Below are 288,358 nucleotides of genomic sequence, written 5' to 3' on the forward strand. Positions count from 1 at the left end.
AAACCAAATGTCTTTTGCATAATTGGCAGGGAAAGAACTCGTGAATAGACCTGGTAAGTGATATAATTAGGATAATTTGATAAAGAATCTTGAAATAAAATGTGAATAAGTTGAATCCACTCAGAAGCATCCACCAAGTAGGTTGTCAAAGATGCAGGTGGGAGAAATGGATGTCACTACAGTGTTTGAACCTCTTGCAAGGACCAGAGTCTGGAGGCAAAACAGCCAGTTAGTGTGATTTATTTCAGATAAGAAAAGACCCCAGATGGTCCCAGAGACCCAAAAGTGGAGGGAAAAAAAACCAGCCAAACACACGCACAAATTCAACAACAACAAAAATCCCCCATTGCTTTAGCAACAAGCTAGTTGCAGGAAGGAATGGTTGATGAGCCTCCACGCCTGAGGGTGGATGACGATGGATACTCAGATGGTAAGAGAAATATGTTAGATGCTTGAGTAGTTACAGAGCTTTCTTGAAAATAGAATGAAGTATGATTACATTTGAAGTCAATTCCTACCAGGCCAGCCTTTGAATTGTTTACATTTACTTAAAGTGAAAGAGGAGAGTGAAAAAGTTGGCTTAAAGCTCAACATTCAGAAAACTAAGATCATGGCATCTGGTCCCATCACTTCATGGGAAATAGATGGGGAAACAGTGGAAACAGTGTCAGGCTTTATTTTTTTGGGCTCCAAAATCACTGCTGATGGTGATTGCAGCCATGAAATTAAAAGACGCTTACTCCTTGGAAGGGACGTTATGACCAACTTAGATAGCATATTTAAAAGCAGAGACATGACTTTGCCAACAAAGGTCCGTCTAGTCAAGGCTATGGTTTTTCCAGTGGTCATGTATGGATGTGAGAGTTGGAGTATAAAGAAAGCTGCTGCTGCTAAGTCGCTTCAGTCGTGTCCAACTCTGTGTGACCCCATAGATGGCAGCCCACCAGGCTCCTCCATCCCTGGGATTCTCCAGGCAAGAACACTGGAGTGGGTTGCCATTTCCTTCTCCAGTGCATGAGAGTGAAAAGTGAAAGTGAAGCCACTAAGTCGTGTCTGACTCCCAGTGACCCCATGGACTGCAGCCCACCAGGCCTGTCCATCTATGGGATTTTCCAGGCAAGAGTACTGGAGTGGGTTGCCATTGCCTTCTCCAAAAGAAACCTGAGTGCCGAAGAATTGATGCTTTTGAATTGTGGTGTTGGGGAGGAGTTTTGAGAGTCCCTTGGACTGCAAGGAGATCCAACCAGTCCATCCTAAAGGAAATCATTCCTGAATAGTCATTGGAAGGACTGATGCTGAAGCTGAAACTCCAATACTTTGGCCACCTGATGTGAAGAACTGACTCATTTGAAAAGACCCTGATGCTGGGAAAGATTGAAGGCAGGAGGAGAAGGGGATGACAGAGGATGAGATGGTTGGATAGCATTACCGACCCAATGGACATGCGCTTGAGTAAACTCCAGGAGTTGGTGATGGACAAGGAGGACTGGCGTGTTTCAGTCCATGGGGTCGCAAAGAGTCGGATGTGACTGAGCGACTGAACTGAACTGAATTGAAATTCTATTTTGCATGTCATATTGATTTTTTAAAAACAAACATCAACAAAATTCAAGAGGATCATGTTCCAGGTGATCACTGTTTTATTTAGCCAACATGTATTTATTGTGTATTTTCTCTGTAAATTATAGAAAGGATGAAACAGAGGTGTATTTGTTACATCAGGTATTAGAGCAGAGACTTTTAAAAAAAATTTATTTCATCTTGAAATATAGCTGATTTACAATGTTGTGTTAGTTTCAGGTTTATAGCAAAGTGATTCACTTATATATATACATACATCTATTCTTTTTCAGATTCTTTTCTCATATAGGTTATTAGAGTATTGAGTCGAGTTTCCTGTGCTATACAGTAGGTCCTTGTATATAGTTGTGTATACTGAATGAAGGCAGGAGGAGAAGGGGACAACAGAGAATAAGATGGTTGGACATGAGTTTGAGCAAGCTCCAGGAGTTGGTGATGGACAAGGAAGCCTGGCGTGCTGCAGTCCATGGGGTCGCAAATAGTCGGACATGACTAAGCAACTAAACTGAACTGAAACTCCCAATTTATCCCTCCCACCACCTTTCCCCTTTGGTAACCATAAATCTGTTTTTCGTGTCTGCGAGTCTGTTTCTGTTTTTTAAATAAATTCATTTGTATCTTTTTTAGATTCCACATCTAAGTGATAACATATGATATTTGTCTTTCTCTGACTTGTTCACTCAGTATGACAATCTCTAGGTCCATCCATGTTGCTCCAACTGTCGTTATTTCATTCCTTTTTATAGCTGAGTGAGACTTTTTAATATATTATTTCATATTAACCCTACACCAGCTCTGTGATGTGGGCATTATTCTCATTTTCCATTTGGGAATCTGAGCCTCAACGAGGTTATGTAACTTTTCCAAAATAGTATCTTAGCAAATTCTTACAGCACTCACAGTGCTGTGTTGCAAGTGCCTGCTTTCTTGTTAGAGCGGATGCCTGTCTACACAACGTGCTACCCTATTCTGTCATAAGAATCCACTTGCCCCTCTAGACAGACACTGCAAATGCCAGATACTCACTTTGGCAGCTTCTCTCGCAGCTAGAGGTGGCACTACAACCCTGTCGTGTCGATGAGACATAAAGACTATTCCTGGAGGCCATCGGGAGAAGTTCATGGTGTGATGCATTCAGTGAGCAGATGCAACTATTGTCCAGCCACCTGTTAGATGGGAAAGATAAGAGCTTGTTCCTCAGTGCGTCACAGAGTCTTGAGCTCTAGGACCACCACCTGCAGGCTTTCATTAGGGGAGAAAAATAACCTCCTAGTGTTTAGGTTTCTGGGATTTGGATATTGTCTTGCTTGGAGCTGAGAGCATTCTACCAACACAGACAGGCCAGGCTCACCTCTGTAGACCCGAATTCTCACCACCCGCTTGGAGGGGGAGGGCCCTGCCATCAAGTCACTGCAGGGAGACAGGGCAGCCTGCCTGGGGCAGGCAGAACCATCAAATCACCCTGCGTGAAAACATCCCCTGCCAAAGGGTTTGAAGGCCAAGCTGGATTCCCTTTCAGGAATTTGAACTGGAGCTGTAGGGAAATGGTTATTTGTTTAACAGAGGAGGGAGAAATAAAAACAAAAATGAGAACCTCCCTGGTGGTCCAGTGGTTAAGAATTCACCTGCCAATGCAAGGGACACAGGTTCGATCCCTGGTTCAGGAGGATTTCGGGATAACTAAGCCTGCACTCAACAACTACTGAGCCTGTGCACCTTAGAGCCTGTGCTCCACAAGAGAAGTCACTGCAGGGAGAAGCCCACACACCCCAACAAAGAGGAGCCCCTGCTTGCCGCAACTACAGAAAACCCTCTCCCAGCAGCAAAGGCCCAGTGCAGCCATCAATAAATAAAACAAGACGAAATGAGCAAAACAGGAGCTATGAGAAAAGCTGAGTCATATCAAGATGGTGAAGTGCACTCCAGCGATTACCACCTGTTACCTCCTGATGCCCAGAGGATGGGATGACCAGAGATGGAGATCACAGTGTGGACCAGTTATTCTCCTGAGGCCTCAGCTCCAGCCTCAGCTGAATTCTGTTGTTTAATGATCCTCTTCTCAATTTCATTTTTAGTTTCTAGGGAAAATTGGCTGAGAAGGGAGGGGGAGCTAGGAGAGCCCAGGCTGAGATGAGTCTGTTGTTTGCTCCTTAAGCATCTAAGAGCTTAGGAAAGCAGGCCTTGCTCTCAGAGCTTCCCAGCAGGCCCTGAATTCTAGGAAAACCCCTGAAATCTGATGGATGCAGAGGCCAGGGCACCCCCAGGTCAGAATCAAGGGGACTCAGAGCAGCCTAGGCCTTTCTCTCCACCGTCAGGACCATACTGTTTCCTTGTCAAATCCTCCAACTAGACCAGTACTTTCTTTTTTTCTTTTTTTTTTTAATTGACATATACTTTCTGTACAATATTATATAAGTTACAGGTATACAGTATATTGGGCTTCCCAGGTGCCAGTAGTGGTAAAAATCCTGCCTGCCAATGCAGGAGATTTACCGTCTCTTACGAGACTCAGGTTAGATCCCTGGGTCAGGAAGATCTCCTGGAGGAGGGCATGGCAACCCACCCCAGTATTCTTGCTTGGAAAATCCCATGGACAGAGAGCCTGTTGGGCTACAGCCCACAGGGTCACAAAGAGTCAGACATGGCTGAAGTGACTTAGCGTGCATGCGCGTGCACACACACAATATATTGATTCATAGTTTTTAAAGTTTATACTCCATTTATAGTTTTTTTAAATATATTTTTTTATGTGGACCATTTTAAAAGTCTTCACCTCAGATATGCGGATGACACCACCCTTATGGCAGAAAGTGAAGAAGAACTAAAGAGCCTCTTGATGAAGGTGAAAGAGGAGAGTGAAAAAGTTGGCTTAAAGCTCAACGTTCAGAAAACTAAGATCATGGCATCCGGTCCCATCACTTCATGGGAAATAGATGGGGAAACAGTGGAAACAGTGTCAGACTTTATTTTTTGGGCCTCCAGGATCACTGCTAATGGTGACTGCAGCCATGAAATTAAAAGACGCTTACTCCTTGGAAGGAAGGTTATGGCCAACCTAGATAGCATATTTAAAAGCAGAGACATTACTTTGCCAACAAAGTTCCGTCTAGTCAAGGCTATGGTTTTTCCAGTGGTCATGTATGGATGTGAGAGCTGGACGGTGAAGGAAGCTGAGCACCGAAGAATTGATACTTTTGAACTGTGTTGTTGGAGAAGACTCTTGAGAGTCCCTTGGACTGCAAGGAGATCCAATCAATCCAACCTAAAAGAGATCAATCCTGGGTCTTCATTGGAAGGTCTGATGTTGAAGCTGAAACTCCAATACTTTGGCCACCTCATGCGAAGAGTTGACTCATTGGAAAAGACCCTAATGCTGGGTAGGATTGGGGGCGGGAGGAGAAGGGGACGAAAGAGGATGAGATGGTTGGATGGCATCACCGACTCGATGGACATGGGTTTGGGTAGACTCTGGGAGTTGGTGATGGACAGAGAGGCCTGGTGTGCTGTGATTCATGGGGTCGCAAAGAGTCGGACACGACTGAGCAACTGAACTGAACTGAACTTTCTGGCCACAAGCCATGTGAAATCTTAGCTCCCCGACCAGGGATTGAACCAGCACCCTTGCAGTGGAAGTGTGGAGTCTTAAGCACTGGACCACCAGGGAAGTCCTGAGATGGTGACATCTTAAGGTCTAAAGTAAACTTTCCACTCAGAACAATAGTTCTGACATTTTCACCAACCATTTAAACATTACTAGAAAATGTAATCCTGTCTTCAGTAAAAGGAATTATTTCATGCCCATGATAATTAATAGTGAATAGCTTAGGAAAGGTTTTTTTGTGTGTGTGTCATATGGACTGTTGACATAGTTGTGCAGAAGACCACAATTTTAAAGTTAGAAGCGCATCCAATATTCATGATGAAATTTTAAGTGATTTCTTTATATGACTATCTTTTCACATTTTTTTTTCAACCCGGGTATTGGATTGTATAACACCCGCCATCACGCTTTATGCTTTAACTTGTACTTCGTTTTTCTAAAATTATTTGTTATTTGGGACAAATGAACTTACAGAAGTATCTTTCTGAGATCAAGCCCGACTTCAGAATTATCATATATGTATATTTCAGGAGAAAATGCTAAGAATACTGCACTTTTTGAAAAAGAATCTCCTTAGCAAAACTATTAAAAACTATACCTACTGCTGGGAAAACATTCCAATAGTGTGATATGATGACCTGCTCTGTAAATGTTAAGAAATTCAAGCATCACACCCCTGTCCTCTGCTATTGCCGTGTCATCATATCCATCCCCCCAGCACCCTCCATGGGTCCACCCATGGAGTCAGTTGTGTTTGAAAATTATTGCGGGACATTTCGAGTTTCTCAATACAAATGCAAGTAACCAGAAGCTTTTAAGAAGTATGGATTCTTTAAAAAGTTTTTATTATTGGAGTTTAATTGCTTTACAATGTTGGGTTGGTTTCTGCTGTACAACAATGTTAATCAGCTGTATGCATGTGTGCTGTGCTTAGTTACTCAGTCGTGTCCGACTCTTTGCAACCCTATGGACTGTAGCCCCCCAGGCTCCTCTGTCCATGGGGATTCTCCAGGCAAGAATACTGGAGTGGGTGGCCATGCCCTCCTCTGGGGATCTTCCCAACCCAGTGATCGAACCCAGGTCTCCCGCATTGCAGGCAGATTGTTTACCGTCTGAGCCACCAGGGAAGCCCAAAAATAATGGAGTGGGTAGCCTATGCATTCTCCAGGGGAACAGAACTTCCCGACCCAGGAATCGAACCGGGTCCCCCTCCCTCTTGAACCTCCCTCCCACCAACAAAGGTGGGTATTTAAGAGCACTCCTTCCTGTGTGCCCTTTTCATGGTTTGTCTGTGACTCATTTCAATGGCATAACTAAGAGAAGTCAGTTTTTAAATTTTCACGTGACTTTAAGATGATCCTTCTGAAAGATGTCACACATCTTTCCATATTTAGTGGCTCAATGGGTCCATTCATTCTTTCAACATGGAAATGCATACTATTACCCCAACTTGTTTGAGGATATTTGGGGAATAGAAGAGTAACTATTGAGGTTCTAAGAGTCAAGCTAAATCCCTCCTTAGTGTTGATTTTAACAGTCAGTTTTGACACCTGAAACTAACACCACATTGTAAATCAACTATACTCCAATATAAATTAAAACAAGGACTTCCCCGGTGGCCCAGTGGTTAAGAATCTGCTTGCTAATGCAGGAAACACAGGATTGATCCCTGGTCCAGGAAGATCCCACATGCCCCAGAGCAACCAAGCCTGAGCGCCACGGCTACTGAAGGCTGTGTGCTCTAGTGTGTGTGTGTTCTAGAGCCTGTGTCCAAAAATGAAGAGTAGTCCCCACTTGCAGCAACCAGAGAAAGCTGATGCACAGCAATGAAGACCTAGTACCAAAAAAACTAAAAATATAAAACAAAAAAAACCTGAAACAAACTGTAAATCAGCTATACTCCAACCAAAATTAAAAAACAAAACAAAAAACAATGAATTTTGAATTGAATGTTCTGCTGGTGCTGCTGCTGCTGCTAAGTCGCTTCAGTCGTGTCCGACTCTGTGTGACCCCATAGACGGCAGCCCACCAGGCTCCCCCTTCCCTGGGATTCTCCAGGCAAGAGTACTGGAGTGGGTTGCCATTTCCTTCTCCAATGCATGAAAGTGAAAAGTGAAAGTGAAGTCGCTCAGTCATGTCCGACTCTTCACGACCTCAGGGACTGTAGCCTACCAGGCTCCTCCTTCCATGGGATTTTCCAGGCAAGAGTACTGGAGTGGGGTGCCATTGCCTTCTCCAAACTGAATGTTCTACATCCCATTATTTCACATGAAACTCTTTCCTTCTTCTTCCTCATTGAAATCAGCCTATGGGTTCTTGCAGTCTCTTCCCTTACCCTTCTCCCTCTTTCTTTCTCTCCCTTTGGATAAAGCAGAAAGAAATGAAGAGAGGTGTCATTTTGCTTTTTGGAGATTCTTCAGGAACCAGACTTCTCTGGAGGGCAGAAACACCACAGTAGAAAGTAAAGGTCAAGTTGACTGCAGTGAAGCACAGGCTTTTGTTTGGCTGTTCTGTGTGTTCCTCTGCTGGGGCCTGGAACCTCTTATCGTGCAGAGCAAGAACAGCCTGGTACTTTCTAATCCTGTAGCTGCTTTCATCACAGGTAGGGACAGGAAGAGCATGCCTGGGTTTCGGGGAAGCTGAATTTCTAGCTGCCTTTCAAACTTTTGGTGAGTCATCCTCTTGGATAAGTAAGAGTGAGGATACAGAGCGGCGAGGGTAGGCAAAGATGCTCCTCCCAGGTACCTCCTACCTTCTTCCTGAGCCTCATGTTTCCTAACCAGATCCCAGCTATGACTTGAACATTGAATCTGGACTGTTAAGTCGGGTTCATTTCACTCTGAACAGCCTGCTTCTCAGCTTACCTGTGTCAGATTTTGATCCTGGATTTCAGAACCTGATACTGCTGTTTTCCTTCTGACTTTCTAGCATAGATTTATTCCCCCTGCTGTTTTGGATTCTCAACCTTGGTTTCTGACATGTTGAGGCTGGGAAGCAGAACTGAGTCCTTGGGGAGCACCCGGTCCTCGGCTCTGTGTGCATCAGCTATTGGACGTGACCATAAGGATGCAGTTTGCCTTGCTGCCAGCATCCCTGAGCTCTAGAACTGCTATGTCTTATTTTCAAATCCTCTTTTTTTTTTTTTTTAACAAGGTAAAGTGTTCTTCATGACTGCCAGTGAGTAGAACAAATCCTTTGTACTGTGGGTGATTAGAGATGAAGAAAGGTTTGCTTTCATCAACATTTTCTAAATTACCTGTTGTACTGATAGCTCAAGTCACACCTGACTTTCTTTTGCAATAACTGTGACAGTGTGAGCTATCATTTAGCACAATTACACACCTCTATGGTGGCATTTCTCCAATTTGTAATGCAGTCGGGGTGACTTCTGGGGGTTCATGTGAATAATCTACAGTCATTCAATTTCAGTTGTCACACACCGAGTGACTGAATCCCATGAAGCATTCTTTGACACCAGGCTTTTGAAAAACAAAAAGCCTATTTATGAGGAAGTGAACAAAAAGAAATGATAAAAATTGCAAATGAATAGCAGTGAAAGTGAAAGTCACTCAGTCATGTCTGACTTGTTGTGACCCCATGGACTATACAGTTCATGGGATTCTCCAGGCCAGAATACTGGAGTGGGTAGCCTTTCCCTTCTCCAGGGGATCTTCCCAACCTAGGATCAAACTCAGGTCTCCCACATTGCAGGCGGATTCATTGGCCCAACTCTAATTTCACAACCCTGACCCTACAGTTAGAATGTTCTCAAAGGCTAGACATTGCTTCCTTAGGCAAGATTTGATGGGAGAAAGATGCAGTAATGTTGATGACTTTCTCCAGCCAAGCCTTGGCTGCCCTTGGGTTTCCAATCCCAGTGACATTTTTGTTACCATGGAAGGTTGGGAAGGGTCAAGTTGGCTCTTAAGATATCATCTGGCACGTAATCTTTTTTAGTGTTAGAGAATATTAAGTATAGATACTGAGAATAAAATGTATAATTTGCTTTATAAGAGTTTGTTATATTAAAATTACATTAATCAAGGCATGATTTTTCTTTCACTACAAATAATACACACTGTTTTCAGTATAAAGAAGGTATTGTTAATGTGTACTTATTAAAAAACCGAATGGCTATAGAAAGCTATAGATGGTTTTCAGGAAACAAATTCTATTTGCTTTGGATATATATATATATATTATACAATTATATATGCATATATATAATTTCAAATAATGAGCTGAATTGAAGCAATGATATGTATTAAAGTTTTGACAACATTTACACAGTAAATGTTTGATAAGCTTATTTAAAGAAATGCTTTACTATCAAATATTATATTAAAGCAAGACTAAATTTTGCTTATTTGTTAGAATGACATAACACATTGATCTTGGTATATTTATTCTGGTTTCAACTAGAAGTAGTGCATGTAACTTTCTATCTCCTGTGTGATTTTCTTAGTAATCAGAGATTCTGTAAACAACTCACAAACTGTATTGTAAACAATTCTTAGTAGAAAGAAAATGAAAGGAAAGCAAGATGTCATAAAAAATAAATATTGCTATGTTTGAAAAAGGATATCATCTGAATGTAGAAAACAAACTTATGGTTACCAAGGGGGGAAAAGGGGGAGGGATAAATTGGGAGATTGGAACAGACATATATACAGTACTATATACAAAATAGATAACTCATAAGAACCTAACTGTATAGTACAGGAACTCTACTCAATACTCTGTAATGGCCTATATGGGAAAAGAATCTAAAAATGAGTGGATATATGTGTATGTATAACAGTCACTTTGCTGTACAGCAGAAACTAAGATGACATTGTAAATCAACTATACTCCAATAAAAATGAATAAAAAATATATCATCTGAATAAGCAAGGTGTCACTGCAGCAGCCCTTGCGTGGAGCTCAGCCCTTCTCAGAGCTCTTCTTCCAGCCAGGATCCTTCAGATCCCACTGGTCCTTCTTCACTAGAGCCATTATAGCAGATGGGAATGGCTGATCTTTTGTTGCCTCATTTATTTTTATGTGGGAGAACAATACTGATCCATACCAGACCTCAATCCATTTCTCTACATCTTGTGCTGACCAGTACATTCTATGGCATGTCCTAAAGCATTTCTGAACCCTGAACATCAGCATGGCCATAGCAATTTATAACAGGAGAAGCCCCAACACTCAGGAACACTGCTTTACCTTTTGTGGTTCTAACAGGGTGAGATAATCACAAACAGCTTTAAAAATGATTGGTTATGCTTAATGCTGGACTGGTTACATGAGTGAGCTTTGAAGGCAGAACCCTGTCACATTTTTTTTTAGTAAAATTTTATTGGAGTATAGTTGCTTTACAATGTTGTGTTAGTTTCTGTTGTACAGAAAAGTGAATCAGCTACACGTATACATGTCTGTGTGCAATGCTAAGCTGCTTCAGTCATGTCCGACTCTGTGTGACCCTATGGATTGCCTCCCACCAGGCTTCTCTGGCAAGAGAATCCATGGGATTCTCCAGGCAAGAATACTGGAGTGGGTTGCCATGCGCTCCTCCAGGGGATCTTCCTGACTCAGGGATCGAAACTGTGTCTCTTATGTTTAACCTGCAATGGCTAGCAGATTTTTTACCACTAGCCAGTGGGAAGCCCATCCGTGTGTGTGTGTGTATACATTTATATATATGTGTATATACATATCTCCCCCTTTTGGATTTCTTTCCCATTTAGGTCACTACAGAGCATTGAGTAGAGTTCTCTAGGGCTTCCCAGGTGGTTCAGTGGTAAAGAACCTGCCTGAGAATGCAGGAAACGTGGGTTTGATCCCTGGGTTGGGAAGAGTCCTTGGAGTAGGAAATGGCAACCTACTCCAGTGTTCTTGCCTGGAAAATTCCATGGACAAAGAGCCTGTTGGACTTCAGCCCATGGGGTTGAAAAGAGCTGGACATGACTGAGCAGCTGAGCACACAGCACACTGAGCTAGACAGTAGAGTCTCATACAATGAGATGTCACCTCACCCTGGTCAGAATGGCCATTACTAAAAAAATCCACAAACCATATATGTTGGAGAGAGAGTGGAGAAAAAGGGAACCCTCCTAAACTGTTGGTGGGAGTGTAAATTGATACATCCACTATGGAGAACAGTAAGGGTGGGGGGTTTCCTCAAAAAACTAAAAATAGAATTACCATATGACTCAGCAATTCCACTACTGGGCATATACCCAGAGAAAACCATCTTTCCAAAAGACATGTGCACCCCTGTCACATTTATTTCTGTATCCCAGAACTTTGTTTAATGTTTCCTGCTGGTTACTACTTGAGAAGTAACTGCTTAATGCTGAATGATCTTGCAAGAACTAAAACAACATACGCTATTTTAAGAGAATTTATCTTCTATTATTTCAGCCTTTAAGGACCTCAGTAAGTGCAAGAGGAGTCATTAGAAAAACTGTAAAGATAAAAAGGCACTAAAATCTGACTCTTATTCAAGAGGAAATTATTACTTAGCAGAAGTCACCCACCTTCTCTACAGAAGGGAACAGGGAATAGTTAATGCAAATTCAAGTTAAAAATAGCAACATGTAATTTATGCATAGATATTTTTCAGCCATCCCTCCTCCAAATATCTTCAGGTTGAATACTTTGGATAAGTGATGTCAGGGGATCCATATGTAGGGCAAATAGCATGTGAAAAAATTCACCAGTTCTGTCAAGTTCCTGATGTACTGTCTTTGAAGTTCCTCAAATGATTCTCTTTAGAGGAGAATATCCATTTTTCAAGGGCTTCACTTGGGCTGGTTGGCCACTCTTGCCGTTCACAGCTGTAGGTCACCTCTCTGCAGTTAGTGAAACCAGCCTCAATCTAATCCTTTATTAAATCTTCAGATAAGGAGACTGAACCAGGGGCCTCTAAGGGCCTTTTGGCTCCTCGTTCTGGGATGACATGAAACCATCAGAGTAGATCTGGAAGCAGTGAGCTTCTCTCTCTGCACGTTTTCCCCCTTATTCCTCTGGATTACAGCTGTGAGGGCAGGTGTGAGGTTAATTTTCTAAATCCCTTAAATGGCTCAATTTTGGGAGCTCCTGTTCTTCCTAGTCCTTCCCTTGAGAGCCAGCATGGAGATGCTGCTGCTGTCCCAGGGGATGCCGAGCGGAGGCAGGTCCCCACTTTGTTTATTCTTCTGGGTGTGAGCCCCCACTCCCCATGCTGAGAAGCACCATCCTCTGCCCTAGGGCTTCTGCTGCCGTCCTCCACTGCCTCCTTCTACTGCTTCTCTCCTTCTGATACTTTTTTAAAAAATGAAACAGCAGGACTACAAGCTAAGAACAAGTCCTTCTTGCCACAGCCTAGCACAATCAGTTTAAAATGCTGTTATTTTTTTTTTTTTTAACTGAAAACATTTTAGAAAAAGTCATTACACGACCTCTGGAATAGATAAATCAGGAAAGATTGGAAGATCCTGTCTCGGCTTCTGAGCTCTCAGAACCCTGTTATATTTTAGAATAATTTGAAAACAAATTGCTTAGGATACTGAAGAAAGAGAAATTACTGGGGAAAAAAAATAAGTATCAGTAAAAACACTCTGCCTGTTCCCTTAGCTGTTACAAATGTATGGTATAAGGAAATAAGACCAACTAGGGCTGCTTTTTTTTTTAAACCATTGACTCGCACACTTTTTTACTGTGTGTGTGTGTGTGTGTGTGCGTGCTTATTTATTTATTGACCGCACCACTCAGCTTGTGGGATCTTAGTTCCCTGGCCAGGGACCTGGGCCCACAACAGTGAAAGTCCATGTCTTAACCACTGGACTGCCAGGGAATTCCCTTGGGCTCACTTATGAGAGAGTGTTCTTTGGGTTCTTTCATTTTCCCCATTCATAGTGATGGAGACATTATGACCTGGGTCAACCAAATTAAAAAAAAAATTGGAGTAGGAAGTCAAAGACTGTGAGTCATACAGAACTATCTCTTTATCAGGATCAGATACAACAAAAAGAATGATGAACAGGAAATGTCCAATATCACAGCGTGAGGCTAGAGTTAAAGAAACAAGTTCTACTTAAGTATAGCAAGAATAGAATCAACTTCATGGGCTTGTAACAAGGCCAGAGAGCATGCCTAGCATCTTCCTTCAGTCTCTTAGTCGTGCTTTATCTATGCCTAGCGCACTCTTGCCTGTAGAATCCCAGGGATGGGGGAGCCTGGTGGGCTGCCGTCTATGGGGTCGCACAGAGTCGGACACGACTGAAGCGATTTAGCAGCAGCAGCCCTTAGTTTAATGGTCATGTGTTTGTCTAGGCTTCTGCTCCGGGAAAATTCAAAATGATTTAGGATGGGAAGGCTGGTTCCTCTGTTGCCTGCCTCTACGCTGCAACCCAGCATGTGTGCAGGTGGGGTCGTGTCCCTGTGTTTAGCAGGGGAATCATGCCTCTCTTGAGCCCTACTCATCTTTCCTACAAGCTTTTCCTCTGTTGATTTGAAGTAAAGAGTTTGGTTTTTTCAACTACATCAGACTCAAGTCTGTCCCTCCGTTAAAAACTGTCAGATTGTGATCCTCCTCCTTTGGGAAGGAGGAAGAGGGGCATTTCAGCCAGAACAAGAGGGACCCAGGCCCATTTGCTTCCACTAGTCCATCTGCAGGTATTTTTCAAGCAGTGACTTTTATAACAAAGCTTATCCCTAGCATCAGAGTTGAGTCTCTATAAATGTCCTTTGGTAATCACACCAGCGAATTAAAGAACAAGGCCACATAGCAGGGCTGGTAGGGCACACAAACAGAGATAACACAACCTGGTTCTAAAATGAGAGGGTGAGATGTATGGAAAGAGTAACATGGAAACTTACATTACCATATGTAAACTAGATAGCTAAAGGGAATTTGCTGTATGGCTCAGGAAACTCAAACAGGGACTCTGTATCAATCTATAGGGTTGGGATGGGGCAGGAGATTAAAAAAAAAGTTATATCTGTATTCTAAAGTTAATGGAAAGGGAAGGAGAAAGGAGGATAGATAGTTTAATTTAGCCAAAATTTTTTACTTTAGAAGAATTGGTTGATTTAAGTCCTATAACCATTTCTAAGCACTAGCTTTCAAATTAACCAGTTGTTTGAATGAAATGGCGAATTTTCTTTCTTTCCCTCAAGCCAGGCTCACATGGCTACCACCTAAAATCAATGATTAAAAAATGCTTGATAGTAAATAATAAAAAGCAGAAACTGTCAGGTTGGTGACATTTCTGGTCACTCTCAATGAACATCAGTTTTACAGACCATTGAAAGTGAAAGTGAAATTTAGTCGAAAGTCGGTCGGACTCTTTGAGATCCCATGGACTGTAGCCTGCCCCGCTCCTCTGTCAATGGAATTCTCCAGGCAACAGTACTGGAGCTGCCATTTCCTTCTCCAGGGATCTTCCCAACTCAGGGATTGAACCTGGGTCTCCTGCCTTGTAGGCAGATTCTTTACCAATTGAGTCACTTGGGAAGTCATACAGACTCTTAGGTGACAAAATGAGTTTCAATTTATTAATCAGAAAATTCAGTCCTGTGAACAGTCAAAACTTCTGCTGGTTTTGCCATTGGACTTTTCCCGGGGGGCGTCACCATGTGGAGAACTCTGGATCAGACAGGAGGGCTGTGGTTTGTGCCCTCCTCCTGCCACTGCAGTCTCCTTGCTCTTAGAGGTTTCTTCTCCCTCCTCAGCGTCTGGCCCTGGGCTTAGGGGCAGAGGACTGGTGTTCGCAGCACTGTTTTGTTTAAAGAAAGCCTCCAAGATGCTCCCACTCTCAAAACTGTTTTGTAAGTGGGCTAAGAGAGTGGGAAAGTTCCTAGACATTTTCTTTGTGAGGTCTGCACACCTGTGCTCTGCAACACCAGTATCAGCTTCTGGCAAAGCTCTTTCCCTTTCTGAGTCATTCAGAGCATTCTTTGCAAGACTAACTCATTCTTTTTCTTTTTAAATTGAAGTATAGTAGACAGCAAGGAGGTCAAACCAGTCAATCATGAAGGAAATCAACCCTGAATACTCATTGGAAGGACTGATGTTGGAGCTGAAGCTCCAGTCCTTCGGCCACCTGATACAAAGAGCTGACTCATTGGAAAAGACCCTGATGCTGGGAAAGATTGAAGGCCGAGGGGAAGGGGATGACAGAGGATGAGATGGTTGGATGGCATCAGTGACTCAATGGACATGAGTTTGAGCAACCTCCAGGAGATAGTGAAGGACAGGAAAACCTGGCATGCTGCAGTCCATGGGGCTGCAAAAAGTTGGACACAACGTAGTGACTGAACAACAGCAATAGTTGATCTACAATATTTTGTTAGTTTCAGGTGTTCAGAGTAATTTTGTTATATATATATATATACATATTTTTTTTTTTTTCCCCAGATTATTTTCCATTAGAGACTGTTACAAGATACTGAGTGTAGTTCCCTGGGTCATATAGTAAATTCTTAGTTGCTTATCTTTTATTTATTTATCTATTGGCTGTGCTGCACAGCATGCAGGATCTTGATTCTTCACTGGGGACCAAACCCATGCCTGATGAAGTGGAAGCTGGGGGTCTTAACCACTGGTCCACCAGGGAAGTCCCTATCTATTTTATGTATAGTAGTTTGTGTCTCTTAATCCCATACTCCTACTAATTATCCCTCCCCCCTCAGTTTCCCCTTTGTTTTCTGTAAGACTAACTCATTCTTAAGAGAGTAAAGGCTGAAGTTTGTAGACGAATTTGGCCTGGCCTCCCCGAGGTCTCTGAACTCTGAACCATATGTAGCTATGACATTATTTAGCAAGAGGCATCCCTCTTCTGTGCTTCCACATAGAGATGAGCCACTCCCGATTATTCCATGGCATGGTTTTCTCCATGGGTCAGAATTTATCTGTCAAAGATGCTCGCTCTGTTCACAACTTTACAATCTTGGAGAGGCATGCTGACTGTACCACTTAATCTATTAACTATCCCCAGGGTCTTTTGAGGATCCCTGGTGGCTTAGCCTGTAAAGAATCTGCCTGCGATGTGGGAGACCCAGGTTTGATTCCTGGGTCAGGAAGATCCCCGGAGAAGGAAATGACAACCTGTTGGGAGCCGTTCTGGAACTACTGCCAGGTGACAAAGTCACGGCACCAATCAAGAAGAAACTGCAAAGCGTTTCTCTCCAGGATCGGAACCTTTGCTCCTTCCTGTTTCTATGCTTCTGTTGTAGCTAGCTGTGTTTCTTTCTCTCTGTTGGGAGCCGTTCTGGATCTATTGCCGGATGACAAAGTCACGGCACCAATCAAGAAGAAACTGCAAAGCGGTTTCTCTCCAGGATCGGAACCTTCCCTCCTTCCTGTTTCTATGCTTTTGTTGTGGCTAACTCTGTTTCATTCTTTGATGGCTGGAGTTGTAGGGGCTTCCATGATGAGATCATGAGAGTTCAATAAAAAGAAATATGATCCCTTGCCCCAGAGAAATATTCCAAAAATGATTAAACCTACTGAGGCCCCTGACTGGTGGGTCCCTAACATTCAGCCAGGGAATAAGGTCATGATCATTTGGAAAACAAGCCCTAAGCCTATTGTGACCTGGCCTCATGAGGAAATTGTTATTGATGACTGGAAAACTTGGGTCATGTATCAGGGAAAGTTACAGAAACTAAGCCAATTGCCTTTTCCCCTCAAAATCTAAGCACAAACAGAAAAGATATATATAAATTGTATTGTAAATAGTTTCTAGGTAACTGCAAAAGATTTCCCCTTGCCAGAAATAGTCTTGTGGTATGTGGGTAGATGGTAAACAAGCCACCACTGACAATGGCTGTACTATGAAAAACTTTGCCCTTAGCCATCACTATAGTTTTTAGTCATTGAAGCAAGACGCTGTACTCACTGTAGTAGCAGGCTGTACAAAATAAACAGATGGAATAATATGATTTATAGATTATGTTTTAGTAAAATAAAAATAGGTTTCGGGGTAAACATGTAACCAAAATGTGACAATAGACTAGGAAAAAACTTTTAACACATCTTAGAATCAGGGGATGTTGATCTAAATGGAAAAATATTGTAAGAATCATTACGTAGAAGATCATATGCTATATAAATAGAGACTAAAGCAATAAAGAGTGTGGTCTTTAGGCCATCAAAAAAAAAAACTCTGTCTCTTTCCCTTTCGCCGACGCCGTTCATCCCTTGGGGACCCCTGGACCAGCTGGAGCGGGACTCCGGCAACAACCCACTCCAGTATTCTTGCCTGGAGAATTCCATGGACAGAAGAGCTTGATGGGCTACAGTCCATGGGGTCGCACAAGAGTTGGGCACAACTGAGTGACTAATATATGTATACAAGGACTTCTGAGGCTCCAAGGCTTCAGTTCAGCATGAAACCTATACTACTCTTTCTGTTTAGTTTTTCTGTGTGAATTAACCTAAACTCAACCATCCTTGTGGTGGGAGAGTTTCACATACAGACGTCAGAGTCTTATATCTTGTCTACCTGCACGGTTAGTGTCTCAAATATATGTTTCCTCAGCAAAACTGTAAGTGTATCAGAAGAACGAAGGGTGAAAGCCTGGCGTGCCAGGGGCAGGATCTGCTCCTCTTGGACCACAGCAGTTTTACAAGTAAAGTGTTTGGAACATCTTCCGCAGAAGCAAATGCTTGGGCTACAGGACTTGGGGCTCTGTGGACTGGTTAGTAGTTCTACAACCTGAAGTAAGAATGGGAATTTTCTATTCACAACCATTTTAAACAACTCAAAACCTTTTCGTATTGGGGCTGGTGACACTTGGAAGGAGGGAGTCAGAGCCGTCACCCTGTTTCTGTCTCGGTCATAAGCAGAGGGTATGAGCAGGTAGATGACAGAAGGGCCATGAGAGGATTTTGTCAGTAGATCCATAGATTGAAACAATCGAGAGTGACTTTATCAAAGCAAACAGATAGCGGATAATCATACTGGGTTGACTAATCTCATTGAGAATGTGGTGACTTAATCCACCAAGGGTTTCTGAATTCCTGAATTTCTAGGGCAGGACCTGTGTTACAGGCTTCAGAGGACAGAGGCAGATAAAACTCTGAGTCATACTATGGCATTTTTATAATTATTCCAAAGGTTATTCTCAAATGAAAAAAGAAGTCATTGTTATTACGGTATTCCTAAAATCAGAGAGATTCTAAGTCACGAGAGATGCCATCATCTGACAGCTAATGTCCTCATGGATAAAGTTAAGGACACTTCCTGTGTGTGAAAGGATTCCCACCTTTTAATTAACACATGCATCGCCTCACATATTTATCTCTCTTTTTTGGTGAGAATGTTTACATTTTACTCTCTTAGCAAATTCTAATTACTATACAATACACATTATCAACTCTAGTCACCAAGTTTTTCATCTTATAATGGAAAACTTGTACCCTTTTACCAAGCTCTTCCTAATTCTCCCAACCCCCAGCCCTGGCAACTGCTCTTCTACCTTCTGTTTCTATGAGTTTGATTTTATTTTTTTAGACTCCACATGTAAGTGATATCATGAAGTACTCTTCTGTGTCTGTCTTGCTTATTTAGCATAATGTTCTCCAGGTCCATCCATGTCATTGCACTGGCAAGATTAAGTTTTTTTATTCGATTAAAACAAATAATTAAGGTATAGCTGAAAAATTCAAGATGTTAATGTGGTAATAAGTTCAGCTTTATATCTTCTAGGTACCTCTATCTGGAGTCTTATGCACAAGGAATAAACATTCAGAGAAATGTTTCTGAGTTCTGTAGAACTGAGTTCTGTAAATAAGATTGTAAACCGACAGTATCCTACCCTTGGTTCTTGTCTCCACTTCTCTTTTCCCAAAAAACTCTCTCCCTTGACTTTCTAAATGGAGTATAAATCTCACTCTTTCTTGGACCTCCCTGGGCTCTCCTTATCATGTTAGCCCTGATCTATTTTATCTGTGAATTGTAGTTAAGTCAATCTAGGCTTTGTCTCAGCAGAAAAGACACCTGTTCCTAAACTGACAGCTGTGATTGACATTGTGATTGGTCATATGAGTTGGCTGGATGTTCACTTACTGTGCTTTGGGTTTATAGTGTGGGTGCATGTTAAGGCAACATGTCATCCACAAGTGGATTTGTCCCTATGCAAATTCATAGGTACACCTGCCAAGGTGTATACAAGGTCGAATGTAGGGCTTAAGAGAGCTTAAGAGAAACAAAGAAACTTAGTTAAGAAAAAAGGGAAGAAGAGGAGATTTTTTAAATTAATCTGAAACAAATCAACACAGGAGAAAAAAGAACCCTCCTACACTGTTGGTGGGAATGCAAATTGGTGCAGCCACTATAGAGAACAGTGTGGAGGTTCCTTAAAAACTGAAAATAGAGCTACCATATGATTCTGTAATTCCACTCCTGGGCATATCTCTGGACAAAATTATAATTCAAAAACATACACGTACCCCAGTGTTTATTGCAGCACTCACAATAACCAAGATATGAAAACAACCTAAATGTCCATCAACAGATGAATGGATAAAGAAGATGTGGTATGTATATATAATGGAACACTGCTGCTGCCGCTGCTGCTAAGTCACTTCAGTCGTGTCCGACTCTGTGAGACCCCATAGACGGCAGCCCACCAGGCTCCACCGTCCCTGGGATTCTCTAGGCAAGAATACTGGAGTGGGTTGCCATTTCCTTCTCTAATGCATGAATGTGAAAAGTGAAAGTGAAGTCGCTCAGTCATGTCCGACTCCTAGCAACCACATGGACTGCAGCCGACCAGGCTCCTCCATCCGTGGGATTTTCCAGGCAAGAGTACTGGAGTGGGTTGTCATTGCCTTCTCCTAATAGAATACTACTCAGCCATAAAAAAGAATGAAATAATGCCATTTGCAGCAACATGGATGGACCTAGAGATGATAATATTAACTGAATTAAGTCAGAAAGAGAAAGACAAATATACCATATCACATGTGGAATATACAAAAAATGACACAATTAAACTTATATACAAAACTGAAATGCACCCATGGACATATAAAACAAACTTATAATTACCAAAAGGGAAACGGAATAGGAAAAATTAGGAGTTTGGGATTAACAGATATATTGTATTATATATAAAACAGATAACCAGTGAAGACCTACGGTATAACACAGGGAATTATACTCAATATTTTGTAATTACCTACAAGGGAAAAGAATTTGAAAAAGAATACACAGACACACATATATATCTGAAACACTTTGCTGTATACCTGAAACTAACACCCGATTATAAATCAATTATATTTCCAAAAAGAAAACCAATACAAACCTAAGATTTAAAAGACAAATAAATCAATTTAAAAACTCATTCTGTTAATCAGACAGTTTCTGCATCTTAACTTAGGTAAGTCTTTGTTCTCACTCCCTGCTTAATATCAAGGATGGAGACTAGGTTCTGTGAACCAAAGTAGAACATGATTTTGATTGCCATTCACAAAATTCATAATTCTTATGTGCCTTCTCTGTTTCTATAATGGGAAAGCACTATAATTCTAAAGCAGAGGAAGTCAGGAATGATCTTTTATTCTCATTTGTATTAATAGAATGGAGAGCATCTAAAATGCAGCAAAACAAGACTTTGTTTTGTCATGGTGACTGGTGATCAGTACAGTGGTGACTTATGGTTGTAATGATTGCGTGGGCATGAGTGATCTAGGACTTTCTGATTAAAATGTTCATATCCTTCTATAAAAGTCAGGCTAAAAACTTCTAGAAGTGTACGTTCCAGCTGATTTCCAAAGCAAAGCAAGTCTTCAAGTGTCTAAATTGTATGTAATGTGTTTGCATCATGTAATGCAAATCAATACCCCATTTTCACTGACTGCTGCTGCTGCTAAGTCGCTTCAGTCGTGTCTGACTCTGTGCGACCCCATAGACGGCAGCCCACCAGGCTCTCCCGTCCCTGGGATTCTCCAGGTAAGAACACTGGAGTGGGTTGCCATTTCCTTCTCCAATGCATGAAAGTGAAAAGTGAAAGTGAAGTTGCTCATTCATGTCTGACTCTTCGCAACCCCATGGACTGCAGCCTACCAGGCTCTTCTGTCCATGGGATTTTCCAGGCAAGAGTACTGGAATGGGGTGCCATTTGTTTCAAGAGCTGAGCTGCCTGGTGTTGAGGTATTCAATTAAGACAAAACGCTGAAAGGAATCAGGTCAAGTCTTTCATCACAGCTCTAGAATAAGCCAAGAGGCTAAATGGGAAAACACACCAGTCCCTGCAGTGTTCCATCTTCCCCCTAGAGTGTGTGTGTGTCTATGTGTGTGTGCACACCCTGGTGCAGGAGAGCAGCTTCCCTACACAGAAAAGCTTTGTAACTGCCTATGGTTGGACCTGAAAAATTCCATGTAGTTGTTTAGCCAGCTGCTATATCTGGCTAGCAGGATGCTTTATTTCTGGGCTCTGTGACACAGTGGTGACAAACAAACTCAAACCAGTTGATGACAAAGAGGAATTTACAGGAAGGGTATTGAAACATTTTAAGCAATGGAAAGGAGGGGATGAATAATTCAATTATGAAAAGGACAGTGATATTGGTAAGCTCTGGCAGCCAGGAATCTCCTCTCATTCACCTCTTCCTTGTGTGAGTCAGGATTATTCTCTCTCATTGTGGACTGGCTGCCTTAGGCAAAATGGGAACTTTATTGGAAAGCTAGTGGGGTGCCTCAAGTAATCGAAGGAATATGACTTTTAGCAACATGGCAATTTCATATATGCAATTCCACCACTAGTGTTACCTTTCCCAGTTCTAGTTTTAAAAAAAAAAAAACTAGAGAAGACCTCTGATTGGCTCGTATCTGGATCAATCACTGTGAATGTGACCAATCAATCTACTCCCATTATGGATATTCAACCATTGGGCTCCACCTTGTCTATTGGGCATCATTTCCAGAGAAGGAATTATCAGCCAGAAAATGGCATAGAAGACATCTGTTCAAATACATGAGAAGATATGTCATTTTGGTCTTATGTCTAAGGGTGTAAAGAAAAGAATGATTGAGAAAACTGAGCAAACAGCTTTTCATCTGCCAAATAACTTGTTTTATAAGTAGAGGAAACACCAAGAGTCACTACATCATTCAGTAACTTTTTTTTTTTATAATTTATTGGCCAGTGTTTTTCTGAGCTCTTATATTCTTCTCCTTTATACGCACACATACTACTGTGCAAGTCTGAGGATACGAAGTGAATGAAAGATGAGGTTTCTGTTCTTTAAAAAAATTACATTTCCTCCATTCCTCTTTTACATTCAGCATGCTAAAATTTTAGTTGATTAGCCAATTTGGAACCAGTCTGTTGTTCCATATCCAGTTCTAACTGTTTGCTTTTTGACCTGCATACAGATTTCTCAGGAGGCAGGTAAGGTGGCCTGGTATTCCCATCTCTTGAAGAATTTTCCAGAGTTTGTTGTGATCCACCCAGTCAAAGGCTTTGGCATAGTCAATAAAGCAGAAGTAGATGTTTTTCTGGAACTCTTTGCTTTTTCGATAATGCAAGATATTCCTGGATTGGCAATTTGATCTCTGGTTCCTCTGCCTTTTCTAAATCCACCTTGAACATCTAGAAGTTCACAGTTCACGTACTGTTGAAGCCTGGGTTGGAGAATTTTGAGCATTACTGTGCTAGCCTGTGAGATGAGTGCAATTGTGCGGTAGTTTGAGCATTCTTTGGCATTGCCTTTCTTTGGGATCGGAATGAAAACTGACCTTTTCCGGTCCTGTGGCCACTGCTGTGATGGCATCCAGTCTCATCACTTGATGGCAAATAGATGGGGAAACAGTGGAAACAGTGAGAGACTTTATTTTCTTGGGCTCCAAAATCACTGCAGATGGTGACTGCAGCCATGAAATTAAAAGATGCTTGCTCCTTGGAAGAAAAGCTATGACCAACCTAGACAGCATACTGAAAAGCAGAGACATTACTTTGCCAACAAAGGTCTGTCTAGTCAAAGCTATGGTTTTTCCAGTAGTAATAGATGGTTGTGAGAGTTGGACTATAAAGAAAGCTGAGTGCCAAAGAATTGATACTTTTGAACTGTGGTGTTGGAGAAGACTCTTGAGAGTCCCTTGGACTGCAAAGAGATCCAACCAGTCCATCCTAAAGGAAATCAGTCCTGAATATTCATTGGAAGGACTGATGCTGAAGCTGAAACTCCAATACTATGGCCACCTGATGCGAAGAACTGACTCATTTGAAAAGACCCTGATGCTGGGGCAAGATTGAAGGCAGGAGAAGAGGACGACAGAGGATGAGATGGTTGGATGGCATCACCAACTCAATGTACATGAGTTTGAGTAAGCTCTGGGAGTTGGTCATGGACAGGGAAGCCTTGCGTGCTGCAGTCCATGGGGTCGCAAAGAGTCAGACATGACTGAGCGACTGAACTGAATTGAGCCCATATCACTAATTTAGTACATGTGCCTCTGGAAGTATATCAGCTTTCCAACCAGAAGATTTTTCTGAAAGTCTACATTTTATTCTATTTTCCCAGTGAAAAAGTTGTTTAAACAGTGTGTTGCATTCTTAATAGAAGGAACAACTGTAGTTCTAAAGATTTTTTTTTTTTTGGATGTGGACCACTTAAGAAGTCCTTATTGAATTGGTTACAATATTGTTTGTTTTATGTTTTTGTTTTTTGGCCACTAGGCATGTGGGATGCAGGATCTTAGCTCCCCAATAAGGGATCAAACCTTCTGCATTAGACGGCAAAGTCTTAACCAATGGACCACCAGGGAAGTCCCCCAAGTGTAGTTCTCGTTCACGTGAAATGACAGCTGATGCTCACATAAATTAAAGTTTCATTGCAGGTCATGATGACTATTTGGTTATTTATTTTTGATACACTCTCTCATTCCAGTACCCACTGGAGTTGAGCTAACGGTAGTATCATAACCGCTTAATAAACCACTCTCTTTCATATGAGACTCACCAAGTGCTGTCTGGCCAAGAATCACCTTAACTCCATGAAACTCCTTCTCTGAAGATGCCTCTCTCCAGCTTTCTTTTACTTTCCAACCTAGAAAAAGGCAAAGCTTCCTGAGAAATGGTCTACATCCTCTTCCTCTCACTCAAGAAACTGAAAATCTGTCTCTCTGGCCTCTTTGAAGGAAAAATGTAATTGATCGTCCAGTGCGATTTGAGTTGTTCTCTATTTTCAAGTAGTTCTAGATGCATCAGTGTGATGCCTCTTCTGTGTGTCTCCTGATAGCAAACATGGATTTTTTTTTTTTTTTGCTGGGCATTTGATCTCATTTCAACCTACTTTTCTACCTTGTCTGGCCTCCAGGGGTGATATATCACAGGACCCCAAAACTTCCCATTTGGTGAGAAAGAATCAAGTTATCTTTCTAAGGCTCATAGAATCCCTTAAGACTTCAGTGACCACCACCATATTTCTTGAAAAAATTTATAATTATGTTATAATCTTTATCAAATTGTTGACATCATGGGAAGCAACGTTTTAATTTTTAAAATTTTTGGCCATGCCACATGGCCTGGGGGATCTGACTAGGGATTGAACTTGTACCTCTTGCACTGGAATGTGAAGTCTTCATCACTGGACTACCAGGGAAACCCCAGGAGACATTTTTATGTTCCCATAAGATAATAACACTACTTCATAAGCATTGCAGAAAGGCAGAGAGCATAGGTCTGTGGGTGAAAAAATGTTACCTGCTATATCAATAAACAAAGGGTGTTACAGCCCTCAAGCCATTAGCCACAGCAGTCACCCCTGATGTGAACCCTGAGGGGATTCAGGATTGAGAAAAGCAGGACACTGGCCCTAGATAGTTCAGTTCAGTTGCTCAGTCGTGTCTGACTTTCTGCAACTCCATGGGCTGCAGCACGCAAGGCTTCCCTGTCCATGACCAACTCCCGGAGCTTATTCAAACTCTTGTCCATTGAGTCAGTGATGCCATCCCACCATCTCATCCTCTGTCATCCCCTTCTCCTCCTGCCTTCAATCTTTCCCAGCATCAGGGTCTTTTCCAGTGAGTCAGTTCTTCACATCAGGTGGCCAACGTATTGGAGTTTCAGCTTCAGCGTCAGTCCTTCCAATGAATATTCAGGACCAATTTCCTTTAGGATGGACTGGTTGGATCTCCTTGCAGCCCAAGGGACTCTCAAGAGTCTTCTCCAACACCACAGTTCAAAAGCATCAATTCTTCAGTGCTCAGCTTTCTTCATTGTCCAACTCTCACATCCGTACATGACCACTGGAAAAACCATAGCTGTGATTAGATGGACCTTTGTTGTCAAAGTAATGTCTCTGCTTTTTAGTATGCTGTCTAGGTTGGTCATAGTTTTTCTTCCAAGGAGCAAGCGTCTTTTAATTTCATGGCTGCAGTCACCGTCTGCAGTGATTTTGGAGCCCAAGAAAATAAAGTCTCTCACTGTTTCCCCATCTATTGGCCATCAAGTGATAGGACCAGATGCCATGATCTTAGATTTTTGAAGGCTGAGTTTTAAGCCAACTTTTCCACTCTCCTCTTTCCTTTTCATCAAGAGGCTCTTTAGTTCTTCTTCGCTTTCTGCCGTAAGGGTGGTGTCATTTGTGTTAAGGTGCTTATCAAAGGAATGACTTCAATGAACCCAGCGCTAAATTCATTAACTTGAGATGTCTGTTTTCTTCAATTAACAGTAATCTTTTGATTGTCTACCTGGTTTTTGTTGTTTTTTTCTTTTTTTGCAAAAACTGCTATATGTCTTGACTCCTTCCTTACCTCTTTGGAGGGATCTCTCAGAGTGATGTAAGAGGCTGCCTGGGGGCTTAAATCCTCAGCATGTTTGCCAAATAAAATACAATTCTCAGCTTTGAAGACGTTCATATTTTTTTTCCAGTTGACAGGTCCATAAGGTAAGTTTCTCTGCTTCTCTAGTTTCCTGTCTGTGAAATGACAGAAGTGCTGATCTCACAGGTTCCGGGGAGGATTCAATGATCCACAGGAAGTGTTTAGAACCCTGCTTGAACACATCAGGTACCCAGTGTCAGTTCTGTGATCAGCCCTGGAATTCGCCTCTGTAAGGAAGCTGGGTACAGAAGGGAGAACACCGCACTCTGGGTAAAGCATCTCAGTTTCTGCTGAAATCCTGGGTGTTCACTGTTGGGGCAAAACACTTCCTTTCTGTGCCTTTGAATGCCAGAGGGGATTCACATCAGCTGCTTTAGCTAGATGACAGGGATGTTTTGATAAAATAAGATTGTTGTTGTTGTTCAATCACTCAGTCACGTCTGACTCTTTGTGACCCTATGGACGGCAGCACGCCAGGCTTCCCTGTCCTTCACCATCGCACATAATGAAAACAGTCTATACACAAGAACCCCTTCATGGGGCTATGATTGTATGCAGATAAGGTAATGGGTCCCAGCAGAAACGGATCTGGGCGTGGCTTTCTTGGCATAACAGAAGCCATTGTATGCTTATGCCATTCTGTGACCTAAACCTGGCCATAGTGCCTGATTTGCAGAAGAATAGGTCTCAGTAGTTAATGATGTTAGGGGAACATAAGAATGTAAGAACATACAGTTATTATCAGGCCAGGGAAAGAACAGTACTGGGACAATAAATTAGCTGTAAAAACTCCCAGTTCTGTTTCAAAGGTAGAGACTAGCCTGAAGGACATTCTTGAACTGTTTTTCAGGACCCAACCTCCACCTTGAGCAATCAACCACCATATTAACCAGAGCCTAAGGATTGATGATGCTGACCTTTGCCGACCCTTGCAGCTTCACTCTACTAGAATCTGGACTCTCAATGTCTGCCCCAATTCAATGCTGAATTCTTTTCTGCCTAACCCCCTTCATGAATATGCATGCACCCTTAGCTTAAAACGTCCCCCATTTTGCAGTTTGGGGAGACACAGCTTTAGGAAATATCCCTGGTGTTCCCCTTACTTTAAAAACATTTATACAAGTTTGTTACTTATTTTTTAAATGTATGCATACTCCATTCCCTTGGGCTTCCCTGGTGGCTCAGCGGTGAAGAATCTGCCTGCCAATGCAGGAGACACAGGTTCGATCTCTGGGTCGGGAAGATTCCCTGGAGAAGGAAATGGCAACCCACTCCAGTGTTCTTGCCTGGGAAATCCCATGGACAGAAGAGCCTGGTGGGCTATAGTCCATGAGGTCACAAGAGTCAGACCTTGCTAAGTGACTAAACAATACTCCATTGTCTTACTTGTTGCAAGTAATAAATCCCTCCTTCTCCTGCTCTTTGGGTTGGTTGTGTCTTTTGGCTCAATATCCACCAAGAGGTGAATCCAGTTTGGGGGTACCATTATTATACTTTGTCTTTTGTGGTTTGGTTCCCTTGTACAATTTGGACACCAATTCTGATATGTGGGTTTTCCAACACCACCAAGCAACTCTCCAACATCAGCTGGGTGTCCTACAGTTTAACTCAGTTCTGACACTACCTACCTAGAAATAGCATCGGATCTCCCCAGGTTAAGGGCTCAGTCCCACACTTCACATGTGTCTCAGTCCAGGTTGCTACCTGTGCTTCTGATCAAATGGCTGTAAATCACACCACCACCCTGTCTTTGGGTCCCATTAATTGACTAGAGTGGGTCACTGGAGAAGGAAATGGCAACCCATTCCAGTATTATTGCCTGGAGAATCCCAGGGACAGAGGAGCCTGGTGGGGTCGCACAGAGTCGGACATGACTGAAGTGACTTAGCAGCAGCAGCAGCAGCAGCAGAGTGGGTCACAGAACTTAGAGAAATATTTTACTTCCTAGATTACTGGTTTATCATAAAAGGCTATAACTCAGGGACAGCCAGATAGAAGAGATGCACAAGGCAAGTGATGGGGAAGGAGGTAAGGAATTTCCAGGCCCTCTGGGTGTACCACACTACCCAGATCTCCAGGTGTTCACCAACCCAGAAAGTTTCTCAACCCCATCCTTTTGGGATTTTATGACATAGGCATGATTGATTAAGTCATTGGCTGTTGGAAATCAATTCAATCTCCAGCACTGCTCCCCTCTCCCAAGGTCAAGGGTTTGGGAGTGCAAGTTCCAACCCTCCAATCACAGGGTTGGCTCCTCAGGCAACTAGCTCCCATCCTTATCTGTGGCCCCAAAGTCGCTTCATTAACACAAACTCAGGTGTGGTTCAAAGGAGTTTGTTATGAATAATAAGACATCTTTATTACTCTCATCACTTAGGAATTTCCAAGGAATTTAGGAGTTCTGTGCCAGGAACAAGGATGAAGACCAAATGTATACTCCTTTTTATAAATCACACCTTATTCTGCCCGCCTCTCAAATCTCCCTTTAATGATGAAGTCTCTCATTTAACTGATGCTAGTTTGAGTTTGGTGTCTGTTATCTGCAACCGCAGGAACACTATTACATATAAGTGACATGATTGGATTGTACATCACACTTGCAGCAGTGTGGGCATGAATGGGGAGACTGGGGTGGGGGACAGTGAGGGGGGGCTGTGACAGCAGTGTTGCTTAGAAATGGGGAGAAGAAGGACAGTCTGGGAGATATTTAGCATATGATAAGTCTTCATGTAAGTATTTATTTTATCCTGACAGCAAAAACGAGGTTTCTGGATCAGCGGCAGACCTATCTTTATCCTATGCTTCATTTCATCCTGTGGGGGTGGGGGAAATGTGATGACGATAGATACCACATCACACATATGAAAGGAGGTCTCTGGGAGAGGAACCCCTGAACTAAGAATTTTGGAGCTTTTAGAACAATCCTTTTTGGGAAGAGAAGGAAAGGTCCCTTTCTGTTATAATGAATGTAAATGAAGATCAATGAAAAAATGGCTCCAGGGGAGATAAATCTGTAAAACTCTCTGGAGTAATTCACTCTGTCCTCCAAGGAATGGTTATGTTCACTTAGCCTTAGACCCAGGATGCCAGTAAATTTTGTTCAGAAAGCCCTGACCAGCCAGAAACATGAAAGATTCACATTGTTCCCTGACAGCAGGTGAAATTGATAGGATGTGATTGTGATTCTTGAACCCGGGTGGTGAGGTTGGAAGAGGTTTGGAGGGTGACCCTGAGGTTTCTGGCTGGGGAAATTGTATATGGTGAGGCTTTACACTGGGGTAGCAGATGAAGGAGGAAAGTAGGAGAATTGGGCTTTTTCTTTTTTTGGGTGGGGGGCAGGCAGGGAGGTTCATGGGATGATGTATGATGATTACATTTTGGGACAAGTTGGTTTAGGTATTTGAGGGTCAGCTGGATGGAGATGCATGGGCAGCAGTTGGAACTAAGTCTGAATTCCAATAGCGGATTGGGCTGCAGACATAGCCATGGAAATCCTTCACAAGCAGTGCTCGAAATAGCTATAGGTGTCATAAGAAGGGGAACAGAATAGAAGGGGAATATGTAGTATGTGAGTAGGACAGAGGACAGAGCCTAGGGTTGTCAGTCAGTTCAGTTCAGTCGCTCAGTCGTGTCCAACTCTTTGCAACCCCATGAACCGCAGCATGCCAGGCCTCCCTGTCCATCACCAACTCCCAGAGTTTACCCAAACTCATGTCCATTGATTGAGTCAGTGATGGCATCCAATCATCTCATCCTCTGTCGTTCCCTTCTCCTCCTGCCTTCAATCTTTCCCAACATCAGGGTCTTTTCAAGTGACTCAGCTCTTCACATCAGGTGGCCCAAGGGTTGTCATATCTAGATTTTTGACAGTGTGAACGAAACAGAGAAGAGCACTGGTCACGTGTCTTAGGCACATGCTGCTCCGCCTGAGGGGCTGTTATTGACTGTGTTTGCCCTTCCCAACTGCAAATCTAGAGCAGGACTGCTAACCTACCCTAGAAACAAAGGGGAATCCATCATTCTCAGAGCTACCCAACAGAAGGCGCTATCAAACTGTGACTTATCTTCAGAATTTCTAAGATAGTGATTTACAAGCCTAATTACTAATATATCAGAATCAGCTGGGGGAAGTGTTTTGTTGTTGCTGTTTTCGTTTTGTTTTGTTTTTTAGTATCAGTGCCAGGTTTCCCCTGCAGAAATTTTGATTCTGATTGGTCTGTGGTGGAATCTAGATACTTGAGCATGTTTTCCAGCTCCCAGGTGATGCTTCTGTGCTTCTGGGTTTGAGCACCACTGTTCTCAGGTTACAAGCATATGAGCAACTAAATTAAGGAATGAAGAGCCTGCTGCTGTGTTTTGCAAAGGGATTTACCTTTGTGGCCACTAGCAAATAAGTTATGGTAATTGGGCACCTACCCCAAAGTTAACTGCTTTGTAGGCATGTCCTTACATGTTGCGAGACCATCATGTAAGGAGGCTGCATTTTCACTGAGCCTCCTGGTTTACATCAAATATTTGGCAAATCATCTTACTTGGACAAAGAGAGGGATCACTCAGCTGAAGCATGTGGGAAGCAGTAAGCACTGGGAAAGATCCTGTTGTTTTGTTATCATTTTCCTAAAAACTAGCTGAGAAGCTGCTAGTATAACAACAACAACAACAACAAAGATCACTATCACACATAGTATAGAAGCAGGATTAGGGAACTACAAGATTAAAAGGATAACTAGGAAGAGCAACAATTTATACTTTTACTAGAGCTTGCATTTTATAAGGAACTTTATTTTTTTAATTAATTAATTTTAATTGGAGGCTAATTACAATATTGTAGTGGTTTCTGCTATACTTTGACATGAATCAGCCATGGGTGTACAAATATTCATTGTCTTTTTTGAACTCACCTTCCTCGTTTCCTCCTCCGGAGAGATAAGCAGTGCAGGTACCTTTCTACAACCTTTAAAGCTGGTCACTTGTCTAATTCCTGGAGCTAGGTGTTCTATGTCCAAATCCAGGGTTCTTTCTGTGACTCTGGAATTTTCTTCATCAGTGTGGCTTACAATGCTGCATACTCTGGTTATGTTTGCATGTGGCAATGTAAACAGATGGCAGAGGGTGCAGATGAGCTGCCAGAGAGAGCAGCAGATGGAGAAGCCATCTGAGGAGGTGGACACATACAGGGCTAGGTGTCAGGAGACAGGGCTCTGTCTTGTGCTATGACCTGAGTGTCTGTGTCCTCCCCACATTCATATGTTGGAATCCTAGAGCCCAAGGTGATGATGGCATTAGGAGGTGGGACCTTCAGGGTGATTAGGTCATGAGGGTGGAGCCCTCGTGAGTGGGATATGTGCCCTTATGGAGGAGGCCCCACAGAGCTCTCTCTACCCTTGCCCACACTGTGAGGATGTGACAAGATGATGTCCGTTGTGAATCAGAAGGGTCCTCACCCCATCATGCTGGGTGCCCTGATCTCGGACTCGTGGTCTCTGGAACTGTGAGAAATAAATGTTTATTGTTTATAAGGCATCCAGTCTATGGTATTTTGTAAAGCAGCCTGAACAAACTAAGTCACCCCATGTGGTCCCTCACTGCCTGTGTGGGGAGGTCACTTCAACACTCTTGGCTCCAATTCCTCCTGTGTGAGGTTACCAAGGCTGTTTCATGTTCCACATTCTTAGGGGCTCTAAGGACTGTTCATTCTACTGAGGGGAAACAGTCTTATAGGAATTATTAGCCACTTTTGGGTACCAGAACACCAGCATTAAACAAGTCACAATCTCTATAAAGAATTATAAAAACTTTTATCAGAGATTTTGGTGTGTATTTATATCACAGCTTTGAAAATATAGTTTCAGGGGAGCGGGAAAGGGGATTGAAATTTCCACTGCACCTAAAGAAGTTGCAAACTTCCAGTTAAAAAATTAAAAAGTCATGGGGATATAATGTACAGTATCATGACTATGCTTAATAATGCTATACTGCATATTTGAAAGTTGCTAAGAGAGTGGATCTTGAAAGTTCTTATCACAAGAAAAAAATTCTCTACCTATGTATGGTGACAGATGTTGACTAGACTTATTTGGGGTGATCACTGCAATACATACAAATGCAGAATCATTATGTTGCACACCCAAAAATAATATATAATAATAATACTGTATATATAAGGTTGTATGTCATATAATATAATGTTGTATGTCAATTATAGCTCAATTAAGAAAAACTCTAAAGACCAAAAAGAAAATAAAAAGAAATTGTGGGTCTCTGAAATAGTTGAAAAATCACCACACATTTCTATCTGTAACTATTCATTTTTATCTCCTTGTCCTCCAAATATAGAGGTCTGCAAAAGTAAAATTCAAGGGGATGAACGTGAGAAATCATATATAGAGAGTTTATTGTACTTGTGGCTTGATTATTTTTAGATTTTATGCTCTATTTCCTTTTTGGTTCTGGTTTCATTTTCTTGGGCACTCTGCCGCACTGTTTTAGCATTTTCTGTGTTAGTTTATACTAAATAGAGTTCCCTAGAGCACAGGGTCTCGGTAGTTTAAATAATGTCATATATCTCCTGGCATGGTTTAGCACACATAAATTCATTTCTTTCATAAATCCCTCCCTAGTCTTACTATCTGATTCAGCAGAGAAGTCACTCCATGATTGATCAGTGAGTGAAGTTCCAAGATGCATCTTCATTGTTTCAGTTACATTAATCATTAATGTAAAAAACTCTCAACAAATGTTTATGCTTTTGTCACTTGCAATAGGCTGGCTCTGACTGAAATCAACAACAGCATTCTGTGAGAATCAATTATCAAATGGAATTTATAATTATGCATTTTATTATGATTTGTAATGCATTTTTAATTTAAATGCATTCATTTCTAGAGTGCAGGTCATGTATGAGACACACCACTGCTTCTAGCTGAGTGACCTCAATTACTTAACTTCAAGCCTCCATTTAGTTAGGTGAAAAATAAAGAATAAACCCCACAAGATTTTGCCAATTGAATGCATTATTGTTTCCAACATAATGTTTCCAGGCAGAGACTCAATAAACATCAGCCAGATCTCACTCATCTCACCTGGGAGACAGAAGCAACGCCCAGGGCATCTTCTATGTACACTCACCTGTCTTTCCAGAAGAGAGCTGTTTGTCTAGTCTCCTTAAGAGGCAAGTGAAAACTCACCACTAGGTGGCAGAAGCAAGGTGCCTTTGACGGCTTTAGTTCTTCATGCAATATAACTGACCTGGAACTCTGTGATAAGATAAATACACTCTTTAAAGTCCACACAGTTAGGGTGCTCTTTCCAGACAATTCTAGTCTGGTGACCAAAGTTGGCTCCTTGAGCAAAAAAGTTAGCCTCTGACCCTCTTTTTGGATCAGTATAAGATGAGTGAGCTTCATCTTTGGCAGAATCAATTTCCATTTGGCAAATACACAGCCTTGTCTTTCTAGGAACAGTGTCTCACGCTTACGGCTGGCTGCTCCACACTTTTCATTATCCTGTCTAATGAGAAGGAATCAGGAAAGCCCCCCTCCCTGCTGCTGAATCACACATCATTAGCACTGATAGGTAATGTGTTACACAGGTAACATGCATTGTAAATGAAGTTCTTGATACTAATGCTTTAAGGAGATGATGACCTTGGTAGCACTGCAGGTTGAGCTGCAAATGGGTGGGGACCTCTTGGCATTCCCCCATCACCTATGTCTGCCCTAGTATTCTTCCAGAGGCCACTTCTTCTTTGGAGGGTAATTGACAAATGGTGCTTACCTGGAGTCTTAATGGTGTCTGCCAGGGTTCACCTGCCACCTACTGGTGAGAATGTTCACTTCTAAACAGTCCCTGCCTTGTTAAACCACAGACTCCCATCTGTTCAGATACTTCAAAACACTGTCAGGAAATCTCTCAACCATTTTAAAAGCAAAATACTAAACATCAACATTTGAGAATTAAAATCATAAAAATCAGCCTGCCTTGTTTTCTGCCTTGTGGAATTCATGACTAAAGATTTTATAACGAAACTAGCTAGCTTTACTTATTTCCACTGATTTGTTCTATATTGATGATTCCATGAATGATTTTGATTAATAGTTTCACACATCTGGGATGGTTCTGGTCATTTGAATGACATCTTTTTGATGCTAGATCAATACTGAAAAAAAAGAGCACACCAGTTTCTTGTAAAGTACGGAAACACAATAAAATGTTACCTTGTTTTCTTGACTGAAACTGAACAGCAAGATTGGTTTTTAGGATTTAACCATTGCATCAATTCCTAGGTGTCTTATGAGTTAGTTTATTTTATTTAATTTTTATTGGTATATAGTTGATTTATAATGTTGTGATAATTCAGGTGTACAGCAAAGTGAATCAGTTTTGTATATCTATCTATATATATATCTCCATTGTTTTAGATTCTTTCCCCAGAGTATTGAGAAGAGCTCCCTGTGCTACACAGTAGGTCCTTACAGTTTTCTATTTTATATTCAGTAGTGTGTATATGTCAATCCCAATCTCCCAATTTATCTCTTCCCACCATGTGTTAGTCTTTGAATGTAAGTCCAACAACTGGCCTTTCGGACTGACAAGGAATGAAAAGAGAAATCTTAATGGCAACTCTATAACCAATAATGGCTCAGAATGAATGAAAAGGACCACAAGATAGGGTTTTTTTTTTTTCTTCAGAGTTTATTCTGAGTTTTCATTTTTGGATAATCAAGCAGCTCTTTAAGGAGAATGCACAGAAGAGTCATTCTGGCACTTTTGGATAGTACATAAGATTTGTTTAATAGTCACATTCAGTCTACTTGCTCAGCCCATACTCTGTGTTTGGTGAGCAAGATCAGCCCATAGGATTTCAGAATTAATATGTAACCGTATATACAAACAGCCAATAAAACCATAATGGTGCCTAGTGGTCAAAGGGGTGGCGTGGGGAAGGGGATCACTAAAGTGTCCTCTAGGCTAGCTTAGCTAAACAGAATCCACGTCACACGTGAGAACGAGAGAGTACACTGAGCTGAAATGAGAATTCTGAGCACAAATGGGCACTTGGCAGCATGCAGTTGAAAGAAAAGGGGATCGTTTAATAACTTTATAAAATCCAGGCAGTTCAATCAAAGAAGTTAAGAAAAACAAACAAAAAAAGCAAAGTAAGGGACTGTCTGTCGTCACTGTAAAAAAGGCACTTGGAGTTAATGGGACCAGAATTGAAGGACTGGCAGCTGATTAAAAACTTCAGTACTATTTCATTAAAAGGCTTGGATGTTAAGAGGTGACACTCAGAAGTTCCTGAAAGGTGATATCGAAATAAACCACCGAGAAGCAGAACAGGTGACAAGGAAGGAATTTAATCCTTACAACCTAATTGTGTGTGTGTGTGTGTGTGTGTGTGTGTGTGTGTGTGTGTGTGTCTGTAAAAAGCAAATCAGAAATGAAATCTAACCAAAGCAAAAACCTAAGCAAAGTAAGACCACGAAGCAGCGATGCATAGTTTTCCTTTGAGATAATGCATACCTCCAGACACTAAGTGCCAAGCTAATTTCTCAATAATAATTTCACAGGAGCATTATCATGATAAAATGGATTCAAGCAATGCAAAAAGAGTTTCTTCTGTTCCCAGAATCTGGAGGAGAACTGAGGTTATCATCAGAACCTAGTGACATCAGGACATCACGTGTGGTTTTTCCGTGTCCTCCGGGGTGGACACATCAAGTACGGGGAACGACACCGACATTCAGACAGACACTACGTTCAGCCCTCTCCCTGGAGGCGAGGCATCCTGTATCATCATCCTTTCTTCTGAGTAAGAACTTGACTTCCTCTCTAACACTTAGACAGCGAACGGAGTAACTGCAGAAAAAAGTCCACTGCCCAGGGCAGAGGTGGCTCGACTTTCTCCACAAACAGGTAAGAGCTTCCTTAAGAAAGAATTTTTGGCAACTGGATCTGGTCCTGGGTTGGGTGGCTCTGGACCGCTCATTTGATGTTGAACGCCATCAAGGGTCTCTCCTCCCGTTTCTGCCACGGGCTCTTCTTGTCTTCGCCCTGGTCGTCGTCATCCTCATCGTCTTCCTCATCCTGCGGAGCGGATCGCCTCTGGTCGGGACTGGGGGCTGGCTCTGGGGCAACGTCGGAAGTTCGCTTTGTCGTCTCCTCCTGCAGGCTGGGCAGCTGGCCGCCGCTCCTCCGGCTGGAGCCGTCCAGCAGGCACCGCAGGGCACTGTCCTCGGGCGTCCCGGCTGTGGTGCCGCCCTCGCTGCCGCTCTGGTCCATGTCCTCCAGGTACACGAGCTGCGTGTAGGCCGAGCTATCCGCGGCCCTCGACTCCTTCTGTGGATGTTCCTGGACGGGTGGGTGGTTCTGCGGCAGAGTCGAGGGGTCTCCTCTTCCCTTCCGGGCGGATTTTGGTTCATTCATATCCACACCAGAATCCAAACTGGCATCATTGCTTCCGTTCCTCCCTGCTCTTTGGAGATCGATGTAGGAATGTCTGACGTGCGCGTTGGACCGGCCGTCTAGGGAGACGAACCAGGCCCGGGGATGGGGAAGGGGCTTCCCACCCCCGAGTTCCAGCAGCGCCTTTTCTGTCAGGAGCTGGACCTCGCTGTTCATCTGAGCCAAGGCCGCGTCATTCAGAGATGCTGGGATGGAGAGCGACTCCGACATGGATGCGCTCTGCGGGGTCCACTCCCGGGCGCCCGTGTCCTGCAGGTGCTGCTGCGAGATGGCCTGGCAAGAGAGGGGCTGCGCTTGGATCTGCGCGGAGGGGTGTGGGAAGATCCCTGCGTGCGGGCTGGACAGCTCAGCCTGCAGCCTTTCGATCTCCAGCTGCGGGTCGGCTGGGACGACCAGGGGCTGGCCCACGTACGAATGGTCCCCTGGGAGTTTCATGTAATGAGCCGGGATGACCAAGGCGGGTAATACTTTCCTGTAAACGCTGTCGTTGACCTGGTCCACGGAACTACAGCAGATCAGCTGGCCGGATCGCGGGAAAGAGGTAGGTCTTTCCAGGTGGTCCACGGATCGCGACATCATACATTCAGTAGGTCTGCGCTCCAGCAGCTGGTCTTTCTCCGGAGATGAAGGCGCGGGGTACATGTGTTCCTGAATGGTGAGCTTACTTCCTGTGGTAATGTGGGTCATGGAGGCCTGAGCGTCTCTGTCCTGCTTTTCGAATAAAGGCTGCGAGAGCATGGCGTTGTAACTCCTCCTGTAGTCACTGCTGCCAGGGGACTCGTAGCCTTCCCTTTCCATAGATTTCCTAGCCTTTAAAGGGAAGATCTCCACCGACTTATGGTAGTCTTTTCCCAATGTCCCACTCGGTGTTAGGTTATCAAAGGAGATTTGGCTTTTGTCCTCTTCCTTATGAGAAAGGAGTTCCTCCCGGGAGCTGAACTCCTGGGAAGTGCTGTAGGAGAGCTTCAGCATGGGTGTGTGCATGTCCACCTCCCCGTTGGAAGACATCATCTCTAAATGGACTCCACTCATCAGCTCCTTTGAGCCCGGGGCATCCGGGGGGCGGCCCTGGCTGGTGACAGAGAGTGGACCGGGGAATTCTGATTCCCGACGAGAAAACAGCAGGTTGATGTGTGACATGGAAGTTGACTGATCCCTTTTGGAACTCTCCAGGGTGGCGGGAAGTTGCAGTTTTCTATGGTGCTGCCGGGGTTTCAAGCACTTTCGCCTGTGATCAAAGATACAAACCCCAAGATTAAAATCTCAGAACAGTGAGGGTTCCAGTCTAAACCTAATTCTCAGTTCCCACAGGAAGAAACAAGACAACACTAATCAGCAGCCAGAAGCCTTCTCACCCTATACCCTCAGCCTTGTTTTGATTCTGAGGGCTGAAATCTGCAGATTGTACCCCAAGTACATCCACATTATTCATTCAAAAGCAGAGTCAACAATAAACATTCTTGCAAGTCAGTCAGGTGAGGCATCACAATAAGAAAAGTTTGGCTCTGTCCTTGAGAATATCATCTCTTGATTACCACTTAGGACTATTCTGAGGGAATTGTGACAACCGTTGAGCTTATTATTTTATGACTCCTCTCTAAAAGACATTACACACAGTGTAATATCCCACTCTGTTTGCAACTTATGTGACAGATATTCAGTTCTTGCTCAAAAATTTTTTTTTAAATATTTATTTATTGGCCGCACTATGTGGCAATGTGGGATCTTAGATACCTGACCGAACCCGTGCCATCTGCATTGGATACTCAGAGTCTTACCCACTGGACCACCAGGGAAGGCCCTTAGGTACATTTCTATGAGAAATAAGGGACCTCAACTCAGAAAACGACCTTGATATCAATACTTGTGCAAGAAATTCCAAGTTAAAAAAAGAGCCCCAATGATAAAACTTTACCTGCAATAATATAAAAGGAGACACAGCAAAACCAAAAGAATGAAAGCCATTCCTCCCAAGATGGCCAAAAGAAAGACTGTGTGATACGTGGTGATGTCCTGTGTGACAACCGGACCTGGAAGGTCAGAAAAGGGCATTTAAGATTTGTGAACACCTTTCACTAAGAAGAGAGCATAATGTTTTTCTTCTTCTTTTTTTTTGGCCATGTGTCCTGTGGGATCTTAGTTACCCAACTAGGGATCAAACACGGGCCATCGGCAGTAAGAGTGTGAAGTCTTAACCACTGGCTCGCCAGGGAAGTCCCTTTTTTCTTATTCTTAGTGGCTAGAGTGTGGAACGGGGGCCAGATGCAAACACCCTTTAGATGTTGTGCCTGCAGCATCACCATAATTCCCCTCAATGGAAAGGGATTACCCAAACCATCACCAGAGCACTGTGAATACTCAAATTCTACATGTAGCATCCATGGTTCCTCCTTAGTCAAGAAGAGAGCCGCATTTGGTCCATGTTCATCATTCTAAATACATGACCTTTGAATATAAGAAAACTAGATACATGATAATATCATGAGTGGAGCTCATCCACTCAGAGACATGACATGAAGACCTGGGGATTTTATGACACTGCAGAAGGAAAAAACAAATCAAAACATGAAATTTTATTCATACTTTCCCTGGGCAATGATTACTACATACTGAGCCCTTGGCCTTAACAAATCAGTTGAAATGTATGAAATAAATTTACTATGACTTAAAAAAATCTACAGCCTATTATAGGGATATCAGGTGTTTCTAAAATGCCTCTCATTAAAAAAAAATAGCATCTTTCTAGTATCTTTTCAAAATGGCTAACCTGATGTGGCCACAGACTTCTCCAGAACTTACAGACAAGGTGATCAGAACTAAACCTATTTTCTCTTTAATTTACCTTGGGAAGAATCCCAAGAGGTAGTTTAACTTACTCCTTATGTTCAATAGCAGTAAGAATCTACCTTAACATTGCTAACAAGGGATTGACAGCAATAACGAAAAGCTCCCCCAAATTATAATGTTTGGGCACTTGCTGACAGCGCACCAAAAGATGGGAAGGAAGGAATACAGTTATTACACATAACATCAGGCTTATTTATTGGTGATTATTAAACACCATAAAGACCCATTTATTCATTGATTTTGGATATTTTAAGGGATACATTTCTTTAAAATCTTTAGGAGGTAAGTCTCTTAAGCTAGATAAACCCAAGGAGACTTGTTGATTTTTGAAAATAGTGACATTACTTAAGTTCAAAAGACAACATCATCCTCTCCCAATTATAAATCATTTCAATGGGGGTGAAAGTGAATATTCGCAAAAGTTGGAAAAATTACTGACCACAATGGCCTTAACTGTTTACGGCCTTAATTGTTCAGAGAAACAATTTTTCTTTTTTTTAACACAGAGCAACCCCACAAACATATGTAATATCTTGGCAGGGGTCACCAAGAAATCTGAGATACACATAAAAATCATTTCCAAATAATGGAAGCTCGGTCCTTCAAAGTACCTACAATGTTATTATTTTATTGAGTTGGCCAAAAAGTTCTTTGAGGGTTTTCCCTAAGATGGTATGGGAAAACCTGGAACTTTTTGGCCAACCAAATTATCTTCTGCTAAATGGAAATCTCTACGAAGATTTCCTTCATTTCCTTCTTAACCAGAGAATGAAAGAGAAAACTCTAATTATTTTCTTGTTGGTTTTGGGTTCATGAAAGCACAGCATGGCTGTGATTTGTTTTAGTAAAAGTGATGACTATGGGATTACCAGTATATGTATTTCTACATTAAATGCCACCAGGGTTTATACAATATGTGTTTTAATGGATTTTTGTCTCTTCCTTCATTGCTCCTCAGCAAGCTTGGGTCAACCTACATCTAGTAGTCTTTCTCTTCTTTACAGAAGTACCTATTATTCTGTTACATAACACATTGCCAGGGTTCTTGGAAATAGATCTAAAATAAAATTTAACTTTAACGCACAGGCTTTGTAGCCTCTACTTTGGTTTCTAAGGACTTTCTTTCTTTATTCATAATCATATTCTAGACACTTCAGATTTGGAGACTGGGACATTTATGTACTCACTTCACGCCCACATGGCTACAAGAACAATACAGTAAAGGGAAACAAATACTCTTAAAACCTAGATGTGAAGTGTACATTTTCTCAGGGTGGGACTATAAAGTAAAGGTAACAGACTTTTTAACTCCCATCTCGGGTTGGCCTCTATCAAATTAGTTACTTTGGGAGGCCTAAGTGTTCATTCCAGTGATAATTCCATTGATAAAATATTTTCTACTTCCATTTTGGAACTGCCTTCATGGTTAATTGACAAGGGTCAGCTTTTAATCAAGCACATCTTTTTAAATAAAGATTTAAAATTTATTTTTATTTTTTTGAGGCAGACTATTTTTATTTTATTTATTTTTTTGACTTTACAATATTGTATTTGTTTTGCCATACATTGACATGAATCCACCATGGGTGTACATGTGTTCCCCTTCCAGAACCTCCCTCCCACCTCCCTCCCCATCCCATCCCTCCGGGTCATCCCGGTGCACCAGCCCCGAGCGCCCTGTATCATGCATTGAATCTGGCCTGGCGATTCGTTTCACATATGATAATTTACATGCTTCAATGCCATTCTCCCATACCATCCCGCCCTCGCCCTCTCCCATAGAGTCCATAATACTGTTCTATTTATCTGTGTCTCTTTGAGGCAGACCATTTTTAATGTCGATATTGAACTTTTTACAATACTGCTTCTGTTCTATGCTTTGGCTTTTTGGCCTGGAGGGATGTGGGCTTTTAGCTCCCTGACCAGGGATCAGACGTGCACCCCTGCATTGGAAGGTGAAGTCTTCACCACGAGACCACCAGGGAAATCCCCAGCATTTTGACCTAGCTCAACTACTTACTTCATTCACCAATCTTGGCGGTTGGTGAGTTTTAGATATGTCTAAGAAAAATCAAAGGGACCCTTGGACCCTTGAGCATGAAGACTGGCCACCCATGAAGAGTTTCACTAATGATAGCAGTCCAAGGGAGAGAGGGTCTAAAGGCAAGGCATTTCGAAATAATGGAAGCCATCACTAGAAAGACTTCTCCTAAGGTAACTATTTTGAAAAAAAAAAAACAATTCTAGAATACTCATAGGGATAAATCAAGGTGGTCAGGTTTAAAAATAAGTTTACACTTTCAGTGAAAATATTGGTGAAATTAAATTTTAGTGAAAAATATGATTTAATTCATCTATCCTGAATGGAGGAATATTCTTTTAGACATAAAACAACAGGTTTGCTTTTAAACCTTTCAGAAATGCCCAGTCAAGTTTTTTGCCCCAGGAAGCCTTCAACAGTGACTTGATGCTGGTCCCTCTAGTGAGTGCCTTTTCCTACGTCCTTTCTTCCACCAGGCCACAGCTGTTTCAGGAATTAGGGAGGAGGTCTGAACCACTTCTGTGGGCTTTAGATTAAGAATTCCCTATGGCAGCTGTGTGAGCAGAACAGATTGCAGACAAGACTATTTTCTTTGCATCATTCTTACCCCGGATGGGACATTTCCAACCAGAACTCCCCCACCCCCACCAAATACCTTCTTCTCAACATTTGACTTTTCACACATTCAACCATATTTTAAAAAGATGTGATCTCTCTGCTGAAGTCACTTTCAAAAGCACAGGTAGCCTGAACCCTCAAAAAAACTGGTTGCCATCAGTGCAGGTGTTAGGGATCCTGTTACCTGGGTTGGGAGGAGACATGGCAGCCACCCAGTATCCCAGCTGAGGGGCTATGTACGTCCACGTCAGCTGACTGCCTTCCTGGTGTACGAGGCCAAGACCGCTCTTCAGCCACGTTCCTGTGGGATGTGGAAAAAGACTTCAGCCAGATACACGCGGAACTCCTAGTTAAGGCTTAAGCACATGGTACAAATTGCCTGAAGTTTCCCATTTAGAACCCATCAGAGAGCCAAAGGGTCCAACTCTTGTGGAGCAACTGCATCTAGCTTTCAGGAAAGCGTTTTTCCTTGCCTTCCTGCTTACATTACTCTCAGCCACTTTATCACACGTCCCTGGTTCCAAACACAGATAATTTTAGCAGAAGCCTTTGGAGTTTACTCATCTGTCACCATGGCCCATCTCCTCCAGAAGCCTTTGGAATTTAGAAGCAGAATAAAGGCAGCATAGAAAGGGTTGGTGGGAGGGGAAAGAAGAGGGGAAACTCCAGTCCTGTTTATATTCCTTATCCTCAAGCAAGTAAACGGATTTCCTATCTGGAATCGCAGACTGGTGTGATCAGAGTTGCTTCAGGAAGTTTAAAAATATATAGAGAGAGACTCTTTGGTCCCATCTTTGCAAATTCTAACCCAGAAGCCTGGCTCAGGTGAGTATTTTATGAAGCTTCCAGTTGGCTCTGATGCTGAGGGACACCGAGTGAGTCCAGGTCAGTGCTGCCTTTCAGTTAATACTTTAAAGAGTATTTCACATTAGTGAGCACCTACGGTGTGCTGGCTTGTCACAGCAACATGCTTTATACATGTTATCAGTAGTTTCACAGCGACTCTACAGAAGAGGACTCATTTTCCCCTTTTAGACACTGGAGACTGGTGAGACATGGAATTCTTCTGAGCCGTCCCAGGGGTAGAGAGCAAAGCAAAGCAGGGGCAGAGGAGGTCTGTCTGTCTGTTCTCAAGGTTGGTGCTATTTCCTCCACTCTGCCCTGCTGCATCTCCTACTGAACTTGCCAGCATTTGACAACATTTTCACTTTGTAAGGTTCCCAGGGAGAGTGCTGGCTAGGGCCCCCACCAGCCCTTGCACACCCACTGGGTCTACCAGTCTGGACATATGGGTCACTTACACAGAACTCCCCCTATGATTGATCACCCATCCCCTGAAATGGCCATGTGTGGATTCCTGTCCCCTCCAGGCCTAAATGCATCAGCTATGCACCAAATATTCCACCTTCCGGTCTCCAAGTCCCTGCCTTTCTTAGGTATACACACATACCACTGGGCTTCCCAGATGACACTAGTGGTAAAGAACCCTCCTGCCAATGCAGGAGACATAAGAGACTCAGGTTCCATCCCTGGGTCGGGAAGATCCCCTGGAGAAAAGCACGGCAACCCACTTCAGTGTTCTTGCCTGGAGAATCCCACGGACAGAGGAGCCTGGTGGGCTACAGTCCATAGGGTTGCAAAGAGTTGGACACGGCTGAAGAGACTGAGCATGTACGCACAAGGTGGTGAGAGTGGATTTTCTTCCCCTCCGAGGAAAAAAAAAAAAAACAATACTTGGCAGGGTTTCTAGGGCCTATCATTTGCCATAGCAACATTCAAATGTATTGGGTGGAAAGGTGCCCCAGCATGCCTCCCATCCCTTTCCCTCCCTCCCTCTCCCCACGTTACTCCTCCTTGCTCCCCCCAGCTTTCCTCCTCCTCCTCTTTCCCCCCTCCTCCCTCCTCTTCCCCCTTCTTCTCTTCCCTCCTCACCCTTCTTCCTCCTCTTCCTCAAAGACAGGAGTTGAACAAAGAAGGAAGATGGGGGAGGCCAAGCATCAGTGGGTGCTTTGTATTGTCCGACCTCCCCAGGCAACTGGCTGAACCATGGCTCCGGAGGATTTCAAGTTAGACGAGAAAATAAGCTGGAAGCTATAAAGTGAGTATGAAGATGCACTGGCTGAAGAGCATCAAGCCAGAGACGGTCCAGCCACTCAGCTTCACGCACTCACTCCAGGAGCTGCTGAGGAAATGGGAACCAGGGCATGTGACACACGCAGCTAAAGGGGTTCTGTGTTGAGTCAGAAAGTCTGCCTGAAGGCAGAGAATGGATTGTTTGCCACCGCTTCCGGTTTTCCCCTGGGGAACCCGGGCTGTTTAGCTCATGACTTACACACCCCACCCCACTCCCACAGGCTCTCCCACAGGAGCGGCCCCTCCAGGATCTCCTATCAGCCAGGAAGCGGCCTGCATTCTTTGGTTTGCAGTTTCCCTCAGATTAGATTCTTGAGTCACTGCTCTTCAAGTGGAGCGGATACGAGGTCAAGCTAAAAGGACCCAGAGGAAAAGAGATGGGGGCTCAGAGTCCTAATTCCTGTTGATCACTCAGGGGAAAGCCACCTACCTGGATGGCTATGCTGCCCTGGCTTTCTACAGTACAACACAGCTGCATCAACTGGAAATGGACTTTATTTTTAATATTTATTTGGCTGTGCCAGGTCTTAGTTGTGGCATGCAGGATCTGTTAGTTGTGGCATAAGGGATCCAGCTCCCCGACCAGGGATGGAACCCCGGGATCCTGCACTGGGAGAGTGGAGTCTTAACCACTGGACCACCAAGGAAGTCTTGGGAAAGGACCTTTTTTTTTCCCTAGAAATGTACTTTAAAACGTCTCCCAGTTACACTAGGAACAAGCCTAGTGAGTGGACACACACACACACACACACACACACACACACACACACCAAACAGGCATCCTAGCCTGTGATGCTGGTGGGAGACAGAAAAGCCAGAAAGGCAGAACACAAGCTGCTTTGGGAGCGCAGTGAGGAAGGAATGCCACCTGGGGATGAGGTGGGCTCTGGTGAACAGGCAGGACTTCACGTGGGGGTGGAGGGTGGGGGCGAGCAGAGAGAAAGAGGAAGGAACAGAGGCACAGAGGGATGGAGAGTGTAGCGGGCAAGCTTGATGCATGATGCCGGGGACAATAGGGAGGTAGCCTGGGGAGGGCTGGGCAGGGGTCCCAGTGCCATCAGCAATGAAAAGCCACCAGGACCTGTCCTTGGAGGCACAAAGGTGAGGTCAGAGCTGTTCCGACCACCTGCCCCTCCCCCACTCCTCCACCCCCTTAGTTCTTCCCAGGTTGGTCCTCTGAATACACACTTTTACCCGAGTCCATGACTTTGCCCTCCACTGTTCCAACCTCATGTGGTTTTCCTCTCTTCCAAAAACTTACCCACCTTCAGGATTCAAGTCACATCCTGTTTATCCTGAGTCCCTCTTGCACGTGGTGGCCTTCCAGGTCTCATCAACCTCAGGGCACATGTTACTACATCATCTGTTTTCCAGAAGCATACCTCACCTAAACTGCTAACCCCAAGTCCTATATTCCTTCTGTCTTCTCAGCACCCAGAAATATTCCTGGCGTGGGAACACGGTGGTATTTGAGTGTGAAAGCCAGACGTGCAACCCCGTCCCCTGCCAAATAATATCAGATGACCTTCTGTGCAAAACTGGGTGTGGTTGGCAGGAGAGATCTCCTTACAGGAGTGCAGTTAAGCTTGGGATTCTCCTCTTTCCGACCAGAGGGAACAAAGCCAGCTGGGAAAGAGGCATTTATTTCGGACTAAGTTTTCTGTAAAATGTACACGTGTTCAGTGAATAGACGGTGATGCCGTTTTAGGATTCAACAATCATGCTGTTATTGGCAAAAACTATTTCCAAGCTTTCTGTGTTTTGCGGGAGGAAATTGGCTGCAGGGAACACAATAATTAATGAATTGTGTACCAGAGACATATGCTTCTCATCACTGAGATCATGAGGGTGTGGGATGAGGGTGTTTTCCCACCTGAGGAACTGCACACATAAGAGATTCTTGTACTCGTGAATGGGGAGCCTGGAATGGAGGCAGGACAAACAGACCTACGCAGAGTCTCTTTTGTTGAGTGGGTTATATGTCTGCCGGACCTGCAGCCAGGGTACAAAGAGCAGGGACTTCCCATCCCTGTGGGCACCTCAGCGCTGCTCAGACAGATCAGGGGAAGATCCAGGTTGCTCCTGCTTAGAAAACTCCAAGCACAAGGTCTCTTGCTTGTTCTCTTGCCTCCCGGGTGGGGCCAGCCTATGGACACTCCTGGCTCAGCACAGTTGCCCTCAAGGCTGTCCATAAGCTTGTCTCCTCTGTAGTTCGGACATAAGGGCAGCGCCTGTGGTCATAACAGCATAATGGGGCTTCCTGCTGACTCTCTCGGGCTCCTCTTCATGAGCGGGTCATCCAGGCAGGTCTCAAGGTGGGTCATCTGGTGATGGTGTGCACGCAGGAGGACTCCATGCTTCCTTATGCCCCACGGCACCAGCCCAGCCAGGTCGCCACCTGCATGCATGCGGCCATGCCCAGGGAGGGTGGCTGACTGTGAAGTGGGTGTGTCAGGAGCAGGCGAGCTGGTGGCTGCTTGTGTCTCTGTGCTGACGGAGCCCTGTGCTGTGCCGACTACTGAGGCTGTGTGTATGTGAAGGTGGGAAAGCCATTCTCTGGCATCACTGGAGGAATGAAATCCTGTGATACTAAAATTTCTAGATCATCAGCTTCCAGATGGTTTTTAAAGCATTTGATCTCTTTCTCTTTAATGGAATCTTTGTATTAAGACAATTAAGAAATTAATATAAAACAGATAAACAGATAAAAGACAAGCTTCTCTGCAAACAGATGGAAAGAACTCCCCCACCCTGCAACCCCCAGGACATCTCCTGAACACGGTTTGGAAGTTATTCTTCCATAGAACTTGGGTCAGATTTGCCAAAGTTTGAAAAGGCAGTTTTCTATAATTCTAAAAAGTGTCATTTACTCCTGCCTCATAAAGTAGAATATAATTTTGATTTTTTCATGGTAATTCAGGGTCATTGTTATTGTCAACTGATGCTAGTCCTTAAATATTGATGCCCTTAGGTCCCTACGGTGGAACAAAGTTGTTTGCTCTTATACTAAACAGGTTCAACCATGGCTGTGTTTTTCTTCCTTCTCCCACTTTCTCCCTCTCCTTCCCTCCCCTGTCCTTCCTATGGGCTTTTATCAGCTCTTCTCTCTAACCACCACCAACTCCCAGATCCCAGATCCCCACCAGGGAACCAGATAACCTGCTACATGAAAACTGCATCTAGAGTAAAGTCCACAGGCAGCCACAAGAGGGACAAATCCAGACGTGGAACTGAGATACTGTGAATCCAAGTTCACTACTTTGTTTCTTCAACACACACTCGCAGATCAGTTTTCGTCTGAATTCTCTAGAGTGAAACCTTGTACAAGGGAAAGATTCAGAGATCCTTTCAAGGAGAAAGACTTTAGTTACCTATACAGCTGGCAAGGTTTGTTGTGGGTATAAAGCACCACGAGGTCTTTACTTGGAAGCTGCACTGAACCACAATGCTGATTACACACAGTAACTGATAGGCTCAGAAAGATACACCTTATGTTTAGCTTATAAGATCTGATGGGATCTCTTAGCAATCACCAGGGGTGCCACCTTCTTGCTTGGTTACCAAGCCAGAATGAAACCAGCCTTTATTTGCAAAATATGAAGAAGAGTGAGTTCAAATTTTAAACAAATGACAATTCAAAGGGAGAAGAACTCTAAAATGTGAAAAAAGAGCTCCAAACATAATGTCTCATTAGAATATGACTGACAGGGTTCTGATTTTCCTTGCTTTTCCTGACTGGCCCACTTATTCTGCCTGGATGCCTCTATTTTATCTGCTGCACAAGCTCATCTCAGCATTTGGTAACAAGCAGAAAAGACTGTTTTCAAAACCAATAGCACTATTGGTTTTGAAAAAGAAACTGTAAGTGAACAACCTGCCCTTGTAACAGATGACACATTGAAGCTGGCATCCTGCACCTCAGCCAATATACAGAGAAAGACTCTTACAGTGGGACTTGTGACCACGTCACACCTTGGGACACCAGGCAGATGAAAGTCCAGCACGATCAAGGACCAACTGACAGCATGGACAATTTTCCCTTCCTAAGATAACACCTAGTGTGAATTCCAGCTCTGTGGACACTTGAGGAGGGTCCAGCTAGGGACAGGTAGTTCCTGGTGGCTGCTTCACACTTCCTTTGTCAGATAAACAATAAACGCTTCATCACTTAAGCAATTGTAGTTGAGGATTCTACCAACACGCACAGCTAATGTATTCTTTGTTTTTTTAAGTCTGTATTGAATTTGTTACAATATTGTTTTATGCTTTGGTTTTTTGCAGTGAGGCATGTGAGATCTTAGCTTCAAGACCAGGGATTGAACCCACACCTCCAGCACTGGAAGGTGCAATCTTAACCACTGGACTGCCAGGGAATTCCCCTAACATAGTCTAACTGATGCATTTTTTTGTGAAAGAGTCTGCAGTGAGTTTGACTAGGTCTATAAGCTGGGATGCGATGAAATGTCACAGCCATGCAGAAAATCCATCTCAAAAAAGTTCTATGAATTTAAAGGTGAATATTCACTGTGAAATAGAATGTTTCTATTCCTATGACTTAACTGTTCATTGTGAACTATTTGGAAACATTCATGGCAAGAGGTGAGAACACATACATGCATGACATATGCGTGAACTTGGATGGTAGGAACCTCTTCTGTCCTGCCCTTCAGCTGTTGGTTTTGGCCAATGACCATCTCCTCACTTATGCTGTAGTGACTTTTGCTGAATAATGGATATTGTGGGCATTAGCTTGTTTGAGGGCAGACTTCTTAAGAGAGATATACTGCTCAGGTCCAGAGTGAGTGCTTATTACTATTACTACTTATAACCGTAGCCCCCCCTCCCCCCTGCTTCCAAGTATGTTGCATTTCTCTAGAAACCAGCATAGACTTACTTCCCAGGATTTCCATCTGCATTATCTTAAGCCATAACCTCTACTGCATTTTCCTACCAGCTGTACAATTAGAAGTGTCAAAGTCTGAGTCTATTTTATCGCATACTTTAACAAAACCTTAGTGGGATGAGATCACCCAGAAAAACCAGAAAAGTCCACCAGCCCTTAAGTCACATTCATCGGTACAGCAGAAATAGCGACACTGCCTATTTTTATGACACTATGAAGCAGCCTTCTTTTTTTTCCAAATTAAAGTCTATGCCTTTGAATAGTATGTTCCCTTTCTTGGAATTATTTTTCCATGAACTCTGTGAGGAGGATACATTCTTTGTCAATTACACTGCAAAGTATTTATTTACCTGGTGGTCAATTATCTAACCATGCTAGTTGAAAGCAATGGAACTGAAGAGTGAAAGTCATAGACAGATGGTTGGATTCCTGTAGCTTCACGCAAGTACATTTGGGGACTGGTTTAAAGAAGAATAAAATTAACAGCAACTCACTATAACCAACAACCTTCTGTTCAAAGCATAAAATCACAGGTATAATGAATGATCAGAAATTAAAACAAGAAGTGCATCTGTATTCAGCTATAACATGTTCTCTGGGTATTTTTAGGGCAAATTTTGAAGAATAGATTCTTAAAAATAAATTTGATCCAAGCAACTGATTTTTTTTTCTCCTTTAAACTTTAGCTGAGTGCTCACAAGGCTTACTGAAACAAATTTTAGGAGACAGCAGTTATGGGAAACTGTAAAGCTTCTGGCAGGGAGGGCAGACAAAGTGCATGCCTTAAATAGGTAGCCAGAAGTATTAGCATGCATAATAGCATTAATAAAATTTAATGAGAGAATTTTCAGTTTACAATAGGTATATATAAATTCCCAGAAAGTAGTATCAGAGTGGAGGCTAATTAAGCCCATATGGAGAGAAATTTTGTTCATTACCCACTAAATCTAACATTCATCTTGCAATTATATGTCAGATGGGGCTGGGTGAGGTACACAGTCCAGGATTTAGGAGGCATGACCATTCATCTTCAGCATTGGAAGACTCGTTCAAAACGAATGGTGGCCGAAGAGAGTGAGGTGACAAGCATTTGGACAGATGTGGTAAGATGCTCTCAACCAGTGCTTTGTTCAAGAGCTTAGTATAGTGGAGATCTTGTTCAAATGCAGGTTCTGATTCAGTGGGTCTGGAGCAAATCGTGAGATTTTGGAGTTTGAATAAACTCCCTGTCCAAGGATCACTCTTTGAGTAGCAAAGTTCCACATTATTTGCACTTTTGTGGGTGTGGTGATTCTTTCAGAAAACCCTAGAACCATTTCCTACAATGTTGCTGGGATGTGTCAACTGGGTGGCCAGGACTTGAAGCAACTTTAGAAATATTTCTAATGTATTTCATGAATAATCTAGTCACTTGTCAGATGGCCGATTGGAAGTTGACACACATCTGAGTTCACTCCATAGGCTGCAGTGCATGAAGGCTCAGTGCCTCTGAGTGAACTGGTTGCTGTAGGTGTGGCCAAATTGGTTCCAATCTGGTGACCTTTGTGTTGACCATTTTTTTCTGCCCAGAATGTTCTTGCCCACCAAGACAGTCCCATGTTAGGTTCCTATGTGTCTTTGGCATCTCAGCTCAAATAGCACTCCTCCAAAGCCTCTGTCCAGCCAATCATTCTCCCTGACATCACCCTGCTTAAATTAAATTGTCTTACAGCACTTACTTTATGCCAATAAAGTAAACTAGTTCATTGTCTGTCTCCTCCATTCAGAACCAAAAGTTCATAATTACAGGTGCCTTCCTTGACTTGTTTTGTCATTCAGTTCAGTTCAGGTCAGTCACTCAGTTGTGTAGGACTCTTTGCGACCCCATGGACTGCAGCACGCCAGGCCTCCCTGTCCATCACTAACTCCCGGAGTTTATTCAAACTCATGTCCATTGGGTTGGTGATGCCATCCAACCATCTCAACCTCTGTTGTCCCCTTTTCCTCCCATTTTCAATCTTTCCCAGCATCAGGGTCTTTTCAAATGAGTCAGTTCTTTGTATCAGGTGGCCCAAGTATTGGAGTTTCAGCTTCAGCATCAGTCCTTCCAAAGAATATTCAGGACTGATCTCCTTTAGGATGGACTGGTTGGATCTCCTTGCAGCCCAAGGGACTCTCAAGAGTCTTCTCCAACACCACAGTTCAAAAGCATCAATTCTTCAGTGCTCAGCTTTCTTTATAGTCCAACTCTCACATCTATACATGACTACTGGTAAAACCATAGCCTTGACTAGACAGACCCTTGTTGGCAAAGTAATGCCTCTGCTTTTTAATATGCTGTCTAGGTTGGTCATAACTTTTCTCCCAAGGAGTAAGCATCTTTTAATTTCATGGCTGCATTTTTTTTCCACCAAAAGCCTAGAACAGAGTAAAGTCTGGCACAAAGAAGATGTTCACTATCTATTTGCTGTAATGAGTGAATTGTTCAGTTTTTTAAAAGAGAAGCCAAGAACAGAATTCCCCAGGAAATCTTTCAATATTTAAATGTTGGCAGCAAATTAAAACAAAACAAACAAATAAATGCCCCCAAATCAACTGTATGGGCCAAACAAAACATCTGGGAATGGATTGTTGTTCTGCATCCCCAGATCCAGTCCATTATTCTGTTAAGCCACATTAAGTCTTGGCATAGAAGCAGGAATGCACCAAAATCTGATATTCTAGAACAGGAAGAGGATTTAAAGTCTGAAGGAAATTGTGTTTTGAATCTTCCCTTCCCCATTCCTAAGATAACATACATGTGTACCAGGTACTTCCCTGTGCTGAATTTCAGCTTCTTTCTGATTAAGAAAGAACGTAGGGTTGCTATGAAAACAGTGATGAAAAATGTTGGTTTATGGTCCTATCTATTTTACTAATGAATAAGCTCAGCTGCGAATGAGTAGACAAAAAAATATACATATTCTTTCCCCAAATGGTCCTATATTTCTTCCCCTCCAATTTAGGTGTATTTCAAACTGCTTATATGAAACAGCAAGTTGTAATGCACGGATCGAACCCATGTCTCTTGCACTGGCAGGTGGATTCTTAACCACTGGACCACCAGGAAAGTCCTGTGTATTCAATTTAAAGATACTAAGGCTTCACTGTACTTGTACGCCTTGTCCGTTTCCCTTATATCATGCTTTACACAAAATGCACAAACTAAATATGGGCTGAATTAGAACAATGATGATTATAATAATGATTAATACTTATAGAACACTTTACCCAGTATTACGCATCACTGTAAGGGCTCTCCATTCTCAACAATTTTATGAGATGGGAATGATAACTATTATTCCCATTTTATAGATGAGAAAATTGAGGCCCTAAGAGGATAATGAACTTGCTCAAGATCCAGAGGAGCCAATGTTTACATCCAAGTTGTCTCAATTGCTGGGCTACAGCCTGCCTGTATTCTATACACTCCTGCCAAATGCTATACAACCAGTGCAATATCCTGACCTATCAAAAAGAATTTTACCTCTTAATTCCTCATTTCAGTGGAGACCACTGAAAACAGAGCTATTCTTAAAAAAATACTTGGTTTTAAAATCAATGATGGCAGCTTTGCCTTTTTATTTTTCACCCAGGCCGATCTCAGAACAAGTATATTATTAATAGATATAGTGCTTCAAATCCAGGCCAAAGGACAGCAAAGCAAAAAGGTTCTGAGGATCCCAGGTAGTGGGGAGAATACACACCTGCCACAGATAATCCACAAAGTATTCTATAAGTGGTAATTAAGAGTTGACTACAACATAAGACATTTTCTTTTAGGAGGAACATACTGATCTATATACTCTGAGGCCACAAAGTGGGCAGCCATCATTTGTAAAACTTGTCAAAAATTGTTTTCATTCAACACCAGCCATGAGAAGTTCTCCTTCTATATAAAAGGACCCTTTAGGAAAACTAACTCTCTAAGGATAGGATTTCGAAACAAAAGTGGACCTGAGCTATATATGGCTACAATATAGCTAAAGTGATGGTATTATTTTCTAAACTTTCTCTTTTTTTGTTGTTGTTGTTGAGGGGGTTGGCTACAAACACAAAGGGCTTAACAATTTTTAGGAATGGACTGATAGTACAAGAGTGTTTTTTGAGTTGCTAGGCAACATCAGGAAACAAATGTTCATGTTCTGAGATCACTCAGCATTCGGTCTCCCTGTGGGCAGTGTATGTGTTCCATGGCCAGGCTCTGTTCCACTTGGGCAACAGGAGTGGAACATCCCAACTGTGATGCTGATGGTCTGGAGCAGCCAAAAGACACCAATCTGTGTCTCAAAAGCAGGTGACAGTTTGCTGGCCACCTGGCAGCTGAGGTCTCCAGTCCGTTTTTGCTGGACTGGCATCATTTATCCAGATTAAGTCCTACACTTTTAATGGTTCTTTTCTGTTACTTCACTTCAATTAGCTTTCTCTGCATGTAATTATCTTTTTTCCCCCCACTATATATCTAAGGGAAGCCTGATTCACTGGTATGGGCAATTTTTTAAAAACTGAAGTACAGTGGATCTGTAATGTTATGCCAATCTCTGCTGTACAGCAAAGTAACTCAGTTTTACACATGTGCACATTACATCTGGGAACACAGAGACTTTTTTCCTGAGAATTATTTCTTTGTTTCTAAGAGATCACCTTCATTGTGAGAAGACCCATTTCAGATGATCTTTCTTAAGGATATACTGACATTGTAGTTCAGCAGGTAAGTTTGCTTCTTTCTTTGTTTAATTCCCCTAACTATTGAGTCTGGTCTTTTTGGAAAAAAAAATTACAAAGATGATATGGATGGTTCTAAAGTTAACATCACAGATGTAAATACATATTTAACTTTTAGAAACATGAATTCCTTTCCTTTTGCCCACACAATGCCCTATGGCTCATTCTTGTCATTCAGTCACTACACCTGTCTGGCAATTTGTCACCTGCTATGTAAGATGCATGGCTCACGGTATATACAGAAAAAGACACTCCAGTAATACTATTCATTTTCTTAAAGTGACAAACAGAATATAGTGTTTTAATAACTCCCATCCCATTCTCCCCTTGAAAAACAATGAAATGTAACAAAATCCTAGATCTGAACTTTAAATCAAGCTCCATTGTCAGGGATAGGCTGGCCACGACTTACCTAAAAGGGCTAGTTCGATCAGCAACAGCATCAACAGTAAAGCTCACCATCTATGCAGAGACGAACCCACTACAGGCCAATTATGAGCGAGTATCGCTGAATGCCTGATACGTATGCGCTATACGTGATAAGAAGCTGGTTCAGTAACCAGCATTTCTATAGCAACGCACACTGCTCTGCAGGCTATGTTCTGGGAAGGCAGTTAAAACTGGATTCTGCAATGTAGCTTCACTTGGAACCTGATTTTTGTCACCTCATTAGAATGAGAGTATTCAAACCAAGTAACCCAAGTTATTATGAAACAGCAGCAATTTATCATAGAGAAGATCTAAAATCATGATTTCTCAGCCACACAAGGTCAGTCGGTCACTTTCAATTCAAACCACTGACCTGGTTTGCTTATTCATAAGTGACCGTTCCCCAGGGCATCGAATCAGATTGCAGTCTGACCACCTGGGACATGGGGCAGCCATCTGCTGTCCCAGTTACTGGCTAAAGAGAGGAAATGCTATAAAAATGAACCGGCACACCATCTTTTACTGTCCCGAAAGCCTTGGCTAAGATGCATTCACCATGACCGACAAAACTGCATTTGCCCTACTGGTGAAGAAAAGCAGCTTCTTTCAAAGGTCAAACTGGCCCCTGAACATTCCTGATGAGGTCACTTTACCCCATCCCCTCAGACACACTTGCATACTCAGGCCCCAGGTCCTGGCACTGTACTGCTTTGCAAAAGAGACAGCATCATCAGAAGATCATGGGTTAAAGAAATCTGCTAATTCGTCAAAGGAAAAGATGTACACTCACTGAATAGAGGCCCCACCTTGTACCGTAAATCAAATGGCATTTTAACACGGCAGCTGCAGCAAAATCAGCACTGCCAGGAAATGCGGCAAAAGTTTTGACTCTAATGTGTGAAAGTCAGGCTTTTTTAAAAAAAAATCTTTTTTCCTGAGAGTCCACACCACTATCAACCAATTCATAGTGTTGTAACATTTTAAACAAAATCCAACTTCTGTTCTGCTAAGTCGCTTCAGCTGTGTCCGACTCTGTGCGACCCCACAGACAGCAGCCCACCAGGCTCCGCCATCCCTGGGATTCTCCAGGCAAGAACACTGGAGTGGGTTGCCATTCTGTTCTAAGAGACTATTAATCTATTAGGTCACCTTGGATGAACATGTGGGTTAAAATATGGAGATGATAATTTTTTTAATGGGAAATTCTTTGCCTGCTCCAAAACAAAACAAAACAAAAAAACCAAAAAACTAACCGTCATTCAAGAAAAAGAAAACTGTGAAAAACAGTAGCACCAAATCTAATCCACTCTAATGGTATTAGGAAGGGAGTATCTCTAATACACGCTGGAGAGCATGTGGAGAAAAGGGAACCCTCCCACACTGTTGGTGGGAATGTAAGTTGGTGCAGCCACTATAGAGAACAGTATGGAGGTTCCTTAAAAAACTAAAAATAGAGCTACCACATGATCCAGCATTCCCACTCTTGGGCATATATCTAGAGAAAACCATAATTTGAAAGACTATATGGACCCCAATGTTCACTGCAGCACTATTCACAATAGCCAAGACTTGGAAGCAACCTAGATGCCCAACAACAGATGAATGGGTAAAGAAGATGTGGTTCAAATATACAATAGAATATTACTCAGCCATAAAAAAGAATGAAATAATGCCATTTGCAGCAACATGGAAGGACCTAGAGATTATCATACTAAGGTCAAGTAAGTGAGACAAAGACAAATTATCATATTATATCACTTATATGTGGAATCTAAAAAAAAAAGTGAGTACCTCTACGTTCCTCTCATGAGTAAACTTTCAGTTATCCAGCAGTCAGGGATGGAAGTAATTGAATTAGCATTAAAATGTATATTGCCCTATAACCAAGGTGTTATCACTAAGCATCAGCTGTCATTCGGGGTAAAGTGCTGGAGGGCTGCCTGGATAACAGGAAGCACAGACTGACTGAATCAGGCACCTTGTTTGGCCCTACAGATGGAGAATACACTTGCATTTTAATAATAAATGGTAAGAGCTCCCCTATGGAATGCATCTTAGATCAGAGGTCACAAACTTTTTCTGAAACAGTCCAGATAGTAAATACTTTTCACTTTGTGGGAACAATTCTGTTGGCACAGGAAAAGCTCTCACAGACCACACATGAACAAACAGGCATGGTTGTGTTCTAATGTCGTACTCCACTTGGGCTGCTGTAACAAAATTAACTGGGTGGCTTATAAACAACAGAAATGCACTCTTCATTCTGGAGGATGCCAAGTCCAAGATCAAGGTGCTGGCTGATTCAGTGTCTGGTAAGAGCTGGCTTCATTGGTTCACAGATGGTGCCTTCTCATTGTGTCCTCACATGTGGAAGGGCCAAGGGAATCCTCTGGGGCCCCTTTCATAAGGTGACTAATCCCATTCATGGGGGCTGCCCCCTCATGACCTCATGACCTCCAACGGCCCTACCTGGCTAATACCATCATCACTTTGGGCATTAGGATTCTAATATACGAATTTGGGGAGAACACAAACATTCAGTCCATAGCACTTAATAGAATTTTATTCAGGGATGCTTAGATTTCATATAATTTTCATGTGTCATTATATACTCCTCTTTTGATTCTTTCTTCAAGCATTTAAAAGTGTAAAAACCATTCTAAGCTTTCAGGCCATAGTTGACCCTTACTTAAATGAGAAATTCTTAATGAATTCACAAGTTACTGTTCTGGCTGTTAAACACTTTGAAATACAAGTACTTTGATTTACCCGAAAAGGAGATCAATTAAAGTGATAAACTGGTTTGAAATGATAATTGTATTTGAATTAATCATAAATAGTAGATAATTAGTAAATAGTGCTACATGCTTCAGATGTGTTCCTATTTTTTCCCCTGATCTTATAATACTCTTGGAACTTTTCATTTAACTGCAATAATTTAATTTCTACTTAAATAATGACATTATGGATTATATGTAATAGTAGAAACACCCTTATGAAATATGTAGGCTTCTATTGAGCTAAGTTAAAGAACATATTTCTTTGAAATGTCCATCCAATCTTAAAGACAAAGTTTTCAGAAAACTTGTTCTAATTCATTTGATCACTTTTGAATGACTTTCCAAATGTTGCCTTTTCAAACAATCTGTTGGAGCCTGGAACTCGACAGTTACAATTTTCACTGTATATGCTAAGTTAAAAAGACCATTTAAGTGGAACTAGATCAACCATACAATGAAGATTCTCAATGACAAAAGGCTCAATGCCATCGAGATTATTTCCAGAGAGGAAGTAGAGAATTGGATAACTTGCTTTTTAGAAGCTTCATGACAATGCACATTTGTTTTCACTGATTTCTACAGTGTATTAATTTCCTTTTGCTCCTGTAATAAACAACCACAAACTTAGGAGCTTAAAACGACACAAGTGGGTATCTCTTATTTCTAGAGATCAGAAGCCTGAAATCGGTTTCACTGGGCTTAAGTCAGAGGATCAGTAGGGCTGGTTCTTTCTGGAGACTGAGGAAGAATCCATTTCAGTGCCTTGTTTCCAGCTTCTCAGGGCTGCCTCTGTTCCTTGGCTCGTGGTCCCTTCCTCCATTTTCAAAGTGCATCCCTCCAATTTCTGCTTCCATCATTATGTCACCATCTCTGATTCTGATTCCTCCTGCATCTTGCTTATAAGGACTGTTGTGGTTATAGTGGATCTATGAGGATAACAATCCAGGAGAATTTCCCCATCTCAAGCTTCTTAACTGAATCACATTGGCAAAGTCCCTGTACCATATAAAGTCATATTCACAGGGTCCAGGGGTTAGGATGTGGAGCTTTTTGGGGGAGGGGGCAATTTTTCAGTCCACCCCAGACATCAAAGAAAAAAAAATTTAAATAAGCTTTTGATCTTCGTGATCTGTATACAAAATAAACTAAGGAGAGCAAGGATGCTGCTTCTACAGACCTGTGCCATGTTGTTACGATGAATCTGTGTATAACTCCCTAGCGAAAGCATCACTGTATTAGGAATACAGCCTTTTATACCCCAGCCTTATTTATCTCTTTTCAAATCCATCCATTCAAAAATGAAGAGGCAGGAAGGAGTAGAAGAAACATAGCAGCAGGGATAGAAGCTCTAGGATGGAGAAAATACAATACAACTGTGTTCTCTCTCCAGACAACCACTCAACGCATCATTCTTTAAACATACAGATATAGATCTAAACATATATAGATATAGATATATAGATATGTAAAGGTAAATGTATAGAACCATCTTTATTACCAATGTTATAATATCTTAAACTGCTCTGAATCTTAAAATATCTAAATGCTCCTCATCTGATTCAATCATTCAGCAAACATTTTAGCTGGGTGCCTTGCAAGTGCCAGGGACTGTTCTGGATCATGAGGATTCAGAGATAAGGAAGACTCAATGAGGACACGGATAATGACTGAGACACTGTAAGGCCATGTTCTTACAGACTTCTAGTGCCACTGCTAAATGGACAATATGCTTAGGAGGGACCAAATTACTGGTTGGAGGATAGAACCATCTTTATTACCAATGTTATAATATCTTAAACTGCTCTGAATCTTAAAATATCTAAATGCTCCTCATCTGATTCAATCATTCAGCAAACATTTTAGCTGGGTGCCTTGCAAGTGCCAGGGACTGTTCTGGATCATGAGGATTCAGAGATAAGGAAGACTCAATGAGGACACGGATAATGACTGAGACACTGTAAGGCCATGTTCTTACAGACTTCTAGTGCCACTGCTAAATGGACAATATGCTTAGGAGGGACCAAATTACTGGTTGGAGGATGGAGAATGTAATTTGAGAGGAGAGACTCTGCTCATCCAATCATGCAATGTGACAAGTTATGAGGGAGACCCAGGAATATCCAGGGAACAGCAAACAATTTGGTGTGGGCGCGTGGAGGGTGTGCAGGAGACAGAGGCTGGAAGTGAGCTGGAGGGCTGGGCGGGGGCAGCTCTGAAGACATCTGTGTGCTGTGCTAACGAACGTGGACAGCCACATGATGAGTAGATCTGAGATGTTCTTACGTGGCAAAGGGTCTGTGGTTCTGACAGACAACCCAAGTGACAACCCAGAAGCCCTGGTAGAGGGAAGGAGAGTGGCAGACAGGCAGACAGCTGCAGGGATTGGCCAGAAAGAAGTCTGTACCCAGACAGAGGTTAACGAAGGAGATGAGAAGGTAGGTTGAAGAAATGCTGATCTGACATCAGCACGACCTTGCAAAGGACCAGACGTGGCTGCCAATGGTGCAGGGAGGTGAAGCAAAAGAATAAATGAGGTGGGGAACATCCCTCTGGGCTCTCAATGCAGGGGGGCCTGGTTTGACCCATCAGGGAGCTAGATCCCACATGCTGCAAAGAAGATTCTGCATGCTGCAACTAAGACCTGGAACAGCCAAATAAATAAAAACTAAATAAATAAATATTAAAAAAAAGAATAAATGGGGGGTAACTCTGAGGTTTCTACTGGTAGATGGTACCCTTAACAAAGAGAGGAGACACAGAAATGTACAGGCATAAAGGCAGAAGTGTGACTGTCTATTACAGGCACCTGAATCTGAGTTTCCTATAGGATATCTAAAGACAGATGTCTAATAGACAGTCAGGAACACAGATCAGAGAGCAGACTTGGGTGCATGGGTGGCTGTGTGAGTATGTGAAGTCAGTGGATGCAGCTCCAATGACTGCATATAAAGTGAATGAGGAGCTGGGCCCACGGCAGAGCCCATATGGCAGGATAGGAGGGCCCTGGGGGACACTGAGTTAGAGAGCCAAGGGAGGTGGCCTTCCTGTCTAGAGAAAAGAAACCCTCTAATGCTTCAGAGACATAAACGGCATGAAGAGGTCACTTGATTCCACAATCAGGCAGCTGCTGCTGAATATCACGACTGTGGTTTCAGGAGACTGGGAGACAGAAGCAGGATTGAAGTGAGTGAGAAGTGGGAGCAGTATGTGGACAACAATCCTTCAAGAAATCTGGGCTAACTAGGACTTCCCTGGTGGTCTACTGGTCAGGGAACTAGGATCCCACATGCCGTGGAGCAACTACTGAGCCCATGCTCCTAACTACTGAGCGCATGTGCTGCAACCAGAGTCTGTGTGCCACAGTGAAAAATTCCACACGACACAAGAATCCTTCATGCTGCAACTAAGACCCAACACAGCCAAACATGTAAATAAATAAAAACTGAGCAAACAAGAATCTGGAAAAGAGTGGTCTAGATGTCATGGTTTGAGAAACCCTTCTGCAGAGTGGTAAAGAAACCCTTATCTTTGCTTACTTTGTAAACTCTTAAGGTATACTATGTACCAGGCTCTGAACTAGGCTTCTTACAAATATTAACTCATTATTCCCTGGGGAGGTGAACTTGATGTGTCAACTTAATTAGGCCACAGCACTCAGATATTTGATCAAACACGCCTGGAGGTGGCTGTGAAGGTATTTTTAAGATGAAATTAACATTTAAGTTAGTAGATTTAAATCAATTGATTGAGTAGATGATGCTTCCTGTAGGTGGGCCTCATCTAATTAGTTGAAGGCCTTAAGAAAAAGGTGGACCTCCCCCAAGCAAGAGGAAATTCTGCCAGCATATGGCCTTTTGGACTCAAACTGCAACATTAGTGCTTCTCTGGGTCTCCAGTCTGCCAGTCCATCCTTCAGATTTTGAACTTGCCAACCTCTTCAAGTGTATCAGCCAGTTTCATAAAAGAAATCTCTCTCCCTCACACAGACACACAGACACACACACACACACATACACACACATACAAACAGGCACATACATAACACACCCACCCACACACCCACATCCTATTGGTTCTGTTTCTCTGGAGTACTCTGACAAATAAACACTCTCTCCATAACATTGCTGCTAAGTCGCTTCAGTCGTGTTCGACTCTGTGCGACCCCATAGACGGCAGCCCACCAGGCTCCGCCATCCCTGGGATTCTCCAGGCAAGAATACTGGAGTGGGTTGCCATTTCCTTCTCCAGTGCATGAAAGGGAAAAGTGAAAGTGAAGTTACTCAGTCATGTCCGACTCTTAGCGACCCCACGGACTGTGGCCTACCAGGCTCCTCCATCCATGGGATTCTCCAGGCAAGAGTACTGGAGTGGGGTGCCATTGCCTTCTCCGTCCATAACATTAGGTACTATTATTATTCCCATCTCACAGTTGAGAAAACTATGGCACAGAGAGGTTATGTAACTTGGCCAGGATCACACAGCTAATAGCTAGCAGAATTGAAATTCTAATTCACTGTGCCTCAGAGTCCCTGCTCTTAACCACACACTCTACTTTGGAGCACTGCCATGACGTGTTGGGGACCAACCTAGGTGGACAATGGTGAGGAGGAGAACATACAAGGGACTAAGAGCCTCAGTCAAAATGCATACTGTACAAGTGAGGAAACAGGACAGGTGATTGGCCTGGGGTGGGCCTTAGAGTTTCCCAAATGGCAGATCCAGGGCTTCAGGAGGCAAAACGCAAGCTTTCCCCTCTCCTTCTACTTTCTGTCCCTGCTTCATTATCCACATCCTTTCCTCCCTTCAGAATTTCTATCTTCATCAGGGGTTCCCTCAAGTCACTTTCTCATGGGAGTCCAGGACTCCTTACATCCTGACCAGGAATATGTGACTCAAAGAGTCACCAAGCCATGCAGAATGCACACCAATGACAAAGTGCCCACGTGACCCAGCACCACATGTCCACGTGTCAGGATGATCCTTCTAACAATGTCAAGTTTGATGCAACTGGTAAAGCCATGGAATTCAACACAAATAATTACGCAGTCTGTTAGTAATTGTTTGGAAAATGAAACAAAACCAACATAAAACAAACCATAACCCCTGCAAACTCCAGAAAGCCCAACAAGCATTTATTTCCAAATATAAATTCCTAGAACTGGAATTTGACTACTCAAAGAATTAGGTGTCTTTGAAAATACATTTGATACCAAAAATCTCCCAAGAATTTGTATGCATGGTCTAACAATTTAAAACTCTGAATTACGTTATCTGAAAACTTGTCTTTTCAAGTTTTACTTTCATGGGATTGAGAAACCAATGGGGTATAAGGTCCATTGTGCTGTCAAAATCCTAAACACAAGCATGTACTCCTTCCTGTAATCTTACTACAAATGTCAACTGTAAAACTTTCTGGAGGAAAAGTCATAATACATATTAAAAGCTTTAGAATTTTGTACTTTTTGAAGTCAGCAATTCTTCTTTTAAAGTTTTATCCTAAGGAAATAATCATGGCCATATACAAAGATTTAGCTACAAAGACATTTATCCCAGCACTGGTAAGAATAGTAATTTTTTTTTTTCTAATTGTAAGAGATTGAGCAGCTGAATTATGACATAAACATACAAGGGGATACTATGCAATATTAATATTGACATTGCAGAATAACCATTGCTATGGAATAATAATGCCAGGGAAAGATGTTCATGATAACAAATGCTTTTTAAAGGCAAGTTATAGAACAGTACATAGCATATAATCCCCTTCATGTTAAATGTGTAATTTCTGGAAGGCAGCCTCTAAGAGGGTCCATGATGCCTACTCCTGCTGTTCATACACCTATGTGGTGCTCCCTGTATTGGAACAGCAGTGGGCTCTGTGACCACCAGCATATGGAAAGAAGGAAGAAGAGGCCACTTTGATCTTTGGTGACAAAAGACCTAAGTCACCTAATGGTGACTTTCATTTTGCTCCTTTGCCCGTTTGTTTGTTGTTGTTATTGTTTAGTTGCTAAGTTGTGTCTGACTGTTTTGTGACCTCATGGGCTGTAGCCCATCAGGCTCCTCTGTCCATGGGATTTCCCAGGCAAGAATACTGGCGTGGGTTGCCATGCCCTTCTCCAGATCTTCCCTAACTAGGGATTGAAGCCGCATCTCCTGCATTGGCAGGTGGATTCTTTACCACTGAGCCACCTGAGATCTTGTACTTTTTGTCTGTCAATTTCTCTTGGGTCACTTCCTCCACAGCTCAGTGGAACCAAGCTGTCATGGTGTGAGTGGCCCTGTGGGGATGCCCATGTGGCAAGGCATTGAAGCCTCTGGCCACCGGCCAGTGAGGACCTGACGCCTGAAAGCACATTGGCAGCCCCTGCTGGATCCTGAGATGAGCTGGCTGACAGCCTGACTGCAACCTTGCTCAAGACCTGACTCAGAACCACCCAGCTCGGTTGTGCCTGGGTTCCTGACTCTGGGATCCTGACTCCCCGAAACGATGATGTTCACTGTTGTTTTTTGTTTTTTTCACTGTTGTTTAAAGCTGCTGAGTTTTAGGGCCGTCTGTTATGCCGCAAAAGATAACCAATATACACATGCATAGTGCAATGGCTGGAAGGAAATGCAGGCTCATCTCCCAAGATACTGTGTGTTCAGATCCAGGCCTATTGCACTATATTAAACATGACAATAAAGAGAGTCACAAGAATTTTTGGTTTCCCAGTGTGTTAAAAGTTCTGTTACACTATACTTTAGTCAATTAAGTATGCAACAGCATTATGCCTAAAAAAAGCTAATGTACCTATTTAAATTAAAAACTACTTTATTGTGAAAAATGCCTACCATCATCTGACAACACATGGTTGCCACAAATGTTCAATTTGTAAAAAATGCAATATCTGCAAAGTTCAATAAAGCAAAGTCTGCTTGTAATCCAAAATATGATTAGTGGGTTTCTCTAGGTGATTTTTAGTTTCTTTTTTTGTATAATATTGGCAATGTTTTCTTCCTTTTTCAGAAAAAAGAAAACCATAAGACCAAGAGAGATTATGGGATCTTCTAAAGAATGAAAGGATAAAAGATTGGGAGAGGCAATTAAGTCTAATAACCTTTAAAGATTCTTCTCAAGCAAATTAGCTTAAGTGTGAAAAAAAAAAAAAAAGGTGTAAGCCTTACCCACCAGAAACCATGCAAAGCGCTGTGAGCAGCAGCATTCAATAACTTCAAGGAAAAGAGACTAGCACAGGCTTCTTAAAAGGGAAATCGAACAGTAATGAAGTCATCCACTAGCCGATTGTTGGCACGAGAGTTTGCTTACCCAGTTTCTGGTCAAACCGCCACGCCGTAACATAGGCATTGTGCCTCAGACTGCTCTGTGTGGCCAGGGGCACGGTGACATAAATGGGGCCATCCACCAGCACCGGCGTTCCATCACTGCTGAGCAAGTGGACGCTGACGGCTGTGACAGGGGTTAGGTCGTACCTGGTGCTGTTTCCTGGAAGCAAGAGGCAGTCTCCATCACATGCACACACAGGACCTAGGTGGGGCTGCAGAAACTGTTTACAGAAAAATTTAATGGCTAACATCTACAAGGATTGGGCCTCCTACAAACCAGGGACTGCATTCAGTATCTTATATGCACAGTCCTCACCATGACGTCCTAAGGTAGGTAAAATCCCCATTTTACACATAAACAAACTGAGGCTCAGAGATGGAAGTCATGGAAACAGGCCTATAGATAGACATTAGTGTTTTGTAGGGCTGAGATCCAAGCTCAGGTCTGTCCATTCTAACCACTGTCCTGTGCTTTCAAAAGGAGTTTCAAAGGGGAAGGGGGACTGTCTGTATTGGGAGAGAAGGTATGTGTGTGAAACCCTGAAATCAGCTTCTCTACAAAGAGAGACCTGTACATCACCATAGTGGAACCAAATGTTTTAAATCAGAGACTGCTTTTAAAAAAGAAAAAAAAAAAGTGAATTTCTTCAAGGAGTACTTCAAAATATTAACTTCTACTAAAAGGACACTATTGAAAACTTGCACTTGAAATATTTATGAGTTATTTTGGTTGCCATTGTTATTTTGATCTGTTTAAAAGGAATTTAATATACCAATTATTCTACATTAGAGGCCTTTTCTCCAAGCCAATGGTTTAATGACTATCTACTTTACAGATTAATTGGGGAATGCTTATGAAAGTGGTATTATATTTATACACTTAAGGGATCCATTTGAGAAGAACTTTTCTCCAGTGAAATATAATATATCATACAAAATGTATTTGGTCATAATTTAAAATCTTCCCTTGAATACAATGAAAACACACTGATAGAAAAATTTAAGCTACATTAGAACATAATTTATAGGATTTCTTATTAAGCTCCTTATATATCTATCTACTTATCAATTAACTACCTGAGTTAATGCAAACCTCCAGCTAGGACTAAATTTAAACACTTAAAACAAATCTAGTGAATTTGAGAGTTTCAACAACCAGTGGTAGCTAACCTCTTTGCAGAGCAATTTCTATACAGCTAATGTTAGCACTACCTTTTATGATTCACATCCATCTCTGTTTTCCAATGAAGAAAAAGGGATGGAAATGAGGATTTCATCAAAAGGTCCACATTGGAAGCATAGATTCAAGTTCTGAAATCTTTTAACCTGACCATTTCATTGTAGGGAGAACAGAACCAAAACCTAGAATTCACCATCTTTTTTGTCACAACATCCTGTGGACGGAGGACCTAAATGTATCCATTGCCCAAAGGTGACACAGAAGCAAAGCCAGATCTCTCTAGGCTCTGCTGAACTCTCCGGATGAGACAGGACTTAAAGACAGATTACGTGACCTGACTTTACATAAGCAACTTACAGATAACGTTTTCAGTTAGGTAATGCTGCTTCTTTTTTCAAAAAAAAAAAAATTAAAAAGATTTTTTTTGATATGGACCATTTTAAAAGTCTTTATTGAATTTGTTACAGTATTGCTTCTGTTTTTTTTTTTAATTGCTTTTTTTTTTTTTTTGCCTTTTTGGCCATGAGGCATGTGGGATCTTAGCTCCCTGATCAGGGATCGAACCCACACCCCCTGCACTGGAAGATGAAGTCTTAACCACTGGACCACCAGGGAAGTCCCCAAGGCTGCTTCTTTCATTAAAACACCAGGCAGGAAATCTATCCCCGGAAGCAGCAGGTAGAGCAGAAAAGTACTCCACTCTCACCCTCTATCCTTTCCTTCCACTTAACACTGCCTCTTGATTCTTAGAAATGGCATCCCCGTTGTCCCCACTTATCCCCTTTTGAGTTTTCATTTCCTATAATCTTGCACATCCCTGGCCCAGGAAGCCTGAGTCCCTGTAACAGATCTGCCACCAACTGATTATGTGGCCTCTCACAAGTTACTTTACTCTTCTGTGGTCTGTTGCTCTGAGCTGCAAAACTAAGGAGGCTAGACTAGATGCTTTCTTATGAATCCATAGAAAGAAACGAACTGTACTACAAACATTTCGAAGTAAGAACAGCACTGAAGAAAGAGGGATATTCATTTAAAGCAAGTGTACTACTAGGTGCATGCGATTTAACATTCTTTAGAAAGTTCTCTATTCAAAGACATGGCAGGCAATTATATCTGCTTTCTTGAGGGCTCTCTCCCTCATGCTTCCACTCCATACCTTCCAAAGGACTCTCGACTGTCCCATTTTTTTTTATTCTGGACCCACTCATGCTTTGAAGGGCTACACTGTTTACCTTCCAGCCCTTCTTATGAGACTGCAACTCCTTACAAAACACTGAGTTCTCTATACAAGGACTCTCTCCATCTTGATGTTCCATCCTGATGTTACCTGACTCCCATCACATCCCAACAAAGACAAGCAAAAGCAGCACCCCAGGACCAAGCTAGGAGGCCACCAACTCATCACTTAGAACAAAAGGGTTTTTGCCCAGATAGCATCCAAAGTTCTGTTTGGCTTTGCACGTTAGTCATATTACCGACGCCTCTCTGTCTTCCTGGAGTTGCCAGCAGAAGTAATTTCTTAAAAACCCTTGAGAACATCACAGAGCAGGTCTCGGCTTTCTTAGCAACCACAGGGGAAGCATGAGGCTGTGAGGATGCACAGGGAAGAGAAAGTGAGGAAGCAACTGAAAGCTCCACGTGGCTGCATTTCTACAGCTCTGGAAACTCCTTCAACGTGGGGGCGGGGATAAACAACCCCTCTTAGGACACACCAGGGAAGCCAGTCACTCTCTAATCACATTTATGGTCTCTATTTACTTCACTGAATTCTACTGATAACCTGCCATCTCACATGGATTAGTGTGGTCCAGGCTCTCACAATAAGTTGAAATCTCTTAGATGCATTTTATAAAACAGGAGGCAAAGGTGGGGCAGAAGAGAAGCCCCAGTTGATGGGCTGCTGGGGTGCTAAGTGGACACCACACTGGTGGTTGTCTTTCCTGGGAGGAGGCCTGATTCTTCCTAGGTCAACTGGCCAGTTATTTCAGTGGAAAACAAGCTGAATACAACCTTCCAAAGACTTTCTCTCTTCCCTCTGAAACAACAGAGTGATTTTAAAATAAAAAAACTCCCCTAAAATCAATTGTCCTATATCTTCTCTCTGCCTTACCATCATCTCTCATTTTACAATTTATTCAAGACATCTTGGAATTGGGGCACAGAAAAATGAATGAGGTCGTCCCGCCAACTTGGGGGTTTTATGAAGGAGGCTGGATTGGAGGTTTCATGATGACCTCAGATTATCATGTTCCCTGAAATACTACTTCCCTCCCAGGCCTATCCATTTAAATGAAAAGTCAACTTTTTTCCCCAACAATATTCACTTAAGATGAACACCATGCAACTCTTATGGGTGTTGGTGATTGACTATTTATTGCATCATTATCACACAAACATTCAAGGAAGAAGAAACATTTCTCAAAACAGGTACCACAGAGGGAAGAAAAGTGGGTAACAAATCACCAGGTGACCTTGAACTGTAACCAGACATTTATCCACATTCTATAAAATGGATCATATGTTGCAGGGATAAAAGGCTTTTGCAGGACGATCAGTTTCTGTAAAGCACTAGACAATTAGGTGAAATTCAATCAAAGCGTCCCCGGGAAATGCAGCAAAGTACTCACCTCATGGGATTCAACCCAGAACAGTCTTTGTTTTTCAAGTTTATGTTGTGACTCATGCAAAATATTGGGGAAAGGAAAAGGGGGAGACAAGAAAATGACTCAGGAATTGAGACTCCACCACCCTCTGTTCACCAGGAGGAGGAACGGGGACCACGTTAGCATGGAGTTCTCTTGGGCACAAATGGAGGTAAAAGGCGGTCTTTCACTGATAAGGAATTATTACCTATTTTCTGACTGGTGGCTTTTAGTTTCTGTGATCTTTGAGCACTGTGGGTCCCGCCGGCATAGGGTGAGAATGACTGAGTGGGCTTACAGATCTGCCAGGAGATGATTCAAAATTGACTATAAAGCCTGAACACTCTTCGCCGAGTGGAAGGCAGAAAGAGTAAGCTCAGAGAAAGGGAGGCTGTGAGAAAAGGCTGGATGGACTCAGCCCGTGCAGCCCAGAGCCTCTCCGCCCCGAAGTGCTCCCTGTACTGGTGGCCAGGGGTGCTGCTCTGCTCCTCTGGGAATCAGATTCAATGCCACCCACTCTTTCCCTTCCAGCGACATGTGGCGAGTGGGGGTGTACATCTTTGCACAGCTGGGCAGGCTGCTCCACCAAAAATGTTCCAGGGGTGAGTGGAGTGAGGTTGAAAACGGGACAGCAAACCTCCAACTCTGATCTGACACTTGAAAAATTCAATGAAAAGAACCTCTGGGAATTAAATGTATTTAGGCAGCCAAAGGAGAGCTCAGAGAAGGTACTTAAGGCAACTGGTCCCAAGCAGAAAGGTTCAGCAATTCAAATTCATGAAAACTGAACCCCGCAGTGGTGCAGACTGAATTCCTTAAATGACGGTTTCAATGCAACAGAACTTGTGGACAGATCTCCCCTTCTGCACCTCTGGTCCTCCCACTTAGAAAGATACAAACACCTATAAAAGATGCAAACACAGATTTCTCTGGCAGAAGAGAGATGAGGTTTTTACCTGTTCCGTTTCCATCTAATCCTCGCAAATAAGGAAAGCCGTCCACCTCGGAGGGGGAGCTGGCGGCCGTGAGAAAGGCGGTCAGGTCACTGTAGCTGGTGTTCTCCGGCAGCCGCAGGGCTCTTCTCTGGAAGTGCACTCGAGGCTGCGGCCGGGCACCTGCAGATATCAACCTCTGAGTTACCTCCCGGAGAAGCGGTTTCTGTTTTTAGAAAACACAAACCCCGGAGAGGCTCCTCTAAGGTTTCAGCGTGGCTCCCCTGCCCCCACTCCTCCCCACATCCCTTCTCACGGCCCATTCACGCGGGGCACAGAGATGTGACAACATGCTATTATGGGGACAGAAATAATAGCCCATTGTCACGTCTGCTTTGACACAGGATGTTATTTAGGTTTTTCACAAAAAGCTCTATTTGTGAGCAGTCTTTTCACTGCCCAGTCTTGGCCTATGGGTAGGGGTATCGTTTTGGGAAAGAACGTCTACATAAGTGAAATGAGTAGATGGCAATTAACTTCTTGAAACACACAAGGCAAGACAAATCCTTTGAGACTGTTACAAATACATCCTTAGTCTTCCTGGCAAAATCTGGTCTAAGTGCACAGACCATGCTGGAGCACAGCAGGCGGCAGACATGCCGCTGGACAAGAAACGCAAACGAGAACCCACGGTGAAATGTCTCTCGGCCTTCCGTCTACTCTGGTGGATGCATCCAACTCCTAACTATTATGTTACAGATTTTTTCTTTCTTTCTTTCTTTTTTTACTTTACAATATTGTATTGGTTTTGCCATACATTGACATGAATCCTCTATGGGTGTACATGTGTTCCCCTTCCAGAACCGCCCTCCCACCTCCCTCCCCATCCCATCCCTCTGGGTCATCCTGGTGCACCAGCCCCGAGCACCCTGTATCATGCATCAAACCTGGACTGGTGATTCGTTTCACATATGATAATTTACGTGCTTCAATGCCATTCTCCCATATTATCCCGCCCTCACCCTCTCCCATAGAGTCCAAAAGGCTGTTCTATACATCTGTGTCTCTTTTGCTGTCTTGCATACAGTGTTATCTTTACCAACTTTCTAAGTTCCATATATATGCATTAGTATACTGTATTGGTGTTTTTCTTTCTGGCTTACTTCACTTGTATAATAGGCTCCAGTTTCATCCACCTTATTAGAACTGATTCAAATGTATTCTTTTTAATGGCTGAGTAATATTCCATTGTGTATATGTACCACAGCTTCCTTATCCATTCGTCTGCTGATGGACATCTAGGTTGCTTCCATGTCCTGGCTATTGTAAACAGTGCTGCGATGAACATTGGGGTACATGTGTCTCTTTCAATTCTGGTTTCCTCAGTGTGTATGCCGAGGGATTGCTGGGCCATATGGCCGTTCTATTTCCAGTTTTTTGAAGAATCTCTACACTGTTCTCCATAGTGGCTGTACTAGTTTGCATTCCCACCAACAGTGTAAGAGGGTTCCCTTTTCTCCACACCCTCTCCAGCATTTATTGCTTGTAGACTTTTGGATAGCAGCCATTCTGACTGGTGTGAAATGGTACCTCATTGTGGTTTTGATTTGCATTTCTCTGATAATGAGTGATGTTGAGCATCTTCTCATGTGTTTGTTAGCCATCTGTATGTCTTCTTTGGAGAAATGTCTGTTTAGTTCTTTGGCCCATTTTTTGATTGGGTCGTTTATTTTTCTGGAATTCAGCTGCAGGAGTTGCTTGTATATTTTTGAGATTAATTCTTTGTCTGTTGCTTCGTTTGCTATTATTTTCTCCCATTCTGAAGGCTGTCTTTTCACCTTGCTTATAGTTTCCTTTGTTGTGCAGAAGCTTTTAATTTTAATTAGGTCCCATTTGTTTATTTTTGCTTTTATTTCCAGTATTCTAGAGGTGGGTCATAGAGGATCCTGCTGTGGTTTATGTCAAAGAGTGTTTTGCCTATGTTTTCCTCTAGGAGTTTTATAGTTTCTGGTCTTACATTTAGATCTTTAATCCATTTTGAGTTTATTTTTGCATATGGTGTTAGAAATTGTTCTAGTTTCATTCTTTTACAAGTGGTTGACCAGTTTTCCCAGCATCAATTGTTTATGTTACAGATTTTTATGATGAGCCTCTTGAAGGGATGTGAGAACCGCTCCTTCCAGGAAACCCTGTGCAGAACGATGACTTGAGCCGACAGCCCTGTTAGATAGTTACCTTGTGACACCATCCGCAGTTTGACTTTGCTCCAGATCTTGTTTTGACTGTAAAACCTGAACCCGTTTTTATCTAATGATGTAGTGAGGGTCATGAGACATAAATGTACTAAATCAGTTTGCACACAACCAGCAAAAACATCATGAAGACGAAAACTCACAGAGATGAGAGTTGGGAGCATTTGCTGATGGAAGTACACATCTCTCTCGGTTAAATAAAGTGGTTCCTCAAACACAGTGGTCTGCCCTGATGTTCTGGCCATTGTATAAGCTGCTCCAGGCTTGAGGGAGACCACATTTCTCTGTCATCAGCTGGATGCTCCCTCTCCTTCCAATTCGTGGTTGTTCTGACACAGCAGCTCTGCCCAGGGCTCATGGTCTTTCACATCTACACCAAGGTTCCTTTTCACTCTGGATCAGAAACTTTTAGGGGAGGAATAAGCCTGTCGGGAAGTGTTCTAGGGAAATTCTCTAGTGGTCGGTGGTTAGGACTTGGCATTTTCACTGCCGAAGACTCAGGTTTAGTCCCTGGTTGGGAAATTCAGATCCTGCAAGCTGCACAGCATGGCCAAAAACCAAACAAACAAAAACCAGAATTGCTCTCAATAAGGGAGTTCTGGAGCTCCAAGGATCAACTAATCCAAGTCTCTTCTGATAGTGAGGCCACAAAAGTCCAAATGGACTCACCACCAACACAGACTTACAGGGTGGGCTGCCTTGACCATGGATGACTGAGGAGGTCACGATGGTACCCTTACCTCCTGGAAACTACTGACTACATTTCTCAAATGACTGGTCCTCCATAAACACTGGCCCAGCTCTGAAGCCTGTGGGAGCCAGTTGCCCAAGCTCACACAGTCCTATTTAATCTGGCTGCCTCCACTGAAGCTAGGTGGTCATGTACATCAGTCCTGTTCCAGACCATCGGTGTCCCTTCTTTACCCCTAAAACACAGCCATGGTGATGCCCTGGCATCCCTGCTGCTGTGTCTGTTAACTTCCAGCTCGCCTTAGCCCTCTCTCCTCTTCCTCTGATCTCACAGCACAGTGATGTCTTCCTGCTGTCCCCTCTGTGGTCTGCACAGAGCTTGGGCGCCTCATGCTCTGGGGGTGCTCCATGCATGCCGGGAGCACTGGCCCCACCGGATCCCTCTCCCATCCACCTCCCACACCTGCTGTCTGCCTCTTTCCTTCCTCTCTAAGCTGCCCTCAGAGACTGAAGGTCAAAGCAAACCCTTTCTCACCCATCTCCTCACCCTCAACTGTGTGCCAACTCCTGTCCTTCTAGTTCCATTTTCTTTCTTTTTTTTTTGTTAGATAGACAAATGATTTTTGGAGTGGTCTCAAATTGCTTGAGCTGCTTTTATTTTTTAAATGTTTTAAAATTAATTTTTATTGGAGTATTGCTGCTTTGGTGGCTCAGCGGTAAAGAATTTGCCTGCCAATGCAGGAGTCACAGGAGATGTGGGTTCAATTCCTGGATCAGAAAGATCCCCTGGAGGAGGGAATGGCAACCCACTCCAGTACTGCTGCCTGAAAAATTCCATGGACAGAGGAGCCTGGCAGGCTACAGTCCATGGGGTTGCAAAGAGCTGGACATGACTGAGCGACTGAGCACAAATGCACATAGTTGCCTTACAATGTTGTGTTAGTTTCTGCTGTACAGCAAAGACAATCAGCCATAAGTATACATATATCCCCTCTTTCTTGGATTTCCCTCCCATTTAGGTCACCATTATTTTCTTTCAATGATGCTGAGCTTTCTGTGATTTGGTTCTCTTTCTCCACTGTTCTTCATTCTAAACAATATTGCTGATTCCTGGGTTTTATATACTGAAAAATGGGAAACTCACTACTATGAAGGAAGGAAGGGTATGTCTGCAGTGTAAAGGTGCGAAGAGGGGCTGTTTCCTCATGAGGGTCGAGGCAGAAAGCAGAGGCCAGGCAGGTTACCTCAGAACACGGGTCGGGTACTGTGTGCCCCTTCAGACCCCCTGAGATGGGCAGGTTGAGGTCACTATGAAGGCTCCTTTGGCTGAAAGGAACAGAAACCCACTCAGCCTAGACCAAGGAAAAGGGGAGGCTGCTGAAAGATGAAAGGGAATCCTGCTGAAACCCAGGAAAGCAGTCCAGCCAGGCCTTATGGGGATCAGCCTAGGATCCTGATACCACAACCAACGCTGTTCCCAGTTCTCAAGCCACTGGGCATCTCATCTCCATTCTTTTTTTTTTTTTAATTTAAAATTTCAATAAATTGACACTTTATTTTTAAAAAGTTCTCCTTAAATTCTATTTAAAAAAGGTATCCTTTTCAGATTGAGGGCAGTTTTAAATAGGTGACTACTTTTGTCATTGGTTCCTCATTTTTTTCATTTTTTTTTTTTGGCCGCATCTCTTAGCATGTGGAACTTCCCTGACCAGGAATCGAACCCTCATCCCCTGCAGTAGAAGCATGGAGTCTTCATCTTACTGGACTGTCAGGGAAGCCCCGGTTCCTTATTTTTTTAAATTAAAGTATAATTGATTTATAATATTATGATAGCTTCAGGTGAACAGCAAGGTGATTCAGTTATACATATATAATTTTTTCAGGTTATTTTCCATTATAGGTTCTTACAAGATATTGAATATTATTCCCTGTTATATAGTAAATCCTTGCTGCTTATCTATTTTATATATAGTAATGTGTATCTATTAATCCCAAACTCCGAGTTTACCCTGGCCCACCTCTTTCCCCTTTGGTAACTATAAGTTTGTTTTCCATGTCTGTGAGTCTATTTCTGTTTTGTAAACAGATTCATTTGTATTATTTGTTAGATTCCACATATAAGTTACATCATAGGTCATCCCCATTCTGTATCTTCCTGTCTCTGTCTCTCTGCGTGTCTATTTCTCTCTGCCTCTGTGTATGTTTCCCTTCCTGCCTCTCTGTCTCTGTGTGTCTGTCTCTACCTCTGTCTCTGTCTCTGTCTCATGCCTGTTCTTACCCCCCAGCTCATCGTGCATCTCACTGGGAGCTGCATCTCTCGCCTCCCCTCTCCCCCCGCTGCCTTCCTTCCCTTTTCTGTGCAGGAGAACCTGCTCCCAGGCTAGACACACGTGTCTGTTTTCTGTGGCAGAGGGGCACAGAAGGGTGATGCGGAGGCAGGTTTCCTAGAAGGAGATATGGCTGGTACAGCTGCTTTGACACACGCTGTGACCAGCATGCCCAGATACCTGTGGGGGATCAAACATAGTCCTCCCAGGAGAAAAGGCAAGACCTCTGCCTGGTGAAATAACCAAAGAAACATCTAAGGAGTATAAGGGTTGAAATATTCTAAGCCACAGTGCAAATACAATCTAAAGTGGGTGTGTGTAGGCTGGGTACGGAATGGTATGTTCTTAAGCCTAAATTTATGTATGAACGCTGCTACGTTCCCACACTTTTCAGGAGGGACGGGACTGGGTGTGGATGGATGGTGGAGGGGGACAGGGCTGTCTCTCTTCTGTGGATGTCCCTCCCCCACACTCTCCACAGCAGCTGCTTCAAACATCCCCTGTTCTTCTCAAACTTGGGGCTCCACCACCATCCCCCATATGCTCAGACCCAACTGTACTGAAAACACCAGGGCACCACTTCTTCTGTCTGCACTGCAAAATCCTTCTTTCGTCTCCTCTGCTGCCTCTCTGCCCCTGCCCTCCCCCAAGGTCAACCCAAGTATTCTGATTTTTACTTGCTTTATTGCAAGACTTGTTATTTGACCAGTTTTTCTGGCCTTCATCAAAAATCTCTCTCTAGGGGCTTTTCTTCTCCAGTCAACACATATATTCCTTATTTCCTCATTGAGAAAAATAACAATAAGACACGACTTTCACTCTGTTCTCCCCATCAGTCTCCTCTCCTTCCATCCAATGCTCAGGGACATGGCTTTCACCCTCAATGCACACTGCCCTTGGAAATGTCAACTGACGACTGCATAATCTGCAAACCCTGTGACCCTGGCTCGCCTTCACCCCTCCAGCTCTTCACAATGATGTGCACTGTTCCCTGCCCCCGCCCAGCAGCCCTCCCTGCTGGCGGTGGCAGTCCTGCCCTCTGCTCTCTGCAGAGTCACAGGCCTTTAGCTCTACCAGTGCTTTCTTTTCCTCCTACTTCTTTTTTTTTTTTTAATAAATTTATTTATTTTAGTTGGGGGCTAATTACTTTACAATATTGTAATAGTTTTTGCCATACATTAACATGAATCAGCCATGGGTCTACATGTGTTCCCCTTCCTGGACCCCCCACCCACCTCCCTCCCCATCCCATCCCTCTGGGCCATCCCATTGCCCCGGCCCTGAGCCCTTGTCTCATGCATCGAACATGGAATGGTGTTCTGTTTCACATATGATAATATACATGTTTCAATGCTATTCTCCCAGAACGTCCCACCCTCACCTTCTCCCTCAGAGTCCATAAAATTGTTCTATGCATCTGTGTCTCTTATTCTGTCTCGCATATAGGGTTATCGTTACCATCTTTCAAATTCCATATATATGCATTAGTATACTGTATTGATGTTTTTCTTTCTGGCTTACTTCACTCCTCCTACTTCTGATGAGAGATCCTGAAGGTTCAGCACAGTTGCCTCTGCAGTTCCCGACTCTCTCCTGACTTGTCACCCTTGCTGCAGGCTCACAGCTACCTTCTTGTCCTGCAGGGGACTCTGCCAAGCTCCATGCCTTTTCAGCACCTCGACCTGGATGCCCACCAGGCACTAAAACCATCACTACCTTCTCTCCCACTTCACAAAGACCTACTCCTCCCCAATACCGAGGTTTGATTCCAAGTTGTCAAAATTGTTTTCCCTTTCTACTCTTCTGCACTTTCATTCAAGTGCTGGGACTGCCCAACCTTCTCTTATCAACGTTTCTAGCATTGTCTTTTCCTTCCATTCTGCCTCCACCCTATATGATCTTATGCTACCCCTGGCTTCAACATCACAAAAGTCTCCTAACTTCCCTGTGCTCCAGCCTCATCCCTTTCCTGCCTCATCTACTGATGATTCTCAAATTCTGCTCTGACCATGACCTTTCCTCACCCAGAAACTTTCAATGAATCCACCACTTCCGAAATTAATGAAGGCAGCAACAATCAAAGACCAACGTAGACTCAAACTACAGCTGCACTTATCTTGTGAGAGGTGCAGTTCAGTGCTTTAGGATTTACAAAGTTCTTGTATACACATTATTTCACTTGGTAATCTGTGTGTGCTATACTCAGTCACTCAGTCGTGTCCACCTCTTTGCGACCCCAAGGACTGTAGCCTGCCAGGCTGCTCTGTCCATGGGATTTTCCCAGCAGGAATACTGAAGCAGGTTGCGATTCCCTTCTCCAGTGGATCTTCCTGACCCAGGGACTGAACCAGAGTCTCTTGCATCTCCTGAATTGGCAGGCAGATTCTTTTACCACTGAGTCACCTGGGAATCTCCTTAATAATCTACAATAGAATAAAGAAGATGTGGTACATATATATGATGGGATATTACTCAGCCATAAAAAAGAACAAAACGAGGCCATTTGCAGCAACATGGATGGACCTGGAGATTATCATACTGAGTGAAGTTAAGTCAGACACAGAAAGACAAATATATGATACAGCTTTTATGTGGAATCTAAAAAATAAAACAAATGAATGACTATAACAAAACAGAGACAGATTCAGACAGAGAACAAACTAGTGGTTTCTGGTAGAGACAGGGAAGAGGGGAGGGGCAAAATAAGGGTAGGAAATTAAGAGGTATAAACTACTAGGTATAAAACAAATAAGTACAAGGATATAAGATACAGCATAGGGAATATAGATAATATTTCATAATAACTTCAAGTGGAGTATCATATATAAAAATACCAAATCACTATGTTGTACACTTGAAACTAATTTAACATTGTAAATCAACTATACTTCAATTTCTAAAAAAGCAGGAAAAAAAAGGCAATTTGCAAGCATTCTGTGACAAGGAGCATATTTATGGATCCAGCCTATGGTGGTAAAGAGCCCTATGTTAATCAGTGCCTATGCTGGCCCTTCCGCTTCACCACACTGTTAACTTGAAACTGCTCCAGGCTTTCTATATAAAACACTGTCAACAATGACTGGAGAAGGGAATAGCAAACCACTTCAGTATTCTTGCCTTGAGAACCCTATGAACAGTATGAAAAGGCAACAATCATAAGACAACCACTTTCCTGACTTTCCAAATGAAATCGAGTGCTAAGTCATTTCCATTGGAAACATGTGCTTACTTCAAACCATGTGTGCATGTGTGCCTGTGTGTGCGTGCATGTGTGTGTGTGTGAGAGAGAGCAAGAGAGACAGAGAGACAGAGAAAGCAGTCTCCATAATTCCACCTGGTGTGATGAGAATAGTTTTAGGGTGTCTGTGGTCTGAATTTAGATACCTACCTACAGATAGGAAAACAAGTGAGCAGTCTTTTTATTGTTCAAGGAAAATGCTCATTAACCATGAGTTTATTCTATTTTATTTGGTTGTAAACATTTCAAAACAAAACTTCACCCGAAGCATTAAATCTTGCCAATGAGAACACCTCTGCTTCTCCCATCTCCACCTCTCAGCCAGTGGCCTTCATTCTTTCACATCTTTTGCTCTAGTGTCACATAAAACCAAACAACGGGGCATCATCCAAAACTATGCACATAACACATGTGAGGCTCTGTCACCAAATTGTCATCTCACCATCTACCCCTTCCTTTGGGGGAGTCTGACACATGATAACATTCAGGCAACACAAAAATTTAAATGGCTGACAGCACTTACATTTCTGATTGGCAAGAGTTTATTTTTTTTCCTCCTCTGACTCCATTTAAAAAATAAAGAAATGCACCTACACTTGACCAGTTTGAGAATAAAAATTTGAATGTATCATTTAGAAATTCAGTTTTATATTGGTTTTTCAGAACAGAACTGCAAAGACCAAAAATTATCTACATATGGTTCTCCTTCCAACTGGTAAGAAAACAAGAGACAAGATCACCTAGTGTTTTCCTGGTGTGTCTGTGCTCTCCTGAGACAAGGAAAAGTACAACTAGCACAACTCAAAAAGTAGGGTGAATTAAAAAATTAACAAGGTGTAGACCATTTTAAAAAGCTGGGATGCAAATGAGATTTTGGAAAGGGAGAAATAAATGGTTCTCAGTTTCTGGTTACATAAAAGAGGGAAGTGATACAGCAGACTGAATAAATTAATCATAACAAAAACTACCTGGTGTCTGCATCCCTAGGGTTATAATATGACCATACTTCTTACTCCTTAGAGAGAGAGAGAGAGAGCAATTCTAATACTCTGACTGTGTGTCTGTGTGCATGTGGGTACCGATGAACTGTCCTCCTCTTAGCAGCCATGACAAAGCAAATAATTAACCGTAGCATGAGTGATCTATGCAGGAAGTACAAAAAGCAGTGAGATCTGGATGGTTTTTTAAATATTTATTTACTCAACCTTTCAATGAATTGCTTATTGTATACTGAAACTAAAGTGGGCGTGAGGCCAGGCCCTCGGAGTGTTAAGGTGAATATGACTTGACCCCTTCCTCACTCTTCAGGTTTTTCAGTTTTGTCTGGGAGCTAAGACATTACTGCCAGATATGGCAGGAAGCGTGGTTTTGTGGTAAGATACAGAACCCTCAGCTGGAGGGGTGTTTTAATTCACCTTCCTGGTTACTGATAAGGAAAGAAGGGAGCATAAGGGAGGTAGGGATGGGTGGAATCCAAGGTTTGAACCAGAAGGTGTGGAAGGCACATGGACACCTAGTTCTGGGCTTAGGGAAGCTCTGGGACCATGTGGCAGGAGTTGGTAGATTTCACTTGATTGTTGTGCCATTAACAAGACTCCATGAATCCCCAGTCTGCTTCTTTCTGCTACCAGCCGGCTTCCTTTTCGGATTCATACTTTCTGTTCCCTTTGAATCTGGGCTTGTAGGTGGCCTGGTGTGATCACAGACCTGCTGTATCTCATTATTATAACATTAGCTAAGATCCTCACCTCTTCTGGGTTCTTAGTTCAATTCCAGGAAAGGGAAGAGAGAGAAGAGCTTGGGCTGGGGAGATCCACTGGAGAAGGAAATGGCAACCCACTTCAGTGTTCTTGCCTGGAAAAATCCCATGGACAGAGGTACCTGGTGGGGTTGCAAAGAGTTGGACACGACTGAGCAACTAAGCATAGACACATGGGCTTGAATACTTGCCCACTACAGAGTGGGAGATCTCTAGTCTACTCTAGGAGATCAAACCAGTCAATCCTAAAGGAAATCAACCCTGAATATTCATTGGAAGGACTGATGCTGAAGCTGAAGCTCCAATACTTTGGCCACCTGATGCAAAGAGCCGACTCACTGGAAAAGACTGTGATGCTGGGAAAGACTGAAGGCAGGAGGAGAAGGGGACGACAAAAGATGAGCTAGTTGGATGGTATCAGTGACTCAATGGACATATGAGTTTGAGCAAACTCTGGGAAATGGTGAAGGACAGGGAAGCCTGGCGTGTTGCAGCCCATGGGTTCACGAAGAGTCAGAACACAACTGGCAACTGAACAACAACACAGAACGGGAGAAAACAGTGGGGTAGGGGTTAGAAGGTATGAAATAGCCATCTTGGAGAGTCGGAAAACAAGTAACTCCTCCAGCCACATGTTCTGCTGTGGCCATGAGTGGCTGAGTCACCCAGGGTCAGAAGTTATTTATTCAGGCAAAGATGGCAGTATTATTCACAAAAGCCAAGACATGGAAACAATGTAAGTGTCCACTGATGGATGAATGGATACAGGAAATGTATGTATGTATATATATGTATATGTATACACACACACACATATATGCAGTGGAATATTATTCAGCCACAAAAGGAAGGAAATTCTGCCATTTGGGTCAACGTGGATAGACCTTGAGGACATTATGTTAGTGAAATAAATAGGTCAGAGAAAGACAATATTGTATGATCTCACCTGTAAGTGAAATTAGACTGGCTGCCAAAGGCAAGAGGCAGGGGGTGAGGAGAACAGATAATGGTGGTCAAAGGCACAAACTTCCAGTTATAAGATGAATACGTTCTGGAGATGTAATGTATGGCCTGGTGCCTGCAGAAAACTTGGGTATGGCATAAGCTTGGAGGAGGAGGAGGTCGCCATTAACCCCACCATAGAGCCGCCAGAACTTACACAGGACTGGGGAAACAGACTCTTGGTGGGCACAAACAGAACATTGTGTGTACCAGGACCCAGGAGAAAGAAGCAGTGACCCCACAAGAGACTGACCCAGACTTGCCCGTGAGTGTCCAGGAGACTCTGATGGAGGCATGGGTTGATGGTGGCCTGCTGCAGGGTTGGGGGCACCAAGTGTAGCAATGCACGCACGGGAGCTTTTGAAGGAGGTTGCCATTATTTTCACTACCTCCACCATAGTATGGCCCCAGGTAAATAACAGGTCAAGTGGGCCTTAGGAAGCATCACTATGAACAAAGTTAGTGGAGGTGATGGAATTCCACTTGAGCTATTTCAAATCCTAAAAGATGATGCTGTCTGTGAAAGTGCTGCACTCAATATGCCAGCAAATTTGGAAAACTCAGCAGTGGCCACAGGACTGGAAAAGGTCAGTTTTCATTCCAATCCCAAAGAAAGGCAATGCCAAAGAATGCTCAAACTACCGCACAATTGCACTCATCTCACATGCTAGTAAAGTAATGCTCAAAATTCTCCAAGCCAGGTTTCAGCAATACGTGAACCGTGAACTTCCAGATGTTCAAGCTGGATTTAGAAAAGGCAGAGGAACCAGAGATCAAATTGCCAATATCTGCTGGATCATCGAAAAAGCAAGAGAGTTCCAGAAAAACATTTATTTCTGCTTTATTGACTATGCCAAAGCCTTTGACTGTGTGGATCACAACGAACTGTGGAAAATTCTGAAAGAGATGGGAATACCAGACCACCTGAACTGCCTCATGAGAAACCTGTATGCAGGTCAGGCAGCAACAGTTAGAACTGGACATGGAACAACAGACTGGCTCCAAATAGGAAAAGGAGTACATCAAGGCCATATATTGTCACCCTGCTTATTTAACTTATATGCAGAGTACATCATGAGAAATGCTGGGCTGGATGAAGCATAAGCTGGAATCAAGACTGCCGGGAGAAATATCAATAACCTCAGATATGCAGATGACACCACCCTTATGGCAGAAAGTGAAGAAGAACTAAAGAGCCTCTTGATGAAAGTGAAAAAGGAGAGTGAAAACGTTGGCTTAAAGCTCAACATTCAAAAACCTAAGATCACAGCATCTGGTCCCATCACTTCATGGCAAATAGATGGGGAAACGGTGGAAACAGTGGCTGACTTTATTTTTTTGGGCTCCAAAATCACTGCAGATGGTGACTGCAGCCATGAAATTAAAAGACGCTTACTCCTTGGAAGGAAAATTATGACCAACCTGGACAGCATGTTAAAAAGCAGAGACATTACTTTGCCAACAAAGGTCCATCTAGTCAGTTCACTTCAGTGCAGTTGCTCAGTCAAGTCCGACTCTTTGCGACCCCATGAACTGCAGCACGCCAGGCCTCCCTGTCCATCACCAACTCCCGGAGTTTACCCACACTCATGTCCATTGAGCCGGTGATGCTATCCAACCATCTCATCCTCTGTCGTCCCATTCTCCTCCTGCCCTCAATCTTTCCCAGCATCAGGGTCTTTTCAAATGAGTCAGCTCTTTGCATAAGGTGGCCAAAGTATTGGAGTTTCAGCTTCAGGGCTGTGGTTTTTCCAGTAGTCATGTATGGATGTGCGAGTTGGACTATAAAGACAGCTGAGCGCCGAAGAATTGATGCTTTTGAACTGTGGTGTTGGAGAAGACTCTTGAGAGTCCCTTGAACTGCAAGGAGATCCAACCAGTCCATCCTGGAGGAAATCAGTCCTGAATATTCATTAGAAGGACTGATACTGAAGCGGAAGCTGCAGTACTTGGGCCACCTGATGTGAGGAGCCTATTCACTAGAAAAGACCCTGATGCTGGCAAGGACTGAGGGCAAGAGGAGAAGAGGGTGACAGAGGATGAGATGGTTGGATGGCATCGCTGACTCAATGGCATGAGTTTGAGCAAGCTCCGGGAGATAGTCAAGGATAGGGAAGCCTGGCATGATGCAGTCCATGGGGTCACAAAGAGTTGGATACGATTTAGGGACTGAACAAAAAGTAAACAAAAAAAAGAATCTGATGAAACATTATAAGACAGGAAATATCATTCTCAGGCCCATGGTTAAGATGGAAGAAACCAATCATCTCAACACAAAAAAGGTTTGACACAAGTCTGATTCCCAGTTCCAATGACAGCCCCGAACAAAGGGCAAATTCCACAAACCTTCTGTATCAGATTTTCTGGAAGAGAAGTTAGAGGGGTGAGGTCACATTTACACCACTGCACATGAGATGAGCTAAAAACACAAGGGGATAAGAGATAGAAAAAGGCCACACTTGAATGCCTGGGAATTTTTTGTTCTTTTTTTTGGGTGGGGGAAGAAATTTTTTTTATTGTAAAAAACACCTAACATTAAATTACTGTCTTAACCATTTTTTTTTTTTGGCTGTGCTACGTGGGATCTTAGTTTCCCAAACAAGGATCAAATCTGTGTCCCCTGCATTGGGAGCAGAGTCTTAACCCCACTGGACTGCCAGGCAAATCCCCATCTTAACCAGTTTTATGTGTCCAGTGCACCAATGTGAAGTATATTTACACTGTTGTGCAACAGATCTCTAGAACTGTCCTGTTTTGCAAAACTGAAACTCTAGGGAGTTTCCTGGGGTCTGGTGGTTAGGACTTGCATTTCCACTGCAGGGGGTGTGGGTTCAACCCGTGGTCAGGCAACTAAGATCTCACAAGCCACAGGCCTAGCCAAAAAAATTAAAAACAAAGAAACAAACAAAACCCCTGAGACTCTATATACTCAAATCCTTATGAAACTTTTCAGAGTGACCCTATCCACTGATCAGTGAGGCCCAGGCAGGGTCTGGATTCTGCCCCTGAGATGAATTTTCTCACCTTTGGAGAAGAGAGAGACATGGTGTGAACAGAGGGCAGAGCCTCTTCTTACCCCTCTGCACTTCAAGACTGGGCTGATAACAAACAAGGCCACAGCCAACAATTTCACCAAAATGCCAATGTGTCCATGCACTTATAGGGACACAGCCATTATGTCCAGCTGTGGACTTGCTCATGGCCATCACTACCTGACTACCCATTCCTCACATTTTAACAGTTGGCCCCAAAGTTACCATCGCTCCTCTTTTTAAATATCAGACATACCTTGGAATCCTGAGACTATCTGGACAACATCTTCATACACCATCAGGGTAGCAGATCGTTCTGGAAGCAGGCCCAGGCTTAGTGAAGAAAATACTGCAGAAACAAAGATGGATATGAGGGAATTCTGACTTCTACATCAAAGTGCCCATGCCATTTTTTTAAGTACTCTGCATTCTTTGGATTCTCTGGGTTCAAATCAATCAACAACATTGATTTTTTAGTAATGTGACATAATAATAAATATATATATATCTGTTCTCTGCCTCTGGTTCCTGGCTCAAAACCCCTTGTAAATTCCTGAGTCACCAGGGTATCTTTTTGATCTGATGAGGAGACTCTGGGTGGCCTCCTGGATGGGGGCTGGTCACCCAAAAGATCAAACCATGATAAGAATCTTGGAACTTTCAGGCTCACTTCCCATCATCCAGAGAGAATAGATGGGGTGGAGAGTTCAGTTCATGATTGATCACGCCTGCCATGATTGATGAAGCTACCATGAGAGTCCCAAAGGTACAGGCTTTGGGGAACTTCAAGCTGGCTGAGTACATTTATGTGCTAGGAGGGTGGTGCACCTCAGCTCCACGGGGATAGAAGCTCCCATGGTCAGGACCCTTCTGGATCTCACCCCGTTGTACCTCTTCATGTGGCTGTTCATCTGCATCCATTATGACACTTGTTATAAACCAGGAAATGTAAGTCATTGTTTTCCTGAGTTCTGGGAGTCATTACAGTGAAAGAAACCAGGGAGGGGCTCATGGGAACCTCTGATTTATAGCTGATTGGTCAGAAGTACAGGTGACCACTTAGGGCTTGTGTCTGAATTAGAGGACAGTCTCATGGGACTGAGCCCTTAAGCGGTAGCATTTGGGCTAATTTTGGACAGTTACTGTCAGACCCTGATGCTGGGAAAGATTGAAGGCAAGAAGACAAGGGTATGACAGAGGGCGAGATGGTTGGATGGCATCACCACTCAATGGACATGAGCTTGAGCAAGCTCTGGGAGATGGTGAAAGACAGGGAAGCCTGGCGTGCTGCAGTCTAGGGGGTCTCAAAGGGTCGGACACAACTGAGTGACTGAACAACAACTGTCAGAACAGAACTGAATTGTAAGACACCCAGTTGGTATCCAGAGAGGTGGAGAACTGGTTGGTTTGAGAAGAAAACCCACTTACTAGGTGTCAGAATTATCATAAACAGAGGGAAAGGAAATAGTTCGTCCTTTAAGTACTGTTAGCAAAAGTCTTTCAAAACTCCATGAGTCCTGCAATCTCTCATATAGTAACTGCTTAGCCTACAACAGTTAACTACATAATTTTTATTCTTTAGAAGTTCTTAGTAAAGTATCTGAACCTCTTCACATTAGGAATCTATTACTAGTTACAATGTACGCACTGTATGTATGTAAAATATTGGATATTAACATTAAAAAAGACTCACAATATGTGCTTAGGTTAATGGGTACCTCATGATAAAAATTTTTTTTTCCTCTGTATTTTGGGAAGTAATAAAGATGACACTTTGCAGGTGGCACTAATGGTAAAGAATCCGCCTGCCAATGCAGGAGACATAACAGATGCCGGTTCAATCCCTGGGTGGGGAAGATCCCTTGGAGTAGGAATTTGCAACCCACTCCAGTATTCTTGCCTGGAAAATTCCATGGATAGAGGAGCCTGGCGAGCTAGAGTCCATGGGGTCGCAAAGAGTCGGACATGACTGAAGCAACTGAACACAAGATGACAGAACTTGTGCTACTTTAAAATTCTTGTTTAAAGATCTTGACTTCCAACCTAAAAATTCACAAAGCCTGTATGTTTCTTGGGAATTCCCTGGCTGAACAGTAGTTAGGACTCGGTGCTTTCACTGCCAGGGTCCAGATTCTATCCCTGGTTGAGGAATTAAGATCCTGCATGCTGCAAGGTGTGGCCAGGGGAGAAAAAACCTACATGCTTCTGGGTAGAACACGAATTTAAGAAAAAAACCAAATCAATGTATTATGGAATAACAATAATCACTAACATTACTGAACCCTCACTAACATATCAGACTTTATTCTAGGTGGTTTAATTTGGGTAATTTATTTAACTTTGAAAACAGCTCTCTGCAAGAGGTATTATTAACATGCCCCGTTGACAGGTAAGGAGACAGGTTTATAGATAAGGAATTAACTTGTCCAAGATCCCAAATCTGGTAAATACTGGAGCCAGGATTTGAACTCTGGAGTCTGACCTTCATTGCTATGCTTCACAGACTCAAGTTCAAAGGCCTCTTAGACTCCATCCAGGCCTAAGTTCCTACGGTTTTTGTTTTGTTGTTGTTGTTTTTTAATTTATTTTTAACTGGAGGATAATTGCTTCACAATATTGTGTTGGTTTCTGCCATACGTTAACATGAATCAGGCATATGTGTCTGTGTATCCATCATCCACATTGAACAGATGTCATATTTGCTTCAGATTCAATCTACTTAGTTGTGTCTGACTCTTTGGGGCCCCGTGGACTGTAGCCCACCAGGCTCCTCTGTCCATTGGATTTTTCAGGCAAGAACACTGGAGTGGGCTGCCATTTCCTTCTCCAGGGGATCTTCCTGACCCAGGGATAGAACTCGCGTCTCCTGTATTGCAGGCAGATTCTGAGCCAATGAGGAAGATTGAATCAGCCACAGGTATACATATGTTACCTCCCTCTTGAACTTCCCTCCCACCTCCCATCCCATCCCACCTCGCTAGAATACCAGTTTGAGCTCCTTGAGTCGTACAGCAAATTTCCACTGGCTATCTATTTTACATATGGTAATGTACATGTTCCCATTGAGAGAGTAGTCTCTACATTTAAAGAGGAAGAAAATAAGGCCTAGAAAGGTAAAACAACTTTCAAAGAAAATATTAGGAGCCAGAAATATCAAATGCTAGGTAGAGCAATTATTGGGTTCATTCAGGTTTTTGGTAGGATGTTACAGAAAAACCCAAATGAATTTTTGGCCAACCCAATACTTAGCACAATTGGCTCTGGACAGTGCCAGAGGCGACCAATGAGGGGCTGGCCATGGACATGACCCCTCTTTCTACACAGCCCATTTATTTAGCCGCCATCATATATAAGGCCCAGAGCTAGATGTGCAGAATAGATCACTATTGGGGGCAGTCTGTACCCTTAAGGGATCTACATTAGAAGGAGGCTAAGACATACAACCAATAGTTACATGACAAGCAGAATGTGACAAAGTGCCCTGACAAAGATAAGGATGGACCTTGGTGCTGGGAAAACAATCCAGAGTTCCTCCAAATGTTAAACATAGAGTCACCATGTGACCCAGGAACACCACTCCCAGATACATGCCCAAGAGAACTAAGAATATGTGTTCATGCAAACACTTGTACATGAATGTTCATAGCAACATCAGTCATAATAGCCAGAAAGTGGAAACTAAAGGCCGAACATGCTTGGTGTCCCACAGGCAGCTTAAATCCAATCTACACTATAGTCATCATTGACTATGACCCCAACACTCATTCTTTTTCTTCCCATCTCCCGTACCTCCATCCCTACCTCCACCCACTTTTGTAGGAGCCCCAAGCTTGGGGAGAGGGATACACACAGGGAGGGAGTAAGGGATTTTTTTCAGTCAACAGCGTTGATCCAGTCAACCTTAGGGAACCACAAGGTGGCCCATCACCCATCTATTATTCTATCCACTCCATCAGCAGTCAGAAATTTGAGATTCAACTCACATTTATTCAACATTCTTTCCCTTGTATCTCTCCCACCCATTCTCCAAGGCTTTCTGAATTCTGCCTGCTAAATATTCCTCAGGTTTATCTCCTTTTCTCTAAGATATTCCTAAAGGATTTCCTCAGTTTTACCTATTTCCAACCCACTTTCCATAGCTCTCAAAGCAGTGGACCCAAATTACAGTGAACATTTTTATCCATAAATACCGGGGGATGGGGGTTATTGTGGGGAGTAGGAATTGCTTGTTAAAATCCAGATTCCTTGGTCAATCTGTCCAGTCAAATGGGTGAGTCCTGGAATCTGTGTGTTTTTACAAGCATCTTCTGATGCTAATATCTATTCATCCTCAAGACTCAGCTGCCCTCTCAGCCTCCCCAGGAAACCCTCCCTCGTTCGCTCATGTAGGCTGGTGGACCTGTCCTCTCCAGCATCCCCATCTGCACACAAATCTTTCAGAGTATAGATCCCATCAGGAGGAACTGGCTTCTTTGGCTGACTTCATAACTAATGGATAAAACTCCTAGAAGCAAGTCCCGAGTCTCTAGATTTGTATTCTCAGTAGCCAGGGCAGTGTCTGACATATAGTAGGCACTTGACAAGTATAAACTGAACTAAAGAGAATTTTGTGGATGAGGGTAGGTGCTGGGGCTGGATGAGACAGGCATAGCCACACTTAGCATCCATGGGCCCCAGAGGCAATGGGAACCCTGATGGGACAGGTCCAGTGGTGAAGAGGTGAACACGAATACTGGCCTTGTGCCAGGCACTGTGTTAAGTGCTACGCATTTATTGAGCACCTGCCATGCTTTAGACACTGTAAGTGAGTGCACCTACGTTAAATACTTTTTACACAGAACTGCTCTACAAGGTGATATCACCTCCATTTTGCAGAAACTGGCATCAAAGCTGGAGGGGCTCAAGCATAGATTTGGAGCCAGAACCCAGGTCATCTGGTTTCCAAAGTCTATCCTCCCTTTACCCTGGCAACAACTGTGCTGGCAGATAATGTGGTCCAGGCACTAGATGGAGTCTGAAGTAAGGGGGCAGAGGGGGCACCATCTGCTGCTCCCACCTACCCCATCCCCAGCTGAACTCACGTCAGGCACCATCCTTGCCCCTGGTGGTAGGCCAACTGCTTTGCAGGGGTGAATGGTCATGCGATATAGTGATTTATAATATGTAATATGTATTTGGTCTGGGTCTCCTTTTTGGCTCACAGCTCCTAAAACCATTGGAATTTCCTAAGTGATAAGGGCAATAAAGGAATCTTTTGTTATTCTTATGAAATGAATGGGGCTTTCAATGGGAGTTTCAGTTAATATAATTGCTTTTTGGAAAGCCTCATGATAACCTAAGAAGGGTAACTGGTTGCCAGGGGAAACCGTGTGACTAGAGGCTGGAACGTCTCAGTCTCACTGTCCTCTCCCCCGACCTCCAGGCAGGAGAGGCGGCTGGAGGTTGAATCAATCACTAATGGCTAATGCTTTAATCAGTTATGCCTACATAATGAAGTTTCCATAAAACCCAAGAGGATGGGGTTGGGTGAGCCTCTTGGTTGGTGAGCACCAGAAGTGCTAGGAGGTGGTACAGCTGGCCAGGGATGGAGGCTCCAAGCCTCTTCCCACAGACCTTGCCCTACACATGTCTTCATCTGGCTGGTCCTTTAATAACCTTTATGATAAACTAGTAAGCTAGCAAGCACCAGCTGGGGTCACAGACTTGGCGACACATTGCTGGATGTGTGGAAACACCATGACACATTTGGTGATTAGATGTGCCAGAAGTGGAATATTGAGAGTGGAGGAGCACCAGGAGTGCTCTTCCTGAGCAGGTAAGAAGGTGGGACAGAGAAAGACAGCCTGGCCATCATGACCACTTTTTGGCAGCCTTGCTCTCAGATGCTAAAGTGAGATGAGGAAGCCCCATTTCAGAGCACTGTCCCAATGCCACTGGCTGGTTATGATCCATCATGTACAGAACGGAACAGTGGAGAAATTACTAGAAAAGGCTTTGGTTCCATTGTACAAATAGCAATGTGAAGCCCAACCAGCTTCACACCAGATCCCACCTTCCCTGCACATAAGGGGCACCAAAAACTAGGGCAGAGAATGCACATGTATTTTCCTGATTGTCTGACTTAACGCTTACAAAATCATTTCTGTGCCTGACTCCACCCCTAGCCTGATTATATGCCCTGTTTTAGAGAAAGGTAAAGACCACCTTACCAGGTAACCGGATGGGCTTCCAGGGGGCAGAGTTTGGCACGTAGGCATGCTTTGTGGCCGTGACAATCAGCTGACTGCCCAGCTTATACTGGAATTTGATGAAGGCAACGCCATCTGTCCCCGAGGTACCAGAGGCAATGGAGACCTGGTTGGTGAAAATCTCAATGAGCGCATCGGGGACGGGCTGGTGGGTGCTGGCATCACTGATGTGGACCTTCAGGGTGACCTCTGGAAGAAGGACAGAGCAACGAAGAACTGGTTATTAACTGGGGACCTCCAACAGTGATTCTGTAATAACAGCGAAGGGAGGTAGAAAGTATTCATGGGATATGCTTAGATAATCTAGACTGGGGACTTTTCTGGTGGTCCAGTGGTTAAGACTTCATGTAACCAATGCAGAGTGCACAAGTTTGATCCCTGGTGGGGGAACTAAGATCCCACATTCCGTAAGATGCAGCCAAAAATTTTTTTTTAATTAGAGAAAAAATTCTAGATCTACCTCCAAAATATAAATCGTTTTAACCAGGAACGTTCTCTTCTTAGCAATTCTTTTTTACTTTACATGATTCTTTATCTTCTTCAAAACCACTGCCTATAACAAACTCCTTTCCTCCTGGCTCCTCCCAGCTCCCCCCAACAATAACTGAGAGAAAATCTCTTTTCCTTTAAGACATTGTGAAACAAACACAATGCTTTCTGATCCTCCCCAGTGTTGCTGGTAAACACAGCCTAAGCAAGGCTCAGGATGCCTCACGAGGAACCTGCAGGCACTCAGATTTGCAGCAAAATTGTTCAACAGTCTGTGATGAACATGGATGTGTACAGCTCAGGGTCGCTGTGCTGGTAATCATGAAGACATGACTGAAAAGTCATCCCAGCACACAGTACCACCAAGCGGGTGGGCAGACTAAGCAGTGCGTCCTGCCCAGTCCATGGACCTGCCCCAGCTGTTACCCCACTTAAGAAACCAGCTCGCCCCTCCTTGGGAGGGAGCAAAAGCGCCTGTTACTTGGTTTTGTTGGATCCTTCATGCTGCAGCCTCCCCAGAAAGATCTTGCCTGAATTTCTCTTTCTGATTTCTACTGATTAAAGAGTTCAAGGGCTCGGTTGGTATCACAGAGTTAATACATTTTTTGGCTAGATGACCATAAAGAACCCTAGACCCAGGAGTTACATAAGGTCTGCACCAAATAAATCTCTCAAAAACCTTGTAGAGAAAAAAAGTACTAGAAAAACTGAACCTGGTTATTCCCTACTATAGGAGGAGAAAACTACTGCCAAAAGAGGGATAAAATCAACATCAAGAAAATCAGGCATATGGCATTACAAAGCATATTTAGTCAATTCCTGCCAATCTTATCAGTGTTATCTTAATGCAGATTTGTAGCACACATTTGCTTTCTTATGGAGCTGGGTCTTACTTGTCCCCAGTTATATGGGAAGTTATAAATGAATTAATACTCTCATAGCAGAAATCCTCTAGAACAGGACAAGTGGGAAGGTGCTTTGTGGTGTTGCACATTGACGATTTATATAATGTAATGCAACATTCACTATCAAGAGGGATTACAAGGTTTCTGCTTTCTCTTCACTGTTGGCTGAGAAGGCAAAAGCAGCAGAGATTTGGAAAAAGTGAAATAATTTCTGAATAAACACAAGAAAGGAGTTCTCCAAAGGTATGGACACCAAGCAGGGAATAAAGAAGGGATGAATTGGGAGAATGGGATTGACACATATATACTACTATGGATCAAATAGATCACTAATGAGAACCTAGTTCAGAGTTTATTGCTCAGGGAACTATACTCAGTGCTCTGGGGTAACTTAAATGGGAAGGAAATCCAAAAAAGAGGGGATATATGTATACATATAGCTGATTCACTTTGCTGTACAGTAGAAATTAACATCTTAAAGCAACTATATTCCAATAAAAATTAAGTAAAAAAAGAAAAGAATTTTCTTATAATCAACGCCCTAGGTTCTACCACTTGAATTTCTTCTAACATGGGAAGCCTAGTATATATTCTGCAATTATATACCTTGAAAAAGATTATTTAGCTACTTCTTTTGGTGTGACAGGATATGAAAACACATCATTGTGGTTAGGTAATTATTACAGACTACTGGGGTGTCATATGTATTAAAATTTTGCAATTTGCTTTATTTATATGAATAAAGAACAGCAGGAACAGCCCACCCATTCGGTAGGTCTAGATTTAGTTTATATTTTAAAAATTAGACTTTATTTTTAAAAGCAGCTTTAGGTTCACAGCAAAATTGAGTGGAAGTTACAGAAATGTCCCACTGGGGTATCATTTTTATAGAAACACTTATATTATCCATTCAACAGCGAACAAGATTATTGCCATTAAAAGACAACAGCAAAGTGATATTATCATGAGGTGGGGCAGTTTAGTCCAGTCGCTCAGTCTTGTCTGAATCTTTGCGACCCTATGGACTGCAGCACACCAGGCTTCCCTGTCCATCACCAACTCCTGGAGCTTGCTCAAACTCATGTCCATTGAGTCAGTGATGCCATCCAACTATTTTATCCTCTGAGAAGAGGTTGGGCACTACATACTATTTATTTATCTCATTTTGCAGAGAAAAGGAAGACTCTATAAATGGCCCTAGACCTAAATATGCAGTAAGATCCACTCCTGGGCATATATCCAGAGAAAATTCTAATTTGAAAAAATACATGCACCTCAGTGTTCATGGCAGCACTATTTACAGTAGGCAGGACATGGAAGCAACCTGAATATCCATCAACAGATGGATAAACAAGATGTGGTACATACATACAGTGGACTGTTACTTAGCCATAAGAAAGGATGAAACAATGTCATCTACAGCAACATGAATGAGAGATTATCATATTAAGTGAGGCAAGTCAGAAAAAGAAAGACAAACACCACACAATATCACTTGGAGAAGGAAATGGAGAGCCACTCCAATATTCTTGCCTGGAGAATTCCATGGACAGAAGAGCATGGTGAGCTACAGTCCATAGGGTTGCAAAGAGTCAGACACAACTGAGCAACTAATACACTTTCATCACTTATGTGTGGAATCTAAACTATGACACAAATGAACTTATCTACAAAACAGAAACAGACTCACAGACATAGAGAATAGACTTACAGTTACCTAAGAGGAAGGTGCAGGGGAGGGATAAATTAGGAGTTTGGGATTAGCAGATACAAACTACTATATATAAAATAGATAAACAGCAAGGTTCTACTGTATAGTACACAGAACTATATTCAATATCCTGCAATAAACCATACTGGAAAAGAATATATATATATATACTGAATCATATGGCTATACAACAGAAACTAACACAACATTGTAAATCAACTACACTTCAATAAAAAAACATTATCCTGAGTATATCTGTAAGGGTATTTTTGGAGGAGATGAACATTTAACTGAGTAAAGCAGATCACCTTCCTTCATGTGGGTGGGCCTTGTCCAATCAGTTGAAGGCCTGAAGAGAACAAAAAGTCCCCCCAGAGTAAAGGGAGACTTCCTCCTGCCTACCAGCCTCTGAACATTGGCGTTTCCTGCTTTCAGACTTGAACTGAATGTCAGCTCTTCCCTGATCTCAAGTCTACCAGCGTCTGAGCTAGAACTATACCATCATCTCTCCTGGACATCTGGCTTGCTGGCTCACCCTTTAGACCTTGGGACTTGTCAGCCTCCATGATCATGTGAGCCAGTTCCTTAGAATAAATCTATTCCTATAGGCCCATACATCCCATTGGCTCTGTTCTCTGGAGAACCCTGACTACCGCTGCATCCATCATGGGTTCCAATTCTGCAGCGCATGGTGGGTGGACCCTGGGAGTGTGTGCTCAGACCTCTTGTTGTTTCACACTCTTACTCAGCATTTCATGATCAGGAATTCAGTTACCGCCTCTACAGCATGCTTCTCAAATTCTCATGGACCAGTGGTAGAATCAAGAAGGAAAAAACAAGTGCTCAGGAATTCTTCCTCCCCTATAATTCAGAACTCCTTTACTCTTGGCAGATTTGAAGAGTTTGACTCTGTGGGCACAAACCAAGTCATTTTCAAAGAGCATATCTGCTTGGTGGGTAGAACACTAAACATTATCTTTTAGTCCAGCATGATCTTTTCATCATCTCCTTTCTATCTGCCACAGACTTAGAACTAAAGAAGACAAGTCTGTTTCAAATTGCTAGTTGGAGAGAAGGCACCCACACAGCAAGTTTAGAGCAAACATCACGGCAGGAGCAAGAGGAAGGAATCGCAGTGCACCCTTCACACGTGCACAGTACTTAGCAGAACTGCCTGTAGACACTGAGGGTCCATGCTTCCCCTCCTCCCCCTTTTATCTTCAAATAGTAATTTATGTCTTTAGTTTTTTCCCACAAATGACAGAAGACATTTACTTCATAACTTCTCATGCCAACTCTACAATCAACATTCTTCATCTCTCCTACAGTCACCTGCTAAAGGGTGCTACTCCAGATCGCAGCCCTCTCTGTGGATCTCACCGGGAACACAGTTGGGAGGACCATGCTCATCTCAGTCTGAACAGCCACCAAGCCTTGGTTTCACACCTACTGGAAAAAGATCTGACTTATCATGGAAGGAAAAGTGAATCTATGGGCTCCTTTTGTTTTTTTTGGTTTCTTTCTGTGAAGTTTTCGCCTCCCTCTGACCACTTTTCATGCTTTTTTATATCCCTCAAATTGACTTTGATGCGGGATTTTAATATTTTTCTTCCCTTTTGGTATTTAGAGCTGTTGGTTTCCACAGCAACCCACCTCGCTGGGAACCCAGTGTTTGCTGGGTTGGCCCATCAGGCTCTGTGGAAAGAAAGTCCATTTCCACCAGCAGATCAAGCAAAGGCTTTCAGTCCAAGCTGCCCAAATGCCCTGTGCTGCTGCTGACCATCAGGGAGAGCAGCAGAAAAGTGAGTCACTGGACTCAGTCTCCAGCGCTGTGATTAGTTATATTTAACCCAAATTCAGGGGAGTCACAACAGCTTCCCATCTCTTACATCAAAATATAAAAAATTAGTCATTTGAAAATATTTTCTAAATAGTTTTAGAAGGGAGGTTATTTTTAAAACGTTACCTGACCTTTGCTTGAAGAGATTCTGCTCCATACTACTTGCTGCTAACTTTTAACAATATCTGTATATTTACAGAATTGCCACTTCTTTATACAGCAATTATAGGTATATCCTGAGCTGCCCATGTAAAGGGGCAGTTTTCTATCCACTTACTTTACTTCTTTTGGAAATATGAAAGGTTTTTCTTACTTTGTAAGATATCTGATGAAACAAGAATGTATTTTATTATACTAGCGTTTTCTTGATTTTCTCTGGTCTCATAGAGTGCATATGCATCTTACATTGTTCAATTTTATTTTCTTCTTAAACTTTAGTGAATCGTGTGAATGTGCATTCTCATGTACAATCATGTTAGTTCACATGTCTATAAGATTACTGTACTGTAAGATGAAAAATTTTTTTCTTGTTTTTTTATGTATCATTTGTGTGAGAAGTATAATAAATCTATTACAGTAGAGTACTATATAGCCAATTGTGTTAGGTGGGTACCTACAGTAACTCTGTCAGACTTATGAACAAATTTGGCTTATGAATGCACTCTCAGAATGGAACTCATTCATATGCAGGGGACTCACTGTATTTTTCCTTTGTTTTTCAACAGTTTGATTAAAAAAAATTAGTGAATCATATCCTTTAAGCAAATTAAATATTTTCTAAAAGACGTATCCATAATATTATAGACTGTGTAATATTGTTACTGAAACACAAGTCAGTGTGCCCAATGCACAGAAAGGCCAAACAATACCAAAACATCGGAGTGTGAAGGAGAAAGGTTTATTCAGGGCTGTGCAAGAAGACAGGTGGCTCATGCCTTAAAAACCTCAAATTCCCCCAAAGCTCTCAGCAAAGCCCTTTTCTAGGAAATGTGAGGGAGGTGAGGGGTGAGTTGTAAACTTCTTGGTGTCTGAGCTTTTGTTCCTGAAGTCAGGTCACAGTCAGCTAACGACATTCCTGTAAAACACCACCATGCCAATGTTACTCTGTTTTGACAAGAAAGATCCCAAGGTATGACTTTCACCCTGCGAGGTTCAGTCCTGGCTGAGAGGAAGAAGATCTAGGCTGGTGGCTTCCTCAGGCCAGGTCCCCAGACGCTGTCCAGCTGTTATGGCTGAGGGAGCCAGGTGCCCAGGACACAACTGGCTTTCAGGCTCCTCAGGCGGCCCAAATGGGGGAGAGGGTCACTGCAGCCTCAAGGCCTGAGTCTGACCATTGGGTGGCCTTGGCGAGAGCTCTAGAGCCCTGTAGACACAGCCTCCAGCCTGTTCCCTGGGCCCCTGGCTCATCCACTGGCCCAACGGTGAGTGAGCTGGAGGGCCTCAAGGAGAAGGCTTGGATCCACTTCTTACTTCATTCTCTGTTTGACAACTACCACTCCACAGACCATTAGCTGAAAATGTCCTCACTAAGGGCTGATCACTGACAGTTGGCTGCTTGGGGGTGGAGCCCACTGAGGTGCCAACCAATGGCTGAATAGGACCACTAACAGTCACTCTTTGACAGTTGGCTGCTGTAGGCAGGGCCCACTGATGTGCTGACCAATGGCTGAGTAGTCCCATGGTAACCATTGCCTGGTAACAGGGTAGGGGGTAAGGGTGCACAGCGGCACAGTGTGCTAAGGGCTGCACTCAGGGCAGTGATGCTCTATTACAATATTAGATATTATCTATAATATCATGCATTATATAATCTATATACTAATATGAATTATATCACTATAGTATGCAAATATATTAAAATATGATACCAATATATCAATATCAGTATATTAATAGTCAATGCATTGTATATTAATTACATAATTGTAATGCATATTAATATATTACTTGCATTATATAATATTACCATTATATGTTATATATTATATAATATATATAGTTATATAGATTACTATATAAATATTATATAACATTCTTACATATTGTCTGTATAATATATAATGCATGTATGTGTGCTCAGTTGTGTCTGACTCTTTATGAAACCATGGACTGTTGCCCACCAGATTCCTCTGTCCATGGGATTTTCCAGGCAAGAATACTGGAGTGGGTTGCCATTTCTTCCTCTAGGGGATCCTCCCATTCTTTACCACTGAGCCATGTGGAAAGAAGCCCATATTATATAATAGAACTCGAAGCATTTGACAATTTTTGTGTGTGTTTCATTCTAAAAATAATATTCAGCTTGGTGTTCTGTGCAGAAGAGAAGGGACAGATGCAGGCATGTGTCAGAGGGACACATAGGCTGGCATGAGTGTCTTCTGGCTCCCCTGATGGTCCCCTCATCATCCGTTCTCTAGTTAACCACCTTTTGCTCTTGACTGTACCAAGAGGTGCCCTAAAGCCTCTCTATTAACCTGAGGTCACAATAGCTGATACAGAATTCCCACCCATGTGAGGCTTTCCTCACAAGTGTGTACCTTAATTATCAGTGGAGGACTATGATCTCCAAACTTCCATTTGAACTTCTACTCACTTGAAAAAGCCCATAAGACATGTTTGCTGCTGCAGCCGTGGGAAATTAGGATCCCACTTTGCGCCTTTCTGTGTTTTCCAGTCTCTAGCAACTGACTCCTACCTGAACCTCATGAAAAGATGGCTCAGTGATGACTCCCGGTCACAGCTTCAGTTTGGAACATGGATGAAAGCCCTGGTGCAGGAAGCGAGTAAGTGCTGGTCCCAGGCACCCTCCTGCTGGCCACCCACACTCTGCAGGGCACGTGCTTTGAGCTTACTCCCCATCACATCTCCACAGGCTCTGCACACAGAATATTCTCTCACCTCCCTCTCATACCTGAACTTATGTCTTGACAGGGCTGCCAGGATCTCTGGTGCCATAAACCAGTGGATTCTTCTCCCTTCCCGTAAGAGATATATAAAGAGGATGGAACTGCAGATCATTTCATTAATTACACTTTCTAAGCACAACACTAAATTGCCAAGAACGTAGAAATACATGATAAACATTCATAGAAGTATAGCAATTAAAGAAGCTATGATAAAGTACATAGAATACATGATATATACATGTATGACATATCTTTTTTTCAAGTGACAGGATGCCTTCTCTCCCTGTACTTGAAGCACTTTATAATGGAAATAGAAAATGCAATACTCGAATACCAACAACCTCCTATGACTTTTTGAATGAAGATGCTGTTAAGTCTGTCTATTCACCAATAAGTTAAATGGCAGAAGTCATTCTCTGCTATTATACCTGGTACAAGATGAGGCTTTCTGAGGCTGCTTCCACACACAGGTTATGCTATAAAAGCAACTATAAAGTGATTATACTCTTGCAACTAATCAAGGGTTTATTTGGGGTAAATATCCCAGGATAAACCGAAAACTACTGCTGGATTTACCTGATTCAACTGTACAACTTACGTATATAAACAAATGCTCCCAAGCAAAATAATTTAACTGGGTTTCTATGATAGCACCTAAAAGTTATCTGACAGTAAATGACACTGACACAATCCCACTCTTTCTAAATGACAGCAGAAATCATGTCGAGGTAGCAAGTACTATATGAAAATATAATTGCTTATCTTGGGGGAAACTTTTCTGAAAAAATTCAAGCCAATTTAAAATAAAAGAATGCTTTAACTCTGCAAAAGAAATCAGAAGTGAAGCAGTTATTGAACACCAAAATGATGCTAAATATATCAAAAAGAAAAAGCTTCAGTTCCAGTTTTTAAGAACTTTCCCATAAAAATCGATGCATATATACAAACCTAACAGAGTATCCTTGTTTTCCTCAGATATGAAAGTGAAAGTATTAGTCACTCAGTCATGTCTGACTCTTTGCAATCCCATGGACTGTAGCCCGCCAGGCTCCTCTGTCCATGGGATTTCCTAGGCAGGAATACTGGAATGGGTTGCCATTCCTGTCTCCAGAGGGCTTTTCCTGACCCAGGAATTGAACCCAGGTCTCCTGCATTGCAGGAGGATTCTTTACCATCTGAGCCACTATGGGAAAGTATGTAATGACTACAACAGAGAAGTGTAAATACGGTAACTTTTTCTCTAAGCTTCATACAATCTCCTTCACACTTCAACAAACGAATAGTGATGATGCAACACTGAGTGACAAGAGAACCCAGAGGGATTTGTAAAGAAATCACTATAAGAAACCACTTGAAGAAGACTTCGGTTTTATTGGTATTTTAAGCTTTTCACAAAGGTACAAAGTCCCCTTAAGAGAATTTGGAAGAATCTGCAAACTGTGAAGTTAATGAGCAACATTAAGCATGTCTATAAAATTAACATACACACCACAGCCAAGCTTTAAAGATGTGTTGGAAGATGTTCATGGAATGGTTGCCAAGGGAACCTGGTGGAGGAAAAATTCTCTATGTGTATATGTCTTTCCAGATCACCTTTATATCTAAGGATATGCACTTTTAATAGTTTGTCCAGGTCTCAGTCAAGAGCAAAATTACACGGCATTTCTTTTGAATAAGAAACTTTCAGATGTTTATTATTAAAAAAAGATTTTAGCAAGTCATTTCTCTCTCTAGGAAGATACCAGCTAGAAAGTGCCAAATGGTGCTAGTTGTGAGGAAGCTGACATTAATTACTTTTAGAACTTTAAAAAAGGGGCAAAAAAGGCAAACCAAAGAGACTTATTGGAAGGTTGTGAATAGTCCAAGTGTGTGAGGCTCACTGGCACTTGAAATGTCACTACCTGAAAGATAAAGATACAAGATTAAAACAGGAGAGACAGAGGTCCTTGAAGCAGCTATGGTCAGAGCAGTGGTTAAATTACACACATGTGCTTCTCTTTCCAAAGAAACAGAATTACTTAACAAGCTATAGTGGACCTATTATTAAAATTTTCTTTTCAGAGCTGTAAATGGAAAGTAACCTTTAAAAACTGTATAAAAATGAAAAATTAAAAAATAAAATTCTTAAAAATTCTATATACCCATAAAATTTTTTCTTTTCTGTTTTAGATGAAGCTTAATTAGTAGGGTGCTTTAGGGTCTTTGATATGAACTACAGCGTTGGGGCCGGAGAAGGCAATGGCAACCTACTCCAGTGCTCTTGCCTGGAAAATCCCATGGATGGAGGAGCCTGGTAGGCTGCAGTCCATGGGGTCGCGAAGAGTCGGACACGACTAAGCGACTTCACTTTCACTTTTCACTTTCATGCATTGGAGAAGGAAATGGCAATCCCAGGGACGGCGGAGCCTGGTGGGCTGTCGTGTATGGGGTCGCAGAGTCGGACACGAGTGAAGCGACTTAGCAGCAGCAGCAGCAGCAACAGCGTGGGGGCGGTGCTGGGAGGGCGGGAGGTGCGGGGGAGGAGGGGCATGTACAGAACACATGTTTCACAGACAAATCATCTGGGGTCAGTTTCCAGGCTCCTCATTTCAGAGCTATGTGGTCTCAGTCAAGTCCGTCAGCCTCTTTGAGTCTCCATTCCTTTTTTGTTTACTTTGATTAAATCTAAGTAAACAAGCAAATAAATTTCAGAATCTGAGAAACATAAAGGCAGAGAGAAACGTGTTTGTTTTCATAGTCTCCAGGAGACAAACTAAGTATTGTGTTCCTAGAATATTTGTCCTGGGAAATCTCTATAGGTTGCCATATCCCAGGACTCAGGTGAGGAGGTTAATGAAAAGCGGTCAAGGGTCCAATTTTGCAGCATCCAGATGGGTAGACTGTGCTCTGAGAAGGGGAAAATTTGAGGCATGGCATCCCAAAGTACCATAGCTAATCAGCATGAGGGAGGTCAGGAAAGGAAGGAGCTGGCAAGACCTTAGCCCTTATGAGTCTCCATTTCTTCATCCATATAACAAGGGTTCCAACTGCCTTGAAAACATTGTAGGATTCATAGGAGAACAGGGATGATGTATGTAAGGTGTCTGTGGGCACAAGATCATTCCTGATTTTGCTCCCTTGCCAGTGTTCCTCTAACTTTACCTGGTGAAACAAAATCTCAAAACCACCCCTCACACCTCTTCCTCCTCCAAAAGCCTCTTAATGGAAGAAAAATAAAAAAGGAAAGACGGTTTGCAGTGCATTTTGCAGAGCACAGGGCTTGGGGCTCTGACCACCTGGATTTGTCTCTCTTCTCTCCACTTAACTGCTCTGTGCTCTTAACTGGAGTTTTCCCATCTATAAAAAATGCAGGTGATGCCCCCCATAACTGTCTCTGAGGGCTGCCATGAGACGGTAAGTGTAAGGGGCTGGCATGCAGCACAGCACATGGTGAGGGTTTAATGAGCTTCCTCTTTCCCAACATCTGACTCTGAAACAAGGATCGTCAAAGGTTTTTAGGAAGTTTATGAATGCCCTCCTCAAAAGATTCATGCAAGGAGCTGACTATGGCTGACTGTGGTTTGTGGAAGATACTCTTTCTCCTTCACACTCATCACTGACAATTCCCAAGGACACAGAGAGCTGGAGGGGTGGCAGAAGTCATTGCTAATGTTCTGCTAAACAGGAATTCTCATGGGTTCCTGCATTTCTGCACATTTCATGAGCGAGGCACTGACTACCAGTGGTTGTGGGCTGTCTCTTCAAGGATGTTTATTTAAATGGTGGAGATGGTGTGGAGAAAAGGGAGCCTACCTACACTCTTGGTGGGAATGTAAGTTGGCGCAACCACTGTGGAGAACAGTATGGAGGTTGTTTGGAAAACTAAAAATAGAATTATCATATGATTCAGCAATCGCACTCCTGGGCATATACTCAGACAAAACTATAATTTGAAAAAGATACACGCACCCCTATGTTCATAGCAGCACTATTCACAGTAGCCAAAACATGGAAACAACCAAAATGTCCGTAGACAGATGAATGGATAAGATGCAGTACATATATACAATGGAATACTACTCAGCCATAAAAAAGAACAAAATAATGCCATTTATAGCAACAAGGATGTACCGGGAGATTATCATACTAAGTGAAGTAAGTCAGAAAGAGAAAGACAAATACCATATGATATCATTTATATATGGAATGTAAAATATGGCACAAATGCTTCAGACACAACTGAAGCAACTTAGCACAGGCTTCTCTCCTGTAACGTAACCCATCTCATGTACACATATCACTGGGCCCTCTCTGAGTTGCCCTCTAGGAAAAGCATAAGGATGAGATTGCTGATCCTCTGGCAATGCTACTGCTGTGAGTCTTTGATTCCAAAATGTTGTGTCTTCTGTGTGTGTGCGTGCTAATTCGCTTTAGTCGTGTCCAACTCTTTGCAACCCTATGGACTGCAGCCAGCCAGGCTCATGTCTGTGGGATTCTCCAGGCAAAAATACTGGAGTGGATTGCCATGTCCTCCTCCAGGGGATCTTCCCAACTCAGGGATCAAACCTGCGTCTCTTACGTCTCCTGCACCGGCAGGCAGGTTCTTTACCATTAGCACCACTTGGGAAACCCTGTGTCTTCTACCAGCATCTATAAAGCCACAGCTGACCAGCTTACTAGCTGACAAGGAGGGCAGACTCTCAGTCCCTTTACAATTTTTTTTTAAATATTGTAGATATCTATATTTTATTTATTTATTTATTTGGCTGCAGGGCAATCAGGATCTTAGTTCCCCTGACCAGGGATTGAACTTGTACCCCCTACAATGGAAGCAGAGTTTTAACCATGGAACCACCAGGGAGTCCCCCTTTTACAGTTCTTGACAGCCACTCAGGAATCCAACGAAGTCCAGGAACTATGAAAGTACTGAGGCTAGGATCCTGGGAGAGGGTGGGGAGTCAGAGAAAAAACAACCGAGACAAGACAGTCCCAGGCTTTGGGTAGTGCCTTTTGGCTTAAGAAGGTTCTTTTTAACTAGCACGTTTTTAAATTCTAAAATAACCCTCTATCAGGAAGGACCAAGGTTTCCCTTTTCTCTTGGCAAATCCTAATCATTCCCACACCTCTACACCTACTCCCACCTACCCACCACTCTGCTGCACTAAATTTCCAGGGTTATTCCAGTATGTTCTACACTGGCACAGCCTTCCCTGCAGGACAAGAGGGAGAAGCAGAATCTGAGGGGTTTGCCCTCCAAGCATTATGGTGCAGTGTGTACCCCTGGGTCAGGAAAACTCCCTGGAGGAGGGCATGGCACCCTACTCCAGTATTCTTGTCTAGAGAATCCCCATGGACAGAGGAGCCTGGCGGGCTACAGTCCATGGGGTGCAAAGAGTCAGACACAATCAAGTGACTCAGCACAGCGTGCATGTATTTATTTTCAAAGGACTGATCATTTAAGCTCCCTTTTAAGCTTGAAGAGCTCAAAAGTCTTATTTATGTCATCACAAGCAAAAACTGAGAAGTGCAATGAAAATTCTGTTAATTAGCTGCTATCCATTTAACATTTGAAAATGTACATTTGTTTAGTGAAACACCATTTCTGCTTTTTACATCTGTTTGAGTAAATGCTCGTTTAATGAGACAGCATTGTAAACTATGCTCACGCCTACGTATTATAAAACCTTATAGTGTTCTAATTAACACAAATATTTATGGAATCCAATTTACAGGCATTTTCTAAGAAATTTAAAAGTTTTCACAACACAATTTAACTTTTCTGCTTGATCTGAAAGGGAAAAATTCTGACTCTTCTGAACAACAGAAGAATTGGTCCTTGTGATGTTTTTCCACAGTGATGGTCAGCATATTATATTTTCCACACCTTTTACGTTTATAGAATTGGTTCTTCATATGTGCCAAATGGATTAATATTTTGCCTTCTAACTTTTATAGCTCATGTATTGGCATCAACATCAATAAAGGGATTTTATTTTCTGCTCCTGCCTTGAAAATGAGTTCCATGCTCCTCTTCACTGCCAACTCAGTTAATAATTCTGCAACATAAGCTGGAGATTTATTTTTCCAGGTTGTAGTACAGAAGGTCTGCCATGTTTTGTCTTATACTTGGAAATCCAGGCTATTTTTAGCTCCGCCTTCAGAAGAGCATGGCAACCCATTCCAGTATTCTTCCCTGGAAAATTCCATGGTCAGAGGAGCCTGGTGGGCTATAGTCCAGGGCCCAAAGAGTCAGACACACCTGAGCGACTAACACTTTCACTTCACAAAGGCATTATTAAATGTCACCTGTTAAATGGAACACAGGTGTAGAGTGTACAGAGAATAATCATTTGGCTCAGGCCCAGAACTCAAAGTGGGGCTTCCCTGGGGGCTCAGATGTAAGGAATCCCTCTACCAATGCAGGAGATGTGGGTTTGTTCCCCGGACGGGAAGATCCCCTGGAAAAGGAAATGGCAACCCACTCCAGTATTCTTGCCTGGAAACACCGTGGACAGAGGAGTCTGGCGGGCTACAGTCCACGGGACTGCAAAAGAGTCAGACATGACTTATCAACCTAACAACAACAACCAGAACTCAAAAGTTCAAAGAGTGCCCCAAAGACGAAGAATTCGGGACACAAAGGTAGATAGAAAAGTCCACATGTGAAAGAGATTAAAATGAAGTTCCAGGGTGGCCCCGGGCAAATGGTTTCCCCTGGTGGGCTGTCGTCTATGGGGTCACACAGAGTCGGACACGACTGAAGGGACTCGGCAGCGGCAGCACTTTACCAGGGAGGGAGAGGGTGCCTATGAGTAAAATGTCCCCTGGGAACCTGGGGATGGGGAGAAGTAGTAGGAAGTGTTGGAGGCTTCACCCCTACAAAGAAGACAGAGTGAGCTCTTGGCTGTGCTATAACCTTGACCCCTTCACTGGACCCATGAGGAGCTGGAGGCTTTCATTCAAGTTACGTAGCTTGTCTGTACCTGAGATGGGATCATCAGAGTGGACAGGCGTATTAATCATGTCTTTTTAGGGACTTCCCTGGTGGTTCAGTGGTTAAGAATCTGCCTTCCAATGCAGGAGGTGAGGGTTTGATCCCTGATCAGGGAACTAAGAGCCCACATGCCTCGGGACAATTAAGCCCTGGCACTGCAACTAGAGAAAGCCTGTGCGTGCAACGAAGAGCCCATGCACTGCAACAAAGACCCAGCACAAAAATAAATTAAAAATAAAATAATAATTAATTTAAAAAATTGTGTCTGTTTATCCTGTACTTTGCCACTTTGATCTCTTGGGTCTTTTCTGACCCAGGAGGGACTGCATTGCCTAAGGCTAGTTGATTCCATGAGATGGTAAATTATTACCTTAGAGGGCTCACCTGTGAGCCTGCCTTCAGCTGCAAGCTAACCCATCCAGAGCCCACACCCCAACCATCTAGATCGAATTCCAGCCCCAGTTGCTATCTACCTGCTCTAATCTTCCCAGGGCCAGATATCAGACAACTGCAGACAGCGCCCATGCCCCAGAGCCTGCTGAAACTATTCAAACTAGCCAATCCTAACCCTGCCCGGCCTGCTTACCCTGCTTCACCCATTCTTTTACAAGAAATACACAATAAAGGCTTTTGTCTATATTTTCCTCTCAGGCCCTTTGCCTCCTGGCTGGCCCTGGTGCTTCTCTGTGTGTCCCCCTGTGGAGTGATGTACCCCTTCCTCTTGGGAAAAATGAGTATAACAAATGATCTCTTCCATGGCAGTCATCTCCCGGTCTGTTGACCTCCCCATACCTGAACAATAATACAATCCAGGAGTTCCCTGGTGGTCCAGTGGTTGGGAATCCACCTGCCAATACAGGGGACAAAGGTTCCACCTCTGCTCTGGGAAGCTCCCACACGCTGCCGAGCAACTAAGCCCATGTGCCACAACTACTGAGCCCACTTGCCTAGTGTCTGAGTTCCACAACAAGAGAAGCCACCGCAATGAGAAGCCTGGACACTGCAACTAGAGAGTAGCCCCCGATTGCTGAGAAACCCTGAGCACAGCAACAAAGACCCAACACAGCCAAATATATATATATATAAAATATGATCTATATTTTAAAACAGTGGGTGATTCCAGGTTTTCCTGGCTGAGGATAAGCCACGACCAGAGAATTGGCGCAGAATTAGTTAGGATTACACTTGTGATGAAGAAGAACTTTCTAAAAGTGCTGGCTGCATGGATAAATAGTATGTTCCATATCACAGAAAATACTTAAGAAGTGAGAAGAAATGGCTCATCAGGCAGGCACCATAGAGCACTTCAATCAGACCTGATGAACCTCTAAGTTACCTTCCAGATTCTGTGACAGTCATAAAAGGACTTCGCGTATCAGGAGGTGAGTGAGAAATTGCAGACTCTCGAAAGCAGAGGGTCACTGAAGATTTTTGAGCAGGAGAGTGAAGCAATTCATCTTTTAGAAATAGGCAAAATGGACCAAAACAGAGGAAGACTATTGGCGGAAGAATTAATGGAGGGATTCCTATTGAAGTCGTCTCAAGACCACAGAGAATGGCTTTCTGGTGCATATGTGGGGTGCATAATGGTGCGGAAAGAAACAGGAGGAAGGGTAAACCTTCCTGACCCCGCCTTCTCAACAGAGGTGAGGAGAGAGACCTGGTCAGAGGCTCCAAGTGGAACAGATGTCAAAATATTATGAGGGCAGGGTTTGAGAGCATTGGACACTGACTTACAAAGGACCCGCCTAAGCAGTTCATGGTTATTACAATCAACACATCACAGCTTTCACATTTGGGTACAACTTGACTGTATATTTCTTGCCAGGTCCACCTCATCTTCACACTCAGAAGCACATTTATCCAAATCAGTTGATGTAAAAAGATTTTAAGTTATGGATTTAAGTTCAGGTCTTTCACTGAGGCCAGGACAGGTAATGTATCTTTTGGTTCTTCTTTGAAAAATCACGTTCAAGTATTATAATTGTGCAAAGGAAAGATGTTTAAATCATTTTGTCATTGATATTAGCAAATTTAGTCATGTGCTTAACATTTTTAGGATGAGATGTTCTTTTGAAACTGATGGTCATGATCATCCATTTGGGGTGAAGATTCTCAAGGTTGACCCAAAAAATAGAAATGAGGACAGTGGCAGAAAACTGCATCCTGGACACAGCAATCTTCACACAAAGAACCAGCAATTACTTCTGGATTCCCATTTTTCTGCTCAATTAGGTCACATCTACCTTCTTTCTTATCAGAACTAAATTTAGCAAACACCCACCACAGTGATCAATTCCTAGAACAAGGCTTTCCATCAGCCCACAGTGATTCTAGCAAGACCTGGTGATTCTTTCCAGGGCTCCGGATTATGACATTTTGTGAGTGCAGACGCATGCTTAGATCCAGTGTACTGTCAGATGGTCTTTGTTGAGTGATCTTATTTCATGCTCCCATGTGCTAACCCAGGCATATACGGATGACACCACCCACACATCCTCAGTGGGCCAAATACTGACTTGTTTTTCAGGAAGCTGTGAATTGACACAAATCTTATAACTTCCCACTCACTTGCCTGGAGCAGTTGGATGCCATATACATGGGCCATATGGGGACTGAACCCATGACCCTCATGGGACTTCCATGGGGTTTTAAAAAGCTTGAGCTAACGAGCCAAACACAGGATTAAACAGTTATGATTTTATCCTAAAATAGGAAGGAACTTGAGGAAGACTCCAAAACAATCACATTGACCACCACAAAAATGTAAATATGTTCTTCCAGCATTGTGATGTTTCCTTTCTAATCAATCAGCTAGTTGAATATTTAGTGCTTATTTGGGAATAGGGAGGCAATGTGGGAAAATGAAGACTTTTACCATTTTTTTTCTTTTTTTGGTTGCACCTTTGGCATGTGGGATCTTAGCTCCCCAATGAGGGATCAAACCCACGCCCCCTGCAATGGAAGCACAGAATCTTAACCACTGGACCACCAGCGAAGTCTCAAGACTTTTACTTTTAATTATTAGAAAGGATTAAACATTTTTATCATTTTCAAGCTGTCCATATTCACACTTTAATCTTTCAGAATCAGTGACTGCTATGCACACAACTCAAGTGCAATACATTCTACTCCATGTCCAAGTATACAATCCAAGTACATACAGAGGGTTTTCTTAGGAAGGGTGTGTACTGTAATTAGGCAGAAAGCAAAACTGTTACCTCATTGTGAAAGTTAATAAATGTTTGAAGAGAAAGTCTTATAAATAGGCAAACATCTGCTAACGTTTAGTTTTTAAAAGCAGAAAGTTAGTTTTTAAAGATATGGAACAGCTTAGACACATTACTTCAACAAAGCCTATTTCAATCAATATTTCCATAAATAGCTGTCCTAGTTTTTCAACTTTAAATAAAACAAATACAGTCTTAACACAAACAGCTATTTCTTGGTGTAAACGTGGTCCTACTTTAAACTTTGCACATTCTGCTTTCTTGTTCATTCCTTATTACCATGTAATTTGTGAATAATAAATTCATGAATGCAGAAAACTTAAACATGAATATAATACATACTAGAGGTAAGCAGAAACCAAATTATCTTATTTTTCAATGTACATATTTACTGAAATAACTGACATTCAAGGAACTCTCTATAACTCACACTTTTAAAAATCACCTAAAACAAGCCCCAATATTGCTTTACAGTGAAATACTCTATAGCATGTAAATTTTTTAATGTGGAATTTCATATTTTACTTAAAAAATTTTTTAAAAATTGGAATATAATTGCTTTACAATGTTGTGTTAGTTTGTCCTGTACAACGACAGGAATCAGCTATATGTATACATATATCTCCTCCCTCTTGGACTACCTCTAGGTCATAAGAGAGCATTGAGCTGGGCTCCCTGTGCTATATAGCAGCATCCCACTGGCTATTTATTTTACACATAGTAGTGTATAGATCGGAGAAGGCAATGGCACCCCACTCCAGTACTCTTGCCTGGAAAATCCCATGGGGTCCATGGGATCGCTAAGAGTCGGACACAACTGAGCGACTTCACTTTCCCTTTTCCCTTTCATGCACTGGAGATGGAAATGGCAACCCACTCCAGTGTTCTTGCCTGGAGAATCCCAGGGACAGTGGAGCCTGGTGGGCTGCCATCTATGGGGTCGCACAGAGTCGGACACGACTGAAGCGACTTAGCAGCAGCAGCAGCAGCAGCAGTGTATAGATGTCAGTGCTACTCTCCCAATCATCCCACCCTGTCTTTCCCCTGCTACCCACCCCCCCTCCCCTGCTGTCCACAAGTCCTTTCTTTACATCTGTGTCTCTCTATTCCTGCCCAGTAAATTGGTTCATTAGCACCATTTTTCTAGATTCCATACATATAGCATGTGAATTTAATTCTGCAAAGAAAAAAACTCTTTGGAAGTGAAGAATCTAACTTCTAAATGTTTGCTTTAGGACCTGAAGGAAATCTGCATTTTCTTGCTTTGATTAATGAAAACCATGGGAAAATACTAACATTTTAATATAGAAAGTGTTTAGTAATCATTAAATTATTTTTGCTTAGTGATAGCGTAAACCTTCAATTTGGAGCAAAGAAGAGTGTAAAAGGTATGTTTAATTTCTAAATTCCGATCTCTAACTTTGCTGTTCTCAGGGATTTATGCTTTTTTTTTTCGGCTGCGCCAGGTCTTAGTTGCAGCATATGGGATCTACTTCCCTGACCAGGGACTGAAGCCAGGCCCCCTGCGTTAGGAGCACGGACTCTTAGCCACTGGACCACCAGGGAAATCCCTGGGGTTTATTCTTAAGCACTAGAAACAAGCTGCCTTTGGGGTCTAGGGCCAACCAGTCTAGCCATAAGAGAAAGGTGAGCTTCACCAGCCAATTACATTTGATAATTACATTTTTCTTTCTAGCCTTGAATGACCAAATATGTAAGAGAATGACCTGCTTCCACTTTCTCCTGCCATGATTGTATGAGGGTGGGTATGGATCTAGGGAGTGAGTTTGGTGAGGGAGGAAATGGGTGGCAAACAGAACCATAAATATGATTTTTTTAAAAACCATATATATGTGTGGGGTTTAAAGCTTCCAAAGAACGATCACATGGGTTCTATTATTTGATCTTGGTAATAATCTCAGGATCCAGTGCAGGTCATGTCCCCTTAAAGGCAAGTGTGACCTAAAAAGCTTGAAAGTGAAAGTGTTAGTCGCTCAGTCATGTCTGACTCGTTGTGACCCACAGACTATAGCCCGCCAGGCTCCTCTGTTCGTGGAATTCTCCAGGCAAGAATACTGGAGAGGGTTGCCATGCCCTTCTCCAGGGGATTTTCCTGACCCAGGGATTGAACTTGGGTCTCCCTCATTTTAGGGAGATTCTTTAACGTCTGAGCCACCCTGAAAATGGAATAGGTGAGAGGCAAGCTGGACTGGTCTTGCAGCCCAGCCATGCAGTAGCCTGTGACTGGCCCTGGCTGGCTCTGTAGGGGAGCAGCAGCTGACTCCTCCAGCCCCCTCTCAGCTACAACCCTATACTGCTACTGCTAAGTCACCTCAGTTGTGTCCGACTCTTAGCGACCCCATGGACTGCAGCCTACCAGGCTCCTCCATCCATGGGATTTTCCAGGCAAGAGTACTGCAGTGGGGTGCCATTGCCTTCTCCGACAACCCTATACTAAAAGCTATCTAAAAGCACTCCCCACCTGGCTTTTTTTTTTTGCTTTATTTATTTATTTGGCTACAAGCGTGTGGGATCTCGTTCCCTGACCAGGAATTGAACCCACAGCCCCTGCACTGGAAGCACAGAGTCTTAATCATCAGGGAAGTCCCTGGCCTGTCTTTAAAACAAAAGGTTCTTCTTAGAGAAAGATTTGTTTGGTTTCAGCCTCTAGCCTCCAGAAATCTTCTGTCTCTCCACCTCCCAGAGTTGGAAAGCGGCTCTATGGCAGAATGGACCTTAGCCCCTGGGAAAGATGGGGGGGGGGCGAAGGGAGAGACCCAGGAGGAACAGAACCCAGGGAGCACTGGGCAGAGGGAACCCGAGGGATGCAGGATGGAGAGTGCCCTGAGCATCACCTGCTTTGTCTGCAGTTACAGCCCACGTGGTCCTTTTCGGTCCCCCAGGCAATACACATTCACAACCCTTGCCTTCCTTTTCAAAAATGGGCCACCAATTTTAAATTCCAAGTCTAAGCACTCCTGTTTGAAGACTGAGCAGGCTTTTGTATGTTTACAAGCACTGTGTGGAACAAGCTTTCTGCCAACACAGGTATAATATCAACATATCATTTCAAAAATTTTCATTCGCATTTAATGTTTCAGTCAATTAGAATGGAGGGAGGGGGCTTTCCTGGTGGCTCAGTGGATAAGGCCGGTGCACTGGGATGACCCAGAGGGATGGGATGGGGAGGGAGGTGGAGGGGGGTTCAGGATGGGGAACACATGTACACCCATGGCTGATTCATGTCAATGTGTGGCAAAACCACTACAATATTGTAATTAGCCTCCAATTAAAATAAACAGATTAAAAATAAAATAAAATAAAAAAAGAATCCAACTGCCAATGGAGGGTGCAGGGGACATGGGATCTATCCCTGGTCTGGGAAGATCTCACATGCTGTGGGACAACTAAGCTGGTGTGCTGCAACTACTGAAGCCTGAGCACTTGGAAATCATGCTCCACAATAAGAAGCCACTGCAATGAGAAGACCATGCGCTGCAACTGGAGAGTAGCACCTGCTTGCTGCAAGTGGAGAAGGCCTGTGAACAGCAATGAAGATCCAGCACAGCCATAAATAAATACATTAAATTAATCTTAGAAAAAGAAAAGAGTGCAGGGAGGAGATGGAAAAAAATTAAATTCAGATTGCTTTTCCATTACTTTTGACCCATTTGCTGCAAAAGTGGGGAATGGCATTTGAAGGCTCCAGTCTGCGTGAAGTGACCTTCTCTGTGCAAATGCTTTTCTTTCCTCCTTTAAACAGATGCCATCTCCCCCTTGTCATTAAAAGTGAACAGTCAGTAAGGTGGGATGATCACCAGTCATCCTGAGACTCCCCTTAAACAAGCTCTAAAATGCTGATTTGGGGGCTTAGACTGAAATTTCAGCTCACATCTGCTGGGTCTAGAGCACCTTCTCTCTCTCTGTTTTCTAAATAGCTTTGAGTTTTTAAAAGTCTCTATTGAATTTGCTACAATATTGCTTCCAGTTTTTTATGTTCTGATTTTTTTGGCCGCAAGACATGTAGGATCTTAGCTCACTGACCAGGGATTGAAACTGTACCCCCTGCACTGGAAGGCAAAGTCTTGACCACTGGACCACCAGGAAAGTCCCTGGTACACTCTCTATATCCCCAAAGCTGCCTGCCATCCAAGTCCTAGGCACTGCTTTTCAAATCTGACCAGATCAGAAGGTCACCAAAAAAAGAGCTAAAGAGTCCCCTGCATATAATAGTGCTCTGAAAAGAACAACAGGGAAGAATGTTCAGGGTCCAAAGAAGTAAGGTTAGGCACGGAGGTGACACTCCTACTGACCTGTCATCTTCACCCCCAGCCCCCGTGCCACGTTGCTGCTGAGCTAAACTCCGCTTATGCAGGGAGGTTTCCAACACTACTTGGCCTTGGAGTCCCTTCTTGAAAATAGACTGAAGCTGAAGGAGCTCGGAGGTGGCTCTGGCTGGAACCAGTGAGGCGAGGCTGGAGACAGCAGGGTGCCCTGGAGCACCACCTGCTCTGAGCCCCTCACCTGTCTCCCCATACCTTGAGGGCTGGGCCACTTGGAGAGCCACAGAAGTGCTCTCTGCAAATTGAACTGTGACTTAAAAAAAAAAAAATCTGGCACCAGAACATCAACCAACTACTGAGTTCAGCACTTCTTGCTTTTTGAGCAAGACGTTCTTGAAGTAAGCAGAGTGCTGAGTTCCTTCTGGCGTGAGCTCTGTACCTCCCTGGATGCCAGCCACAAAGCACGGGGCTGGGGAACCTGCTCCAGAGAGTCCTGGAATCAAACAGCCCTTGATGAGAATGCGTTTCCTCCGCCATGGAAACACATCTGGAATTCCTACTAGGAACACCACGAGCTGCTTGGCGGCCATAGATCTCTCTGTTCCAGGAATCAGCAGCTGGAGAAGGGGAATGTGGGAGATATAGCAGCCTTGGGAGGGAGAATTCCACCACCAGTGGCTGAAATGCCCCCGGACCCCTTGCCCCAGGCACAGCCTATTCCATGGCCTAACAGCTTTGTATATTAGAAAATCTTTCATTTTCCCAACCTAACATTTTCCCCTCTGTAATTTCTCTCCTTGCTACTCTAACTGGGGCTTTGAGAGTCAAAAATTAATACTTAGTTTCCCTCCTAAAGACCCAGCCCAGCAAGAATTTGGAGACAGTATCTAAAGCATAGGTGGGCTGGGGGAAAGGATGAAGAAGGAAGGGATAGTCAGGGAGTTTGGGATGGACATGTACACACTGCTAAATTTTAAATGGATAACCAACAAGGACCGGCTATATAGCACATGGAACTCTGCTCAATGTTATGTGGCAGCCTGGATGGGAGGGCGGTTTAAGGGAGAATGGATACATATATATGTATGGCTGAGTTTCTCTGCTATGCACCTGAAACTATCACATTGTTAATCGGCTGTACTCTAATATAAAATAAAAAGTTAAAAAAAAAGTAGGCTGCCTCTATACCAATCAGATAAACTTCCACAAGCCAACTTTACTATAAAAGAGGAACTGACCATTTTCAAAACACAGGAGACCTGGGTGCATGTAGATTTTAATTTTGGTGCTTTTGCATATTTCCAAATCTTTTATAATAAAGTGCATCCAAACTAAAAGGAAAATTAAGAGACATAAATTCACATTCCATGGGTAAAGAAGAGGACAGCCCTGCCGTGTGGGTAACTCCATTCACTCTGCACACTGCCATCCTGAATTTGGGAAAAAAATGAAAAAACATGCATTTATGGATTTGCAGGCATGTGTGATCTCAGGAGGGCAAGTCTCCTCCGTTCCTGAAGGAGAGGAGTTCATTTCCTGCCAGATCTGAGCAGAGTTTCGTGGAGTCCACACTCTGAGCAAGTAGGAACTGCCCCTGCCCTGTCCTTGACCTACAGGACTCAACACAAGGACCTGCAGAGATCTGGCCTCTCCTCCCACGATCTTGCCTGAAGTTGCCTCTGTCTCGCTGACAGATATTTCCTGTTGACAATACGCTTCCCTGATCAGAACCAGAGAAGCCAACTCCACTGCCAAAAGCCGATGATGTGCAGGGGTGAGATGCCGAGTCTGATCGTACAGTCTCGGATAGGATAAACCACCACCCTGTCATTGGAAAGGACTTCAAACAGGAGGCCACATACAATGATATAAAAACACAGGCCTGAGAGCACATCATCATCTTCACTGAGATCTTGTCATTACTGGCAAGAAAAAAAAAAAAGAGAGAGAGAGAGAAGAAAAACCCATTTGACATGTTTGAGAATTCTTTAATTTAGCTGATTAACCAAACACTCATTGTTAAAAACACAGCAGACTTGTGCACTCGCAGATGTGAACTTTTGTAACGTTGCCCGTTTGCGAGTCTTTAAGGCCAGCAATGTGTAGAAAAGCATAATTTGGGGCATGAACCACGTTCACTGTAGAAGGAAGACACTAGGTCTGTCTGGCCAGCTACCCAACACCACAGGCTGAACGTGGCAAGGAGATCCCTGTTAGTAACATGTGATTTCCGGGAAAAGAGCTCAAGGGACTCCACCCCATCCCCCCAACCCTGTGGCAGACCAAGGCATTTCATCTCAACTCTACAGAGGGGAAGCATGACCCCCACATGGCCCACCTTCACGCTGTGCCTGGGGGAAAGGTCAGGGTGATGTGGCACCCTGATCCCCATCCCCCTCTCTGGATTGCCCCCAAGGCCCAGAGCCTGCAAGGCCAGAGCAGCAGGAAAGGGGCTGAACCAGCTCCACCTATGCCATCTCACTCTCCTCTTCTTCTGGAGTCAGGAGGTATGTTGTGCATGAGCCTAGCCTGTCCTCATATCGCAGCAGTAAATTCTCAGATACCAGTTGGAATTAGGGAAAGAGGGTACCTCCAGGCCTTTCTTAAACAACTAACCTGACCGAGGTATAATTTAGATGCAATCAAGTCCACCCATCCTAAGTGTACAGTTGGATGAATTGTTACAAATGTGCACACCCAAGTAATCACCACCACAAAGCATATGAATAGAGAAGTTGCCATCACTTCCCAAAGTTCCTTGTCCCCTGATCTGTTTAGACCTGAGATCCATCTGATAAAGGAAGGCAGGCTGGGTTCTACTTTAGAGCTGCATGACTGGATTCAGTTATCCAATCTCTCTCTTGGGTTTTCCATATTAAAAATTGGGAGCAGTAATAACATTTAACACATCATATATTTTGTGTGTGAATTATATGATATGTTAAGTGCAGAATATTTAGAGTTGTGCCTGGTGTGTAGCTAGCCTTCCATATGTGTCAGGTGGTACCTCAGTCATCATTGTCATCATCACCAACATCATCATATCACCATCTTCATCACCATCATCATTATCATCACCATCATCACATCACCATCATCATTATCATATCACCACCATCCTCCTCACCATCATCACCCGCATCATCATCACCCTCACTATTATCACCATCATCCTCACCATCATCACCCTCACCATCATCACCATCATCCTCACCATCATCACTCTCACCATCATCATCATCATCATCATCATCACCATCCTCATCATCACAAGACAAGAATGGGCTTCCTTCTCTGCGGCTGAATTTCTCTACTATGGAGGGTGCTTGTGACAGGGTCCTGGAGAAATCATCTTTTAATACCACATCATCCCATAACGCTAAAACACTTAGTGCCTTTGCAAATATGGGTTTATTCACAAAGGTCTCAGTAACACTCTTCTCAATTAAAAGAGTTTACTATTCTTTAACATACCAAGCTTGCTGAGACCTTGATCACATTGGCAACCCCTCTCTGTTCCTCTGGGAACAACCTGATGTCCCTTCAGTCCCAAGCTCAGGCCTTAACACAGTCTGATGTCCTTTTCATTGAAGATAAGGAGGGGCTGGAAGGAACTGAGATTTTTACCTTTTTCTCCCCTGACCGCCAGTGTAAGGTAGGAAATTAATACAGAAAAATATAGCAGAAAGAAAAAAAAAATCCCCCCCACACAACCTCATCTCCCGGAGACGACTAAATCTAAATTCTGGCATACTTCCTCTCAGAGGTTTTTTTTTTTTTTTTCTTTTGATTTATTGCCATTTTTCATTCCATAGTAAAAGGTTATATTTTACATATACATTTTTACATTCTAACTTAAATTTAGCATATACATATTTTCCCTTGTCACTAAAAATGTGTGTTAAAGATTATATAACATTCCATCTTACGGATATGTCATCTAAGTATCCTTTATTCTGGACTTGTAGGTTGTTTCCAGCTTTACATTACTATAAATAATGCTATGAGTACCCTTGTGTATAATTTCCACGTTTGGAATGACAGGCATTCCTGGGTTTATTGAGAAGCTGTATTTTCTGTTTGGACTGTCTGGGTTGCTTCTGGGAATGTGCAGACATCACCCCAGAGTGTGGCTGCCTTCCTCACCAAACCATTTACTCTCCATGTGTTGGAAGGATGTGCTTTGGTGTTTGTCCAAACTGCCAAGTTAGTATTTGCTAAGTAAAGAGCTTCTTATGGCCCTACTCTTCCTACGAGAAAATTCTTTTTAGGGGATCCAGTGCACTTGGCTCTTGACATCTAGGAAGCCATTCTAGCATTTAGGACCAGTTTTCTAGATGCTGACGTAGTGACTGAGGCAGGATGGACACCTCCATCCAAAGGGATCTTTTTACCTTTTAAGACACCATCACTTTCTCCTCTAATCCCCAAGTGCAAAGGTTTAAGCAGAATTACAAGGAAGGCTATGTTTGTGAGACACCATTTTTCACTCATCTGATAGGCAAAAATCGAAAAGTTTGATCGTACAGTGTGTTGGCATAACTGTGTCAAAGTGGGCACTCAACATCCCCTCCTGGTGGGAACACACATCAGCACAACCCCTCTGGAGGGCAATTTGGCAGCACACATCAAAGTCACAAATGCACATGTGCTTTGACAAGCAAGTCTCCTTTTATGAATTTATTCCACAGACAGACTCAAGCATTCTCTGACACAAAGTAAAAAAAAAAGGTTGTTCAGCTCACCAGGAGTCCTGAAGCAGGTCTGGGTGACACAGGGAGGAAAGAGTCAAGTGACGTTTGGGATTCTCGGTGTCTAACAGGAGAGCTGTCTAAGCAGATACCTTCTGGGGGAAGCTGATGAAAGATGACAAGTGCTGACAGTTGTGCGGGGGTGGGAAAAGCAGACTTTTAAGTTCAAGGAAGCAGGAGAAAGGCAGGTCATGCTAGACAAAGAGAGGTATGTGGAGAAAGAAAGGCACCTTTGAAATGGGGAGGTCTGAAGACAGAGGGGGGCCAGTGAGACCTGGATTGAGGCTGCATGGCTGTCTGCAGGCAGAGAGCAAAGCAAACCTGTACAGTCATGGAGCTGGCGTTGTGGTCAGCGCAGACGAGTCTGATGCCATTAAAAAGATCTGGATTGACCCTGTAAGCTCGTCACTAAACCAAAGCATGGGACTCACTTATATACATTTCTCTGCTGTGTGCTAAGATGTAAGAGATCTGGGTTCGACCCCTGGGTTGGGAGGATACCCTGGAGGAGGGCATGGCAACCTACTCCATTATTCTTGCCTGGAGAATCCCATGGTCAGAGGAGCCTGGTGGGCTACGGTCCACAGGGTCACACAGAGTTGGACACGACTGAAGTGACTTAGCACACATGCAAGCCAAGAGGGGTTAAGATGAATGAGCTCAGTGATGGGGAACCTGGAACTTTCTTAGCAGAAAAGTGACATAATGATATCCACTGTTAGGAGAACACCAGGAGCTCGAGGCTCTCCCGTCTTAATTCTCAGGAGGAATGAAGCCAGAGGAGAAGAGAGATCAGGAATTCCTTCCAGGTGGACCTGAGCTCCAGTTCAGCCCCTCTGGGATGGGAACAGCACTCAGATCAAAGACCAAATCCCACTGCCACACAGAGAGGGGCCACAAGCCTGGATGCACATCTGTAGGCAGCATATTGAACAGAAAGACTGCAGTTACCTCCACCCTCCTGCAGGGAAAGCCATTCACCTGAGACGGTCTCCTTCGGACCTTGGAGGAAAAGCATCTTGGGCTAAATGCCCTAACAGGGGCTAAAACTGGTTCCTCTCAAGTGGTTCAGAAAATATCAACTTTGTTGGTTAGTTTTTAGTTGTGAAGTGTATGCAGTCTTATTTTTCCTCTGTTGTTCAGTGTTAGTTTCTTAGTTGTGTCTGACTCTTTGCAACCCCATGGACTGTAGCCCACCAAGCTCCTCTGTCCGTGGGATTCTCCAGGCAAGAATACTGGTGTAGGCTGCCATTTCCTACTCCAGGGGCTCTTCCCGACCTAGGGATCAAACCCACATCTCCTGCATTGCAGGCAGATTCTTTACTGTCTGAGCCACCAGAGAAGCCCTTTTCTCTGTTACAGTACACTTTATTCCTTTTCTTTTATATCCTTCAAAGTGTGCTTAATATTCTAATTCTCTTCGCTTCACTTGGAAACTTCCTAAGCGTCTACACGCGACTACCGTGGGAGCACAGTGCCCTGGCCCATACCCCGTGGGTGCAGAGATCCTTCCTATTTGGGAATGGTGCTTGTACCGTCTCCCTTGCTAAAAGCAAACAATGAAGCAGTCCCACACTGTTCCTGGGAAAGCAGTGACATTTGACAGCCACAAGAGGAAAATTCAGAGGCCTCTTGATGGATCACGAGGAATAAGTGGCCTCAGAGAGAACGGAAGGAAGAAAAGAGAAGAAAAAGCCTAAAGTCGCCAGTGGGATGCCCATCCCCCAGCCCTTGTTTCAGTATGAAGCTCATCAAGGTGTTCAGAGAACAAGCAAGGAGATTGGTGTGTGGGTAGCTACCTAGGGGAGATATCCAGCCTCAAAAGAAAGGTGAAGAGACCTCAGGAAGCACAGGACACATGCCCATTTCCATAGTCAAGCCTGGGGATGGCATGAATACTTAAAACCGAGCAAGATCCCAGGGGCCTTCCTAGGACTGACCAACCCCCTCCAATGTCCTCCACCTGCCTCTTGTCTGTAGAAAACCTTCAGTAAAAGAATGAATTTAATCAGAGAAGTGAGGAGATGCAGAAGCAAAGAAAAGCAGTCAAACGGGGCAAATAATAATAGTTTCGTCATTAAACAAAGTCAAGGACCTTTAGTTCCTTCTCACGGGCTATAGATAATACAGTTCACAGTTCAGTCGCTCTGTCGTGTCTGACTCTTTGCGACCCCATGAATTGCCAGGCCTCTCTGTCCATCACCAACTCCCGGAGTCTACCCAAACCCATGTCCATCAAGTCAGTGATGCCATCCAACCATCTCATCCTCTGTCGTCCCCTTCCCCTCCTGCCCCCAATCCTACCCAGCATTAGGGTCTTTTCCAATGAGTCAACTCTTCGCATGAGGTGGCCAAAGTATTGGAGTTTCAGCTTCAACATCAGTCCTTCCAATGAACACCCAGGATTGATCTCTTTTAGGATGGATTGATTGGATCTCCTTGCAATCCAAGGGACTCTCAAGAGTCTTCTCCAACACCACAGTTCAAAAGCATCAATTCTTCGGCGCTCAGCTTTCTTCACCGTCCAACTCTCACATCCATACGTGACCACTGGAAAAACCATAGCCTTGACTAGATGGACTTTTGTTGGCAAAGTAATGTCTCTGCTTTTAAATATGCTATCTAGGTTGGTCATAACCTTCCTTCCAAGGAGTAAGTGTCTTTTAATTTCATGGCTGCAGTCACCAACAGCAGTGATTTTGGAGCCCCAAAAAATAAAGTCTGACACTGTTTCCACTGTTTCCTCATCTATTTCCCATGAAGTGATGGGACCAGATGCCATGATCTTAGTTTTCCGAACGTTGAGCTTTAAGCCAACTTTTTCACTCTCCTCTTTCACTTTCATCAGGAGGCTCTTTAGTTCTTCTTCACTTTCTGCCATAAGGGTGGTGTCATGTGCATATCTGAGGTTATTGATATTTCTCCTGGCAATCTTGATTCCAGCTTGTGTTTCTTCCAGCCCAGCGTTTCTCATGATGTACTCTGTATATATTCTGAGCCATATCCTGTGAGCTGTCTTGTAGATACTGAAACCCCCACCGGGTGGAAGAAGTTAACTTTATGATGAGCGAATAGTAGCCACGACATAAGGTGCCACAATTCTGAGAATTGGCCTCAAAGAAATGGGAACAAATCAACCCTGGAACTGAAGATTAACTGCTTAAAACAACCAAGATGGCACTGATCAGACCACGGAGGACCAATTTCAAGATGATCATCAGGACTGACAGTGCTGTTCTGCATGTAGCCCCCTCCTTCCACTTACACACTGAATCCCGTTTAAAAACTCTTCCCCCTGATTGACAAGGGGGAGTTGGCCTTTGGAGATGAGGCTGCCTCCTCCCCAGGTCGCCAGGCTCCTGAATAAAGCAACCTTTCCTTTCAACCAACACTCATCTCTCAAATATTGGCTTTCAAGCAGCTGGATCTGAGTTTACTAATGCTTAACTGAGTCACAGAAACTTGGCCCCTCTTTTCTGTCACTTGTTCCTTCCAGTAGAAAGCACATGTTTGCCACAAAAGAAAAAAATACATCTCCCCTCAATTAAAAAATAAGACATGGCCAAGGATTTTTGAACACATATGGGGAAGACTCTAAAACTGGAGTGGGAGTGGGGAAACCAACAAACGCGAAAAAATCCTCAATCCAAGAACTCAAGAAAGGCATAGAATATATACAAAAATACTTTTATAACATTCTTCACCATCTGGAGCCCTTTTAATTAAAGAGATAAAAACAGCAGGTAAAACTACTTAAGCTTTTATATTAAATAGATCATTTAAAACTATATGGCAATCATGCCCTTAAGAAATTGTCTTCTCGTTCTACCTACATAGTTAGAGTAATGTTGTGCAGTGAATGTGTTGACAATTATCAGTGAAAGGCATAGAAGAGTTTAGGTAATTCAGCTGACTTTTAATCGCTCTCAAATGGCTTCTAAAAAACAAATTTGAAAAGAGAGTCTAATGGTGATGGAATGTGGGCAGATTGTGTGTTGATCTTGGCACTTAAATTCACATCACTGTCACAAGCACACTAGTTATCTTACATTTAATCATTTTGTGGCCTGACTCAAGAAGGCCACCATATAAAAGAATTTCCTTCTACATTCAAGTTTGCTACTGGAGAAAGGTAATTCAGATGATATAATACTCTTTTTAAAAATTTTTAAAATTTATTTATTTATTTTAGTTTTGGCCGTGCTGGGACCTCACTGCTGCGCTGGCTTTTCTCCAGTTGCGGCGAGCGGGGGCTACTCTCTAGCTGGTGTGTGGGCTTCCCATTGCAGTGGCTTCTCTTGTTGTGGAGCACGGGCTCTAGGGCGTGAGGGCTTCGGTAGTTGTCTCCCAGGCTGTGGAGCACAGGCTCAGTAGCTGTAATGCACAGGCTTAGTTGCTCTCTGGCATGTGGGCTCTTCTTGGACCAGGGATCGAACCCGTGTTTCCTGCATCGGCAGGTGGATTCTTTACCATTAAGCTGCCAGGGAAGACCCTACATTACTCTTTAGAATACTCAAAATAATAAATGCTTTAAGTAAGCGATAAGGTAGCTCATGAGATTTCCCTGTAGGGAAGCAGCTTTGAATCTTAGAAGCCACCCAAGAGGTTTGTTTTACATTTTTTTTTTTTCCACTAAAACTATGATCCAGTGTCACAGTCAAATAGCCAATTTATACTACAGTACAACTTTGACTGAAATAAAAACTTTTCTGCTAACCATTCAACCACAAAGAAGAACCGAAACACAAACATTTTGAATTTTTTCTAAGTCTTAAATTTCGATATATTCAAACACTAGCCTTCCCCGTCAGAAATGTAAACACTTTAATAAAAACAGAGAGAAAAAAATGGATACTCCAAAATCAGAATGGCTTGTGCCTCAGATGCAAAAGAAAGACTATGCTGACTGCATTTCATATCATCATAAGCTCATAAAACTGCAGAGACTCAGCCTCTCTATAAAATGAAATGTTTAGAATAGAAATTGACTTGACAGTCATTTCCAGCTCTGTAGTTATGCAAAAAATACATACAGCTCTGACTTTTATCTTACATTATTTATTATGCAGTTGAGAAACAAATAGTAGATACTGTCGCTGACTGCAAGCTAAGACATCTATTAATACATATGATGGTGTGCCACAGTGCAAAATTTTGCAAGAAATAAAACTCTAGTGGTTATGATTCCTTTCACATGAACACTTATTGGGTGCCCCTTTATGTTTAAGTAGTAACTTCAGGCCTGATACAAGTGTGGGTTATTAGATCTTTTAAAGTCTTTACAGAGATTAGAAGGCTGTAGAAAAAGACTACTGGGGTTAAAAACAGCTTTCCAAAATTGTTCAAAATGGACAAATAATACTTTGCTTTCTTTGACAGCTGTTCAATAACTGAATACAGCTGGGGAAGAAGAGACAGCTGCCAAGAGATTTCTATTTGGTTTGCCCCAGGTTTTCTTTTCCAGGATGCTTTCCAACATTCAAACGAGTCTTATCCTGAGCACATTAAAAAAGAAGACTCTTATTTGAATTTTTTTCCATCATGCTCCATCCCGTTAGATAATGTGAACTGTGGGTTTAAAGGAGACAACCTTAAGGCTAAGGCAATTCCACTCACCTAAACTTTTTTTTTTTTTGGAATATAGTTGCTTTACAATGTTGTGTTAGTTTCTGCTGTACTGAAGTGAATCAGCTACACGTATACATATATGCTTTCCCTCTTGGGGTGGAGGTATGACTGATTGCCTTGAAGTTATCTTCCACTGCATACTGTACTCATTCAAGGACAATGATCCGTAGCTGACACTATTAGTCACTATTACCAGGACACTTAATGGCTATGCCATAGTCCGTACGGTCAAACCAGTAGTTGTGTATGGATGTGAAAGTTTGACCATAAAGAAGGTTGAGTGCTGAACAATTAATCCTTTCGAATTGTGGTGCTGGAGGAGACTCTTGACCAGCAAGGAGATTAAACCTGTCAATCCTAAAGGAAATCAACCCTGCATATTCATTGAAATGACTGATACTGAAGCTGAAGCACAAATACTTTGGCCATCTTATGCAAAGAGCCGACTCGAATGGAAAAGATAACTGATGCTGGGAAAGACTGAAGACAAAAGGAGAAGAGGGTGGCAGAGGATGAGAGGGTCAGATAGCATCGCCAACTCAATGGACATGAATCTGAGCAAACTTCAGGAGATAGCGAAGGACAGGGAAGCCTGGTGTGCTGCAGTCCATGGGGTTGCAAAGAGTTGGATACAACTTAGAGACTGAAAAACAAAATTCATGTTCAAATGAAAAGCATGAGGATGGTAGAGCTCTTCCAGAAGCAGCAAGTAAGCTGTCCATCAAGTGGTCTCTTGGAGTGGAGATATGCTGGGAAATTCATCTGTGTCCAGGTCCGGTCTTCAGCCTTGATGGATATCTTGCCCCCAGATGGACTCACTTCTACCAGGATGATGGAGACTGAAGTATGAAAACAAAATGCCAGCATCTTAATCTGCAATGAAAAATACACCTCCCTTTAAGGTGGTAGTACTTTCACCAGATAACTGGTACTTTCTTTCCCTTGAAATTTGGGAGCCATGAAGCCAACTTATAATCAGAAATTTACTTGGTGGATCACTTAGAATTAGAAAAGGGAGAGCTAACTATAGGATTCAAGCATATAGCATCAGGGTAAAATAAACCAATGCCTACATCTCCACAATCAGAAAAGTCTTGTGTAAAGGACCATGATAACTCCTACCCTTGTGTTATGGTTTTACTTAAAGTAAGTGGGAGGGAATACAGTTGGGAGAAAAGAACATGGTATTAAGACTTCAATGTGATACAGCACCTAGGTTAGTTTCACAATTAGAAACAATCCTTAAACACAGCACAAACACTTCCAAAGTTACAGCCATCCATCTGCCAGAAAAAGCTTCTACTTTCAGTACTACTGAAAATATAATGGTCAAAGTCTACACAGAGCATACACTATTTCAAATTGGAGTATCAAAAACAGGAAGGCTGGTGGGTAATCGATTTTGCCAGAGTGCTAGCACCTAACTTTTAGCTTGAATTCTTGAAATGCATACACAGATATCAAGTGAAGTGAATGACAGTAAGATAAATATGAGTCTCAATCTCCACCCCAAGATGTGTAAGACTGAAGAGAGAAACTGACATGGATAAAGTGTGACTTGGAAATTCAACACATAGGTATCTACCCGTCACAACGACTTGTCATATGTCCAACTGAGATCCAACCTTCTTTACTTCTATCTTTTCTTCAGAGACGATGAAGTTATTGAAGCAGAGAAGTCCACCCCCAGCAGGGTGGGAATGGAAGGCCAGCCCAGGACAACAGATTCTTCTCCAGTCTTCCAGTCTCCATACTCTAAGAGCTCCATCCTCTTTCCTCTTTATATCTTGTAACCAGATATATTTTATTCCCATAGCATAACATACTGTTAATGCTCCAAGTTTTAATCACTGTCTCCTGGCAATCTCTGCATTGCCCAAAAGCACTTCTGAGGGCATTAACCCCAGTCAACCTCTGGCCTCAGTTATTATCCATCTATCACACACCCCCATCTGAGATCAACTATTTGTTTGACTCACATCACACACATCTACCCAAGGAATGGTTAAGAGGTTTCCCATTGACAGTCTTAAAATCCACCTAACCACCAGTGTCTATTAAACATTTAGATGCATGGGTGGGTGGGTGGGGGTGGAGAGTCCATTAAAAAAAGCAAAAAACCAAACCAGCCCATCCATATCCTTGCTGTCAGGGGAGGAACCACAATTTAGTCATGCATCTAATAACAAATCTCAGGCAGACCAACCCTGACTAAATCAAGGCCTTTACACTTCTAATCACTCTCTGAGTGAAAACATCTGCCGTGCAGTCATCTAACCGACACCGGTTCCCTCACAGCCCGGGACTTAGAACAAAACGGAGAAGCAGAGGAAGTGACAAGTCTTCAGACGAGCTAGAGGCACATCACATGACACATCTGTCTAATCAACAACTAAAAGGAATAAACCAGTTAGAGAAAAAAATAATAAGATATGATCTCCACTTCCTACTTCCTCCTCCGAGAGTGGTGGAGTGCCAGGTCACCTTTCTGGCAAAATCTCTACACATAAAGCACTGTCTACAATTTCCAGTTTCTCTTTAAGTGGAGAGAGAACTTAAAAAAAAATTTCTTCTTCCTTTAATTTTCAGCTCTACTTCTTCTATCACAGATTCTTTTATTTGTTTTATTATTATTATTATTTGCCACGCTGCACAGCTTGTGGGCATTAGTTCCCCGACCAGGGATTGAACCTGGGCCCTTGGCAGTGAAAGTGCTGAGTCCTAGCCACTGGACTACCAGGGAAGTCCTGAGGGAGAACTTTTAAAAACCCTTGAGAAACAACCTGCTCCAGAATCTATCTAGCTTTTAATGTCGCTCCCTTCCCCATTTTTTTATGGTTGTTACAACCCAAACCTTTTTTGCAGTGGCTGGCCCAGTCATACCAGGGACACTCAGGGAATCTGAAATGGAGGTGGGGGAGGGGAGTGCCCAGAGCAAGGGATGAGGCTGGTGGGGCCTCATCCACAAGCCAAAAAAAAATCAATTGAGACTGAGAGCTCTTGGCAAGCTTGGCATGCTTATGGCACTGCAATCCACCACCAGGAAAAACGAGGATGGTGCATGCTTTTTAAGGTAAAGTGAAAAGTGAAAGTCACTCAGTCATGTCCAACTCTTTGCGACCCCATGGACTATACAGTCCATGGAATTCTCCAGGCCAGAACACTGAAGTGGGTAGCTGTTCCTTCCTCCAGGGGATCTTCCCAACCCAGGGATGGAACCCAGGTCTCCTGCATTGTGGGCGGATTCTTTACTAGCTGAGCCACGAGGGAAGCCCTTATAAGGTAAAACTCCTCTTAATTATTGATATTTCAAGAGGGCTCACCAGATCATCTTTCTGCTCAAGACCACACAGCCATTAACTGATCTTTGGCACTGAGTCTAAACTGATTTCCTTGGCCTGTGGACCCTACAGACTCGGGCCCTGCCAGCCTTATCCTCGGCTCTGGGTATTCCCCTTCTCCACCTCCATTTCAGGCTCTCCTGGTGTGGCTGGGTCTGGGATCTGGTCCTCCCCCAGCCCTTCCTCTCCACTCCATCCATCCAAACCCCACCGCCCTTCTAGGATGGGTTCAGTTCCATCTTCTCTTGCCCCATGTTCAGTGTACCCCAATGCTGTGTACCCCAAACACATGCGTCTCGTCTATGGCAGGGTGTGTTATGTTCTGCTGCAACTTAGGAGTTTCAAAGGCTTACTGTGTTACATGGGAGCCCTCGAGGAGAATTACGCTCTACAGCTGGTTAAATCCTACAACGTGCACCCCTTTCTTCTTCTCTTCTTCAAATTACACCCTCGTCTTCACTCCTGGCAGGACTTGGCTTCAGGTCCAATCAAGCCAGGAAATGAGTGACGGGTGGACACTGAGAGTGGACACTGGTAGGCAAAGGCCATTTGACTCTGAGCTGGGTGAGGACGCGTTGTAAAGGGTCGAGAGAAACTGCTCTTCTCCATCCCATCATTTTATCTTCTATTCATTTTTCAACAAACATCATTTCAGACTCCTTACTTGTGAACTATGTTTTTAAATAAACATTCTTTTAAAAAAATCTTTATTTATTTGGCTGCACCAGGTCTTAGTTGTGGCACTGGGGATCTAGTTCCCTGACCAGGAATCAAACCTGGTTCCCCTGCGTTGGGAGTGTGCAGCCACTGGACTACCAGGGAAGTCCCATACACTACACTTTTGACTTCAACCTAGTACTGATGAAATGTATCTAGGGCAAGTGTTAGTCGCTCAGTTGTGTCTATCTCTTTGTGACCCCATGGACTCTAGCCCACCAGGCTCCTCTGTCCATGGAATTCTCTGGGCAAGAATACTGGAGTGGGTTGCCATGTCCTCCTCCAGGGGATCTAGGGCAAAGCACATTCTAAACACTCCAAGGATACACAAGATTAGGATATTTATGATGAACTGTGCAGAAAAAGAATCATTTTTCCATGGCAGCTAATCACTCCTTAATTTCTGTGTTGGGTAAGTTTAGATTCTTCTGTGTTATGTTCTATTAATAACTCATACAAGAGTCAACTGGACTCAATTTCTCCCTCCCACCCCTTTGCTCCCGTAACCCACAATTTCATTCACAGTGGGTTTGCCGATGCAGATTCAGTAAGTAATTTAAAATGTCTCAATTGGCTGCCTCAAGTGGGAGTAAGAGCTTCCTGTTACCTTTGGTTCTTTCGGCCAGGAGGACACAGCCACACATGGTGGTTTTTTTGCCACTCAATTGTGGCCACAATGCACATGAAATGATTCATCACCTCTTTCTTCCCTCAAGTACCCGTCATAAATCAACATACTCTCTAGGTTACAAAGCTAGATAGCTGAAAAAACATCTAAAATTGTATTGACTGCTTACTCAGAGGCAGGCACTGGGCTGACTCTACTTATACAGATCAAATGATATAAAATACACACTTATATTTGACATTTAAAATCAATAAATGTAATTGGAGTATAATCTGTAAAAATACTGAATCACTATACTCTACACCTGAAACTAATATAATACTGCAAATCAACTATACTTCAATAAACAAATGTATGTGAAAGTAAAAAAATAAATAAATATGCACTCTGGGTTTCAGAGGAAGCATTCACTTAAAAAACTGAGGTCAAATCACCAGGAGGCAGTATAGGATGGTGGCTGAAAGCTCTGAGACCAGAACACCTGAGATCAATCCTAGCTTCGCCCCTCGTGCCGAGTAACCTAGAGCAAGGGACCTACCCTTCACAGTCTCGGGCCTCATGGGATGTTAGGGAAGGAGTAAGTCAGCACATCCACAGTGCTTAGAACAGTGCCTGGCTGGGGATCCCCTAGTGGTCCAGTGGTTAGGACTCTGAACTTTCACTTCCGAGAGTGCAGGTTCAGTCCCTGGTCATGGAACTAAGATCCCTTGTGCCATGCAGCGTTAGGGGAAAAAAGTCAGAACAGTGCCTGGCTAAGAGCTTACCAGGTCTTAGCTACTATTGTTATCTCTACAAGGATAGCAAAGATGACCCAGTTGGCCATTCTCTCTACCTCCTAACTTGCCTCAGAACAGTCTAGACAGGGATAACTATGTAGACGCTTCATAAATCTACCAGTGCTTTTGTACCCTTTAAAAAACATATATATATATATATGTTATACATATATATGTATAACATACATATGTATGTACATATACATACATATATGTATTTATTTATTTATTTAAGCTTTTTATTTTGTATTGGAGTAGAGCTGGTTAACAGTGTTGGAATAGTTTCTGATGGACAGCAAAAGGACTCAGCCATATACGCACATGTATCCATTCTCCTTCAAACCCCACTCCCATCCAGGCTGCCACATAACATTAAGCAGAGTTCCCTGTGCTATACAGTAGGATCTGTTGGTTATCCACTTTAAAATTAACAGTGTGTACTTGTCCATCCCAAATGTCCTAACTATCCCTTCCCCCCCAGCAAGCGTTAGTTGGAAGAAACATCTTTTTAGATGCTATTAACTAAATATCCTTGTAGAATTAACAGTGGTAGCTGGACTTAGTGAGTACTTAGCCAGGCACTGTTCTGGTTTTTCCCCCTATACTGCGTGGCTCTCAGCATCCCCTCTTCAATCCCAGGGGACCAGGGATTGAACCCACACCCTGAACAGTGAAAGTGAGAAGTCCTAACCACTGGACCGCATAATAAGAACCTACTGTATAGCACAGAGAACTCTAGTTATGCATTGTGGTGACCTGAATGGGAAAGAAATCCAAAAGGGAGGGGCTATATGTATATGTACGGCTGATTCACTTTGCTGTTCAGTAGAAACTAACACAACATTGTAAAGCAACTAAACGCCAGTAAAAACTAATCTAAAACAGAAATACCTTTTTAAAAACAAACATTACACTATTGGGATTTCATCAGAAGCTAGGCTATTCTGAATGAGAATTGGGATCTAACCATCTAAGTACAGGAACACTGGTGCCCCAAAGAACTCAGTCTTTCTGTACATCACTTGCTGTGGAACAGAATGAACCCACACTTCTTTGCCCTGAAGTTAGGCAAGAGTCTGGCTACTTCCATCTGGGCAAGGTCATCCCTTTTCCTTCATTGACTTCCATGATTTCCTCACTGATTTTTGTCTCTAGTCCCTTTCTAGCCCCAGGGACTTGGCAACCTAGTTTCTAAACAGTTCAGGCCTTGGCAGCATCTCCACTCCAAGTTCTAGTATCTGGTGACTGCAAGTAATGCCAGGGCACCAGCAGCAGACTTGGCTTCTGACTATCGTGGTTGAGACTGGAAACCACACATTCGTGGCTGAGCTGCTCCTTGGGATGGATAACATCGCCTCGGAAAATACTTCAAACAAACCTGTAGAGAGGGTAAATTACACAAAGAACCTGTGGCTCAGGGCCGAACTAATTCATCCTTGCTCATGCAACACCTAAAGAGACCTGGCAAAACCACGGCTGCATTGAGTTACCATGACCAAGATTCCGATGGTTCCAGGTGGAAGGAAGCCCCCCGGTGCGGTGATGAGGGCAGAATGAGAGATGGTCAATGCTGCGGTGCAAAGAAACTCGAAAAGACATATTTTTGGACAGATCTTCATTTTCGAGTTTAAAATATACTGGGATTTCCCCGGTGGTCCAGTGGTTAAGAATCCACCTTGCAATGCAGAGGCTGTGAGTTCGATCCCTGGTTGGGGAACTAAGATCCCACTAAGATCTGCACACTGCAACTACTGGGCCCTCGTGTCACAGCTAGAGAGTCCATGTGCTGCAAGGAAAGATCTCGTATGACGAAACGAAGATCCCACATGCTGCAACTAAGACCCAACATGGCCAAATTAATTAATTAGTTAAAAAAAAATCATATATACTAACTTGAACTAATAACTAAAAGTTTATCAACAGGACTCCTGACCAACTGGCCAGAATGAACAGATGGGGTCCGAGAGTCCCTGATTTCCACTGGGGGTTCCATTTGGCTCTGGAGGTGACACCCACGATCTGGACTGAGCCAATAAGCATAGCTTGTTTCTCTTCACCACTGTGATTTCTATCCTGGGCACACGACCAGAGCAGATCCAAAAAAAAGGAATAGCAGAGTTCTTTCTGGGGCTGCTGGGAACAGGGGTTCATACAGCCCTATGACCCACGGAAAGCCACTTGCGGATCTCAAGGGAATATCCTCAGGATAAAGCTGACATCAAGGAAAGAGAAACAGAAAAAAAAAAATCAGGACCCCTTAGTGAATGCGCTGAGCTGTATCAAAATCTGCCTGATGTTAGCATCATGCCTTTTGGCTTTTCAGTTTCATAAACCAATATACCCTTTGCTGTATGAGTCAGCCTCTTTTTAAAAAAAAATAAAAATTTTATTTGGCTTCGAACCGTGGTGCTGGAAAAGACTTCTGAGAGTCCCTTGGACAGCAAGGGATCAAACCAGTCAGTCCTACCAGAAATCAACTCTGAATATTCACTGAAAGGACTGATGATGAAGCTGAAACTCCAAAATTTGGCCACCTGAGGCGAAGAGCTGATTCACTGGAAAAGACCCTAATGCTGGGAAAGACTGAAGGCAGGAGGAGAAGGGGACGACAGAGGATGAGATGGTTGGATGGCATCACCACTCAATGGACATGAGTTTGAGCAAACTCCAGGAGGTAGTGAAGGACAGAGAAGCCTGGTGTGCTGCAGTCCATGGGGTCACAAAGAGTCACACATGACTGAGCGAGTGAACAACACCAACAAAATTTATTTGGCTGTGTCGGGTCTTAGTTGGGGCACACAGGATCTTCCGTTGCAGCTTGAGGCCTTTCTAGGTGTGGCTCATGGGCTTAACTGCTCTGCAGCATGTGGGATCTTAGTCCACCTACCAGGATTGAACCTGAATCCCCTGCATTGCAGGGTGGATTCTTAACCACTGGACCACCAGGGAAGCTCCCTAAACCAGCCTTGTGTTGTGTTTCTTTTACTTGCCATCTCAAGAGTCCTGCTGCAAGATGCATTTAAGATAAACTCTTGATTGCAAAGCATGGCAGTGCGACTTGCTGAACACTGTGAGTTTAATTTACTTGGTAAATATTTTTCTCTCTTGAGACGGTTGGTATAAACATTAAGCTTCAGTCTATTTCAGACTGAATTATTTTACTATACTGTCAAAATCATGATTCCCTACTTTTTTTTTTAAAGCCATTTCTTTGGGAGCCAAGAAGAGAGCAAACAGAAGTGAAAGACAAAGCAGAAAAGCTTCTGTGTAATAGTCCAGGGGAGAGAGATGACAGCCAACCAGATTTCACAGACTGGTGCAGAAACTTATTCCAATCATTATTAATAAGATCACCTAATAATAAAACAAGAGCAATGCACCAATCAATCAAAAGCACTGCAGTTAACTCTTTCTGGCACAAATGTAAATGCCACCCACAGGTAGTCTTTTATCAACCTTCTCCACTGTTGCCTGACAAATGCTCCCTGTAGCATGTTTCCACCCCGAGTAAGGACATTCCTGCAGCATTAAGGGCATTCCTTTGGGCTGGGAGGTGATGTCAAGCCTGCACTGAAAACAGAGAAATTGAGGTGTGCAAAAGCTGCGGACTTTGCTCAGGTTCACAGGAGTACAAAGTGGGAAAAGCCAGGCATTGGTAGACCCAGGTCTTCTGACTCAAATCCAGAGCACCTTGTGTCTCCCCAGTAGTTCGGGAGGTACCTCATGTCTAGGAAAGTCAGGAGGCTGACACCAAAGAGGTCTTCCTCAGACCTCCTATAAGAGGAAAAAATTAAGAAATGAGCATGCTGGACAGTCTAAAAAAGAAAATGACCAACATCTGAAATTTAAAAGTTACCCCTAGAAACACACCCCTCTTTACCACACTTCCATTCCTAATCCCCACTGCACAAAGCTTTGGCTGGTACTTGAAAGACCTAACATTCAAAAGTTAAACACAGGCTGATGACAGCACTGATTTTGTATTTTTCAAAAACTACAATTAAGATTCAGGAGCTTAAGTACTAATATCTAGAATACCTAAAAATTTGTACTAGCATTTTTGAGGCATTTGTATTTTTTCTGAGAGTTCAGAAATCAATTTGTTTTATGTATGTATGTATGAATGCATGTATGTATTACTTTTTATTGAAGTTTGATTTACAATGTTGTGTTAATTTCTTCTGTACAGCCAAGTCATTCAGATTTATATACATACTTTTCAGATTCTTTTCTATTATTGGTTATTATAAGATATTGAATATAGTTCTCTGTGTTGTACCATAGGTCCTTGTTGTTTGCCCATTTTATTAATATATATAATAGTGTTAATTCTAAACTCCTAATTTATCCCTCCCCTATCCCCTTACCTCTCTGGTTACCATAGGTTTGTTTTCCATGTCTGTGTGTCTGTTTCTTTTTGTAACTAAGTTCATCTGTGTCTTTTTTTTAGATTCCACATATAAGTGGTATCATATGATATTTGTCCTTCTCTGTCTGAATTACTTCACTTAGTATGATAATCTCTAGATTCATCCATGTTGCTGCAAATGGCATTATCGCATTCTTTTTAATGGATGAGTTATAGTCTATTGTGGGCTTCCCAGGTGGTGCAGTGGTAAAGAACCTGCCTGCCAATGTAGGAGTCATAAGAGATGTGGGTTCTATCTCTGGGTTGGGAAGATCCCCTGGAGGAGGGCATGGCAACCCACTCCAGTATTCTTGCCTGGAGAATCCCATGGACAGAGGAGCCTGGAGGGCTACAGTCCATAGGGTCGCAAAGAGTCAGATATGACTGAAGCGACTTAGCATGCACGCATGTAGTCCATTGTACATATGTACCACATCTTCTTTAGTGATGCTGTCTTTATAAAAAACAATTCAGGCCTGTGTTGCAAGGAGTCTGAGTAGGAATTATTGGAAGAATTGTAAAGAGATGATATTTTACCCATGGCTTCGCACTAGAACCTTAAGCTTTTCTGATAATTCTTAAATTATATAGTTCATAGTAGCTTTGAACATTTTTGGGGGGCTTCAACTGAACAGGGTATCCAAAGGGTATCTTTAGTTTAAATATACCAAAGGCCTTTGAAAAATAGTGAAGCGGGAAATCCACAGCACTTTAACTAGCAGTAGGGAAAAAAAAATCCTCTTTTAAGACTGTTATGGCTCACTTATCATGGTTTTAATAAATTTTCACTTAAGAAACAAATCACTCATCTTAGCAGATCTATCACATAAACAGCCCAAAAAATTAAAAATCTTCACTGAAATACTGACTTTGGAATTCATCCTGATGTATGATTCAGATGCGTGTGACATTTTCAGAGCTATAGAAAATCAGTGCTCACCTGGATCTCACCTATTCACAAAATAAATTTAGTACAAGGGAAATGTTAATAGTTCTCTATTTAAAGCTGGTATATCTCCAAGCACAAGCAGAATTTCATCTTGATCTAATTTAGACCTGGAACAGTTGAGGGGAAAGTCACTATATTATATGCTCCTTCACAATAGATATAAGAATGAGCAATACTTATGACGTGTATGTCAGACTAAAATGAATGCCAGTTAATAAAGGTTAAGGATAATTAACAAAGTCATTAATTATGGTATGCTTTCACTTCTGTTGTCATGACTAACAATCTGTTTTCACATTTTTTGCCTTCATTACACTTGTTAATAGTCATAAATAAATAAATTCACAGTAGAGACATACTATTAGATATACATTTTACCTGAAATAAAAAATAAAGGAGACCAACGACATTTGTGACGAATATATTCTGATAGTCTTAAGAACTTCAAAGTTGAATATGGCATATATTTTCTCCCATAAAACTTGTGTTTTTAGATAAAAAGCATCACTTTGTAAAACCTCTTGCCTTCCATGCCTAACACCAACAGTTACCTTCCTTCTTGAGATTATTTTATTTTTAGTAAAAGCTTTTAATTTGAGAACATTTTAGATTTACATAAAAATTGCAAAGATGGTACAGAGTGTTCCCATGTACCTCTAATCAGTTTCTCCTCTTACTAACATCTTATATTTAATTGGCACATTTGTTACAATTAAGGAACAAGTATCAATAGACATCAAAATTGTCAGGTGGCAGGACACCTAGAAGTTATGATGAACACCTAGAAATCTGCACTGATATCTACATTTATCAAACTTAAAATAAGTTTCCAATCTGGAGTAGGAGAGAATTCATCTTGCAAGAGGTTCTAGTAGAGATAAGCAGCATGGATAATAAAAACTTACTGAAGGAAAAATTCACTTAAAATCCCATCTCATTTATCTAAGGGTTTATCTAATAATTTCTAGAACAAACTGGGGAAAGTTCCCAAATATTCCATTTTTGGTATCAAAACACTTCTGTTTAGCTCACAAAAAAGTCCTACTTGAGAACTCCTGGTTTCTAATTTACGAAATAAATCCTATTTTCAGTTGACTGAAGGATATACTCTAGAGATCATTCCCTGCTGCTGCTAAGTCGCTTCAGTCGTGTCCGACTCAGTGCGACCCCATAGACGGCAGCCCATCAGGCTCCCCCAACCCTGGGATTCTCCAGGCAAGAATGCTGGAGTGGGTTGCCATTTCCTTCTCCAATGCATGAAAGTGAAAAGTGAAAGTGAAGTCGCTCAGTCGTGTCCGACTTTTAGTGACCCCATGGACTGCAGCCTATCAGGCCCCTCCATCCACGGGATTTTCCAGGCAAAAGTACTGGAGTGGGGTGCCATTGCCTTCTCCGGATCATTCCCTAAATCACTGCAAAATTCAAATGAGCAAAAAATAAAAGAGGTAAAAGTTTAAAATTTGATTCTAGAGCTTCCTTGTCTTTTTTTCAATTGCTGGCAAAAATCATTGTCTTAGTTTTAGCTTTACTGTTCATTAATGAAGGTTTGCAATAAGATCTTTGGCATTGCTTATCAATTAAATGTGGAAGACTCAGCCCACAGTTTTTTTCAAAAATCTGCATTCAAAACAATTGGAAGAATGGATCAGAGAGGGAAAAGGGATACATTTCAGCAAAGCAGAAAGACAAGCTGTCCTAAGTTATCAGCCACTATGCAGAGCTGGAAACAACCTCAGGAGGTACCTGGTACTTCTGAAGATGCTCATGGAATCCTGACTCTTCTGCAGAGGTGAAGAGGTCAGATACCACTGCTCCAAACAGAGGGAGGTCCACAGAAATATTTTTTTTAATACTAATAATAAAGGAGGAGGAGGAGATGGTTGGCCTCTACTCCCATCTGACTTCAGAGTCTGCTACCTTCAAAATGCAGTTTAGACTAAGTCCTTGATCTCAGCACGAGAATCACAAGGGTCCTTTACTGGATTGGAGGCCCCCCTAAGAGATCCTCATTCCCCAGCTCTGAGGCAGGGCCCAGGAATCTGTATAATTCACGAGCATCTCAGGTTCAGATCTATGTCCTTGATGACACTTGGAGACACTGACTTGGAGCTACAAGCAAGGCCCCTAACATCTGCAGGGGTGACCTGCAGGCCAAACCAGCTCTCTCCACCCAGGGACTTGCCCCGCAGGACTTGTAGCCATACGGCATATGTGTCAACCTAATTACATGTCACAATGTTAGGGAGTGCTGCCGTGACAGGCTTCTCTCAGCCAGTCCTTACCCTGAATTACATTCAATTCCACACGTGATAACTCTCCCAGGTTAACTCCCCTCAGGTCACATCAACCAGCTGCACAGCACGAAGGACTAATGACAAATGGAAAGTGAGCATGAATTCTGCTCCCATAAAATCTTAGCTCCAATCTGAGGCTCTCTGGTATTCCCAGTCAGAGCCTCCTCACTCCCACTTAGCAGTGATCTCAGAAACGGAGTAAGTATCGCGCCACTACTGAAAGAGCCTGGAAGCCTTCCCTTTGAGTCATGGCTCAGAAGGACACCTGCCGTGTGCTCCCTCCACAAGCAAAGGTTCTGCCATGTGCTGTTCCTCCCCCACACCAGAGCTCAGAGAATCCTTCATGACCACGCACGATGCTGAAACACAGCTTGTCTCAACTTGGGCTGAATCCCGGGGTGGGAGGGCATTGGAAGGTTACCCGTGTTCAGGCCCCACCAGACCCCTGACTCCAAATTTCTGGTTGCCTCCAGGGCCTCAGTGTTGCTTTAAAAGGCTCACAGGTACTGATAACGTCCACCCAGGGGTGAGACCCACCGGAAACACTTTTGTTCTTCACAAGATGGACATCCTGCAAGTGGACACAGTTTTCTGTGCTCTGCCTCACAAATGGAATAGTTAATCAATTACTGCTGAATGAAACTGAGTGTATTTACATACCAGACAGCTTCTACTGATGTAACAGCTAAGCAACCCCAGGGATGAAGACTGACTGTGCGACGCTGTAACACCTGGTGTCACCTCCCCTCCAGGGTGAAGGTGGTCCAGGGAAGGATTGAGTTGCCTTCTCACTGTGCCTGTAGATCTGGGTTGTTCTAAAAGCTCTCAAAGTTGGCAAAGGCAGCGGTTTTCACCAAATCCTGGGACGTCTTGCTGAAAAGTCACCATGATCAAAAATAAGAGCCAAAAACCAGCTAATCCCAGCAACTAAGTACCTTCTGCCACTCATAAGGGTGGCCAGATTTGGTGAATAGAAATGCAGCACACTTGGTCAGTTTGAATTTCAGATGAACAAATGACTTTCTCAAAGTGTAATTACATCCAGTGAGATATTTGGGCACACTTAACCCTAAAAAATTTATTCACTGTTTAACTGAAACACCTCTTGACCAAATGTCCTGTGTTTTATCTGGCACCTATACCAGTACCGGCCCCCAAAGAGTCCATTTGTCGCCTTTTGCTGCTTTGTTTCAGGAGAAAGAGATGATGGTATTACAAGGTTAAAAAAAAAAAATTTGAAAACCCTCTGTTAGCTCCCCAACAAAACACTTCGGTCTTCATGGTATAGAAACTACCCAGAACAGAATATCAACAGAATATCCCTCTCTCCTTTTCAAAGAACTGAGTTCTTTAGCTCTGAACAAAGCACAAGAAGGGGGAGAAACTTTTGTTGCTGGCTGCAGCTGAGCAAATTGATCAAACAAAGGAAGCATTCAGCTCACACTTTGCATCTCATATACACACACACAGACTTCAGCAAACTCTATAGAGAAAGCAGAAACGGTGAGGAAATTTCATCTGGTTAATCTTGTAATTATGAAGTTGGATTTCCGGTTTCTGGTCCTAAAGAGAGATGGAGAGAAGACATCAGCAGAAAAGGAGAGAAGAGAAGGCAGAAAATCTGCATAATCGGATTTACTCTTTCAGCAAATCCTGAGGACCAGAGGACCGAGGAGAGACAGATGGACTGCAGACACACACGACAGGGTGGTGATGTCAGGATGGAGTTTTCTGCCGAATCCTTGGCACCTGGAGCTGTGCCTGTAACACGGAAGCATTCAACCATTCATGCTCAGTCTCTAAGTCGTGTCTGACTCTTTGCGACTCCGTGGACAGTAGCCCACCAGGTTCCTCTGTCCATGGGGTTTCCCAGCTGGAAAATACTAGAGTGGGTTGCCATTTCCTTCTCCAGGGGACCTTCCCAACTCAGGGACTGAACCCACGTCTCCTGGGTCTCCTGCATTGCAGGCAAATTCTTCACCACTGAGCCATCAGTGATTCAACCATTCATACTCATGTTCAGTATTTGTTGGTTAAAGAGCAAAGGTGTGTGTACAGACCTGGAGAAGGGAAAGGGGAGATTAGAGATGGCTCCCCAAGGGGATGATGCCTGATGCTCTGAGAAGAGTGAAAATGAGTTGGTCAGGCAAAAGCATTCTGGCCAGGAGGAGAGGCTGCTGCAAAGACATGGCAAAGCCAGAGCTCTGGGCTCTGGTGAGTGAAGAGATCCGCCCACTGAACAGCGAGAGCACAGGTGGGAGATCCGGAAAGAGGCTGGAGGGGATGAGGATTGGCGAGTCCATCAGGAAGATGGTCAGAAATGGAAGCCCCAGAGGAGAGAGGATGCTCCAGGGTCCAGAAGGGGAGCTCGGGGTCACACCTTCCTCTTAAGGAAAGTGGAGGAAAGGAGGGACCTAAAGGAGACTAAGGAAGGGGACCCTCACATGAGGAGAGGAGCCAAGAGAAGCCACAGTCACAGGAGCCCAGACAGCGTGTCCCAGAGATGGAGGGGCTGGTGTCAGAGGAGAGAGAAAGCAGAGGGTTAAGGGATGATTCAGGGGCTTTCCAGGTGGCTCAGAGGTAATGAACCTGCCTGCAGTGCAGGAGATGCAGGTTCAAGCCGTGGGTTGGGAAGATTCCCCTGCAGAAGGAAATGGCAACCAACTCCAATATTCTTGCCTGGAGAATCCCATGGACAGAGGAGTCTGGCAGGCTACAGTCCATGGACTTGCAGAATCGGACTCAACTGAGTGACTAAATCACCACCACCAAGGGATGACTTGGGGGTGACAAGTGGAGAAACTGGGTGCAGACAACAGCGTTTGTGGCAATGGGGTGGGAGAAGTGGATAGTCTGAGGGACAATCGGGCCACAGAGGTGCTGTTTCACAGGTGTGCCCTTAGCGTGAGAGGGGCCTCAAGATATGCTGAGATGCAGAGATGGAGCCCCAGGCAGGAAGATGCTGATCACACAGCTCAGGGGTGAAAGCAAACTGGGATGCAGTGAGCCAAGACAGGGGTGGGAGGGCTTTTTTAAAATTCCTTTCCCTCCTGTCCTTTCTGCAAGCCCTTGATGCCCTATGATATGAACTAGCCATGGCCCACCCCACTCCTGAGCATCCTGGCTCTTACCAGACGAGTGGCAAGAAAATGAACATTGCAAGAGGTCGTTGACTAGGGGATGCAACTCCACCCCATTCATTTAGAAACACAAAACAAAACCACAAAACCCCATGAGCTGGAAAGAGGAAGGCTCACACAGATCAGTCCTTCTGCTGGCTCCTCTAAGGTCTCTGAGACTCTTCGGGCAGCCAAGAATCTCCATGGAGATAAATTACGAAAAGGTCACCCAGGAATTCTGCTGCCTCAGCAGTGACTGAACCAACTTCTGTGCAGGGACAGTGAAGAATGTGCAGCCGGGGCAGCTGGCTGCTGTGGCACTGTGTTATCTAGGAGTGGTGCAAAACCCATGTCTTATGCATAAAACAACTCAAAGATCTAGTCGGTCTTTACTCTTTAAAAAAAAATTATGGAAACAAAATTGGGCACTCTACATCTCTGCCTAACAACAGTCAACTATTATTTCTTGAAATGAGCCCCAAACAGCTGGCAATAAATGACTTACTCAAGATGCCATTTGCACAATCCTAAAAACCGCACTAACATAACATGGATTAAAAAGGTCTAAGCTTCACGGTTTGTAAGAGTCTCACTCCACTGAAAAAGAAACAGTATAAAAAGGCAGTTCAATATCAAGTGCAAACTGGAACCAGACCAAACAACAACTTCTGTTGCTCCTGGAAATTGTTTTTGTCGGGTCATAAACACACACAGTCTGGCTGGAGATGGTCTAAAGATAGATTAAAGATAATGGAACTTGAAGTCCACAATCAGGGTCACCAGGAGCTATGGAGAGTTTTTATTATGCACATGACAAGTACATAATAAGCATTTTAACCGTATTGATGTGTAAGGGAGTGAATACTTACTCAGAAAAAGTAGTGCAGTCCCTTCCAAGACATCTGTGTCCATCCCAAAACCGAATGGATGACACTGACTACCTACATTGAAGCTATGCTTTGAATAAGATGAGAATAAATTTTCCAGGTAGCTTTATTTTATCATCCTTTCTTTATTATCTTTTATCATCCCTTCAGTTGAGATGTTGAAAATCTAAGGAAAAAGAAGCAGCTCATATACCTGGTGGCAGACACAGTGGCTGAAGAACAGGCCATATGAGAGCAGCCAGACTCAATGGACAGCTTCCTGGTTCTGCCTCTGTCTGTCTCTAAATATTAGGATCTGAAGGGCAGTAGGCAGAATCACTATCTCAAGTGTGATCCCCTGGCCAGCAGCACGGTAAGAGCCGCAGCATCACCAAACCCATTAGATCAGAATGCACATTAACCAGATCCACCCAGGGTGCTCATCCATGTTGGAGTTTGGGAAGCAGTGATCAGAAGAGCAAGATTGCCTGGCTCTCAGTCTGGTTACCTCGTACCTAAGTGTTAGTCTCTCAGTCGTGTCTGACCCTTTGCGAACCCATGGACTCCTGTAGCCTGCCAGGCTTCTTTGTCCATAGGATTTTTCAGGCAAGAATACTGGAGTGGGTTGCCATTTCCTTCTCCAGGGGAATCTTTCCGACCTAGGAATTGAACCGTGGTCTCCCACGTTGCAGGCAGATTCTTTACCATCTGAGCCACCAGGGAAGCCCTACCACACACCTAAAGATAATAGTAATATGGAGACCAGGCACATTGCCTCACAAAGTTACCAAGTGCTATTTTCATTACATTTCATTGTATAACATTTCCAATTTTATTGACCTTTTCTCTAAAGTAACAGTCTTCTCTTTCTTTATCCAGAGGCCTTAAGTTTTCAAAGCAGTTTGGCTTCATGCTACCATCTAAGGTAATGCCAGCTTTATATTATGTCCAGTAATAGGGTGGGGTGAAAGAGAAAACTTTTTTTCAAGTTCAATTTTAGATATGATTATATATTTTTTTCTTTTTATTTTTTGTGGGGGACAATTGTTAACTGACTCATTAGCAAACCAGGTGTTTTCCCAGCAAGCTAGGAAGTTGTTTGGAGCATTATCCAAAAAAATGACATGTAATCAGAACCACAAAAAAGAGGCCAGGGCTGGTGCCATGAAAAGCGTGGAACACTGAATTCCCTGGTGGTCCAGTGGATAAGAATCTGCCTACCGATGCGGAGGACACCGGTTCCTTCCCTGGTCTGGGAAGGTCCCACATGCCTTGGAGCAACTAAGCCTGTGCACCACAACTACTGAGCCCGTGTGCCGGAGCCCGTGCTCTGCAACAAGAGAAGCCACAGCGATGAGAAACCCGAACACGGCAACCAAGAGCTGCCCTGGCTCGCTGTAACTAGAGAAAGCCCGCAAGCACCGACGAAGACACAGCACAACCAAAAATAAATAATTAAAAAAAAATTTTTTTTTTAAAAGCACGGAACAGAGCTGTGTGCACAGGTGTTCACAACAGACCTAAGTGTATGCGTCTCCATCTGGAACAGCAGTCCTGCTAACTGAAGAGCTCACTGCATCCATGATACTGTAAACTCTGGCACAGTGGGAATCACGAGTCTATTTTATTCTATCTGACAAAGTGTAGGAGGGGCTTAACAAATATCCATGAATGAGTGAGTGAATAAACGAACAGCACTAAATCCAGGTTCTCCCTACAGCTCTCTGTACCTTATCTTTCAATTCCCCACAAAGGTGAGAGAATTAAAGGGGCCTCCAGGCCACTCCTGATTGCCAACAGCCACTCCCCACACTGAGATGTCTCTTCTGAGGCTTCCATGATGGCCACTGGAGGGGCCTTATCCTCTGGAATCAAAATCACTCCCACCTCATCACTACAATAGTTACCATCAGCTCCCTTATCTCCTTCACTTTAGGACGTGGAAAGATAAACACAGCATCTTCAATAACCCTCATATAAACGAAGATCTGGACATAGGTGGTTATTTTCAACAATGTGGCTTAATCTCCAAAATATACAAACAGCCCATGTCGCTCAACAACAAAAAAAGCAAACAACCCAATCCAAAAATGGGCAGAAGATCTAAACAGACATTTCTCCAAAGAAGACATACAGATGGCCAATAAGAACATGAAAAGATGTTCAACATTGTTAATTATTAGAGAAATGCAAATCAAGACTACAATGAGGTATCACACTAGTAAGAATGGCCATCATTAAAATGTCTACAAATAATAAATGCTGGAGAGGGTGTGGAGAAAAGGGAACCCTCCTACACTGTTGGTGGGAATATATGTTGGTGCACCAATGTGAAAAACAGTATGGAGGTTCCTCAGAAAACTAAAAATAGAGTTACCATATGATCCAGCAATCCCACTTCTAGGTACATATCTGGAGAAAACCATAATCCAAAAAGATACATGCATCCCAATGTTCACTGTAGCTCTATTCACAACAGCCAGGACATGGAAGCAACCTAAGTGTCCATCAACAGATGAAAAGCATAAAGAAAATGTGGTACATATATACAAAGGAATGTTACTCAGCCATAAACAAGAGTGAAATAGTGCCATTTGCAGCAACATGGATGGACCTAGAGAATATCGTAGCAAGTAAGACAGAGAAAGACAAATATCATATGTTATAGCTTATATGTGGAATCTTAAAAAAAGGTACAAATGAACATATCTACAAAACAGAAATAGAATAAGAGATGTAGAAAATGAACATGATTACTGGTGGGTAGGCAGGCGGGGGGGCGATAAATTGGGAGATTGGGACTGCCATATACATACTACTATATATAAAATAGATGATCAACAAGGACCTACTATATAGCACAGGGAACTCTACTCAATACTCAATAATAACCTATGTGGAAAAAGAAATTGAAAAAGAATAGATACATATATATACATAACTAACTCACTTTGCTGTACACCTGAAACTAACACAACATTGTAAAACAACTACAGTCCAATATAAAATAAAAATTAAACACCAACAACAAAACATCAAAGTCTCCTCCTTCTGCTGCTGAAATTGACATTAAGGGGGCTGGCCTTTCTGTACCCCTTTGGCTGCTGTGATGTAGATGCTTTCTTGTAACTCAATTGAAAAAGCAAGAACAAGAATAGGGAAAGAAAGGAAAGGAGATTGGGAACAAAGAGGGTGACTGCCTTCTCAATCAATTACACACGATTAGCAGAAGAGGCTCGGGTTACAGACAGTTACACTAGAAAGGCCTTCAATATTGGACTATCTGTTTAAAGATTTACCAACCAAGCAGAATAGATGGGAAAAGAGGATTGATAATAATCAGGGAGAGGAAGCCAGAGCAGACATGGCAACCGGTTCACAGACTTAGAATCATACCCACTACTCATTATGCTCCGATGGGATGAGAGACGAGTTTATTAGTAAGCTCAGCAACTCAACTGATAATTTTTCTTAAAAAGGAAAAAAACAAAAACCCAGCTCTTTTTCTAATGCTTTATAAACTCAGAAGGCTTGGATGCAGGTGATAGTATTCTCATGTCCCTGCGGAATCTACCATTCACATGGATAGGGGTGTGGCCCCGGGAGTGCCTCTCCACTTTTCTCTACATGATTAATTCAGTTCAGTTCAGTCGCTCAGTCATGTCCAACTCTTTGTGACCCCATGAATCGCAGCACGCCACGCCTCCCTGTCCATCACCAACTCCCGGAGTCTACCCAAACCCATGTCCATCGAGTCGGTGATGCCACCCAGCCATCTTATCCTCTGTCGTCCCCTTCTCCTCCTGCCCCCAATCCTTCCCAGCATCAGGGTCTTTTCCAATGAGCCAACTCTTCGCATGAGGTGGCCAAAAGATTGGCGTTTCAGCTTCAACATCAGTCCTTCCAATGAACACCCAGGATTGATCTCCTTTAGGATGGACTGGTTGGATCTTCTTGCAGTCCAAGGGACTCTCAAGAGTCTTCTCCAACACCACAGTTCAAAAGCATCAATTCTTCTGCACTCAGCTTTCTTCACCATCCAGCTGTCACATCCATACATGACCACTGGAAAAACCATAGCCTTGACTAGATGGACTTTTGTTGGCAAAGTAATGTCTCTGCTTTGCAATATGCTATCTAGGTTGGTCATAACTTTTCTTCCAAGGAGTAAGCGTCTTTTAATTTCATGGCTACAGTCACCATCTGCAGTGATTTTGGAGCCCCCAAAAATAAAGCTTGACACTGTTTTCACTGTTTCCCCATCTATTTCCCATGAAGTGATGGGACCAGATGCCATGATCTTAGTTTTCTGAACGTTGAGCTTTAAGCCAACTTTTTCACTCTCTTCTTTCACTTTCATCAAGAGGCTCTTTAGTTCTTCTTCACTTTCTGCCGTAAGAGTGGTGTCATCTGCATATCTGAGGTTATTGATATTTCTCCTGGCAATCTTGATTCCAGCTTGTGTTTCTTCCAGCCCAGCATTTCTCATGATGTACTCTGCATATAAGTTAAATAAGCAGGGTGACAATATACAGCCTTGATGTACTCCTTTTCCTATTTGGAACCAGTCTGTTGTTCCATGTCCAGTTCTAACTGTTGCTTCCCGACATCCATACAGGTTTCTCAAGAGACAGGTCAGGTGGTCTGGTATTTCCATCTCTTTAAGAATTTTCCACAGTTTATTGTGATCCACACAGTCAAAGGCTTTGGCATAGTCAATAAAGCAGAAATAGATGTTTTTCTGGAACTCTCTTGCTTTTTTGATGATCCAGCGGATGTTGGCAATTTGATCTCTGGTTCCTCTGCCTTTTCTAAATCCACCTTGAACATCTGGAAGTTCACAGTTCACGTATTGCTGAAGCCTGGCTTGGAGACTTTTGAGCATTACTTTACTAGTATGTGAGATGAGTGCAATTGTGCGGTAGTTTGAGCATTCTTTGGCATTGCCTTTCTTTGGGATTGGAATGAAAACTGACCTTTTCCAGTCCTGTGGCCACTACTGAGTTTTCCAGATTTGCTGGCATATTGAGTGCAGCACTTTCACAGCATCATCTTTGAGGATTTGAAATAGCTCAACTGGAATTCCATCACCTCCACTAGCTTTGTTTGTAGTGATGCTTTCTAAGGCCCACTTGACTTCACATTCCAGGATGTTTGGCTCTAGGTGAGTGATCACACCATCGTGATTATCTGGGTCGTGAAGATCTTTTTTGTACAGTTCTTCTGTGTATTCTTACCACCTCTTCTTAATATCTTCTGCTTCTGTTAGGTCCATACCATTTCTGTCCTTTATCAAGCCCATCTTTGCATGAAATATTCCCTTGGTATCTCTAATTTTCTTGAAGAGATCTCTAGTCTTTCCCATTCTATTGTTTTCCTCTATTTCTTTGCATTGATCACTGAGGAAGGCTTTCTTATCTCTCCTTGCTATTCTTTGGAACTCTGCATTCAGATGGGAATAGCTTTCCTTTTCTCCTTTGCTTTTCGCTTCTCTTTTTTTCACAGCTATTTGTAAGGCCTCTTCAGACAGCCATTTTGCTTTTTTGCATTTGTTTTCCATGGGGATGGTCTTGATCCCTGTCTCCTGTACAATGTCATGAACCTCTGTCCATAGTTCATCAGGCACTCTGTCTATCACATCTAGTACCTTAAATGTATTTGTCACTTCCACTGCATAATCATAAGGGATTTGATTTAGGTCATATCTGAATGGTCTAGTGGTTTTCCCTACTTTCTTCAATTTAAGTCGGAATTTAGCAATAAGGAGTTGATGATCTGAGCCACAGTCCGCTCCTGGTCTTGTTTTTGCTGACTGTATAGAGCTTCTCCAGAAAGAGTACCACATGATTAATTATTAGCCTTCAAATCCTGGGTCCAAAATCACTTCCCTGGGAAGCCTCTCTGACAGCTCAGTAAGTCATCTCCTCCTCTGCATCCCTGTACCCTTTGCTGTTTGCTTATAGATGCTTCCGTCAAGGAGGCTTGGGTTCTGGAAAAGATGGGCTGGATCTTAATAATCTTTGAAAATTATCTCTGAAACAGTGAGTGTGCATCCCTGGAACAACTGAGAGATGCTAAGAGAAAAGTGGAGGACGGTGCAGGTGGGACGGCCACTTGTACGCAGTACTGACACGTGACTGCAAGCTATATTGTCTTTCACGTATAAAAAGGAACAATCTCTCCCCCAAATACCTCTTGGGATTGTGGGAAACAAAATGAACCTGAAAGCACTTGAAAATCTAAAGGAATCTATAAGTGTAACATCAACCTTTTGGTGGTAAAAGCTAAGGAAAGCAGATTCTTTATTGGATGGATGAGTGGATGGATGGGTGGATGAGTGGATGGATGGATGAATGGATGGGTGGATGGATGGGTGGGTAGGTGGTTGGGTGGATGGATGGATGAATGGGTGGATGGATGGATGGATAAGTGGGAGGGCAGACAGATGAGTGGTTGGATAGGTGGATTGTTGGGTGGATAAAGAGTGGTTAAAGAGCCATGAAGCAGTTAACAGGAAGATAAAGTGAGAAAGCATCTAACTTCAAGTCTTTCCAGACCATCCTCTCAGGGAAACATCTCCCCAAGGATTCTGAATTTAGAAATGGGAACATGGGAGAAGGGAATAGCCCCACCTAATTAAAAAATGTTATCTAATGAGTACAGATAAACAACAGCCCTGGTCTAAAAGCTAGTAACTCTTCTCTCATATTTACTTAGCATTTGTGTAGTATTTTAACATGAATTGATTTAGAATGCATAAGTTTAATATTTAGTGTGACATAAACAGATTGCCATCAAAGTTCTCAAAGAACCATCATTAGAGGCAATGATTCTATTTTTAAATTTAAAAAAAGGCAAATGAGTTTCAACAAGATAGTTTAAAAAACTAGTTCAAAGAATAGGGGAGAAAGTTCATAATAGGAGAGTTTTTAATCAATTTTAACTTCAACTAAAAATATAAGTTGCAGCACAAGAATCGGGTCCAAAGAAAACACAAAGTGTGCATTAAAAATTATTTGAATAGTTTTCTCTGTCAAGAGGTGAATGAACTAAAAAAGATCCCTTTCTGAGTTTAATTTCATTAGGTTTACAGTAAAGGAAAAATATATCCATAAACTGTGCACCGAATATCTGCCAAGGGAGGTTGTTTAGGAAGGAGACTTAATTTTGCTGCGGCCATACCGAGTCCTGCAGGGACTCTGCCTGGAGAGCAGAGCCACATTTTAAAAGGGCTCCCTGTGCTCCAGCAGATGGACTGTAAACTTGACCAGACTGCAGACACCATGTCCTCCACCCTCACCAGTTGAATGCATTAACTTCTCTATCCCTTCCCCATATGCTTTTTCACACAGTCACAAACATGTCCAGCAGATGGTAGGTAAAAAAGAAAGAAATCGATCAGCCGAGCAAAAAGTTTAAAACCTTTTTCTAAAGAAGGCATGCAATCTCCTCCAACCTCTGATTAGATGGGAATATTTTAAATAATCAAATGGCACGAAACACAAGTAATGTCTTTCATGCCATCAAGAAGCACTGCCCTTTTGTATTGCAATATGTGGGATAATAGACTTCATGGATCTAATGCTAGTCTGTTTTCCTAACTCGGAATAATCACAGATTTTCTTAATATCAAAAAATACTGACACAATAATAGAGCCACCAGCAGTTCCCAGCAGGTGATTATTCTCCACATTAAACAACAAACAAATGCAGGGCTCTGAGGGTCAGCATTTCCGAAATCAGACTGAACAATCCCATCTCATGAGCATTGTGGCAAGAAAATGTTCTAAGTTCAGGAAAAAAATCCTCTCCTTTTATGAAATCTCTATTTTAATCTAAACAACAGAAAGGCTATTTATGCTACTAAATCTGTATGTCCGGGTAGAAGTCCAGAGAAGCCAGACAAAGGACTTGGGGAAAGTACCTCCACTAAAAGGCAACAGTATACACAGCAGGGAAATCGTACACAGGTGTCACTGTTCTTTGCATGGATACAGTTTCTTTAAAAAAAAAAAAAAGAGGCTGCTCTGAGTGAGTGAGTGAGAGTCGCTCAGTTGTGTCCGACTCCTTGCGACCCTATGGACTGTATGTAGCCTTCCAGGCTCTTCTGTCCATGGAATTCTCCAGGCAAGAAAACTGAAGTGGGTTGCCATTTCCTTCTCCAGAGGCTGCTCTGAAGTAGAATAAAAGTTAGGAAAGGCCATGTGAGGGAAGAAATAGAACTGAAAAAAGAGGACCTGACTCAGACACCCACCTTTTCCCCCATCCCAGATGTGGCTCTCTGGAACAGCTTGGTTCTGTGAAATCCACATGCAGACATGCACATGCATCTAAAGATGCCCAATGTATATTTTTACAGGTTAACAGCACCAGCAGAGGAAATGAGCAGACAATCCTATGTGCGTGCATGCTCAGCTGTGTCTGACTCTTTGCGACCCCAAGGACTGTAGCCCGCTAGGCTCCTCTGTCCATGGAATTTTTCAGGCAAGAATACTGTAACAAGTTGCCATTTCCTCCTCCAGGGAATCTTCCCAACCCAGGGACTGAACCTGCATCTCTTATGTCTTCTGCATTGGCAGGCATCACCTGATCCTATCTGGTCTCAATTTCCAAATGATAGACTCAGTCTTTAGGGCAGTATTTTAAATCTCAAGGAATTTCACTTATCATCTCTTGGTATGCCTGGCTCTGAACCAAAATGTCTTACTTCTGTGAATAGATATGTTTAGAACTTTATTGTTTATCTTAAGTTTAAAAAAGGCTATTAGAATACTTTGAGGAATTGAATCAATACACTCATGACTCAAAAGGGATAGTGATGTGCCCCTAGTAATTTCCAGAAGCTGCTTAGTCATTAAGAGATCCTAGCACATTTATCAACTCTTGCACCTTTCAACTGATACGTATGTTGAGGTTTCTTTTAAAGACGAGAACAGGCATAGAAACAGTCCTACAGAACTTCTAGCTTTGCATTAGTAGGATGCAAATAATAGACTCTGGCAGGGTTATTTTTATTTTCTTTTTCTCTTCTATTCCTGCTCCACCCTGACACACAGACACATCATGGCATATCTGGTTGATACGTGATAAAATAGTTCTACATGATCAGATGGGATGGATATTCACTGGGGAGGTAATCTGGTCATGCGACAGTCTTCAATAAAATATCAAAGAAAAATAAAAGTATGCATGAAAATACTGTTGAAAATAAGCATAATGGTGAAATTTTAATTTTAACTTTTAAAAGTGCTCCAAGACTCTTCAAAAACTAAAGCCATTTACAGCTGAAAAATGAAACGTATGCACTATATTATGTATCTGAGCATCTATGTATCTATCTATTTGGTATATATAAATCTGCCCACCAAAAAGGCTAAAATTAAAAAGATTAGCACCACCAAAAGTTGGTGAGAATATGGAACAACAGAAATTCTCACGTATATTCTATTTGTGTATAGAAAGATACAACTAATTTAGAAAAAGGTCTAGCGGTACCTTATGAAACTAAACATTCTGCTGGGTTATAGGGTGTGTATTTTACTAAGAGCAATGAAAGCATATGAAAACATATATATCCACAGAACAACTGTATAAAATGTTCACAGCAACTCTATTTAAAACAGCCCCAAACCAGAAACAACTTGTTTCTACAGGAGAATGGATAAACACACTGCAGAATATTCCTCTAGTGGAATATTATTCAGCAATAAAAATAAGTAATCCATTGTTTCAAGAAACACATGGATAGATCTCAAAAAAAGAAAAATATGGTAAACAAAAGAAGCCAGGGTCCATACTGCATGATTCCAATTATAGGAAGTTCTAGCACAGGCAAGAAAGTAATCTAAGGTGGAAAAAATTAGAACAGTGGTTTCCCCTAGAGGCAGGGGCAGAGACTTACTGAGAGGGGCATAAGGGAAATTTCTGGAATGATATTCTGTACCATAATGGGATTTAGGGTTGCACAGGTGAATGCATATGTCAACACTTAAGATGTGTGTATTTCCTTGTATGTAAATTTTCCTATGAGAGAGAAATCAAACATATATTGAATGCTAATTAATGATATTCATGCTGCAGCATTTGGAAGAAAGGGCACAGTAATTTGATACATGTTTTAAAATTCATGGAAAAAGGAGATGGAATAATTAATGCACAGAAGGATGAATGAATTGAGAGATAAGTAATAAAGCAAGTGTGTGCTTGTGTGCTAAGTTGCTTCAGTCGTGTTCCATTCTTTGCAACCCTATGGACTGTAGCCCGCTAGGCTCCTTTGTCCATGTTATTTTCCAGGCAAGAATACTGGAGTGGGTTGCTATGCCCTCCTCCAGGGGATCTTCCTAACCCAGGGATCGAACCTGCATCTTTTATGTCTTCCACGTTGGCAGGCGGGTTCTTTATGGCTAGCACCACCAACAAAGTAAGTATAGTAAAATGTTAGAGAATCTCAGTGGTTAGTATGGGGTATTCCCTGTAAATTTCTTTTAATTTTTTTTAGTGGACAAATATTTTCACGAATATTGGAAATAAGTTGGAAAAAATTTATTATAGTCCCATAATGGTATCATTTAGAAATTTATTTTCAGGATCATTGTTTAAGTAAAGAAGAACTAAGAAGCCTTTTTTTTTTTTGAGAGTGAAAAAGATTAAACTTTTGCAAGTAGGTTCAAATGCCAAATAAACACTGTATTTCACACCTACTTTGGAGTGAATAAAGCCCCCACTTGATGCCTAAGGAGGACAAGGGCATATTTACAATCCAAATATACCTGAAGGGCTGTTTTGCAAATAACCACATACTTTCCTACACATGACTCTCCAGTTGCTGGGTTCTAACAGGTCCCTCCTGTTACAAAAACTGCTTGCCAAATACTAATGGGCACAAATACACAAACCAGAAGGTTCCCCCAAGCCCGGCTAGGTATAACTCCAAAATCCCACCCTGCTCTACTGGACCTCCCTCAGGAGCTCAAGAGAGTTCCTGGTGAGAGCCCCTTACATCTTCTACACATCTGCATTTCCCACAATATCAAGCCCAGGAGATGCTCTTAGGATGCTCAGAAGTAACTGTTCAAGGTAGCTTTCCGAGGCTCAAAGGCCAACAGGGATCACATTGCGGATATTTTTGTCTTTCTTCATAAAAACAAACAGGTCCATCCAGAGCTCCCTTATTTATACTGGCAAAATGCCAAGAGGGTCAAAATTGTGTGAAATTCTACTTTAATCCTCCAATTCATAAAGCAGCCCAATGTGATAGTGAAGGCTGCCTGGTGTCGCCTGGTGGACTCTGTCACTCACTGTGTGATTTTTTTGGGTAAATGGCTTAACTTCTTTACGCCTCACATTCCTCTTCTATAAAATGAAGCTGGTATTTACAGCTTTTGTAGGATTGATGTGCAGATTAAATTAAGATAATCCATCAAGGTGCTCAGCATTATGCCTGGCAAGTAATCAGCACCCAGTGCCTGTTAGCTAATCATCCTGATGACTTTTTCATGTCTAAGTGAATGAAGCTGAGACTGCCTGTCACTATTATACTGATGTAACAGGAATTATAAAAGAGACACTGCAAATACTTACTGTTCAAAGAATTTGGTAAACTGTAATTACAGAAAGAAACTTCACTTCCACGTTCTCAGAGTCAATGTGACAAAACTCAGGACCACTTTAAATATAGAATTTGGTGTAGCCAAAAGAATTAATGCTTTTAAATTGTGGCGCTGAAGAAGACTCTTGAGAGTCCTTTGGGCTGCAAGGAGATCAAACCAGTCAGTCCTAAAGGAAATCAACCCTGAATAGTCATCCGAAGGACTAATGCTGAAGCTCAGGCTCCAATAATTTGGCCACCTGAGGCGAAGAGCTGACTCATTGGAAAAGACCCTGATGCTGAGAAAGATTGAGGGCACAGGGAGAAGGGGACGACAGAGGATGAGATGGTTGAATGGCATTACCAACTCAGTGGATATGAGTTTGAGCAAGCTCCAGGAGTTGATGATGGACAGGGAGGCCTGGCGTGCTGCAGTCCATGGGGTCATAAAGAGTCGGACATGACTGAGCGACTGAACAAAGCTGCCTTAGGTTTTCCTTGCATGTGTCTCCAGAGTTTAGAGCTTAGTCCATAGAGTTTAGGGTCCTATAGTCTCAGGGCAGGAAGGGACAGAGAAGACTCCCTTACAACAGTCCTTCTTGAGACTCTTGGAAAGAAAACCCTTGGTTGTCTTCTTCCCTGCTCCTCTCAGCATCTCTAGCAGCAGGGAAACCTGCCTGCCACCTCTCTGTCCACTGCAGATGCCATGATCCATCTTTAACACTGTGGCTATGCAGGCAGGATGAGATGCCCAAAGTTGTCCTGCCCTCGCTGTAGCACTTTCTAATGTCACATGGAATGGGAAAAAGAACTACAGAAGAGGTGATGAAGGCTATGGACTCAAAGACAGGGAGGTTGTCCTGAATTGTCCTGTGGGCCCAACAAGAATCTGTCTGCAATGTGGGAGACCTGGGTTCGATCTCTGGGTCGGTAAGATCCCCTGGAGAAGGGAATGGCAACCCACTCCAGTATTCTTGCCTGAAGAACTCCATGGATAAAGGAGCCTGGCAGGCTCATAGTCCATAGTGTCGCAAAGAGTCGGACACGACTTAGCCGCCAACACTTTCACTTTCAGCCTAACCACATGAACCCTTAAAAGCTGAGAACTTTCTCTGGTCATGGTCAGAGAGACAGGGCAGAAAGAGAAATCAGAGAGATATGACATGTGAACAGGACTCTGCATTCTGCTGCTGGTTTGGCAGTGGAAGGGGCAAGGTGACAAAGGAGACAGGTGGCCTTAAGGAGTGAAGACAGGCTCTCGGCTGTCAGCCAGCAAAGAAACAGGGACCGCTGCTTGCTCTCCATGAGGAACTCAATTCTGATGACAACTTGAATGAGAGTTTGGAAGCGAACTCTAACCTGGAGCCTCCAAGAAGGACCCTGCCCTGCTGGTGCTTTGATTTTGGCCTTGTGATGCCCTGAGCAGAGCCTCAGCTGAGCTGTGCCCACACCTCCCACCCACAGAAACTGTGGGGTCATATCCGTGCTGCTTCATGTCACTGATTTGGGCTAATCTGTGAAGCAGCCGTAGAAAAAGAACGTAATGGTTCTTAAATTATCTGAGTTTCCCAGCAGGTCTTCTGGTATCTTTATTTATTTTGTTTAGAGCAAACACTCTCTGGGACTGGATCATCTTTCACAAACAAGGCTTTGAGGCTGCTCACTTAGCTGGCCTGCTTTTAAGAACAACAATGAGATGCCCTGACTTCTTCCATCTGATGAACTCAGTTCAGCTATTCTGGGGCTGAACCTGTGATGACCAGTCAGGAAGAGGTTCTGCTGGAGGACTATGTGAATGTTGGGCCTTAGGTCCAGCCCTGCACTTGCTAACATTATGGATGTGAAATGGAAAGCACAGCATACAAACTCAAGCGACCCAGTTTCAAATTCTCCTCGGAATATGCTCTGCATGGTAAACAGCAAACTTAAATTTGACCTTCTAGGACCAAATATAATTCTCCAAGTGTGGTGACAGCAGCACATGACACAGCAGGTTTATGTCTGAATCTGCTTCTAGAAACCACAAATTCAAGGCAGTCCAAAATCCATCCTGCCATAGATGGAATGTCTGTGTCCCCCCCCAGAATTAATATATTGAAACCTAACCTCTAATGTGATGGTATCTGAAGATGGGGCTTTTGGGAGGTGATAACGTCATGAGGGTGGGGATCTCATGAATGGGATTAGTGCCCTGATAAGCAAGAGGCCTCAGAGAGCTCCTTCCCCCATTCTTCTATGTGAGGACATCTGCAAAGCAGAAGTGGGCTCCCATCAGACACCGCATCTGCCAGTTCCTTGATCTTGGATTTCTCAGCCTCCCAAACCATGAGAAATAAATTTCTGCTGCTTATTAGCCAACCAGTCTATGGTAATCTGTTACAGCAGCTTGAATGGACTAAGACATCCACTGTTCACCTTTATTTAATAAGAAAGTATGATCACTCTCCCAACACAGTACTCATTCAAATCATTAATAAAATAGTATTAGAAATCAATTATAAATTATAAATAAATTAAGAACAAGCAAATGAATAGAATGCTGTTAATAGTAAAATATTAAGACTCAAGTCACACATGCTTTAATTTTCTCTGTTAAGACAGATTTCCATTTAAAAAATGCTTCTTGTTGACCCTTCTCTCTGAGAGGAAACATCTAAGCTCTAATTGTGGTGCAAAGGAAACAAACCACAACCACCCTTGACTATCATCAGTACAAAGTCATTCATGAGACTCTGCTACTAATTACTGGTTTGAAATCAGAGGTCTTACTAATATGACTCACCTTATAGATTGAGCTGATGTTCATCGGTGTTTAGTCTTTAGTTCAGCTCTGTCAAAATGAAATTAAATTCTTTCCTTCAACATGAATTCAGTAATTTTTCTATTCAAATTCTGAGCTCAGAAAAGTAAGTCTAGGCACATGAAATGTTCATTTGACTTGGACATGGTTGTCTCTTCCCATTACACGCATGTGTCTCAATCCCTGTGGGGTACAGCTCAAAACAAAACAAATGAGAAACAAACCAGTCTTTTATAGGCTCAGTACTCACTTCCATGTTAACTTCTCTTAAGCTAGCTTTTTTCAAAACCCTTTTCTACTTTCCACAATCTCAAAAAATCTTGCCTGTTCTCATATTTGAGTATGTTTATGTATTTCATGGAAAACTCAGGGTTTGAACTATTTGAACATATTAAATCTGTATTTGATCATACTATCACCAATGTAAGTACTATGAGTTTTACCTAATTGTTAATGAAAATTATTATTCACAGCTTCAGCTGATATTGGAAATCACCACAGCATCAATACTGTCCAATGAATGCTGTCCCTGCTTAAATATTTGATCACCGAAAGGACACCTCTTACCTAACTTACAACTTTTAGAAGCAATAAGTGGTGTTCTGTGTGCTTATGCTCTCTCAAATACAACTTCCTGTGTCCTACTGTGGACAAATCCTGGAAATATCTAGAAATAAACATCATAGAGAACTTACAGCTGGATTTTAGTCATGCAAGTGTTAACAGGTTTCATCATACTCAAGAGACTCTTGTCTAATTACTTTAAAGTACCTTGGTGAGGTCCTTCCTAATTTATTTTTCTATTTCTGTTCCGAATGGATTGTAAAATATGAGAGGGTAAGCACCCCTAAGTAACCAAGCTTACCCCAAAATATACTGTCCCTTCCACATCACCCTTTTTTGCATAACAAGTGTTTAGCACACTGTCTTCATACAGAGGGGCTTCCCTGGTGGCTCAGCGGTAAAGAATCCCCTGCCTAGCAGGAGACACAGCTTCGATCCCTGGGTAGGGAAGATACCCTGGAGAATGAAATGGCAACCCACTCCAGTATTCTTGCCCGAGAAGTCCCACAGACAGAGGAGCCTGGTGGGCTACAGTCCATGGGGTTACAAAGAGTCAGACATGACTTAGCAACTGAGCACACACACACTTCATACAGAAGACGCTCAACATTTAGGATTTTAAGGACAAAAAAGAAGAGCATGGCTGTGAGTGAAGAAAGTGAAGATATACAACCAGCACCCAGGGGATGACACTGGAACATTCTAGCCGGAGGCGATGATTTAACCTGGCGAAGAACAGGAGATAAAGTTGGAATAGACATGTGAGGAAAGGCCAGATGTCATAATTTAGACTCCGTACTTTGGGCAACAGAGTCAAGGTTGTCTGTGGGAGAGAAACATGAATAAAATGGTGCTTGTAGAGGGTCACATGGAGAGAGCTTGGGTTGAAAGAATGGACTACAACAGAAAGACACACTACTCTGCACAAGTATCTGTAAGCGCAAAGAGAGGCCTGGGAGGGAGAACGCAGAGAGGTGAGTGAATGACTGCTGATGAGATGAGAAGGGAAGGCAAGATCTTGCTGACAAACAAAAGTCATAGTCCACTGAGCTCCTTTGGAAAAACATGAGTTATTTTGGTGGTGGTGGTGGTGAGGCCCTTAAGGTTTCCCCCAATGATCCCCAACAGTGTTCCAATTTGGTATAATCTTGTTAAATAGATGCAAAAAAAAGTCCAGGCACATCTCCAAATATTATCATCAGCAGCTTGATCCCCCAAAGTGGTCCATACTGAACAATTACCCGGGTATATGGGTGCATCTCTTCTCATAGTCCTTGAGGGGTCAATGCCTGTATTGGTTTTCTTTATTTTTATTTTAATATTTATTGATTTATTTGGCTGTGCTAGGTCTCAGTTGCGTCACTCAAGGTCTTTACTTGTGGCATGCAGACTCTTAGTTGTGGCGTGTGGGATCTAGTTCCCCAACCAGGGATGGAACCTCGGCTCCCTGCATTGGGAGCACAGAGTCTTAGCCACTGGACCACCAGGCAAGTACTGTATTGGTTTTCTATTATACCACTTTAGCAAGGGACACAACTCAGCGGCTTAAAACAATGTGAATTTACCATCTTATGGTTCTGGAGGACAGAAGCCCCAGATTAGCATCACTGAGCGAAAGTGAAGATGTCAGCAAGCCAGCATTCCTTCTGGAAGCCCAAGGGGAGAATCCATTTCCTCGCCTTTTCCCTCGTCCAGAGTCCACTTGCATTCCCTGGCACTTGGCCCTTCCTGTCTTCACAGCCGTGAAACATTTTCATTGTCTCTCTGACCCTCTGCTTCTGTTGTCACATCTCCTTCCCTGACTCTGACCTTCCTGCCTCCCTCTTATAAGCATGATCCAGAATCATCTTTCCATCTGAAGATCCTTAACTGCATTAGCTCTGCCAAGTCCCTCCTGCCATGTAAAGTACTATTGTATTCACAGGTTTCAGGGAGCAGGACGTGGACATCTTTGCGGGCCATGACTCCATCTTCCACAGGGTCTGTGTGGCTAGAGAACATCATTATCTGAGGGTCCCTTCACTTTCAGACTGGGTTTCCTCCTCTTCAGAACAAGAATATAAACTTGACCTCAAAGATCCTTCTGATGCTGTATATACCCATCTGGTGCTGCTGCTGCTGCTGCTAAGTTGCTTCAGTCGTGTCCAACTCTGTGCAACCCCATAGACGGCAGCCCACCAGGCTCCCCCATTCCTGGGATTCTCCAGGCAAGAACATTGGAGTGGGTTGCCAGTTCCTTCTCCAGTGCATGAAAGGGAAAAGTGAAAGTGAAGTCGCTCAGTCACGTCAGACTCTTAGCGACCCCATGGACTGCAGCCCACCATGCTCCTCCATCCATGGGATTTTCCAGACAAGAGTACTGGAGTGGGTTGCCATTGCCTTCTCCTATAAACCCATCTACCAGGATCTAAAGACATCTATATAATTGTGCTCTATAGACACACCCTTATGATTACCAACTGAACAGGTTCTAGAGAAAGGATCTAAGGGCACATCCAGAGTTGAGTCCAGTTAATAGATAAGATGCTAAGTTAAGGTAAGCTGGATTGGAGAAGGAGGCTGGCAGTTGAGTTTGTCAACACCGTGTGCTGATTAGAGATGTCCAGTAGCTTGTTGGACAGAAAGAAATACAGCAAAGACACCAGGTCAAGGCAAGAGAGAGAAAATCTGGAATCATCCACAAATAGGGTTTAATTAGTGGAATCTCTATGGGTTAATAGATCCTTCAAGGGGTAAAGGAAAGAAGAAAGAGCAAACGTTTGTAGCTTCACTTTTACCGAGAAGAAAAGGAGCTGGCAAATCATTTCAAACAGAGGCTTGATCAGAGGAAGGTGGAGTCGTCTTAAATATGCAGACTGAACTATTAATTTTAAGGGAACTCTCTATGAAACTCTTTCTAAAGTGGGTGGTTTTGGGTCACACTACAGAATTTAAGAACGATTACTTTCATACAATGAATTGGTTTATTTAGGGTGCTAAAGCTTAATTTAAAAAATACTTTTAAAGTACATTCATTTCCATGTTTGTTGGAACTGAATAATTTAGCTAGGGCTGTGGTCTTTGAAGGAGAAGGCAATGGCACCCCACTCCAGTACTCTTGCCTGGAAAATCCCATGGACGGAGGAGCCTGGTAGGCTACAGTCCATGGGGTCGCTAAGAGTCAGACACAACTGAGCGACTTCACCTTCACTTTTCCCTTTCATGCACTGGAGAAGGAAATGGCAACTCACTCCAGTATTCTTGCCTGGAGAATCCCAGGGACGGCGGAGCCTGGTGGGCTGCTGCCTATGGGGTCGCACAGAGTTGGACACGACTGAAGCAACTTAGCAGCAGCAGCAGTGGTCTTTGAAAGTCCTGAAGTGGGAACTTCCCTGATGATAGAGTGAGTGGCAATACACCTGCCAATGCAGGGAACACAGGTTCGATCTATGGTCCAGAGGATTCCACGTGCAGCAGGGCAACTAAGCCCATGCACCACGACTACTGAGCCTGAGTGCCTAGAGCCAATGCCCTGCAGCAAGAGAAGCCACCGCAATGAGAAGCCCACGCATGGCAACTAGAGAATAGTCCCTGCACACTACTACTAGAGAAAGCCCACGTGTGGCAACAAAGACCCAGCTCAGCCAAAAATAAAATAAATAAAAAGTCCTGAAGTCATATCTGGTGAAATCAAATAAAAATGACTTGTTTACAATATTACTCTATAACTTGATCAAGCTATAAAAGCATTATTGAAGTATATGTGTTATTACATGACAAATTCTTCCAACTAGACTTCTCAAATGTTTTTATATCCAATTCTCCTTCCACATACAGTATTATCTATGTCTGTTGTCTGTTGAACTTATTTCCTTGTGCTTTTTTAGTAAGCAGCATTTACTAAAACTACTAAATTAGCAGGGCTTCCCTGGTGGCTCAGCTGGAAAAGAATCCGCCTGCAATGCCAGAGACTTGGGTTCCATTTCTTGGTGGGGAAGATCCCCTGGAGGAGGGCATGGCAACCTACTCCAGTATTCTTGCCTAGAGAATTCCCATGGACAGAGGAGCCTGGCGGGCTACGGTCCATGGGGTTGCAAAGAACTGGATACAACTGAGTGACTAAGCACAGCACAGCGTTTGCCAAAAATAGTAAAGATAAACTGTTAGATTTACAGAGATATCAGTAATTTGTTTAAAAATGAAGGCTTGATTAAAACTTAGAAAGTACTTTCATTTGCAAGCTATTAGTTCAGGAATTCATCCAATGGTTTCTTTCTCTTGGTTAGATTTTTTAAGTTAATAAGTTGTAAGTTACCAAGTACAAACAGGATACAAAAAGAATTCTTAAAGTCATGTCAAAGACTTTGCCAGAAACCCTCTAGACAGTTCTGTTGCTTCTGCACGGCATTCCCACACCTGGCTTGCAAGGAAGCCCGGCAGTCTTGGCAAGTTCAAGTTCCACAGTTTCCAAGGATGTAAGCCTATGAGTTTTATTTAGATGTTATGCTCTTAATATACTGTCAGTATAAGTCATGCTTGTCGGATGAACCTCCTGATAGTCTTCATCCCTTCATGGTCTTTCAACTGATCACAATGTTCTAACAACAGAAATTTGAATTTGGCTAAGAACAGATCTCTCGCAGAGAAGAGAGAGAGGCAATCATTCACCTCAGTTGTTATGATAGATTGTAGCTTTTCTGAGATGAACAAAAAGTTCACACATCATTACAAAATACCTTACTGTTAGACAGTGAGCGGCAACCTAGCTCTGACTTTTCTATTGGCATATAAAGAGAATTTTCTGGGTTTTGTGTGTGTGTGTGTATGTGTGTGTCCTACTCTCTACAGCCCTATGGACTGTAGTCCACCAGGCTCCTCTGTCTATGAAATCTTCCAGGCAAGCATACTGAAGTGGGGTGCCATTTGCCCCTCCAGGGGATCTTCCTGACCCAGGGACTGAACCCGTATCTCTTGCATCTTCTGCACTGGCAGGTGGATTCTTTACCACTAGCACCACCTGGGAAGCCCCATAAAGAGAGTGCTGGGGTTCACAAATACATCTCTGTAGGCCATGTCTGCACAGCTTATGGTTCTTCAAGTAGCCTGACCCTGGGACCCCAAGTCCCATTAATCCAGTCTCAGTGCACAGCTGTGCAAGAGAGGGAGAAAGTCCGAATGAGTGGAAGCTTGCGAATAACCATTTCTGTAAAATTCCCAGAAAAAAATTAGATCCTGTAAACACTTTAGGGCAACTTAGATGAAAACACTTCATAAAAACATGCAATCATATGCTGGAGCTAGTTCAAATACATGATCAGCAAAGCCAAGCCTCATGGTGACAGCGAACCATTGCCTTTCAAGTCCCTTTGCTTGATGCAAAGCAGCTACAGTAGGAAGAGCCAAACCTTAAATTTTATCTTCAATATATAAAGAGCGAAGTGATGCCAAGAAATTCTGCAGATGTTAGCTTCCTCGGATGACAGAACAGAGGTTCATTCAATAAAGAAGGTGTAATTTAGCCCCAGGAATATGATAGGAATACTCTGGTCTATGATTTGTGTGCTCAAGGTCTTTAAGTAGTTTTTCCTAATCTCAACTTGGTTGGTGCATAACATCTGTGTGAACACAATGCAAGTTCAAAGCATGATTCACAGGGACTTCCCTGGCAGTCCAGTGGTCAGGACTCTGAGCTTCCACTGCCACGGGCTTGGGTTCAATCCCTGGTTGGGGAACTAAGATACTGCAAGCCTAGCTTTCAAAGACAAAACAAACAAACAAAATCCCCAAGTATGATTCATGGAATAGTTTCCATCACAGTAAAAGCAAAACTCTTACAAATTGGGTTTCCAGGAAGGTAAACATTGAAGGTTTTTTTTTTTCTTAAAATGCATGCATGGTGCCCTATAGTACATGTATTGGGTTGGCCAAAAACTTAATTTGGGTCTTTCATAAGATGGAATAGAAATACCCTGGCGAACTTTTTGGCCAACCCAGTGCTAGCCATCTTCAATTTTTTACCCTTTTGACACTAATGGCACCCCACTCCAGTACTCTTGCCTGGAAAATCCCATGGACAGAGGAGCCTGGTAGGCTACAGTCCATGGGGTCGCTAAGAGTCAGACACGACTGAGCGACTTCACTTTCACTTTTCCCTTTCATGCACTGGAGAAGGAAATGGCAACCCACTCCAGTGTTCTTGCCTGGAGAATCCCGGGGATGGCGGAGCCTGGTGGGCTGCCGCCTATGGGGTCGCACAGAGTTGGACACGACTGAAGCAACTTAGCAGCAGCAGCAGCAGTAGCAGAGCACCAGCTCTGTGCAAAACCATTTACGGCCTGCTGTGGAAAATGCAAAGTGAAACCAGAGGGATTATTTATTTTCATTGTGTATGTGGCCCCAGAGAGCAGAAGAGATGAATTTTAAAACTATGTTACAAGATGTAAGTGTCAAGACCATCTGAAGAACTCGGCTGGATGAAAGTGCCCTTCTAATGTCAAAGGAGCTATTGCCCTGTTGCCTGAAAAATGGTTTGAGCTCAAAATCCAGATGCCAGGTAGTGAGACCCCGTGTCATGGCTGAGCTCCTGGGCTCAACCTTTTAAAAAGCCATCCTACCGAGTCAAGGAAGTAATCTTGGGGAAAAATATTCCAAGGTACGTGGATCTCCCACTTCAACCATACCACATACTAAGGGACTCCTTAGTACCTTATTTATTGTTGTTTAGTCACTAAATCATGTCCGACTCTTTGCAACCCCATTGACTATAGCCCACCAGGCTCCTCTGTCCACGGGATTTCCCAGGAGTGGGTTGCCATTTCCTTCTCCAGGGGATCTTCCCAACCCAGGGATCAAACTCGCATCTCTTTATGTCTCCTGTATTGGCAGACGGGTTCTTTACCACTTGTGCCACTTGGGTGCCCAAGGTACTCCTGCTGCTGCTGCTGCTAAGTCGCTTCAGTCGTGTCCGACTCTGTGCGACCCCATAGACAGCAGCCCACCAGGCTCCGCCGTCCCTGGGATTCTCCAGGCAAGAACACTGGAGTGGGTTGCCATTTCCTTCTCCAATGCATGAAAGTGAAAAGTGAAAGTGAAGTCGCTCAGTCGTCTCTGACTCCTTAGCGACCCCATGGACTGCAGCCCACCAGGCTCCTCCATCCGTGGGATTCTCCAGGCAAGAGTACTGGAGTGGGATGCCATTGCCTTCTCCGAAGGTACTCCTAGCTATGCATAAATATCTCACAGGTTAAACATTTCTCACCCACTGCACAGAATATTCCATTTTTGAGACTTCAGTTACCAGGTAGGATTTTCAGCAGCAATATCTCTGCAAAATGTGGTCTTAGACCACAGTAGATCTTAAACCTAGTAGATCTTTTTTATTCCAGTTAAGGCTATACCGTCCCCTATTTTATACGTACTTGAACTTACTATTTCCATATTCCTATTTCAAGCGCAAAACAAAAAATTCCACCCATTCCTTGGAATTAATGGCCTTGCTGAAACACAAATATCATATTCATTGAAATAGCTGATTCAAATATCAGTAGGGTATTAATGAAGAAGGCTGCAATTCAACACTGATGAGCTAACGTCCTAAACATTTATTTCCTACACAAAGAGATACATGAGTCTTTTCTGTACCTTGTCAATGTCCCCCCTCCCGATATACATGACTAAATTTATACACAATTCAGAATGGTCCTATTCCAGCACAGCTATAGAAAAAGCAGTGCATGAAAGAGATGCCAGCGAATGATGTCGTAGGCGATGAATAGGAAAACCTTTAACTCAACATGTAGGAAACAAACTAAACCCAGCGGACTGTGGGGAGCACCTCCTTTCCCTATCGGAACATCAGAGGTGGAAATCCACCAGGGTTCTCTGCTCCCAGGCACTCCTGGGCTCTGAAAATTTGTCAGAAGGGAAGACGGTGAGCGGTGGGCAAGATGGAAAGAGGGAAAGGGAAGGTCCGAGCAGGAGGATGGAACGCTCGCCGTGCCTTCAGTCTGCAACGCGGACTGAAGAATACACACCTTGACAGAATACACACCTTCCTGGAGGAAAGGACACCTCGAGGCGAGGAGTCTGGGAGTCGCGGTGGGGGTGGGGGTCTACAGAGCCGCAGGGAACCCTCCAGGTGGACCCGAGAGGCCCGGGGAGGCCTGGCATCGGTGTCCTGGGTGGATGCCAGACGTTTACCTGGGGCGGTCTCACTCACCGTTTTGAAAAGCCAGGCAACAGAGAATCATTCAATTTAGACCCCACAAGCGGGTGCAAAAGAAGCTTTGGGCGTCCCCCACAAATACATTCTTATTTTGAAAACAAAAGACAGGCTTGTGGCCATTCTCAGAGGCGATCACATTCCTCCCAGGGCTGGAAAGCAGATTTGCAAAGGCCAAAGATTAGACAAAAGGCATGAGCCCTGGAAATGATTTAAAATAACAACAACAACAAAAAATTGATTAGGGCCTCCCAGTTCCAATTCTGTCTCCCCTTCCGGGGATGATTCCTGGGCTATCCAGCAAATCCCTTAAGGCCTGGAAAAGACATGGGATAAGGAGGGGGAGGAGACCCCGAAACTTTCCCAAACTGCGGCAGGCTGGAGGCGGGCAGTGACCGCGGACTCGGGGTTCCGGGGCGCAGGGGGCACCCCAGGGGCGGCGGCCACCCCGTCAGCCGCCTCAACAAAAGGGCCGAGCGCAGCCTTCGCGACCTGGCTTCGAGCACCCGAGCCCAGAGGTGGGGAGCGGGCGATGGCGACCGAGGGGCGACCGCTCTTGCCCGGGCGAAGGAGGAGATGGAGCCGCGTGTCCGCGTCGCGCATAAAGGACCCTCGGCTACATCCAAACCTGCCACCCGAGGCGGAAGCAGCGGATGCCACTCGCATCCCCGGCGGTCCGCGGCCCCTCGGGAGCATCTGCCCGGGCATCGCAGCTTCCCCGGGCGGCGCCACCCCCGTCGGGAGCGCGGCACGGGGCTGCGGGCCCGGTGGCGGCGGCTCGGGTTCGGGTTTCGGCCGCCGCGGGGACACAATGCGGCCCGGGAGCCCCTCCGCCTCTGCCGCAGGCCCGCGGCCGACACAAAGCCCGCCGCCGCCGCCGGCCCTCGAGCCTCTCGGGCCCCGCCGCCTACCGACCTTGGGCTCCGGCGCCAGGCTCCTGCAGCGTCTTCGTCACCGCCTTCCAGACGTGGCAGCCCAGCAGGCAGAGCAGGAGCGCCGCCGACCTGCTCATCTCCGCGCCGCAGGGCCCCGGGCGGCGCGGGCTGGCCGATCACCGGCTCGGAGCGGCGCGTCACGGGCGGTCGGCCGCCGCGCCTCCCTCCATGTCGCCTGGCTCCGCGCGCGCCGGGCCCCGCCGCCCGATTGGCCGCGCCCCCGCCCGGCGCGGCGCCGGGCCCCGCAGCCCACGGCCGCTCCCGCCTCCGCGCGCCCCGGTGGGTTTCCCCGAAGAGAGCCGCCACCGCGCCGCTGCCGCCGCCGCCGCCTTAACCCCTTCGCGCCTCCGCCCGCCGAGGCGCCCAGGCCCGGGGCCATGGTGCCACCTGGCGGCCGCGCGCCCGCCCGCGTCGCCACCCCCTCGGGTCCACCCTGCGCTCCCGCCAACCTCGGGGGGCCGTGGACACGACCTTGGCGCCCACATCGCCCGGCCGCTTGGGAGTAACTGCACCCGCCTTTCAGGCCCGTACCCTCGCACCTGGTTAGCTGATGGCCCTCCGGAGGCACTGGGGTCTCCCCGTGTGACTTCGCTTGGTTTCTGCAGGATCGCGCCTCTGTGCAGCTCTTCCTGTCTCAATCCACCCAGGAACCCTAGGGGAGATTCCACACCCAACGTCCAAGGTCTGCGGGCACAGAAAGCCCCAGGCCATGTGCGCAGTAGGCGACCCTCAGCGCCTAAGCGTTGACCGTGAACATCTCCCGTTGAAGATTAGGTTGAGGAGGAAATTTACATTTATTAAGTGCTTTTTACTTCCCATTTTTTTCTTCATAATATACTATCTCAGAGGTAGGTATTGTAGTCCCCATTTACAGATGGGAAAATCGAGCCTAAGGAGGTTTAAGGAATTTGTCCTTAGCACGTAGCTCCAAGGTTCCAATAAGACAGTCATTCTGGCCCTGGGTTGAAGCTCTCCACAAAAAGCTCAGGAGGTGCTCCCACCTCCCATCCCAACTTCCTTTCTAGAACTTGCTCTTGTCTGGGTGCCTTCCTCCATACAACCCTCATGTCCCCTGGCCCTCTCCACCCCATCTCTCAACCAGCACTGTGGGGACCCTGGGACCTCTGTTGGGGACCTCCACTCTGGGGAGATCCACACCAGGCTCACCAGAGGCCCAGTGCTGCCTCCAGAACAGTAGGCCAGAGGAGGGTTATTACTGTAATTTTATTAATTGGGCATTAAGGCATGGTAGGCACTGTACCAAGAAGAGAATGAAGGATGGCGCTTGCCTAGTTGGCTTATTATAGATAATCCTTGTGAGATACAATAAAACCCAGGAGAAGGGGAAGCCCTCGTGTGTGTTATTCGCACCCCGAGGACCAATGCCTCAATTAGTGCAAACTGGGCACCTGCATAGGGTGGTGGGTAGTCAAGAAGGTGGAAAAGAAAACCCACAGTTAGGGCCTGCCTGATTCCTCCTCCTCCTGACTTCCAGTGTCAAAGCCTTAGAGTAATTCCAGAGTCCACATCAGAGCCAGGAGAGAGGAGCATGTGAGAGGACCATCGGGATCAGTCTGTCCTCAAGTCCAGCTTGGGTTCCTGCCCACAGGAGCACAGAGTCCAGGCCAGTGAGCTGGCTGGGTGGAGGATGGCTATTGCAGTTGGGCGGTCTCAAAGTTTTCAAGTCACTTTCTTGGGCTGGGGGGCTTCTTCTAAGAAAAGAGACATTAAGTCCATCCCAGAGCTGAAACTTCTCCCTTCATATCTTTTGAGGATGTGCCTTTGTCCGGGATGTTGGTTCTAAGAGACAGGACTAGCCTGAGCAAAATAATAATAGAGAATAGGTAGTTATACTTTACCTGGGACTCCTACAACATCCTGCAAGCAAAGTGTCAGGTCTCATGAGGGAACTGAGGATACAAGTATATTTGGAGTTCCTAGTATATGCCACCCTCGCTAGATTGGAGATGTTTTCTCATAACAACTTACTTGGGTGATATTATTATTCCTATTTTATGGATGAACAAACTGAGGCTCAGTGACAAATAATTTGCCCACAATATCTGGGTCTGATGGCAGAAAACTCAAATTCCCTATATCAGGTTACCTCCAAGAAAAAATTTCTTGCCAATGATTCAGGTTACCTCTAGCTATGTTCACATTGTTTTACAAATGGGGATTTGAATCCCAGTAAGGTCTGAATGTTGTTAATAGTTTCTGATGAATGGTATTGTGCCAATATCAATTTCCTGGTTTTGATAGTGTGCTTTAATTATATACAATATTACAATTGAGAGAAGCTGTGAGGAGCTGGGTGCAGGGTGTTAGGGACCTCTCTGCAGGTCTTTTGTAACTTCTTGTGAGTCTATCATTATTCAAAGTAAAATTAAAAAAAAAAACAAACCTTCTTCTATACTGTTTTTTCCTCTAAAATTTATTGTTCACCCAAAACACTGGTATTTGGGATTCTGAGTGAGTGATAGTTGCTCAGTCATGCCTGACTCTTTGCAGCCCCATGGACTGTAGCCTGCCAGGGTCCTCTGTCCATGGACTTCTCCAGGCAAGATTACTGGAGTGGGTTACAATTTCCTTCTCCATTTGGGATCCTATATCTATGTTAATATAGAGTTCTAGAACTCTTAAGAGTGGGAGAAGCCTAAGTAAAGACATTGACTAGTCTAATCAAGTTTGGGTCACAATCAGGACTTGTAGATGGTCAAGATAACAGTTGTTATTACTGTGTGTGTAACAAAATTTCTGTGGATGACATGGCACTTTAGGAGCAGTTTATATATCTTGATAGCAACACTGAGGCTTGTATCAATAGCTTCAGAACCACCAGTCCCATTCCATTTTGCAGATGAAACAGAAAGAGGTTAAATACCTTGCATAAGAGCTTAAATACCCATCTCACTGCCAAGGAGAGAGCCAAGGCCCCCCATAAGCACTGTGTCCTCACATGGATGTTTCCAGCTACTTGGGTGGGAGGCTAAGAACACACAACTTCTGCAAAATCACACCAGCAACTGCACTTTGCATATTATCTGCTCAGCATTACATAAGAATTAAATAGTCACCCTTCTCCACTACCAGAATAAAAGAATATGGTTTACTTTTTCTCCTGTTTCAGAAACCAGACTCCCACTTAGTAACCGTGGGGTTGGGGGTGGGGGAGTCACTGCTTGGGAGGGAGTGTTTGCAGAACAATGGAAATCAGAAGTGTTCTTTCCTTCTAGAACTTTTCCTGTTGCTCTTATTAAAATCTCACATTGTTTGACTAAAGATAAATTATGACTGTACTTACTTGAAATTGCTTAGAAGTTGCCTGACTGCATTTCATTTCAATTTTCAAGTTCTCTGCCAAAAGCAGTGATGCCATGTACAGAACTTTTCCTGGCTGAGTTTTTCCAGAGACCTTGACTTCAGAGGCTGTGTCAAGGTGTCTTAGTCCAAGATTATTTCTCCCGTTGAAATCTTTCCTGATGTTGGTGCCCGTGAGGTGGAATTTTAATTGTCTGAATTTATTTCAAGAGGTGTGTCTTTCCTTCTCCCCTTTCTCCTCCTGACCCCCTGCTCCCCCTGGTCTGCTCCTGAGTGAGAAACAGCCTGTGAACAACAAACTGAGTATAAGATCTGTACAGATCAGGAAGTGTGTCATGGCCATTCCAACTCCTGTTTGCTGACGCTTTTATTAAAGTTAGATAAAATGTAGCCAGAGGTGGAAATTGGATGGGCTCAGCATTTTTTTTTTTTTTTCAAAATGTCTTGGCTGTCCATTTGGAAAAGAAAATGACGAAAGGTGAAGAAATTACTGCAAAGGAACTGCTGTTCCTAATGCTCGAACATTCCCCTCTATTGGTGAGTCACACCCATGCCAATCCATGAGCCTTTCCAACAGGTTCTTTTTTCAGCTTCCCAAGAGAAGTTGCAAATGTGTATTAACCTACAACAGTGACTCCCTGGGGTGGGGGATTCAGGTCCCCTGTATGACTGTTCTTCTTCATATGCCTCTGCATCCCTAGAGGAGTCTGGGATGCAGCAGTAGTAGGTCTTGGCTGTTGAAGAGGCTATTCAGAGGCTGGTGGATACCTGAGAACCTGGTTGCCTCTTCCATTAGCTCAAACCTTTGCTGGCGATTGAATGACAGTCCTATAGTCCAGGGGGGCTCAAGGAAAGTAGGAACCTCAGCTTCTGTGGATGAAGAATGTCATCTGTCAAATCAGTAAACAAAGGATGTTGCAGCCATCAAGGCTTCAGTCTCTGCGGCCAGCCCTCCCCCCTCAACTGTGTACCCTGAGGGGATTCAGGATGGAGAAAAGCAGGATCCTGGCCCCCTGAATAGCTAAGGTGCATATCAAAGGAATGATTTCAGTGTGTCCAGTCTCTTGCATCTTTCCATACACAGAAATGGGCTAAATTCATTAACTGGTTATGTTTGGTGTTTCTTTAATTAGCAGTAATCTTTTTGTGTTCCAACTGCTTGCTTTGGGGGGTTATTTGTTTGTTGGCTTGTTTTTTTTCTTTCAAAAATTTCGGTATTTCCTGGCTCCTCACCTGCCTTTTGGGGACAGTCCCTCAGAGCTATCTGAGAGGCTGTCTCCCGGGCTTAAGTCTCCAGTATGTCCACCAAATAAAATACAATTCTCTACTTCTAGGCTGCGCAAAAACATAGTTAGGGAAAAGACAGGAAGCTAATGGTGAAAATGGAGAAGGCAATTAACAGTAATTGAGCTCGTGTTCTGTGGCTCTTTCTGTACCCCAAACAAGGAGGAAAGCTTCACTGTCGGTTTCAGGTTAACTCTGTCTGAGTGGTATTTTTTTTTATTTTTTTAGGCCACACAATATCGAATGTGGGATCCTAGTTCCCTGCCCAGGGATGGAATCCATGCCCCCTGCATTGGTACTTGAGTGGTACTTGCTTACCCTTTTCCTTTATCGTCATTTCCTCTTTGCTTAATTTTGAGGCTCTTGACCCAAAGCTACCTGCTGCCAGGTCATTTCTCCTAATGCCCTGTGCTGTGTGCTAAGTTGCTTCAGTCACGTCTAGCTCTCTGTTGAGAACAGGGCATCTGTCCAACTCGTCGCCATATTCCCAGCATCTAGAAAAAATATCTAGCACAAAATAGATGCTCAGTAATACTGGCTGGCACTTCTCTGGTGGTCCAGTAGCTAAGACTCCAGGTCCCCAATGCAGGGCATCTGGGTTTGGTCCCTGGTAGGGAGCTAGATCTCACATGCTGCAACGAAGATAGAAGATCCTGTGTGCCACAACTAAGACCCAGCACAGCCAAGTAAATACATATTATAAAACTAAGAACTGAATTGAAGAGGCCAGATCCTCATTCTGCACACACTGACAGCTGACTGCCAGGAGCCCCCAGTGGGAAAGCATGGGAGAGGAAAATAAAAAGTAACATTGTTTTAGAAATTTTTTAAATGTATTTATTTTGGCTGTGCTGGTCTTCATCACTGCCAGAGGGCTTTCTCTAGCTGTGGTGAGTGGTTGTGATTCTCGGGCTTCTCATTTTGGTGGCTTCTCTTGTTGCAGAGCTTGGGCTCTAGAGCACTGGCTCAGTAGTTGCGGCACAGGGGTTATTTGCCCCACAGCATGTAGGATCTTAGCTCCCAGACCAGAGATCAAACCCATGTCCCCTGCATTGGCAGGTGGATTCTTAATTGCTAGATCACCAGGGAAGTCCCAAAAGGAACATTCTTAAGCTGGACAAAAAGCATCAAACAAATGGACTGAGGAATACCACAACCTAGAGATTTCCCTTTCACCCACTCCCAAATCAAAGCCTTGCTAAAAATAGGATTCCTTTGCAGGGAGCCTTCTTTGGAAGGCTTCAGTGTCTTTCCGTATACAATAAACCCTCTGTACAGAGAGGCAAATTTGCTGACTCCAGGCTGACCAGGCTTAGACTTCAGCTTTGTGACTCTTAAGAGAGTCAGTTTATTGTTCCTTGTCTTGGTTTGCTCCTTTGTCAGATGGGGACGAAAAGAGTGGTACCTCTGTCCAAGGGCTGTCACGTAGATTCGGTGAGATAATGGACAGAGCCTGGCTTGTGGTAGCAGCTGTCTGTATGCAGAGTGGTCATTTCTCCCTTGCAGAAGTAGGCTGGTTCTGAAGCTGAAAGGTTCTTGGGCAGTGGTGGGGACCACTGGCTTGGCCTTAAACCTGCCCTGTGAGGTGCTGCTGGCTTTGACTCTTCAGATGAAGTGGAGATGTTTTCAAGCTGTTCCTTCCAGGACAGTCACTCATGTGACTTCGAACTTTCTTGTTCACAATCCGTTCTGCCGGGTTGTGGACCCTGCACAGACCCCCAAATGCAAGGAATGAAGGAAGCAGATGCCTCCTGGACTATGACAGATGCTTCATGGAGGAGAGTGGAAATCAGCAGTCCATGGGCTCCTTTCCTTGGTCTGTCACATTGTCTTATCTCATCCGAGGGAGAGCCCAGGTAAGCATAACAGGGTGGGGGAATGGCCAGGCTGTCTTTAGCAGTGTGCAGGCTAGGACCAGCTGAGGAAGTCAGCAAGGAGAAAGACATTTGCCCCCAAACAAAAATAAACAAATGGGACCTAATTAAACTTAAAAGCTTTTGCACAGCAAAGAAAACCATAATGAGATGAAAAGAAAACCCTCAGAATGAGAGAAAGCATTTGCAAATGAAGCAACTGACAAGGGATTAATCTCCAAAATATATTTACAAGTATATTTTGTAAATATGCAACTCAACTTAAAAAAAACCCAATCAAAAAATGGATAGAAGACCTAAATATACTCTTCTCCAAAAAAGACATACAGATGGCCAAGAGGACATGAAAAGATGCTCAACATTAGCAACTGTTACAGAAATGCAGATCAAAACTACAATGAGGTATCACTTCACACTGGTCAGAATGGCCATCATCTAAAAATCTACAGATAATAAATGTTGGAGAGGGTATGGAGAAAAGGGAACCTTTTGCGCTATTGGTGGGAATGTAAATTGATACAACCACTAGGGCGGTTCCTTAAAAACTAAAAATAGAACTACCATATGACTTAGCAATCCCATTCCTGGGCATATAGGCTGAGAAAACCATAATTCGAAAGGACACATATACCCTAATGGTCATCGCAGCACTAATTACAAAAGTCAGGACATGGAAGAAATCTGAGGTCTTTAATGTTAATTTATTTACCAGTTCACATTTAAAAAAATAACCAAGTTGTCAAAGTATTAAGATTCTTTTCCTCTTAACAAAGCCACAAAGAGTGAAACATAATCTGGAATTGGTTCTTTTATAAGTATCATCACACAAAATATTTGCAAGTTAAAACTGGAATACAGGAGAGAAAATAAAGCATTTTGTTTTACTGGTGTCCTTGGAAATTTATGTTCTAAACATAAATTTGAGAGCCAAATCAAGAGCAGGTAGGTACTTGTGGCTGACAGAACTTGAATGTGATTCTGACAGCGTCTCTAACTTTGAACTTAGAAATCATTCTATCAACTTTTGCCTTCAAACACACCCATACACCAAACATTATGGTCTAGATTTTTTTAAAGCTTGCATAAGAATAAAAGTCTTCCCAGGTGGTGCAGTGGTAAAGAATTCACCTGCAGGAGACAGGGTTCGATCCCTGGGTTGGGAAGATCCCTTGGAGCAGGAAATGGCAACCCACTCCTGTATTCTTGCCTGGAAAATTCCATGGGCAGAGAAGCCTGGCGGGCTATAGTCCATGGGGTCAAAAAGAGTCAGACACTGAGCACATAAATACAAAAGGTTTTAAAACCTGGGAGAGATGGTGATCTACTGCCCATTGACATGAAAGGAAATAGCACTTGCGAGTGAAAATTATACATGAGTTAGAATCATGCAAAAATGGACACAGCCATCCAGGAAAGAAGTGGGAGAAGATGGTAGCTGGATGAATTGAATAAAATCTACCTCAGAAGATTCTAGAAAAGGAAGATGGGAGGGAGGCTTTAGAAGGACAATCTATATGTACACATACAGCTGATTCACTTTGTTGTACAGCAGAAACTAACACAACATTGTAAAACAATTATAGTAGTAGTAGTAGTGTTAGTCACTCAGTCTTGTCTGACTCTTTGCAACCCCACGGACTATCGCCCACCAAGCTCCTCTGTCCATGGGATTCTCCAGGCAAGGATACTGGAGTGGGTTGCAATTCCATTCTCCAGAGGATCTTCCCGACCCAGGGAATGAACCCGGGTCTCCTGCATTGAAGGCACATTCTTTATGATATGAGCTATAGGGAAAAACAATTATACTCCAATAGTAAAATAGGAAAGAAAAAAAAAAGAGTTCTAGAAAAAAACTGCATTCATTAAACTTCTTCTCCAGAGGCAGCTGCAGCTGTGACTTGATCCCAGTGCACATTCATTGTTTTGCTTGCAGGGCATCTAGGCTCCCTGCATTTGGTAATGAAACCGATACGTATCTAAAGCATCTACCCTCACTTTCCTCTCAGTCCAGGTTCCAAGGGGAGACATGTGATCCAGGTTTGGCCAGTCAGCATGGAAACCCTCACCCCCACATCTAGCCAGTTCAGAGGTGGAATCATGAGTCAGTCAGTTCAAATCAGAATCAATTCCAGAACATTTTTAGAATTTGAAACTCTTGAGAGAGAGGAGAGCTTTTCCAGCTGGAATTAATGAGAGGAGATGATAAAAGATGGCAACCTCTGGCAGCCATCTTGCATCAAGAGGTAAGAACCTCAGAATGGAGCCAAAACAAAGCAAAGCAGGAGTAAGAGATGCAGAGAGTAATACGAATCCAGCCAGCATCTTTCAGGGACTTTCACTTAGTGAGTGAATAAACTCCATTTCTTTTTCTTTCAGCCATTTTGAATTGGGCTTTCTATACTTATGACCCAAAGAATCTGGCTTATTGCAGCTGGAGAAGAGAGATGGGGAGTGCTCACAGTCTCCTGGTTCTTGCAGCTTCCCTCAGGAGGAAGTGGCATTTACCTAACTTCCCGATGCTCATTGACTGTGGTTGTTATCACAGTGAAGAAAACTTTCCAGAAGACTGAACTTTTCCAGGATGGCACTTTTAGGATATTTTTCATGTGGATAAGTGTATGAGAGACATACAAAGGCAAAATCAGAAACTCTGGACTTGCCAGTTAATTCCTTCTTTAGCCTTTCTTTACACCAGGGGAAGAAAGACCCTAAAGCATAGTAATTCTTTAGTGTTTTAGATCCTAAATTTTTATTACGCTTTGAAATTTAACCTACGATCATGCTGTCTTTTTGTTGTCCCACATACATCTGCATCGCAGACACCAACAGTGACCAGATCTGCCTTTGACCTCCCTAATGGGAACTTAATTGTCTTTTATGCCCAAGTGGTCACCACACACCACCACCTGTGGTGCCTCCCAGGCAGGAGGAGGGGACAGTCTTTTTTTGTGTGTGTGTGGGGGGGTAGTAAATCACACAAGCCAGTCAGTATATAGACTGACTTCTATATACTGTAGAATATAACCATCGCCGAAAACAGAAATCTTGAATATGAGTGTTATCCTGGCCAATAAAAATAGAAATCACCACAGAGGAGTTAATTAAACATAATAAACAGTTCAGGCGGAACAGGAAACTGCTATTTTTCCTGTCTCCAAAGCTTCTATTACAGGGGAAGGAAGAGCTTATCAGCAAAGCAGCAGGAACATGAGAAGAATGGGAGGCTCACAGCAAAGACTGAGTGTTGGGTGCTGAAGAAAAGCAAAGTCACAGATTTCACCCCTGGTGCAGTTTCAGTCCATGCCTTGGGGGAAGGAGGGAGGTACAAAACCATTTGTGCAGATCGGTTATCTATAGAGAGTATCACGTAAAACAGCGAGGTTTATGGTTACAACATCACACTGGGATTTGCAGGTAGATGTACAAAAATACTTTCTGGTGACAAGATGATACATGTCAAAGAGATTTAGGAGACTGAAAAAAGTAAGTGCAGAGAAGATACTCTGTCGAGAAAGGGGAGGATGAGCAGAGGGAGAAAAGCAATTGGAGGAACACGAAGGATGAAGGGAAGTCTTTCTCTGCTTGAACTGTGGAGACTCAAAGACAACTCATTAAGAAACCAAATAGAAAAAAAATTAAAAAACAGAAAACATATTGCACTGCAAATATGTCAGTAGGACTGAGCCTTGCAATAACTTGAAAAGCAACCTAAATGTCCATTGACAGATGAATGGATAAAGAAGATGTGGTACACATATACAGTGGACTATGACTGAGTCATAAAAAAGAATGAAATATTGCCATTTGCAGCAACATGGATGGGCCTAGAGATTATCATACAAAGTGAAGTAAGTCAGAATGAGAAAGACAAATGCCATATGATATCATTTTTATGTGGAATCTAAAAAAAAATACAAATGGATGGATTTACAGAACAGAAGTAGACTCACAGAGAAAACAAACTTACGATTATCAAAGTAGGGGGAGGAGAGACAAATTAGGAGTTTGGGATGAATAGATATGCTGACTACTATATGAATTGATTATGATCAGTATGATTACTGAAGAACAGGTGAACAAATTACTGTATATAAAATAAACAAGGACCTACCGTATAGCACAAGGAACTATACTCAATATCTTGTAATAACGTCTAATGGAAAAGAAATTGAAAAAGAATATATATATATTTATGCACACACACAACTGAATCACTTTGCTGTACAGCTGAAATTATCAGAACATTGTAAATAACTATACTTTGATGAAAAAAGTCTCAGTGTGAAAGTGGACAGAAGATTTCCATGGGATTTCACAAAGATCCAAGGTCTTTCTCTTCCATACAGAATCTTACAAAGTTAACGATGGATGAGATGGCCCATAAAACAAGGAGGAAACCACCTCTCTTCATGATGTTATAGAATTGCACATATCACCTGGCGTTGTGAGAACAGGATCAGCCTTTGCTAGATGCAGGGCCTCTGGGACTTGAAAACAGACCATTTTCCCTTTCCGGGAGCTCAGGCCTCCTGTCTCTCCCCCACAACCTGAAGACAGCTGCTCACATCTGTTCGGTTCCTTCCCCACTAAGAGCACCATCTGTCCTGGTGAAAGATGAGGGAGGCTCAGACCTGAGGAGCTGCTGCAGACACAACCCCATCACAGACACTGCAGTCCAGCTGCTGAGGAGTAAACCCCAGGAAAACTCCTCACGCTAAGTTGATCAGTGTAAAAAGTACAGTCGAGGGAAGATGATGGATAAAGAAAAATTCTTCTAGTGTTTCAACTTGTCTCTAAGGTAACCATTTGTGCTGAGGTCGTGAGAGCTGAAAGGTGGCCAATTATAAAGAGACAGGGGCTGGGGAATTCCCTGGTGGTCCAGTGGTTAAGACTCTGGCTCTCAAAGCAGGGGGCACGGGTTCGATCTCTTGTCAGAGAACTAAGATCCTGCATGCCATATGGGGTGGCAAAAAAAAAATAAAGAAGAAGGCTGGAGGAAAATATGAAGAGGAACAAGGACAGAATGAACAAGGACAGAGTGAGATTTTTTTTACCACTTTAATATAGGTACATTTATTTACTTTGGTGCCAGAAATGCAGAAAAATGTAGGTAAGCTGAAGAGAATCTGAGAGGCACTAGGACCATTTAAGAGGAAATGGAACATCAGTTTTCTATGAGTGACCAGTGAGCAGTCAAATTTATGAAGAGGAATGAAGATGAAGATATATACCTCGTTATGGTAAGAGAATAAGTGAGATAAGAAATGAGAATATTTAAGCAAGTTTTCAAGATGGCAGTAATTCAAAGACTCAAATAAATGAAACTGAGACGAGAAATTTCGATTTGAATCTCTCCCAACCAAAGTGAAATAGTAGCCAAAACTCAACTGGTTAGTTTATTTGTGGGATTATTAATTTTCAAGAAACCAATTATAGTACTCAGTTTGGATTTTCTACAAGTTCAATAACTTCTCCCTTTTGGGGACAACTGGGGAGAGAGACCCTGACTATTTGCATGATTTTTGCCAAGTTTTCTCTTTCAGACTTATGTTCTGCATTTCTGAACAAAGGGATGAAAATAGCAACTAACTTACAGAGTTTGTGGAGGTGACAAAATATGACTATACATGAAATAAAAGCACTCAGCAACCTGAAAGCTGTAAACATATAAAAATAGTGACTGTAAACTCCTTACTATTTCAAATTTCCTTTGTCTTCCTTTTCAAGTCACATTCATGGAAGTCATGACTTTCACAGTAAATTTAGGGATTAGATGCCCTCTTTAGATGACCCTAAACATTGGCCATTGGGGGATTAGAAATATCAGCACCCTGGAGTAGACATCTGGAAAATCTGAAATTCAAAATCACCATGAGTTGTATGTAGGTGGCTGTCCCAAGTAAACCCAGGGAAGATCCCCTTGGAGGAGGAAGTGGCAACCCACTCCAGTATTCTTGCCTGGAAAATCCCACGGACATAGGTGCCTGGCAGGCTGCAGTCTATGGGGTCCCAGAGTTGGACACAACTGAGTGACTGAGCACACACACACACACACACACACACACACACACATGAACCACTATGTCTGACCCCAACTAACAATACTATATGAGCTTTTTAAATAAGCATTGAAGCATTGTGTGGTCAAATCAAAGCCGATACCATCAAAAGATGAGTGGCAATAATATGTAAAGGAGAAGAGTGGGGACCAGCCTCTCTTCTGTCACTCAGACTAAAAACCAATGAGTCCCTTTTAAAAATTTATGTGCTTAATTTATTTGACTGCTTCAGGACTTAGTTGTGGCATATAGGATCTTCGTTGCATCACGAGAGATCTTTTGTTGTGGCACATGGACTCTCTAGTTGTGGCACATGGGCTTAGCTGCTCCGGGGCATGTGGGATCTCAGCTCCCTGACCAGATCAAACCCATGTCCCCTGCATGGCAAGGACCACCAGGGAGGTCCCTAATGAGCCTCTTTTTGATGATAGCAATTCTGATCAGTGTGAGGAGATACCTCATTGCAGTTTTGATTTGCATTTCTCTAATAATTAGTGATATTGAGCATTTTTACATGTGCTTTTTAACCATCTGTATGTCTTCTTTGGAGATATGTCTATTTAGATCATCTGCCCATCTTTTGATTGGGTTGTATTTTTTTGATATTGAGCTATATAAGCTGTTTTTATATTTTGGAGATTAATCCCTTGTCGGTTGCTTCATTTGCAAATATTTTCTCCCGTTCTGAGGGTAAAAGAACAAAATAATGCCATTTTGCAGCAACATGGCTAGACCTAGAGGTTGTCATACTGAGTGAAATGTCAGAAAGACAAATACCATATGATATCGCTTATCTGTGGAATCTTTTTTAAAAAGGCTACAAATGATACTTATTTGCAAAACAGAAATAGAGTTACAGATGTAGAAAATAAATTTATGGTTCCTTGGGGGCAAGGAGGAGGAGAGGGACAAATTGGAAGATTGGGATGGCCACATACACACTATATGTAAAATACAATAGATAAGTAATGAGGACCTACTGTGTAGCAAAGGGGATTCTATTGAATCCTATGTAATGACCTATATGGGAAAAGAGGCTTAAAAAGAGTGGATATATGCATATGTATAACGGACTCACTTTGCTGTACACCTGAAACTAACACAACATGGTAAATACTCCAATAAAAATTTTAAAAACAAAACCAAAAAACCAATGAGTTGTAGGGAGGGGGAGTTAGTGTTGAATGGGTAAACACTTGCAGTTTTGCAAGATGAAAAGAGTTCCACGGATGGATGGTGATGACAGGACCCCAACAACGTGAATGTATTTCATGTCGGTGATCTGCACACTGAAAAAATGGTTAAGATGGTAAATTTTATGTGTATGTGGCCACAGTTTAAAAACTTATGAAGAAAAGTTATGAGTCACCTTTGATTCCTACATTCATTCTTTAATTAGATGAGCTAATCTGAGGAGAGATTTTGAGAGGGTAGGAGATGAGATTCAGAAGTCAATCAATGTTGATGTAACACTTCTGACTCCCAGCTGGCTGCCCAGAAGCAGAGATGTTTCTCCACCAGGCGATGTTTCCAACACCAGCTCTGACCAACACCAACACAGGAGTTTCTGTCACCAGCTCTTCTACACCACTTCAGGCAATCAAACCTCCGACCCAGAGCTAGTAGTCTCACTTCTCTTCCCTCAGACCAGCTCTATGTGAGAGGAGTAGGAAACAGATGGGAAAGGCGCTTTGAAATCTAAAACAAAAAAGCAAACAATCTAGCATGAGTTTCCACAACAGAATGATGTAACCTGGAGTAACTTTCCATGCCTTTCTGGATAACAGGAAGACTCATTATGATTTCATAAAGACTCTGATGGCTCATATATTGGATATCCTGCCCCTTGGTGGTTTCACTGTGAAACAGAAGCAAAAATAAGCAAGTGAGTGCTCTGGGAGCAGGATTAAGGACTTTAGCCATAAATAATTTTCCAAGTTTTGTGTCAACAGGTGATGTATAACACAATATTCTCCTCCTGGCAAGTCCAAAGTTAAAAATGTAAACAAAATAAACCAAAGTAACAGTAGACCAAGAAACCAGTACAAAAGCTTCCCATACTTTATTTTCTGGAAGCTGCTTTTTAGAGAGGAGCTATGAATTTCCAGCCTGATGCCTGTCCCTAACACTGGAAACAGCAGAGGCCTCAGGTGTTAGGAGTGGAAGAAACCTTTTGTTCTCCTTATGACCCACAAGGAGGCAGAATAGGAAGCAGGTGGGACTTCAGGTAGATCCTATGAAGCTGGTTCTATGAGAGACATACATGCATGATAAGCCATGAGGCCAGAAATTCTGTCTTGCAAATAGTTAATTACCTTCAAAGAGAGATTGAACTGGAACAGTATTTCAAGGACCTTAAAACTTTGGTGTGAGTGTTTTGTTTACTCTTTTTTTTTGAACATACAACAGGATTCTAGTACGTTTATTTCATCAGCACAAGAAACTTGGGAATATTCCATATTTGAATACATTGAAGTAGAGATGCTTAGAGCCAAAAGCTATGTAAACTTTACTTTGCCTTGAAAATGAAGGTCTGCGTTCCTTTGAGTGTAGCTTTCCTCCTCTGGGAGTCCCTCATGACTCCCAGAAGTATGAAACTGATAAATATCCATTAATTGTTGAGGCTTCCCAGGTGGCACAGTGGTAAAAAATCTGCCTGCCAATGCAGGAGAAGAAAGAGACGTGGGTTCGATCCCTGGGTCAGAAAGATCCCCTGGAGGAGGAAATGGCAACTCGCTCCAGTATTCTTCCCTGGAAAATTCCATGGACAGAGAAACATGGCAGGCTACAGCCCATGGGTTTGCAAAGAGTCAGACACGTTTGAGGACTGCATTAATTGTTTACTCTTGGTCCAGTAATTCCACTCAGGAATTCTTCCTGCAAAAACAATCAGTCAAGGTTTGCATTACTTTGACAGCTTTTACACTGTTTTTACAGCTTATAACAGCAAAGGGAAAAAAAAGGCAGCAACTTAAATATTGCATTATTAAATCAGTTATGTTATTCTTATACAATGTAATGCTATGAAAGCATTAACAGAATGGTGGAAATTTAATCATTGATGTGGCAAGATATATGTAGCTTGGCAACATGTATCCATGCTTCAAAAATAGTATATAGACATTAACTCTTCCTCTTAGGAATTTATTTTCAAACAACAATAATAAAAAAGACCAGGACGTTCAGCAGAGCAATGTTTACTGTTATACATATTGCTGTAACATGAAGCTCTATTAATTGAGATTGTTTAAAAATATTATAATACAATTATATCATGGAATATCATGCAGATATTAAAATTATGCTGTTATTTATCTTTGTTCTCAATATCACTATAATATGAAGTGGAAAAAATTTACAAAATGGCAATCATTGTATAATTCTATCTTAGTAAAAGTAAAAATATCTATTAAAAAAGTGTGTATGTGTGCACACACACATCCCTACATGTGTAATAATAGTTATGCCCAGATGGTGTAATTTTTAGTGACCTTTTTTCATGTTTGTTTTCCTAACAAACATTAATGTATTGTTGTTTTAGTAAGAAAATTCAACAACACTATTTCCATTATTTTCATGATGTCTTTTCAAGAGCACACAAAGACAGTATTTAAAATTTCATTCTAAAACACTGTCTCTCAACGTTTTTTAATTACCATCCCCTAAGGAGCCTTGTTAGGCCTTCCCAGGTGGCGTGAGTAGTAAAGGACCTGACTGCAGGAGATGTAAGAGACCCAGGTTCAATCCCTGGGTCAGGAAGATCCCCTGGAGGAGGAAATGACAACCCACTCCAGTATTCTTGCCTGAAGAATTCCGTGGACAAAGGAGCTTGGCAGGCTACAGTCCATAGTGTCTCAAAGAGTTGGACATGACTGAAGCAACTTAGCACACAAGGAACCTTGTTAAGACATCTTTTCCAGATTACTCCTGCCATGAAATTTTCATACCACAGATATATATCTGTTTATGTACTTTATGTACATCTGGTTTATACATTTAAAAAGTATGATTTTTTTTTTTTTTGTTCCTCAAGAAGCAATCCTGCCCTCTACCTTGGGGCAATATTGTTAAGAATTATGTTCTAAAAAGACAACAAGAGTGTATATGTAGAAGTTTTCTTAGTTTACTTAGAAATTTACTTAGAAACTTACTAAATCATTCTAAACATACTGTTTTCTACTTAATTTCTTCTTTTACATCATTTACTTTTTAACAGGAACTTCAATGCATAGTTTTTCTTTTTTTTAATTATGATTTTTATTGGAGGATAATTGCTTTACAATATTGTGTTGGCCTCTGTACCTGATTTATTTTATTCTGTATATACATGTCAGCTAGCACCTCAAAGTATTCTGCTGTCCAAATTCTCTTCAGCCTCTAAATTTCCTGAGAGGCTGAGAGTTATAACCTGAATCCATTAAACTCATACATTCTGTCCAATATTGCTCCCATTTCCTTCCTAATAGGTATTATGTCCAGTTACAGCCACAGTGCAATTTCTGCATTCTAACCTCCATCTGAGTCAGCTTCCAGAGAAGAGCTGAAATCCTCAGGGCAGGAGATCCAGAAGAGCAGGGTGGGACCCTCCGGCATATGCTGAAGCTCTCTCCACAGGCAAACTTTCTTCTTCTTTAAAGAAGCTTCAGTTCTGTTCTTGTAGCCTTTCAACTGAGTAAATCAGGCCCACTCAAATTATCAAGGATAACCTCCCTTAAAGTCAGGTGATTATGGATCTTGGTCACACCCACAAATACCTTCACAGCAACACCTAGTTTCATATTTGAATAACTGGGATTGTAGTCTAACCAAGCCAACACATAAAACTGATAATCACAGTCTATTCTTTGTCTACCGAACACCCGTAACCATCCCCTTAAACCATAAAGACAATGACAAGGTCATGCTTCCACCCAAATCTATACAATTATCCCATATACAACCCCAAATGAAATGCAGCAGCACCCCGGGGTCCCTCCCCTGTGGCTTTGTCTGTCTTTTGTCTGTAGAGAAACTTTAGCCAGACAAAAAGTTTAATCAGAGAAGGGAGAAAATGCATAAGCAAAGAAGAGCAGTCAAACAGGACAAAACAATAATAGTTGAGTCAAGTAAGCAAAAGTCAAGGACCTTTAGTTCCTCCTGAAAGGCTACAGGCAATATTCTGAGCCATATCTTGTGAGCTGTCTTACAGATACTGAAAGCCCCATCAGCTGGAAGAAGTTAACCACATGATGAGCAGACTGTAGCCATGACATCTGTGTGCTCAATCACTCAGTCGTGTCCGACATTTTAGATCATAGCCTAACAGTCTCCTCTGTCCTTGGAATTTTTCAGGCAAGAATATTGGAGTGGATTGCCATTTCCTGCTCCATCACATAAGCTGACACAGTTCTGAGAATTGGCCTCAAGGAAATGGGAACAAACCAACCCTGGAACTGAACATTAACTGTACTTAAGACAATCAAGATGATGCTGGTCAGACCACCGATGACCAATTTCAAGATGACTGTCGGAGCTGACTGTGCTGTTCTCATGTAGCCTGCCCCCCAACCCCACCCATCTATAAGAGCTCTTGCCCACTGACTGTCATTTGTTGAGGGCAGTGGAAGTTGGCCTTTGGACAGAAGCTCCCTGTCCCCCAGGTTGCTGGCCTCTGAAAGAAAGCAAACTTTTCACCAAACTTGCCTCTTTATTGGGCTTCCCTTGTGGCTCAGCTGGTAAAGAATCCACCTGCAATGGGAGACCTGGGTTCAATCCAGGTTCAATCAAGAGAATGGAAAAGCTACCCACTCCAGTATTCTGGCCTGAAGAATTCCATGGACTATATAGTCCATGGGGTTGCAAAGGGTCCGACATGACCGCCTCTTTATTGGCTTTTGAGTGGCAAGCAGCTGGACCCACTTTGTTTTAAAATGATGTTTATACTTCAGAACTTCTACGTTGTTGGTTTGTTTGTTTGTTTTGACTGTACCAGGTCTTAGTTGCAGCACATGGCATCTTCATTGCCACACTGGGATCTTTGGTGAGGCACGCGGGATCTTTAGCTGCGGCAGGTGGGATCTAGTTCCTTGACCGTGGATCAAACCCCGGGCCCTCTGCATTGGGAGTCTTAGCCACTGCACCACCAGGGAAGTCCTTGGACCCACTAGTGCTTACAGTTTTTGGCTCCCAGTGTGGGGCTGCTGCACTCACACAATATCTGGGTCCTGGGGGGTCTTCACAGAGCAGAGCCGCCAGGACAACACCCCAGGATGGCTGTGAGGAGCTGCTGCTTGAGGCTACCTGGCCCTGAGAGAGGGGCTTGGGGGGATGTTCCTGGCAGCTGCTGAAACCATCTCTTTCGGGGATCCTCCCTGTTTCTCCGCTGCTCGGCACTAGCTGTCAATATACACTTTTCCTTCGTGGAACAGAAACATACATCTGGATGAGCTGACGAGTTCCAAGACCAGGTAAGTCCACCAGTATGCACCCAGGCTACCTGCTCTTCTGAGCACCAAGTGCTCTTTGGGCATTTTGCCAATTGTTGCTGATGCGTGTCTACCTTTGAGAACCGTTTGTGAGCACTGACTGCTATTTGGGCATTTTGTCATTTGGTTCTGATGTGTGTCTGGGGGCTCCTACCTGTCACGTGTTTATGGAGCAGGATAGTGGACTAGGTTCCTCCTTTCCTCTCGTTCCAGTCCTGAAAGCTCAAGTTCCCTAGCGGTGACACATGGGCTGTACCCAAGCACTCATCATCGCCGCTGACTCACATGGGGCCTCCAAAGCCCCTCCCACACTTCTCTGTCAAGGCCTTTGGCAGAGACAGATGCTGTTGAGTACCACTCTCCTTCATCTGCTCAAAACATGTTACAGAGGATGCTTCTATTCCTTAAGAGTGAAAAGGGGAGTGGGGTGGGAAGCAAAGTATAAAATCACTAGTCTAAGATAACAAAATCATAACCACATAGCAAAAAAAAATACATTTTCTTTCTGAGTTCAGGTTTCCAATAAAAACAAAGGAAATAGGAATAAATCATGCCACCTGTTTTCCTTGGCTCCTTTCTCTCTTATAGGTGAAAGCATTTAAACTAAGACATTAATGATGTAACTTCATTTTCAGAATACTGATTATAAATAGATCCGGATCTGTGTGTGGGGGTAAAAGAATTGTGGATCCCCAGATAGATATCAAAACCTGAATGCAAAATGATGATTCCCACTGGTGATTATTCTAGAATCCAAGGATTAAGAACATCTATTCCAACTTGGTGTCCAGTTGCCTATAGGGACTGTGTTTTTCTAGGAGATCTAAGATGCTCAACCATAGCCAAATGAGGTCTGCCATGGTTCAGGCCACACAGCAAGACTATTTCAATGAGTTGACCTGCTTTTAAAATAAAATCTGAGATTGTGGTCTCTTAGGTGTCAAAATGGGCTGAGGGTTCCACCCTGCTAAGAGAAATTACACTTGCTTCTGCTGGTGCATTTCTAGAAGAAAGTTCCTGGCTTATGGTTTTCCAGGCTGCAAAGACAGTGAAGTTATGTTCCATCTTTGCGCAAGGTTTCTTGTGTCCACAATGACAGGGAGCCATCCACCCCTTTATGTCCCTCACAATCCTCCTGCCAGGGCAATGTCTTTTCTCACTGACACCTTCCCTGAGGCTTTAGCACTGCACAACCAATGAGCAGGGACGGGGAAGGTTACGACCTGACTTCCTATTTTGCAAGAGCTCCCAGCTTTGTCATTCACCTTCCCTGCTCTATTGCTGTTGTTCAGTCACTCAGTCATGTCCGCCTCTTTGCGACCCCATGGACTGCAGCACCCCAGGCTCCTCTGTCCTCCACTATCTCCCAGAGTTCGCTCAAATTCATGTCCATTGAGTTAGTGACACTGTCTAATCATCTCATCCTCTGGGGCTCCCTTCTCTTCCTGCCTTCAATCTTTCCCAGTATCAGGGTCTTTTCTAATGAGTTGGCTCTTTGCATCAGGTGGCCAAAGTACGGAGTTTCAGCTTTAGCATCAGTCCTTCCAATGAATATTCAAGGTTGATTTCCTTTAGGATTGACTAGTTTGATCTCCTTGCAGTCCAGGGGGCTTTCAAGAGTCTTCTCCAACACCACAATTCAAAACCATCAATTCTGCGGCACTCAGCCTTCTTTATTGTCCATCTCTCACATCCATACCTGACTACTGGAAAAACCACAGATTTAACTATAGGGACCTTTGTCGGCAAACTGATGTCTGTTTTTAATACACTGTCTGGGTTTGTCAGCTTTTCTTCCAAGGAGCAAGCATCTTTTAATTTCGTGGCTGCAGTCACTGTCTGCAGCTCTGAGTCACCTGTTATCAGTCAGAGCCCTAAGGTAACAGGTGGCCTCAGTGTCCACCTACCCTAAATGGATTTGTATTTCTTCTTTGTTCCTGGTCTTTGAAATTCACCTCATTATCTTCTGAGTTGATTTGTGCACACAAAAGGATGATTTTTATATTTGACCTAGCATTTTTAGTTTGAAAGCTTCAGGCTATCTTGTCTATATCATCTTTCCAGAAACTGAAGTCTTATTCTGTGGATCCATTCTTTTTAAATTCTGATGTTTGCTTGGTGATGGGCACTATGGATCTCTTAAAGGCTGACCTAGGAATTGAGGAAATAAACAAGGAGGGCAGTTGGACTAGAAAGGGTCAGACACAAGGGGGTGGAAGCAAGAAACAAGAGTCTGCAGTTACTAGGCGGTTGGGATAGTTGGGTGGTGGCCATGCAGTATGTGTGTGCGTGGGTGTGATACAGCAGGAGGGGGAGATGTCTGCAGCAGGAGCAGATAGTAGATGTCAAGTTCTTAGAAGACAGCCTGGCAATTGTCCCTGTTCCATACAAGGCAGTAACTGGGGTTGCAATAACCTGAGTGAAGTGACATGGGTGCTCAGAGGCAGAGAGGCAGACCCTACTATAACCTCAACAAAAAGGACAAGGGACTGGATGACTCACATTACAAAGAGATGAGGAAATGTGTTTGGAAAGAAGCAATAGAGCATCTAGCAATGGAGAGACAGAGGGGTGTCATGGAAATCATACTGAATTAAATATATAAACAGGTGAATTCAAGCCCTAGATCTGCAACTAGTGAGACTCTATTATTATTTAAAATTTTATGAAGTATAGTTGATTTACAGTATTGTGTTAATTTCTGCTGTACAGCAAAGGGCCTCAGATACACATAAATATACATTCTTTTTCATATTCTTTCTCATTATAGTTTATCACAGTATATTGAATGCAGTTCCCTGTGCTATACAGTGGAACCTTGTGGTTTATTCATTCTATATATAATAGTTTGCATCACTGATTCCAAACTCCCAATCCATTTCTCCCCCAACCCCCTCCCCCTTGGCAACCATAAGTCTGTTCTCTATGTCTGTGAGAGACCATGTTATTTTTATAAAATTGATCAATTTGTGCTCCAGATGCCAATAAGCTACTAAGGATACAGGGTAACTGAGGATGGTGATAGAGAACATGGGTTTAACTTTGGAAAACAGCATGAAGTTTCCTCAAAAAATTAAAAATAGCACTACTATATGATCCAGCAATCCCACTCCTGGTATGCATCCAAAGGAAATGAAATCAGGAGTCTGAAGAGGTATCTGTACCCCCATATTCACTGCAGCATTTTTCACAATAGCTGAGATATGAAAACAACCCAAATGTTGATCAATGGATGAATGGATAAAGAAGATGTGATACAGACAGACAGAAAGATAGATATTGTGTAGCCATGAGAATGGAGAAGGAAATGGCAACCCACTCCAGTATTCTTGCCTGGAGAATCCTGTGGATGGAGGAGCCTGATGGGCTGCCATCTATGGGGTCGCATAGAGTTGGACACAACTGAAGCGACTTAGCATGCATGCGTGCATTGGAGAAGGAAATGGCAACCCACTCCAGCATTCTTGCCTGGAGAATCCCAGGGACAGAGGAGCCTGGTGGGCTGCCATCTATGGGGTCGCACAGAGTCGGACACGACTGAAGTGACTTAGCAGCAGTGGCAGCAGCCGTGAGAAAGAAGTAAGCACTGCCATTTGTGACAATATGGATGGAACTTGAGGGCATTGTGTTAATTTAGACAAGTCAGGTCGAAAAAGACACATACTGTATATCACTTACATGTGAAATCTAAAAAACCTGAATTCATAGAAGCAGAAAAACAAAACCCTGAAAAGCTGAAACTCATAGGAGCAGAGATCCCCTGGAGAAGGAAATGGCAACCCACTCCAGCATTCTTGCCTGGAAAATCCCATGGTCAGAGGAGCCTGGCAGGCTACAGTCCATGGGGTTGCAAAAGAGTAGGACACGACTTAGCAATTAAACAACAGCAATAACATAGAAGCAGAATGGTGGCTACCAGGGGGTAGGGATGCGGGGGAAGAGGAGAGATATTTTTTAAGGGTAAACCTTAAAAACGGTAGATAAACCAGTCCTGGAGAGCTAATGCACAGAGTAGAGATAATAGTCAACAATGCTGTACTATAAACTTCAAAGTTACTAAGAAACCAAATCTTAATTGTTCCCACCACAAAAAAGAAGTGATAATTATGTTACATGCTAGAGGTGTTAGCTAGCACTAAGGTGGTAATCATATTGCAATATACAAATGTATCAAATGAATGCACCTTAAACTTACACATTATTATATATAATTATATCTGTTAAAAAATAAAGATGAGCATAGGTTTTGGAGTCAGGCGGATCTGAACTTCAACTTGCTCATCTATAAAACTGGATTAATGATGTTTCCCTCTTAGGGTATTATGAGGATTAACATGACAAATGCCAAACTGTCAATAAAGTTTAAGAAGGATTTGTTATTATCTTTTCCAAGTTGATGGAAATTCAGGAATCCATGAAGAAAATGCAAGTTATTGGGGTCAAGGTGGCAGCCAGAGCAAGATTATCACTTTAATTATATGTCCCTTTTGTCACTGCTTATCTTGACCATTTGTTTTGCACTTAGGATTTAAACTGCTTTTTCTGATCTGGTTTATGTCGTCTCCTAATACTAAAACTTGTAAAGTTTGGACTGTATATTGATGCACATAATTCATTCCTTATTAGTATTATTCTATTGGTCTTTTGCATTTCTGCTGATCCCAGAATATCTATTTTAGATTTGAAATTTTTACTGGACAAAGGTAAGACATGCAAGTTTAGTCTACTTTCTTATTGTCATCCCATCGCCTATATTGGATTTTACTTTTCAGTGTTCCTGAATCACAATTTCTTTAACCAGATTCTCTGCAGGAGGATAGTGTTGTAATTTCTAACAAAAGGGAATCTAAAGAACTATTTATTGACCATTCATTCATTTAAAAAGTAGTTATTAAACTCTTATTATGCTATACTGAGAGTAGGAAGACAAGTAAGGCAGGCTCCTTTTTTTCCCTCAAGATGTTTGCTGTCAAGGAGAGCAAAGGAATAAAGGGATAAGCAAAAGAAGCTTCTCAATTGGATCAAAGAAAAAGTACAAGGAGATTGTCATTATTAGTTTCTGTTCTTTTCTAAATGAAACTGTAGCTTTCGAAATACCATTTGACTTAACGTAATTTAATTAAACAAATACATCTTGATGACCTACTAATCTGAGTCCTTAAGGATGAATAAGACAACGCCTTGATTCTCAAGGAGTCTGGAGGACTGGTGCTGTAGATTTAGATTTCCTTGTATACCCACCTGGGCCCCTGCCCCATTGTTAAGTGACAGACAAAATTGAAGGAATTTACGATGGCACTCACAGGATCATTAAGTTCTCCAGAAATTCCCCTTGTGCTATTCTCTATAAAATAGAATACTTAAAAGAGTTGCTTCACTTCACATGTCTTGATAAATAATTGTGGAGGTAAGATGTGTTTCTCTGAAATGGAAAACACTGTAAGTTTCCTGCTGGAATTGGCTGAGAGTAGTTTCAGTAGCTGCTCAAATTCTTGCTGATTTCTCCTGAATGGATCCTTTTGTTTTGATGGCTTTCCTTATGTAAACCACCTTTATTTTCTTTGGAGAAGACTCGCCAAAGCAAAATCACTTGTTAATATTAGGATAATTGCTGATTCCCTTCCTTTCTGAAAGATCTTACAGAAAGATCTTACATCTTTCTTACATGTAAGAACAAAGCCTGCCCTGGCATTGTAGAGTTCATCTTTGGAAAACTATGCAACACAAAATGTTTCTATTGCCTCCTGGGAATTCAGTGTGTCCTTTAAAACACATTTTTTTATTACAGGGAATTTCCTGTTTTTTTTTCTAAATTAAAGTATGGGTTTTCCTTTTAAATCAATAACATACTGAAGTTTTTTCACTTAATAATTTAATTATGAAACAACATTTCTCTTGTTAGAAGATTCAATATTTAAGTTCTTTCTATATGAAATCAAAACAAGTGTTTTGATTCACTCACACATATGGTAATTTGTGAATAAAAGAAAGCAAATTAGAAAACAAAGAAAGCAAACCAAAGAAATGCACAATTGTTGTTTTGGCAATTTATGCCACCATCCCCCAAACCTGGCTTCTTGAAATTTTCACTTTCTAAACCACACTGAGTTTTCCTAAATTATGACATGGGGATTTCCCTGACCACTATGCATTCTCAGACAACAATTGGGAATCTCAAGGCTGTGCTTGGCCCCCATTCAAGACTGAAGAGAGAGTCCAAAGTCAGCACTAGAGACATCACTGGTTTAACGGATGGGGAGGGATCTTACACGTCTGAAGCAAGGTCCTAGAGCAACACCCTATGTTTTAGAGGTGGAAGGTGGGTAGGATGGGTAGGAAGGTGTGGGGAATTACCAGTTACAGGGAAATTGACCTCAGGTGGGATCATTAGTTACCAGGGAAACCAGTTGAGGAACACACCCTTCGCCTCTCTTTTGATTAAGAATAATCACCAGCTGGTGGAACCTGGGGCAAGTACAAGGAAGGTGAGTCGTGTGAGTATGTGGAGGTGAAGCAGGTCAGGCAGGGGATGTATAGAGAGCAAGAGAGCAACCACCTTGACTGACCTGACCACACAGTAGCCTATAATTCAACTCTCACACTATCTGCTTAGAGACAGATCTCACAGGTTAAGGACTCAGTCCTACAAGACTGCCCTCTCGCCCCAACCACTTTGAGACATCAGTCACAGGTCAGGTGCTTCTGACTGGCGATAAATTAGAGGTTCCAATGACCCCTTCCCTGCATTTGATAAATTTGCTACAGTAGCTTACTGAGCTCAGAGAAACACTTTACATATCAGATCACTGAAAGTGAAAGCTGCTCAGTTGTGTCCAACTTTGCAACCCCATGGTCTATACAGTCCATGGAATTCTCCAGGCCAGAATACTGGAGTAGGTAGCCTTTCCCTTCTCCAGGGGATCTTCCCAACCCAGAGACTGAACCCAAGTCTCCCGCATTGTGGGCTGACTCTTTACCAGCTGAGCCACAAGCAAAGCCCAAGAATACTGGAGTGGGTAGCCTATCCCTTCTCCAGAGGATCTTCCTGACCCAGAGATGCAACCAGCATCTCTTACATCTCTAGCATTGGTAGGCGGGTTCTTGACCACTAGTACCACCTGGGAAACCCAGTTTCATTACATAGTCATAACCAATTAAGTCATTGGCCACAGGTGATTGATTCAACCTCCAGCTCCTCTCCCCTTCTCAGAAATCAGAGAGTGGGGGCTTAAGTTCCAACCTGTCCATTGTTGGTTCCCCTGGCAACCAACCCCCATCTTTAGGTGTTTCCAAAAATCACTACATTAACATAAACTCTAGTATGGTTGCAATAACATTGGTTAGAAATAACAAAAGACACATTAAATATATTCACATATATGAGTTAGAGTTTCTCTATCCTTTCCCAGCTTTTAAGGAGAAAGGATTTAAGGATTGCTTGGATTCATTAATGAGTTCTTGTTATGCTGATGGAAAGACAGGTAGAGAGGATTGGGAGAAGTCTAAGTGAGTGAAAGTGAAGTTATTCAGTTGTGTCCGACTCTTTGCGACCCCCTGGACTGTAGCCCACCAGGCTCCTCCATCCATGGGATTTTCCAGGCAAGAGTACTGGAGTGGGTTGCTATTTCCTTCTCCAGGGAGAAGTCTGGAGAAGTTTCAAATGCATAGAGACTCAGTAAGATTAAAATATCTTACAAGAAGAGCTTGGAGGAGCTTTTCATTTTTTATTTTGAAGGAGGAAGAGGAGGAAATGGAGAGATGATAAACAGTTGCTATGAGATGTAGAATTTTAGGGAAAGCAGTGGCTTAAAACAAGTTTTAGGAAGTTTTCCTGTGTGTTGTACAATGTAATTTTTCCTTTCGTGTCTCCTCAGGAGACATTCTAGAAAGACTTACTTACTTTCTGAGGCTTTTTGGAGCTGGAGACATTCCTTCTCACTGTGTCATCCTACTAAAACCAATTTCAAGGTAGCCTGATTTAATGAACTTTTGACTGGGGCCCGCCTGTGTATTAGTCTGCTGAGGCTGCCATAACTAAATTCCCTGGGTGGGGTAGCTAAACAACAGAAATTTATTTTCTCTATTTTCTAGAGTTAGAAATCCATGATCAAGGTGCCAGAGGGGCGGGGTTCCATTGAGGTCTCTCTTTTTGGCTTGCATATGGCCATCCTCCTCCTGTTTATGCATCCCAGAGCATGCCTCTGGTGTCTCCTTGTAAATTCTGATCTCTACTTCTTACGAGGACACCTATCAGACTGGATTAGGGTTCACCGTAATAGCCTCATTTTAACTTAATTACCTCTTTGAAAATACTTTATCCAAAAACAGTCACATTCTGAGGTACAAGAGGGTTAGAGCTTCAACACATGAATTTTGGGAAACACAGTTCCGTCCATAACATTATCCATGGAAGGAATATGTAGTTCATAGAGCTTTAGGATATACTGTGGCTTATTACATCAGGAACATGAACTGTTAGAGTGAGAAGAAATGTTAGACTATTTAGTCTACTTTCACTGTACTGATAAGTAGTGTAAAGCAGTAAAAATTTATGAATTGCCCAAGTTCACCATGTTATACCTCTGTTTCCACACTAGGATTCAGAATATTTATTTTATTCTTCATAATTCAGCTCAGCCATTCTTACTTTCCATGATTCCTTTTTCTGACTAAATCGTAGTTTGTCAGTTTGTACTATCTCTCTAACCATGAGTTCTTTTTCACTGAAATTTGAATACACTTGTATTTACTTTTGCAAGTTTTCACAAGCTAAAGGAATATGGATCAAGTCTTTAGGAATTTCTAGACAATCTAAATTATGCACTAAAAAATTAAACTTTTGGATCAGGAACCAGATAGCAAAAAATGCTTCTTAGTGTAGGTATTATCTACCTTTATATCTACTACTGTGGTCAGGAATCCCTTAGAAGAAATGAAGTAGCCATCATGGTTAACAAGAGTCCGAAAGGCAGTACTTGGATGCAGTCTCAAAAACGATAGAATGATCTCTGTTCGTTTCCAAGGCAAACCATTCAATATCACGGTAATCCAAGTCTATGCCCTGACCGTAACACTGAAGAAGCTGAACTTGAATGGTTCTAATGAAGACCTACAAGACCTTTTAGAACTAACACCCAAAAAAGATGTCCTTTTCATTATAGGGGACTGGAATGCAAAAGTAGGAAGTCAAGAAACACCTGGCGTAACAGGCAAATTTGGCCTTGGAATACAGAACGAAGCAGGGCAAAGGCTAATAGAGTTTTGCCAAGAGAACGCACTGGTCATAGCAAACACCCTCTTCCAACAACACAAGAGAAGACTCTACATGTGGACATCACCAGATGGTCAACACCGAAATCAGATTGATTATATTCTTTGCAGCCAAAGATGGAGAAGCTCTATACAGTCAGCAAAAACAAGACTGGGAGCAGACTGTGGCTCAGATCAAGAACTGTTTATTGCCAAATTCAGACTTAAATTGAAGAAAGTAGGGAAAATTGGGAAAACCACTAGTCCATTCAGGTATGACCTAGATCAAATCCCTTATGAGTATACAGTAGAGACAAATAGATTTAAGGGACTAGATCTGATAGACAGAGTGCCTGATGAACTATGGACAGAGGTTCGTGACACTGTACAGGAGACAGTAATCAAGACCATCCCCATGGAAGAGAAATGAGAAAAAGCAAAATGGCTGTCTGAGGAGGCCTTACAGATAGCTTGGAAGAGAAGAGAAGCAAAAGGCAAAGGAGAAAAGGAAAGATATTCCCATCTGAATGCAGAGTTCCAAAGAATACCAAGGAGAGATAAGAAAGCCTTCCTCAGCAATCAATGCAAAGAAATAGAGGAAAACAACAGATTGGGAAAGACTAGAGATCTCTTCAAGAAAATTAGAGATACCAAAGGAATATTTCATGCAAAGATAGGCTCGATAAAGGACAGAAATGGTATGGACCTAACAGAAGCAGAAGATATTAAGAAGAGGTGGCAAGAATACACAGAAGAACTGTACAAAAAAGATCTTCACGACCCAGATAATCACGATGGTGTGATCACTCACCTAGAGCCAAACATCCTGGAATGTGAAGTCAAGTGGGCCTTAGAAAGCATCACTATGAACAAAGCTAGTGGAGGTGATGGAATTCCAGTTGAGCTATTTCAAATCCTGAGATGATGCTGTGAAAGTGCTTCACTCAATATGCCAGCAAATCTGGAAAACTCAGCAGTGGCCACAGGACTGGAAAAGGTCAGTTTTCATTCCAATCCCAAAGAAAGGCAATGCCAAAGAATGCTCAAACTACCGCACAATTGCACTCATCTCGCACGCTAGTAAAGTAATGCTCAAAATTCTCCGAGGCAGGCTTCAGCAATACGTGAACTGTGAACTTTCAGATGTTCAAGCTGGTTTTAGAAAAGGCAGAGGAACCAGAGACCAAATTGCCAACATCTGCTGGATCATCAAAAAAGCAAGAGAGTTCCAGAAAAACATCTATTTCTGCTTTATTGACTATGCCAAAGCCTTTGACTGTGTAGATCACAATAAACTGTGGAAAAGTCTGAAAGAGATGGGAATACCAGACCATCTGACCTATCTCTTGAGAAACCTGTATGTAGGTCAGGAAGCAACAGTTAGAACTGGACATGGGACAACAGACTGGTTCCAAATAGGAAAAGGAGTACATCAAGGCTGTATATTGTCACCCTGCTTATTTAACTTATATGCAAAGTACATCATGAGAAATGCTGGGCTGGAAGAAACACAAGCTGGAATCAAGATTGCCAGGAGAAATATCAATACCCTCAGATATGCAGATGACACCACCCTTATGACAGAAAGTGAAGAAGAACTAAAGAGCTTCTTGATGAAAGTGAAAGAGGAGAGTGAAAAAGTTGGCTTAAAGCTCAACATTCAGAAAACTAAGATCATGGCATCTGATCCCATCACTTCATGGGAAATAAATGGGGAAACAGTGGAAACAGTGTCAGACTTTATTTTTCTGGGCTCCAAAATCACTGCTGATGGTGATTGCAGCCATGAAATTAAAAGATGCTTACTCCTTGGAAGGAAGGTTATGGCCAACCTAGATAGCATATTTAAAAGCAGAGACATTACTTTGCCAACAAAAATCCGTCTAGTCAAGGCTATGGTTTTTCCAGTGGTCATGTATGGATGTGAGAGTTGGATGGTGAAGAAAGCTGAGCACTGCAGAATTGATGCTTTTGAACTGTGCTGTTGGAGAAGACTCTTTAGAGTCCGTTGGACTGCAAGGAGATCCAACCAGTCCATCCTAAAGGAGATTAGTCCTGGGTGTTCATTGGAAGGACTGATGTTGAAGCTGAAACTCCAATCCTTTGGCCACCTCATGCGAAGAGTTGACTCATTGGAAAAGACCGTAATGCTGGGTAGGATTGGGGGCAGGAGGAGAAGGGGACGACAGAGGATGAGATGGTTGGATGGCATCACTGACTCGATGGACATGGGTTTGGGTAGACTCCAGGAGTTGGTGATGGACAGGGAGGCCTGGCGTGCTGTGATTCATGGGGTTGCAAAGAGTTGGACACGACTGAGTGACTGAACTGAACTATCTACCTTATGGGAAATGCTAATCTCAGGCTGTTTATCACCATGGAGTGGGGGAAATTTTAACTTGATTTCTCAGGAGGTAAAAATATGGGAGAAACCCTTTCCTGTCCCTTCACCTGAGAGAGGAAGTGGTTTATCTGATCAATGAGACTAAAACAAGGAACTGAGCATGTAAAATTGGTTCCTTCTTGTTTTTCTGGCTTACTTGTCCATAGAGAATGTTTATAGATTTCTGCCTCAGTTTTCCATCAGGTAAGCATACATGCTCCATATTCTAGATTATAGGATCATTTCCCTCTTTGCTTACTATTGTGGTTTAATAAGTATTAGGCTGCAATTCAGAGAAAAGATGCCTGTTCTGCAAATGAAAATTCTCCCTTGGGAAAGTTGTTCTGAAGTCTAGTCTTCAGGTGGATTATTAGAGAGATGCTTATCATCTTGGTTCTCTTTTTCCTCCACTCTAAACTTTTTAGGAATAAAGTTAATATTTTGATCTCATATCTGTTATTATTGTGTGCATTCTTAATTACTTCCTGAATTTATATATTGGGGGAAAATATTTGATTATTTATTACCTTTGAAACCAGAGGAATTTAAAAGAAAGCAAAGCAAATTTTAATTTCCACTAAAAAAGACATCAGGCTTAAGAGGCATTGTGATCCCCACTCAGGGTAAATATAAAGGAAGCCATATGTAGGCACAGCATAGTAAAACCGCTGAAAAAAACAAAGCCAAAGGGAAATACCAAAAAGCAGCTGGAGGGTGATAAAACATAACCTCAAAGAAGGAACAATAAGACTGACAGCTGACCCCAAAACAGAAACAATGGAAGCTATAATTCAATGAACAACATCTTCTTGTGATGAAAGAAAGTAACTGAAAACTTTGAACACTATATGTAAAAAAAAATTTCCTTCTAAAATTGTTATGAAATAAAGATATTTTTGGAGAGAACTTGCTATCAGCAGAACTGCACTGAAATAAAGAACAAAAGTAATAAAATGTATTAATCTCTGGTAAGCAGATCAAGCAAACAAAATGGGAGAGAGAAAGAAAGAGAAGTCACACTAATATGAGAAATAAAATGGAAACCTAACTATAGCTCTTATAAATGATAAAAAGATGCTAGGAGAACATTTTTTTTTTTTACCATTTATAAGAGCTATAGTTAGGTTTTCTTTTTATTTCTCATATTAGTGTGACTTCCACTTTTACTTTCTTTCAAGAGAACATTATGAACAACTTTCTGCCAATAAATTCAACAAATAAGATGACACAGACAAATGCCTTGAAAAACAGAACTTACCCAAACCAATGGAATAAGCAATAGAAAAACTTAATAGTATTATGTATGTTAAGTGATTTGAATCTATGGAATCTATCATTTAAAACCTTCCAACAAAGAAAAATCCCTGACAGTTTTACTAGTGACTTCTAAACACTGAAGGAACAGATAATGCTAATCTTACACAAACCCCACCACAGAACAGAAACGATGAAAATGTTCTCCACCTATTCTTTTTTTTAAAAAACAAGGCCAGTATAAACTTGATACTAAATATGACGAGGATTTTAGAAGAAAGATAATTACAGACTAATCCCTTTCATGAACACAGAAGGAAAAAATCCAAAACAGAACTCTAGCAAATTGAAATCCAATTATAAAAAGGATAGAAATCTTGAAGGTCATGGCCAATGCAATTAAGAATATATGAAGAATAAAAAAAAATGGTATAAAGATAATAAAGGAAGAAGTAAGCTGCCATTACTCACATATTACATGGTTTTGTATACCAGAAAAATCTACAAGAATGTATAGGCAACTCATTGGACTTAGGTGAATTTAACAAGGTTGTTGGATACAAGTTCCGAATATAAACAGTTGTATTTCGATATGATAGCAATAAGCAATTAGAAAATGATATTAAAATAGGGTTTACACTAACACAAAGTTGTAAAATATATAGGGATAAATCTAAAAGAGTGCAAGATGTCTGCATTGAAAAATACAAAGTATTGCCGAAAGAAATGAAAAAAGATCTAAAGAAATAAAGGAATATGCCATATTCATGGCTCAAAGACTCAGTATGCTATCAGTTCCCCCCATATCGGTCCATAGACATGCTGCAGCCCAGTAAAAATCTGAGCAGAATTTAGTTTTGGTGAGAACTGAAAAGCTGATTCTAAAATTTATATGGAAATACAAAGAACCTAGGATCTTCAAGCCAGACTTTAAAAATAAGTACATAAATGAATACTCATACCACTAGAAATCAACTTATTGTAGGGTTATCATAATATCAAGATGGGGGATGGTACTGGCAGAGGGACAGTCAAACAGATTAGTGGAACAGAACAGAGTCTATAATCAGACCTAAACATAGCGATTACCTGATTTCTGAAGGATCTCCACTGAAACTCAATAGGAAAAGGACACTCTTTTGAAAAATAAACGTTCAATCAAGTCTATATCAACGAAAAAAACCATCATCCCTATCTTTTACTATCTCAAAATCAATTCCAGCAGGATTGTATATCTAAATATGACAGGTTAAAAAAAAAGCTTTGAGATAACAACATAGGATAATTCTTCATGACCTTTGAAAAAAGAAAGATTCATCAAACAGGATATGGCAAACAGCAAAAATTAAGAATTTTCATTCTCCTAAACAAATCATTGGAAGGCTAAAAAGCAAGCCTGAGAGTAGTATAAGATATTTACAACATGTATAGCTAGTGAGTGCTTATTTATCAAATATATTAAGAACTGCTAGTGAAGTGAAATGAAGTGAAAGTCACTCAGTCATGTCTGACTCTTTGTGATCCTATGGACTGTCACCTGCCAGGCTTCTCTGTCCGTGAAATTCTCCAGGCAAGAATACTGGAGTGGGTTGCCATTTCCTTCTCCAGGGACCCTTTCTGACCCAGGGATTGAACCTAGGTCTTCCACATTGCAGGCAGATTCTTTGAACTGCTACAAATCAGTAAGAAAAATACACATACATACACAACCCAATTGACAAATGGGTTTGGACAGACACCTCAAAAAAGGTTATATCCAATAAACACGTGCTCATCTCTTCATTAAGCAGGGGAAGTAAAATCAAAACCACAATGTAGTACCATTGTGTAAATACCAAAATGGTCAAAACTTAAAAGACAAATGGTGCCAAATGTTGGTGAGGAAGTGGAGTCATTGCATCTCTCTTACGCTGTTGGTGGGGATGTAAATTCCAAAGATCACTTTGGGGCATCGCCAGTGGAAGGTGGCCATTCCCTATGGTCAGGGAGCCTTGTCCTGGTTTTCTGTGAAGAGTTTTGACTCATGTATATTTTTTCAGAATGCTTTTAGTTTAGCATTTGTCCTTGACTTTTTCATTTAAACCAAATGTTGTTACTGATTGCTGTACTCAAATAAGTCAGGGAAGGTTTCATGGACTTCTACTTTATTCATCCAGCTTTTGCTGTGTAGCATGGGACACATATGACTAAAGATAGTTTCTACTGTAACACACTGTTGAATCTTTAAGGCAATCAGAGATAACACACTTCTGGAACACTTAAGTCCCAGGGATAGCTATTGTTATTTCCAGTTTTAACTTGTAGTGAAAGCTCTTGACACTGCTGCCCCTGCTGGCCATTTGGTGTAATACCAGCCTATTGTGCCAAAACCATTATGCACTGGCCTGAAAGAAGCCTAGAGCCAGTAAACTGCCAGTTGGTATAGTCAGTGGGAAAGTTCAGAAATTATGTTAGATGTATTTGAAATATATGTAGAAAACAGAGGCTGAGAAAATAGAGTGAATCAACGGTAGTCTAAATACTCTTACTACAGTGGTTTTACTATGTATTGCTTGATATAAATCTGCAATTGTTGACAATTGTCAATTTACTTATGCGATTATTTGGCAATACTTTATTTCACAATAAATTTTCTTGGGAGTAGTGGGCTCAAATGATGGTATTGTATATGTAATAAGAAAAGTACTGCTGCAGTTTCTCAAGGAAAGTGATGATATATTATTTTCACAAAATAATTATTGATATCAACTATCCATCCTGGGGCAAAGTGACATCACTGACCACGTGAGAACCAAAAGGCACAAACAGACCTAATAAATGTCTGCACATACATTAAGGCAGTAGTTATTTGAGGAAGTCTGTAAGCAGCCACAAAAGGAGGATTTACATGTCATTTCATAAAGCATGACTTTTCATTAAGATGAAATGATGATTGCAAATTAATTTTGCTCATTTTAAAATTTCAAATTATCTTGTGTAGACACAAAATGAAGTGGGAGGTGTCAATGTGTTCACTCTATGAGCAGAACAGGAACTTTTCAAACAGTTATTAAATGATAACAGTTTTATAGCAATGCATTGATGTTAAATAGAAAATCACAATAGCTGAATAGCTGAATTTTCACCTCTACTTGATTGAGTCAGTGTAAAAGTTATACAATTCACTCCATTAAAGAGAAAAATGTATGACATGGTGGTGAATGCTACTATGGATTCACTTAAAAGAAACAACACTAAAGATAATATTTCTTTAGTACAAATATGAATTTTGGTAGAATATTGCACTGAGATAAAACAATATTATTAAATAAAGGAACCTATGGAGTAGAAAATTCTGAAAGAGATGGAATACCAGACCATCTGACCTGTCTCTTGAGAAACCTGTATGCAGGTCAGGAAGCAACAGGTAGAACTGGACATGGGACAACAGACTGGTTCCAAATAGGAAAAGGAGTACATCAAGGCTGTATATTGTCACCCTGCTTATTTAACTTATATGCAGAGTACATCATGAGAAATGCTGGGCTGGAAGAAACACAAGCTGGAATCAAGATTGCCGGGAGAAATATCAATACCCTCAGATATGCAGATGACACCACCCTTATGGCAGAAAGTGAGGAAGAACTAAAAAGCCTCTTGATGAAAGTGAAAGAGAAGAGTGAAAAAGTTGGCTTAAAGCTCAACGTTCAGAAAACTAAGATCATGGCATCTGGTCCCATCACTTCATGGGAAATAGATGGGGAAACAGTGGAAACAGTGTCAGACTTTATTTTTTTGGGCTCCAAAATCACTGCTGATGGTGATTGCAGCCATGGAATTAAAAGATGCTTACTCCTTGGAAGGGAAGTTATGACCAACCTAGATAGCATATTACAAAGCTGAGATATTACTTTGCCAACAAAGGTCCGTATAGTCAAGGCTATAGTTTTTCCAGTGGTCATGTATGGATGTGAGAGTTGGACTGTGAAGAAAGCTGAACACTGCAGAATTGATGCTTTTGAACCGTGGTGTTGGAGAAGACTCTTGAGAGTCCCTTGGACTGCAAGGAGATCCAACTAGTCCATCCTAAAGGAGATCAGTCCTGGGTGTTCATTGGAAGGACTGATGTTGAAGCTGAAACTCCAATACTTTGGCCACCTCATGTGAAGAGCTGACTCATTTGAAAACACCCTGATGCTGGGAAGGATTGGGGGCAGGAGGAGAAGGGGACGACAGAGTATGAGATGGCTGGATGGCATCACCGACTCCATGGACATGAGTTTGGGTGAACTCCAGGGGTTGGTGATGGACAGGGAGGCCTGGTGTGCTGCGATTCATGGGGTTGCAAAGAGTCGGACACAGCTGAGGGACTGAACTGACTGACTGATGGAGTAGAAATGTATTTGGAATTGGTTGTAGTGCACATACACTTTGCTAATGTGTCAAAAAATGTCCTTTTCTTCTGTGCATCCAAGGATACTATCAAAAGGGTGAAAAGACAACCCACAGAGAGGGAGAAAATATTTGCAAATCATTTATCTGATAAGGTATTAATATGAAAAATATATAAAGAGCTCCTACAACTTAACAACAAGGAAAAAAAAAACTCAGTTAAAAAATGGACAAGAGTCTTATGTTTCTCCAAAGTGCTCAGTCACTCAATCGTATCTGACTCTTTGCTACCCCATGAACCACAGCCCATCAGACTCCTCTGTCCATGGGATTTTTGAGGCAAGAATACTGGAGTTGGTTGCCAGTTCCTTCTCCAGGAGATCTTCCCAACCCAGGGATCAAACCCAAGTCTCCTGCATTGGTAGATGGGCTCTTTACCACTGAGCCACCTGGGAAACCCACATATATGTACGTGTATATATACATATATATCCTCTATTTGCTACTCATTATTTTATAAATATATGAGCATTTTAATATTACTTTGTTAATATACCTAATGTCATGCAATGGTATTAGAAGAGAGCCCTTTATATTTTGGTTGAATTTTGTTCACAATATATTGAAAATATTAATCAAAATGTTAAAAGACCCTGCAGCTTTTGAAGCTTTTACCACTTTGAATTATTGAAAACTGAGTTTATAATGAAAAAGGCATTGAAATTTATCCCTAGAAAAGCAATTGGCAGCAGGAGGGGGTGCAAATAAATGAAAAAATCTCAAATACTGTACCAGATTTAATTTTGAAATTGTATTTTGAACTATAGTGACATGTTTGATAGAGTTCTTATTTTTAATTAGACATATTTATATTCTAACCAAAAGTAAATTTAATTGAGAAGGCCTATAATTTTGCTATAAATACATGTGGCAAAACATCTGAAAGAAATTTAAACAGACAACTTATTTCTTAAGTTTTGCTTATGAAGTATTTGCTGAAGGACATTTTTTTTAATTGGAATATAATTGCTTTACAATGTTGTATCAGTCTCTGCTGTACTATGAAGTGAACCAGATACATGCATACATATATCCCTTCCCTCTTGAGTCTCCTGCTCACCCCCACATCCCATCCCTCCAAGTCATCACAGAGCACCGAGCTGAGCAGCTTACACTATACAGCAGCTTCCCACTAGCAATCTATTTTAAATACAGTAGTGTATATATGTCAGTCCTAAATCTCCCAATTTGTCCTATCCTCCCCTTCCCCCTCTGCGTCCACATGTTCATTCTCTACATCTTCATCACTATTCCTGCCCTGGAAGAAAAGTATTTTAAATAGAGATAAAAGACAGTATTTATGGAAAATATTAGGCTTTATACTTACACATTATAAGGTGACAGAAACTAGAACTGAGATGATCTTTCATTAAGCACTTTGCTCTGAGCTTACACAGTACCTATGAGCTTTCTTTCATAGAAAGAGCATTTGTATTAAAATATATATTCTATAGAGAAGAGTCCACTGAAGGTGTCAACCACCAAGTTTATTAGGCATATAATGCAATACTGATGAAATTTTGCAAAACATATTTGCAAGACTATTAAAATATACGTTCTTCAGAAAAAAAATACTAGATCTGGATAAAACTCTAATTTATGTATATGACTATGTACCAAGAATAATTACCCTGTTTTTTTTAAAAAATATTCAGATTATGAATATCAATGTTTTTTAGAATTTTACTTTAAGGTACATAGGTATGTGTGCGTAAATGCTAAGTCTCTTCAGTCATGTTCAACTCTTTGTGACCCCTGTGGACTATAGCCCACCAGGCTCCTCTGTTCAAGGATTCTCCAGGCAAGAATACTGGAGTAGGTTGCTCTGCCCTTCTCCAGGGGATCTTCCTGACCCAGGGATCGAACCTGCATGTCTTCTGCATTTGCAAGCAGTTTCTCTACCACTAGTGCCACCTGGGGTATACATTATTTTAATATTTTAGAAGAGATTTTATTTTTGAAAATCAGTTTTGAATCATCTTTCTATATAGGTATACCAATTTATTGAATGAATTTGTTGGCTAGTAAATAAATTTTATTTTTTATTCTATATTCTGGCCACACCTCGAAGCTTGCAGGATCTTAGTTTCTCGATCAAGGATTGAACAGAGGCTCCTGGTAGTGGAAGCATGGTGTCCTAACCACTGGCCCAATAGGGAATTTTTTTTTTTATGCCAAGTTATTCAGCATGCAGGATCTTAGTTCCCCAACCAGGGATAGAACCCCTACTCTTTGTGTTGGAAGCGTGAAATATTAACCCCTAGACTATCAGGGAAGACCCTACATTTTAATTATTTTTAATACCACTCTTTACTCTCAAAAGTGTCTCAGTTTAGATGATTAAAATACATGGTCACTCTATCTGTGACTCAGCAATTTCACTCCAAAGGATAGGCCTAACCTATGCACATAAAAGCAACTAAGACATCTATAAGAATATTCACAGCACATTATTTGTAATAACCCCAAGCTGGAAACAACCAAATAATTAAAAGCAGAATGAATACATAGGCCTCACCTATGGCTCCATGTTAGGATCACCTGGAAGGCTTTCAGGCCACACTTTCAAGGATTCCAGGGAACCCCAGTCTCTAAGACACACTGCTCACACCTTCCTTTGGAAATTACGAGAGCCCTGAGGTCCATGCCTTCTTTCTGCCTGTTTCTCTCCTTGTTTAGACGTAACCCCTGACATAAAGCTGAGTGTGAACTCAATTCTCTGAGCATTCATTGCTGTGGTTTCCCTTCTACTTAGAGTCATTTCCTGGCCCCACTATGGAAAACACAGTTTTGCAATGAGACTCGTGGCCAGGCCAGGCTAAATTCCCCTTCAATCCTGGGGCTGTTTTGGCGTTTTGACGTCCTCGTGGACCAGCTCAGTAAAGAAAAGGATTAAGACAGTCTTGCAAGGAAGAACTTAAATGTTCCTCACCAAATGACTCCTTTTCTCTTTCCTGATTTTGAACACGACTCTTTCCCGCACACTTACTAGTGAAAGAATCACAGCATCAGCATCCTCTCTTGGTCCCCTGGGCAGAGGCGAGGATATTCCCCAATTTGGCTTAGGCACAGAGGAGGAGAGGCTTCAGGGAACCCCTTGTCCTTCCTCCCGGAGGGCTTGAAGAAGTGATGCTGCTGCTCTCAAATCTCCATAAAAAACCTGTTAGTGATGACTTACCGTCCTTTTCACAGACTGAAAAATGAACGCATAGAGAGGTGCAGTGGTAAAACACAGCCAAGGCGTCTCCTGGAGCCTCAGCTCCTGTAGCTGCTTCCGCTTCTGGGAGTCCGTCACTTCCCCTTCCGGGAGCGGGTGCACTCGGCCGGCATCTTGTTGGGTTGAGCTCACAGCAGCCCTTGGCAAACACGGCTCACCTGGGCTCCCCACCACCCTAGAACTCTGGAGGACCTCTTTATGCCCCACAATTCTAAAGTAAAATATCTTTTCTTGAGTGTGTACTAAGTCCCTCAGTCGTGTCCGACTCGTTGCGACTTTATGGAGCCGGCCAGTCTCCTCAATCCATGGAATTCTGGGGGCAAGAATACTGGAATGGGTTGCCATGCCCTCCTGCAGGGAATCTTCCCAATCCAGAGATCGAACCCACGTCTCTTATGTCTTCTGCGTTGACAGGTGGGTTCTTTACCACTAGCGCTTACTTGGGAAGCCCAAAATATGTTTAAGTCTGTCTGTTTTTGTGAGAAGTGTTACGACAGTGTGGTAGTTAATATGACAGTGTGGTAATTAGAAAAATCAAAACAAGACAAAGCCTTACCATTTGATATACACCCTTTACATGTATTGTTACATGATCCATCTTCATATTTTTAGCTAAAGAAAAAATAGAATAAAATAATTGTACAAATTCTTCTAAGACATTGTGTTTACACTCTGCCTGACTTCAGCCTACTTTTTGTATACCGTAGGACATTTTCCAAGTTGCTGTGTAAAATTATCTAGGGCTCAGTAGATGGCGCTGCTACACTATCTTTTTGGTCAGATTTAAGAATTGTTTCTTTCTGGGATACTAGTCAAAAACTTGTAATATAGTTACAACAGGAGTTGGGAGGGAAATTCAGATTTCTTAACCTAGTTCTAGGCAGATGTCAAGATTCTGAGTCTCATTTTTTCCAAACCCTTTAAAATTCTGCACCTTGAACAAATTAGAAATGTTGTGAAAATATTTGTTCCTTGGGTATTTCTCTTAAAAAAAAATGTATTGAAGCATAATTGATTTACAATGTTGCATTAATTTCTGCAGTACAGGAAAGTTATATATATATATTCTATTCCATTATGGTTTATCACAGGATATTGAGTTTAGTTCTCTGTGCTATACAGTAAGACTTTGTTGTTTATCCATTCCATACATAACTAGTTTGCATCTGCTAATCCCAAACTCCCAATCCTTACCTCCCCAGCCTCTGTCCTCCTTGGCAACCACCAGTCTGTTCCCTGTGTTTGTGTGGAAACTTTGGCTGCTCTTCATCTTCCCTAACACTCTCTGTCAATCTCCTTTTCTAAAAAACTTTTTTTTATTGAAAATTTCAAGTGTATACAAAAATAGAATAGAAGAATAAGCTTTTATGTTTCATCATTTAAATATTGTTGTTGTTCACTTGCTAAATCGTGTCTACTCTTTGCGACCCCATGAACTGCAGCACACCAGGCTCCCTTGTCCTTCACTGTCTTCCTGAGTTTGGTGAAACTCATGTTCATTGAGTCAGTGATGCCATCCTACCATCTCACCCTCTATCACCCCCTTCTCCTCTTGCCCTCACTCTTTCCCAGCATCAGGGTCTTTTCTGATGAGTAGGCTCTTCACTTCAGGAGGCCAAACTATTGGAGCTTTACTTTCAGCAAAGAATATTCAGGGTTGACTTCCTTTAGGATTGACTAGTTTGATCTCCTTACTGTCCAAGGGGCTCTCAAGAGCCTTCTTCAGCACCACAGTTCAAAAGCATAAACTCTTCAGCGCCCATTCATGGCCCATCTTGACTCACATATACCCATCCATCTCCCCCAGATTATTTGAAGCAACTCTTATCATCCCAGGATATTACTCTAAAAGATAAGGATTCTTTCTCTTAAACTTAGCCTCAATACCATGATCACACTTAAAAATAATCAATAATTATTCCTTAATCACATAAAATAACTAGTCAAGGTACGAATATTCACAATTGTCCCATCACATTTTTGTGGTTTGTTTGACTCAGGATTCAAAGTAAAATACATAAAATGCAAACATAGGTGTGTCTCTAAAAAGTCTTTGAATCTGTGGATTCTTTCCTCTGTGTCTCCCTCCTCCCCCTTTGATATTTATGTATTTAAAAACTGGGCTGCTTATCCTATAGACTTTCCCACAATCGATTTTGCTGATTGCGTCCCAGGTTGTTTACTCCTTTGTCTCCATATTTTCTGAAAGTTGGTGTCATATTTGATGGGATTTAAGTCCAGTTTTTTTGGCCCCAGTTTGCCAAGTGCTCCAGTACACCCTCTCAGGATCTCTTTCCAGTCAAGGAGTTGGGCCTCTCGGTAAGGACTAAGGTCACATTTCAAACAATGAGAGGCAGGAATTCCCAGTTATTCATGTACATGTTATACATGGTTTTTCCCTTCTTTCTACACCTATGTTAAATGGCAGTATGGTAGGGGTTCCTTAACTGAAACATTTGCTGCATCCAAATAATAACTTCTTTGCCCAAAATGATTCCTTATATACTTTGGATTCTGTAAGCCCAAGTTTCTTCTTCAATTTATAATCTAATTTTATTTTTCATGCACCAGGGGCTTTCAGGGTTGGAATCCAAAAAACTTAAAAATTCTCTTATATTGTTCTATTTAATTATTAAAAGGTAAACCAGATAACCTTCCATCTGTCCAGGATATTTGGCTGAATTAAGAGAAGGCAAAACAGAGTAAAAGCTAATTGCTCCCCTAAAACCCCAGAGAAAATTAAGTGATATGACATTTTCTGTTATATTCATAAACTTGGTGAATAATATGTTAAAGGGGAGAAAGAAAACAGGTCTACAATATTGTTGAAATTTAACTTCATATTTATCCCTTTTTCTCTTTAAATTCTCAGTTAAGGAACTAAACCAAAGAAATGAAATAAAACATGAAGGAGAAAAGAGAAGCCTTCTGGTTTAAATTGGTAGAAAAATCATAAGCCTAGACTGAGATCTGGCGTTTTCATGCTTCATCTAAGTATCTATGGAACTTCAATTTATCACTGAAAGCACAAATAAAAAAAGGAATAAAATTCTCTATTATGTTTCTAAACCTTGGGTTGGAGTGGGGGAGATGATAATGCCAGCATCTTTCTTGCTTTTACCGTATTACGGCACGTTTTCCTTGATGTAAATACATTTTTGTTTTTACAATGGGGACATTATTTAAGTCATTGTTTGCCATGGTGTTTAAAAAATAATCTTTTTGTTGTTGTTGCCTTTTTAGAATTGAATATAGGGCTTCCCTGATAGCTCAGTTGGTAAAAAAATCCGTCTGCAATGCAGGAGACCCCAGTTTGATTCCTGGGTTGGGAAGATCCACTGGAGAAGGGATAGGCTACCCACTCCAGTATTCTTGGGCTTCCTTCGTGGCTCAGCTGGTAAAGAATCTGCCAGCAATGCAGGAGACCTGGGTTTGATCCCTGGGTTGTGAAGATCCCCTAGAGAAGGGAAAGACTACCCACCCTAGAATTCTGGCCTAGAGAAATCCATGAACTGTATAGAGTTGGACATGACTGAGCGACTTTCACTAGAAAATAGTTGACATGGTATGTTAGTTCAGGTGTACACATAGCAATCTGACAGTCAAATACATTACCAAATGACCACCATGACAAGCCCAGTAACCCTCTGTAACCATACGGCACAGCATTATTGACTATATTCTTTATGCTGTATACTAATTACATCTCCATGACATTTACTTTATAACTGGAAGTTTGTATCTCTTAATCCTTTTCACCTATTCCTCCCAACCCCTACCCCATCTCCCTTAACAAATAATCATTTTTGATCGTCTTTATTCTTGTTTAAATTCATTTCAGTAAAATACTCGTTAAAAATAAAATTAAATATTGACCAATAGAAATTAGACGGTTGATGGATTAAAATAATTTTTTTTTCTGCGAGACTGTTAAGGGTATGTGTGGACACACAGAGAAAGTATTTTTCAGGATGGAGATGTTAACTAACTTTCTCTATGACTAAATGTTAGGCTTTCTAAAGCTGTGATAGCTATTGAAGAATTTCTTCAATAGTAATTATTCACCATCCTTGAACACAAAGGGTTCACTAACGAGTAAGCAATCTATCTTACTCAAGACTGAGAGGTGCAGGAAAATTAGGAGGCCAGGGTCATACTTACTGAAAGGGTCCATTTCCATCAGGCAAAGGAGGAGAAATGCACGGCATGACCCACGGCTCATTAGACCTGGGAGGAAGCCTAGAGTCATTTCATGATGGGAAACCAGGCGCAGAAGGGATAACTGATCAGTTCACCGTCTCACGCCTTGTTAGAGGCAGAGCAAGAAGTAGATCTAAGAAACCCTGATTCTGAGTCCCTCTCAGTACATTCTGGTGCCTTTGCAAGCCTGAAGGGCGGTAGGGAAAACCACGTGTTACAACCAGTCCCTGGTGGTTTTATTTATTTTATTTTAATGTAAATTTTAATAGGGCTTCCCTGGTGGCTCAAATGGTAAAGAATCTACCTGAAATGCGGGAGATTTGAGTTCAATTCCTGGATCGGGAAGATCCTGGATCGAGAAGGGAATGGCAATCCACTCCAGTATGCTTGCCTGGAGAATTCCAGGGACAGAGGAGCCTGGTGGGCTACAGTCCATGGGGTTGCAAAGAGTCAGACACAATTGAGCAACACACACACACACACGCAAACAATGTTTAATAATAAATGATTGTTTCAAGTCACTCAGTTTTGGAGTGTCTTTTATCTTTAATTTAATTTAAAAAATTTGTCTGTGCCATATGGCATACAGGGTCTTAATCCCCTGACCAGGGATCAAACCCATGTGCCCTTCATTGGAAGCATAAAGTCTTAGCCATTGTACTACTGCTAGGCATGTCCCCAGACAATGGTGTTTTTAAATGAATGCTGTATTGTTTAAGGCCATAGACCAGAATACAGACTTCAGATCTAAGGTTGTGTTAATACCTTTTTTTTCCATATTTTCCAATTACACACTTGAAGATTAACAGTATCTTCAGCAAAGTCATCTTTCAGAGTGGTGGTAAACAATACACAAATGCAGAGGCTTCTCTGGAAGTCCACTGGTTAAGACTCTGTATTTCTACTACAGGGGTTCCAGTTCGATCCCTGGTCAGAGAGCTAAGATCCCACATGCTGCGCTGCCCGCTTCCTCTCAAACTGCTAAGTCACCTCAGTCGTGTCCGACTCTGTGCAACCCCATAGATGGCAGCCCACCAGGCTCTCAAAAGCAACACACAAATACAGTAAAATCTCCCCCTTACAAACCTTCAAGTTTCGAACTTTCGAAGATGTGAACATGCATTCCTATGTCCAGTCATGTAAGTTAATTCACATGTCTAGTGTACATTGTCATGGGCATCCATCCTCTACAAATGGTTGTGCTTTTGTGTACTTTACAGCACTGATAGAGTACAGTAGTGCAGTATCTTTATTTCAAGCCCAGGTTATTGGGAAGCAAGCATAAAAGCAGTGGTATATAGCCATTTGTGTTAGTTGGGTACATGGGCTAACTTTATTGGACTTATAGACAAATTGGACTTACGAACATGCTGTCAGAACGGAACTCAGTTGTATGTAGGGGATTTACTGTGTGTGTGTGTTTGTCTCTATAATAGGAATTCTGCTATTTGAGGAGTCAGCCACCAGAGGGTGGCACACATTCTCTCTCTCTCCATGGAGGGTGAACATTATCTGACCTGTTATTGATATAACTTACTGCAGGAAGGACTGGGCCCCTGTCTGCTTGCTTCCCCTGCCCCTATGTTACCTCCTGCTCTCATCTGCTGGGGTCTGGGCTGTGTCAGAGCATTCTCTCTGGTTTCCTGGCTTCCAGCCTTCCATGGTGCTGCCAGAGAGGTATTTATGACTACATAGCTTTCTTGTTTAAAATTCTTCATGGGCATTGTCTCTTTAGGGGATTCCATGGCATCTATTTTAGCCATTTATCACAGGAAATTGCAATGGTTTGTTTATGCGCCTGCCTTCTACACGAGAATCCTCTAAGATGAGATCTTAACTTCATTCTTTCTTTATTTTTATTTTTGGTAGCCCAAACTCCTAGCCGGATTAAATGAAGAGTCCATCATCATTGAGAAACTCTACCATCCCTATAACATTTTGACACACAAAGAAGTTCACTCGCTGTCTTTGCCTGGCCTCTGATTCACATACTAGAAGTCCTAGGAGGGGTCTGAAATGCTGCCTTGAGGGGGGCATTCCTCGTTATAGCCACTTGAAGAGGGCTCTGGAGTTCACCATTGCTTGAAACATACATTTATGTACTTAAAAAATTGGACATCTTAAAGGGGATTTGCTCACAGATGACAGCAAGAAGGATATCTGGACTAGAGACTGAGGCATGTGACAGGTGGGGTGCCTGGGAGATCAGGAGGGAGCAAGACAGTTGTCCCAGGGGAGGTTTCCAACAAAACGCTTAGGTCTCTCGATCAAGGGGGAGCTGGCCTTGTTTGCACCTGCAGTGCCTCTCCTGGACCGTTTTGACACCAATGCTCTGTTTTGCTGACCCTTGAATTAAATAATTCAGATAAATGGTCGATTAAAAAAGTTTTGGTTCTTTTTTACTTGGGAAGGCGCAGGCACATGATAAAAAAGAAACTCAAGTAGTACAAAAGGACAAAATAAGATTTGTTTTAAAAAGAGCAAGAAAGAATCTTTCATTTTGTCTATTTCATCTTCCTTAGTTTTTATTTTTCCTCATAGAAAATATGCTCCTTTCCCCAATGTTGAAACTATTTTATTTTCAAAAGGATTGGTCAGTTATCATTATAGTTTTATAAGCTTCCTGATCTGAGTTTTAAAGAGGTCCCATCTAAAATGTGGTCATGCAGTTATTCATATTTATACACATTCTCCTCAACTCTGGTTTTATAAAACTCATAACACATTTACCTACATCAGCACTGAGCAGCTGGTATAGGATGTTGGCTAGAAATGAGCATGGTGGGAAAATCAGATGCCTAATTTTTGCACCAGTTAGTTGCAAATGAAAGTTGGATTGAAACCCTCAGAATAACTTGAGTTTGCAACCTTTCCCTTCTCACATCTTGCTGGCAAATGATGTCCAACATGGAAAAAAAAAATCTGGAGTTGAATAGAGGATTATTCTGTTTTGTAGACATAAAATCTATGCCTAGACTTATAAAAATTTAGAAGAATAGGTGAAAATTATTGCTATATCTAAATGAGTCCCAGTTGTAGCAGATCTTGAGACCAAAATATTTTCATGGAATGTTGATATTTCAAAGACGCAAATGAGACTTCTATATTTTGGATTTGATGATTACTTAATACTGACTCCATTTTGAAGATATGAAATTTTAAAGGGTGTTGACAATTTAAATATTTCTTAATGTGGTTCCTATTGCATTGTTTAAAAAGCTGTGGAAATGAAAAAAAAAAGATTACAGACTGGAAGCATGCTAAAGCTTTGGGAAAAATCTGGTGTTTCAAAGGCAGGTGATAAAAAGAATCAAGAAAAAATATCTTGAGACACAAAACAAGAGAACCCATTGGAAAAAGGGATTTTTATGACAGTTTGAAGGTTCCACAGCATGTTGACCTATATAGTTGTCATTTAAGATGAAAGTTTTTGGTGTGTTGCTATGTGCAGAGAGGCGCGCAGTAAAAATTGTTGCTGGTGATGAAAAGTTTATTATGAAATTTTGTGGATGAAGGAAAGGAAATTTGTAAGACAACACATCCAAATGTCTTAAATGACCTTAGAATATTTTTTAAAATACAGATAACTGGGAACTTCCTTGGTGGTCCAGTGGTTAGGACTCTATGCTCCCAATGCAGGGGGCACAGGTTTGATACCTGTTCAGGGAACTAAGATCCCACATGCCACATAGGATGCACAGCCAAGAAAGAGTAAAGTTAACTGACTCTTGTAATAATGTATAATGTAAAATAATCTGAAAAAGAAAAAAATATGTATGTGTAACTGAATTACTTTGCACTATACCTGAAACATTGTAAATCAACTACAATACAAAATTTTAAAAAGGTATATAGATAACTGAGTAAACTATTTTCTTCAAGTACATAATAAAGATTTGCAGTGATTATCTGAGCAAATAAATTAATTCATTCTACCCTAAAACATTTCAGGTATAATTAAAAATTGAATTTCAATAGCCTTTTGTGCTGTGCTTAGTCACTCAGTCATGTCCAACTCTTTGCAACCCCATGGACTGCAGCCCACCAAGCTTCTCTGTCCGTGGGGATTCTCCAGGCAAGAATACTGGAGTGGGTTGCAGTGCTCTCCTCCAGGGGATCTTCCCAACTCAGGGATTGAACCCAGGTCTCCTGCATTGCAGGTGGATTCTTTACCAGGCTGAGTTACCAGGGAAGCCCAAGATTACTGGAGTGGGTACCCTATCCCTCTTCAGGGGATCTACCCAACCCAGGAATCGAATTGGGCTCTCCTGCATTGCAGGCAGATTGTTTACCAGGTGAGCTACCAGGGAACCCCCAGTAGCCTTCTATTGACATACAATGTTCAGTGATTCACCTAACCTGGTAAAAGCATGTGTTGTAGATAATTGTTCAGATTCCATATTAAATATTTACTGTGATTTCTGAAGTTCACATGTTGACAAGCTTTTTGTTTTTTTTCGTTTTTAATGTGGACCATTTTTAAAGCCTTAATTGAATTTGTTACAATATTGCTTCTTTTTTTGATTTTTGGCTGCAAGGCATGTGGGATCTTAGCTCCCCAACCAGGGATAGAATCTGTACCCTCTGCATTGTCTTAACCACTGGATCACCAGGGAAGTCAACACTGACTATTCTTTTTTTTTTTTAACAGGTTCCCTTTAAAAAAAAAAAAATTATTTGTTTATTTTTTGCTGTGCTGGGTCCTTGTTACTGTGAGGGCTTTTCTCTAGTTGAGGAGAGGGGGTGGGGGCAAGGAGGGACTACTCTCCGTTTGAGGAACTTAGCCTCGTAGTTACAGTGGCTTCTCTTGTTGCAGATCATGGGCTCTAAGGTGTGTGGGCTTTAGTAGTTGTGGCTCCAGAGCTCTGGAGCGCAGGCTCAGTAGTTGTGGCGTGTGGTCTTAGTTGCTCTGGGGTTTGTGGGATCTTCCCAGACCAGGAATAGAACTGGTGTCTCCTGCATGGCAGGGGGATTCCTTACCACTGAGCCAGGAGGAAAGCCCCCCACTGATTATTCTTAAAGAAATGTTTTCAAGTTAGATTCCTCTACTAGGATTTCTTTCTTCTAGGGAAGATCTGTTTTATTCCAATATTTATACAAAGATAATGCCTGGTTGTTTTTCCATTTTAAGTGAACAAAGGTTGTTGGAGGGGAGTCCAGAATTAGAAAAACAAAGACAATTTGAAATGCACACTCCTTCATCTGAGGACTTTTCACTGGATTTGCTTTGCTGCCAGGGTCCGGTTGGCTGATCTTTCTTGCCCTGTTTTGCCTCCTATGATTTTGTTTGGGGTGAAGGAATGGAGAAGACGGTTGACCCTGAGCTGTATCTGAAATTGGCCGTGGGGTGATGGGGGAAGGGAGTGTCCTTTCCTGCTCAGGGAAGCTGCCTTTCATTCACCATGGGAGGTGGAGCCTCCGGGCACATCCTACACGGGGCTGTTTTATTTCTCACCGAGGTCAGAAGATTTCCTTTCCCTCGGGGTTCGCAGTCATTTGCAATCTCCCAATCTTTCCACTACACAAATTTCCACTAGACAAATTCCCTGCCATATACTGGACAGAACTTCAAAAGCCAAAGCTCCCCACCACACGTGGTGGTGCTGGGATGACAGAGCTCCTTTCTATGGGGAAGAGGGGAAGGGAAACCTGCCATGGGCTAGGCGTCAATTGCCCCACAATGTGCAGACTCTCTCAGTGACAGTCCCCACCCCAGAAGGTAGACACGCACACTTCTCCTTACAGAGAAAGAAGGCAGCCAGGGAAACCCAGCACAGACTCAGAGGGTGAGGAGGAACATCACATAGCAGGAACTCCAAAAAACACAAAAACAAAACTTGTGGTTTTAGACCTTGTAGAAGTGAAAGGAGAAAAAGAGGTAAGAAGGGAGAGGGACTCATGCTTCCATGGAGAAAAGCAGTCCTAGCAGAGGTGAGGCTGGGAAGTCAGTCAGTAATAACTTTATTCACCTTGCAATGACTGAATTAAAAAAATATCTGAGGGGCCCCCTTTTGTTGCCAGACAATTGTTTAGGAGCTAGAACTCCATTAGTGAAAGACCAAGTCTCTATCATGGAATTTATGAATAAATTGAATAAAGAACATGTGGCATATATATATATGCATACAATGGAATAAAAGATTGAAATAATGCCATTTGCAGCAACAACGATGGACCTAGATAGTAAGCCAGAAAGAGAAAGACCAATACCATATGTTACCACTTGTATGTGGAATCTAAAATATGACACAAATGAACTTATCTATGAAACAGAAACAGACTCACAGACAGAGAGAACAGACCTGTGGTTGCCAAGGGGAAGGGAGTTGGGAGAGGAAGGGAGTTGGGAGAGGGATGGAGTGGGAGGTTGAGGTTAGCAGATATAAGCTATTATGTAAAGAATGGATGAACAACAAGGTCCTACTATATAGCACAGGGAAGTATATTCAATATTCTGTGATAAACCATAATGGAAAAGAATAGGAAAAAGAATGTATATATATGTATACATATGAGTCACTTTTCTGTGGAGTAGAAATTAACATTGTAAATGTGATATTCCAGTAATAGAGATAGATAATAACCAGGTATCTCATTAAACAAATAGACCATGTAAGTTCAACTGGTAATAGGTGCCGGGAAGTAAAATAAACCAGGGACTAAAGAGTAGTGTGTTTGTGCTTAACTGATAAGCAATCAGGGAAGGCTTCTAGGAGGAGGTGATATTTCAACAGAGCACTTGGAATGAGGAGTGAACAAGTCATGTGTGTGATTTACTACTAAAACTAGGGAGTTCTTTTCTTTCCCTCCAGATCAGGATGGAGGTTGTACCCTGGAAGTGGGACCACAGCCCCACTTCTGGAATCACAAAGAGACCAGGAAATTAGAGATCTTCTGTAGCCATAAGGATGGAGGGGACTAATGTCAGAGTTGTGGCTGGGCTACTGGATCTGAGATGGGGTAAAGGGGTGGCAATACCCCCAGTTCCTGGGAAGCTGTGACCCAGATTTCAAGCTGGGATGACAAGGGGTGGAGGAAAATGTGTGGTTGGCTCTGGAGGGATAGGGCATGAATTCCAGCACTGTCACTCATCAACTGGCTGACCTGGGCAAGGTATTTGACCTCTCTATGCATCAATTTATTTATCTGGAGAATGGGGTTTGAAAGATCCTTCTATCATAGGGTTATGGCTTAGATTAACTGAGCTAATATGTATGTAGCATCCTTAGGATAGTACCTGGCACATAATAAATTCTATACATACATGGCTTTTTTTTTTAATTGGAGTATAATTGCTTTACAATGTTGTGTTAGTTTCTGCTGTACAATGAAGTGGGTTGGCTCTATGTACATATATATCCACTCCCTCTTAAGCCTCCCTCCCCCTATTCCACCTCTCTAGGTCATCACAGAGCATTTAGCTGAGCTCCCTGTGCTATACAGCTACTTCCCACTAGTTATCTGTTTTATACATGGTAGTGTATATATGTCAAACCTAATCTCACAATTCATCCCACCCTCTCTTTCCCCCAGCCCCCTCCCACTCCATATACACATGTCTGTTCTCTATATCTGTATCTCTATTCCTGATCTGGGAATAGGTTCACTTGTACCATTTTTCTACATATTTCTATATTTATGATATTTGCTTTTCTCTTTCTTACTTCACTCTGTATGACAGTCTCTTGTTCCATCCAAGACTCTACAGATGACCCAATTTCCTTTCTTTTCACTCGATCCCATGGGGTGTAGCCCACCAGGCTCCTCTATCCATGGAATTTTCCAGGCAAGAATACTGGAGTGGGTAGTCCTTCCCTTCACTAGAGTATCTTCTCGACCCAGGGATTGAACCCAGATCTCCTGCATTGCAGATGGGTTCTTCACCATTTGAGCCACAAGGGAAGCCCCCCAAATATAGAATGCCTTATGAATTTGCATGTCATCCTTGCTCAGGGGCCATGCTAGTCTTCTTTATAACATTCCAATTTTAGTATATGTGCTGCCAAAGTGAGCACTTTTAAATGGCTGAGTAGTAGTCCGCTGTATATATGTACCACATCTTCTCTATGTGTTCCTCTGTTGTTGGCCTTGGGTTGTTATTAACACATTACCCTCCTCAGGGGACCCAAAGCTCTCCCTGCTTTTCCTGCACCCCTACTCAAGAGGCTGATTAACCACGGCTGACAGTAAGTCATTATTTTACCCTGTTGAAGCCAGTGTCTTCAGGATGTACATGGCCCCTGCAGCTTTCCTTACTGAATCCAAACATAAAAAGGCTGAATGTTTTCACCTCCCAGACAGCACAGTGAAAGGCACAGGGAAGATGCTATGGCTTCTGGGAGATTTTGCTGACTCCTGGAGAGGATTGCTTCCATAGCAATGGATGCAACTTTCTGGCCTCTTTCTACACAGATCTGAGAGGGGGAAAATAACACATTGAGTCTTCCTTCAGAAATCTAGTGACATCTTTGCTGTTGTTGTTCAGTCGCTCAGTTGTGTCCGACTCTTTGCAACCCCATGGACAGCAGCACCTTAAGCACTATGTCTTTTAAGTCCCTTTGCAGAGAATTCTACTCTATAGCTTGAAGGAATATGCAACAGAAATAGAGAACATGGTGATCGTTTAAAAAAAAATGCCCTTCCGATCGTGCCACTCCTCTGCCTAAGACATTTAATTTTATTTGCTTATTTTTTAAAAAATTTTTTATTTGTTTATTGGATTGTGCTGAATCTTAGTTGCAGCACGCAGGATTCTGGCTCTTCATTGCCACATGCAGTGGTTTTAATTGTGGCATGCAAACTCTTAGTTGTGGCATGTGGGATTTAGTTCCTTGACCAAGGGTTGCACCCAGGTCCCTGCATTGGGAGTGTGGAGTCTTAGCCACTGCATCACCAGGGAATTCCCGTGTCAAAGACATTTTAATATTAAAAGTGGCCCATTGCTTCCTGGACAAAGTGCAAGCTCTGGCTTGAGAACATTCATGCTCAGCCCCTACTTGCATTTCTGCTCCATTGATCCACTCCCTGCAAGCCTCCCCATGCATCATCTTCCAGTTTTTGCAGCCAGTCAAGCTCTTTCTGTTCTTCACTTTTTTTTTTTTTCCTGGCTGTGCCTCACAGCATGCAGGATCTTAGTTCCCCAATCTGGGGTTGAACTCACATCCCCTGCAGTGGAAATGTGGAGTCTTAGCCACGGGACCCCAGGGAAGTCCCTGGCCTTCACTTTTGCTGTGTGCTGCTCCTCAGCCTGGAGCATGGCTCCCTGCTCCCTAGCCTCTGCTGTCCTTTACCTGACCAACCCTAATTCATCCGGAAAGTCTCTGCTTACCATTCTTTCTTCAGGGCAGCCCTCTCGGGTCTTCCAAGTCTGGGTTAGGGGCCCCTCTTAGGGGCTGACTTAGCAACTGTCACTTTCCTCATCACTGACAGTATCAAACTGTGACTCAGAGACGTCTGAGAACCTCCTCAAATATTCCTCATCTAGCTGGACCTTTGGTGTCAGAGTAGGACTTGATGAGTTTATAGATTGAAGGCATGTTCTTTGCTTTCCAGGGGTTTACAGTTTGTTTGATGGGAGGGCTGAAGATTACACTGAACACACAGCTCAGTGAGTTTCTCCAGTGAGTGGGTTTCTAGGAAGATTTTGCCCAAAATCAGATCACAGGAGACAGACAGCATTGAGAGATGAGGCTGGGGAAGCAAGCAGGGGGCCAATCACAATGCCTTTGTAAGTGAGATGAAAGACTGTGGAGTCATGGGAGCACAGTAGGTAACAAAGAAGAGTGTTAAGCGAGGGAGATTGGCTTTCCTCAAAGCTGACCACGACAAAACAATTACACACGTCTTATCTGCACAGTCCAGCTCTGATTAGCTTCTTTCCCTCCAGGGAACTGGGAAGCCTCACTTTTCAGATTCATTCCGATGTGTCACATCCCCATGCTGCCTCTCATCAGCTGTGCAACCTTATACAAGTGAGTTCAGTCCTCCAAACAGCAATATTGTTAAAGAAACAATAACAACAGTACCAGGACCTACATATCTGGATTTTGAGAATTAAAGGAGATAATAAAGCAAAGGGACTGGAACAGAATATGGAAGTAAATCATAACAACAGTGGACAGTAACAGTGACAGTAGAAATAATAATAGGAATTCTACACATGAAAAGATGCTCAAGATTGCTAATTATTAGAAAAGTGCAAATCAAAACTACAAATGAGGTACCACCTCACACCAATCAGAAAGCCATCACCAAAAAGTCTAAAATAATAAATGCTGGAGAGGATGTGGAGAAAAGGGAACCCTCCTATACTGTTAGTGGGAATATAATTGATACAGCCATTATGGAAAACAGTATGGAAAGAAAGAAAGGGAAGTCGCTCAGTCGTGTCCGACTCTTTGCGACCCCGTGGACTGTAGCCCACCAGGCTTCTCCGTCCGTGGGATTCTCCAGGCAAGAATACTGGAGTGGTTTGCCATTTCCTTCTCCAAAACAGTATGGAGGTCCTTCACAAAACTGAAAATAGAGTTACCATATGACTCTGCAATCCTACTCCTGGCATATATCCAGAGAAACTCTAATTTGAAAAGATACCTGAACCCCAGTGTTCATAGTGGCACTGTTTACAATAGCCAAGACACGGAGGCAACCTGGATGTCCATCAACAAATGAATGGATAATGAAGATATGGTGTAAGGCTTCTGTGGTGGTCTGGTGGTTGAGAATCTGCCTGCCAATGCAGGGGACATGGGTTCTATTCCTGCTCCAGGAAGGTCAAACATGCCAGGAAGCTACTAAGCCCCTGCACCATAACTACTGAGCCCACGTCCCACAGCTACTGAAACCCAAGCACCTAGAACCCATGCTCTGCAACTAGAGAGCAGCCCCCACTCTCCACAACCAGAGAAAGCCCACACATAGCACCAAAGACCCAGCACAGCCAAAAATAAATAAAATTTAAAAAAAGGAAGATGTGGGACATATATACAATGGAATACTACTCAGCCATTAAAATGAATGAAATAATGTCATTTGCAGCAACATGGATGAACATAGAGATTGTCATACTGAGTGAAGCAAGTCAGAGAAAGACAAATACATAATATTACTTATATGTGGAATCTAAAAAATGATACAAATGAACTTATCTATAAAACAGAAATAGATTCACAGACATAGAAAAAATGCTTATGATTACCAAAGGGGAAAGGATTAGGGAGGGATAAATTAGGAGCTTGGAATTAACAGATACGCACAACTACATATAAAATAGATAATCAACAAGGACTTACTGTATAGCAAGGGGTACTATATTCAATGTTGTATAATAAACTATAATGATAAAGAATCTGAAAAAGAAAAAATGTATATATATGTATCTGCATCACTTTGCTGTACACCTGAAACTAATGCAACATTGTAAATCAGCTGTACTTCAATAAAACTTAGTGAGAGTGCTACAGATATTCTTTCAAAGTAACAGCATACAGGGGCTGTTCACAGGGTTGTTAACTCTGGGAGTTGTGACAAGGCCTCATATTGTGCAGATGCTGCTTCCTGAGGCCAGCCCCCTGGGAGGTCTCCCTCCCCCACCTCCATCCCCCATCCCTCCTGTATTGCCCAGGATTGACACTGCCCCTTTAGCAGGGAGCCCCTGGAGCTAAAGGATCCCTCCACTAAAGCAGAAGAAGTGGGATTTGGAGGGGAGGAGGGGAGAGAGGAAAGGACCAAAGGGTCTGGGTAGGTCAGAAGAGTCTGGAAATCTAAGGAGAAAGAGGCTTTTCTTCTGACAGGCAGGGATTAGCCATGCACCGCCCTCTCCCCCCTCCACATAGCATGCATGTTTGCTTGCATATATGTGCATGTCCATACACACACACACACACACAGTGAAAAAGCATGGGGAGGGGAAGCTTGTGGGAGTGGTAGAAAGATATTTATTCTCAGACTTCCCCTTGTGGACTACATAATAGGATAAAATGACTTTAAATTGGGCTAAAAGGACAACTTACAGTGTTTTCCTGTCCCCTGTGTGTGACAATCTGGGCTAGAGTCACGCCTCCCTCCCTCTCTTCAGCACCCCAGGGGTGTTGGGCTCAGGTATGTTATTATTACCACTGCTGTAATTATTTCAACGTGAATGCAAGAATTCCCTCCATTGAAGTCCATGGGAGATCTGGATTTCCTTGGGTGATCAAAGTGTAGACTCAAGGTGTGAAAAATGGAGGTCAATTTAGGGTTAATCCTCCCTGGAAATGTGTTTCTATATTTGAAATTAACCTTATCTAAGTAACGATTAGAAAGGCAATTGTTCTTGGGTATTGAGTTGCATCCCCTCATTCTCAAGGCTCTACCTTCTGTTAAATCTCCCTCCTCCACCATCATGAAGCACCACCACCCCTTCCCCACACTGCTTCAGGCCATTAATCTCTTACCTCTGCTACGTAGATTTGAATTCCCTATTTAAAGAGATTGGCACAGAGAAAGATTATTGAAACCAACAGCTCCCCTCACCAACCAGGAAGATGAGAACAAGATGCTTCAGCCTCTTGTCCACGTTAACACCATTCACAACCTACTGCCTATTCTAACAGCAAATATCAGGGCAGCAGACTTCACACTCAGCTTTCAGAGACAACTCCCTTCTTTCTGAATTCAGAGTCAACAATCCCATAACTCTGGAGATGAGCTGCAAACGGAGCAGAAGTGAAATCGAAACCCTGGGCAAGGTGTAGCCTGAAATCCGTCTATTGAGAGAGTGAAAGGGAGTGAGGGACTCACCTGAGGGCTTTGCTGGGGTGCCCATGATTTCAGTAATAATTAGGGGTAATGGGGTCAAAGTTGAAAAATAAAGGGATTTTACAAAATATATATATATATATTTTAGAATGAGTGGCAAACTCTACTTGAGTTTTGGTATAGCATTCTGTTCCTATTATTCAAATTGATTTCATTTTTCAATATTTATGCTATTTTATTATTTTTTTCTTAAAGAAGTTGAATTTATTTATTTAAAAAATTTTAGCTGCCCTGGGTCTTTGTTTCAACGTACTGGCTTCTTGTAGTGGTGCAGGGGTGTCTCTAGTTGCAGTGCAGGGGCTTAGTTACCCCATGGCATGTGGGAACTTATTTCCATGACCAGGGATGGAACTCACATCCCCTGTATTGGAAGGCGGATTCTCAACCAGCGGACCTCCGGGGAGATCCCTCAATACTTACTTGTAGGTTTGGATGATTCTGTGATGAAAATCTTTACCGGGGACTCAGTGATTGCTACGAAGATGGACCTCAGAGGGCTGTCCCAGCCAAAGCTGATTTTCCTATGGTAGCCTCTGGAAACACCTGATGCTTAGTAGACAGAGGAAATTAAACTCAGCTTAAAGTATTTGCAGGGAGAGCATCTGAAAGTGCAGAGGCAACATGGTTATGCTGCAATCATACTACTCTAGAATAAGATATGCCTTCCAGTTTAATGCCTCCTTAAAAAACTATGAAAGGCACAGAGACAATGGTGTTTGCTACTTTTTTTGTTTGTTTGTTTGTTTTTGCCACACTGTGCAGCACGTGGGATCTTAGTTCCCTGGCTGGGGATTGAACACATGCCCGCTGCATTGGGAGCATGGAGTCTTAACCGCTGGACCTCCAGAAAAGTCCTGTTTGCTACATTTTTATGCAGCAGCATTTGAACCAATTCATGGTATCCTCAAAGAATGATTAATTTTCCACCCACCTGAACTAGGCTGCAAGTTTTCTCCCACTGTCTATTTGGCCCTTTTTTTTTTTCATACTATTGAATTACTGGCTGAGCTGGGCATCTGGTAGCGGGGTGTGGCCATGTGACCAAGACAGGCCTGCGGTTTACAAGTGAAGGGAGGTGAACCACTTCCTCCTTTGTACTTCTGTCCTTAAGGGGCAATTCCATGACCTTTTTTTGCCCTCTGTTCTGCAGGCTAGTAGGTAGGTGTGATAGAGCAACTGGCTTGAACCATGAGATGGAAACTGTTTGGAGAATGATAGAGGACATGAAAGAATAACCTGGATCTTTGATGATTATATGGCTTCCATTCCAGCCTTGGATTGCCTTCCCAAACTTTCATGTGAAAGAGAAATAACCGACCAGCTTTTTAAAGGCTTAGTTGTTTTAATCTTTCTCTAACAGCAACCAAACCTGTCCTTACTCATGTATTCACATATCAGGCTAGCAGCAGATGCAAACTGTGATCATTTGCCTCAAAAGAAGACTGTCCTCTCTCACCTTTCCTTTTCAACACATAGTCCTTGCGTATTCCTATGGCAATTTCAATACAAATGGTAGGTTTTAATGTCATACTATTGGATTGGCCCAAAAGTTTGTTCTGGTTTTCTGTAAGATGGCTTTCGGTGAGAAAAACCCAGATGAACTTTTGGGCCAACCCGATATTTCAGTGTTATTTGGTTTCTGTAGTATTGAGGCAGCCACTTACCCATAGAAAGCTATGTTTCTATTCTTCTATGATGAATCAGATGACCCAGTGCATTCATCTTCAGATGTTTGTTGAGTGCATGTTCTAAGCTAGACTGAGTCTCTGATTTATGACAAACAAACAAATCTCAGATTTATGTGCATCACATGCAAAGAAAATGCTGTTTTGTATTGAGAATTACTTTAGTTGGCTAAGAGGCAATTTCTAGGAAGAAAAGATAAAGTCTCATGCAAGATTTCAAAATCTCTTTCCAAATTCTCAAATTTCCATTTTTTAAACTTAGCTTACTGTAGTTTGGCTTCCCTCATAGCTCAGTTGGTAAAGAATCCACCTGTAATGCGGGAGACCCTGGTTCAATTCCTGGATCGGGAAGATCTGCTGGAGAAGGGATAGGCTTCCCACTCCAGTATTCTTGGGCTTCCCTTGTGGCTCAGCTGGTAAAGAATCTGCCCACAATGCGGGAAGCCTGGGTTCTATCCCTGGGTTGGGAAGATCCCCTGGAGGAGGGAAAGGCTACCCACTCCAGTATTCTGGTCTGGAGAATTCCATGGACTGTATAGTCCATGTCGGACACAATTGAGTGACTTTCACTTTGTTCACTTTACTATAGTTTAGGCAAGTAACGAACATAGTCGCCCATCAGAAGGATGTTTCATTCAGAATTCCAGCTTTGTGTGGACTTTTAGAAAAAGCAGTAGGATTTCTGTGTGTTCACATACCCAGAAGGATGCAAGAGCTTTATATACCTTGGCTAATGTAGTCCTTACAACATGAGGTGGGTAGTGCACCTTGCTATTATCTCCATTATGTAGATGACAAAACTAACACTCAGAGAGGCTGAGTGACGTGGTAAAGTCTATACACCTAGCAGTGGCACAGTCAAGACTTGAATCCTGATCTGATTCCAGACTCCAAACTCTTAACCCAATTCTATACTGCATATTTACACACATACTTAAAAACCAATGGACTTTTTGTGATGTTTCTAATAGCTTTTTTCTCTGGCTCAGCTATCATGACCCTATTTTTATGTAGCACTTATAAATGTCCTGTTGTTAATGTAAAGAAGTCACAGGCAAGAAGCTGGGAAAATATTCTAATAGTATAGTGATTACATCCATGTTATCAACATGTAGAAATATTTTTTAAATTTTTATTTATTTATTTGGCTTCCCTGGATCTTACTGTCAAGATGTAGAAATATATATATATATATATATATTTAACATTTATTTACTTATTTATTTGGCTGCCCTGGGTCTTAGTTGCAGCATGCTGGATCTAGTTTCCTAACCAGGGATTGAATTTTGGCCCCCTGCACTGGGAGTGTGGAGTCTTAGCCACTGGACCACCAGGGAAGTCCCAACATGTAGAATTATTTGACTTTGGTTGTTTCTGATAGTGGAGGATAACTGGTAGCACTGATAGGATTGAGAGAAGGAATTTAATAGCAACTAGCTTCACTGTAACTAAATTACATCATAATACAGCAATGAATTAAGTTTTTCTAAACTAATATATTAAAAAATTAACATTGTGTTATTACCTCTATGCTCCTACTGATGAGAACATCTTTATAACTCTCATTTCTAAATAAAAAGCCCCCTTGATGACTACACTAATCAAATATTCTTTGTGGGCCAAATATTGGTCTTTCTAAGGTATCCTTTTGGACTGATAGCATTTAGAAACAAGACTAATGAGGAAAGTGAGTATATAAGCTAGAGGATTCATTTTATTCCCTAAATGAAATATAGGTTTAAAGTAATGAGCCTAATTTTCTTATGTGTGAGTGGCTCTGAGGGTGTAGTTCCATAAAAGTTTTAAGTATGACAGTAACAGTAGAATAATTGTAGATTTTTTTTTTAATTTAAATTTTTATATTTCCCCCTCAATGTCCCCCCCCTACCTTTTTAAAAAATTTACAATGGTGTATTAGGTGCATAGCAAGATGATTTAGTTATATATACAAATACATATATTTTTTTCAGATTCTTTTCCCTTGGAGGTTATCATAAAATATTTACCATAGTTCCAAATTGTATAGTTTTAAATTTTTGTTTATTTATTTGGCTGAGCCAGGTCTTAGCTGCAGCATGCAGGCTCTTAGTTGCAGCATGCAGGATCTAGTTTCCCCACCAGGGATCAAACCCGGGCCCCCTATATTGGGAGCGCAGAGTCTTAACCAAAGGAATCATTGGGACACAAAGGTCCTTTGGGATGCTTATTTTTAAAAAGTAACAAATTACAGAAAATGTATTCATTGACAGTAAGACTGGAGAAACAGATGGCTTTCTTTCTGGCTAAAATTCTTCCAGCAACCAAATTGCTTATCTGTTTTTGCCTCAGCTGGTTGCTGAATAACTGGTGGAAACCTGTCCTTTTTCTACTTCTCTAAGTTAAACTTAAAAAAAATCCCAGCAATCTTCCCAGGAATGTTCTGTGCATCCTGAAAAGTTATTGGTCTTCCTGTTTAATTCTCCTGTGTTCTCAGAAATACGTGAGATTTAAAACTTAGTGATAAAGAGACGTGACAGGCATCTGAAGAGGTGACAGAGGCTCAGTTTCCAAAGGGCAGTCTGCAAGACTTTTTTTGTTTTTTTGTTTTTTTCTTTTTTTTTATTTTTATTTTTTTTCTTTTTTTAATTTTAGTTGGGGGCTAATTACTTTACAATATTGTAGTAGTTTTTGCCATACATTGACATGGATCAGCCATGGGTTTACATGTGTTCCCCTTCCTGGACCCCCCTCCCACCTCCCTCCCCATCCCATCCCTCTAGGTCATCCCATTGCCCCAGCCCTGAGCATTTGTCTCATGCATCAAACATGGAATGGAGTTCTGTTTCACATATGATAATATACATGTTTCAATGCTATTCTCCCAGAACGTCCCACCCTCACCTTCTCCCTCAGAGTCCATAAAATTGTTCTATGCATCTGTGTCTCTTATTCTGTCTCGCATATAGGGTTAACTCTCATTTCAAATGTGAGACAACAGTGCTGTCTGCCCATGTGAATATCCAAGACCAACAAATGACAGCCCAAGAGAACAGAGTCTGATAAAAATGAAGTTGATTGCCCGGAGCCACCTGCCAGCTGAAATCTGTTGATAAGCGCTCCATAAATTGTAATATGAACAGCTCATCCTCCAGTTTCAGAGGGGAGCCAGCTACACCCACCACACAGATAACAGTCTTAGGTTCTCCAGTCTGGAGGGAAAAGGTTATAAATAAGTCTCTTCTTTCTCCTTAACCTAGCTGCTGTAAAAGGAAACTGGCAAATCAGTGACATTGATCACCCACATCGATCCTGGTTTCTGCAACCTAAGAGTGGAAACCAACCGTGCAAACTCTTTCCGAGTCACAGAACAGTGTCTAATCAGTGTCACGTCGACACCATTAATCACTGTTCCTAGGTCCAGAGGATCCTTTGGTTAATGGTGTGACTTCCTGAGCTGGACTTCTCACTATCGGCAGGATTTATGCCTCATTATTCTCTTGGCTCAAGAGTTCCTCACATTTCATAAGGTTTTCCTCTTCCCACAGGATGAGGAGGAAGAGGACAACTCCCATTCTGTGTTGTGCTTTGTTTTTTCCTTTGAATTGTGAGTGATCTCTGCTCTTCACCCTTGTAAGCCATGGCTGTAATTGATGGGTTCCTGGATTTATTAGTTCAATTAAGGCTCTGTCTACATGACGCTAACTGGTAGGTTTGGTCTAGTTCCTGATGGAAGTGGTGAGTTGGGTGATGAAAAGGAATGACCTGATTGCTGCTCAGTTGACTAGAACCTGTCCAAGTGGCCCCTGAACTGTGAGGAAATAACCAGGGAACATTCTGTGATGGTGTGATGGAAAGGAAATCTGAAGCCTTTTCAAAATATCTCCTTGACAGGAAGTCTTTTGCACTCCCTAATTCTATGGCATAGCAATTCTAGTCTTGTTTCTGCCAAGTATAGCTACCTGTCTATTATTTTATGTTAACCAGCTATATATGTATGCATGCTAAGTCAATTCAGTTATGTCTGACTCTTTGCGACCCCATGGACTGTAGCCCGCCAGGTTCCTCTGTCTATGGGATTCTCCAGGCAAGAATACTGGAGTGGGTTGCCATGCCGTCCTCCAGGGGATCTTCCCAACCCACAGATCGAACCCGTGTCTCACGTCTCCTGCATTGGCAGGCAGGTTCTTTACCACTAGTGCCACCTGGGAAGCCCATTAACCAGCTATGGGTTGTCAGTAAAATGTGAGTTTTGGGGAGGTCAATCATAACAACCCCTTTTAATGAATTCCTGGTCCACCAAGTTATTTGGATATGATGTCATAAGCTATCTGACCTGAGGGAAACACTCAGGTTGGAAAAGTGAGTTAAAACCAACAGAAATGCTATAGCAGACACTGTAGGTAGCCTATTACCCTATCATTTCCCTAGACTTCCACACTCACAGAACCCGAGCAGACTGATGTATTCAGGGCCAAAGTGCTTGGTGGGTGTTCCCAGCCTCAGGAATGAACATTGACACTGCAAGTCCGTTTCCCTTGCCTGTTCCAGGAATACATGGATTCAGACATGTGACATAAGGAATCAAATATCTGGAGAAGGAATTGGCTGGAGGTTTTGAGAAAGTTTTGTGCTCTGTGAAAAGTCAATATGGGAGGAATAACCATCGTTTTCCACCTCTGGACAAGCTTCTGTGATGAGGTGACTTTGGAAGCTGCTGTACCAGTCTTGCCACTTTTGGTGGGAAATGAAGAGTGGGTGGAAGTTCTAACAAGTTGAGGATGGAAAATTGACAGAAACACATTCATTGAAGGACTAATTATCCTAGAACCACCATTCCTTGGGTTTTTTGAAAAATTATATGGGATAATGAACCCCTTATTGTACCCCTAATACACCCCTAATGTACCATTATTTGAGTTTTCTGCAACTTACAGCTGAAAAACATTCCAACAGATCTAAGCATGAAACCAGGGTAATATCACCGTTGAAAGCATGATGTCATGCTCTGAAACCTTCAACAAAACTGATCCTCTTGGCTCTGATATGAGTTGAAGCTCTCTCAAAGAAGCCCTATCAAAGAAAAAAAATTTAAGTTCTGGATTAAATATCAGGAATCAGAGGAGACACACATAAATTCAGAGAGGAAGTCAAATCTAGAACTTGATCGTGAGGGCAAAAATGACGTTGATTCTTACTGTGAAGACTGAAATATACACATTATGCTAAGTGAAAGAGGTCAGACACAGAAAGCACATACTGTGACAACTCCTTTATATGAAATGTCTGGAATAGGCAAGTCCACAGAAACAAAAGCGCATTTGTGTTTGCCAGGGCTGGGAGTTGGGTGGGCTGTGGGAAGGCATTGGGGGGCAAAACAGTACCGGATTTCCTTTTTGGATGATGTAAATATTCTGGAACTAGATAGTGGTGATGGTTGCATAACACTAAATGCACAGTCACTAAATTATATACTTAAGATTATTTCATGGCAAAGTTTGTTATGTGTGGTTTTACCACAACCAAAACATTTTCAAAGAAACATGAAATAAGCATAGAGCAACAGCGATGAGATAAAAAGGGGCACTCCTGTTCATGAACTAAATTCATCCAGTCTTTGAAAAAACTTCAGTTTAAAAAGGGTTGTTTTCTCCCACCTTTTAAGATAAATGGTGGCTATTGACAAAATACATTGTCAGTTGATTGATTATTTGTCATGTCCTAAGGGCTACCAATCAGCTGTGAAACATTTATTACGTCCCTGTCTACACCAGGACTGACCTAAGCTCTGAAAGAGAAGTGAAGAGTTGCTTAAGAAAAACCTGTCTGAAAACAAAATTTTGATTCTGTTGATTAAGCCTCTTTCATGGATAAAAGCCATGCTTATACAAATAAAAAGAGTTACCAGCTCTCAATGGAACAGAGTAAAATATTTAGCTCTAGTTGGAAGTATGAAATTTTGATTGATGTGACCAAGTTCTAGAGAAAAGTGGGGATCAATGTTGCCAATATTTTATGCAGTCTGTTAGGGTAAAGCTATAGTTTCAGTTCCAGTTAGTTCAATATGGTTGTCCAATAGAGAAAGAATCTGAGATACTTAGTTGAAGATAAGCTGTCCTTTCACTGTGTATTACAGGATCAATGTCATTACTAATATCCCTGTTACTCTGCGTACTGCAGCTGTCGATTAAACAACTGAATAAGTTCAATTATCATTACTTAATTGAGACACACATTACATATTTGAAGCAGTTACTACTTCTTATTTTTCAATGAGGGTGAATAATTTTACTCCCCCAAAACATTTCTTTTGGAACACAACTGAAAAAGTAAGTCAATAAGAAGTGGAGAGATTGTTTGGAGAATTGGGCTTCCAGATTGGGCTGGAAGTATGAGTAGGTACATCTTCAAATGTGTACTTGGTTTTTAATAATCCCTCTTTCAAAGGGTGCATGTTGTGGCTTCCTAAATGTGGATCCATTCTTGGTGGACATACATTATCTTTGTTAATTTTTTGGTACATTGATTAAGTCTTATCTTTTTCTGTCTCTGTTTCATCATTTCTCTGTCTCTTTCTCAAGATTTGTGCAAACTGAAGAAGCCTGGAGGGAAATAAGTGTTGTGCCTTAGATGTATGTGTGTGTGTGTGTATGGGTGCGTGCTCAGTCGTATCCAACTCTTTGCGACCCCATGGTCTATAGCCGGCCAGGCTCCTCTGTCCATGGAATTTTCCAGGCAAGAATACTGGAGTGGGTAGCCATTTCTTACTCCAAGGGATATTCCCAACCCAGGGACTGAATCTGCATCTCTTGCATCTCCTGCATTGGCAGATGGATTCTTTATCACTGAGCCACCTGGGAAGCCCCGCCTTAGATGTAGGGCAGAGAAAACTATTTATTGCCTGTAATGGGTGTGTTCTCTTAGCTCTTACAAGGAAGACACCTTTAATTAGAATTGATCTTGGGATGAGGTCCTTTTATAGAGCGTGAACTCCTGTAGGTCAGAGACTAGTTAAACATAAGATTGGAGATTTCAGTGGCTTTGGGAGAGACTTTAGTGGAGTGGCTTTATTCCTTCTTGCTTTGCTACACTGTATGCTGAGGAGATCCTGTGAGATTGGATTTCTAATTTTGGGGGGTTTATCAAAAGGGAACAGGGAAATTTCAGAGTGGGAGATTCACACCCAGTCTTTTAGTAATTTTCCAGCAGGCTACACTGAGCTCTGGTCATAAATCTCAGAAGATGGTTTCCTTCCCTCTGCTGGCAACCAGCCTTGTTTCCTCAGACCCTTAATCGGTGGAGAGCATCCCCAAACCTTTGCTTCCCCTCCTCCTCTGAATCTCGAGGTCTCACAGAGTGGGAGAAAGTACAGCTGACAATCTCTGTTTTCTCTTGCGTAGGATGAACCTCCCTTTGATCTCGACTCTTGACTTTATGGCAGCCAGCCACATCCCGGAAGGAAGAAGCAGGACAAGAGTTGGGGCAAGTCATATTTATTTTAGAGGACCCCAAACAGGCAGGGAGAACGTTCAAATATGAACAGATATACATACCATGGAGCAGAGCAGTGCAAAAATCTGCAAAATGTGATTCAAAAAAAGACATCCTTGAAAGGTTTGAAAATCCTAGAATGTCATCTTTCAAGGGACCAGAAACATTATTAGGAAGAACGCACGACCCAAGATCAGTTGCTTTTATGAGATCGTGTGATGGCTAGGGGAAGGGTGGACAGAAATCAAAGGATTTGCCTTTCCTATTGGCATGGTTTCCAGTCCCCTATTTCCCTACTTGTTGTGATAATTGGACTGGACTCATGTCTTACTCCTTGCAGAGCCAACACCAACACTGGAATTAGGAATGCATATTAGGCAGTGCCTTCTCCCAAGCAGCTGCCTCATGTCTTGTTTAGAGAGCATCACCTTCTATAAATCAACAGGAAAATATCCCTACCTGTCTCCTGGAGCAAAGGGTAGCTCAGTAACCGCCTTCCTATGAAGTGGAACTGAAATCCTGCACACGTGCCCCAAAGGGCCTGGCTCCTGGTCCTCAGCTGGCCATCTATTTGCTGGAAAACAGGACCACCTTCGCTCTGGGGGGCACAGATGGGTAGGCATTTTGCTTTTAGATCAGGCCAGGGCTGTATGTTGTTTTCGGTGGGACAGTACTTAAACTGCAAACACCCGATTCTAGTTAAGGAAGTCTTTCTTTGGAAAATATTTGTTATCCTGGGAAGGTGATGTGCAGCTTCTATGCCTCCCATCATTCACCTTTGAGTTAAAATTTGGAGTTGTTGTTGTTCAGTCACTCAGTTGTGTCCAACTCTTTGCTACCCCGTGGACTGCAGCATGCCAGGCTTCCCTGTCCTTCAACATTTACCAGAGCTTGCTCAAACTCATGTCCGTTGAGTTGGTGATGCCATTCAACCATCTCTTCCTCTGTTGTTCCCTTCTCCTCCTGCCTTCAATCTTTCCCAGCAGGGTCTTTTCTAATGAGTCATCTCTTTGCATCAGGTGGCCAAAGTATTGGAACTTCAGCTTCAACATCAGTCCTTCCGATAAATATTCAGGATTGATTTCCTTTAGGATTGCCTAGTTTTATCTCCTTGCAGTCCAAGGGACTCCCGAGAGTCTTATCCAACACCACAGTTCAAAAGAATAAATTCTTCAGCACTCAGCCTTTTTTATGGTCCAACTCTCACATCCATATAAGACTACTGGGTTTGGAGAACCTTCAAAAATCTTGGAAAGTATAAGCTCTCTTTTCTCTTATCTAATTTGGTTGAGTGATCCTTTTTCTTCATCTGGACCAGCTAACACTGTGAATAGTGCTAAAAGATTTTCCTTTTGTGGCTCTCTGATAAGCCAAATTGATGAGCAAATTGATGAATATGGAGTAAGGTGGCTTGAGTTGAAATTGAAGGTAAATAATTCACCTTCAATGACTTATGGAAGTGAATGATTGTTAAAGAGAAGCTCCTTTAAGTGATACCAAAGGATTATTGATATATAGGATTATTATTGTATAGTTTTAAATAATCTCTATGATGTAAATTACCCTAACATTGCATTTTTCTTTGAGTACTATACAGAAATGTATTTCTATGGGAAGGGAGGTGGGAGGGGGGTTCTGGAAGGGGAACAAATGTACACCCATGGCGGATTCATGTCAATGTATGGCAAAACCAACACAATATTGTAAAGTAAAAAAATAGATAAATAAATAAATTAAAAAAAAGAAAAAAAAGAAATGTATCTCTATAAGTACATCTAATTTCTAATTTAATAAAATAAATAATATTTAGGTGAAGCATCAAGGTGTCCCTTTTCCTTAATCCTTGGTAAACAGAAAGAAAAAGTCTTATGAACCCGATATTCATTGCATCTTCACTGCAAGCAATTTCTTTGCTTTCAATAAAACTATCTGAATATGAAGAAATCATTGTACACAAACACTGGAAAGTTTGATAGGTTGCAGGATAAAAGTTCATTAGCTTTATAAATGTATTGAATGTGAGGTTAAATTTAGTAGCAAGAACCCACAAGTTTATTTTCTTTTTTATACTGCTATTATAGTTATAAGTATTTATTCTATCAATATGTATTCTCTGTAGAACATTTAAAAAATTCAGAAAATAACAAGAAAAGAATAAATATCCTGGGACTTGCCTGGTGGTTCAGTGGCTGAGACTTTGCACTCCCTATTTAGGGGACCCAGGTTTGATCCCTGGTTTCATGAAACTAGATCCCACATGCCACAGCTGAGAGTACACATTCTGCAATTAAAGATCTCACATGCTGCAATGAAGATGATCATGTGTGCTACAACTAAGATCTGTCTCAACCAAATTAAATATTTTTTAAAGTGAATTTATGAAGAGAAGAATAAATATCCCTAAAAACAAAAATTTCCAGAGATTAAACACTACTAAAATGTTGGTATACTGCTTTCCGGTCTTAATATATAGTTTATATGTATATCATAAATATTATATATTCTCTGATATGCATATATGTATTGTACATATATAATGCATATGTGTTGTTGTTGTTGCTGTTGTTCAGTCGCTAAGCCATGTCTGACTCTTTGTGATCCCATGGACTGTAACATGCCAGGTTCCTCTGTCTTCCACCATCTCCTGGAGTGTGCTCAAACTCATGTCCATTGAGTCAGTAATGCTATCTAACCATCTCATCCTCTGCTGCCCCCTTCTCCTTTTGTCTTCAGCCTTTCCCCAAATCAGGGTGTTTTCCAGTGAGTCAGCTCTTTGCATCAGGTGGCCAAACTATTGCAGCTCTAGCTTTAGCAGCAGTCTTTCCAATGAATATTCAGGGTTAATTTTCATTAGGATTAACTGATTTGATCTCCTTGCTGTCCAAGGGACTGTCAATAGTCTGTCCACCACCACAATTAGAAAGCATTAATTCTTTGGCGCTCAGCTTTCTTTACGGTCCAAGTCTCATTTTCATGCATGACTATTGGAAAAACCATAGCTTTGACAATATGGACCTTTGTTGGCAAAGAGTTTTTTCTGCTTTTTAATATGCTGTCTAGGTTTGTTATAGCTTTCCTTCCAAGGAGCAAGCGTCTTTTAATTTCATGGCTGCAGTCACGAGCCACAGTGATTTTGGAGCCCAAGAAAAGAAAATTTGTCATTGTTTCCACTTTTTCCCCTTCTATTTGCCATGAAGTGATGGGACCAGATGCCGTGATCTTAGTTTTTTTTTTTTAATGTTGCGCTTCAAGCCAGTTTTTTCACTTTTCTCTTTCACCCTCATCAAGAGGCTCTTTAGTTCCTGTTCACTTTCTGCCATTAGAGTGGTATCATCTGCATATCTGAGATTATTGATATTTCTCCTGGCAGTCTTGATTCCAACTTGTGATTCATCCAGCTGGCATTTCATACAATGTACTCTGCATATAAACTAAATCAGCAGAGTGACAATATACAGCCTTGTTGTACTCCTTGCCCAATTTGGAACTAGTCTGTTGTTCCATGTCTGGTTCTAACTGTTGCTTTGACCTGATACAGGTTTCTCAGGAGACAGGAAAGATGGTCTGGTATTCCCTTCTGTCTAAGAATTTTCCACAGTTTGTTTTGATCTACATAGTCAAAGGCTGAAGTGTAGTTAATGAAGCAGAAGTAGATGTTTTTCTGGAATTCTCTTGCTTTCTTTATGATCAAACGAATTTTGGCAATTTGGTCTCTGATTCCTCTTCCTTTTCTATACCCAGCTTGTACATCTGAAACTTTTCAGTTTGTGTACTGCTGAAGCCTAACTTGAAGGCTTTTGCACATAATCTAGCTAGCATGTGAAATGAGTGCAATTGTATAGTAGTTTGAACATTCTTTGGCATTGTGTTTCTTTGGGATTGAAATGAAAACTGACCTTTTCCAGTGGCCACTGTGGCTACTTCTGAATTTTCCAAATTTGCTGGCATATTGAGTGCAGCACTTTAATAGCATCACCTTTTAGGATTTTAAATAGCTCAGCTGGAATTCCATCACCTCCACTAGCTTTGTTCATAATAATGCTTACTAAGGCCCACTTGACTTCAGACTCCAGGATGTCCGGCTGTAGATGAATGACCACACCATTGTGGTTATTTGGGTCATTAAGATCTTTTTTGTATAGTTCTTCCATGTTTATCCATATAATTACAAAATTTAGCTTATACCTTATATATAATTTTGTGTCTTATTATTTTCATAACCTTGTAGTGCTTTTCAATTATTATTTAATTTTCAAGAACATTTTGGTAATTATGGATTGCATAAAGTCATGTGATGAAATACCTATGTTCTAGTATATTGGTCTATATTCCCTTCTATTGCTTTATTATGTATTATTTAAACTGTGTTTTCCATTCAACTAATCAAACATGTGTGTAAAGATTTCTTCCACCAATGCTATTATTTAGTCATCTTTACTCTCCTGGTTCCTGACTCTATAAATCATGGGCTTATATCAACCGCTTTCCAATCCTTAGTAATCTCCAGGAAATCTAGTAAGTGTTCCGAGAGTTCAGTCATTAGTTACTTTCTCTTACTCATGTGAGCAACATGGTATTTAGCTTCTGGGTGGTTTGTTTCAGTGCGGTGGAATAGTTTGTAGCTTATTCTGTTATCAGAGCTGTCACCTCTCTAAAGTGTTCCCCAGCTGGGAAAAATCTTCTTTGTCTTTTTTCCTCTAAAAAGACAGCAGAAAATGAAACATTTTACCAAGCTGTTTTATACATTAAACAATTTTTTATATATACATCTCCCCTTTTAGATTGCTTTATTTTAAACAAAGTTAAATTATCTGGATGAAAAATAGAAATTCACTGTACTCTACAGATTTGGCGCTTTAAAAAGAACTTGTCCAGAAATTTTAAGGTATTTGTGAAATTTGTCTGAATAATTTAAAGAAATAAAAGAGTTGAAGTTTTCATACTTCTCCGTATGCACTATCATTGTATTGATGTAATTGTTTTCCTTGTCTTTCATTTTTTCAAAAGATATTTTATTGCCATGGAACTTTTGTGGTTACAAAACAGGGATGCTCAAAGAGCATCATTTTCCAGGGTCCAAAGCAGTCTAGGCTGTCCTCTCTCATCACTGAGCTCCTGTCTGCTGGCTGGAGCTCTTTAGGGCCTTTTGATTTCAGGTTGAATTGTATATTGGACGTTTTAAGGGAATTTGACTGTAGACAGACTGAAGCAGTTGTTCTGCCATTCGTGGTGTGTGAGTCTAATTATTGCCACTTTCTTGACCAGCCAATCTGGGAATGGCTGGATTGAATGCCTCACGGAGAGAGCTCATCCTAGGAAATGAGGTCTGGCTGGAGCCTTGCCAAACAACTGTCTAAAGGTTAGGAAACTAAACTTACAGTCATGGGTCTGCCATTTGGCTGTGTGGCCTTGGGCAAAACACTGACTTCCCTGAGATTTAATTTTTTCCTCTGTAAAATGGGAAGATTGATACTGTTGTGCCTACTTTCTAGAGTTATGGTGAGAATTCAATGGGAAGATGAGTGGAAAGGCACTTTGTAAAGCACACAGTCCTAGACAATTCTGGGGTTAAAGTTATTGTTGTATAAAGTGTGATAGAGTTAAAGTGGCTGTAAGAACATGTGCATGATCAACTAGATCCAACTATGATTCAACTAGACTTCTATTGTGCAAGTTACAATTTACATTCTGTAAGTTATATTTATGTCATGAGAGTATGTGCTTTTGAGTTGCCTAAATGGTAGTTGTTCATCCAGGTAGACTAAGATATATTGAGATATGCCTGGGTTTGTAAAGACTCATTTCATTTGCAATGGATGCTTTCAGAAGAAAAACATCTAGAATCCTACTATTCCGAGAATGAACACTTTATTAGTGATGAATCTCGGTTGGAAGATAGACTCAGAAGTCAGGTGGATGTATAGGGAATAATTCCCCTTTGCTGTGGGAGGAGAATTATTGGGAGAAGCTGGCTTGGGGTCTGTAGCCTAATGGGATTGCTAAATTTTCATGTGAAATTTGGGGTACTTCTTTATAGGCTATTGGAACAACTCCAAAACCATAGACCTCCCTCACAAGGTAGACTGCTTCCTCTTAGCAGAGAGCAGGTCACAACATAAGTCTTTAGGAAGAAAATGAAGGACCTGTGGTGGAATGTTGAGTTCCTTCTTCAAAACACACTGATAAGATATGTCATGCAGGTGAGAAGAGTGAGGGACGAGAGAAGAAAAGAGATAGGATCCTCCATGTTTATGTTCCCTGCCTAGTTGGGAAATGTGGACCAATATTTGTCACACATAACTATGCACCCTTGTCCTCTGGAAAAGAATGAACATAATGTGCAGCAAGACCAGGAGTGTTCCCCTGATGGAGGCCCCTCCACATGGAAACATGTAGAGTAGGAAAGAAGAGTTTCATTTAACACAGGGCTAAGCTGGTGCCTCGTATCAAAGCAAGGGTTTGGAATACTCCTTAGGTTATAATCACAGGCTCAAGGACAAGCCACCAGAGAACCATACACTATTAGGGATGGAAGAACATTTTGAGATTAACTGTGAATTTTTCCTTAGTTCCTTTCCACTCCAGTTAAATTGCATTATAAAGTTTGTGATTGACTTCATTAAGGGTGACATTTCCCTATGTTCATTTAACTAAAAAGAATTTTCTTTATCATTTCTTAACATGCTTTTTATGTCACTTTCCATATTAGCACTGAACAATCCTTCATTTTATGAGGGATCCTAATGTCAACAGAAGTAAGTCGTGTGAGATCAGATGATAGATTATGTCTGGAGTCCACAAGGCCACTTAGTTTTTATTTGTTAAAATTTAGGAAGTTCATAATTCTGTATTTTATAAAGGAAGCCTCCCTAACTGTAATTTCCTTCATCAAGCAATGGTTATATGGAGAGCCAATGCCTTTTCTGTGATTTTATTTTATTTTCCCTAAAAGTCACTTAACCATTAAATTTGACGTTCTTAATTAAGGAACTCACTTGAGTCCGATGAACTCCTTGCTCCTCTTCTAAAAGATGTACTATTGGGTTAGCCAAACATTTGTGCAGGTTTTTATATAAGATGGGAAAACCCAAATGAGATTTTTGGCCAATCCAGTATTTAAAATGGTGTCTGTGAAATAATGAACCGATGTCTGAAGTTTCCACACAGTGGTCTGGCCAAAGCCCTGCAATCCTGGTTACCCCTGATTGAAGGAAGACCTCTTCAAGGGCTCCAGGAGCTCATGAAAACTCTTTGAGGGAAAGGCCGTGTCTTATAAGACTTCCCTGATGGCTCAGCAGCAAAGATCATGGGTTCGATCCCTGGGTTGGGACGATCCCCTGGAGGAGGAAATGGCAACCCACTCCAGTGTTCTTGCCTAGAGAATCCCATGGACAGAGGAGCCTGGTAGGCTACAGTCCACAGGGTTACAAAAAGTCAGACATGACTCAGCATGCAGGAATGTACATAGAATGATTGAATAGTTTGTTTGGCTAATGGAAGTTAAGGGAATCCTCTGGAGGAAAGGAAGGAGAGGGGGAAATGAACAGAGAAATCAAAGAGGGGAAGAAGTTGTGGAGAGGAGAAACGAAACAAAAAGAAGTTGGGGTGGTTTTGAAACGTATCTGCGTGTTCTGTGACACTCTTCCCATTGAGGGGCTAAGACACTGCCTCTCTTCAGGTTCAGCCTTTTCTGTTTCATGCTGATCATTTGCAGTTAATGTCTGATGTCTCCTCTTTATGTCTCCTGTAGAGGTGACCAGACTAGTCTTCCTAAAGCACAACTCTAATTATTCTCTGGCCCAAACATTCACCCTCTCTCATTATTTCCTGGACCCAGCGAGGGTGGTGCCTTGTAAGCCCAATTCTTTTGGCATCCACTGCTCCCACAGCAACAGCCACGCTACAGCTAAAGGTATGGCTGGGTAAGATATGAATTTAGTTCCCAGGTTATAACTGGTGCCACATAACCTGACAAGTTCTCATGGGCAAGTCATCCTGGGCATTAAAAGAGGGTGACAATGGATGTGGGCGAAGCAGTCTCAGCCCCAGGAAATGTCTAATGAAACACATGTCCTCCTAACAGTGGATTGGCATTTCATTGTGCTGAGGTCAGGACAATTTGTGTGTGTCAAAGCCATGTTCCCCAGTGAGTCACCTGGATGGTCATCCAGGGGCAACGCAGCGTAACTGAGACAGGGCATTGCATTATGCTAACATCATAGGTTGGTCAAGATGGCCTTACCTGAGGCTTAAAGGATGGACTCAGAGACTATAAAGTAGTGATTCTAAGACAGCGGCTCCGTGACCTTGAAGAAAGGAGGATTTCCTGTTAAGCCAGGACTCTGGGCCAAAGCTGACCACCCACTGTCATCAAACTTCCCCTGGGGAGAAAAGCAGCATCGCCGCCTCCCAGCCCTCTGAGCAGCAGCCTGGCCTCTGAGCTTCTGCCTGCTGCTCTCAGAATGCTTGAGGAGGAAACAGCTGCCCTGAACTTTGAATGTGGCTAATAGCATTCTAATGACTTGCTCACCAGAGGCCGGCCCCATCACCCGCCTTGATTAGTGCTGGAAGTTGGGAGTCTGGATGCTGGCTTCCTGCAGGCGAGGCTGGGAGGCTGAGCTACAGCCAGCAATTCATGGAGGTCACTAGGTTGGCGTCCTCCTCTGTGTTTTCCTGTCCCCTGAAGCAGCATTTTGAATAAACAGCTCTTTCTTCTCACAAACCAAGAAATGAAAAATACTTCTGGGGTCCTACTCACTGCTTGCCAGATTCTGTTTTCTGCACCCCTTTCTTGCATTCTCTTGCATTTCTGCCTTTTTGGGGAGTGTATCATTGAGACTAACAGGAGTTGGGCAAATAGGCCACAAGTTTCATATGATTCCATTTGAGAATGGTCTTAGTTACAGGAATCTCATCTGTGTTTGGAAAAATTGTTTTCTTAAAGGACTTTTCCTTGCAGCAATCAAGATTTAAAAAATTCCACAGAGAAATATTTCCATTCCTGGTCATGCTTGATACCATGCATCACTTAGAACTGAATGAACATAATTAAAACAAGCAGGAGATTCAAATACACGTGGAAATATCAGGACTTCTGAGCACCAGCACAGGGATATAAAATTGGCATTTCTCATTAGCCTCTGTTCTTTTTTCCTAGTTTTACTGACTCCATCAAGGACTCCACACGTTCATGCAAACAACAGGCATGCGTGTACTCCTCAAACATGCAGTTCCCTAACTACAGACAAACTCCCCAGATTTTTGATGATGATTTCTTTAGAACAAACAAACATAAGACACTTGGAGGAAAAAAATTCCTGAAATGTAAATAACATTTTGAATACCAGTCTGGCTGCTGCATGATTAGAAATCATTCTGTTTTCTTGTTTACTCCATGTTCATCACTTAGAAACCACTAAGTAAGTCATATACTCACCCAGCTTTCTCTTTGAAGGTGATGTAGGTGACTTTTGCTTTTTCACTGTATGTGTGCATCCAGAGGTAAGGGAAATCTGGTATTTTTTCATCCTCTGGTCTTTTGGTTCATGCTTTCTGAACTAAACAGCAATAATTCCATTTTCTTGAGTGTAAAATTTATTTGGATGCCCCCGCTGCTGTCATCCTCATCTAAGCAAGCATTGTTTCTTGCCTGGATGAGGAAGAGTCCGTACAACTGGTCTCATTCTGATTCTCCTATCGTCCATTGTCCATATAGTAACAAGAGAAATAAACAAAGCAAAATAAATATAAAAACTAACCCACAAAAGCCCCAAGAAATTAAATTATGGAGTTCTTTCTTGAAACTGCCCCATGGCTTTCCACCAAACTCCAATTCAAATTCCTTACCATGGCTGACGAGGTCTTACCTGAGTTGACCCCTGCTTTTCCCTCTGATTTACCTGTAAAGAGTTTGTTTTTTTTTAACATTTGAGTTTTAATAAATGTATTATATTTGTGGGCCTCACACGTGGTGCTAGTGGTAAAGAACCTGCATGCCAATGCAGGAGATGTAAGAGATCTGGGTTTGATCCCTGCGTCAGGAAGATTCCCCTGGAGGAGGGCATAGCGGCTCACCCCAGTATTCTTGCCTGAAGAATCCCATGGACAGAGGAGCCTGGTGGGCTACAGTTTACAGGGTTGCAAAGAGCCGGACATGACTGAACTGACTTAGCATGCACACATTATATTTGCAACTCTCATCGTAATCCATTTTTAGAACATTTTTATCATGTCAAAAAATTATCATGAGACCATGTACTGTAAATCTCTACTCTTTCCTCCAGTAAAGCACAGATTCTACTTTCTAGCTCTATAAATTTAACTGTTCTGGATAGTTTGTATAAATGGGATCATTAAGTATGCAGGCTTTTGCATCTGGCTTCTTTAATTTAGCATCATGTTTTTGAGCTTCATCCATGTTATGACATGCATCACTACTTCATTTGTTTTGTTGCTGAACAATGTCCCTTTGTATGGGTGTACCACTTCTTGTTTATCCATTCACCTCTTGTTGGGCACAAAGATTGCTTCCAGTTTCTGACTATTATGAATAATGCTGGTATGAGCAGTTACATGCAAGTCTTTCTGTGGATGCACGTTTTCATTTTTCTTGGCTACATCCCTAAGAGTGTTTCTATGGGAGGCTGTTAACTTTTAAAGAAACTGCCAAGCTGATTTCCCAAGTGGATGTACCATTTTACATTCCTATCAGCAATGTGTGAGAGTTCCTGTTGCTCCATGTCCTTGCCAGTATTTTATCTATGATTATAGTCATTTTAGTGCTTTTTCTGCACCTCTTAAGAGGATCATGTGAATTTTCTCCTTTGTTAATAATATATATTACGTTATTTTTGGATGTTAAACAAACATTGCATTCCTGGGGTAAATCTCATTTGGTCATGGTGTATAATTCTTATATGTAGCTGGGTTCACTTTGCTAATATTTTGTTAAGGCTTTTAGTGTCTCTATTCTTTAAGGATTTTTTTTCTTGTGGTATTTTTTTGTGGCTTTGGTGTCAGGGTAATGCTGACCTTGGGACTTCTTAGGTGGTTAAGCAGTAAAGAATCCGCCTGCCAATGCAGGAGACACAGGAGTTGAAGATTCGATCCCTGGGACAGGACAATTCCCTAGAAAAGGAAATGGCAACCCATTCCAGTATTCTTAGCTGAGAAATCCAATGGACAGAGGAGGCTGGCAGGCTATAGCCCATGGTGTTGCAAAGACTCAGACACATCTGAGTGACTTAGCACACACACTGTAGCAACTATCAAGTCTGACTTTCTTTCCTTCTAAAACTTTTTTTTCTTTAGTAACTCACCTGGATTGAATCTGTGAATTCTATCCCTCCTTCCCTGTGTGGACCCTGATTTTTTTTTTCTTGCTTTTATCTTTAAGTCTCATTTCTGTGGAGTTGCTGCCGTGTGTTTGCATTCTGCTGAAGATACATCAGGGGTTGTGCTCTAATCCCACCAGGTTGTAAGGCTTCTACTCTCTGCTGATATCTACAGGGGAAGGGGGCTGTGGACAAAACTCAAACTTCAGGCCTGTTTCAAGTTGGTCTGGGTTATTTTTTTCCCTTCAGGCTCCTTTATGTCTTCTTTGTGCTTGGACACAGGATCTGTTGGCCAGGAGTGTGTGAATGAGCTGGTCTTGTTTTGGACTCTGCTGTAAATACAAACAGATTCCAGCCAACCTGGGACAGCTGGAACATTTACCAAGCCCCCAGAGCTGTGTTTCCTCTTGGAACTGCCTTTTAAATTCCTATCTCATCTGCCAATCTTTGCTTCATCCAAACAGGACAAAAATCTTGGTCTACTGGAGTGGCTTTCTCTTCCTTTCTCTTGCTGTTGCGATGACCACTTTAGCTGGTAATGTTCCAGGTCATGTAAGCCCCCTATGTTGGCAAGAATAAAGCTGTTGGTTTCCATGGTCTAATCTGCCCTGGTTGTATCTAAGGAGTTTAGGGATTGGGGAATGAGGAGAGATAGGAACAGCCTCAATGAAGAACTGTTTGCTTTGAGCACATAGTGACCAAGCATGAGAGAAGGAGGCCTCCAGATAGGCTACATAGTGAGTTAAGTCAGCTTATGGTTAAAAATGTTCACAGATAATATTGTAAAAGAGAAATTCCTAGGGATAACTGAATGATGCTTGCACTGACATTTTCTTATGAGATTTCTATGAAGCATACCTTTGCAGAGATGATTTCTCTAAAATTTCCTACACAAATACTGTATATTTTGCTTTTGTTTTGTTTGTCCTAACAAATTGTTATATGTTTAGTCTATTCATTTAGATGAGATTTTACTCACACAGTTAACTTTTAAGATAAGTAATAAAAATAAGGAGTTTAGGGAGTGTGTTCAGAATAGTCTGGTGAACTCGGATTAAATGAAAAATTATACTCCAAGAGACCTTGGAAGCATTGCAAAATAGCCTTAAGCAGGGACAAAGAATTAGGGGAAATCTGCACTGCCACTGTCTTCCAGTAATTGCTTCTTCTCCATCTCTATTAGTCATCTGACTGCAGTTAGAATAACATTTATTGCTTTCTGGTTAATGTTCTAGAACAAATGATCAGGCAGTCATGAAAACAGAGACAAAGGGCAATCTTGAAATCAGTGAGGTGTCCTAACCAGCCTTCCCTCTTGACTTATTGTAATTGGTTACAGGCAGAGAAGATAGAGCATTAACTGCTTCACCCTTACCCAGAATATGTGAGTAGAGTGGAAGCATGAGATAGAAAGTTAGGACTCTGAAAGGGTCTCCTGTACAGAAAGGTATAGGCATGGTATGCGTGCATGTGTGCTAAGTCACTTCAGTTGTGTCTGACTCTTTGTGACCCTATAAACTGTAACCCACCAGGCTCCTCTGTCCATGGGATTTTCTAGGCACGAATACTGGAGAGGGTTGGGATGCCCTCCTCCAGGGGATTTTCCCAACCCAGAGATCAAACCCACATCTCCTGTGGCTCCTGTATTGCAGGTGGATTCTTTACTGCTGAGCCAGTGGGCAAGCTACAGGAGTGGTATGGATTGAGACTATTAGGGGAGAGGGTGCCATTGTAAATACCAGAGCCTGAGATTCCAGTGAATTTGGGTATGAGGGCTAGATAAGACCAGCCATTCTTCTTACCTATGTAACCATTTTCTTTCCCTTGATAAAAGGGCTCTATCACCAATTTGTCTCATTGCTTTTTCCTTGGGAATCAGTGATGTTGCTGATGGGGGGAACCTCAGTGTGGACATTTCGAGGCTTCTGGCTCATATAACAAGCTATGCTGTGCCTCATTCCATCTTCTTTTTCATATGTGGTCTTAAAGTTTAAGTTGTCTTCTTTTTAGCAACACGTACTGTGGTCTTTATTCCAAATACTCAGACATTGCCTTTTGAGTTGAGAGAGTCCAGATTCTTCTCTGCATCTGCCATCTTCAAAGAACATTTTGGGAAAATGAATTACACTTGGTGTCCTGCTCTGATGACTCAGTAGACTCTTGGGGACAGGCACTCCAGGGGTTGCCTCCCTGAGGATCTGGGTTAGATAGTTAGACACAGTGTCCTCAGGAATGTGTCTTTGAACTGTCTCTCATTCCCTCCCCACTTTGGAATATTTCTCTTCTCTTGCCCCCTGTGTTGCCATAAACACCATGTTTTATCTAGACTCTAATTGCCCAAGCTTGGAATTTGGCATGAGTCTTATTACCAGGTTAGCTTCAATCCCTGTTTAGAAACTAAGAGGCTCTCTATTCTCTTACTGATTGCTGAGGAAGGCTTTCTTATCTCTCCTTGCTATTCTTTGGAACTCTGCATTCAGATGGGAATATCTTTCCTTTTCTCCTTTACTTTTCACTTCTTTTCTTTTCACAGCTATTTGTAAGGCCTCCTCAGACAGCCATTTTGCTTTTTTGCATTTCTTTTCCATGGGGATGGTCTTGATCCCTGTCTCCTATACAATGTCACGAACCTCTGTCCGTAGTTCATCAGGCACTCTGTCTATCAGATCTAGTCCCTTAAATCTATTTGTCACTTCCACTGTATAATCATAAGGGATTTGATTTAGGTCATACCTGAATGGTCTAGTGGTTTTCCCTACTTTCTTCAATTTCAGTCTGAATTTGGCAATAAGAAGTTCATGATCTGAGCCACAGTCCGCTCCTGGTCTTGTTTTTGCTGACTGTATAGAGCTTCTCCATCTTTGGCTGCAAAGAATATAATCAATCTGATTTCGGTGTTGACCATCTGGTGATGTCCATGTGTAGAGTCTTCTCTTGTGTTGTTGGAAGAGGGTGTTTGCTATGACCAGTGTGTTCTCTTGGCAAAAGTCTATTAGCCTTTGCCCTGCTTCATTCTGTACTCCAAGGCCAAATTTGCCTGTTACTCCAGGTGTTTCCTGACTTCCTACTTTTGCATTCCAGTCCCCTATAATGAAAAGGACATCTTTTTTAGGTGTTAGTTCTAAAAGGTCTTGTAGGTCTTCATAGAACCGTTCAGGTTCAGCTTCTTCAGCATTACTGGTCAGGGCATAGACTTGGATTAACCCTGATATTGAATAGAGGACAAATAGATTCAAGGGATTAGATCTGATAGACAGAATGCCTAAAGAACTATGGACAGAGGTTTGTGACGTTGTACAGGAGGCAGTGATCAAAACCACCCACAAGAAAAAGAAATGCAAAAAGGCAAAATGGTTGTCTGAGGAGGCCTTACAAATAGCTGAGAAAAGAAGAGAAGTGAAAAGCAAAGGAGAAAAAGAAATATATATCCATTTGAATGCAAATCTCCAAAGAATAGCAAGGGGAGATAAGAAAGCCTTCCTCAGTGATCAATGCAAAGAAATAGAGGGAAACAATAGAATGGGAAAGACTAGAGATCTCTTCAAGCAAATTAGAGATACCAAGAGAATATTTCATGCAAAGATGGGCACAATAAAGGACAGAAATGGTATGGACCTAACAGAAGCAGAAGATATTAAGAAGAGGTTGGAAGAATATACAGAGGAACTGTACAAAAAAGATCTTCACCACCCAGATAATCATGATGGTGTGATCACTCACCTAGAGCCAGACATCCTGGAATGTGAAGTCAAGTGGGCCTTAGAAAGCATCACTACAAACAAAGCTAATGGAGGTGATGGAATTCCAGTTGAGCTATTTCAAATCCTCAAAGATGATGCTGTGAAAGTGCTGCACTCAATATGCCAGCAAATCTAGAAAGCTCAGCAGTGGCCACAGGACTGGAAAAGGTCAGTTTTCATTCCAATCCCAAAGAAAGGCAATGCCAAAGAATGCTCAAACTACCGCACAATTGCACTCATCTCACATGCTAGTAAAGTAATGCTCAAAATTCTCCAAGCCAAGCTTCAGCAATACGTGAACCGTGAGCTTCCAGATGTTCAAGCTGGTTTTAGAAAAGGCAGAGGAACCAGAGATCAAATTGCCAACATCTGCTGGATCATCGAAAAAGCAAGAGAGTTCCAGAAAAACATCTATTTCTGCTTTATTGACTATGCCAAAGCCTTTGACTGTGTGGATCACAATAAACTGGGGAAAAGTCTGAAAGAGATGGGAATACCAGACCATCTGACCTGTCTCTTGAGAAACCTGTATGCAGGTCAGGAAGCAACAGTTAGAACTGGACATGGAACAACAGACTGGTTCCAAATAGGAAAAGGAGTAGGTCAAGGCTGTATATTGTCACCCTGCTTATTTAACTTATATGCAGAGTACATCATGAGAAACGCTGGGCTGGAAGAAGCACAAGCTGGAATCAGGATTGCCGGGAGAAATATCAATACCCTCAGATATGCAGATGACACCACCCTTATGACAGAAAGTGAAGAAGAACTAAAGAGCCTCTTGATGAAAGTGAAAGAGGAGAGTGAAAAAGTTGGCTTAAAGCTCAACATTCAGAAAACTAAGATCATGGCATCTGGTCCCATCACTTCATGGGAAATAGATGGGGAAACAGTGGAAACAGTGTCAGACTTTATTTTTCTGGGCTCCAAAATCACTGCAGATGATGATTGCAGCAATGAAATTAAAAGACGCTTACTCCTTGGAAGGGAAGTTATGACCAACCTAGATAGCGTATTTAAAAGCAGAGACATTACTTTGCCAACAAAGTCCGTCTAGTCAAGGCTATGGTTTTTCCAGTAGTCATGTATGGATATGAGAGTTGGACTGTGAAGAAAGCTGAGTGCAGAATAATTGATGCTTTTGAACTGTGGTGTTAGAGAAGACTCTTGAGAGTCCCTTGGACTGCAAGGAGATCCAACCAGTCCATCCTAAAGGAGATCAGTCCTGGTTGTTAATTGGAAGGACTGATGTTGAAGCTGAAACTCCAATACTTTGGCCACCTCATGTGAAGAGTTGACTCATTGGAAAAGATCCTGATGCTGGGAAGGATTGGGGGCAGGAGGAGAAGGGGATGACAGAGGATGAGATGGCTGGATGGCATCACCGACTTGATGGACGTGGGTTTGGGTAGACTCTGGGAGTTGGTGATGGACGGGGAGGCCTGGCATGCTGCAATTCATGGGGTCACAAAGAGTCAGACACGACTGAGTGACTGAACTGAACTGAACTGGACTGAACTGATTTTCTTATTATGAAGTGCACCTACCCCTGCCTTGGTGTAAACTCCTTCCTCATCTGAGCTCACACAAGCCCTTCAAATATGTGTTATATTTTGTCTGCACTCTTCGTCACAGACCCTCTGTTCCTTGCTGTCCCCAGAGTATTTTCTCTGAAACTTGCTTGCTGTCATGTTTGATTTTACTTTTATATTTTATTTAAATTTCATTATTTTATTTTATGGAGTGTACTTTTTCTTCAGGCTTCTCTGCTGGCTCAGATGGTAAAGAATCTGCCTGCCTTGAAGGAGACATGGGTTTGATCCCTGGGTTGGGAAGATCCTCTGGAGAATAGAATGGGTACCCACTCTAGTATTCTTACCTGGAGAATTCTGTGGACAGAGAAGCCTGAGGGCTACAGTCCGTGGGGTCACAAAGAGTCAGACACAACTGAGCGACTAACACTCTATCTTCTCTTCTCCCTGTGCTGTGCTTAGTTGTGTGCAACTCTGTGCAACCCCATGGACTGTAGTCCACCAGGTGCCTCTGTCCATGGGGATTCTCCAGGTAAGAATACTGGACTGCAGTGCCATGCTCTCCTCCAGGGGATCTTCCCAACCCAGGGATTGAACCCAGGTCTCCTGCATATCAGGCAGGTTCTTTACCATCTGAGTCACCAGAGAAGTCCAAGAATATCGGAGTGAGTAGCCTATCCCTTCTCCAGGGGATCTTCCCAATCCAGGAATCAAACCAGGATCTCCTGCCTTGCAGGCAGATTCTTTATCAGATGAACTACCAGGGAATCTTCAGGACCATATCCTCCAGGAAGCCTCCACGGATGTTTCTGTGTTTACTCTCCTATGAATTTCTCTTGAGCTTCAAGATTAACTCTCCCATAACTCAGAGAGTTTTGTATTGACTTCTATTACCCACTAATTGTTTTCAAATCTTGATTTTCTGAATTAAAAAATTTTTATTTAGATGATAATTCTATTACATATTTCTCCAGTGTGTTTAACATGTTCCCAGCAGTCCTAGGACTATACTAATTCCAAATAAGTAATCTTTGCTTGATTGATTCTGCATTGTCACTAATGAAGATGATGGTCAGTTCCACAAATATACCACTTGTTCTTTTCTTCACAGTTACTCCAAGATAATTTTAATATCCTTAGGAGACTGTTCTGGCATTAAGGAGGTAGCATAAAATGGCTTAAGCTACTCTCCTGTAAACTTTTTTTCATAACACAGTCACTCATGTGAGCACTCATGTCACTCTTATGTTTCCTTTAAATGGCACTAAAATATCTCCCTTACCTGTTCCCTGCCTGTTAGGAGTGCTAAGACCTCTCATGTAGCAATTTCCACTTTCACTCCATTCTTCCCCACTGCTATTTCAGGCAAAACATGTACATCGAGTTTGAAAAAAAATTTCCCTTAGATCATTGTCATTATGTGTGGATTCAAGCTAACCATACAAATGTAATACAAACATTGTGGACTTTAAAACATAAGCACAGCGTTCTGGTATCATATGGGTTATCATCCCTAAGGCTAGTGAGAATCTTGGTCCCAACACCCATCATAGTAAATACAGCCCAAACTTCTATTGTCCTCAGGTCACTGGAATTTAGTTCTTCTATTCTATAGAATTGGAAGTGAAAATTAATCAACTTTTAGGGAGTAGGTTAGTCATCTTTTCTTATAGGGAATGGTGTCATTGATCCCTAAAGAACACTGGCCTTTGGTTTCCTTATTACGCAGTAGGAATTCAGTCATGGGTTTCCAACAACCTCAGATTTCTTTACTCTGCTCCGTTCTCACCCTTGCTTTCGGAGGTCTGCATTGAGTGATTTTCTTCTGGAAGTAGAATTTTTCTTGAGTTAAACCTCACATCTGAAGCTCCATTTTGTTTCTCCCCAGGTTTCCTTTACATTTTGTTTATTTTCTCCACTTTTCATCATCCAGGTCATTAACAAAGATGCCCAACGATCAAAAACGTCCTCAAATGAGTTTACTGTTTATGTGTTACCTACCCAATGTCTCGAGAAAATTGTATGATGTATTTTCTGACCCATTTTTCATTTATCTTCAGTTAAGTTTTTTTTTTTTTTTAAGTTTGAGCTGTTGACACAATAATCTCACACTAACTTATAGCACTGGATCATCCCATTTTATTGTACTATCCAGGTTAAAAATTTAGCTTCACTTAATTTCTCAGGGATGAGTGTTGTGTTTTTGTTCACCTGTAAAACAACAAATCATTTCTCAAATATTCTCCAGAGATGTACATGATCGAGGTAAGTGTAGTTAAAGATAGTTCCTTTGGAGACACCATCCATAATGTAGAATGTGTCCCAAATCCTCAGACTTGGCTAGGAGTGTCTTCTCTCTCTTTCATCATTCTTTTGCTAAATCCAGGATATTTTCGTAGTCCCCAAAGCCTGGTCTGTTTCATTATGCTTTTAGCTGCTAACTCTAGAATTTTCCTCCTCTGACACCCACTGCTTGATTTCTTCCATGTTAGGAGATTTTCAGTAGAGTTTAGATTTAGAAAGAATACTTTTGGAAGAAAGAGAATTGCACCCATACCAATGGGGATAGAATTCCTTCCTTCTTAGTGAGATTATTTGTAACATGGGATTAAACTTGATCAACAACAAGCATTAAAGTTTCAGTCTAAGTTCTCTAAGAAAATCCCAAATCTTGTCTGAATGGTGTGTAGGGAATGTCCATATTAGCAGGAGATTTATGTTCAGAAATCAGAGTCTCTCTGTTGCAAAGTGATCTTTTATAAGGGGGAAGAGAGAGCGCTGGTCTGTGTTATTGTAGTCCTCACGGGTGACTGGAGAAACTGAACAGGGTTCAAGAGGTTGACGAGATGGCCTCCTGGGTTCCGCAGGCAGGCATCCTCCCTGCTATCTATGACCACTTATCTCATATCCCAGAGCCTCTCTATCCAAGACTGGGTTTCAGTTGTCCAGTTGTTTGTTTTGGAAATGTCACAATAAATAACCGAAGAGAGGATGTTAGGAAAAGTCTCCTCGGGAAAGGCTATGAATTCTTTGGGGACATAAAGCCTCATGCATGTGGCCTCTAAGAAGAGGAAATCACTTTAGATAATATTTGCTTTTTCTACATTCCCTGAGGACGATAAAACAGAAACAGGAACAGAAAGAAGGAGGAAAAAATTTTTATTGGTTCTCTGAGTCAGCCTTCTCTTTGGGTCATTTTTGTCAAACAAGGGAATAGGGACATTTGGTGCTGAGCTGATGGAGCTCTGGGACCCTGGAATTAGATATCCAGTTTGTGAGACTCACTCCCACACCTCCAAGACTGGACCAGCTTTTTCTCTGTGTTACTGGCGGGGCTGTCCCACATTGACTATGTGTCTGTTCCATTTTATCTGCTGCAATGCGAGGTTTCTGGTGCAGTATGAGTTTGGAGACAGCTTTGTCGTCCTAGCTAAGGGAGAGAAAGGGTCAAAACCAAAGCACCTTTTGTGACAAAGGCACAATCTTGTCTGTGCACACGCACAGCGCTCTCTTCTCCCTACTCTGAGTACCAGTTCTGTAAGGGTTTTGGCACAGGGACAACAGCTACAAGAATCCATGAATCAGAGCCAAATCTTACATCACCCAGAAGAGGAAATGCTCATTTTGCAAGGTCCACAGACACGGGACCCTTGCTCAGGGGACAGAAGGGGGCACTGGTTGCACCCTAGATGGCGGCACTCCCCTGGCCCTCACTCAGAGGAGGAAATGTCTCTCAAGGAGTCCCTGAATTACTCAGAGCTCATCAAAGAAAGGACAGTACTCTCCTGCAGAGTTGCTTATTTTTCCTCCTAATTACCAAAGCACGAGGGTGTCTTTTCTGCAATGTTGATTTTTAGCTTGCAAAAGAGATTCTAAACAGCTCGGCAGGAATCCAAAGGATTCCTCGACCTGGGAGAGGTGAGCAGAAGGGTGGGGATACTGACTTGCTGACATTTTCCAAGGACTGGTTAAGCGGGACAAAGACTGACAAACAACTATGGACAGCGGAAGCCACTGTATTGAAAATAAAGGACTTTAGGAAGAAAAGTTCCCTTGGTCATCTGAAGGGGGTCACACTGTATGAAAGTGATTAATTATACTGTAAATCTCAGAGGAAGTTTCCTCTAATGTTGTGGATGACAGAAATGAAGAATGAACCTTATTATCTGATCTGAAATAGGGAGTTAGAAGTTGCTGAAGAGATACATATGGCTGATAGGGCTGAAGAAACAAGAGTGAGTTTAAAATAAACCCAGGAAAGGCTTATTGAAATATAATTATTTTTTTTTGCTCTACAAGCAAGAGAATAATGCTCTTTGGGGACTATAATTGATATTTGTTTTCAAAAGGGAGAAAATGACAATGACAACAACAAACGAAAGTACAAACCAGGTGTGCAGTCCGATGAGGAACTGTGCCAACCTGGCAGTCTCCTGTTCGGTCTTTCTATGCACAGGTGTAGTTTGTGGGTCTACCAATAGGCTGGGCTAGTCTGGGTCCTCTGAGCAGTAGATGCCAAAATGAGATTAATGTACAAAGATGTCTATAGAGGAAACACCTGTGTGATAAAAAAATGAGAAAGCCAGGAAGGAATGGAGAGCCATCAGACCACAGTGCCAGCCTGACCCTGAGTGAAGGAGATCAGGAAGAAAATTTGGATGGAAATGTGCAAAGTTGCTATACCATTTGAGGAAGTTTCAACAAGGCTGTTGGGGAATCCTTGGGCCAAAGACAGGGCCCATGTCTGACAGGAGTCCCATGTCTCCCAGGTGTGCCCAGCTGTGCTCAGTCATTGGTTGGGAGCAACCTATGGGAAGCATGACCTTGATGCGAACATGATGATAGATTTCAGAGCATGCAGCTGGATGGTTAGGTCAATTACATTTCCTGTAGTTGGAAATTTTCACCATGAATTCCCATGGCCACCCCTGTTACTCAATGGAGTATTCATAATAGCAGTATGATCTTCTGTGGAAATAAAGGGAACCTTGAAGGTCATTGTTCAACCCTCTTGTTTTGCCCAGGACTTGGGTACATGGAGCTGGATGACTTTCAGCATGGGGCACCTAGGGAAGTGGAGCTGATTTTCTTAGAATGTTCTAGGTTTTTTGACTCTCATATTCTCATTCTCATGTTCTTTCCACTGAGTTAGGGTCACTAAAAAGTTGTGGGTTGGATCACAGTTCTTTTTTTTAAATAATTTAATTAATTAATTAATTTTTGTCTGTGCTGGGTCTTCATTACTGTGTGAGCTTTTCTCTAGTTGCAGTGAGAGGGGGCTACTCTCTAGTTGTGGTACATGGGCTTCTGATTGCAGTGGCTTCTCTTGTTGCACAGCATGGGCTCTAGGACACGAGGGCTTCAGTACTTTCCGCTCCCAAGCGCTAGAGCACAGGCTCAGTAGTTGTGGTGCTCGGGCTTAGTTGCCCCACTGCATGTCGGATCTTCCCAGATCAAGGATTGAACCTGTATCTCCTGCACTGACAGGTGGATTCTTTACCACTGAGCCACCAGGGAAGAGCCTCTAGATCATAGCTCTTAAAAATGTATTTCTGATGATAAAATTGTGTATATTCTAGAAAATATGGAAAATTAAGAGAAATAACAAGAACCATATTACTCATAACTTGCCCAACCAAGCCCCCAAATTCTTAACCTTTTAGTGTATTATTTCCTTACAGTTTTTCTTTCTTTCTTTTTTTTAAAATCTTTATTGAATTTGTTATGATATTGTTTCTGTTTTATGTTTTTGGTTTTTTGGCTGCAAGGCATGTGGGATCTTAGCTCTCCAACCAGGGATCGAACCAGGCACTCCCAGCATTGGAAGGCAAAGTCTTAACCACTGGACCACCAAGGAGTCCCATCCTTACAGTTTTTCTATGAATATTTTTTTTAATATATTGAAGGTCAGACGGTAGAAAATTTGTATCTTGGTTTTTTCATATGGCATCATGATGCAGGCATTTCCTATGCTGTAAAAACTTCATTAACTTAAACAACTCATCCATCTTTGATTCAATTATGAACTATGTGAGAAAACAAAGGAAAATTTAAGAACATTTAGGTTGAGTATTAACCTTTCAAAGAAACATTTCTGAATCATATTATTTCAATGTGGGATTTTTATCAGATGGGCAAAATTTACAGTTATCCTTCTAGTTCACTTCTTAGACTATCCTTTCTCTGATGTTTAAAGAAAACGTTCAGTCTGACTTTCTAAACTTCAGAATACTACATTTTGATAAGAAGGACATTTTTCCTGTTCTCTGCTATTTTAAGGTATTTGCTACCTATTCATGCTTTGGAATTTTTGTTTTATTTTGTTTCATTAGCATTTTGAAAGTTGAAAATTGGTTTGTAATTTTCAGATGAATTGACCTGGCATAAGAGAATCCTTCCTAGCCAGCCTTTCCTGGTAATTGTAAATTTTAGAAGAGGATGAGCAAAAAGTGGTTAAAAACACAAACTTTGGAATTAGACAGATTGGGGTATGAACCTCAGCTTAGTCCTGGTTCTGCAGCTTTGTATACATTCTTTAATCTCTGTGAGCTTCTGTTTAATGATCTATGAACTGGAAAAAACAACATATATCTCACTTGGTTTATGTGAAGATCACAAGGATTAATGCAAAGAAAATCCTTCACGCAGATCTTGTGTGAGGATGAGGACTAAACAAAATCACCACTATTGTTGTCTTCGGCTTTATTTGTTAATGTTTTATTTATTATTAATTTTTAATCTATTGATGATTTAACCAGAATGGCGTATCTCATTCATCCAGTAAAGCCAGACATTTCTTTTCCATGTCAATGACATTGACAAAGTAGTTTTGCCAGGATCCATCTCCACTTGACAGGTTCATTATCAATAAACTGGATATGGTTTATTACTGTAAATACACAGAAATCTTACAGTAAAGCAGCGAGCATCCAGTCTATGGCTTATCAATACTTGAATTATTAACTGTGACCAGTGTCTCCTGTAACCGGGGACCATCTGTTTATAGCTTCATGTATAAAATATTGTGCCTCAATCTCAAAGTTGAATTATCAAGCTCCCAGTACAGGTAACAACAGAAGCCCTAGTTTAACCCATTTCTGGGATCTAACTCACTTCTTTTCACATGTGTAGGAATGCTGGTGTGTTCACTGGACTCTGGTGACACACTGTGAAGTCCTGTTCCATCCAATTCTACTTCAGTGTTAGGAGGTCTTGGCCACTGGGCAGAAGCTGGCCTTCGCAGCAGCAGCTTTGGTGCGTTGCTCCAGCAGCTAGAGTGACTGTGAGTGGGGCATCCTGTCCCAGCTGTAGTGAGGTAGGTGGCATGCCTCAGTGACATATTCAGTGAAAAGTACTTCCATTCAAACTGACAGGGCTCCATGGCTATACTCTTCTGTTGGCTCATTCATAACTTCCTTGTGGCATGAGGTTGGTGCCACAGCTCAAGCACTTTTTTTAAAAAATTTATTTGTCTGTGTCAGATCTTAGTAGTGTTATTGGATTATGTGGGATCTTTTGTTGTGGAGCATGGCCTCCAGAGCTTGTGGACTCAGTAGTTGCAGCACATGGGCTTAGTTGCTCTGAGGCATGTAGGATCCTAGTTTCCTGACCAGGGATTGAACCTGCATCCCCTGCATTGCAAGGAAGATTCATAACCACTGGACCACCAGGGAAGTCCCTCCAGCACTGTTGGTAGGGCCTGCCTCTCCTTTTGTTTAGCTGGACCATGTCTTACAGATGGTTTTGTTTTTGTTCTTTGTTTTTTTAAATCACACAGATTAAAGAATATCTTTCAGGTATAAGAATATATTTATATTGGTTGGATATAAAATTCTTGGGTCACAACCTTCTCCCACTCAAAACTCAGTGGACTGTGTTTTTTTGTTATCTGTTATTTAATGTTGCAGAGTCATTGAAGGCCACACTAGTTTTAATTCCATTTTTGATAAAACTTTTCCTGCCTGAGTGCTGATAGAATTTTTTCTTAATCCTCCTGATTAAGAAAATTTCCTCCAATCCCTTAACCACTTCACAAGGAACTTTATCCTTAGTCCAGGTGGAACAGCTCTGATTAGTCTATGACCCTGCCCTTAGAGGCACAGCTAATTGGCTCATGGGTGACAACTATCCAAAGCTGGGTTAGTTATAGCTTGACTCTCATTGGTATTGTTGTTTGGTTCATTGACCATCAGTAATCTTATCCAGAAACTTGTGAGTGGAGAGCAGAGACTGAGTTTGTTACCTGTAGGCAGTTAAACTCAAAGAAAATGCTGACTCCAGTCCTGAGGTTTCATTTGGAGGCAGCCATTATGAGCCATGTATAAACGAATACATAAGCAAAGAAGCCAGTTTGTTGAGAAATTTGGATGAAGCAGTTACGGAATAAGAGCGAGAAGGGGAGAGCAGAAGGAGAGGGGGAAAAAATACCTGATTGTTACTTTTTCCCACTAAGCCCAGCTATTCCACCATCAATTGACTTCTATAAGATTCTCCTGCATCCTCCCCATAGCTACGCAGTTAACCTGCTTGTGGAGATTGTCATGGGAGAAGGCAGTGGCACCCCACTCCAGTACTCTTGCCTGGAGGAGTCTAGTGGGCTGCAGTCCATGGGGTCACTGAGAGTCAGCCACGACTGAGCGACTTCACTTTCACTTTTCACTTTCATGCATTGGAGAAGGAAATGGCAACCCACTCCAGTGTTCTTGCCTGGAGAATCCCAGGGACAAGGGAGCCTGGTGGGCTGCCGTCTGTGGGGTCGCACAGAGTCGGACACAACTGAAGCGACTTAGCAGCAGCAGCAGCAGCAGAGATTGTTGTTCCTATCAACACAATGACTGAGACATTCTTATAATCCACTTTCCCCCAAAGGATACCTAATTGTGGATTTGTTTTAAATGATTTTGTTTGGAACGTTCTTTTGATCTACAGGCTTGGTTCCCTAGCTCCTGGAAATTTGCTTACATTATTGCTTCTATCTCAAATATTCTGGTCTCTTTTTAAAAACATCTACTCTCATTCTTAGGCTGGAACACTGTCACATCTGTCATTATGTCTCCTTTTCAACTTGACTCTGCATTCTGTGATATTATTTTAATTTTCTTCGTTTACTACATTATATTATTTTTTGAGATGTTCTTTCTGAAACAATTTCCTCCCCCTAGTTCTACTAACTTTCAGGGCTTCTTTTGCCTTTTCTTTGTTTTCTATTCTAGAACGATAGCTATAGAGAATGAAGATTGCTCTTGGCTACATTTACTGTCCACTTGAATGCTGGTTATGGTATATCCTGAGATTTATAGCTGAAGGACTGCTTAATATGTATAATAATTCTCAGCTCTGTTTCCAGGGTTAGGGAGGTACCTATTCATTTATTAGTGTGTGTGTGTGTGTGTGTGTGTGTGTGTGTGTGTGTGTGTGTGTGTGTGTGTGTATTTGGCTGCGCTGGTCTTAGTTGCAGCATGTGGGATCTAGTTCCCTGACCAGGGATTGAGCCCTGCTTTGGGAGCATGGTGTCTTAGCCCCTGGACCACCAGAGAAGTCCCTATATATAATATATTTTTGTGGTTGAGGTAAAATTCACCTAGCATAAAAATTTTAATTACGCTTCAGGAATCCATGTGTCCTCCTTGTACAGGTACTATGCTAATTGTCTCTGTACTGTCAGTTTTGAAGTGAGCACAGTACATACTTGTGATCCTGATGAGCTGAGGTGAAGTTATCTCTTGCTTTACTGCCCCATCTTCTGAAAAACTAACACATGGAAGACCGTGCGCTGTGGCACCTCCCTTGCCTTCACTCTGATCTGCAGGAGAACCACATCCACTCCCCTCTTCCTGCCCCACTATTTCTGGGAATTATGTCTGGTATCTGAATGGACAGAAAGATGGGAAGGCTATAAGTTAGGGAGAGAATGGGAGGGAGTGAAGAGGGAAGGGAGAATTTATGAAGACTCATCCCACCCCCCGAAGCAGAATCTACATGTGTAAGAAATGATTGTTCCAGATGCTACAGACCCTGAGTCTCTGAGTCCAGAGGCAGACAGAATGAGTTCCAGCTCTTCTCTCCTGGGAGGTCTAGGTGTCTCTCTTTCCATAGCACACATGAGCAGCTGACTGTTTTTCTTTATTTGGTTCTGTATGACTTAGTTAAATTCCTCCCAGGTTCTGGCATTTTGACTGTTGTCTGTCTTTGTTTTTCTTTTCCTTTCCTTTCTTTTCGCTTCTTGTCTCTCTTTTTCTTTCTTTTTATCTTTCAGTTTTCTTTCTTCTAAAGGCAGTTTGGGAGGGGATATGGCTTGACTTTCTTTGGTATTGTTATTTGGCTCATTCACTAAAAATTATTTAATCAGCATTAGATATGCCAGATACTTGCTGGATTGTGGAGACACCAGTTCAGTTCAGTTCAGTCACTCAGTCGTATCCGACTTTTTGCGACCCCATGGACTGCAGCATGCCAGGCTTCCTTGTCCATCACAACTCCCAGAGCCTGCTCAAACTCATGTCCTTCAAATCGGTGATGCCATCCAACCATCTCATCCTCTGTAATCCCCTTCTCCTCCTGCCTTTAATCTTGCCCAGCATCAGGGTCTTTTCCAATGAGTCAGTTCTTCACATCAGGTGGCCAAAGTACTGGAGTTTCAGCTTCAACATCAGTCCTCCCAATGAACATTCAGGACTGGGATTTCCTTTAGGATTGACTGGTTTGATATAAAGATAAGTAATTTTTGCCTGCAAGATCAGAGTCTTATGGGAAAATTTATATATAAACAGATGCTTATAAAAACAAATAGAAATTAGCATTAAGTATGTAAGCAAGATGGGTTTCCCTGGTGGCTTAGATGGTAAAAAATCCACCTGCAATGTAGATCTGAGTTTGATCCCTGGGTCGGGAAGATCCCCTGGAGAAAGGAATGGCTACCCACTCCAGTATTCTTGCCTAGAGAATTCTATGGACAGAGGAGCCTGGTGGGCTACAGTCCATGGGACTGTGAAGAGTCAGATATAGCTGAGCAACTAACACTTTCACGTTCTCATATAAGCAAGATATTCAAGATACAGAGTCTGTAGGGCCTGCATAGCCTAAAATATTTGCTATTTGGACCTTTACAGATAAAATTTCTGGACTCCTGGCCTAGTGTCCAAGGAACTAAAAAGAGTTCAGAATTTCCAGGACAAGCCTGTGAGCTTGGGCTGGAGAGTGAGGCAGGGGCCTGATGACTGAGGTCATGCTTGTCGGGTAAGGAACCACCGAGTGACTCAAAGCAGCCTCTTCAGGTAAGGAACCAGAGCATGAGACTAGTTCCTTGGTGTCTACTCATCATTCTGAGGAAACTTCCAGCATTAAGTACAAGCCAGATAATTCAGTCATGTGACTGTAATCCACAAGGAGCACTGCTGTCTGAGACACAGAAAGGGATCTTGGGGTTAGTAAGTGTCTTCTCTGTAGCTCCCTTCCTTACTGACTCTTGCAACTCCTGCCAGGCCAGGCCAGGCTGGGTGCCCTGTTCCATCGTGTGTAGTTCCCAGGGGTGCAAGCCTGCTGCTTCCCCTTGGAACCCAAGGCCGTGAGCCTCTCTCAGCAGAAGGAGCTTTAGAGGGTAAGAAAGTGCCCTTGTCATTCTTCCCCAACTAGGGGGGAGAGGCCCAGCCTTCACAGTCTCTGCAGAAGACAGAAGGGCTGGTGGTCAGAATTTGGATAAAAATGCCTCATAGGCCAGGAGAGCCTGAGTGTACTGGGTGAAGTTCAAGGTGAGCTGGGGCTGATGGGCAAAAGATGGAAAGTCTTTCCCCACATCCTGCTCCTTAACTTTGCTCCTTAGAAACCTGTGACCCTGAGAGGTGACTGATCTGTAGGAGTTGGATGCTGGGACAGCAGAGCCCATGGCTGACATTGGCGGGTCAGGAGCATAGTTGGAAAGAGAACCAGGGCTCAGAGGGCCCCATCCAGCCACCGAGGGTCTGTGCTCTCACCAACCCATTCCAGTCCATTCACCCTTCTTCTACATTAAGCAGAAAATATGATCCGTGATGGCGTGTGTTAAAAGGCTTGAGGAAAGGATGAGGCCCAGTGAAATCGGAGCCAAGGGATCATTCCCTTCCCACTGCGGCTGATGAGCAGATGAGGAGGAACAAAGTCTCCTTGTGGAATGAATCATCTCCTGGGTTGAGTTAATAAAATGGCACCGTGGGAGGAAGGCCCACTGACTCCCTGCCAGGACCAGAAGCTCAGCTGGAGTTTCTGAGTCTGAGAAACCCCAGGGATAAGACTTTGGTTATTGTGGGTGGATATCCCACCTCCACAGAGAGATGCGCTAACCTCTCTCCAGAGAGTGTGTGAACAATTGCAAACGGAATAGGAAAAGTAAATGGTGGGGCTTGGTGAATGCTCCACTTACTGTGAAACCCTGAGAGTGTTGATGGGAGCTATCTGCCTGGTTATAAAGTTTATTATAAAAATGATCTCATAACTGAGAAATCTCAAAGTTGTAATAATAATTAACTCTTTATCCCAAATGACTGGCATATTTGTTTTTTTTTAACTTTTTATTTTATATTGGAGTATAGTCAATTAATAATGTTGTGATGCTTTCAGGAGACAGCAGAGCGACTCAGCCACTCATATACACGTATCCATTCTCCCCCAAACTCCCCTTTTATCCAGGCTTCCACATAACATTGAGCAGAGTTCCCTGTACAGTACAGGTCCTTGTTATCCATTTTAAATTTAGCAGGTTTTACATGTACATCCCAAACTCCATAACTATCCTTTCTCCCCATCCCTCCCCTATCCTGGCAACCATAAGTTCATTCTCTAAGTCTGTGAGTCTCAAGTGACTGAGAGGAGACTGAAAAGGCATTCACTGTCTTGATAAATTTAATCTGAGTTAAAAATTAAGCCCAGAAGAGCTTTCAGCAACAATGGAAATGATGTCTCTAAATTGTATTTAGTATTGAGGATACTACTTTGGGTTAAATGCCAATTAGGCTACTGTCCAAGTGATACACGAACTATTCAGGTGATCTAGACATGGCTTTGGTTTCTTGTCAAGTCATAGAAAATCTATGATGCAGTTCTTCTTGCCTTAATAAAATGGGAGAGGATCAATGGGTTAGTGTTGAAGCTATAACAATAACTTGCATTAATGTTGTTGCAGTGTTGATTTTTCTTCCCCAAAGAGTTGGATCAAATAGTTTCTGCCTGTATGGTTTTCATTATTTAAGGCTAAATTGAGAATAAGGTCACTTTTGAACAGTAAGACCAGATCTGAGAAAAACAAAATATCCTTAGCTATTTAAATCATTGTCATCACCCTGTGAAGGTGGCAAGGTCCCCACAGACCCAGTCTCCTGCCTGCCCTGCAGATAATGAGATGTGGTACATATTGTCTTCAGGGGCTCCCCTGGTGGTCCAGAGGTAAAGAATCCGCCTGCAATGAAGGAGACGCAGGTTTGATCCCTGGGTCAGGAATATCCCCTGAAGAAGGGAATGGCAACCCACTCCAGTATTCTTGCCTGGGAAATCGCATAGACAGAGGAGCCTGGTGGGCTATAGCCCATGGGGTCACAAGAATGGGACAGGATTGAGTGACTAAACAACAACAACAATATCATCCTTTCACCTCTGTGTACAGGGTGGTAAGGAAAGTAAATTAAATACAAATTAAAAGTGTCTAGGGACTTCCCTGGTGGCTCAGATGGTAAAGACTCTGCCTGTAATGTGGGAGACCTGGGTTCAATCATTGGTTTGGGAAGAGCATGGCCACCCACTCCAGTAATTCTTGCCTGTAGAATCCCCATGGATAGAGGAGCCTGGTGGGCTACAGTCCATGGGGTCGCAAAGAGTCGGACATGACTGAGTGACTAAGCTCACACTTGTAGTCCAGGGGCTAAGACTTTGTGTGCCCAATGCAGGGGGCTCAAGCAGGGGCCCCTGGTCATGGAACCAGATCCCACATGCCACAACTGAAAGTCCTACATGCTGCAATTTAAAAAAAGTTTCCACATGTTAACAGCTAAAAGATCCTGCAAAGACCCAGGACAGTCAAAAAAAGAAAAGTGCTTAGTACAACACATGAGGAGACGTAATACATTGCATGACCTCATGTATGCATGTTCTTTTAGTTTAAAAATGGATCATTCACCTATTATGCTCCAGACATACAGTGTGTTCACCACTGGGTAGGGGATGAAATAGGGAATAAACCTAAGTTTCTGTCCTCCTGAAACTTACATGGAAGGACATGAACAAAGAGTTCATGTAAGATGAAATCTCACCAAGGCCAGCGTGGCCTGGTGGGGATGGCCTTGGTGGGAAATTAAGAAGCTTATGCTTTACATTTCCCCTAAAGTCAGGGACAAGACAAGGATGCCCATTCTCACCGCTACTATTCAACGTAGTTTTGGAAGTTTTAGCCACAGCAATCAGAGAAGAAAAAGAAATAAAAGGAATCCAACTGGAAAAGAAGAAGTAAAACTCTCACTGTTTGCAGACGACATGATCCTCTACATAGAAAACCCTAAAGACTCCACCAGAAAATTACTAGAGCTAATCAATGAATATAGTAAAGTTGCAGGATATAAAATTAACACAAAGAAATCCCTTGTATTCCTGTACACTAACAATGAGAAAACAGAAAGAGAAATTAAGGAAACAATTCCATTCACCATTGCAACGAAAAGAATAAAATACTTAGGAATAAATCTACCTAAAGAAACAAAATACCTATATATAGAAAACTATAAAACACTGAGGAAATAAATCAAAGAGGACACAAATAGATGGAGAAATATACCATGTTCATGGATCAGAAGAATCAACATAGTGAAAATGAGTATACTACCCAAAGCAATCTATAGATTCAATGCAATCCCTATCAAGCTACCATCAGTATTTTTCAGAAAACTGGAACAAATAATTTCACAATTTGTATGGCAATACAAAAAACCTTGAATAGCCAAAGCAATCTTGAGAAAGAAGAATAGAACTGGAGGAATCAACCTGCCTGACTTTAGGCTCTACTACAAAGCCACAGTCATCGAGACAGTATGGTACTGGCACAAAGACAGAAACATAGATTAATGGAACAAAATAGAAAGCCCGGAGATAAATCCATGCACCTATGGACACCTTATCTTTGACAAAGGAGGCAAGAATATACAATGGAGAAAAGACAATCTCTTTAACAAGTGGTGCTGGGAAAACTGGTCAACCACTTGTAAAAGAATGAAACTCAGCCATTAAAAAAAATACATTTGAATCGGTTCTACTGAGATGGATGAAACTGGAGCCCATTATACAGAGTGAAGTAAGCCAGAAAGAAAAACAACAATACAGTATACTAATGCATATATATGGAATTTGAAAGATGGTAACGATAACCCTATATGCGAGACAGAATAAGAGACACAGATGCATGGAACAATTTTATGGACTCTGAGGGAGAAGGTGAGGGTGGGACGTTCTGGGAGAATGGCATTGAGACATGTGTATTGTCATATGTGAAACAGAGCACCATTCCATGTTCGATGCATGTGACAAGGGCTCAGGGCCGGGGCAATGGGATGATCCAGAAGGATGGGATGGGGAGGGAGGTGGGTGGGGGGTCCGAGAAGGGAACACATGTAAACCCATGGCTGATTCATGTCAATGTATGGCAAAAACTATTACAATATTGTAAAGTAATTAGCGCCCAACTAAAATAAATAAATTTATAAAAAAAAAAAAAAAAAAGAATGAAACTAGAACACTTTCTAACACCATACACAAAAATAAACTCAAAATGGATTAAAGATCTAAATGTAAAACCAGAAACTATAAAAATCCTAGAGAAAAACATAGGCAAAACACTCTCTGACGTAAATCATAGCAGGATCCTCTATGACCCACCTCCCAGAGTAATGGAAATAAAAGCAAAAATAAACACATGGGACCTAATTAAACTTACAAGCTTTTGCACAACGAAGGAAACTGAAACAAGGTGAAAAGACAGCTTTCAGAATGGGAGAAAATAATAGCAAATGAAGCAACTGACAAAGAATTAATCTCAAAAATATACAAGCAACTCCTGCAGCTCAATTCCAGAAAAATAAGCGACCCAATCAAAAAATGGGCCAAAGAACTAAACAGACATTTCTCCAAAGAAGACATACAGATGGCTAACAAACACATGAAAAGATGCTCAACCTCACTCATTATCAGAGTAATGCAAATCAAAATCACAATGAGGTACCAATTCACGCCGGTCAGAACGGCTGCTCTCAAAAAGTCTACAAACAATAAATGCTGGAGAGGGTGTGCAGAAAAAGGAACCCTCTTACACTGTTGGTGTGAATGCAAACTAGTATAGCCACTATGGAGAACAGGGTGGAGATTCCTCAAAAAACTGGGAATAGAACTGCCATACGACCCAGCAATCCCACTGCTGGGCCTATACACCGAGGAAACGAGAATTGAAAGAGACTTGTGTACCCCAATGTTCATCGCAGCACTGTTTACAATAGCCAGGACATGGAAACAACCTAGATGTCCATCAGCAGATGAATGGATAAGGAAGCTGTGGTACATATACACAATGGAATATTACTCAGCCATTAAAAAGAATGCATTTGAATCAGTTCTAATGAGGTGGATGAAACTGGAGCCTATTATACAGAGCGAAGTAAGTCAGAAAAAAAACACCAATACAGTGTATTAATGCATATATTTGGAATTTAGAAAGATGGTAACAATGACCCTATGTGTGAGACAGCAAAAGAGACACAGATGTAAAGTACAGACTTTTGGACTCTGTGAGAGAAGGCAAGGGTAGGATGATTTGAGAGACTAGCATTGAAACATATATATTATCATATGTGAAATAGATCACCGGTCCAGGTTCGAGGCATGAGACAGGGTGCTGAGAGCTGATGTACTGGGATGACCCTGAGGGATAGGATGGGGAGGGAGGTCGGAGGGAGGGTCAGGATGGGGAACACATGTACACCCATGGCTGATTCATGTAAATGTGTGGCACTTTTATTTGTCTGTCCACTGACCGAGGTCATCCAGCACTCCTCTGCTTGGCACTCTGACTCCAGTAGCCCAGGTTCTCTCTCTGATACAAAAAGCCCTTGTAGACAGTGAGTGCTATGCTTAGCCACTCAGTCGTGTCCGACTCTTTGCAACCCCATGGACTGTAGCCTGCTAGGCTCCTCTGTCCATGGAATTCTCCAGGCCAGAATACTGGAGTGGGTAGCTATTCCTTTCTCCAGGGGATCTTCCCAACCCAGGGATTGAACCCAGGTCTCTGGCATTGCAGGCAGATTCTTTACTGTCTGAGCCACCAGGGAAGCCCAGACAGTAAGTAAGTCCACTGCAAATTTAAAATCCTGCATGATAAGTAAAAAAGATTTTTCTTGGATGGCAGTACGATGAAAGAGGTATGTGACCAGCAGGTCTTGAGCCAATGAAGGTATCCAAATTACATGACAATGTTTCTCCTCCCTCCTGACTGCTTCTTTACTGGCCCAACTGACCCCAGAACATAGGGTAATATGTTTAGCACATTGCCCACAGTCCAAGGGCCAACCCATTGGCTGAACAGATGAATGAATGCATTCAGCCACTGTCTTAGCTTGGGCTGCTAAAACAAATGATCACAGACTGAGTGGATTAAACAGTAAATTTGGAACTTGCCTGGTGATCCAGTGGTAAAGACTTTGCCTTCCGATGCAGGGGGTATGGATTCAATCCCTGGTTGGGAAGCTAAGATCCCACATGCTTCAAGACCAAAAAGCCCAAACACAAAACAGAAGCAATATTGGAACAAATTCACTAGAGACTTTAAAAATGGTCCACAACAAAAAGTCCAACCCCACCCCCCACCCCCCAGCAAACTTATTTCTCACAGTTATGGAGGCCGAAGTTCAAGGTGCTGGCAGGTCTGGTGAGGTCCTGCTACATGGTTTATAGTTCGCTGATTTCTTGCTGTATCCTGACACAGTTAGGGGTGGGGAGAGAGAAAAAAAGCTTTTTCTGGTTTTTTTTTTTTTGGAAGAAAAGCTATGATAAATCTAGATAGCATATTGAAAAGCAGAGATATTACTTTGCCAACAAAGGTCTGTATAGTCAAAGCTATGGTTTTTCCAGTAGTCATGTATGGATGTGAGAGTTGGACCATAAAGAAGGCTGAGCGCTGAAGAATTGATGCTTTTGAACTGTGGTGTTGGAGAAGACTCTTGAGAGTCCTTTGGGCTGCAAGGAGATCAAACCAGTCAATCCTAAAGGAAATCAGTCCTGAATATTCATTGGAAGAACTGATGCTGAAGCTGAAACTCCGATACTTTGGCCACCAGATGCAAACAGCTAACTCATTAGAAAAGACCCTGATAACTGGGAAAGATTGAAGGCAGGAAGAGAAGGGGACGACAGAGGATGAGATGGCTGGATGGCATCACTGACTCAATGGACATGAGTTTGAGTAAGCTCTGGGAGATGGTGAAGGACAGGGAAGCATGGCGTGCTGCCGTTCATGGGGTCACAAAGAATCGGACACGACTGAGCAACTGAACAACAACAACAATCATATCATGAGGGCCCCATTCCCATATCCTATTTATCTTCCAGAGACCCCATTCCCTAACACATTTGCATTGAGGGGTTAGGATTTCAGCATTATAAGTTTTTGGAGACACAAACATTCAGTTCATAACAGGTTCAGCCTCTTTCTGGGATTCCTCTTTCCTTTTCTCACATTTCTCCATGAACTGTTCATTAGTCATAACTATTGGGCTTGTAATTATCACCTTGTGAAACTTTGAGGTAATTTCATGTTAAATTTTGGTATAATTTAAATATAAGTATCTACATGTATATTTAAAACTAAATGGAGTTCAAATCTCTACCCAAACAAGGCAAGCATATTGCAATTATCTCTAAAGAAAAATTAAAAGACACCTTTGGATTCCTCATATATGAATCCAAAGTGAAAGTGAAAGTTGCTCAGTCTTGTTCGACTCTTTGAGACCCCATGGACTATACAGTCTATGGAATTCTCCAGTCCAGAATACTGGAGTGGGTAGCCTATCCCTTTTCCAGTGGATCTTCCCGACCCAGGAATCGAACCATGGTCTCCTGCATTGCAGGTGGATTCTTTACCAACTGAGCTATCAGGGAAACCCCTGTGAATCCAAAGGTGTCTTTTAAATATGAATCCAAAGGTGTGTTTTAATTAATTCTTTAGGGGATTATTTCAACCTATTTGCAGGGCAGGAATAGAGATGCAGACAGAATGGATGTGTGGACACAGTGGACAAGAGGGACAGGGATGAATTGGGAGAGTCAGGTTGACATATGTACCTATGTACATGAACATGTGTAAAATAGGTAGCTAGTGTAGAGAAGCTGCTGGATAGCACAGGGAGCTTAGCCCAGAGCTCTGGGATGACCTAGAGAGGTAGGAAGGAGATCCAAGAGGGAGGGGATATGTGTATACATATAGCTGACTCACGTTGTTGTACAGCAGAAACTAACACAATATTGTAAAGCAACTATATGCTTAGTCGTTTAGTCATGTCCAACTCTTTGTGACCCTACAGACTGTAGCCCGCCAGGCTCCTCTGTCCATGGGGATTCTCCAGGCAAGAATACTGGAGTGGGTTGCTATGCCCTCCTCCAGGGTATCTTCCCAACCCAGGAATTGAACCCAGGTCTCTAGTATTGCAGGTGGATTCTTTACCATCTGAACCACCAGGGAAGCCCCCTATACCCTAATTTGAAAAAAGACACCTTTGGAACATTTGTGGAAACTTGAATATGTAGATATGATTAGATAATAAAAAATTATCAATAATTTTCTTAGGAGTAATAATATTGTGATTATGTAAAAAGTGTCTTTATTTTTAGGAGTTGCATGATAATATATTTAGTGGTAAAATGTCATGATATCTGTAACTTACTTTCAAATGACTTGCAGTATTATCTATGTAGATAAAACAAAAATGGCAAAATGTTAAAATTTTTGGACTCGAGATGACAGTTCTATTCTCCTCTATGTTGGAGGATTTTCATAAAAAGCATTGGAAAAAGTGACAGAGTAGATGTGTATGATCTTGGGGATAATTGTGACCCCAAGTGTTGTCTGTTTCAGGCTTGCCTCCCACTAAAACTGCACTTGAACCATAAGTGTTGGAGACTAATCTTCCCTCCAAGAAAGCGTTCCTCCGCTTTCTTTGGCAGCCTACCCTGTGTTTTCAAAATCTTTGCTGTCGAGAAGTTCTTCCTTATGTCTGTCTCAAATGGTCTTCATGAAATCAATGACACTCTTGGCTATTTTGGTCTCTTCCGATTTCAAAACTTAGCTGGAGATTTGGAGCAGGTACTAGATTTCTACTTTTCTTTAGGATTCAGATTCCCAGAGACATTTTGGAATGGCTGGCGAGACAAGTGTCTTCCCAGCGTGTTCTGATATCTACCTGGAAACTCTGAAGGGAAATGGGATGCAGGGTCCGGATGTGGAGTCAGCCATGCCATCCTGTCCTCTCGCTTCATTCACTGCTAGAACGGATGTCTTCCTTTCCTGATTGCCTGCGTGAAACAGTACCCCACCACTCTATCCTTGTTCCCTTGATTTTCTTTTTTAAGGAGCACTGATCACTGCCTGACATTATATCACACATTGTTATTTATTTATGGCTCTTCTCTAGGAGAAAGCGTGCTCTGAGAGAGTGGAGTCTGGTCCACACCAGCAGTACTCCAACTTGATGTGCGTCAGAATCTCCTGGAGGGCTTGTTAAAACACGGAGTTCTGGCGCCACCCCCAGAGCTTGTAGTTCAATAGATCTGAGATGGAGCCTCAGTAAATTTGAATTTCTAACAAGATCCCATGTGATCCTGATGCTCCTGGCTCTGGTACCCCATCTTGGGAACCCAGGGTCTGTTTTTCGCCAACATGTCCCAGCATGTGGAATAGTGAATACTCCATGAGTACTTGTTGGATAGATGAATGAATGAATGAATGAATGAGTGAATGAGGGTAAGAGCTGGTTGGCAGATAGGATCACTGAGCTGTGGAAATGGGAGAACTTTGAAAACCAAGTAACTAGCCACTGAGGAAACCAGAATGGTTCCCACACTGAAGGCCTTTGACTTGTGGCCTGTGTCCAGATGTGGTTTGCTAAGAAGAGAACTTGTGCACACAAAATCATTGCTTTAAATCATTCTTCCAACACTTGCCAGTGAATTTATGGATGTTTAGGGACATTTTAAACTTTTGAGGATGATGTCATAGAGGGTAAATTCTGTCTAATTCCCTTTAGTACCTTTATCAGAGATGACAGTAAGAGACAACCTAGTGGTTTTTATTGGAACAATCCAGTGGTCTGAATTTGCAGGACCTTTCTTCTGTTTTGGCTCTAGTGTCTTCCTAGCCTGCTTTTCCTTTGTGAGGGATGTTTCCTCCTAGTCAGTTGCATTCTACATGAAAGACCATTATAAGAGATACCTCATTGAATTTGTACGCTTTGGGCTACCTGGGTGGCCACAAACAGGACATTTGAATTTGATCTCTACAATCTCAGAGAACCAATCAGTGCCCCAAAGACTTTTCCACAAGCTCTATTGGATTGTTATTTTTCTGCTGTTAGAAACAAACACGCTGTCAGCCATGTGGAGAACTGGGTTAGTGAACAAAGTGCTGGAGAATAAGAAGAGAACAGTCTTGGACTTCCTTGGTGGTCCAGTGGTTGGGAGTCTGCCTGTCAATGCAGGAGACATGGGTTCAATCCCTGGTCCAGGAGAATCCCATATGCTGCGGAGCAGCTAGGCCTGTGTGTAACAAGTACTGAAGCCTGTGGGCCTCGAGTCTGTGCTCCACAACAAAAGATGCCACCGTAGTGAGAAGCCCCTGCACTGAAACCCGAGAGTAGTCCCCACTCGCCACAACTAGAGAAAGCCTGTGCTCAGCAACAAAGACCCAGCATAGCAGCCCCCCACCAAAAAAAAAAAAGAACAGAACAGTCTTGAAAGTGAAAGTCACTCAGTCACATCCGACTCTTTGTGACCCCACGGACTATACAGTCCATGGAATTCTCTGGGCCAGAATACCGGAGTGGGTAGCCTTTCCCTTCTCCAGGGGATCTTTCCAAGCCAGGGATCTAACCCAGGTCTCCCACATTGCGGACAGATTCTTTACCAGCTGAACCACAAGAGAAAGCTTGTGCGCAGCAACAAAGACCCAGAACAGCACCCCCTCTCCCCCCAAAAAAGAACAGAACAGTCTTAGGTATTAGTATTAGTATTAGCAGTATTTTCTATTTGCCTAAAATGGTTGTTTCCAAACCACACAAATGATCTCATCTTCTTGAAGTTATTCTGTGGAGGACAGGTTGGTGTTTAAGGAAATTTGGGCCAGTGGAGTTCTGGAAGATGTACATTTGTTGCCAAGCCTGTGAACCCATGCCCTACAGTGAAGATGAGTTCTAGCCTGAAAATGCATGTGTGTGTATACATACACACACACAAACACACACACACACACACTAACTAAATGCATGAGTCTGCACACTGGAATCCAATCTGAAGAAGCAGAACTGCCCCTCTGCGCTCCAACGGATGGGGGAGTAGGGGTCTGGTACATTTTCAAGGCTCTGTTTTGGTGTCAGATTGAGTGGAGATAGAGCATCCATTAATTTTGCAGAGCATCTGGGATCTTTAAAGCCAGAAAGAGCCACACAATTTATCAATCTTAATTTGCTCACGCGGCAGTTGGACGGAAGAGATCTCTGGGAAACGCTGACAGGACCCAGATGGTCCTCGTCCGGTTGTCAAACTCACCCGCAGAGCCCCACACCCCCGACTTCCTCCGCCCCAAAGCCGAGTTCCCTCACTTGGCCCACTGACCTAATGCCTGCATGGTGTTAAGTCCCCAAAACACACCAAGCTGGTTAGGTATCCTGTGGGCAACCCTTCTTATAACTAGGGAATTCCAAATTGTCAGCTGTCAGCCCTGGGACCAGCGTGAAACTTTCAATCTGATAAACATTTGAGTTCTTATTAGTGGATTGAGAGGGAATTGGCCAACCCCCATATACAGGATATTCTCAAATCTCAGAAATGCTCTCCCATGTCAGCTGTGTTTGAAGTCCAATGAAAGAGTATGATGATCATGTCATTATTTTAGGTTCCTTGAAGATAGGAATCAAATCTTCTATGTTTTATTTTCCTATAGTTTCTCCTATAATGCCATGCTCAATTAATATATAATATTTATAATGTAATATATATGTAATAATTATATATAATATATAATGCAATGTTCAATTAATATTGTATTTGCCTGAATGGGACCATTTGCAAAGAGTCAGACATGACTGAGCAACTTAACTGAATGGGACCATTGGATTTCCACCAACTAACCCATTTTCATATACTCATCTTCTTTTAAATTTCTTCTTTAAAATGGAGTTTTTTGTTCCATTGAGTTAAAAACAATCACATTTCTCTACACTTTAGTTTCTGATTTCCTACAGACCCTATCCTGGACCAGACTCTGGGCAAACAGAAGGAATAATGCAGGTAACATTTTTGCTTCCACACGCATTAAAATCTGGTTTGAGGCAGAGAAATAAGCAACTCTTTCAGAGTGATAAATCCTATAGAGTCAAGGGTAGGGGAGGTACTAGGTTTGAAATAGATGGGGAAAAAGTGGAAACAGTAACAGATTTTATTTTCTTGGGCTCCAAAATCACTGTGGATGGTGATTGCAGCCATGAAATTAAAAGATGCTTGCTCCTTGGAAGGAAAGATATGACAAACCTAGATAGCGTATTAAAAAGTAGAGACATCACTTTGCTGACAAAGATCCATACAATGAAAGCTATGGCTTTTCCAGTAGTCATGTACAGATGTAAGAGTTGGACCATAAAGAAGGTTGAGCACCAAGGAATTGATGCTTTTGAATTTTGGTGCTGGAGAGGACTCTTGAGAGTCCCTTGGACAGCAAGAAGATCAAACCAGTCAATCCTGAAGAAAATCAGTCCTGAATATTCATTGGAAGGACTACTGCTGAAGCTGAAGCTTCAATACTCTGGCCACCTGATGTGAAGGGTCAACTCACTGGAAAAGACCCTGACGCTGGGAAAGATTCAGGACTGGAGGAGAAGGGACAACAGAGGATGAGATGGTTGGATGGCATCACTGACTCAATGGACATAAGTTTGAACAAACTCTGGAAGATGGTGAAGGATAGGGAAGCTTGGCGTGCTGCAGTCCATGGAGCTGCAAAGAGTCAGACACAACTTACTGACTGAACAATAACAACAACAGCCCTTTTTGTATCCTAGCCCAGGGGTCAAGAAGGAGGAAGCTCTTCTGATTTGACTTCTAAACCAGAAGAAGGAGTCAGCCAGGTAAAGATGAGGGGTGAAGGACTTCCCTGGTGGCACATTGGCTGGGACTCCCCACTCCCAATACAGAGGGAGTGAGTCTGATTCCTGGTCAGGGAACTAGATCCTGCATGCCTCAACTAAAATCCAGCACAGTCAAATAAATAAATTTTAAAAAATAGATGAGGAGTGAATCTTAGCACATGATTCACAAAGGAGTGGTGCCTGATTTTTGTCATTGCCACAGTTGATTTGATGACTGGGAGAGAAGGAGTCATTTCCTTGCACTTTCCCAGTGGCACCCTTGCTCATGGAAAGAACAGGCAACTTTTCTTCTATGACATACAGGCATGAGAGTTTTGGCATTTGCACTGTTCCTTTGAATTTAGCCATTATTTCAGAAGGCCTCAGTAAAAATGTAAATACTCCCTGGGTGTGTGCTTTGTGGCTCCATGGACTGTAGCCCTCCAGTCTTCTCTCTCCATGGGATTATTCCAGCGAGAATAGTGAAGTGAGTTGCCATTTCCTATTCCGGGTATCTTCCTGAGCCGGGGATCAAACCCAGGTCTCTGGCATCTTCTGCACTGGCAGGCAGATTCTTTACTACGAGCACCACCTGGGAAGCCAGGGAGACATGATTAAAAAATCATTACCCATTAGCAACTTTAGGTGAAATAAATCTTCTCTTCATGTTTTCTCGTCAGCTCTCTGGGTTCTGTGGAAATGAGCAAGAAAACTGTCAAAATCTGAAGGCGGGGGTGGGGTTCAGAAGAAGGAAAACCGGAGATGGGAAGGTCTTGAGGTTCCCAATTGGGTTGGGGGACATTATTTCTACCTGGGGTTACTAGTCCTAATTTTACTCCACTCAGAAGGTCCCAGGACCAAGTCAGTTGGGAAAACGCATATATAAAGTAAAGTTTCTTTATAATAGGACTGTTCAGAGTCTCTGTGATGCCAAGATGCACTGTGATTCTCTGAGAGATGTTGTAACATTAAACATTTCACAACTATATTTGACCATGGAACCCCCTTGGTGAAAAATTTTCTGGGATTAGTGTTCCAGGCAACACACTTTGAGAAATTCTGGTTTGGAGGATGGAGTGAGCAGTGAAAGGAAATGCAACTCCAGGAGGGACCCCATTATATCACTGTGATGATGAAAGCATGACGTTGTAGAGCATATTGGATTGATCCCTTTTTAACCAAGGATCAGGTTTCTTTCTTGCATGAATATCTGTTTAAGCCTCACCTATGGACTATTTTAGTTCTGCAAAGAATCATCCATTCATTCACTCATTCATTCATCTATTTTTTTTTTATGAGATTAAAGTTTTACACTGTGCTCTCCAAAATGAGGCAGGCTCATATAGAGTGTCTTTGCTTGCTCGCTTGCTTCCCAGCAAAATGAGCAAATTTTGTCTATAAATGTCTCATGCAATCCATCTTGTCCACTTGACCTCTTTTATCTCATGTCACTTATCAGTTCATCTTGGAAACACACACTTTCACCAAGCTGACCATGACTATTTATATACATTTGGAAGACATTCCACTGAAAATTACTCTCCAAACGTCCTGTTCAGTAGAGTAAGGAAGTGGTAATAGGACTCTGCTGTTTCACCACTGTGTTTTCCTTATGATAGTTTCCTGCGGTGTTATCAGCCAGTTTAGGATTAAGAAAATCTCCTGCAGGCATTCCAAAACTTCCTTCCAACTCTTTCGGTTTCTTCTGGAGCAAGAACCATTTAAGCTCTTTCTTTGCTAAAAGCTGAGAAGGCAAAAACTAGGAGAGGAAAGTGGGAGAACTATTTGTTTTCTTGATTTCAACTATTTAAATGTCTACCACACACAAGTCTGCTGTTCTCTGCAAAAAGAATTTGGAAGGGGGTATGTGATGTGGCCATGTGGCCCTTGCCATCAGGAGGCTAATAAGTGAGGAAAACAAGAAACATGCATAAATTATTAACTATCAGGCAGGCAAATAAAGGCAGATAGGAGATAACAAGATGCCTCAGACTCACACTCCCAGTGGGGTGAAGGGAGAGTTTTCTGTGATGATTTCATGAGAAAGGAGGTAGCCTTGGAGACAGGCTTTGAGGGATGGTTGAGATTTCACCCTGAAGACCTTCTGGGGGTGCTGTTTTGTGGGAAGGGAAGAATGAGAGCACAGGTATGAAAATGAGGTGTGTTCAAGATGCAGTAGGCAGTGGTGCTTGGTGATGACCTAGAGTGGTGGGGTGGGGGAGGGTGTGAGGAAGGCTCAAGAGAGAGGGGAGATATATATATAGCTGATTCACTTCGTCGTACAGCAGAAACTAACACATTATAAGGCAACTATACCTCAATTAAAAAATTTTTAAAAGATGCAATAAGCAATTGTCTGGATGTTAACACTTACCTATATTGTCAAGTAGAAGTCAGGAGTCATTCTTGACTCTTGCTCTGCCTCCCATCACCTTTTACTTGATTGGTCCCAGTTGTGGATTTTACCTCCTGAGTATCTTCCAATGCCCTCACCTTCATTTCTAGCTCATCCTTTCCAGCAACCGAGCCCTGTTTGGTTTCCCCTTTGCCTTCTTGGCCGCCTCCCATCTCTCTTCACATTGCCTCCAGAACAGATTTCCTGAAGGGCAGACCTAACTCTCCCACTGAGCTATTTCAAATCCTAAAAGATGATGCTGTTAAAGTGTTGCACTCATATGCCAGCAAATTTGGAAAACTCGGCAAGCAGCAGCCACAGAGCTGGAAAAGGTCAGTTTTCATTCCAATTCCGAAGAAACACTATGCCAAAGAATGTTCAAACTACCATACAATCGTACTCATTTCACATGCTAGCGAGGTAATGCTCAAAATCCTTCAAGCTAGACTTCAGCAGAATGTGAACTGAGAACTTCTAGATGTACAAGCCGGATTCAGAAAAGGTAGAGGAGCCAGAGAGCAAATTGCCAATGTATGTTGGATCATAGAAAAAGCAAGGAAACTCCAAAAAAAAAAATCTACTTCTGCATCATTGACTATGCTAAAGCCTTTGACTATGTGAATCACAACAAACTGTGGAAAATTCTTAAAGAGATGGGAATACCAGACCATCTTACCTGTCTTCTAGGAAACATGTATGTAGAATAAGAGGCAACAGTTAGAACCAGACATGGAACAACGGACTGGAACAGTAACAACAAAATTGGGAAAGGAACACATCAAAGCTATATATTGTCACCCTGCTTATGTAACTTCTATGCAGAGTACATCATGTGAAATGCTGGGTTGGATGACCCACAAACTGGAATCAAGATTGCAGCGAGAAATATCAATAACCTCAGATATACAGATGATACCACTCTAACAGCAGTAAGTGAAGAGGAACTGAAGAGTCTCTTGATGAAGGTGAAGGAGGAGAGTAAAAACTCAGCATTCAAATTACTAAGGTCATGGCATTTGGTCCCATCACCTTATGGCAAATAGATGGGGGAAAAGTAGAAAAATGAGAGATTTTATTTTCTTGGTTTCCAAAATCACTGCAGATGGTGACTGCAGCCACAAAGTTAAAAGATGCTTGTTCCTTGGAAGAAAAGCTATAACAAACCTAGATAGGGTATTAAAAAGCAGAGACATCATTTTGCTGACAAAGGTCCATATAATGAAAGCTATGGTTTTTCCAGTAGTCACACACAGATGTGAGAGTTGGACCATAAAGAAGACTAAGCGCCAAAGAATTGATTCTTTCGAACTGTGGTGCTGGAGAAGACTCTTGAGAGTCTTTTGGACAGCAAGGAGATCAAGCTAGTCAATCCTAAAGGAAATCAACTCTGAATATTCACTGGAATGACTGATGCTGCAGCTGAAGCTCCAATACTTTGGCCACCTGATGCAAACAGCCAACTCATTGGAAAAGACCCTGGTGTTGGGAAAGATTGAAGGCAGGAGGAAAAGGGGGCAACAGAGGATGAAATGGTTGGATTGCATCACTAACTTAATGGACATGAATTTGAGCAAATTTTGGGAGATAATAGAGGACAGAGGAGCCTGGTGTGCTGCAGTCCACAGGGTGGCAAAGAGTTGGACACGACTTAGCGACTGAACAACAACAACTCTCCCACATGCCTTCCTCAGAGGCCCATGGCCATGGAGATAGAGTCCAAATTCCTGAGCATGACCTAAGCTCCATGGTCACATAAACGTGGGCTCCAATTCTTGCTCTGTCTTTACAAGTTTTGGACCAGCTGTGTTCACCTGAGATGTTCCAACCAAACCTTAGTGTTCTCATCTGGAAAGCAACCCCATTAGCAAACCGTCATTGCATTCTTGTTAGGATTGTCCTTCCTACTGTTGCCAACTTGCCTCCTGAGCCCAGCTTCCAGGCACTGCTGTTGTTCCCAACTGCAAGATGTTCTCTCTTAACCTCACCTCTGTCTTCTTTTCCTCTTTTGTGCCTCCTTCCAGCTGCCCTTCAAGACTCACCTCTAGCATCCCCTTCTCTTGGAAACCTGCCCAAATCCTCCCTGGTGCTCAGGGCCTACTGTGCATCCCTTTTCTGCGTCTTCATCCCTCCCAGCACTAACCTTCCAGGGTGTGTCCCTTCCTCTTCCCATGCCTAGCTGACTGTTTCTCAGGATAGATTTTCCAAAGTGGGATCACAGGTCAAACGATACTTGTATTTTGAATTTAGATACGAAGGGCCGGATTTAGAATTTTAGAAATTTAGAATTTTAGAATTTTGAATTTAGAATTTTAGAATTTTGAATTTAGAATTTTAGAATTTTGAATTTAGATACAAAGGGCAGGGCTCATGAAAGGAGTATCAATTTCCACTCCCATAAGGACTGGATAAAATGACCTTATTTCCCCTCAGCCTCACTAACCCTGGGTAGGACCACTCTTTTTAGTCTTTGCCAGTCTGATAGGTGAAATTTGATATATCGTCGTTTAATCGGACTTTCTTTGATCGCTAACACTTCCCGGTATCACTAACACTTCCTGGTATGTGTAGTTCTACCTTTGTAAATTATTTGTTTGCTTTTTGCTCATTTTTCAAGTGGAAAATTCCTCTTTCCCTTGTTGATTTGTAAAATGAGTTTCTATATTTACCTTTACAAAGATGTATTGCAACTATTTCCCCTCATTTATTATTTACCTATAAACTTACATTGTATGTCTTTTTTTTTATCATGAGAAAGTTTAAGACCTATCAATTTTTCCCTTTGCATTTCTCAGGTTTGTTTGTTTGTTTTGTACTTAGAAAGACATCCCTCACTGTAGGATTTTAAAAAATATTGTATCCAATTTTCTTAGAATATTTTTGTGAAATTTTTTTACAGTCAATCCTTGGCCTATTCACGATTTATTTGGATAGAGGATGTAAGATAGGGATCAATCTTTATTTTTCTGAAAAACACATAGTATGTTATTTCAACAGTGTTGGATCTTTTCTCCATGAATTACCAACTTAAGATATTTATATCATGTAACAAATTCATGTGTTTGTGTGTGTGTGTGTGTGTGTGTGTTTGCATCTAGTTCCTGGACTCTTCATTCTTATCTGTTGGTCTGTCTTTCTGTTTCTTTATGAGATTTATACTCTTTCAGTTAATGTGGCCTGATAATATATTTTGATATCTGGCAAATCGACCCTAAACCAGCTTATTTTCTGTAATTTTCCTATGGCCTTGTCATCCTGGAGTGAGGAAAGGACTCCTAACCCTCTTCAGTCCCAGAAGTTGTTTGGGACACTGGCAACCTCCATAGATCCATGTCCTGGATCAGTGAGTTCTTTTGGAAATCCTCCTCACTGGGGGATGGCCTCAGACCTGAGGCCCGAACCTCCAGGAGGGCCTGTGCAAGTTTAGGCTATTTCTGTAACAGTGGAGGTTCTAGAAACTAGGTGTGTATTTTCTGGAGATTGAGGATGGTAGAAGATAAGGATAGAGGTGAAAGAGGGCCAGAAAAAGAATGATCTGATTTTGAACTCTGTTGTCATTCTGATTTATACTTAGTAACAACGTGATCTCTAGAGAAGATTATTTTCCACATTCAGATATTTGGGACACTGAAGTGGATCTATTACTCCTCAAATAAGAATGTGGGAGAGGATGGATTGCAAACGTGAACACTGGGGACTAGGACACTGTGTGAAATGTTCATTCATGGAAGGAATGAGGTGCTGTTTATTCATACCATGAAATTCTTTTAATATTTTTAGGGCCAAGAGGGGAGAGAATTTACCCCACTGCCTTATATGGGTTCTGTTCTAGCCTTTCCTGAAAGAGAACGCTTGAATTCACCATGCCTTCGTTCATGTATTCACACTTCTGGCCACTGAAACTGTCTTGCTATCTTAACTCAGTCCAGTCCTGCAAAATGCCATCTGCCAGAAACAGCAGGGAAAGCAGCAGGCCAGGTTTGGATTAAGCCTGCCAAGAAGCTCTGCTGTAGAGCAGTTACGTGAGGAAGGGAAAGGGTTACGCAGGTCAAATTCCACTGAAGCAAGCCTTGGGTTCAATCTTCTGTGGTCTGTGTTTTCCCAGTGATCAATGATTTTCCTTTACGTAGATTATCCCCTTGGGGTATAACAAGCTTTTGTTACCCTGCATTTTTGTGGTGACTAGATTTAACTTACAAATAGAAATTGCATGGATATGTTCTTCTGGGAATGAGGAGCAAATCAGCCTTAAGCTCTGCCTTCAGAGGTGACTTGTAAGATTGTGGATGGAGTGTGGTTTCTCTTTCGTTAGAAAACGACACGTTTCGTCAATGTGGTGTCATCAGGAAATGTACGATACATGGGATTTCTCCAAAATGTTGCTAGAATGTCAGGATGTCTTCGGGCATCTGATTTCTGCTCTGAGTTTGCAAAATGAAACCCAGACTTTCCTTCTAGAGATACAGATGGAATTATTCCCATGTACAAGCCTGGCCAGGATGCATAAAAATGACTACTTCCTTAACTCTCAATTGTTTTATATTATTTTCCTTTGTCTGCATTCTTGAATCCAATCAGCCCTCAGAGAGAAAAAAAAAAAAGAAAGATACTTTCAGTTTAATGTTTCTAGTAAAGGAAAATATTTTGCTTGACAATTAATAGTCCAAAAAAAACCATTCTGCCCAAATTGAAATGCAACTGAATATACAATGAAGCCGTCAATGTACAACTGGGGTTTGCTGATTTGGTTTCAGTTTTTGACTGGCAGCTTGTTCTTATTAACTATCTCTGGAAGAAAGTGTACCTCCTTCATGGTGACTACAAGAGGTTATTGAGGGTTTAGGCCTGCCAGACACAGAGATGGGCTCTGGTGGTCCACAGGCAAAGGCAGAATTCCTGAGTAAGTGGGTAGATAGAGAGATGAAGTTAGAATGACCTTCTGGGATGCTGTGAGAAAACACAGGATTATGGATGGGGATGCAGTTACATCCGCACTGACTCGACAGAGAAGTGGGTTTGGGCCAAGGGAAGGAGGGGCCGAGAAAGGTGCTCCAGGCAGGAGGAGCACCTCATGATCAGGAAGCCAGCATGGGGAGAAAGTTGGTGCTTGTGGGAAGTAGGCATGCTGGTGTTGTGAAGGACCTCACATCCCATTTTCTTGAGGAGGAAGCAGAGCCTCTAAGAAGCAGGCAGTGAAGTTGGGGTGACAGGCAGGAAACTCATGATCAGACTGATACTTTGGAATGAACAGTTTGGCCAAAGGGTGGAAGAAGGACAAAAAGGGATTGAAGGTGATGAAAGCGATTAGCAGGCTATTGTAGTGACGAATGTGAAAACTAAAGCAGGCCTTGACCAGATAGTGACAGAGGATGTAGAGGATGCTTTTGACTCGTCCAGCTTCATTGATGGTGAGGATGGAGAGAGAGAAGGGTCTAGAATGACTTCTCGGGTGTTTGGGTGGTTCGCTTGAAAGTAAAATTGTTGGTTGAGACAGAGAAGAGGGAGTAGTGTAGAGTGGGTCTGCCTTGGGTGCACGGGGTCTAGGTATAAACAACTTCTTTTGTATTTGTGTCTGTAGCTTAGGAATGAACTCTGACCTAGAGAACTCCTCCCTCCCTCCTGCCCCCAATAACTACTGTTCCACTTTCTGTCTCTATGGATTTGACTACTCTAGATATTTTGTATTAATGGAAGCACACAATATTTGTCCTTTTGTCATGTGGCACATGGAGAAGGCAATGGCACCCCACTCCAGTACTCTTGCCTGGAAAATCCTATGGACGGAGGAGCCTGGTAGGCTGCAGTCCATGGGGTCGCTGAGTCAGACACGACTGAGCAACTTAACTTTCACTTTTCACTTTCATGCATTGGAGAAGGAAATGGAAACCCACTCCAGTATTCTTGCCTCGAGAATCCCAGGGACGGCGGAGCCTGGTGGGCTGCCGTCTGTGGGGTCGCACAGAGTCAGACACAACTGAAGCGACTTAGCAGCAGCAGCATGTGGCACATATCAGAATTTCTTTCCTTTTTAAGGCAGAATATTTCATTGTATGGATGTACCATTGTGTTTCTCCATTCTTTAGTTGATGGACATTAAGGTTTTCACCTTTTGGCTCTTGTGAACTCTGCTGCTATGAACATTCATGTGCAAGTATCTGTTTGATCTCCTGCTTTCAATTCTTCTGGGTCTATGTTTAACTGTTTGTGGAACTGCCATACTGTTTTCCACAGTGATGACACTATTTTACATTCCCATCAATGATGCACAAAGGTTCTAATTTCTCCACATCCTCACCAATACTTATTTTTTGGTTTTTGATTTGATAATAGTTTGGCAAATCTTGGGCTTCCCTAGTGACTCAGATGGTAAAGAATCTGCCTACAATGCAGGAGACCCAAGTTTGATCCCTGGGTTGGGGAGATCCCTTGGAGAAGGGAATGGCTATCCACTCCTGTATTCTTGCCTGGAGAATTTCCATGGACAGAGGAGCCTGGTGGGCTACAGTTCCCATCCCATGGACTCACAAAGCACTGGACACAACTGAATGATTTTTTGGGCAACTGTTATTTTATAAATAACATAAAGAAGAATGAGCACTGAAGAATTGATGCTTTCGAATTGTGGTGCTAGAGAAGACTCTTGAGAGTCCCTTGGACAACAAAGAGATCAAAGAAGTCAATCCTAAAGGAAATCAATGCTGTAGTTGAAGCTCCAATAATTTGGCCGCCTGATGTGAAGAGCCAACTCATTGGAAAAGACCCTGATAATGGGAAAGATTGAAGGCAAAAGGAGAAGAGGACAGCAGAGGATGAGATGCTTAGATAGCATCATTGACTCCATGGACATGAATTTGAGTAAACTCTGGCAGATAGTGGAGGACAGAGGAGCCAGGCATGCTGCAGTCTATGGGATCACAGAGTTGGAAGTGACTGAGTGACTGAATAACAATGAATTTTAACTTTTCTCTTTTTGGAGCTTGTGGCAGAGGTTGTTATATATTCACCAAACTATTTCTGCCTTCCCTTTTTCTTTGGGTGCACAGCTAGATGACATTTCCAACCAACACTTGTTGTAAGCAGGGCCTTGTGGCTGACTTCTGGCCAACAGAGTATATCTGCTGCTCCTAGGCCTGGCTCATAAAAACTTCTTACTTTTCGTATACCATCCATTAGCTAAATGGAAAAGACTCCAAGGACCCATGGGAGGGCAGAGCCACAAAAGGAATCTGAAGCCACCAGAAAAGGAATCTGGTACTGACCAAGAAATCCCATGGCAGACTTTGCATGAGCAGGAAAGAAAATTCTATCAAGTCACTAAAATTGGGGGATATTTGTTATAGTTGTTACCAGACTCTAATGCAGGGCTGCAGGATCTCTCAGTTTTGTTTTTCTTAGCTCGGCTGCTTCATTTCCTTAGAGGATTAGCTTTCTTAGCTTCTGCATACCTGAGGCAGAAGACAGCCATCTCTTGGATTTCCCTGGTGGTCCAGTGGCTAAGAATTCACCTGTCAATGCAGGGAACATGGGTTCAATCCCTGCTGTGGAAAGATTCCACATTCCTCGGGGCAACTAAGCCCCTTCGCCACAACTGCTGAGTGGCACGGGTGGTAAAGAATCTGCCTGCAATGCAGGAGACATGGCTTCGATCCCTGGGTCAGGAAGATCCTCTGGAGAAGGGAATGGCAACTCACTCCAGTATTCTTGCCTAGAAAATCTCAGGGACAGAGGAGCCTGGCAGGTTGCAGTCTATGGGGTCACAAAGAGTCAGACATGACTGAGTGACTGAGCATGCGTGCACAAGGTATGTGAGATCCTAGCCACCCGACCAGGGGCTCAAACCCACATCACTTTCATTGGAAGATGAAGTCCTAATCACTGGACCACCAAGAAAGTCCCTCTTCCTCTTTCTCTTTTCAACTGAAGTATGATTGATTGACTCTTTGTTTTTAAATGTCATCACTTCCATTAATATAGATTATCAGTGTTTGCTTAGAACCTTGATACTTAAGTATTTTCATTAAGGTAATATATAAGCCTGAAGGAAAATTTGGGGAAGAGAAAGAAAAAATAAGCAAAATTAGTAAATCATTTCTCCATCCAAAAGTTATCGCTGTGAACATTTTGATGTATTTTCTTCCAGTTTTTCTTCTCACAGAGGGTTTGAAAAATAATTTACTTTTTAAACTGCATCTTGTTCCAAAAGGATTAAAGATGACTAAAAAAAAATCACTTATAAGTGATTGTTTTATTCATCTAAATTTATGCAGATATATATATTTATATAATTGCAATCATATTATGTGTATACATGAGTGCATGTATATTTGCTTTTTTAAAGCCACATGTCTAAGATATCTTTCCATGTTGTTATTTGTAATAGCAACAGGAACATGGATAGAACCCTTGCTATGTATCAGATGCTGCTGTTCTGAGAACTTTGCATGGACCATGGTATTCAATTCTTGTGATGAAGTGAGTGCTGTTATGAAGTCCTGTTTTCAAAGACTTCGGGGCACAGAGAAGTTCAGGGCTTGCTGTTCACACAAAGAGGTGTGATTGGAACCAGGTATTTGCCATTCTGAATCCAGACTCTGCAAGCTTCACACCATGTGGTTCTGCCTTCAAGGCTTCTAAACTTCGGTAGTGTTACATAGTCTGTAATACAGTTTTTTTTTTCTTTTCTTTTAAGGGAACAATACTAATTAATATTTAGGTACTTTCCAACATTTTACTATTACAGATAATATTACAGAGATATCTCAGTAGACACGCACATATTTCTCTAAAAATGATATCAAACCTTGTACATTGCTGAATCATCAATTAATGCATCTTTAGTGTACTGCCACAAAAGCTCTGCCAATTTGGATTCCAGCCTGTCCTCTGAGAATACCTGTTTTCTTGCCAATATATATCAACAATCTTTCAACTTTTGCTTAACATAATGGGTGAAAAAAACTCATTAAAAGTTTGCATTTGCTTTATTACTAGTACAGGTATGTTTGTTGGTCACTTTAATTTTCTCTTCTGTGAATCGCCTATTAATAGTCTTTTCTCATTTTTCTATGCAGTTTTTTATTTTTACTCTAATTGATCTCAGGATTCCTTTATGTATTTTAGATAGAAATTCATCATTCATTTCAGGGAGCATTAAAAAGATTGAGCTAGGGTACAAGTTAAGAACTTGGGCTCTGAAGCTAGGCTGGCTGCATTCACAATTTAGATCTGAAGCCACGCTGGCTGCATTCACAATTTGGATGTACCACTTACTAGCTGTGCGATCATGGCCAAGTTACCCGACCTCTCTGAGCTGTTTCCTTGTTTGAACAATGGGAAAGATAATAATAGTGCCTATCTCACATTGCCATAGGATTCAACAAATTAGGACACAGTAGAATAGTCATATCTGGCACCTAACAAAAAGCTCCATGTGAGGAGGTTGTTATTATTATTTGCTGCAAATATTTTCCTACCTGCTGCTCTTCTTTAACTTTCATGAGGAGCAAATTAAACATTTTTGAATAAATCTCTTCTCTGCAAGAGCTTGCATTTCATGTCTTTTCTGAAGGAAGCTTCTCTAGCCTAAGGTTATGAACAAATTCTGTTTATTTTAACATTGATAGAGCATGTATTTTCTCACGAATCCATCTGGAGTTTATGTTTGTATCTAGTGCAAGATAGAAACCTACGCACTGTGTGGAAGAGGCAGTTCCTGTGGATCGTCTGCCCTCAAGCTGGCCAGTCCCCTTCTTGGGGACTCAGCTGGGTCTCCCCTGTGGGCTGGGGAGGCACCCTGAGTGGTAGGTGAGGGAAAATCAGTGTTGGGCCACAGATCATCTCAGGGCCAACAGTCGATGGTACACGTCCTGTCTGTGTTCCAGGATGCTGCTGTCTAAGAGTTTCATGGCCCCAGGCTGCTTGCCCTTTTGGCTTCCATCTGGGGCTGGCCAATGAGAAATATTGTTGAGAGATCAAAAGATAGATTAAAGAGAGATGGGATTATTTATTTATTCCTCTTCTTCTTCCCCTGTCCAGTCACAGATTTGCCCTCTGTAAGTAATTCTTCATTGAATGTTCCTTAGTTCAAGCCTTTGAAAGTTCTGTAAGTGTCCTGCTGGAACTTTGATTAATATAGTGATGGAAATGAAATGAATGAAAATATGAAACCACAAAAGAGGAAGCCTTTAAGGCTGACACAGGCAACAAAACTGGTTAGCAAGCCCCTCAAAAATCTGAGCACTATCATTGAGCCCAAAGCCATCCAGCTAGTTAATTGCCAAGCTTGGACTTAAACTGTGTCCATCCAGCTTCCAAATGATGTTCTTTCTTCTCTACATGGTTGCCTCATTTCTGCACCCGACTCAACATATTCCCTTGAAAATGGGCCTTGTCTTTGTGGGAAAAGAGCTTACAGAATAGAAGCTATCATATGATGATTTTCATATATAAATTGTATATAATTTTGTATAATGTGTGTCTGTGTGTACTGGTATGAATGCACAGATACTCATTCACATCTGAAGTTATTTTTCTAAATATTAAAGGTGATTACTTTTGGCTTATGGAATTTTTACTCCCTTATAATTCTGTGTATTACATTTGAAATATTTTAGCAAAAATGCACTGTCTTGTAATATTAAAAATAAAAGCAAAATGTGAATCCTCATGCTGGGAGAGGGAATCTGAGCACTGTAAGGAAATACACTGAATAAAGTCTACAGCTGATGGCCACTCTTATGATGATGGTCATTCTGGGCAAAGGTTAACTAACTGTTTCAACAATATGAGGTGCTCAGTTGAGATTTAAAATTTGTGGTCTTGTGTCCTAGCATAAAACTATCTTTCAGGGTGAATATTTGTGTTATTTTTGTTGGGGGAGGAAAGTGAACTAAAAAGGGAGGAAGTAGATAGTACTGCTGTCAACACATAATTAAAAGGATTTTTTCAAGGTCATGTTTTTTAGGGACCTATGATTCTCATGAGATAACAAGGATGAAATGCAGCTTGAGGTATGGAGGCATTGAAAGAATTTTTAGTGATTGTATACAAAACCCTCTGACCTGTGCACTGAGACTTTCTCTGAGCTTTAAAACTCCTTTAAAAATAACCTCATTATAACTGTGTGAAGAATTGCCCCAACTTTATCCACTTATAAATAAGGACACTATGGCATGGACTTGGTCACAATGATATAGCAAAAAGATTAAGCTAAAAACTTGAAGTTCCCTTAAATAAGGAAGTTTAATTAAAAATACTTTCCTCGATACATCCATTATATTCTGATGGAATTAAACCCATCAGAATATAGCAAGGAGCAAAGGAGACAGCAAGGAGATCCAACCAGTCCATCCTAAAGGAAATCAGTCCTGAATATTCATTGGAAGGACTGATACTGAAGCTGAAACTCCAATACTTTGGCTACCTGATGTGAAGAATTGAGTCATTGGAAAAGACCCTGATGTTGGGAAAGATTGAAGGCAGGAGGAAAAGGGGACGACAGAGGATGAGATGGTTGGATGGCTTCACTGACTCAATGGAGTCGGTTTGAATAAGCTCTGGCATTTGGTGATGGACGGGGAAGCCTGGCGTCCTGCAGTCCATGGGGTGGCAATGAGTCGCACACGACTGAGCAACTGAACTATCTATTAAACCCAAAATACTGTGTTAAAATATCCTACAATTTTCACATGTAATTTACTATGTATATTTATTCATATATATATTTAAGTTTATGCACTGGTATATTTAAAATGGATAACCAACAAGGACCTACTGTATAGCACAGGGAACTCTTTTCAATATTATGGGTCACCCTGTATGAGAGGGGAGTTTAGGGGAGAATGGATACATGTACAGAGATGGCTGAGTCCCTTCACTGTTCACCTGAAACTATCACAACATTGGTTAATCAGCCATATCCCATTACAAAATAAAAAGTTAAAACTAATGAAATCAAAATCAACAAAAATTATAAAGATATTTATTTTTTACAATTATTAAATAATCTCACATTCAGGTCTAAAATGTATCAAAGCTTGTATGTCTTGGTTTATTTTTAAATGACAATAAAGCTTAGCTTTATCTATTAAAAAAAACTTGAAAGTTCCTGATGTAATGGTATATTAAGTATTGGCAGATAATATTTAAAGAGTGGGAATCCATCCTGCCTAATTCTGATTATCTCCTTATTGCTTATTAACTTGCCTTATGAAAATTGTCCTCTTTCTCTCCTTTAATTTGTTCTAAGTACTTCCTACTTACTTAACTAACATGATGTCAGATGTCAAGTGATTGAAATGTAAATACCCTTGAACTGCTAGTCTGACAGAGATGGGGAGCATGGGTTGGGGAAGTGTTGTCATTTAAAGATATTATATGGAAACCCATGCACATATGGCCAATTAATCTATGACAAAGGAGACAAGAATATACAATGGAGAAAAGACAATCTCTTCAATAAGTGGTGCTGGGAAAACTGGATGGCTCCATGGAAAAGAATAAAATTAGAACATTTCCTTATACCACATACAAAAATAAACTCAAAATGGATTAAAGACCTAAGTATAAGACCTGAAACCATAAAATTCCTAAAAGAGAACAAGGCAGAACAGTCTTTGACATAAATCATAGCAATATTTTTTGGGATCTGTCTGTTAAGGCAAAAGAAATAAATGCATAAATAAACGGGATCTAATAAAACTTAAAAGCTTTTGCACAGCAAAGGAAACCATTGACAAAACAAAAAGACAACCTACTGAATGGGAGAAAATATTTGCCAATGATATAATGACTAAGGGGCTAATAGGAGTTTAGTTAGAAAAACAGAGAGCGGTAGAATCTCTGACATAGCCAGTATTTTCCAAACCACTTTGGAGACTTAAAAAGCCCCCATAGAAATAGATGTATAATAACTATTTGTTGGTTTATTTGTGGTCTGTTCATCCATGAGACTCATACTCCATGAAGGGAGGAAATATTTTGTTTATTATTGTATGGTGGTGGTGGTTTTGTCACTAATTCATGACCCACTCTTGTGACCCCATGGACTGTAGCCTGCCAGGCTCCTCTGTCCATGGAATTCTCCAGGCAAGAATACTGCAGTGGGTTGCCATTTCCTTCTCCAGGGGATCTTCCCTACCCAGGGATCAGACTTGTGTCTTATCACTGTATATTCAGTGCCTAAACAATGCTTTGCCTATGGTAGCTGCTCAATGCCTGTTTGTTAATTGAATGAGTGGATGAATTCACCAACAGTGGCTTAGCAAAAAGGACTCTGAAGAATGAAGAAATCCTGAGCAGATAGTGTAGAGTTAGATCACCTTGAGATCACCAAAGATAATTCAGTTTGGACTTCAGGATAGACAAAATGTCCCCCTCCCTGCAAAGATGTCCACGTTCAAATCTGTGGAAGCTATGAATATACTATGTTACATGCCAATGGATAATAAAGCAGATGGAACTAAGGATGCTAATTAAGTGATTTTTTTTAAAAAACAGTAATTACAGTTTAACTTTAATCTTCATTTCCTTGTTCAGTTGGCCATGAGATAATGAAATCACTATTTTAAACAGTCAGATCCAAAGTAAGGAGATAATCCTGGGTTTTCTGAATGGGCCCAATGTAATCACAAGTGTCCTTGAAAGTGACAGAGGGAGGCAGAAGAGGAGGTCAGAGTCAGAGAGATTTGAATACACTGTGCTGCTGACTTTAAAGATGAAGAAAGGGGCCATGGTCCAAGGAGCACAGGCCGCCTCCAGCAGCTGAAAAATACAGGCTAACAGGTTCTCCTGTGGAGCTTCCAGAGGAACACGACCCTTCTAACACTGATTTTAACCCTCAGACCCATTTCAGAGTTCTGACCTGCAGAACTTGGAGATTTCTTCCTTTATGTCAGATATGAGCATGTGATTCAGACCTGGCCAACTAGACCATTGCATTTGTCTGGTCATCATTATTAGTGAAGGGTGGGACTTATCTGAGTCAATTAAAAGGAAAAGACTTTTCTGGGTCCTTTGGGAGAGATGCTTATGGGCTTGAACCCTAGAGATGTGGGGAGCCATCTTATCACCACTTAGAGCTGGAAACTGAAGGCTACATGAGGAGTTCAGAGCCCAGAAAGGGAGACAGATTGGATATCCAGGTCAAGCTGCTCCTGACTTTTTCCATGACATGAGCCAAGAAATATTTTTTGCATAAGCCAGAATTGGGTTCTGGCTTTAAATTGGGTTTTCCAATTCTGTTAGTTTTTAGTGAAGAGGCATAGCAAAGTGAGAGAAACAAATTCTAAGTCTTTTATAGTTTTTATATATACATGCATATATTCTCATCATAGACTGTATGTTCAGCCAGTCCCAACCAGTCACTTTTTCATTTTTATAAAGATCTGAGCTTTGTTGTTGTTGTTGTTGTTGTTCAGTTGCTAAGTCACATCTGACTGTTTGTGACCCCATGGATTACAGCATGCCAAGCTCCCCTGTCCTTCACAATCTCCCAGAGTTTGCTCAGATGCATGTCCACTGAATTGGTGATGCTATTTAACCATCTCATCCTCTGCTGTCCCCTTCTCCTTTTGCCTTAAATCTTTCCCAGCCTCAGGGCCTTTTCCAGTGGGTCAGCTCTTCACATCAGGTGGCCAAAGTATTGGAGTTTCAGCTTCATCATTGGTCCTTCCAATGAATATTCAAGGTTGATTTCCTTTAGGATTGACTAATTTGACTTAAAGCACCCCTTTTCCAAGCACCACTGATTGTTGCTCTTTGTAGACAGGTGGTCAGCCTGAATCTGTGTGACCCTTAGTGTCAAGATTGTATCAGGAAGGCAGGACTCTATCATGGAATTTTGCTGTAACAAATCTTCCATCTTTGTGTGTTCCTCATGATGCTATTGATTACCATAATTAAACTCTTCATTATTTGAAAACATTAGCTAATAAACATTTAAAATATTACCAGGAGGTCATTTTTAATGTGCAATACTTTTTAAAAAATGATTTGTTTTCACTAAGTAATTTTGCTTGGTTTTCTTATGGTTCATCCATATTTAACTAACATATTTCTTAAAAACTCGTGAACATGATCTTATACGTTGTTGTTAAGTCACTAAGTCGTGTCCAACTCTGCGAGCCTTTGGTGTCTGAAAGGGCCCTGCTGCTAAAGACCAGCTGCTTGTTACTGCAGAATGTAGACCCAGTTGCTAGAAAGCTTTTCAAGAGGCCATAAATCTGGATATTTTTGTGCAGCTCTAAAGCTTTGCGTATAGGAATCAAATTACAATGTAAAAAAATCCTTTATGGGCTGAATCAATCCCCAGCAAGAGAAGTCAAGTCCATAGGCTACACTGTGTCTCCCAGACCACAAGCTCATCCTTCCAGAATACACTGATTCATCTCCTGCATCAAGAGATGGCATCGGCTTCAGTTTGATCATCAATCCAGTTGTGTTCACTGTGCTGGTGTTTCATTTTCAGATGCTTTGGGATATTATTAACACTGACATGGCCAATAAGTACAAAGGTTATGACACTGTTAAAAACACTAGTAATTGCTAAAACCCTGGGTAATCATTGTTGTTGTTCAATCCCTAAGTTGTGTCCAACTCTTTGCGACTCCATGGACTACAGCACGCCAGGCTTCCCTGTCCCTCACCATCTCCCAGAATTCTCCCAAGTTCATGTCCATTAAATCAGTGATGCCATACAACCATCTCGTCCTCTGCCACCCTCTTCTCCTTTTGCCTTCAATCTTTCCCAGCACCAGTCTTTTCCAATGAGTCAGCTCTTTGCATCTGGTGGCCAAAGAATAGGAGTTTCAGCTTCAGC

At 42.3% G+C, this 288,358-nt stretch overlaps 1 protein-coding gene, 2 long non-coding RNA genes, 2 other non-coding genes and 1 pseudogene across 15 annotated transcripts; 2 read left to right on the forward strand and 4 right to left on the reverse strand.

Moving 5' to 3' along the window:
- Positions 1–34,662: 34,662 nt before the first annotated feature.
- FAM171A1 (family with sequence similarity 171 member A1) lies at positions 34,663–203,319 on the reverse strand. 10 transcript variants are annotated; one of them, XM_081553598.1, is made up of 9 exons: positions 95,991–96,098; positions 94,013–94,126; positions 89,537–89,764; positions 83,584–83,676; positions 69,052–69,210; positions 64,257–64,433; positions 42,144–42,260; positions 38,369–38,483; positions 34,663–37,681 (listed from the first exon to the last, which is right to left on the reverse strand). In XM_081553598.1, the coding sequence occupies exons 4-9, from the start codon at positions 83,624–83,626 to the stop codon at positions 35,974–35,976; spliced, it is 2,319 nt and encodes a 772-aa protein (XP_081409724.1). In that variant the 5' UTR covers positions 83,627–83,676; positions 89,537–89,764; positions 94,013–94,126; positions 95,991–96,098; the 3' UTR covers positions 34,663–35,973. The 10 variants fall into 10 exon arrangements, with proteins under 10 accessions (XP_081409724.1, XP_081409722.1, XP_081409725.1 ...); XM_081553596.1 differs by having other exon boundaries at positions 94,647–96,083; XM_081553599.1 differs by having other exon boundaries at positions 95,663–96,055.
- Positions 53,126–65,211, forward strand: LOC145531380 (uncharacterized). Of its 2 annotated transcripts, none has more exons than XR_014072388.1 (3): positions 53,126–53,310; positions 53,651–53,724; positions 63,194–63,878. It is a non-coding gene; the product is annotated as an uncharacterized LOC145531380 (long non-coding RNA). The 2 variants fall into 2 exon arrangements; XR_014072389.1 differs by lacking the exon at positions 63,194–63,878 and adding an exon at positions 63,957–65,211 and having other exon boundaries at positions 53,161–53,310.
- TRNAE-UUC (transfer RNA glutamic acid (anticodon UUC)) lies at positions 124,962–125,034 on the reverse strand. The gene has a single exon. It is a non-coding gene; the product is annotated as a tRNA-Glu (tRNA).
- Positions 203,106–218,672, forward strand: LOC145531382 (uncharacterized). Its single transcript, XR_014072390.1, has 2 exons — positions 203,106–203,425; positions 217,098–218,672. It is a non-coding gene; the product is annotated as an uncharacterized LOC145531382 (long non-coding RNA).
- LOC145533557 (U6 spliceosomal RNA) lies at positions 215,120–215,226 on the reverse strand. The gene has a single exon (XR_014074159.1). It is a non-coding gene; the product is annotated as a U6 spliceosomal RNA (small nuclear RNA).
- Positions 218,673–255,355: 36,683 nt separating the features above from the next.
- Positions 255,356–255,455, reverse strand: LOC145533579 (U6 spliceosomal RNA; annotated as a pseudogene).
- Between the last annotated feature and the right edge of the window lie 32,903 nt (positions 255,456–288,358).

The sequence above is a fragment of the Giraffa tippelskirchi genome, chromosome 13, assembly GCF_054371585.1.
Source record: "Giraffa tippelskirchi isolate mGirTip1 chromosome 13, T2T-mGirTip1v1.2.pri, whole genome shotgun sequence".
Lineage (NCBI taxonomy): Eukaryota > Metazoa > Chordata > Mammalia > Artiodactyla > Giraffidae > Giraffa > Giraffa tippelskirchi.

What these genes read in the sequence shown, in the direction of transcription:
- FAM171A1 (XM_081553592.1), bottom strand. Translation starts at nt 163,552, where the DNA reads ATGAGCAGGTCGGCGGCGCTCCTGCTCTGCCTGCTGGGCTGCCACGTC. An exon ending in GAAGCCCATCCGGTTACCTG is followed by an intron (nt 83,677 to 89,536) that starts GTAAGGTGGTCT and finishes TTGTTTCTGCAG; the next exon opens with TATTTTCTTCACTAAGCCTG. An exon ending in ATTAGATGGAAACGGAACAG is followed by an intron (nt 64,434 to 69,051) that starts GTAAAAACCTCA and finishes TCTTGCTTCCAG; the next exon opens with GAAACAGCACCAGGTACGAC.